This window comes from Denticeps clupeoides, chromosome 4 (assembly GCF_900700375.1).
Source record: "Denticeps clupeoides chromosome 4, fDenClu1.1, whole genome shotgun sequence".
Taxonomy (NCBI): domain Eukaryota; kingdom Metazoa; phylum Chordata; class Actinopteri; order Clupeiformes; family Denticipitidae; genus Denticeps; species Denticeps clupeoides.
Window position 1 is genome coordinate 22,348,277 of NC_041710.1, and position 288,358 is coordinate 22,636,634.

General features: G+C 42.0%; 8 protein-coding genes and 1 long non-coding RNA gene across 24 annotated transcripts; 6 read left to right on the forward strand and 3 right to left on the reverse strand.

The window, feature by feature from the left end:
* Positions 1–27,827: 27,827 nt before the first annotated feature.
* Positions 27,828–33,134, reverse strand: LOC114788893 (uncharacterized). 2 transcript variants are annotated; one of them, XR_003749589.1, is made up of 7 exons: positions 32,307–33,134; positions 31,945–32,069; positions 30,885–31,056; positions 29,839–30,306; positions 29,676–29,746; positions 29,341–29,509; positions 27,828–28,235 (listed from the first exon to the last, which is right to left on the reverse strand). It is a non-coding gene; the product is annotated as an uncharacterized LOC114788893 (long non-coding RNA). The 2 variants fall into 2 exon arrangements; XR_003749588.1 differs by having other exon boundaries at positions 31,945–33,133.
* Positions 33,135–55,792: 22,658 nt separating this feature from the next.
* c4h4orf33 (chromosome 4 C4orf33 homolog) lies at positions 55,793–58,292 on the reverse strand. Of its 2 annotated transcripts, none has more exons than XM_028977938.1 (6): positions 58,197–58,292; positions 57,106–57,377; positions 56,957–57,017; positions 56,821–56,872; positions 56,541–56,740; positions 55,793–56,061 (listed from the first exon to the last, which is right to left on the reverse strand). In XM_028977938.1, exons 2-6 carry the CDS (start codon positions 57,284–57,286, stop codon positions 55,965–55,967), a joined length of 591 nt encoding a protein of 196 aa, XP_028833771.1. In that variant the 5' UTR covers positions 57,287–57,377; positions 58,197–58,292; the 3' UTR covers positions 55,793–55,964. The 2 variants fall into 2 exon arrangements, with proteins under 2 accessions (XP_028833771.1, XP_028833772.1); XM_028977939.1 differs by lacking the exon at positions 58,197–58,292 and adding an exon at positions 57,450–57,516.
* sclt1 (sodium channel and clathrin linker 1) lies at positions 57,140–66,209 on the forward strand. Of its 3 annotated transcripts, none has more exons than XM_028977936.1 (22): positions 57,140–57,263; positions 58,309–58,344; positions 58,500–58,561; positions 58,685–58,731; positions 58,832–58,904; positions 58,995–59,050; positions 59,385–59,520; positions 59,786–59,908; positions 60,264–60,329; positions 61,314–61,384; positions 61,563–61,653; positions 62,033–62,124; positions 62,430–62,607; positions 62,816–62,914; positions 63,012–63,083; positions 63,209–63,283; positions 64,145–64,290; positions 64,529–64,721; positions 64,978–65,174; positions 65,307–65,385; positions 65,699–65,794; positions 66,043–66,209. In XM_028977936.1, the coding sequence occupies exons 2-22, from the start codon at positions 58,317–58,319 to the stop codon at positions 66,100–66,102; spliced, it is 2,040 nt and encodes a 679-aa protein (XP_028833769.1). In that variant the 5' UTR covers positions 57,140–57,263; positions 58,309–58,316; the 3' UTR covers positions 66,103–66,209. The 3 variants fall into 3 exon arrangements, with proteins under 3 accessions (XP_028833769.1, XP_028833770.1, XP_028833768.1); XM_028977937.1 differs by having other exon boundaries at positions 57,253–57,344; XM_028977935.1 differs by lacking the exon at positions 57,140–57,263 and adding an exon at positions 57,442–57,688.
* A 2,081-nt stretch (positions 66,210–68,290) lies between these two features.
* On the forward strand, positions 68,291–112,514 carry grk4 (G protein-coupled receptor kinase 4). Of its 5 annotated transcripts, none has more exons than XM_028976504.1 (16): positions 68,291–68,602; positions 88,139–88,234; positions 93,932–94,044; positions 95,233–95,310; positions 96,114–96,214; positions 100,324–100,416; positions 100,639–100,702; positions 100,894–101,034; positions 105,229–105,419; positions 105,534–105,571; positions 105,770–105,859; positions 106,071–106,279; positions 108,993–109,130; positions 110,114–110,251; positions 110,750–110,930; positions 111,827–112,514. In XM_028976504.1, the coding sequence occupies exons 1-15, from the start codon at positions 68,551–68,553 to the stop codon at positions 110,927–110,929; spliced, it is 1,722 nt and encodes a 573-aa protein (XP_028832337.1). In that variant the 5' UTR covers positions 68,291–68,550; the 3' UTR covers position 110,930; positions 111,827–112,514. The 5 variants fall into 5 exon arrangements, with proteins under 5 accessions (XP_028832337.1, XP_028832335.1, XP_028832338.1 ...); XM_028976502.1 differs by having other exon boundaries at positions 110,750–110,881; XM_028976505.1 differs by lacking the exon at positions 68,291–68,602 and adding an exon at positions 84,562–84,577 and having other exon boundaries at positions 110,750–110,881.
* A 2,747-nt stretch (positions 112,515–115,261) lies between these two features.
* On the forward strand, positions 115,262–147,607 carry htt (huntingtin). Of its 7 annotated transcripts, none has more exons than XM_028976921.1 (67): positions 115,262–115,586; positions 116,957–117,040; positions 117,530–117,650; positions 117,913–117,972; positions 118,104–118,183; positions 118,348–118,486; positions 119,832–119,973; positions 120,342–120,520; positions 121,472–121,676; positions 122,199–122,246; positions 122,492–122,572; positions 123,663–124,246; positions 124,896–125,019; positions 125,186–125,304; positions 125,555–125,666; positions 125,955–126,092; positions 126,186–126,344; positions 126,430–126,527; positions 126,705–126,844; positions 127,602–127,665; positions 127,811–127,911; positions 128,021–128,167; positions 128,256–128,376; positions 129,331–129,476; positions 129,967–130,118; positions 130,321–130,523; positions 132,302–132,428; positions 132,932–133,056; positions 133,189–133,299; positions 133,471–133,548; positions 133,798–134,021; positions 134,265–134,343; positions 134,579–134,740; positions 135,014–135,069; positions 135,341–135,489; positions 135,658–135,794; positions 135,885–136,001; positions 136,128–136,250; positions 136,334–136,584; positions 136,901–137,043; positions 137,453–137,660; positions 138,046–138,187; positions 138,401–138,580; positions 138,663–138,839; positions 138,965–139,041; positions 139,410–139,548; positions 139,667–139,789; positions 139,911–140,130; positions 140,359–140,504; positions 140,598–140,775; positions 140,904–140,993; positions 141,108–141,292; positions 141,397–141,523; positions 141,621–141,724; positions 141,926–142,080; positions 142,183–142,322; positions 142,414–142,496; positions 142,627–142,757; positions 143,002–143,134; positions 143,257–143,412; positions 143,508–143,698; positions 144,628–144,742; positions 144,876–145,089; positions 145,408–145,513; positions 145,651–145,813; positions 145,897–146,057; positions 146,423–147,607. In XM_028976921.1, exons 1-67 carry the CDS (start codon positions 115,489–115,491, stop codon positions 146,634–146,636), a joined length of 9,585 nt encoding a protein of 3,194 aa, XP_028832754.1. In that variant the 5' UTR covers positions 115,262–115,488; the 3' UTR covers positions 146,637–147,607. The 7 variants fall into 7 exon arrangements, with proteins under 7 accessions (XP_028832754.1, XP_028832755.1, XP_028832759.1 ...); XM_028976920.1 differs by having other exon boundaries at positions 115,489–115,586; positions 144,876–145,107; XM_028976923.1 differs by having other exon boundaries at positions 115,489–115,586; positions 123,663–124,054; positions 144,876–145,107; positions 146,423–146,636.
* A 5,206-nt stretch (positions 147,608–152,813) lies between these two features.
* rgs12b (regulator of G protein signaling 12b) lies at positions 152,814–193,367 on the forward strand. 2 transcript variants are annotated; one of them, XM_028976288.1, is made up of 18 exons: positions 152,814–152,917; positions 154,924–157,092; positions 161,611–161,730; positions 174,489–174,510; positions 178,634–178,803; positions 178,930–179,022; positions 179,281–179,424; positions 180,110–180,289; positions 180,495–180,639; positions 180,723–180,817; positions 181,174–181,368; positions 181,797–181,870; positions 182,555–182,681; positions 183,153–183,249; positions 184,344–184,414; positions 185,189–185,282; positions 185,613–186,242; positions 192,146–193,367. In XM_028976288.1, the coding sequence occupies exons 2-18, from the start codon at positions 155,089–155,091 to the stop codon at positions 192,544–192,546; spliced, it is 4,662 nt and encodes a 1,553-aa protein (XP_028832121.1). In that variant the 5' UTR covers positions 152,814–152,917; positions 154,924–155,088; the 3' UTR covers positions 192,547–193,367. The 2 variants fall into 2 exon arrangements, with proteins under 2 accessions (XP_028832121.1, XP_028832122.1); XM_028976289.1 differs by having other exon boundaries at positions 184,347–184,414.
* Positions 193,368–194,964: 1,597 nt separating this feature from the next.
* On the forward strand, positions 194,965–211,395 carry dok7b (docking protein 7b). The gene is made up of 11 exons (XM_028976844.1): positions 194,965–195,152; positions 195,253–195,298; positions 196,649–196,879; positions 199,228–199,428; positions 202,633–202,752; positions 204,981–205,088; positions 206,832–207,670; positions 208,632–208,680; positions 208,875–208,952; positions 209,728–209,895; positions 209,991–211,395. Exons 1-11 carry the CDS (start codon positions 195,099–195,101, stop codon positions 210,125–210,127), a joined length of 2,031 nt encoding a protein of 676 aa, XP_028832677.1. The 5' UTR covers positions 194,965–195,098; the 3' UTR covers positions 210,128–211,395.
* Positions 211,396–211,541: 146 nt separating this feature from the next.
* On the reverse strand, positions 211,542–217,490 carry lrpap1 (low density lipoprotein receptor-related protein associated protein 1). Its single transcript, XM_028976845.1, has 8 exons — positions 217,221–217,490; positions 217,002–217,146; positions 216,022–216,152; positions 215,779–215,899; positions 214,312–214,467; positions 214,146–214,228; positions 213,132–213,308; positions 211,542–212,833 (listed from the first exon to the last, which is right to left on the reverse strand). Exons 1-8 carry the CDS (start codon positions 217,374–217,376, stop codon positions 212,765–212,767), a joined length of 1,038 nt encoding a protein of 345 aa, XP_028832678.1. The 5' UTR covers positions 217,377–217,490; the 3' UTR covers positions 211,542–212,764.
* Positions 217,491–277,424: 59,934 nt separating this feature from the next.
* adra2c (adrenoceptor alpha 2C) lies at positions 277,425–280,122 on the forward strand. The gene has a single exon (XM_028977357.1). The coding sequence runs from the start codon at positions 277,627–277,629 to the stop codon at positions 278,959–278,961; it is 1,335 nt and encodes a 444-aa protein (XP_028833190.1). The 5' UTR covers positions 277,425–277,626; the 3' UTR covers positions 278,962–280,122.
* Positions 280,123–288,358: the final 8,236 nt, after the last annotated feature.

The window sequence follows — 288,358 nt, forward strand, 5'->3', positions numbered from 1 at the left end:
AAATGCTTTTGGCACTGCAGACGAGGGAAAGAAACAGCAAATTTTGGAAGATCAGTCAAAAATCACCAGCTTGGTAGTGGCCCCATCCATGTGATGAAGTCCATTGCAATATTGGACCAGGTTGCTGCTGCAGGTTGGTGAGTGTCCTTTGTTGTGTCACACATGGCAATTGCAGTTTTTCCAGTTTCCCATGCCAGGTTGAGCCATCGGTAATTTCACTAAATCAGTTTATGGGTCTTTATCTCCCCAGGATGCCCAGAGGATGGTCCAGTGTGTGCCCATGTGATCAGGCAGCGGCGCAGTGTGGCAGGGATGATGGTTTTCCCTTCGAGACATGTCAGAAGAGCTGTCTCCTGATGGTTTGCCTGATGAATGTCCTTGTCTAGGTTCCAGCTGGCAGCAGGACCGGTGGCAGCCTGAAGGGCTTCTGTGATGACCTCTTCAGAGAACTGGATCTTTCTTTCCACCTACATGATAGGAAATGATCTTCTAATCTTCAACCTTCCCAAATTCTCCCACACCGCCCCTCTGCTACGTTCCCTCCACTGGCTCCCAGTAGCTGCGCGCATCAGGTTCAAAATACTGATGCTGGCCTACAAAGCCAAACATGGAGTAGCACCATCCTACCTCACAGCCCTTATTACACCTCGCACTGCACCTCGTTTACTCCGAGCCTCCAGTCCTGCTCGCCTGGTCCCTCCATATCTGAAGGTAAAAGGAAAACATTCATCTAGACTCTTCTCCATATTGGCCCCTCGGTGGTGGAATGAACTTCCCCTCGAGGTCAGAACAGCTCAGTCACTGAGCACCTTCAAACGACAGCTCAAGACCTTCCTCTTTAAAGAATATTTAGATTAAATTGTAATTTTCTTGTTGTCGAACTTGTGTACAGAATCTACAACAGAGTGAATAAAAAGATTGTATTCATAGTTGGGAGTCCTAGTGAACCAGAATTGATCACTTCATCAATGGTAACTTGAAAGCACGTTGTAAGTCGCTCTGGATAAGGGCATCTGCCAAGTGCCTTAAATGTAAATATAACGTAAATGAAATGGTAAAGTCAAATCCAGCAAAACAGGGCCAACCTGGCTTGCCTAGGGTTCACGTTCTTCATGGTTTGGAACCATGAAGAACGTGGTTGGTGTGAATGAGTGATCTGTGCCCTCTAGCCAGTGCCTCTACTTCTATCACTATGTTATAGTCTTGCTCTGCTGGGGTCAGCTTCATTAAAAATGTACACGAGTACTGTGCCCTCCATAGTGAAGGGCTTTGGTGTGTCAGGCATCTTCAGCATGGGGTGGAATCGTTTCTTCAGCTCCTCTAATCCCCCGCAGTCCAGTGGAGCCACTTTGGCTTTGTAATCAGTGTCCTGTGGGTGTTTTAAAAGGCATCTTCCACTCATTTCCCTCCCTAATTCTAGCACAATATGGAGGTATAGTTTTGGAATTTAGTCCTCCTGGAGTGTTTCTAATGCTGATGGGACCAGAGGGAGCAGGTGAGGTATTTACAATGATGTAAAAATAATGATGCAGTGTTTTAACAAAACAATAGGCTAGAAGATGCAGGTGATGTTGAGTAGCATATGTGGTCTTGGGCAAGCATTTTGGAGATGTCTCAGCTCACATGAGTGTAAAATAATGTAGGTGGAGGAGACGCCCTGGGGAGCAGACTGATGCTACAGTCCCAAGGTGGTAAGGAGGGAGGCTAGTGGCATGTTCTGTACTGAAGTCAGTGTCAAGGTTGTGGTACTGAAGGGGGACCGCGTCTGTGGAGGGCTCAGAGTGGCTCTCTACCGACGTTGACAAGGCATTCAGGGGGATACAGCTATGCCTATACCTCACAGGTCAGGATTTTCAGGTGTTTGTTATGAGGTCAGGAGGTTATTGGTGCACAACCATGGGATTTTCATAGGGTTATGTCATAATGGTTGGCGTTCAAAAGAGAAAAGGTGATGTGTTCTCTTGAGCTAAACAGTGAGGGTGAAAGGTGACTTGCATTAAGTGAAAAGACCATCTCTAATCAGATTGTCTTGTTGAGTTGAGCCTTATCCTTCAGGTGAGAACATTCCAGGTGGCCCTAGAGTCGATTAAGGCTGAAACACAGATAGACCAAACACTGGTATCCAACTCCACCTTACACACACAGGTTGGATAAGTGTAGTGTGGTGTCTGTGGGCCTTTCTCTGGTGCTGTGTTACACCGTTTTCCACTCTGCCTTTTCCTCATCCGGGTTTTGAGCTGCCTAGTTCCATGGGTTCAGTTGTAGAAAGGCGGAGCTGCTGGTGAGCTTGTGCTTGTTTCAGCGGATGTTGTCCAGTGTAGTGGCCAGCTGCAACAAAATGTCCAGGATGTCTCCCATGTCACGGCACGTCAGCTCAACCTGAAGGCCAGGTTGGAGACTAGACGTGCTGCGCACCATATGATGTCATTTCACCTTTTCACCACCATCAGAGTGTGAGCTGCCATCAAATATTCGGCCATCATGTTGCTCTGCACATGGCTGACAGTTTTCTGTGACCAGGCCCTTCAATTGGAGAGAAGCGAGATCTACCGCTGCTTGTCTTAAGGCTTCGAATGCTCACACCGAGGGTGGGTTTTTTTATGGTCTGGTCTTCTGTGATGCCACAGTTAAATGATAGTGTCAGGTGCAGAACAAACCATGGTTCTATTCCCAAAGACAGGAATTAAATGAAAAGCAGGGCCATTCTTACACAAAACAAGTGTCAACAGAGTCATATATTTTACAAACAAGACCAGACAATGACCTGTGGAAGAGTGGGGTTTAAATGACTGATCAAGTTGTGAACAGGGGCTATGTGAAATGGGGCTGTGGTTTGTGAAAATCTCCTGACTAGAATTCAGGGACTGAGCCAAATGTTACAGTTAATGACAACTTTCTTTAAAGATTAACACTATAATTATACACGAGCATCAAAACGTTTACATGTGTGCATCAATCAGGAGAAATTGAGGAAAAACCAATATATTTGCTTAACTGAACATCGTGAATCCATTTTCAACATTGCTATTGTTTTCATATTTAAAAAAATACTACGTCCAAAACATGTAATTTAGTGCTTAAACAATAACTTTGTCTTAATGTTCATAAATCTGAGGATTTTTCCTGCACTACCTCCATTTTTTGTGCATTTTATAATATTTTAGCTAATTAATTCATTTGTCTAGATACCACACTGTCCAACTAAACTCCATTAATCACTACCTCACATTGATCTCCTTCACATCCATTTTCATGATCCAGAGAATTACATGAAATGACCATGTGAAAGGAATATGTAATTGAAATAAAATAAGACAAGCATTAATATGCTTCATACTCTGGCCACTTGTGTGAAATTCCAATTCTTAGTGCCACAATGGTAAATTGCATAAAGAAGGGCATCCAGCATAAAACTCTGGCCATGTAGATCCCTAACAGGAGCAGCTGAAGGAACAAGAAAATTTTTTGCACGTCATGCACATGCCTGTATCCGTAACAAATGTTGAACACCTGCACAGTTTTAAAAATGTTACATTTTGCTTAATATTACCCTAGCACAATGTGACTTCACTGCCTTAAAGTAGCATCATGCTGACAATGCACAGTCGCACAAAAACAACAGTTACAGTTACAGAAGCAACATAAGAATCACGTGCAAGATCATTTTGAGAATGTGTGCAGATGGAGTGAGACTGAGGACTGCATTGGCATGAAAGTAGTAAATCCCTTCATCTTCCCTATCCCTCACTAGGTGTGAACTGCACATTTCTACTAATGCAAATGCATTCTGCAAAGTCTCGTCTTATAATTGTCTTCTTTGTAGTGATTTACTGCCCCCAATGTGATCAAAATTGTTATACAGTATATATGGAAAACAATTACGGGCAGGAACCCACTGTAGGACTCACTAACACTTTGACCTAAGGACAATTTAGAAATCCATTATACCATGTCATGACATTTCCTGCAGAGCATCATGCTCCTTAACCCGTGGGTGAATTCTCACCTCATGATAGTGATGTCATTGGCTGACCAAAAAAAAACAAATAAGCAACAATTAATTCTGTTAACCTCACTGAATGACTTAGGAAGTACCATGGACAGCTCCTGTTTATTAGTCAGTAATTTCATGTTATAACTGCATGGAATAACATGGAACCTGGGAGTCTGGGGTTAATACACATAGAACAGCCAATCATCTTATAGCCAGGTCTGGCCATTTCTTAATTTACATTTTCCCACGGGGTTGATCACTGTGAACATCAATGCAGTCAAGTCTCTTGTGGAGCCGCCTCTACCTCCAATCCTTTGCAAACTGCCTAGCAGTTAAATTTTATGATCCGACTGCATGCTGGAAGTCTCATCGCTATGTTTTTTTACCACCCTCATATTCAACCACCATCACATTATTTCAAGATGTATTAGTTTACCTGAGCTTATCCATTCTAGAAAATTGCTTTGATTTTCACCTTCACTCAATCCATCTTCCTTGTGGGTGGAAGCTTGAAATGTTTTCCTCACAAGCAAAAGAAAATGGGCATTCTCAGCTGGAACCTCAACCTGTGACTGCAAGAGAACAACTTTCCTTTGTTCCATAAACCAGCATGCTTTCTGACTGAGCCTGACACCTCAGCAGATTAATGCTACAAAGGACCCCTCCTGAGCTCTGGGCCATTTAGGTCCCTTCTCAACAGAACACCATGGGGTGATGGCAAATAGCACAAGGGCCATTCCTGTGGTGACTGGCAGCAGGGTAGCAGCAGAGGCCAGGGGAGCATCACTCTGGCTTACAGTGCAACGTGTCTTGGAATGACTAAGAGCAACAGATTATGTTTTCTGTCTTGTTCATTAGTGGTGTGGAGGCCCTTTTTTTCTTCAAGCCACCATAATATACAGTGGGTATGGAAAGTATTCAGACACCCTTACATTTTTCACTTGTGGTTATATTGCAGTCCTTTGATAAAATAATTTAAGTTATTTTTTTCCTCATTAAATGTACACAATGCACCCCATATTGACAGAAAAACAGAATTGTTCACATTTTGGCAGATTTATCAAGAAACAAAAACTGAAATATCACATTGTCCTAAGTATTCAGACCCTTTGCTCAGTATTTAGTAGAAGTTCCTTTTGAGCTTATACAGTCATGAGTCTTTTGTGAACGATGCAACAATTTCACACCTCTGCCATTCCTCCTTGCAGACCCTCTCCGGTTGGATGATAAATGTTGGTGGACATCTCCATTGGGTTTAAGTCAGGGCCATTCAAGAACAGTCACAGAGTTGTTGTGAAGCCACTCCTTCATTATTTTAGCTCTGGGCTTAGGGTCATTGTCTTTTCGGAAGGTAAACCTTCAGCCCAGTCTGAAGTCCAGGATATCCCTGTACTTGGCTGCATTAATCTTTCCCTTGATTGCAACCAGTCGTGCTGTCCCTGCAGTTGCAAAACACCCCCATCGCATGATGCTGCCACCACCATGCTTCACTGTTGGGACTGTATTGGGCAGGTGATGAGCAGTGCCTGGTTTTTAATTAAGGTCAGAAAGTTCTATCTTGGTCAGAAAATCTTCTCACCATCTTGGAGTCCTTCTGGTGTATTTTAGCATTCTCCATGTGGGCTTTCATGTGTCTTGGACTGAGGAGAGGTTTTTGTTGGGCCACTCTGCCATAAAATCCCCGACTGGTGGAGGGCTGCAGGGATTGTTTATGTTCTACTTAGGACATTTACATTTACATTTATGGCATTTATCAGACGCCCTTATCCAGAGCGACTTACAATCAGTAGTTACAGGGACAGTTCCCCCTTTAGGAACCTTAAATACATTCTGTCTCTGAGCTCTTCTGGCAGTTCCTTTGACCTCATGATTCTCATTTGCTCTGACGTGCATTGTGAGCTGTAAGGTATAGACAGATGTGTGGCTTTCATAATCAAGTCCAATTAGTACAATCAAACACAGCTGGACTCAAATGAAGGTGTAGAACCATCTCAAGGATCTAAAGAAATGGACAATACCTGAGTTAAATATATGAGTATCACAGCAAAGGGTCTGAATACTGAATATCATGTGATATTTCAGTTTTTCTTTGTTAATAAATCTGCAAAAAATGTCAACAAAATGTCAGTATGGGTGCTGTGTGTAATGAGGAAAAAATGATTTTAGAAAATGGCTACAACATAACAAAAAAATTTTAAATTTTTGAATAATTTAAGGGGGTCTGAATACTTTCTATATCCACTGTACCTCATAATATCACATCAATCAGAATCAGATTCTTGATTAGAGTATGTTTAAAAAATAATTTTGTTCCAGCCATTGCCAACACAGTAGAATACACTGCAATATACTGCAATATACCACATGTATGTGCAGGTATGGAGTGTGGACCAAGTAGCACTGGATATGGAGCATGGATTTATAGTTTAGCTGTTTATAAGGGTGCTGGTGTGAGGGAAGAAGCTGTTCCTGTGTGTCATAAGGACTTACAGAAGTAAATAACAGAAAGGACGTGGCATTCAAAAAAATGTAAATTACTGTGTAAAAACATGTAAGCCATTAATGGCCCACTTTCTTTATAATCTACTTGTTATGGATGTAGCCTTTTACAAAGAAATCAGTGATTACTTGCATGTTAAAAGGCCTCACTGACACTTACTGGCTGCAGCGTGCAATTTTTTTTTAATGTATGCTCAAGTATCTTGTGAAATGGCCTGGGTACTATACTCAAGCCTCAAAGTGTAGGCTCTAGGCTAAGCAGTAGAAGTCTGTCCCTGATTGTGTGCAATGTTCAACTCATGTGTGAAGATGCACAGCACAGCAGATTCAACATTATTGCACCAAGCTGCATCATACTCTAGTTGATGGCTATATTAATATTTTAAATTAAATATTTATGTGGCTATTTTGTATGTCTCAAACTAAAATGTTTGGTTGGAATTTGCCTAAAGAATTGTGTTACACAAAGTGAGTTGTTTTTGTCGTTGCAGCACAGCACACGGTGCATGTAACAAAATGTGTTCTCTGCATTTAACCCATCATCCTTTTGTAAGCAGTGGAAGGCCAATTAAGGCACTCAGCTTATTTGAAATCTTTGTGTGTTCAAGTGAGCTTTATAGTTATTTCAGCTTCAAACACGTTAAACAGTACATATTGAAATGAAATCAGTTACATACTGATATAAAGTGTACAGGGTGGGACATTTATATGGATACACCTTAATAAAATGGGAATGGTTGGTAGAACATTAGTATATGTGGATCCAACTTTTGTTTTTCAATAGGAAGAGGGTCATGTGACACATCAAATTTATTTGTAGTTTCACAAGAAAAACAATGGTGTGCTTTAACGTAACTTTATTCTTTCATGAGTTATTTACAAGTTTCTGACCACTTATAAAATGTGTTCAATGTCGCCAACCATTCCCATTTTATTAAGGTGTATCCATATAAATGGCCCACCCCGTACACGTGTGATCCACCTTTGGTGTAATGTCCATCTCAAGGATCTAAAGAAATGGACAATACCTGAGTTAAATATATGAGTATCACAGCAAAGGGTCTGAATACTGAATATCATGTGATATTTCAGTTTTTCTTTGTTAATAAATCTGCAAAAAATGTCAACAAAATGTCAGTATGGGTGCTGTGTGTAATGAGGAAAAAATGATTTTAGAAAATGGCTACAACATAACAAAAAAATTTTAAATTTTTGAATAATTTAAGGGGGTCTGAATACTTTCTATATCCACTGTACCTCATAATATCACATCAATCAGAATCAGATTCTTGATTAGAGTATGTTTAAAAAATAATTTTGTTCCAGCCATTGCCAACACAGTAGAATACACTGCAATATACTGCAATATACCACATGTATGTGCAGGTATGGAGTGTGGACCAAGTAGCACTGGATATGGAGCATGGATTTATAGTTTAGCTGTTTATAAGGGTGCTGGTGTGAGGGAAGAAGCTGTTCCTGTGTGTCATAAGGACTTACAGAAGTAAATAACAGAAAGGACGTGGCATTCAAAAAAATGTAAATTACTGTGTAAAAACATGTAAGCCATTAATGGCCCACTTTCTTTATAATCTACTTGTTATGGATGTAGCCTTTTACAAAGAAATCAGTGATTACTTGCATGTTAAAAGGCCTCACTGACACTTACTGGCTGCAGCGTGCAATTTTTTTTTAATGTATGCTCAAGTATCTTGTGAAATGGCCTGGGTACTATACTCAAGCCTCAAAGTGTAGGCTCTAGGCTAAGCAGTAGAAGTCTGTCCCTGATTGTGTGCAATGTTCAACTCATGTGTGAAGATGCACAGCACAGCAGATTCAACATTATTGCACCAAGCTGCATCATACTCTAGTTGATGGCTATATTAATATTTTAAATTAAATATTTATGTGGCTATTTTGTATGTCTCAAACTAAAATGTTTGGTTGGAATTTGCCTAAAGAATTGTGTTACACAAAGTGAGTTGTTTTTGTCGTTGCAGCACAGCACACGGTGCATGTAACAAAATGTGTTCTCTGCATTTAACCCATCATCCTTTTGTAAGCAGTGGAAGGCCAATTAAGGCACTCAGCTTATTTGAAATCTTTGTGTGTTCAAGTGAGCTTTATAGTTATTTCAGCTTCAAACACGTTAAACAGTACATATTGAAATGAAATCAGTTACATACTGATATAAAGTGTACAGGGTGGGACATTTATATGGATACACCTTAATAAAATGGGAATGGTTGGTAGAACATTAGTATATGTGGATCCAACTTTTGTTTTTCAATAGGAAGAGGGTCATGTGACACATCAAATTTATTTGTAGTTTCACAAGAAAAACAATGGTGTGCTTTAACGTAACTTTATTCTTTCATGAGTTATTTACAAGTTTCTGACCACTTATAAAATGTGTTCAATGTCGCCAACCATTCCCATTTTATTAAGGTGTATCCATATAAATGGCCCACCCCGTACACGTGTGATCCACCTTTGGTGTAATGTCCTTAAAGCAAGTTAAAATAAGGTTCAGTAGTGTCTATGTGGCCTCCACGTGCCTGTATTTCCTCCCTACAATGCCTGGGCAGGTGCCTGATGAGGTGGCAGATCTCATCTGAGGGATTTCCTCCCAGACCTGGACTAAAGCATTCACCAACTCCTGGACAGTCTGTTTGCAATGTAGTGTTGGTTGATGGAGTGAGGCATGATGTCCCAGATATGCTCAATTGGATTCAGGTCTGGGGAATGGGCGGGCCAGTCCATAGAATCAATGCCTCCGTCATGCAAGAACTGCTGACACACTCCAGCCACATCAGGTCTAGCATTGTCTTGCATTAGGAGGAACCCAGGGCCAACCGCACCAGCATATGGTCTCACAAGGGGTCTGAGGATCTCATCTCAGTACTTAATGAAGTGCTTAAGGAAGTGGCCCCATAATCAGCCCTGTAATCAGAAGGTTGACGGTTGGAATCACGATCCGCCAAGGTGCCACTGAGGTGCCACTGAGCAAAGCAGTGCCACTGAGCAATGGCAAGCAGAGATTCCTCTTTTACTACTCCCTGGCGCAAAGCACCCAGGGACGTAACAATCCCCACACCCTGCTCCACGAGCGGTGTAAGATCTCTGCTTAATGTATGTATTTTGGAGGCTAAACGATGTGTGGCTTGTGTGTGTGTGTGTGTGTGTGTGTGTGTGTACCACAGCACAATGGCCGAGGGAATGATTTCTAATTTTGCTCATGAAAAGATGAATTATTCAATGAAAAAAGCTTTGGATTTTGAAAAAATTAAGAGAATTTTCTTTAAAATAACAATCTTGAAATAGATAGATGGAAAGCCAAACTTTTTTTATTCTTATTCATTAATTTATTTTCCCTTTTGTTTTATATTTCTTTGCATGTGCCTTAAAGGGTTAATATGTTGTTATGTTGATGACATTAATATTGATATGTTCATTTGCTAATGTAAACGCTAAGTTTATAGTTTTAAAAAAAAATTGTGCTGTGTGATCACTGAGTGCCTGCTTGACCTAATGGCTTTAAGCTGGGAAACAAGTGATGTTACAAGTGATACCTCTACATCAGAGAATAGTGCTCAATACAAACCAGTTTACGCAGATTCAGCCAGCTTCAGATAGTGTAATGCACTGTAATCAGGGAAGTGATTAGTCATGTAAATCTTATAAGGACATACGATGGGGTCTGATCCTTTCCATACCCCCGTAGCCTGTACATCCCTATTAAACTCCTTGCTATCAAGCTATTTTATTAAGCCTATACCCGTCACTCACACCCAAGAGTTTTATTGCTCATCATTAGAAAAAGCTTCAAAAGTAATCTGATAATCCATAGAGCCTGCTGAGCTTTAGGTTTAAGTTTTGCTAAGGCTGGATTCTTGTGCACTGATCATATTAGTGTATGGCTCCATTGTCTGATATGTCACTTCCTTGTTTCTGTGAAGTTGGTTAAATTAGGTTAATTCCAGTCTATTGCTCTGTAGTCCTTGTCATACATGTTTAAGGTGTTTAACGTATATTTTGGAAAATGTCAGGAATGAGAAATAAAGAAGTCATTTAGCAACAATTTGTTTGGAGCAGGGACCATGTAAGGGCTCGGCGTGTAGGGCTGTGGCCTCACACCTCCAAGGCTGTTGCTTTGAATACAGATTGCGACCTGACCATATGGAGTTTGCATGCAGTCCCCATGTTAACGTGGGTTTTATCTGGGTTCTCCTGTTGATTCAAATAATCCAAAGGCATGCACTCTAGGTGGATTGGTAATTCTAAATTGTCTGTAATGTGAGTGTGGAATAAACTGTTATTCACAGCAGCAGGTCTCGCTTTGTAATACCTCTGTATACCTCATTTACATTTACAGCATTTATCAGACGCCCTTATCCAGAGCGACTTACAATTAGTAGTTACAGGGACAGTCCTCCTGGAGCAACTTAGGGTTAAATGTCTTGCTCAGGGACACAATGGTAGTAAGTGGGATTTGAACCTGGGTCTTCTGGTTCATAGACGAGTGTGTTACCCCTAGGCTACTACCATACCTCTAGAGGTGCCAGTAAGTGTCACACCTGTGTTAAACTGCACTTTGCCAATATAATATTCCATCTGCTGCCTTTCCACCAGGAAAGTCAGTTAATGAAACAGTAAATATAATGCACAGAATGGACTATTGTCACGTCCCTGTCTAGGGGTCAGGAAACATGACAACAAACGAGGGGAGTGTGTGCAGTGGGAAGACACAGATACCAGGCCCAAGTGAAATATTGTGCTTTTATTTACAGTGAGTAGTGAACAACCAACCAAACCTAAAGTGCTATATACACAACAACTACACAACAATTCACAAGAGGACAACACACCATGAAAGGAGAGACAATACAAATACACAACAAAGCCACAACTAACCACACTAATCACTCTAAGACACAACAAAGGCTTATCTGCAACTCTCCAAAACGCCAACCCCCAACTCCAACCCCAACTCTCTCCTCTCACTTCCTCCTCCTCAACAATGAGCCCTGAATGGTGGTTGGAATGGTCCTTATGTTGTTCTCTGTCCTGTGTGTTGATTGGCTGCCAGTTGATGAGGGAATTGGTGGGTGGAATTGTAATCCAAATCTCTTCCCGCAGCAGACAGCCTAAAAGAGAACACACACAACACAGAGCACCCCAAGCCATTCTACGGCCTAAAGGACGTAACACTATGTTTATTAGGAGTCCCCAGACTGTGGGAATCTGTGCATTTATGTGTGTTTAATGGCAGGGATGGGCAGGTTGTGATATATGGATGGAGTTAAAAATTATCCAGCTGGCCAAAATTTGGGAAATTGAACTCTCCATGAGAGAACCTGAGTTCCAGAGGTTGTTTTTTAAAAAGGGGGAAATTAATACTTGCATTCATTACATAAAGACATTTATCAATCAGTCAAGGCTGGACTGGATGGTAGCAACTGTGGCCAAAAAGGTGGGTGAAATTGCTGGTGTGCTGGGGTTTGAGGGGCAAAGTCTTTTATGGCTTCACAACAGGCTACGCAGCTCCTCGTCCAGGCAATGGTCATCTCTAAACTCGACTATTGTAACTCTCTCCTGGCTGGAGCTTCTGCAGTTACCATAAAACCCCTCCAGATGGTTCAAAATGTGTATCCAAAAGGTGTATCCATTAGCTACACTCCCGCAGCCCTCACAGATCTGCAAACAGAATGAGACTAAAATTTCCCTCTTCATGGGGTCTTCGATCACAATCGAATCTATTTCAAACGAGTTTAACACTAACACACAGACACACACATTTACAAAAAAAAAAATCGTCTTAACAATTCCCTGGCAGGTTATTTTCCTGACAAGTTAGGCCTTAACAGGGCTCTTAGTTTTTTGACTCGCAATCTATGGAAACTGAATGAGAATTGCTGGTGTCTTCTCCTTGTAAGTCGCATTGGAGAAAAGCGTCTGCCAAGTAAAGTAGAGTAAAATAAAGATAAGGACAGTCCAAGAGGCCAGGTTGAGAAATCAGGAGGTCTGAGTGGTGCAGGGTCAATCTGCAAGGTAAGAGACAAGTTTACAACAAGCGAGCGATGTTCCAGATGTATGTGGGCCTTTTATCTGCCAACGGACTCCAGTGGTTTCTGCTTCCGGGTTGTCATCGCCCTAGATGGTCTTTCGCCACCGGTGGGCCTGGTGGTGGCACGGCAGCCGGGACAAGTTCTGACTATTGTTGAGCAATGTTAAATTGTTAAATGTTATTCTCTTCTTGTTTAATAGTTTTTATTGAATTTTTTATTGAAGTTTATTTGAAGCAAAAACAGTGGCACAGATGCCAGAACCTATCCAACTTTATATTTGCAAGTAATCACTTCATGGAAGTCTGCATGCATTTGAACTTCAATTTACTTTAGCTTTAAAATATGTGTGTTACACAGACCAAATTGCATCTGGCCCTTTTTAAAATAATACCACACTGGCATTAGACATGAACATATGATAGCCGTAATAACCTGTTAATTTTCAGCAAGTGAGGTTTGTACATAGCAATTTACTCCCGTAGAAGATGGACACACTCTGTCAAGACAGGTGTTTTGTTCAGGTCAAGTCTTTCAAGTATTCTCACATGGTTTTAAAACTGCAGTGACTGCCTGGTATATGTGTGTGTGAGTAAGTGTGTGTGTACTTATAAACATTTGTAGCATTATCACAAAAGACAAGGGAAAAAAAAGAGAGAAGAAGCAGTCAGCCATGTAAACATCAATCATTTAGCATCAGTTGCGTTTATTTAAAATCGCATACACAAATTGGTGCATCAAGCCATTAGTTTACTGGCGCATATGCTACACTCAGAGCCGGTGATGCTCAGAAGTGCAAAATTTTTCACTTCAAATGACGTGCACCCTCTGTGCAGGCCCTCATCACATTGGGTTATTTCATGATTGTCCCTGAGGGAGAAGCGTTGATCAAAGCTTCTCTCTGGCCACTCATTTGTTTGAGTTTTAATTGCTTTGACTAGTTTTTGAGTGGTTAAAGGCATTTAACATTTTTAGGAGCTTCACTTTCACAGTGCTGACCTTGTGGGGGATAAGTTTTTTTTTTATTATTAATGATAATTTAGCACTAATTGTGCGATATGTAAAACCACAAATTGTGGTGAGACAGCCAATTTAAAACAACAAAGTTGTGCAGAACAAGCGAGGTCAATTGAACAGTTGAAGTCAATGACCACTGCAGAGACAGAGAGATTTCAAAGAATAAAAATAATAACTTTGCTCTGTTTCTGCTTCATATTAAATACTTAATTAACTGGGAATTTTATGCTGTTTAAGAAAAAAGAGTGACTGTGATTTATCTGCCATCGTGTTAGGGTAGGTGGTACTTCTTATGTGTAACTACTGCCCTGTTCTTAATATACGATAATGTGCCTTTTTACAATCATATTGGTGGCATCTACTAGTATTTTGTTTTCTGTCTGATGTCTACCATTTCAGACCTATTTTGAGGAAAAAAGGTAATCTAATGGTCAAAAAATGACTTCTTTTGTGGCAGTAAAATATGGATCAATGCCATCAGTACCTTCCAAGATTCTACCTTTATTCTCAGCCCTTTCCGCAATCTTTTTCTTCTTGTAATGCTCTTTGTTCTTGAAGTGAAGTGCAGAGTGCGCTGTTAAATAACCCATGTGTGAAGACGTCTACCGTACGAGTTCCTGAAGATCGCCAGTAGGAGAGACAAGGCTTGCCTGAAACTGTACCGATTCTCTTCCTTTTTTTTCTTGGTTTGTTTTAAATATTAAGAGAGACACATTATTTGAATAGGCAAAATAATTGCCTTTAAAACAGAGAAGTGTTTGTTTTTAATATTCTTCTCAGGTGTGATCTGAGGAGCTTCTCCTGCTCAGTCGTCATTCTGCCAGTAAGAATTCACCTCCTGAAAAGGGGGGCTAGGTGGGTGAAAATAATGGAAGAAAGGCAAGAAGGATTTTTTTATAAAACTCCCTGACTCTTCTTTGTCGGTTAACGTTTCACAGATAGACATGATCGGTGGGGTGCGGCTAACAGATGCCAATTAAGAGCCCACAGCAGCGCTGTGTCCAGAGAAGGGGGTTCGGTCGGAGGACAGGGGGAAACTAATCAGAAAGGGTTGTCTTCACTGACTGTCACATCATGAGAAAATATGGCTCTAAATGCCATAATCACTTGTGCAGAAGATCATTTGCAGGTTGCAGAAAATTGTCATTTGAATAGAGCAGGTATCTGATGACAGAATATGAAAAATATGGTTTCTCTAGCTCACCTTTTGTTGGACCAGAAATGTAGAAAGGTAAAACATTTTATAGGCTTTATGTGTCCATAGGGGCTCTGCTTCTGTCCCACAGTATAAAAGACCTCTCTAAAGATATCTGTGTGTGTGTGTGTTCTTGCACTACTCATCATGATGTGTAGGCCAAGCATTATACTGAACTGATAAGTGATATACCGAATGAATTTATGCAGAGTAGAGATTATTATTTATTATTTCCCATGTCCTGTCGTTCCATAAAGCTGCCCTGTCAAGCCTTAGTCCATAATCCAATATTTTGTTCTACTGCTCTACTGCTTATGATGCAAATGGAAGAGGCATCTCATTGTGTGTGTGTGTGTGTGTGTGTGTGTGTGTGTGTGTGTGTGTGTTGACTTTACTTAAGTGTTTGTACAGTACCTATGTAACTTAGACAACAAAGTGTCATACACGTGCTCACATCAGGATAAAACCCAGTTGGCACGGAAGCACCGTGGCGCAGAGCTGCACAGGGAGAGTTGGAGAAGAATCGGAATTTCAAAGCGAGCCGAACGTCAGGCAGCATTAAAGTCTCCCCGCCATGATGACTCAGGTCTCTTTAATGATGAGGCTCAGCCTCGGTCTGAGAAGCAGCTCTTTGCAACGAAGGTGATGTTAATTGCACTGAATGCACACAAGGAAACCCGGCATCAAAGTTGTCAAACTCCTGAATCAGGTGAAACATTTAAACATTTTCATTACATTTGAATCAATTTAGACAAAAATCGCTTAACAAGAGGTCTGTTTTTTTGTAATATATTTTTTGCCGAGCGCCAAATGCCTGATTTGTAAGTGTTGAGGCGACCAAGGCTGGAGAGGGGGAGAGCACAAATAAGCCCAGGCCTGCTCGCATTTAAGATTTCAGGTCATATCTTCCATTTGCAGTAAGATGTGAACGAGATAAAAGAAGGTTACACTTGTAATGCACAGAGAACAGTGTCCGCAGATAGGTTCCCTGCTCCCCTCCATTCAAATTTCATCTTACCCCCACCTCTTCTCTTTTTCTGTGTGTGCGTGCTCTCCTACGAAGATGCAGTAGTGAGCGGCAGGCTTGCGGTTTATCTGAATTTCTTTCTGCTTCATCAACGCAAGCCCTCTACTATAACCCACCGCTGGCTGGAGATAAGATAATTGTACTAATTGCTATTCATGTAGTGTGCTCTCAGGGAGCTCACACCGGCAGCTGACAGGCCAAGGAGTTTTTTAGCGTAATTTTCATTAAATGAGGCAGCGGAGTGAAAATGTACCAGAAACCCGCACTGTCTCATAAATGTTCTAATGGAGACTATTGAAATGCGAGTTTTATTGTTGTGAGCTTATGATCCTCTGAAAAGTGTTCTAGATAAATTGTTATTTGAATTGATATTCTTAAAACTACAAAGGATCACAAAGAAATTGATCCAAAGCACCTACACCTTACTTACCCTATTGATGAACTTCACTTACTCAGTGTTTTACATCCGGGTAGCATCACTCCATGCAATACTATCACAGTGATCATACCACATTTCACCCATTAATATATATCCATGGATGTTGCAACAGCCTTACATTAAAGAGAAATATTTGAATTATCTTCCATGATGAAATTGCTCCATCGCTGATCAGGCTGTTGCTAAGCAACGCACAGCAGGCAGTAGCTGACATTGTGACATAATCATTTCAATAACGTGGAAAAATCTTAAGGAGATGTGTGTTAGTGACATTATTGTGAGGTGATACGACTTGCAGGAGAGCTCTCAAATAATGAAAATGTCCAGTCAGAACTCTATTTGGAAAAATTAATACATGTGGTAATACTTTTAAGTTTTAATGTAACAAATTGCTATTGAGTTTATAAAGCTTCAGCATATTGTTCCATGCAACAATAAAACAGGTAAAATAACTGAATATTTAATTAAAGAGATGCTGTGACATAAGCATTAGCAAGCTATTTAAATTAAGGATTCTCAGGGCTGTCAACTTTTCCAAATACCTTGGGGTGTGTGGCCGATGTTGGTAGCGGTGTGTGTATGTGTGTGTGTGTGTGTGTGTGTGTATGTGTGTATGTTGATATTTTTTTAATATCAACATAATCGAAATAATGACAATAATTAGAGTAATGTGTGAAAATCACAAGATTCAAAGGTTATTAATCTTTCAAATTCAGTTGAGCTCAAAAAGGTAAAAGTAGGGAGTGCATATGTGTTGATGCTGAGCAAATTAACAAGTGACAGCAAGATATTCCACTTCTACTGAGTCAACATGTTAATTGGGTGATGGCACTGACAGTATCTCAATAAACAGTAATAAATAAAAGGATCCTGCTTAAAAGATTCTGCAAAATGAAGGCACAAAACTCATCTTATAAAAATCTTATAAAAGAAGGATGTAGGAGTCAATGAGATAATAGCAATTCATTTGACATTAAAGTAAGGTAAATGAGGGGAAAAAATTGGTGAACATTTTGTGTGGAAAGAAATCAATGCACCGGTTACCTTCTTGTGTTGCATTTGAAGTGCCACAGCCGGTCTGTTCAAAAGCATTTTTGTTAACCATAAATATCAGACTATATTGTGCACCTATATATAGGCAGCGCCTACTGATTTTTAAAAGAAAAAACGAAATTGTAATCAGTAACCATAAACATGAGATACATGTTTACATTTAAACTTTTAAATGCTGGTAATATCAACAACCACATAGATACCGCAAATGCTTTTTTCAGAACAGTATTAAAGTTGTCTTCTTCAGTATCAGAATTGAACAGAATTGCAATTACTTCATCACACAAATGTATAAGAAAAGGCAAGGAAGATGTAATTCCAACATTTAACTGGGTTTAATTACAAGAAAGGTAATTCAACAGGGACCACTTACCGAGTGACAGGACAAATCAGGTACAAGAACTAGACACATTCAGGATCTATTTGTACTAAGAACACTGCTGAAGGATCATCAGGTACATAATAAGGACTGGTTTGTGACAGACCTCTATATTGTTTCATGAACATATAGAGTCAGCCTGGCATAGTAATGTTGAAATACTGGAAGTTAATAATTGGCGAGTAAGACAGAAATTCCATCATCTGTGTGAGAGCGTTTTTCTTCACGGTTTGCCTCATCCATTCCACACTTTATTCACTTCACGCTACTTCAACCTGACACACAAACCCAAACTGTTACAGGTGTACTTTTTTGAGTCTCTCCACCACTAGTGTTCACCACCATTCCATTTAGTTTCCACATCACTTCCTGTTCAGCTCCAGTTACAGCGGTGTGAGATGGGGCGAGTGGGTGGAGGCACAACAGTGATTGGGCATTAACTCGTGGGGTGGGCTTATGTCGCTTACAACTTAACAGGCTCTGGTGCTACGTTGACATCCGCTGTTCTGGGACCTCAGAAGAAGGCATGATCTCCACAGCGAGCAGCAGAGCCTGTTAAACTGTAATTGCCAATGGCGCTGTCTCTGAGTAGCCTGACAGCACAGAGGGAATGAAGGAATGAAGGATAAAGAGACTATTTTGCCGTAGGGCTTTACATTTCTAAAAACTACACTGTAGTTTTTGGGGTTGACAGAAAAAAAAATGGATTAAAAAACATAACAAAATAACACAAATGTGTAATTTGTGAACATATAGTTGCAGGCTGAAAATATTACTGTAGAAGCAAAACATGAACTGATCGTGAAAAAAAATAAATTAAAGACAGCCCATTTATTTTCAGAATAAATTATTTTCAGATTATAATTTGTTTTGTATTTATTGCTATTATTAAATATTTTGTACAAAAATTCCAAATCTGAATTTTCAGGTAAACTTTACCTTTGTTCCAGTCCATGAATAAAAATATCAGCAGATATCAGCACCCAAACATCAAGCCATCTGTAATAATGTAAAAATACAACAAGATAATGATCAAAGAAAAAGCACAAGAATATTTAACAATTAGACACTTTTGAAGGAAATATGGATGAAAATTTGCAAATAAGAAATTATATACTCATCACATTAATAAGGGATGATACTTGCCTAAGACTGACCATGACGGAAGCCCAATCTTTGGATTCTGCCCATTTTTTCTTTTTAGGTTATTTTGTACTAAACAAATAAAAATGTTATCTTACTTTAACTGCGGATGCACAGTCTTTTTGCTCCACCTTGTTCCTCCCAGAGATACATATTTTTGCATATGCAAAATATGATTAATTCCCTTCAGACTAAACAGATGCTTTGCTGGAACCTCAAAAGGACATTATGTATGCTGTATGAGGCAAAAACACAAATAAAAAGAAATTGTAATGTTGTTATACAAGCAATAACAATTTCTCAGGAGAAATTAAAGGGATTTGTTTTGAGAATGTAAAGCTGAAAGCATATCATTTTGGGCGGGTCCAAGTCCATCTTGCTGTTTTGCAGAAAAATTAGGTTTTGCATAAAGCACAAAAAGTTGCAATTTTATATGTGTGTTTACCTGGCAAACAGACCAGTGAATTATTATATGAAAAGTGAATTATTATATGAAAAGAGAAACCTGTTGAGTGCAGATTTGAAAGCAGAAGTGAACAATGGACTAACCATACTGACTGTACAAATACAAAATAGATTTTTTTTGTTTTTTAGTTTTGCTTGAATTAATAAAAAAGTGATTTACCACTGTAATTTGCTTGTCTTAACTTTTCTCCCTGTTGTTCCAGTCATGATAAGTAGGCAAAACCATGTTAAATAGGTTTGCTTGTGTCTGCCACAACTGTATGAGCCGAGATTCCATGTGCTTGAACTTGAACTTTGGTTCTGTGTTTGCACATGCGTAGTGAGGACAAACCTCACAACAGGTGACAAATTCAAACGTGTTTGATATTCTTAAGGCCAGCTCATTGTTTATCATGGCCTGGTCGGGAGGATGAATCGGTGATCGTACATCACGTACACAGTACAATGCATGATGCACGATCAAGCTGTGATTTTTCCAGACTCGAGAAATTATCGCACAAGTGCGAAATCAGCTCTGAAATTGCACAGTGTATGCCCAGCTTGAGGGAAAGGAAATGTGTGGCTAAATGAGCGGGTTTAGAACATAATTGCCATAGGCTAGCCTTCATTTTATGTCCTCAGCGTCCTTCTCTCCATTTTCGCATCTGTCTTGCAATAATTAAAACCCATCACCTAAACATGGTGACCGAGAATTGCGAATCAAATTAAGATTTCATTAAAAATGAGCTGAACTTAAATGATAGAAATTGAGCCTGAACCCGACCCGACCCAATATTTATAGCCCTACTGCCTACTGAGAAACTTGACACCAGCTCATTTGCATTCTATCAGTGATTGGATGTTTACCTAGGAGGAGGGGGAAACTTCTCATTTGTGCCTTTTTTTGTGGATTTTCAGATACTGTTGTAAATCTTGTCCATATTCAGTTTGTGGGTAACCAACTTAGAACCGGACCTGCTTCTGAAACCCAGGGGCATAACCACAAGATTTGTCTTGACATTTGAATAAATAAGGATGTATTCACTGAAATATGTAGCAAGCATAAACATATTCAGTAATTGACCAATCAATGACTCTGGCCTATTTATTCATTTAAACCCACGTTACAGTACATCAGCATCTTGCAGAAATATTTAGTTCAGACAACCTGGCAATCTGACTGTATCTACACCAACCGCAACCTATTAGTGCAGAATCAAATATCTAACCATGCTTAAAGGGATGCGGATATCTCCCTGAATCATTTATATAAAGAGTTACAAAACATGACTGGGCAACCACAAAGTGCTATAAGTACATTGGATACTGGACATTTTGCAATTTGAGGCTGATTGATGTTTCATCACTGCACGTCATGACAGGCTTATGATATCAGTGCAAGCCATGTTCATATTTCTTGGCTTTAATCAAATTGTATTTCTTTATTTTTTGCTTTAACTCTAATCCTTTACACATTATTTTAGATTTCCATTTACACTTATATGATATTTCATGATATTCCTCTGACTTAATTTTTGCCTCAGTACATTTGTTCATGACAGGAAAAAAGGACACATTCACTTACAAAACAGTGGATTAACTGTACAACATAAAGGTCCACTCACAACAGTACACCATTGATACACAATGACCTGGTGGGGACAGGGAACAAACAGGATATGTACAAACAGGTAAACACAATCAGTCACTTAGGGAGATTCACACTGAAGATGAAACTCCAGTCCGGAACGCTGAACCGGAGCACCCCAAAAAGTGATGGTAACCCCCCCCCCTCCTGTAGACAAGACCATTGAAGCGGTGCATTGAAGGTAGACCACCATTCTATCTGTCGTTGCTCTCCTCTGAAGCTGAAGGTCTGACATTGTCCCACACTCACCTACTGATTCCCATCATGATCCCAAAAACCCAGCAGGGTAAACCTCGGTTCCTCCTCGCCTCGGGCATTGCTAGAAATAAACTGACACCAGGCAGGTCAGCTCTATCCCTTTAGTGAGCCATCCAGGTCCTGCCACACAGATTGGGTGTTTGCACGTCCACTGTGTTCATGCAGCATGCAAGACCCCACCATGGAGCAGGGGCTCTGGCATCTGCGTCCCAACAAGACTTTGTTGTGGGCATTGGAACCCTGTGGCAAAGTTAAAAAGAAAAGTTAAAAAGTACTTGGCCAGTGATGTCTTTTGGTGTGTAGAAAAGTCTGGGTGAAAATTCGACATTTGGGTAATGTCGGTGGCATCCGAAAAATGGTCTGGTCATTCTGACATGAATGGGTGCATGGCAAGGAAAAAGGGACGCATTCACTCAACTTACAAAACAGGGTATATACTGGACAACAAAAAGGCCCATAGACACTCACAACAGTACACAATGGATACAGAATGACTGATCAGACACAGGACACAAAAAGGATACATTTATACTAGACACAATAGGTGAACAAATCAGGCACTTACAGAGAAGCACACTGAACATGAAACTCCGGCCCAGAATGCAGAACCAGAGCATCCCAAAAAATCGGGACATTGACATTTGTCCTGTTTCTTTGTTTTGCAAACAACTTAACTGTAATCGTTCTTTCAAATGATGGTGCCATGGTGCTGCCAGAGGTCATCATCATAATGCGCGTTTCTGTGGAAAATTGGGGCACTACACTAGAAACATAAATTCAATTGCAATTGGATTAAATTTTAATTTGCAAATTTTTGTTAATTTTAATTTTGAATAGGTGGCTAATTAATTTTAAACAGATCTTCACATGAAATTTCTAGTTTTGAGGAACATCAGGAGGGGAGGTCTCATCCCTGAATTTCATGACAGATATGAAAACCACTGATGCTATTTGCAGTGGCCAATGTAACAGGTCATAAGTATTTTAACACATGGGTCTAATTACTTAACAACACCTAAAGTTATGTGGTGTCGGTGTCCCCTGATGGAAAGCTGCAGCCTTCCACCATTTCCTTGTTCTGTAGGAACTTTAAAGATGCAGCAATGATCTGACTACTGGATGCTGAACCCGCCTTCACCAGCTGCATACAGGCTTTATTTGTTCTCAGAATAATCCACCTTTCTAACTCTAGCGGCCACGCTACAACACAGAGCGTGTTTAACATAATGAGGTGTAATTACCACTTCAAAACGTCAACAGCAAGATCACAGTCTCACTGCAACCGAATTCGGTGCACCCTGCCCTTCCCTCATCGGCTGGGGGGACACAAGGGTGTTCTTCAGACAGGTGGGGACAGCTGGAGAACATCAAAGCCTGTCTTCATGAAGGGGAACGTGTCATTGTCACAGGACTACCATGAAAGAAAACAAACACAAATATTTTTTCTCCCTTTAAATAAAATAAATATATTACTTCAGTCTGGTTTAAAGAAAAAGCCTAATAACAACCTTAAAAGTGACACCAAGTCAACATACACACACATGGACACACACAGTCATGCACGCAGAGACACTAACACAGACATACATACAGCTGGCATCTTTTTTTTCCTGCCTTTCATGTTCAAAGTGTAGCGAATGACTCTGTGGTGCCTGTTAAGGATCAAGGCAGGGAGGGGGGATAAAATAAAAGTGATGAAGAGAGAAAAAGACTGTCAGAGACCGAGAAATCATGAGCCAAGATTATTAAGAATCATTGTCTTCAGAGTCCATATGAAATGATTATAGGTCTGTAACAATCTCATTCAGCAAAGCTTGGTGATATTACACTCACACATGGACTATCACGGATTTCAGACTGCCTTGAAACTATTCTGTGGCCATTGAGACCCTGAAAAGTTCCCAGTGGTTTTCGGGGCACCTTGGGATCCCCTGGAAGTAGCTGTAGGCCAAAGTCTGGTCTGAACGGCTCAGCTACGTTCCTCCACAATCCTCATTTGGACAAGTGGGTGGAAACTGATGGACACAAGGCCAGGGGCAGCAGGAGATCACTGTATCCAGGGGGGAAAGAAATTTCATTGTAAACTGTAGTACAGAACTATAAACTGTAGTACAGAAAATGTCTCTAAATCTTAAACATTATGACTGTAAAGGTAAAGTAATGAAAAATTTTATAATTCGGTAAGATGACTGGTAAGTTTCATAACTCTGAAGTACCTGTTCCAGCCAAAAAGAGCCAAGGTCAGTAATCTTTTTCCACTTTTTAATAGAAATAGGTATATATTACTGTTCCCCAAATCATAATTGTGATCCTCATTATAACATTGTCAAGAACTGCTACCTGATGTGGGTTTTAACTATGTACTGTTCATACCTGACCAAGTTCATTTCCACTTGTTGCCATGGTCACCAAGCAAATAGCAATTGCAAAAGCTAAAGAGAATGATAGTCCTTAATAATCAAACAATATTTTTAGACTCTGTGAAGTCTATGGACGACATGACATTTGAGAGCACATCCAAAGTACTTATTACAAAACACCTTCACAAAACCAAAAATAGTGGTACAGTTGGCAAAAATGCTAACTGAAAGTTAGAAAAGGGTCCTTCAGTTTAAAATGAAAGTTTCAGGTAGTGGCGAGTATTTTTAATTATTGGTTTTAAGTTTTATGTTTAAACAAACCATTTTCAAAATGGCAGTATTTTTAGGTGAAACCCCATTCTGATTTTAGAAAATTGACTAAGAAAATTGAGAAGATCTGCTTGCAAGATCCTGTCAAAATAGTGTGCTAAGTCCAGGATATCTAAAATACCCCCAAGCATGCATTGGCCTCATGGCCATATGATATTAACATTTGATCTCGTAAGAGTGGGTTGATATACATTGTCAGTTCATTCAAAGATGCTTCACTAAACTGAAACTTAAAATTTTGGGAAAAAGTAAAACTATATTTCTCAACAATAAAAATATTCACTCTTTGTTTCTGTTTTAGGTGGAATTAGCGTCCCTTCTTTTCATGTTGCAACCTATTTTAGTTAACTTTTTACTCTGAACATTTAAATGCTTCAGCATTTAAAACAAAAAAGCTCTGCTAATCCACTCTTGCATTTAAAGATGGTGTGAAGTAGACTTCAGTGTTCACGCCAAAGCTTTTTATTCACTGAGGCCATTTAAAGACCATTCAAGAGATCTTTATCGCTCACGCACACACACACATATATCGATAAAATTGACACACACATAAAAGATATAGTCTGACACAAAATAGTAAGATAATGTCATTAATACCATTGATAATACCATGTGAAAATACCATTACCAGAATGTCATTCCACTCATGCCAGATTTGAGATTCTCAATATCTTTAAGGAGCAAATAGGGGTCACATGCATAAACTCTAGTTAGTACACAGGCAGTGAGTTAATAGTCATAGACAGGCTCTTTTTTGAACAGCATGCACAAAAAAAAACAAGTATGCTGAGACGCTGAAGGCCTAGCTGCACAAAGGCATTGGGGTTGGGATGCCTGGTAACTGAAGAGAGCATGCGGAGGGTCCGATGTGGCTTAGTAGTGGCTGTCATTTTCAGCTCCATCTGTCGTGGCAGTGAGAAAGCCCATTAGCATCCGCCATCTAGCTTCATACTGATCCGCCACCACATTAAACCACTGACAAGCAAGGGGGTTTCTCATTGCAGGTTTGCACAGTACTGTTGTCTTATACTGTATGTTTAGTTAATATGCACACATTGATTGTAATACCGTATACATTTAAACATCATGTTATTCTGAGAAATGCCCTAAGGTAAAGAAGTAGTTTCTCATAGGTGCACACTCCCAGCTCCTAAATGCCCTTCCCCTAGCAACTGGTTGAATTTCAAATGAGTTTAACACTGTTGCATTATGATACTCCTACTAAAGTGCTTCATGAGAGCTTCTACACAAATCATTCTTTAGTTACAACGAATAGCATGCAGAAATCACAATCCTCTCCAATACAGAAGCTTAGATCAGAATAAAAAAAACATGAGGTTTTATTGCATTTGAGGTTTTATGAGGTTTTATTACATTGGAGCAACTCATGGTTAAGTGTCTTTCTCAGAGACACAATGGTAGTAATGGTATTAAGACACTCGCAATCTGGTTTGATTGCGAGTGTCTTAACCACCAGGATACTTATTAACAGTTATCCATAAAAGTTATATAAACTGTTATTAACAGTTTGAAAATCCAAATTGTCTGGGCAACTGGGTAAAACACTAAAGTACTTGGCAGCTTGTGGTGCCTCAAATCAGTTGAACTGTGTCTAATTTCAGCAAGGGAAGCTTTTATGTTCATTTTGACAAGTCGTTTGTTTGTGTTCAGTAGTATCAGAAAGAGGTATCATTGTGCCCTGTAGTTTGTCATCCTATTTTTACTCAATGTGTCTTTTACTAACATTGCTATCTTCTCCTAATTATTTAAATAGTAAGAAAACTTGATGCGCTTGCTGAACTTCAATTAAAAATGAACAAATCAACAGAAGGTGAACATGAAAAAACACAATGTAAATGAACAGATCAAGGCCTGTGTAAGTGCAGAGAATGTGTCAGATCCCTTAATCAGTTAAAACTAACAAACAAGTGGCCTCAAAACCAGCGGCACCACAAAGTTGATGTAAAATGAGGCAAAATTACAAATGTGTGATGCAATGTTGCAGTCCCCGCTGGCTGGACAAACATTGGGCAATAATTATGAGAAGAAAAAATAATTGTGCATTATTGTGTGTAGTGATGTGCAGATGAAATGCAAAATTGTAGCAGTAATTATATCACATGGGACAGACTCAGGCCCTCGATTTCCCTTGATGATACTGATTGCAGCAGTGATACATCAAATGACTTTAAAGGTCCCTCTCCACTTGATTGGCACATCTCCTGAAGTGCTTAATTCTTTGAAAATCCATGCAGAGACATGTGAGACGGGTTAAGGTTCAGTATGGCAGAGTGCAGTTCATTATAAATCTTCAGCAATTTTAGAGTTATTAAATGCTGCTAATCCACTGTGTAAAAAAAAAGAAATTATCTAAAACACACAAACGTTGATTAATCTGGAGGGTTTTAAATGCAATGCATTTCATATTGGCTTCACAACAGGTTCTGAATCTTTCCATACACGGTGCCGTGCACACACTGTCACCCTGTCGAATAAACGTTCAGTGTAAATATATTCCAGTACTATGGTTTGCACGTCTGTGCTCTTAAATTAAATCCCAGCAGCTCTCTCGTACCCAATGCTGTGAATACTCCTCTGCCTTTCGGCTGCTGGCTTGTGCCTTGCTGCTTGGCACGGGTCTCCCCTGCCTTCTGGTCTTGGCTCTGCATCATTTCTCACCTCTGTGTTAAGCGTTTCATTCAAATGTGTTTGTGTGGCACTTTTTACAGATGACATTGCCACTAAGCCCAGGCCAAGCCAAGCTGTAGGTCTTAATCATTCCTCCACCGCAGCAAATGGAAATTCTCACTTCCTCTTGGCCGCAGCTCAAGTCTGTCGTGGACTGCTTTGCATCTTTTGCATTTTATTCATCCGCTCCATTTAGGGTCATTAATATCCATCAGCTCAATGTAATATGAATGTTTACAGAAATATAAATCTGCCCGCTTTTCTACCACTGAGGACATTGCAGGATTGTGCTTCAATACGTTTCAAATCTGTACATTACTGTCCCTTAAGATCACAGCATGTTGCTTTCTTCAGAGAGCTGAATAAGTGAATAAGTTAAGCTTAACATTGAGGTCTAATTTATATTTGTGGATTTATCCAGGGCAGTTAACACAAAGCTTCTAAGTAGACTGACACATGTAAAAGTGTTCTTTTTTATTGGTGCAGTCATGGAATGTTGTATCCATTTCGTTCAGTTAAGCAAAAAAGCTGATCATTTTTGTTCAGAGACAATATGAAATGCTGATCTCACTCACTATCCATCACCGCTTATTCCTAAGCAGGGTAGCCACTGCAAGAGCCCTTCCTGTGACATCAGGCACATAAGGAGGGTAGTAGCCTACACTGTAAAAAATAAACCGTAAATTTTACGGTAAAAAACCGGCAGCTGTGGTTGCCAGAACTTTACCGTGAAAAATACGGTAGCAACGTTATTGGTTTTACAGGATTGCACTAACTGTACTGTATATTTTACGGATTTTAATTGTTTTTTTTACGGTTTATAACCGTCTAATTAACATTTATTTTGCTATAAAAAAAAATTAAACCCGTCAAATTCCAGGGTTTACATTGTAATATTTACGGTTCATGGCCATGTTTTTTACAGTTCAGAACTGTCTAATTTAAAGGTTTTTGTTGTAATAATTACGGCTTGTTACCATATTTTTTACAGCTCAGAACTGTCTAAATTATAGGTTTATGTTGTAATAAATACGTTAAAACCTATAATTATTTCACAAAGCAGACAGAAAACTATTTAAACTAAGGAAAAAACATTAAATATGTAAATGCTGTTGAATTATTTTTAATATAAATAAACTGAACATAAGTGAATTCATTCAGCAATTCTATGAAAGCACCATTTTATCACATTAGCTGGGAGCAAGAAGAGATAAAGGTAAAATAGCAATGTAACTTGTAAGTCAAATCATCAAAACCCATCAAAATCTAATAAAAACTTACACATCAGTGTGGTCCCAAGTATTTTTAATAAAGACTGGCAGGCATTTAAACATTAGTGTTTTTTTTCTGTTCTTGTGTTTTATCATAAGTATACAATGGCTTAAGATCAGTCTTAAAATCAGACAAGAAATCGGTCAAGACTATGCATTTAAAATTTAGATTCCGCTATCTAACTGACACTTTAGTTAGATAGGTAAAGTTTAAGTTGAACATTTACATTAATAACTACTAAAGCAGAACAAGGAACAACACAAGTTGCTGGGCACCTTTGCAGGCCATTTACAATGTCTCTCGCCACTTGTAATCCGAAAGGTCAGAGATTAAGGTGAAGACTCTTGGGTTCACTGGGAGTTGTTTTTTGTTCTTCTTTTCCACCACCTTTGTGCCCTTTTCAGGATTGATGATGAAAAAACACCTTGAAAAGAAAAAACAACATTGAAAACCTCTGTAAATGGAGCCACATACACAGTCTCACAAAAGTGAGTACACCCCTCACATTTCAGCAATTATTTTAGTATATTTTCTTAAGGGACAATACTATAGAAATGAAATATGGATATATTTTTAGAGCGGTCAATGTGCTGTTTGTATAGCAATATAGATTTCCTGCCCTCTGAAAATAACTTAACATACAGCCATTATTGTCAAAATAGCTGGCAACAAAAGTGAGTACACCTTATGTTTTACCAGATGTATGTTGTTTAACCATGCAAAGCCACATGTCCTATTCATCATGTTAATGTTTTTGCCTGCTTGACAGGACCATACAAATTTGTGTATCTTGTATTAGAGCAGTTAAAATTTGGTTATTTGAGTCCAATTATCTCATACCAACCACTGGATGTTAAACATGGCACCTTAGAGCAAAGAACTCTTTGATGATTTGAGAATTACAATTGTTGCTCTCCACAAAGATGAGCAAGGCTATAGGCTATAATATTGGTAACAATCTGACACCGATTTACAGTACAGTTGTCAGGGTCATACAGAGGCTTTGCAAGGTGGGTTACACTCGGAAGCCTGAAAATAATCTCACAGCCTAGGCCATCTTTGTGGAGAACAACAATTTTAATTCTCAAATCCTCAGAGAGTTCTCTGCTATAAGGTGCCATGTTGAACATTCAATGGTATGAGAAAATCGTACTAAAAGCACCAAATTTTAACTGCTCCAAAACAAGATACACAAACTTGTATGGTCCTGTCAAGCAGACAAAAACATGAACATGATAAAGAGGACATGTGGCTTTGCATGGTTAAACAACATAAATCTGGTAAAACATAAGGTGTACTCACTTTTGTTGCCAGCTATTTTGATATTAATGTATGTATGTAAAGTTATTTTCAGTGGACCGAACATATATACTGCAATACAAACACCACACTGACTACTCTAAAATATACCCATATTTTATTTCTACAGTATTGTCCCTTAAGAAGATAAAATAATGAAATGTAAGGAATGTACTCACTTTTGTGAGGTACTATAAAGTGAACCTACCCTCCTAGGTGTCTCTACATACCTTTGCAAAAATTCAAGCACTGATGCCAATTCAGTAGGGTAGTGAATGTTGAAACAGTAATAACTGCCGAACATTAGGCTAACAGCAGCGATGAATGTAGTGATGTCATCATTCACAATCTTGCGGTCCACACTGAGCATGAATCGATCAGCAGCATATCAGGAGGGTCCTGTGGATACATTTCAATGCAATGAAGTTATGTACATGTAGCAAGGTAATAGAGTATTTGCAAATATGACTGTTAGACAAATTGCAGTTTATTTTGTACTGCACTGAAAAACTATTTCACATAGGGTTCATGATAAAATTGACACTTGTGTTTGCTAGATACTCACTTAATATTATTGTGAAATCAGAGTTGAGGGTTAAGCAGGTGTCTTTCCAGAAGAGGAGGCACAGACCACCACTGGTAAAATATATAAACTCAACTTTATAGATAAACATTTAATCATTAAAGCTTTGAGGGTGTTACTGTATATGAATAAAACTTAAACTTACCACAGACAATGATGCAAGGGGTCACAGGCAAGTTTCCCAACTCTTCATCCTTTTCAAGGCTTGTCTCTTCTACATAATGAAGAAGGAGCGCCTCTTTCTCATCAAAATAGGAGAGAAGTAGAAGAATCAAGTCAAGAATTTTGAGAAGTAGAAGAATCAACCATTTGTCTGTCCTCTCAAAACTTGAAGTTTTGTGACAGCCCGTAAGACACGCTTGTTCCTGGTTGCACAAACATTCCTCATGAAGTTCAACAGCCTGTTTCCCTTTGTGTCAATGCTGTTTAGGAAGATCTCTTTAAGTGATATCCCTGTGAGGTCTTTAAAGTGCACTTCCATTCCACTTTCCTGAAACAAAAATGGCCACTCTTTAGTAAGGGTTTTCATGTCTGTTCCTTTGTTGATATCTTTTCGTTGACTGTAGTATGTAGATTTCATGAGAACCTTCACTTCCTCTTTCAGAAATTTGTGCTGTAAAAAAAAAAAAAGACATAGGTACGTACTTAGTTGGACCAGGAATAGTTTGTTGCCCTATTGTTATTCAAAACCAGGTGTTCATTTAGAATGACAAGATAGTAAGTAAATTACAGACAAACTTTTTACAGTTGTACAGTTACTTTAACGGACATACTAATATTTTGCCTCACTGTTAAAATAAAATGTATTAAACAGAACAAATAACCAAAAATAACAACAAAAAAACAAAACTGCTACTTTTAGGTAACAAAAGTAATAATTATGTCTGACCATTACAGGGATAGTTCACCCAAAAATGAAAATTCTGTCATCCTTTCTCACTCCCAGATTGTTCCAAACATGTATGCATTTATTTGTTCTGCTAAACACAAAGGAAGATATTTGTAAGAAAGCCAGTAACCAAACAGGCAGTAAATGGGAATGAGATCTGCTTGGTTACTGACATTCTTCCAAATATCTTCCTTTGTGTTTAGCAGAACAAAGAAATGTATACACATTTTGGAACAATCAGAATTTTCATTTTAATATTAAACCATCCCTTTTTTGTAATGGAAACAAATACTTGGACTTACTGGTCTCCTTTAGAACAGAAATAAATTTCCTGGCTTGAATCTTCTGGGGACTCCACTCCAAGTGACTTTAAGGTGTCCTCAAGAGATTTTTTAGTTGCGATTGAGAGTTCAGGTAATACAGCATCAATGGCATTGCTGATGTTTAAAGTGTTTAGCTCTGAATCACCCATTTCTGAAAGACAACCAAAATAATAATTCACATAAATTATAAATTAACCAAAAAATGTTTTGTATAACATACCCCAGTACATTACTTCTGCTGGGACGTTGGTATTCTCTGTAAATCCAAACTGCCTTACTGCATCTTTAACAGAATCACCATACAGCTCTGGGTAAAATGCAGTGCTGTTTTTTTCCCTCAAACTTAGATCACACGTTGACCCTTCTGACAGATAGGCCTGGTACATTTGATGCCTTTCAGAGAGAGTGGAGCACAGGTTTTTGAAATTCTTTAAGTTCCTAGCACATCTTTTAAAGTAACTGTGCTTACTTTCAAAGCGCATTGTCCACAACCTGATCAAAGGACCAAACTTTAAAATCAGTGCAGGGTAATGTCGCAAGTAGTGATGCTTAGGCTTTAACCTATGTCCTGGAAAGAAAGAAAATCTACAAGCAAGATATTCTTGGATAAGAACGTCAAGGTACGCAACCTCTGGCAATGAAATTTTCTGTGCACAAATGAGCTCCACAATGTCTTTTAGCTGAAGGGTCAACTGCCAAACATCATCTGTGGGCTCTTTCACCTTGTCACACATGATCACAGGAAGAAGTCTTAGAAAATTCCAGTTCTGAATAGCCTGACCAGAAAGCTTTACTCCATTGGAGTTTACTGCACATAGCTTACTCAACGCATCAGAGCCACTGTACTTAAATTTCTTAATGAGTCTATTCAGAATTGAATAAGTGAACCACTTTTTCTACTTTATGAAGTACTTCAGGTAAAGGCCTAAATCATAGGAAAGGATACCCTCAAAAATGTCATGGCCTAAACAAGGTGGCAGGCCAGGCACACAAACATTGAAGTAATTTAATGAATTAAAAATTGAGTCAGATATTATACCTTCAACGTTTTGTTGTTCTTCAGACTGTAAAATGTCTACTGCAGATTTGTAGTTTTCAGGAGTGCGCTGAGGTCCACATGCATTTGGATCTGTTTGAAAATCTGTTCGTGTTATCCGGCAATACCTGCAGAAATATTCAGAAAAACTGAAATTTTCTGTGAATCCACCGATATTATGAGACCCCAAATTGTCCCCTGCAATGCACAAAAGAGTCCCTTTAACTTAACAACCTAAATGCTGTTTCACATCGTGCTTGCAAATTTTACATGCGCTGCGAAGATATATTCATGCGCCACAAACAGGGTACATGCTACTCGTGTTTAAAACCACACACTTCTTCAAACGATTTAATTCAACTTACCAATTTGCCCAGACACATTTATATTACTTCACATTCCCACCAGTTTGTAGTTCTGCTCAGTCAATGCAATAATCGTTCGCCACTTGTCCACTGCCGACGTGCTGAAACGCAAACGCTCCGCGCCAATGAGAGCTCAGCCAATCAAATTCTTTGGCCAAGGCGCAATTTTATCATGATTGGACGATGCTTAACGGTTATCTTTCAAATACTTTCAACTAATTCCTGAGAGCAGAGACAAAACAGAGCGTAGAATTTCAGATTTCGTTTCACACACCCTTAAAAAGTAAAACCACTGCTAATTACAGCAAAACAATACACTGGACACAGACAGGACATACCTATCAAAACACACAATTTACAGTACCACACAAAACACAACGGAACAGTACGCGTGATGTCACGTTTTTGCGACGTTCCAAAACCAACATGGCGGGGAAAGGGAAAGGTGCAATGTTTGTTGGAAATTTGGGCAGATTAGAGCATACAACAACAGGTGGACAAAACGCATAAAAACTCCGATATGTTTTGCAAAATACGGGATTATCTTCTTCATCGGGGATACCAAAGAACCACCGAGCAGTGCCGAGACAAGGTTAAAAAACTGCAGGCACAGTATTTAAAGGTGTGGGATGCACCTTAAATCTGGCAGCTCTGCAGATGAAAAAGATAAATTCCAATGGTATTACGCTGTCGACGGCATCAAACCATCTAGCCAACCGAATGCGATCAGCGAGAGCGCCGCTCTTCCTGTTTCTCCTGAAACCCCGCCCACCATAATGACGTAAGCGTGCTGAAAGCATATGTGAGTGCAGGCCAGACTCGTACTCGGCAACCGTGCCTAGTGTGAGTACACCCTAAGAACGTTTCCAGTTCAGAGGAGTGGTTCTTTAAAACACTACAATACAATATTTTATGATAACAACTACTATAGAAATCTATTGAAATCGAACGAGAATTGCTGGTGTCTTCCTCTTGTAAGTCGCTTTGGATAAAAGCGTATGCTAAATAAAGTAAAGTAACTACTTATACATTTCCAATGTGTACAGATTACAAAAAACTCAAGGCATGAATATGACATTTTTTAGAGAGCATTGACTGAAATCAACACAAGCAGGTTTAATAACATCATGTTATCTCATGGGTTTTCACATGTGATGCCATGGGTTTCACACAAGAATGTTCCAAAAACACATTTTTGCACATGTAAAAAACATGAAATTCATGTCTTTTCTGTAATGGATAATACAGTATATTGTTAATTTTCCTGCAATAAACCGTATTTTCGTATGTTTTTAACTGTTAAATGTAAGGTCTTACTCTGTAAAACTGATTACGGTTTTGCACTGTAAATTCTACGGTTATCCCATGTTTTCAGGAATACGGTTGTATCCTGTAGCATTTATACGGTATTTTACTGTTAAATTTACGGACATTTTTTACAGTGTAGTGGGTAACCATCAATATGTCCCTGAGCAAGTCACTTAACCCTGAGTGTCTCCAGAGGGACTGTCCCTGTAACTACTGATTGCACTGATAAAATGTACTGTTAAATGTAACTACTGATAAATGCTGTTATGTTAATGTGAATATAAATGCGTTTGGATTCACCCAGAGTGGAGCACACAAATGCTAAAAAAATACATGTTAAATTGAAATTGCATAGAAATATTTTGATATATAATTTGATACAATAAATACTACCACATAAAACAAGGACATTCTGTACATCTGTAGTCATTTGATTCCCTCGCTGAGGTGCCACTGAGCACCGTCCCCTCACACAGCTCCTTTCACACAGCGCCTTTCGTGGCTGCCTACTGCTCACCAAGGGGGATGGTTAAATGCAGAGGACACATGGATGTGTGTGATTGTTGTGTGCACCGTGTGCTGTGCTTCAAAATGACAATCACTTCACTTTCACACTTTCACTTCAACATCCTTTCCAATTTCGCTTGCACCACACCTTGTGACACCTTGTGCGTACATGGAAAAGCACATGGTTTGAGAGCCATTTTCTTTCCTCTAACCTGAGATAACCACCAATCACATCGTGTTCTAAGAAACGAGAGCATTCCGCTAATCTGATTAGCCATAAACTCACAATAGGCAACCATTAGTATAATTGTTCAGGGACACGGTTCATATAAGTGGGTGTGAAATGGGAAGAAAAGTTCTTTGCGCTGCTGGTTTGTGTGTGTGTTTACACAGCTTCTGCAGTGTGTGTTTATCAGTGTGTGCCAGTGTGTCCTGGTGCATGTCTGCAGCGCCCACTGTCGTGCAGCTTGACTGCAACCATGTGGTATAATCTTTTAAGGAGTCTCAGTTAGGCCTTGTCTTTTTTACTTGACTGGGTCATGGCAGTTTCTTACTGATCCTAACAGTGCGTTCAGGCCTGAGTGTCAGTAAGTGGGTGCGTGTGTTTGTGTGTGTGTGTGTGTGTGTGTGTGTGAGGAGATGCCGTCATGCTTGTGTGAAAAGGGCCGTCACACTCTCATGATTCCCCACCAAGCTTTACCGTATCTTCCTCTCTCTCCTTCTCCCTCTCTCTTCTGCTTCTTCTTCTTTACTTCTTCTGTCTTCTCCAACCCCCCCCCTCTCTCTCAACTATGTCTCATCTCACCTGCTGTCTTCCACTTCTCTTCCTCTCTCTTCCATCCCGAACCCCCGTCTCCCTTATAAAAGCCCTCTTCTCCCCCCCACTCCACTGGCAGAGCAGTCGCTGTCCTGTCTTTTTCCCTTTAATGATTCCCCCGCTCCATCTCCCTGTTTGCACGCCACGCGCTTAATTGCCGCTGTGGCTTTGCAATCCAAATTGAATTCCACCCAGAGCCCCCGCCCCACCTCCCCCCCACTCACCTGTCATGCTTAGCAGCTGAAACCCGATCTTTGCTTTAAAAAAAAAAAAAAGAAAATGGCGCCGGCTCCCTCTCTCCCAGTACACAAATCACCCCACCCCGCCACGTAATTAATTACTGACGAGCTCAGAGCGTCCGGAGCGCTCCCCGCCCTGAGAGCGCTCCCCGCCCTGAGAGCGCCGCATCTGCGCTGCTCACTTTCCACCCAAATGACGACTGCATTTGTTTGCTAATTTGGCCCGCGCTCCTGCTGGGGTGCAGTCGACGTTAAGCGCTGCTATTTTACCCGTACTCCCAACGCCCGTGTGCCTGAAGCACCGTGTGCCACTCGGACCGCGGGAGACCTCACCTCGCGCATCACGACAATTCTACTTGCGCTTAGTGAACATGCTGCAGCACTGCTATTTGGTGACCTGATGCGTGATAACATGGCTGAGAGACCACAGCGCATCTCATTAGTATGTTAACAATGAGTCTGCGGCCTCTCCTTGAAGTGAGAACCCAGCATGATGTTTTCTTTAAAGTTTTGCGGTTTTGTTTTAGTCCGTTTTGTTGGGGGTGGGGGTTATATCTTCAGCAGCATGTCAAGTTAAAGTTGCGAGGTAGCGGTTAATCAGAAGGTTGCCGGGTCGAATCCCGATCCGCCAAGGTGGGTTGCACTAAAGGGTTAGAAGGTTGAGTCCTGGTTTTGCTGGCAGGACTCTATACTGACCCCTACTGGCCAGGGTTGAGTCTCTGGCCCTCTTAAGTACAATTTAGCTGATCTTCAGTTTAGAAGAAGAGTACTCTCAGGGACTTAGAGCGAAATGGTGTGATTAAGAAGCCCTAATATGATCGTTTTAATCTAAGAATACAAATAAACTAAGGAAAAATAAAGATCCATCAACACAGCTTTACAGACAAAATAATTTGTAATAATTTACAAATATTGATTTCCTCATGCTGTTATAATAGTGACTTGGTGCTTGCTTTATTTGCATGTATTTGTGTGTGTATGTGCATGTGTAAGAGAGTTACATAGATGGATAGATATTGTATATTTAACATCTGACCCCACAAAGAAATAAGTGTGTGTGTGGTAATTGGTAAGACTGTGTGTGCAGAAACACACACACACACATTTACCAATTACTAAGGTTTAGGATGTACCACATTACACTATACTGCTTTTGCTTTGTTGTAATTAAACCAAATTCTGCCTCTCTCTCTCTCTCTCTTCGTCTCTGTCTCATGGACACAGGAATGACGAAGAGCCACAGTGCCATCTATTGATCACTTGATAGTGAAGATGAACCACTTTCCTGTCACTCTCTTTCCTGTTGCCAGGGAAAAGGATCAGAAGAGGAGAGTTGCTGCACAAACGCGACATTTTGATTTAATTTCCCAAGCTCCAAAGCATTTCTAAGGCGAAATGGCCTATCAAAATTGTTTAAAGGTAAAGGGTTCGTCTGACCCAGATAAATTTAGCACCATGAATGCAAAGTCACAATGGCTGAGCTGCAGCAATTATAACATGAAGAACTTTGAGTGTGAGACATTTGTTACAACTGTGAAAGAGAAAGCAGAGACTGTGTGCTTGTGTTGGGTGGTGGGGGAAATTAACCTCCAGTACCCATCAGCAGTTCAGACATCCATTCCAGATCTTGCATTTATATATACACACACACACACACACACACACATAATTAAGTTGTAAAGTTGTTAAGTTGCATCAGTTTTGAACATTCAGCTTCCAACTATTGTTTTCTGTAAGAAATCAGAATAACGTGTGTTACACATTCTTAGTTCCTTGTAAACATGCAGCTTCTCCCTAATTTATTATGTTGAAATTTAAACTGAGGATATTTGGTTACGTTAAAAGACAGGCCCAAACCCCACAGCTCAGCTCTGCCCGAGACTTTCTACCTTTGTACAGATCACTCGCTATTTTGGGGCAATTGGCACGTTAAGAAGAGCAGCCCACAATTTCAAAGCTCATTACCCACCAGACATGGGTGTCAAGACAGGATTTTTTCCTCCGAGAACGAACACATTCGGGTGTTTGTAAAAAAAAAAAAGGAAGGGGGGGGGGGCAATGAGGACATGGCATGAGCAAGCATCTGCATTTACGATATGAAACGTGATTTTATGGGAAAAGAAAGGAGTTACAGTTTTACCTGGTGAATGGAAAACAGAGCGGATGGTGAACCAGACAAGATGTCTTTGTGCAGTCGGAGGAGGGAGATGAGTGCCCTTAGTGCGATCAGTCATGACACACATCACATGTTCTCCATTGGACTGCGCTGAGGAAGCTGTCCAGAGTCACTGTCTCTCTCTTTTCCCATCTAAGCAGCCAGACAGGGGATTATCTCTCTGCTCTGAATTTCTGAATAACACAGAAACCCACTGGAGAGAGCTAAGCTGACGGAGAGCAGGGCCAAGTCACAGAATGAGGGGGGCAGGGAATGTCCGTTTCAGGATGACCCCCGCTGAAAAATTCTCATCAAGAATGCCACTTTTCAGCTTTCACTTGATCTCACAGTTTTGGCATAACTTATACTTGAATCTCATATAATATGTTTTTCATATGGTGGCCAATTGTCCATGCCAATTATTCCATAAATCCCACATCAGTATTGCTGGGAAATTCTGGTGCACAAGCCGCTTGATTCACCACTGCTTTGTAAGTTCTAGTCCTGATAAAACCAAGTAATACCAAGCACTTGACTCCACTCAGCCCAAGCCTCATTTACAGCAGGGTGGCTTATTGTCTCAGAGCAAAAAAATAACAATGGATTTAATTGGGAGAAAGCAAAAGAATCTGCATTTTAATATGTTATCTAAGACTGCAATAACCTATGACCTTCTGTGCCATTTACACAAGTCCATTGCATGCAGCATAATCAGAGGTCCGGAAAGGTCAAGGGCCTGCAGGCAGCAACAGTCTAATCACAACTGTGGCAATACGTGTCCACGACGTGTTGCTGCATTTCTTGGAGTAGTGTCTATTCCACTGGCATTTTTGCAGCTGCAGTGTGGTCATCGAAGCTTTGACATAGATCCATGGTTTCCCTGGTGCATATTTGGGGATATTTGTTGTGATAGTTTGTGGAATGTGATAGTTCTCTGTTTTGGATGAAAAAGCCTGATGGAAATTCTCATTGCAAAGATTAAATTCTATTTTTAATCCATTGCTGTTCCAGGTATCACAACGCCATCCAATTCTTTTTTTTAGAAGATAGAGAGTGCTTCATAATAGAAATGCATGAGCCCGCTAGCTGGTCGTAGGACCAGAAAGAGGCTATGGTCCGCATTTTTGGCAGAATGTTTCAGAACTCTTACTGCCCCACTGTTCAGTACATGCGAGTTGTGATAAGTAGACTGAAGAGCGCAGCGATAAAGGATTTTTCAGTCCAGCCTCCTGCAAACTGCAGCAGCGCTGCACTTGGCAGGCAGGTTTAGAGTGCTAAAGAGTGCAGCATGAGGTGTTTAATTGCACGGTGGTGATAAAGAGTTGCTGTAGGAGTGGAGTAGGCAGTTAGAATGTGAAGTTCGGAAGCTCCACAGCTTGTGTGTGTGTGTGTGTTTGTGGGGGGGTATTCTTGATTGGGGTCATATTCGCTCGCTAAGAGGGTCTGAAGGGGCCAGCGGGCAAGTTTGGGCTGATGCTCTGGGTTGGGGGCTGAATGATGAAGCAAGTATTCATGTAAATGTCCTAGTTAGAGGGTAGTGAGTTGGACTGGACTGTATTCATCACTATCTGCAGGGTGCTCTGACCTGGGGCGCAGTGGCTGTCTTACCAGACAATGATGCAGCAGCTCTGCATGCCCTGAATGGCACTCAGTTATTTATATACAAACTGGTTTTCTTTGCACTTATTCAATCCGTCATGTCTGGCTAGCTGGCTATTTGAACAGATGAATGGATGGCGGGAGGGAGGACGGATACATGAATGGATGTCAATTGATGGGGTCAGTTTGATTGCTTTTTGCTGATTGCATTCTAAAGTGTTCCACTTATTCCACATATTATGTTCCATGTTGTATCGTAGGTCCCACCCAGATGAAAAAAACACAAAAAATAACCATGTGTTGCCAAAACGTATCAATGCAGATTATGTGTTGAGTATTTGTGTGGTTACGAAGCAGAGCACAGAAGAACAAATGTATTGCATACAAGACATAATCATTATCCTGGGTTTAAACCGATGTATGGATGAACATCATCTGCAGATTTGTGTTTGTTGAGGGTGGTGAGGCTGAAAACTTTGCCTTGCTGTAAGACCTTGCAGGTGGAAATGTTAAGTTGATAGAAGCATAAACTTATTCATCAAACATTTTACTGCCAGCCTAAAAAAAATGTTTGATGTTGAAGGAACTGTTCAGCAGGAATGTCTTCTTCCCAGCTGAAATAGCAACTTCTGCAGCACTGACCTTAATAAAAGAGCTACTCTGAAGGTGTGAGACAGCACTTGCCTTTGTAGATACCCCGACTAAAAGCTGGAATTGGCAGAGTTCCTGGGTAAGTAGTGCTGACTGGGAAACCAAAGTTACTCCACACTGTAAAAGTGAGACTTAATCAGTTGCAAGGAAGATCTTTGAGTTCAAGAACTTTTATCCTGTGGTGAAAAGAAGTGATCAGCTGATGTGACACTTCCCACTCCCAAGCCATTGCCTTTGTTGAGTTCACTTAAGCATGATGTAAACCAGTGGTTCCATTATAGATTTATACATTGCACTACATAGTGAACTAATTAAACAGAGCAGTGTACATTGTATGTGATATTGACCAGGGTTGGCCAAAATTCCGATGAATAAATACTGAGTACATTTACATTTACATTTAAGGCATTTATCAGACACCCTTATCCAGAGCGACTCACAATCAGTAGTTACAGCCTAAACATTTACAGCGGTCAGGGTTGACTGCAGCTGTGCTCATCACATGTACCCAATCCTGACAGCGCATAAAAAAAACCACAGATGTCCGCCCCTTCGGGAGGGATGACATTTTAGTGGACCTAGTGCACGTATGTGAATGTGTGTTTTTGAGTTCTGGCAATCGGCACACGCCTGTGGTTTAGTTTTAGTTCTCCCCTTTGTTTAAATCCTTTTCGGCTACCGCGGGTTAATGACATATTCTCACATTATAATCATGTATTTTCTTCCACAAGTCTGATCAATTAATAACAATAACGACAACACTAATGAAAAAATAGAAACCAAAATTCCAGAGGAAGTTTGGATGGGCCTGTCCGAGCATTGTTTGCAGGAGCAGGTGTGGCATCTAGAGGTGGTGTCAGCTGTAAGAACAGGCGGTATTCTTAAAGTACATTTACATTTACATTTATGGCATCTTATCCAGAGCGACTTACAATCAGTAGTTACAGGGGACAGTCCCCCTGGAGCAATTTAGGGTTAAGTGTCTTGCTCAGGGACACAATGGGAGTAAGCGGGATTTGAACCTGGGTCTTCTGGTTCACAGGCGAGTGTGTTACCCAATAGGCTACTACCACCCAGTAATTGATGGAGCATGCAATCATGTGAAACTTGGTGACTTTTGGAGCATGTCGAAACATTTGCATGTTAGGTAAAGTGTAATAAAACCAGGTGTTACTAATAAAGTGGCCGAAGGACCGGGCGGTCTTAATAATGTGGCTGATTGAGCAGGCATCCTAATGAAGTGGCTAGTTTAAGATTACATTGAATTACATTGTTGGCATTGCTGCTGTATCAGTACCCCTTGTAGGACCCCCTTTGTTGGCAATGACACTGTAGAAGTACCACTTAAAAGGGGCCCCATTTTGAAAATGCTACCAATGCTAAAATTAGCATGAATGCATTCCAATGGGGAAATTACCCTGTTTGAGCATTGAGCTTAGCCACGCCCACTACGATCGCTTATAAAAGTAATAGCACACCTCACACAATAAAGTAAAAATTTTTGATATATAGCTAACCGGTGTGCGTGCTTCGGTATGACCCGCATTAAGTGCTGAAAAAGTGACTGAAGTAATAATAAATTGACATTTTTGTTTTTCCAAAATTGTGCATGAGCCGTAAATCAGACAGAGACAAGCCATATGTCAAAAAGTTGGTCTTGGCGAGATCTATGAGAAGACAGGAAGAAGAAAATGTCTTTGTATGGCTAACAATTTTGTATTGCAAACAATGTTGAATTTTGGACGAATAATAAACGCGTTACGAAAACGTTTTTTGCGGAATTGAGCGTGGACCGTGAATCCCACCAAGCTGCACAACCTGACATGAAATTCGTGTGTGTGCACACAACCGTATCAGCACAAATTCTAAAAAAGTGTCCCGTAGTCCCTAACAAAGCAACCAGTATGTCATATTGTGCAGAGAGGTTAGCCGTTTTTTGTGCAATTTAAGGTCTTAGCGTGGCAGCTCTGAATGTAACACATGTTCTTTTTTCCTTTTTTCCAGGGTTTCCCGACCCCGTTGGTGGCACCGACTCATGACAGGCCCAATATATGAATGAAACACCCCCATTACTGCGACCCATTTAACCCACCTGCGCCCCCTTTAACCCCCTGTCAAATGATAAGGCTTGATGGGGTGGGGGCAGGGCTGTGGTGGTGGGGAGGTTTAGTGGAATGTCACTCTTACCTGTCTTCAAATCTTGAGAGTTCTGCAGACAACTCTTTATATTCAAACACAAATGAGGCAATAACATCATCATGCAATGCAAAACGTACCTGCCCACCGTCGGACAGAGCTGTCAGCTTTTAAAACTTCCAACTGAAATCTGCAAAAGCAAGTTGTGGTATGTAGAGTAGCCTGTATATGCTGTATATATGTAAAAGAAATAAACTCTGAAAAGCACTGTATCAAAACACTCCAATCTGATGGTACCTGGCATGAAAGCGGCGTGGCACAATAGAGGTTAAAAGAACGAAGAGTTTCTAATTTATTAACACCAGTAAATTACTATTGCAGTTATATGTAAATATTGTATGTAAAAAAGGTACCAATGTTACAGAAAGAGATAGAGATAGAGGAAGAGAGAGTAAAGCCAGGTACCAAGGCAAAGAGAGGTCGTCTGGTCCAGGAGAAACAGGGGAAGACAGCAAGACTCAGGACCTGGGGGGACTAGTCCTTTTTTACATCAAGCAATTGACGGTAACTAAGTAACCTTTACTCAAAGTAAAATTTAATTTAAGTAGAATTTTAGCAACATAAAGATTACATTTAATTTGCCACCTCTGACTACTGGCAAGGCCCACACGTTGCCTAAGGACACCAGGGATACATTTTTAGACCTGCGATAGGCAAGCAGCCATGTAAGAAGGCAACAACTGTTGGCGAAATGGACGAACTTCAAGATGACTGTCAATCTTTGTCGGACTGGGGCTCCATGCAAGATCTCGCCTCATGGAGTGTCACTGATCATAAGAACAAGGGGGAATCAGCACAATGTGAGGACCTGATCAATAACCTGAAGAGAGATGGGACCACAGTAAAAAAGGTTATCAGTCACACACTACACTTGTGGATTAAAATTCTGCAGGTCCCCCTGCTCAATCCAGTACATGCCCAGGCCACTGAAATTTGCCAAAAACCATCTGGATGAACCAGAGGAGGCAGGGGGGGCCACGTGGTCAGATGAGACTAAACTAGAACTTTTGGGTTTGAACTCCACTTGCTATGTTTGGAGTACCAAGGATGAGTACAATCCCAAGAACACCATCCCAACTGTGAAGCATGGGGCAGGAAATATCATACTTTGGGGGATACAGGGTGACTGCACCATATTAAGAAGGGGATGGATGGGGCCATATATCACAAGATTTTGCCAAATAACCCCCTTAAGAGCATTTAAGATGGGTCTAGCAAGACAATGACCCAAAACACACAGCAAGGGAAACTAAGGGGTGGCTCCGTAAAAGGTATTTCAAGGTCCTGGAGTGCCCTTGCCAGTCTCCAAATATGAAACCAATAAAAAAAAAATCTATGGTGGGAGCTGAAAATCTGTGTTGCCCAGCGACAGCTTTGAAGCCTTAAAGATCTAGAGAAGGTCTGTATGGAGATGTGAAACAAAATCCCTGCTGCAATGTGTGCAAACCTGGTCAAAAACTACAGGCATTTACCTCGGTAATTGTTTCTGTACCAAGTTCTGTTTTTAGATTGTTTTCTAATATCCATATACTTTTATATTTTAAAATTCATGCAATGTGATTGAGGTGCAACTGGGCGAAGCACCTTTCATGGCTGGCCCACCAAGGCTGATGGGCTAAAAGCAGAGAACATATTTTGTTGTGTGCACCATGTGATGTGCTGCAGTGTTTCACCACTACAATCATCTCTCATGTGGAAAACCAACCTGTATATTAATGGATTTAAACAGCTGTGCTGTTTTATGAACAGTTTATTTATTTTGTAATTTTGTGTGGATAGAATTACAATTTCAGTTACAATACCTAATAATACAGAGAACTACAGATTCATAAAATTCAACAAGCTGCTGATTGATAGCTTAGAAAAAAATAATGACTAGCGGCTTTGTATAGTCCAAAGAAAACATAAATTATAGAAATAATTGCTGCTCTTGAAAATGGGAAGACACAAAATGCTGAACACAAAAAGAAATCCAGACTCTCCAAACATATGAACAAACAAAGCAAGAAAGAAATATAAGATTATTTATTTATTATTTTATTTAATCTTGTTTTTTTATTTTAAAAAGAACTAAAAACCAACAAGCTGCTGAATGGTTGTCTAATTGTTCCGTTGCACTTCTCCTTTGTACTCTTTGTGAACCCAGATGAACAACGTCTCTGTGGCCATGGGTCTAACTGGTGGCTTTTGTCTGGAGAGCTCTGTTTTCTCCAGTTTAGAGGAAACCTGGCTCCATGAACTGAGTGTGGCCTGCCCAGAATCCAGGCAGATGCAGGTCCTTGGGGCTATGGAGCAGCTTTGATGTTAGTCACAGGAGACAATGTGATTGGGCCTCAGCACTCAAGAAGCCTGGTAGTGACAACAAAGAAGCTATGCGAAAGCTACGGGTTGAATATAGAACTTTGAGGATTCAATCAAAATTCCTGGGAGAATTCCAAAAGACATTGGATTTAAACAAGCATTTTGGTAATAGATCTGTACCATTTGGTTGATCTGTAGGTCTGTGATCTTTGGATCATTAAAGCATAATTTAAGACATTTAGTATCAGGAAATGAAGTTAGCAGAAAAGCAGATTTCTGTTACTTAGCAACATGTCAGCAAAAGGGCCACGTAATCAACCCCTTTAACTCTAAGGGAGGCCCCTTTTATTATTATAATTTTAATTATAAAATATTATATAATGTAACAATGTATACATAATTGTGATACGTACATAAGCAAACATTCTATGTATGCATCACTTTGTGCATCAGTGTCAAGCAAATTTAGTTTGCCATGTCATTTTGTTCCTACTAAAAAAATTCATCTGTACTCACCGGGTAGCAAACTCTTGTGCTTGTTAGACTGCATAAATGAGCAAGCATATGGCTTTTAGGGCTTTGAGTCACAATACTGGAGACAAAAAAATGCCAGAGACATGGCATACAAGCAAATGGGACAGTTCTCCGCATCGCCACCATATGCCTGTGCACTTGTTCAGAAGCTGGCACCACTTAGTACCTTGTTGGCACACGCCAAAAAAAGGCAGCTGATGTTTCGACGTGGCAGCATTTTAAATAAATCATTATGCAGCAGCGTCAGTAGACTGCGTTTGGAAGAGTAGCTCCCCCAGGGCTAGTGGGAGGAGGTGGAAAAGAGGGATCAGAAGGGATAAGGGAAGCATATAAGAGGAAAGGGAGTGGGGGGTAGGCTGAATCCTCTCTTGATTTGGATAAAGACGAAAATGAGATTTTCCACAGGATACTATTGGAACCGATTCATTAAAGCAATATTTCTTCTCTCCCAGCTCGGCATCTGCATGCATGCGTGTGTGAATTTGTCATCGGAACTATCTACATCGCAAGTTTTTGACAGAGGACTGAAGGAAGGAGAATAAAAAAAAAATAATGCTCTGAATATAGAGAGGCTCCACACGGTCTTGTGACACTCCATTTATATTCAGTATCAGTTAACCTTTCATTGGGACTGAATGCAGGTCCTAGATGACATTTTATTAACCCCAGAAGGTGATGTATTGCCAGCATTTCCACACTGTGGATTGTGCTAAGCTCTTATCAGCTCTGCCGCTCCCTCCCTCCTTCTCTCTCTGCATACGCTGATTACTTTGAGAGCAAGGAAGCCGTGAAGGGAGAGAGGACCCGTAGGCTGTTCTGGCCTGCACTCCTTTTCTGACAAAGAGGCAATCCGTCAGCCAGCAGCTCGCTGGCAAAGAGTCCGTCATCTCCCAGCAACATGTGGTTGGTTGTAAGTAGCGTGGTAAAAGAAAGGCTTTGAGCTCTTTTGGTTTCTCATCGCTTTTCTAGGGTTTAATTTTTAGTTTTAGGTTGTCGTGAGCAACAGAGCTTCGTAAAATCAAACAGAAAGAAAGGAAATGTGTACTTAAATTCAGTGATTTGTTGCATGAAAGAAAGGATTATTCCATGTACAGACTCTTGTTACTCTGACCTGTAGTAGTAATAGATGTGGAGATAAACCCATTAACAGTTTTTCGATGATTTTGTGTTGAGAATATATTGGGTGTCATGGCACTACCATGAACTTGCCCCTAACATGAACCTTTCAGGCTCTCCCCCTCCATGGTGAGTTGTTACACCTTCTACTGCAATCTATGTTCTAGAGTGGATTAGTTAGACACAAATAAAATGTGCTAGAAAGTGAGAAAATGCAATTTGTCTACATTTTCACCAAACTAGCTGGAGTTGTCTAGGCAAGGCTAGTTAGTAATACTGGTGCATACTACCTACCACCCATCTGTTTATGTACCAGGAAGGGAAATAAGGAAACTAGCAGCTATCACAGCAATCTTCAGTAATAAAGTTTAGATAGGTTATCAGTCCATACCTGGGTGAACACACATGCCAGCTCCTGTTGAGTGTTTCCAGTACGTCCCATTGCCCAGTTATAAAATATTTATAAAAAATTTACATCTTTGATAGGTTAGGAAAAAATAATGACTAGCTGCTTTGTATAGTCCAAAGAAAACATAAATGGGGTGGTAGTAGTGTAGCCTAGTGGGTAACACACTCGCCTATGAACCAGAAAACCCAGGTTCCAGTCTCGCTTACTACCATTGTGTCCCTGAGCAAGACACTTAACCCTAAGCTGCTCCAGGGGGGGGACTGTCCCTGTAACTACTGATTGTAAGTCACTCTGGATAAGGGCGTCTGATAAATAATGTAAATGTAAATGTAAATGTATAAATTATAGAAATAATTGCTGCTCTTGAAAATGGGAAGACACAAAAGGCTGAAGCCAAAAAGAAATCCAGACTCTCCAAACATATGAATAAGCAAACAGAGCAAAAAAGAAATATAAGATTATTTATTTATTTATTATTGTTTTATTTTATTTTTTATTTTAAAAAGAATGTCCAAAATCAATCTCATCCAGCCAATTAGGAACATTTCAGAAAACTACTTTTAAGTGCATTCATTAGGTGATTAGAGCAAACACTGTGGAATTATCATAAATGTGAGTTATTCTTGAAATCAGTCTTTACATGAATGATGGAAAATATTTCATGTGTGAGGACTTTTCCTTGGTATGCTTTTGATTATGTTCAGTTGCCTGCTTTTAATGACTGATCATCTGGGCTGCTTTTTCCACCCTTGTCTCTCAAGTAGGCCACAATGAGACAGTTATTCAGCAGCGACTGTGCTTTACCCGGCACTCCATCCGCAGCTGCTGAAAAACCTGCAACTTGTGTGAAAGCAGTTAATTGTGCCACCATTGTCTCCTGGAATAAAGAGGCTGTCACATTGAGAGAAGAGGAGAGTTCAAGTAATTGGTATTCATGATTTTAGGGGCGAAATGTGCACGCTTCCACTATAATGTTTTAATTGAGCCACTGAGAAATATTCCCCTCCGCATTATTACATATTTGCCAGATATTTGTTGCTGTAGTTAGCGAGCTTGTTCCACTCCTTTAATGTGCACTGATGTTCAAAATGACTATTCTGATGTGTCTATTGCAGTGTAGCCATAAACAGGGAATGGCACAACATTTTTGTAATTATCCAGGAAGGTTTATAGTGCATGACCTTAAGAGAACCGGGAAACGAAGCACTGAATATTATGCTTGTGTCAGCAAACTCTGCTGCAGGAAGACATCTTTAATGGCTACTTAGCACAGCTCTCCAAAAGAGCAAAGAAAGAAAAATGGCTTTAAAAAATTGCACACCCTGACTGGAATAACAAAGAGAACACACAAAATGTCCTGTCACAAATAACCAGAAATCAGTAAGGGTGATAAAATATAGAGATATTTGCTTATTCCTTCACAAATAGATTGCTGAGCCAGTAAAATTTAGACATTTGCTAACATTTTCTGTAGACGTGTAATATGGCCTATCCTAATTAATTTAGAAAAATTAATCTAGAAAATCCATTTTTCATGTTAAACTTAAAACATTTTTTGAACCATCAAAAAAAAGTATTAATCCTTTTAATCCAGTGCCTAGTAACCAATACACAGCAATTGCCGTGAAGCACATTCTTACTAGACTGGCTTCTGCCATTAATTGCAGGCACTTAACTTTATGTGTCTCCAGGGACACTAAAACTTTAACAAGTGAATTCTATAAATGATTCATGAATAAACATCTATGAAATTATTTTGTTTTAAACCGCTAGATGAACACACGACCCAGCTGAAAAAGGAATGCACTTTAATGGACATGACTGTAGCGGCGCTTCCTTTGCAGACCACCCAATAATCTTCCTCTCCCTCCTGCTGCATGTTTAGGGGCAATTCGATCAGGCATTTGGCGGCAGGACTGTATCTCCTCATCTCATCAGGCTTTTGCACCGACCAAGAGCATTTGGCTGGTAGCCAGTGAACAGCAGCACAGAGGAAATTATGAGGAAGACACCCTGCCTCCCTCCCTCACTCCATACTCTGTCCTTTCCATGCCTTTCAGGTTTATTTAGAGACAGTCTTTTAATGTCAGCTCTCATTTGGTGTCTTCTGAAAAGGCAGAAAACGAGCTGTGAATCCATGGACGCTAGTGCACAATGATTAGTATAACTGAAGAATGACATGCATAACATTGAATGAAGTGACACTGAAGCGTGTAAAATGGCCACATCACAGTGTCTTAATTACAGTCTAAGAAAGACAACTGCTGCCTGACTGTGACATTCACTTGAAATGGACTGAGGGGACCATTGGCTAATGTCTTGTGGGAGTGTCTGTAAAGGCCAGGATTCTTGGCGCTCATCTTCGAATGAAGAATGTCTTCTTTCAAGGCAAAGTTTAATTAAGATCACGTGATCATTAACAACCTAATAATGAGGATGGCAGCCTTGAAGCACACAGATTGAAAACACTCAAGATGGGGCCTTCAGAAACAGAGCTGGGATTTGCTTTGGGGTACATTTTGAACCCCTTATATCGTGCATCAGTCCAGTAAGTTTTATTTGAAAGTTCACATTCTGTTATGAGGTCTGTGATTTTAGCCCCCATGGTCAATGTCAACACTGTCTGTTTTGAACAATTCTGATCTAATATATAAGACTATTTTGTAAGAAAAGAAAATTATTCATTGCTTTGAAGCAATTTTCCCTCTTGTGAATTTTAAAGTGTTAATTAAGCCCAACTGGAAACACAATTGTAGACCGCCCCATGGTTAAATTATTAAACTGGATTAACGAATGGATAATTGGAAGCGCTAACGCTGATTGATTTTACTAAATAGTTATTTAATGAGTGATAATTAGAATGAAAAATATATATTGAGGTCTACTTACCAATCTATGAAATTGCTTTTAATGATTTGTTCTGAAACACCCCATCTAATTTGGTGTAACAGCTGAAACTCCAATAATCACTCCAACAATAAGACAATGTCCCCTGTTGCCAGGACACATAATAGTATATTTTATCTTTAACATTGGCTTTCTTGTGCCCATTCTAGCTTTGGGATCTTATACAGCTGTATAAAGCCATCCTCATTACTGTGCATTACTAGTTATTTACTGAATTCAATCTCTGAACAATTACAAACAGAACTGGCCATGGTATCTTATAGAAAGTACAGTTTAGAACTTCAATCAATACAGAATGTAGAAGGCCATAATTTAAATTGGGATATGTGAAACATTGAGTTGACAGACAGGATCCTTACCAAGAACAATCTCCACCAAAGAATTTAAGAATAATCCAATATAGGCCTGGGCAATTTCATAAACTACTGTTCTGTTTGGCTTGAAAGACGGCTTTGGATCCCATGAATGCAAATCAATTACTCACTGGGGAAAATAAATAAATAAGATAAAGTGAAGTGATTGTCACATGTGATACACAGCAGCACAGCACACGGTGCACACAGTGAAATTTGTCCTCTGCATTTAACCCATCACCCTAAGTGAGCAGTGGGCAGCCATGACAGGCGCCCGGGGAGCAGTGTGGGGGGACGGTACTTTGCTCAGTGGCACCTCAGTGGCACCTTGGCGGATCGGGATTCGAACCGACTACCTTCTGATTACGGGGCCGATTCCTTAACTGCTAGGCCACCACTACCCCCAATGTACATTGTATCCAGATAACTTCAAGTTACAGTCAGCAATGTGCCCTTTTATAGAGAAATTACAGAATGTGAATATAATCTAGTAATGACAATCAACCTTATTTATCGTTTGGTGATTATTATCCTGAAAGGGATGTCTGGTAGAGCCGTAATACTCAATCAGTAAAATAAGGCCATACCTGATTTGGAATGGCTGATTTGCCTTTACATTTACATCATTTAGCAGATACCCTTATCCAGATCAGTAGTGACAGGGACACGCTGGTATGTGTATAGATGCTTTGATCATGGCAACCTACTGAGCAGCAAGACAGTGTTTTTTTTTATTTGATTTAATGTGGAATGTTACAAATCAATCTAAGCAATGCCGGTTCTTTACTCTTATAACAGCTTCCATATAAAAGTTCTATAAAAAAAAAACTGTGTAAATGGAATAACTGTTTGTGTAAATGTGTGTGGGTATCCTATTTTGACATAATACTCATTGTAGCACAATTATTCTTGTCAGTCCTGAAGTTAAAAAACCTATACACCTGTTCAACTGTACTTGAACATCTCTGCAGAAACAGCTGGAAAGAATCATGTTCATGTTTTTGTCCTAAAACTGTCTATGATTATTACAATGACAAATGAAGGGAATGATTTAGACATTACTGCAGCAATGGCACATTAGAGACATAATAGAATCAATTATCAAACATTCATGATTCATACTTTGAGCAGTTGGCTTTTAATGCATAATTATTCCCTATTGCTTGTTCGTTAACCTTGTGTTGCATGATAATTAAATGATGAAATAAAAGAAATACATGAAGATATTTTTTTTATTTTTCTCTCATGCTTGATTGGCATTTTAGGGAATAATATTGCCATTTTAGGGAAATCAATGTGTAAGCAATTATATAAATCTGTATTATTAGTTTAAAAATTGCAAAATTAGATGTTCCTGAGGCTCAGCCAGCAAATAGCCGCCTTTTTCCCTGCAATATATAAGCACTGAATGTAAAGCTGCTCCTTTACCCACAATGCATTCAGGACATGGCTGCCAGAGTGGCACAACATAACAGTCTTCACCATTAATTACCCCCCCATATCAATACACCCTGCCACTCAGCTTTCGTGTCAAGGGGTCAGTAACAATGGAGCCATTGAACAGTCATTAGATCTGATTAAAATTCATTCCGACTAGGGTCATTATAAGTCAATGTGCCTTATTATCAGCTTATGAGCACAAAGGAGAAGTTATAGAATGAAAAAAAATCTTCAAATCATTATCTCTATAAACATTTATTGACAAGTCAGTTCTGTATCTCTTTCATGTCCCCTCAGTTTAGCAGTTTTTCTTAGATTACAAAATAGAAAAGGCATAAACATTACATTCACTCACAGTAAATGTTGCATGCTTGGTAAAAAATGCACCACTTTTCATGCACCACTTTTCAAAAGCAGAATAACACAGACATTTCACTAAGACCCTGCTTTACTGAGGACAAACAGCCTCTGGCAAGGCTGAAATCATTCAGAATTTCAGCAGTTACAATGCCGGTTCATATCAAGTATGTCACTGATTGGAAGTCATCATTCTCAGAATAGCTGTGGAGATGCGCAGAATCACAAACTTCCCTCTTCAAGTCAGCAAAGGCATGCAAGCGATAATGAGGGGCTTACAGGAAGAGTTCTCAAGGTCTAATCACTGTCGGATTTCAAAGCATGAAGACCAATTAAAAAGGATAGGGCTCAATAACGGATTAGAGGCCACACAAAAAATCGATGGCCCATGGCTGTGGTGAGCAAAGTTTCTGGGGCAGCGCTGCAGTAAGACCACAGAAAATGCTAGTGCCTCTGCAGGGGTCTGGAGAAGGGATTAAAATACAGAGGGTTTAATTTAGATGGGTCCATTCACAGCGAAATGGGCTCCAACAATGAGATGAGAGCTTAATAGGAAGGAAAAGGTCAGAGAAATTTCATTGCATGTCAAAGGTGAAAGCTTTCTAATATTAGAAAATAAACTAAAATTGTCCTGGGCCAAGTGGATGTGAATTGTTTAACTGGGAATTTCATGTTAACATATCCCTGTCATTATAATAAACTCATTTTTGCCAAACATTAGAAATATATTACATAACCAGTAGAGCTCAAATTATACTTTTCTTTAAGATGACACAAAGACACATTCTTCACTTCTCGATCCTGTAAAACCAATGAAGACCATGTGGTGTCTGAGATCAGAATAGAGTGTGTAGAAAAAACTCTTTCTCCCTCCACACAAAGCACTGTATTCAACCACTCCAATTTGATGTTACCTGGCAGAAAGAGGCATGGCACAATAGAGGTTAAAAATGTACAGTTTCTAATTTATTAACACTGGTAAATAATTATTGTTGTTACATGTGAATATTGAATGTAAAAAGGTACCAAGGTTGCAGAGAAAATAAACATGGGAAGAAAGAGTAAAGAGGGAGAAGAGAAAGAGAGGGGGAGATAAAGGCTCAGAAGCCTTCCGGCTTCCGATGGAAAACCCCCTGAGCAAGATAGCTCAGAGGACCTTTTTTCCACATGTGAGCAGACTTTTATACCCCTGGCCTACAGGAAGTTGTCACTGGCCTACAGGAAGTTGTCACCGGCCTACAGGAAGTTGTCACTGACCAATCAGAACCTGTTGTTTCTGATGTCACGCCCCTGGTGCCTCCCATTTGGGGAAGACAAAGAGGGTGGGCGGTCCTGACGGCTGATACTTCACACGTAACCGTCAGACAAAAGACATGTAAAATGGAGGTGTCGAATCTTCACGCACAATCATCAACACAGGAATGTCACACTTCCCCCTGCAGACATCTGTTATGCAAGGCAAAAGCAGGCTCCCGTGATGTCCATTCTTACAATCCCATTTATCACTCCATTTGCCAAGCTTAGTAGGAGATCCATTGTAACATAACAACATTCCCACATCATAGCAGGACCACCATGCACCATCAGATGTATAGACATTCAGCATTAGCACTGGTTTCCTCATAATATATATAACACTTTTTGTACATATCAACAACATGACTGACAAACCATTTAAGGAGCAGCAATTTAAAAATACATAATAAAAAAAATCACACCTATCGCACCTTTAAATTTCAGTTTATCTTTGTCACTTTCCCAGCCCAAAGCTGTGGTGGTTTAAACATGGTGTCAGTGTGTAGAAGCTTTTTGTTCTCCGGGGGGTTACTGCTGTCAGCATGGCCCAGAATCAGCACCCTGGACAGCACTGCAGCTCACACCACTTTCCTTTATCAAAGTGACAGGAGAGCAGTACCTCAGACAATTGCACACTGTCATAAGAGCCCAGCTGTGAGTCAAGAAAAAAAAAAAGTGAGCCCGGGCATATGTTGGCACTCAAACAGTTGTACAGTTGTTGCTTGTCCTGATCAAGCGTCGCTTAAAGGAAGAAGCCACCCGAAAGGGGACGAGTGATAATCGGAAAAGACCACGCGTATATTATCTTGCCTGAACAAAAAGAACGAAACGATGACGGATGGTCTGTCCTCTTTCCTGAAGAGGTGACTAAAACCCTGGAACCGAATTCATGCCCAGACAGACAAGCGACTGGCTCTGCACACCACTACACCGAGCAACAGAGCCAAGTATGTTACCTTCTGTTTTTGCTGCTATGCACGCACCCACTGTGTAAATATATGGCAAATGTCAACTACTGGACTTCATTTAACGGTTACCATAGTGTAACACCGCACAGCGTTGGGTAGATTCTCCACAACTCATATATTTCCTGTTGAGTTTCTTATCTACAATTCTGACAGCTTTTCAGACCAGTTCCAATGGCGCTGGAATGGAGATGAGGGTACAGATATATTTGATCCTGTGGCTCCTTCTGAAGCTAATAGAAAATGTAATTTCTTTGGCGGGGGGCTCTGAATAATAGAAATGGTTCTGTGGAGTGATAATGGAGCTGTAGTCTCTATGTTTTCTTGTTGTGAAATTTGCCACAGACTCCATTTAAAGCTCAAGATTTTGAAAGTGATTACTTGTTACATGTGACACGCCACAGCACCAGTGCACACATTGAAATGTGGTCTCTGCATTTAACCCATGACAGGCACCCAGGGATCAGTGTCACCCGCTAGGCCACCACTGCCCAAGGAATGATAGAGATCCTGCTGTTTGGCACATTTTTATGTTTAACTATTTGTGGCCAGTGCTTGTTATGTGATTAAATACAATAGCAGTCAAAATGTGGACGCACCTTCTCTGTGATTTTGTGGACACTGACATAAGTAAGTGGTGAAGAGAAACCAACAGTGTGAAATACTGGCATCAAAGCAAAAGTCTAAAATGTGCAACTTTTCCTTGTTTGCTATATTTTTTGCTTATTACATAACCTCACGTGTGTTAGTCCCGTGTCTTCAGTCTTGTTCTGTAATGTAAAAAATGCAGGAACCATAACAGAGTACAGGCACCTACACTTTTAACTGGTAATGAATATATTTATATTTATATGAATTTAGGTACCAAGGTGTCTCTGTAGAACAATGGCCAGAACAACACTGCCATGCAGGCCAGTTTAAAAAGCAAACCTTAAATATACCATAGCAACATATTTACTTTACTTTAAAGAAATTAGCTGTGTTATACATGTATTGTAATTGTAAAGAAAGGAAATCATTGCCACTGGCACAATGATCTTTTCTTTAATGTTGGCATAACTTGACATTATGAGTGTCTGGGAAGGGACTGTTATCTATTTTTATTCTGGACACTTTTTTTTCTTTCCAATCTATGCCATTTGTTATTTACTTTATATTTATTGGGCTGAAAAATGTATCACAGGTCAACAATGTGACACTCCTGAGACAGACTGACTATATTGCTAGGCTATGCCATAAATCTGATGTGTAACTGCAATATTTGTTTATAGCGATGATCTAAAAACACATTTGACAGAACTCACGCAGCAACAACATGATGAATGGAAGCTTAAGATGGGTTTCCCACTTCCTGCCGTGACACCCCCCAAAAGAAAAAAAGGGTAGTGCTTTGCTGTGTTGCTGAAAAAGTGTTAGGTGAGCCAAGTCGATAAAATGTTATTTTGATAGTTTCATCAAGGCTTTTTGGGGCAGTGGTGGCCAAGCAGACTCCAAATAAGGGTTCAAACCACCAAGGTTCCACTGAGTCCCCGGGTGACTTTCATGGCTGCCAACTGCTCACTAAGTGTGAAGGGTTAAATATCTTTCACTTTTTTTAGAAGTCTCTTTTCTCCACCTGTTCTCATTATGCACACAGTACTTCCTAGCAACTCTGCAGATCCCTACTGTATCGTCTGCAGCGCTCTGCTGAGACTGATGAGACATTGAGGCTGTCTGCAAAATACATCTGCCCTCCAACGTTTTCACTTGTTGCGTTCAGTACGGACCTATGACCTATTTCAATAATTTTTTTTATTTTTGTGTTGTCAGAAACCATCTCAGAACACATTTCATACAGGTATAAAAAGAAGTCAAAAAAGCAAACCTACTTCTTTGTTTACACTGCATTTAATCTACAGAATGCTTTTGTTGTAAATCTACATTTAAGGTAAATTATTCATTAAAACGATTGCGATAAAATCACACTTCTGTGAAGTGAGCTGTTGAGCTATTCATTCCTGCTTCTTGTTTGTCAAGTGAAATTTTTGAATGAAAAAGATGTTAGTATTGTTACTGAGATGATTTCAAAAACTGTTCTATTTTACCAGTCTTCATCCTACTTGTCATTTTAGTCTTATTCATTGAGTCTTATTCCCTACCCATTTTTCTGTCATAATGGTTAGTGTATATTTTGTGCACATTGCATCATATTCACTACCATGCATCACTTACAAGGGTGGTAGCAGAAATTTGCTGTATTGCTAAATATAAGTGACAACACATCCTGAAAATACAGAATAGATTATATGCAATCAGGGAAGGAGCCATGAAGTGTTTTTTTTTTTTTTAATGCATGCACACACATTTTTAATGTGTGTAGGCACAAGGGTGAGCACTAATGTAATGAACATTTACAGTATGCTAATTAGAATAATAAGACTATTACACTCATTATGTAGATAATAATAATCAGCAACATGATAATTAATGCACTTTGAGCCGGTGATTTCTCTTCAGTGCAGCAATCAATCAGGCTTTTGTTTGCCAGAGGTCAGATTCAGGTTGCACCCATCCCTCACCCATGATACTCTGCAGGGTGAAAGGCTGGAAGTACTCAAGTCGGTGGCTGTCGAATTAAAAAAAGATTATCAATACATCACATTCATTTTGAGCATATTGCTTGCATTTATATAATTAGTCTAAGGCTTATGAGTTCATAAATCAATCAATAATAGGGCAGATTAGACTCACTAACTGAATGCTGGGCATCAGTGCATGCATATTTATTCCCCTAACATGTACAAAATATATTAAAATTAAATGTTTTTTATGGCAGTGGTATTGAATTGAATTTTTTAACAATTTGAGAATTTTGACTCTGAGGAATAATTATATAAAGTAAAGTAAAGCTATTTACTCGCTCTTTGTTACCCTTTGGTATCTTAAAGAAGTTCTCATTCTCGTAAATGAAATTATCGGATGATATACAGATTACAATTTTTTTAAAGATAGATAATCTCTTAATACAGATGTATTAATATTGTTCAGATGTTTAATATATATATATAAACATGGTGTCAGTGTAACTACTATATAACTACTCACAAATCTGGCCCTTGACCCTCCACCAGATCTTCTCTTGGTATGGGGTACAGAGCCTCATAGATCCTTTGAGCACCAGAGCCATGAATGGCATACGAGTTCATCTTATTAACATCTGGAGGGAAATATCTCCAGGGCAAGAGTGCTTGCCCTTCCCATCGGCCTCCAGTTATATTGGCAGTGAATGACAAAGGAAGGGCTTGCTAAATAAAAAAAAAAAAAGATTCCTTATTTGCGTTCTAAAAATACAATTTATATCTAATCGTGTTCCCCTTTTCCATACCTGAAAGGCATTATGCCTGCCGGACAGCAGAAGTATCAGATGTTGTCCATGTCTGCCAGGTTCAAACAATTACATTCCTTCATATGAGGTCCTGATCGATTCTCTTAACTTTTGGAAAAATTTGGACTGAACTTACGGACAAAGTTCCACCTCCAGATACTTTTCATTTGTGCTGTTCAGAAAGAATGACTCCACCACTGCAGGAATATACAAAGGAGCATTTCATGTCTTATTATTAAGCAAATAGTTGTGCATACGGAAGGGAAAATTCCTCTCCAACCCTACCTTCATAGTCCCAGAGGCCAGGGAAGGGCTGTCCGGGGGGACCGGAGGGAGCGGCAGGGTCGCTGAAGAACGGGGCAGACACCGCCATGATCAGGCCGCCGTCGCCGGGAGAGAAGGCGATCGTGACGGGGTCGTGGCCGACAGGTAGACTGTCCCAGGTGTGTTCAATGTGGTACTCCATCTTTACCGAGAGTGTGCGCGGCAAGTTCAGCAGCAGGTCTGATCTGAGCTCTTCAGAGGTAAATATGTAGCATTTCAAGGGTTCGAACTTCCTGGAAAGATAAAGTATTCGGGTCACGCGACTGTCACTCGTGGCTGCGTCCTTTAACTCGTGTTCGTCGCACCGCCAGAATGTCCCACACCCCCCCAATCTGGGACAACAAGTGGGAATGTTTTCTGGGTAGAATGAGAGAGAAGTCGCCCCCGGAAACGCTGCGGGATCCCAGATCAGTAGGGTTAGGGGCAGAGCGGGGCAGCAATGGTGGGGAAGCTGACTCTGGGTCAGCGCTGAAACGCTCCGGTCCTTCTGACGCGATTGGCTCAGCCGAAGTCGCTTCAAACTGCATGGCGGAAAGGTTTAAAGGTAACTGAAGTTGACAGCAGGTTGTACTGTTGAAACGCCTCGCTGTAAAACGAGTTAATAAAATGAAGCAATGTGAAATCTGACAGATTGGGGAAATCGGCACGGTTGTCGAGTTGCAATGCTAATCGAATGTGTCGGTGTGGTTAGCGCAGTTCCGCTAATTAGCTAATTCCGTCGCCGCTCTAAACACCGTTTACGGTGCGCTCGGAATGTCGCGTACGATGGCAAATGTGTCCCCTGCGCCGCTTGTCCGTCGGCAACAATTGTATTTGCACGTGTCTGTATCAGCTGCGCCATTTATACAGCCAAACTGTATTTAGCTAGTCGGCTAGCTAGCTAGCCGGCTAGTGCTTTGCAGTGATACGTTATGACCCGGGTGCCCGGTTTCCGCGGGTGGGTTTTAAAGAGGTTGCCGCTCGGTTGTCGGCAGTGAAACTTGTTCGTAATCGTCAGTGTTCTGGTTCGCCACGAATCTGCGAATCCTTTAACCCCCCCTGCATTACGTTACCTAATGAATTCGACTCGTTGTTGGCCGGCACATGCTGTAAACGTCAGGATAATAATGAGGCGTCTGTGATTGTAAATTAGGCTAATACAAAGTTTTTTTTTTTCCCATCCAGTTTCCAAAATGTCAGTAGAGGACGGATTCATGCAAGGTGAGGTGAACATAATATTGTTAATGTGTGTGTATGTGTGTGTGTGTGTGTGTGTGTGTGTGTGTGTGTGTGTAATGTACCCTTTGTAACTATGAATGCTGTCTCTAAGAATAGCTGTAGGTGCTTGTTTGAACTTTTGATCTATTTTATTTAAGATCAGAGGCTACCTTCTGAAAGATATCCAGATACCCACCCATCTACATCCACATTTTCAAAGGTTTTTATTATATTTGTATTCGTTGTGGCTTTGACCTATAACAATAATTTGTATAAACATATATGTTGTTTACTATAGTAATTTGTCTTTTTTTTTTTTTTTTCTCTCTCTTTTTTTTTTAAGCACATGGAGTCTATGGAGTCCCCCGATCCATGGTTGACAGATAAAAGGTAGTATTTAAAGTATTTTCTTAATTGTTTTTGCCCTTGATATGATCAGTAATGCATAAATCGTGACTGATTTCTATGTATTTTTCTTTTCTTCTGACAGTATTATGGCTCCTCTGATTGCTGAGTATGACCGGCATATTGATGAAATGACCAGACAGTTGCACCTCTCTCAGGTTTTGTTTTTATACTCCTTTCAGTTAACAACCCCCCACCCCACCCCACCCCCTGTATACTTATGCATTATTTATATATTTTATCTGCAGTTGCAAATGGATGACATCAAAGTGAAGCTTGAAACTGTTATTCGGGAAAACGAACGGTACCATCATAAGCACTTGGTCAACCCTTTTTTTTTTTTTTTTAAATGTGCTCTCAGCCATCTTACTTTGAAGATCTGAAATCTCTCACAAATGTAGATGAGGACACATTTTTCCAACTCACTGTTAAAATGTCAGCAGCTATATACCCTTGTACCACTGATTAAATTTTTTTTATACATATCTGCATTATTTAGCATGGAGAATAGACTACTGCTTCCATTTTGTTACTTGTTTGTGAAGAAGCAATATTTGTATTACAAATATGTGAGATGTATGTTTTCAGTCAAGTTATTATGACATTTTTGTATAAATCTGCTATTTTCTTTGTTGAAGTCTGCACCTAGAACAGAGGGAATCTTTGGAGAGGCAGGTCCAGTCCTTGTCCACTGTGCCGGGGTTTGAGGAGGGCCATGTGGGAGATGGTGTCATCCAGCAGAACCTTAAGGAACAGTTAGATCATGCAGTCATGGTAAAGATTCTTGTGTTTAACACAGCACATAATTACACTTACCGAAATTATTATATAATGATGTTTCAGGAGCTGTCTTTATCAGCACCCTGATTAAAAAAAAAAACTGAAATAATCATACCTGTCCTCATGTTCGATCGGTGTGATTGTTATCAGTGTTGAATGTGACTTGGCTGATTACAAGACCAGTGAGATCATGCCATCAGTCAGGGTGCATATGTTTTTATCTGTGTGCACGTAACTGACTGTGGGTGTGTTTCCAAAGGAGAAGCAGTGGGCTTTGGACATGTGGCAAGCAGCAGTTCAGGAGCTGGAGCAGCTACATCAGCTTCACCAGAGCATGGTGAACAATGGGCAGGCACAGGCCTCCCAGCGGCAGCAAGATATGGTGTGCTACCAAACTAACCAGAATATTCTGTGTATTTGTAATTGCGTACTATGCCATAATTTTATTAATGTTTCCACTTCTATTAGAATTCCTTTTAAAATATGTATGCTCTAATTTTTTCCTACCTTTTTAGTCCAAATGGTTGTATTTTGCATGACCACCAGATGACGCCAGAGTCTGCTAAAAATGGTTATCTGGGAGTGGGTCACATTATGTACATCTCTTGATGCAAATAAGTGTCTGTATGTATATCTGTGTGTGTGTGTGTGTGTGTGTGTGTGTATATATATATATATATGGGTGTGTATTTATGTATGTATGTATGTATGTATAATTTTTTTTTTTTTTGCTCTAGAACCAACTTCTTCAAGTCCACCATCATGCTCAGAAAGTCCAGGCAGCAAACCAGAAACTTGAAATGGTGAGACGTTGTTTTGCTGATGCAGACTGTCATGGGGGATGACATTGTGAAAAAGATTAACAGATATACTATTACATCTTAAACAGATTATCATAAATAACTGATTAGATTCAGTTGTAGCATTTCAGAATACTGTGAATATTATAATCTGAAATGCATAATGATTGATATCATGATTACTACATTTACATTTACATTTACAGCATTTATCAGACGCCCTTATCCAGAGCGACTTACAATCAGTAGTTACAGGGACAGTCCCCCTGGAGCAACTTAGGGTTAAGTGTCTTGCTCAGGGACACAATGGTAGTAAGTGGGATTCGAACCCGGGTCTTCTGGTTCATAGGCGAGTGTGTTACCCACTAGGCTACTACCACCCAACTAAATTACTAAATTACTAAATTAATCTAGAGTCTAGATCATTTTGTAAATTCACCTATGTAATGATCTGCATCCTGGTTTAATACATTGCATTGATTCATATTGTATCATGATTATGAAACATAGCTGCAGCATCTACTTGTTTAGTGAAAAAACCTGTTCCTGAAACTTTCTTTCACAGAATGCCAAGTAGGAGTTAACCTGTTAAATGCCGTGCCCTCTATAGCTTTTTTAGTCCGTGAGGTTACGCAACATTCTGAGTCTGAATAATCTCTGCACTGTCAGAGCCTGCCACATTTAAGAGATTTCTTCACTTCTCCTTCAAACCTATAACACAGCTCCTCCTCAAGTCTTCCTTTGTAGCCAGATAAAATTCTCCTGAGTGAGGGGAAACTCTATAGCTCTGATGAATATTTGATGAGAGACGATGGGCGTGGCTCGTTCTCACGCTTTTCCTTCTGTCGTTGTTTTCCGCCCTCCCTGCTCTTTCTGTTCAATTCTTGCCTCCTTGCTGCTTATCCCCTCATATGTACTGAAGCTGTTTTGTTGGTAAAGCAGAAGGTCATGCCTCACAGGAGGTCCTGTATTTCTTGTCAAACTCAGGCCAACCAACAGTTCCTGAAGACGGTCGCTGAACAAACGTCAGAGCTGGAGGAGCTGCGTGGCCAACTCAGGTAAGCCTACAGACAGCCTATTAATAGGAACCTGATGAACTCACAGATACTCGTTGTAAGTTCAGTTAAACTCTGCACGTAGATAAAATGGCATTTTATTCTGATGTTGCACACTCACTCACAGATTTGTTCTTAACTTAAATATCTTAATTGCTTCTGGCGTTTGTTTTCTTCTCAGACAAGCTAAATTAGATTTAAGAACAGCCACAGCCAAAGTGGAGGAGATGACCAGGCTCATGCAGGGTTTTCAAGAGCAGCTGCAAACGAAGGTGGGGAATGTAGTAATATGTTGCATGAAAAATCACAGTGATGCAGTGGTCCCCTGAGTCTTTCAGAGGACCAGTCACTCACAATTTTTTATTCATTTGTTCCCCTGAAGATAATTTGGCATTTATGTCCAAGGTCGAAGCATTTGCAGTACATGTATCTGACAGTTGCAAACATGCTCATATTTGGGGCAGCAATTAAATAGTTTTCAGGCTAAGTGAAGTGAAACCATTGACTCTCTTCGCATTCTATTGAGCTTGGTTGCTGTGTACATACAAAGTTGCTCTGAGCAACTATTAAAAACATTTCTCGAGGTTCGACTGTGAAGCAGAACAAGTGCTTTATTTTTTTATCTTGTGAATGTGTTTGTTTTTGTGATAGGAGGAGGATGCAGCAGGGGCTCGTGGGAGAGAACAAGCATCAGACAGGCGGCTTCAGCAGCTACAGGCAGCGTTGGGACAGCTGGAAAGCAGGTTTGTGACAAACGCAGTGGAGAGTTAATATTTTGGTATTTTAATGCCAAATCTATTACTCAGCAAGTATTTATTTTTTATTAAATTCAGCACTCATTAGGTTGTGATAAATGATCACATCAGTTACATCAGTTAAATTTTTAATTTATAAATGTATAATGCAAAATCCTAAATAAATCTGTTTACACCCCAGATATGTTTGCGTCATTTGTGCAGCAGTTGTTACCTTCCAACCTGAAGTGGAAAATAAAGCTTTAAATGCTTCTGACCCCACCTCTTCTGCCTGGGCTATTACCCACTGGCAGGCTGAAAGCGGCGACACAGGAGGCAGAGCAGGTGCGCAGGGAGCAAGTGACGTGGGAGAGGCAGGTGGGGGAGCTGCAGGGTCGCTGCGCCTCCCTGGAGGACGACAAGTATGAGGCCATCGCTAAGATGCGGGACTCCATCCAATTGGCCGAGGAGGCCACTCTGCAAAAAGAGCAGGTGGGACGTCATCCGCTGGCATTGTGCCTTCGTCCGTCATTTCTGCGGACTGTTGACGTCATGTGAATTATTCCATGTGTTGAGATGTTCAAAGGGAGTCTGCTCACAAACCCTTTCCCACAAGCAGTAAATATACAAAAACATTATGCGCAGTAATGCACTGGAAAGACTGGCCTCATAGTGGAGTTTGTGTATGCTGTCACTATAGACACTATTTCGGGAGAAGCAGAAGACTGAAGAGCTGGAGAAGGTGAAGGAGGCCATGAAGCAGTTCATCCAGGATGCAGCAGTACGCACCCGGAAAGAGGTGTGTGTGTGTGTGTGTGTGTGTGTGTGTGTGTGTGTGTGTGTGTGTGTGTTTATAATGACCGAAGCATATTTACATATTTTTCTTCTACCTGCAGGTTGAAAATGTGAGAAAACAGTACAATGTTCAGATCCATCGAATGGCAGAGGAGCTTTCAGCCCTACAGCTGGTATGTGTTCCGTGCAGCCATAAGTGGCTGCAGACAGATCTGAAGTGGGAATTTGAGCTAACTTGAGCATGATGTTCCTTAGCAGTTGATTCAGTGTCTTGAAAGAGTATTTCATGCTGTTTTAGGAATGTGCTGACAAAGAGTCTCAGATAGAGCGGTCCCACCGGGAGAGGAAGGCCGTAGAAGAAGAACTGGGGAAGGTACGGCAGTGTTCATCACACGGGTAGAACGGTGTGGTGACATGTCCTAAAAATTAGTTTTGGATCAATATTTCACAATATTGTAACATGCACACATATATATATATATATATATATATACACACACACACACACACACACACACACACACACACACAGAAAACAGTGACCAAATTGTGAGCAGTTTAAGCTAAATAATGATATCGAAAAATTATTGAAAGTCCTTCATCCATTCATGGATTAAGCCTAGTCCTAAACTTAGTGCATTTCTGAATTAATAACTTCACTGACACTCTCTTTTAGTCCAGGACTAGCTTAATGCATGAATGGGGAAACTGACCCATTATGGAATGGAATCCATGTTTCTGTTATACTGCGATTCTTACTGCAATGTTACTATTTTGTGTTATGGTTTTTTGTTGTAAATTTTGAGTTTTGATTATAGGTCAATAACTATGATGCATAATTTGGCAGCAGCAGGGGCCAGGCTGGTCACATCTGTTGCCACACGCAGACACAAATCAAACTGATTTAAATTATTAAACACACAAATGTAATGTAGAAGAACAAATCAGGATGAGTAATATGCCACCTGTCACCCCGGTGGCATATTATTCAGAGTTCTAATGCTGGAAATGTGCTTTATTAATTACACGGTCGAACCAATAACCTAGGAAAACAATAGCCTTAATAGCTTCAAGTATTTTTGCCATACCCTTAAAACAAAGCCTAAGCTGTCATCAGCTGAAAGTTATGGCTAACAAAAGGTTGGGAAAGGGGAGCTGCATAGCAAAAATTGTACTGATGGTACAGGTAGGTGCGAGTTAAGATAAGGGTGGGCGTGTGTTTCTTTCATAACAGATGTACAGAGAAGGACTAGGTGGAGAGCCAGATTATAGGAAGATGGAGGTGCTCCACCAGAGGTGTCTAAATGCCGAGAGACTGAAAGATGATCTGCAGATAACTCTGCAAAGCACTCAGACCAAAATGAAGAACATGGAGATGGGGTGAGGTATTTTTTATTTATTTTTTTTATTTTATATATATATAGAGTTCTCTAATTGAGGTAGGTATTGACAGTCCTCAAAAGTAGGTGACATGCATTTTATTACACTTTATCCATATTCTATAAATACATTAGTTCAGATAACATGATGCGTAGGACTTACAACACGCATGTGTTAACAGCGTTATTACTGTAATGATTTGGGGATTTATTTATATATTTATTTATTTATTTTGTAGTTACTCTGAGGAATTGTCACGCTGTCAGGAAGTGGTGCGGAGTTTGCAAGGGGTGCTGGCGAGCACCAGGGACAACTGTGGCAGCGTCAGCGAGGAGAGGCTGCAGCTTCAGCAGGAGAACCAACAGCTCCTGAAAGAGATGGAGGAGCTGCGCAAAGCTAGTCTTCTTGCCCAGAGGAAGGCAAAAGAACAGGTCTCTGTCTCACATGTAATGGGGGCTTGCAATTTATTAAAATATCATAAAAGTAAAATGTTCTGCCTTTGTCTTACAATGTGTAAAAGAAAAAAAATCATTATTTGCTTCAGAGAAATGCCAACCCTATGACTGGGCTGACAAGAATTCTTGAATCTGGAATTGGATTCTACTAAACTGTGCGTCTTTTGAATTGAGGAGAAAATGAAAGTCACTTGCAAGAAGCTGTAGGTAATCCAGGATACTCTTTCCACAGGTGTCTCACATGGAGCAGGAGTTTTCTGTGAAGGAGCATGGCCTGGATGCCCGGCTCAGAGAGCTGGAGGAGAGCAGGAAGAGCTCCAGTGCAGATCTCACCCGTCTGCTGCTCGCCCAGCAGAAAACCACCAAGCGATGGAAGGAGGAGGCCAGGAAACTGGCTGACATCTTCGAGCACAAACTTGGCAGCCTCAAGTAAGGGTTCAATACTATAGCCAGGCTGGGGTGCATCCATGTTGGCAGCAGCAATTTCAGATTCTGTACAGTTTCTCAGATATGTATTCAAGCACTCTGTGTAATATTTTGACACCATTGTGTGTGTTACAGGGGTGAGCTGCAGAGGCAGAAACAGCGTTCTCAGGAGCTGGAGATTCAGTTGGAGACAGACCATGAGAAGATTGTTGAGGCAAGTCTTCATAATCACTCAGACTCAAGAATTATATGCATCATTGTCCAACAATATTTTACCAAATATTTGCATGTGTGCAAGTAAGTGAAGTAATTAGAAGAAAATGGTTATTATTGGAAACTTGCTGTTTTAGTGATAGTTGCCTGTTCTGCTAAACGCTACAACTCAGCCAAACTGAATGCAGTTGTTTATGTGCTAATATGGTATCGTGAGTACCCAGTCGTCACTAGCGGATATTGTGAATACATGAATGATTAAGATAACAGTATTAAGCCCTAATTGGATTGCTATTGTTGCTGTAATGGGACAGTACGAGCGACAGATGGCTGAATACCAGGAGAAGAACAACCGTCTTCAGAGGCGCCTGTCTCAAGCAGAGCAAAGAGCGGCCACTGCCACACAACAGGTAAATGTGATATTTGTACTGTTAAACAAGTCCATTATAACTAGCAGTTTCTTGAGGGTAAACTCTTACAGGCCAGACACATGCAATTTTGTGCATATACATATCTTTTAGCAGATTACCTTGTAAAGGAATATCTCTAAATGCTTCTCATAGAAGAGCGCTACATCATCTATAAGTCAAGGAATGGACACAAACTTCATGTACTTCACCATGCATATGTGCTGATTGTCATCTTTCTTTCTCAACAGCTCACCTTTATATCGCAGAGAAAGAAAACCACATCCATGGTTGATCTGGAGACTTTATAACAGTTGTGTAAATATGCAGCACTACCTTTTGTTACTCTAATGCATTTGGACCGATGAACTGTTGAAACTGGTTTTCTCATTATTAAAAAAATAACTCACTGATTTTATCCTGTGTTCTCAGACTAATGGTGCTTTACAGATCACATGATTTCACTCTAGATCTTGATCCAACAGGAAACTTCAACATCCACAGCCAAAAGAAACATGCCTACAGTCTCATATATTCTGATGATCACATTCTTCCAGCATGTCGTAGAGTAAGACATGTATATTTATTTATACATTTCATAGGCAATCACACTAATCTTTTGTATTAGCAATGTGAACTATTTGAACAAATTAATTTGATACTTAATTTTAAACAAAAAGTGACTTAATTATTCTTTCAATAGAATTTAGGGTGAAGTCTTGGTTTTCTGTGTTATGACAATTTATTATAGAATTTTACCACTGCAGCAAGTCAGAATGCTTTCTGCTTTCTTACTGCACTGCTGAGCAATTCAGATGTTCAGCCTTCTCAACAGCAGATGTCAGTGTTCCTGGACTAATAATCAGCCAGGGATCCTGGTTTATACAAGGCTCTTTGTTTTAAATAAAATACATTTTAAAGCGGTATGTTTTAAGGGGAACTCCTTAGTGATTTGCCTGTGCCATTTCCGCAGTCATGTAAACACATTAGCTTCATGTGAGCATCAATAATGCTTACGGAACATGTTCTCTGGACTAATCGCCATTGACTCATTTGCTGTTTTTAGCCCCAGTCTTGGTGATCTTAACATAATATAACTTAATTGCTTAATAGGTCTTGGTTAACTTGGTTTTATGTGCACAATTCACAGTTCATAGCTCATGTAAGCAGTACATGAGCCATTTTTTATACCATCAAATACATCTTAATAATGCCAACCCTAAATAACTTTTTTGCTTGAACAAGCTTGTTTGAAACCATTTTATTTAAAGGGGTGTCAAACAAAACTACAAATACTGCATCACCATTTATTTGGCTAAGTGTGAGCATTGTGTTCGGAATGCAGTTAACACCTCCAACGTGTATGCGACTGCTCTTCTTGACGCACATTTCACTCGGCAAAGTCGCACCCTTTTGGAAACCTGAACGTACTAGCATAAATCCAGGTTAGCATCTGGTTCTGCTTAGTGCCTGATATTAACAACTGTTCGCTGCCCAGCCTCTGGTTGTGTTTTTTTCTTCATTGTTTGCTTATCTGCTCAGTATCATATTGCCAGACTCAAATGGCCTTAACTTGTCCAAAAATGAAAGGGCCCTCATTTTGTTCTCATAAGAGAAATAATCCAGACATTAGACTGCATTAGAAAACACAAAGAAATCCATTTGCTTTGCATCGTAGACCCAATGGGGCGTCCAAAAGGTACATCAGGTTAGACGTGTCCGTACGGACAGTCGACTGGGCAACGCTGCCTTCAGAGACGCAGTTTAACAAGGCCACTGATGTGTGCATGCATGACGTGAGTCAGCAAATGCCCCAGATCCTTGGCTCTTCTCCTTAAATCGCATCGCATGATAATAATGAGGGCATCTATGAGCCTGCATACTCCTGTGCATGAAGTGCACGCTGCATCTGACTCATTACACCATTTTCTGTGGAATGTACCAATAAGCCTTCTATATAACGGCGGAACAGCGAGAGGATAAATAAAAAGCGGATGCCATCGAGTTCGCAGACGGCCAGGCCGAAAGCCACGGCACGTTGCACGAATGGTATTAAACATGATTGTCCGAGTTATCTCGGCAGCAAGGTTTGCTGGGAGGAGGAGGGTGGGGACGTTTTCTGACACGTCTGTCCAGAACACGTTGCACGTGCGTGAGGGCGTGCGAGACGTACATCCAATTCAAACCTCATGCAGGGGAACCCAGATGTCATTCAACTATCTAGAAGGGGAGGGGGAGAGGGAGGGAATGGATTCCTTGAATCAATAAAGGCAGGAACGTGACATTTCTAAACAAAACGATTATGATAAAGGATGTTTACAGTCGTGTGTATTTGTCTTTGTTGAGTAAACGCGGCGGATGATGAGTGTGCGTTGTGGACGTGTGTGTGTGTGTGTGTGTGTGTGTGTGTGTTGGGGACTGTAAGGTTGCACTCTGGTGGTTGTAAGCTGATCCCTCCTACTCTGGGCTGAGAGAGAGGGAGAGAGAGAGAGAGAGAGAGAGAGAGAGAGAGAGAGAGAGAGAGAGCAGGAAGGAAGGAAGGCTTGGCATTGAATGCTAACGAGGGGAGTTCATGATGGAGCCGTGCTAGGAGGTGGGGGGGTTTTCAACCTCAAGCTATGGAGAGACACAATTAACCTGGTATGTGCCAGCGCGAAGTCCACGCTGATCGTCATCGCCGCCGCCGCCGTCCATCGAGCGTCTTCGTCGTTCCTGTCGAGTGAAATGTCTCGCGGCTGCGCGGGATCCCACTTCTGACCATGGAGATTGAAAACATCGTGGCCAACACTGTGCTGCTGAAGGCGAGGGAAGGTAAGCGGCCGTCGGGGAGGGGGCGGGCGGGCGGCGAGAAAAGACGACGACGACGACCAGCGAACCACAACAAAGAACCGACTCTGCCGTTCTGCGCAGCAACCCCCCCAGCCCCCCGGTCCGCCGTTCATTTGCATTCGAGCTCGGCCTGGCCCCCCCGCCCCGTCCCCGTGTAGCCGTCAGTGGGCAGGGCCGCGGGGGTCGGCTAGTCCGGCTCGGCGTGCGGCGGAGCGTTCCAGGCGGACGGTAGCTTAGCGCCGAGGTGTCGGCTGTTAATTTAATTATTTGGTGCAAGGATGGGGGGGGGCGTGCTGGTTTGCACGCTGCAAAAAAAAACGTGTAAATAAATAGGTTTTCCCAGTGCGGGGGAACGTGCAAATCGTGTAATTGTGTGTGTGTGTGTGTGTGTGTGTGTGTGTGTGTGTGTGTGTGTGTGTGTGTGTGTGTGAATTTGCGCGGGTTTGGTTTCGGGTGGAACGGCCAGGCCGCAGACACACAGCGCGGAGAGAGAGGGCGGTGGGGGAAGCGTCCCCAGCCTCCGTCATCCACGCTTCACACGGCGTGCTCCCCCCGGCCCGCCGGCCCCGTCTCCGCCCTCCGCCGGGTCTGCAGCTAGGCCCCGAGCTCCCCGTTAGATGAGGGCGGGGAGGCGATTCCAGCTACTTTAGCTCGCGTCGTCGTGTCGTAAGACGTGGGCGACGCGTCGTGCCGTCGCTGTGCGTGTGTGTGTTTCTGCCCGTCGCCGGGATGTAAAAGGGCCCACGTTCACCGTGGAACAGGTGTTCGAGTCGCGCTAAGCCTTTCAGAGCGTCGGAGGTGCTGTGCTGCAGCTAATGCTAATTACATGAATTAATATGCCACGAACACAATAGCCACCCTCCTCCCGAACGCCCAGTGGGGTTTTTTTTAAAGCAGCTCCCTGAAGCCACATAAGAGAAACGCGGATAATTAAGGCCGGGCCTCACGCAGCACGGCAATGTCCCGATTCGTCGCCCGCGATCACGGTTCTGTCGACGCAATGGCGATTATTCGGTGTGTTGCAGTGCAGGTGGTTACAGCAAGAGCTCCTTGTCTGTAATGGCAGGAGACAAAAAAGACATTCTGGCACGTTGAATAAACACGCACAGTATTCATCGGGTTCAAAGTATGCAGTGACAACTGCATATGTTTTTATATATTTTGCTTTTCTTTTGGTTTTGGTGCATCATAAATAGCAGCGTGTTCATAACAGATCACCAATCAGAGTATATTACTGTCAATTGTCCATCTCTGACTAATAAGTCCCTATAATGATTGATTAACATTATGACGTTAAAAACCAAAATGCTTTTTAATATTTGCACTTTTTACTTGTTATATTTAAGATGGGTACTCGGGTAAATTTGGAACATCATTTAATGTCAGTGTATTTAAAAAAAAAAAAGGTTTTGCAGACTTGTTGCGATGTAAAGTTTTTATTAATTTCATTGAAATTCAAAGCATATTATCATAACCCAGACATTTAAAATTCCGTTTATATATGCTATATTGACTAGTGCATCAGGCTTAATTAAAATATTCATACAATGAATATGTTTGTATTGCATGAAGGGGTGTGCTTTGGCAGGGATCTCATGAAATGATAGGTATCGTGATCCATGGTCACGATACGATTATATCACGATATACTGTACATAATGCGATATGCTACAGTTCACTGAAAATGTAAAAACAGAGCTGATGTACAAGATGCTGTGTACGATCTGTCTGTGTGGATCACATTACATTAATAATTCAGCCAAAAACAACATAACTCAGAACGGATTTTGGATTAAAATTTGTATACAAAAAAATTGATACTTGATGTTCCTGTAACGCTACAACAGCACCACGTAAAATATGATGATATATTGCTTTATTGATTAATACTAACACTCCAAATTGCATGTAATACATTAGCAATTGACAGAAAAACGTTCACTAAAAAGAGAATAATTACAATTTTGAAATGGCCATAATGTTTACTACAAGCCCAAATTCCACTCATGACAGTTACAACACCATAAATTATAAATAAATTGATAATTATATAAAAATTAATGAATAAATAAACAGTTGAATAAATGAACAAATATAAATGCGTTTGTGCAATAACATAATTGTAAAATGCGGAGAAAAGTGAATATCGCATTATCGCATTATGTACAGTATATCGTGATATAATCGTATCGTGACCATGGATCACGATACCTATCATTTCATGAGATCCCTGCCAAAGCACACCCCTTCATGCAATACAAACATATTCATTGTATGAATATTTTAATTAAGCCTGATGCACCTATTCTTATAGTTAATTAATTCAAATATTCATATTATGTTTCCTCCCCTCTCGAAACTCCATGTATAATTGGGAGTGGTGGTGTTTTAAATGCTTTGCTAAATTTGTCCTGCTTGCTTTGATAGGGACAACTTTGAAGCATTCTTGCAAACAGGCATGTCCAAATGTTTTGGTTTTCCCTGTTCATCTGGACGATATCCGAAATACTTCCAGACAGCAATTTTTTACATTTTCTTGCAAGCTTGGTGCTGCAGAATTAACGCCGGAGCTGCTTTCGCACACCGCCATGTCTCGCCTCCAGGTAGCCAGGAGACAGGCTGCCCGATGCAGTGCCTGTTGAAAATTGTTGTAGTCTGTAGAGATTTCCGTGATCAGGCAGATAAAAAAAAATGGAATTTAAGTATCGATACCAGTGCTAATTAATAGCAAAAAAAATTTGTTTTTTTACGAAATTAGTAGTAGGTTGAAACTGTCCACACTGTTGTTCGTTCATTTGCCTGCTGACATTATAAAAGCAGTCTTATGGCTTTGAAATTGTTGCTTTGGGGAACTGTTCTATTCACTATATACATTTTTAGAGGAAATGATACTACACATGTTTTGTGTTTTCTGTTTGAATAGTAGCTCTGGAGCACTGCTAGTATAATGAGAGAATTATTCTGAACCTTGCAGCAGCCAAATGAAGATCCAGATGTTGATGTGCGTGTATCATTTATCTCATAGAATTGAGTATCACTGGCTTTTTACATTAAATTAAACCCAGTAAAATGTGGAGATGCCAAGACCTCTGAAGCTTCAGTGTAAGCCTGTCCGAGAATGTTGGATACTGGACTGTGAAGCTAGATGAAGTTCATATTAAACAGATTGTGGGCATGTGTGGCTGGGCTTTAGCTACAATAAAAAAAAAAAAAAAAATTACAGCTCTTGCCACCGATGTTGAAATGCTCGCGCTGTCGTCACTGTGTAGTTAGCATGGTCCCTGTGTCTTACATCTCAACATCGTTTTAATTCTCTCCCCCTCCTTTTATGAGGCGTTCACACATCTTTCTGCGTTTTCCTTTGATGCTCAGTGGTTTGACTTTATTAGTTTAGCAGTGGTATCCAGGGGACCAATGTGGCTGTCGTACTCGGGTGTTCCCGCATTTGTTGCTCGTAAAACCATGTTGCTTTGTGAGGATGTCCCTGATGTGGTCACCATTAACTGTCCTTATTGCCCAACAAATGGATTGCATATCCAGAATGAGCAACATGTGTTGCATAAGGACGAGTTTAGAGTGTACGCTGAGTGATCGGAGGACTGAGAAGGCATATGTACATTATGAGCAAGATTATTCATATCTCAGTGTTAGACCCATGTCATACATTCTGAATGTTTTTAGATAGAGTATATGAACATTGTTAATATATTGCACAGCATTTGATTTTTAAGAGACATTTATTGCTGCAAATTTTCTCTATAGTCATTTCCATACATCTAAAATTATATTTCCCTGTCAATTATGAGATTTTTTAATATATTCAGAACACTTTACTTTTTGACATTAACAGTGTGTCCCTCTCTTATTTAAGTGGTGGTAGTAGCCTAGTGAGCCAGATGATCACAAAGAGTATTCTGCCATTGTGTCCCTGAGCGAAACACGTTACCTTGAGTGTCTCCAGGGGGACGGTCCCTGTATCTGCCGATTGTAAGGCGCTCTGGATAGGAGTGTCTGCAAAATGCTGCTAGTGTAAATGCAAATAGGCATTTTGTAGTCGTTGTGTCGTTTTTGCTGACAACTGACGTTTGTGTGAATTGCTTTGGGACTGGATCATTTGACATCAAGCAGTGTAACGTAGAAACTCTCAGCACAGATACATTTGTTGTATATTACTACTACTTCTAATTATTATTATTACACATTACATTATAAACAGTGTTATAGTTATTATTGGGATAATTGTGTTGGTGTAATAATATTTTGGTGCAACATCACTGAGCGCAGCATCTGAGCATGCATGTGTTGTAATGTAATGCGTCGCATGTCCCCCCCCTCTCAGTGGGCTTTGAGAAAGAGGGTTGTGATGAAGTATTTATGATGAATGAAGCAGCCTGGTTCATTTTGCATGTTCACTTCTCTGCTCCTGCTCCAGGAGGAAAATATTTAGCTGCAAGCTCAGGATCTCGCAGCCACATTGTTGAAATTGAATGGCTAGGATGTTCTGCGCGCTTGCCAGCATTTGAACTGGTAGCCATTTTAATATTTGGCTTCTTTGTCTTTTTTTTTTTTTGGCAGAGGATGGTATTGTGGGCAGTAATGACGTCGGCCGGAGGACGTGGCTTCAAAGGAAATAAACGCTATGTGCTCCATTCATGTGTGCCTTAAGCTTCTGAGAAGAAAGACAGAGGAATCAAGGCGAGCTCCGTGCGGCGGTCGTGCGTGGCTAAAGCCTATTCATTACCTGCAACATCTTCATGGTTGTTAGTTGCCAGAAAGTGTTCATTTTCAGATTAAGTTTGACTTTGTGGGTATCTTTTGAAAATGTCAATGAATACATACTTCGACACGTCCCCAGCAGAAAATATGAGTACAATACCAGTATTTCCTGTTACGCCCTATTGCCCCCAGTCAGGGTCATAATCAAAGGATTTCCCAAACGCTGACAGCACTTCATTTTGTCACGGGGTTCGTAAAGGTTCGTCTTCCAGAAACGTCTTAACAACCCTGCTTCCCTGGTCAGTCCTTGGAAATCAGTCACGCTAATTGGTGGAACTAGTGAACGATGAGAAAAGTGTAAGATTGACGCTCCTCTCCCTCGGTGTCTCTAGGTCATTGATCAGAAACAGCTAGAACAGATTTGAAAAGGGACTAGTCAGTGGTATTGATTTCCGACTCGCCCGTTCTCTGATGTAATACCCCTCTGTCTGTCTAATTGGTGTGCGTGATTGTCTGTGCAGTGTCATGAGGCAAATTCTAACACACGTAGACAAATGCTCCAGGGGGAGTAACCTTTACTCCAATTTCCCAGCTTCGAAGGCAGTGCCTGTCAGACATCAACAGTTCCACATGCTGAGGAAAATTAGCCAGTAGCACTCGGGGCGTAGCTGTCCTCCTTAGTGAAGAGTAAAATAATGGGCCATGACTTGGGTTCATCAGTATAAAATGAATATGTACGAATATGTAAGTCTCTTTTTTTGTAAGTCTCTGGTCATATTAAACAAACCAAGAGAAAGGAGCCTTGGAGCTCCATTTAAAACAAGATAAGATGATCCTTTATTAGTCCCACAAGTGGGAAATTAATATTGTAGATATAAGATTAGAGCAGCAAATAATATGCTGACCTTTTAATATAAAAGGTTCAATCTAAAAATGTGGTTGAGGTTTAAAATATCAGTAAATACATAAAATATTTTTGAATGTCTGTATACAGAGAATATAAGTAAGTGTACATATGTACAGAGAGGATATACACTACTCACAATAAGTTAGGGATATTGTTATTTACATGAGTGTTTTTCCTATTTGCTCTGAATTTTAATTAAATAAGTAAAAGTTCCCTTTGATATTACTAATAATGTATGAGAAGAAACACCTTTTTCATTAGTTTAATATTTATTACCCCCAAAATTGACAATAACAGGGATAGCCCCAAATAACAAAAATTGACAATGTTGGTAGTGGCTGTTTCCACCATTTGTCGCAATATCAGCTTGACAGCCATGTCTCAAGCTCCTCACTGGCCTCATGATGATGTTCTGAGACAATGCTTTCCACTCTTCCACAAGTGCTACTCGCAGTTCTGGGGGTGGGGTACGATCATTCAGTCTCTGCTTCAACTGGTCCCAGATGTGCTCTATGGGGCTCAGGTCAGGGGACATTGATGGCCATACCATATTGAGGCACTCCAACTTCCTGAAGTCGAGCTAGGACTATTCTGCCACAATGAGGTGGAGCATTATCATCCATGAACAGAAAGTTTGGGATGTGCTGGTAGAATTGGGGGATGATGATGGGTTCTATGATGTGTCTGAGGTAAGAACATGCAGTGACTGAGCCACGTACAATAACCAAATCTGTTTTGTGCTGACCGGTGATGCCTGACCAGACTATTGCACCTCCTCCACTAAAGCAAATCCTGGACACCATGTTGACCTCAGCGTATCGCTCACCTTGCCTTCTCCAGTAACGCTGATGCGACACTCATCAATGAACAGGACAGTAGACCACTGCTGCATTGTCCAGGTCACATGGTCTTGTGCCCACTGCAAATGTTCACGGCGCTGTCTTGGTTTCGGTGGAGCGGTGGAATCGGTTGTGAATGGTTTATCTGGAAACCCTCGCAAGTCCAGTAACCGATATTGGTCCTTAGGTTCTGGTTATCATTGCGGTCTGTCACTAGTGGGGCTCCACTCCTGGGTCTGTTGCGAACTCTGCCAGTAGTTTTGTGTCTTGAAACAAGTCTGCTGATGACACACCAAGATCATGAGCAACATCTGACTGCCTGCTACCGACCCAAAGGCGCGCCATGGCCAGGTGACGCTGCTCGTCCGTTATGTGACGTTGTGTGTTCATGGCTGTTTGAATGATGAACTTGGAATGACTTGCTGACAATACCAGCGTTTTATACCCACAGAATGTCGAAATTGATGCCAGATTGAGAAAGGTGAGGTGTGTCTATCACCCCAATACAATTGCCTCATTATCCCAAAATGTCTGAAGTGAAACAAACACCGTATGTATGACATGCATTAAGTCTCTCACAATATCCCCAACGTATTGTGTGTAGTTTATATACACATATTGCATATAAGAAAAACGGAAATTGTGTATTGGATGTGTGTGTTTGTCTATGTGTGGTCAGCTGTTGTAGAGTCTGAATCTCTTTGTCACACATTGTGGTGCTGCAGCCTGTCAGGGTCTCCTGCATGGGATAGGAGTTATCCAACAGGGATGACCACTTGCTCACCACCTCCACTGGGTCCAGAGGGCATCCTAGAACTGGCCCTCCAGATCAGCCTGTTTCTGTCCCAATCAGAGAAGTGCCTCCCCAGCAGATCACACCATAAAAGATGGCTGAGGCCACCACAGAGTCATAAAAGGTCTTCCAAGAGCAGGCCTGTCACTCTGCAGCAGGCACAGCCTACTTTGTAGGTCATAAGTAAGTAGTTGGCCCCCCGTGTTCTTGTATGTTATGGATGGTCTTATCTAGTGGTGTGTAGCCATGACTGCCGACGGGTTTGTCAGTTTTATGCAGGCCCGTCATGGACACTTAAACAGATAAGAGCAGGCACGTATCCATGCCGTGTTGACAGTGATGATGCATCAAAGCAAAATTCATATGTGCACACGAGTGATGGGCAGGGCGAGATGAGGTGTGTGGGCTCTCTTTTCCACGTTTGCGTACGTGTGCATAGGTAGACTAGCATATGCTTGGCGTAAAGTTGCTGAGTGAGTGTGTGTTGTGCTGAAACCAGTGCATGTACATTTAAGCCTATTTAGATGATCTGAATCTAGATTATAGACATGACAATTTCTTGACCATAAGCATAAGCTCTTAATTAAAATGGTACAAAGCACATAATATACACTGTACATACTAGGGCATTAACAGAAAGCTGGTTTATCGACGCCCCCTAGGAGAGTACAGTGTTGTTGTGTTTTTTTTGCCCTCCCTTCTTCCCTCTCTCTGTGGGCTTTCTTTTACAAATGACCTACTCCACAATGGAAGGAGGTCAGACATCTTACTAAACACCTTCTCCATCTGCCGTAGGTACCTGGTGGCTTATTTCACCCCACCATACCAAAGCAGACTAAATGAAATAAAATGACTACCAGTGATGCTGTGTTTTTTTTTATTTATTTATTTATTTTTTTATAGTATTTTAATGTGTTTCAGGAGGCACGACTGTCTTGTGGGTTGGTCTCATGGGGTGAAGGAGGTGAACCGGAAATGTTTGGGAGTCTTGGACTTTCCAGGCTTTGAGGTTTTAGTTCTGTGTGTGTGTGTGTGTGTGTGTGTGTGTGTGTGTGTGTGTGTGTGTGTGTGTGTGTGTGTGAGAACTCGTTAATAATACTGACAGTACCAGTGTTTGCCACAGTATTATTGTTTTTATGGGATTCCATATGTGCAGTGCAGATGACGTCAACTTTGACAAAGTCGATCTGAAAAAAATTCAAAGCCCTAGTTGCCCTAGTACATATATCGAAAATTTCTGTGTTCTTGTGTACAGCATAACAGTTAACTGCAAAATTGTAATTAATTCTTAATTTCAGAATTCATTACAATTGATCATAGCTTGTCATCACATGATAATGAACATTCTGGTTGGCAGAGAGGAACAGGAAGCATATTTACCTCCTATAATAACCTTCCCGCAGCAGGCAGCACTCGCTGGGCCCCATTGTCATGCCCCTAGCTGTTTATGTAAACTGTCACTCGATATTAGATTAGCCCCTCGCACCCTGCGCCTGCCCACCGTGACATATCGCCTATAGGTGACTGCTTCTTCCTGTCGGGAATGATCTGCATTCTCATTGGCCATCGCCTGTGCCACTCCGGTTCGTGGCCTTGTTTACTGATTGATCCCTTTAATCTCCAGACTGTGTTATCAGTTAGCCCCGTGTTCTCAGGACGCCCTGACGCCTTGACCGAAAAAAGAAGCGAGCAAGATAGATAGATGAATGACCGAAGAGAGTGGGGAGCAGAGAACGAGTGGCTCGCTTTCAGGGCATTGTCCTTGAGCAGGGATCGTCCCGTGTCTAGGTAATGGCATTGAGCAGGGTTAGTGCCCTTTGCTAATGAAGTTTGGGATGATTTCATTATTTAGGCTAATCTTGCCTTGTTTGTAGAAGTTTTCATGATGGCAATCTTTTGGTTTTGGCTTGATTATGTTGGCTGGGTATATGTTTAAAATTCCACAGATTGCAGTGGTCAACTGATGTCATTGTGCCCCCATCCCCCCTCTTCGGCCTCATCAGCTTTCTGGCACAATCTCGGGTTTTATTGCCCGCTTCTGTCATCTTTCTTGTAAAACACATTTTATGTCTGCAGGGTTGCACCCTTTTTTTTTTTTCTTAGGTGGACCAGACACAAAAGTTAGGTGCCCCAAGTTTTCTACTTTTTTCTTCTTTTAAATTGCTGTCTATATAGTCAATATTTGACTTGTGAATGATTAAATAACAATCTGTCTAATATAAAGTTCTTTTTTGATGCACAATTCATGTGTTTCATGTGAAGCACATGTTGCTGCTTAAAGTGCTTTACTGAGCGTACTGAAATTAAAACATTTTAAAAGTGCAATTGTTTTAAGGACTTGAATTTGATTATGTAGGGCCCTGTGAAATCGGTTTTATTTTTTCCTAAATTCTTTTTTTACATTTTAATTCTTCTGAATTCCATGTGTTCTGTTATAAACATATTGATTCACGTAAAAACTATGTGGCTATGGTGTGGGTGGGAAAAAATTACCTGCAATATGGGCATTTGGGGCATTTACCGTTTGCTTTTGTAAACCATTTACATGCATTTTATGCGAAGAACTATTTCACAATGTTACACATTCTTCCTTTTGTAAAAATAAAAGTTTGTTCTCAACATAAAGTACGTATCAAGTAAATAAACTTTGGGGAGACCTGGAATACTGGTTTGAATCAGCTGATTTATTTGCATGACTGGCTCGCGCTAGTTTGCTTCTATTCTCTGGTTCTGATGTGAGTTATCAACTGTAAGTGGTCATCACATTTGTTCTTACAAAAGAGTTCCGCTCTAAACTTAGCACCATAAGTCGAAATCCGTAAATTTCCTGAGTACGTCAGCGTTCCAGCCAGCCAAGCCTAAACACGCATGTGCGGAACCGATTGGGCAAGTGGTCTCAGCCTCCTCGCCATCGCTGTTTACATTGCGTTGGTATGTGTGAAAGTCCCGCCTCAACCTTAAACACCTGGGGTGTAGTGGGCTTCAGCCCGTTATACACAATTCTACGTTTAATGGCGGATTCCGTTTTTATCTATTGGATTCCCCGTTTTCTGCATTGCGGAAATGACACGGTCATATTTATCATCTCGGCCTGATGATCTGTTGCTGATAGGCAGTGGGAAGAGGGGAGACTGGGCCAGTACATTTATCACTGCATGTAATGTATTTTATAGATGTACTGTGTTTTTTTTTTTTTTTTTTGTCATTTTATTAAAGGCTTGTGCGGTAAATGTGCGGTCACGTGACACTAAAATGGAAACTGAAGTTACTGGCGATTACGAAAGCAAAGTCTGAGGTCTAGGAAAAAATCCACTCTGCCTATGACGGCTCCAGGATGCTCACCTTTATGTCTGACTGCCGCACGCCCTCCACCAAACGTACAGGAATATCTGGACCCTGGCTGATCAGAACCTTACCCTTTACGATGTCTGATTGGTTTAGAATATGACAGGCATTTGTTGCATGAACCACATGGAGTTTACAGAGAGATATTTTTTAAAGTCACGACGTTTTAAAGACACGACTGGTCTGCACGCTACATATCAGAGAAGCGAAAAGAAAAATGCTGCTCCTGTTCATTTTCTCCTCCCTTCATTGTTTAGTCATGATGAACTTCAGAGCGTGGACCACCTCCCACTTGAAGCCCCGCCTCTGTCTGCCTGCGTGTCTTCTGTTTGTTTTGTGTTGATCATCCTGTTCCTCCTTTTTTAACTCACCTGTTAGACTCTCAAAAGCATTTCCTGCCAGAAACTCTTAATATATTACATATATATTTTTTATATATATATATACACACACACACACACACACACATATTTTTTATATATATATACATATATATTTTTGGTGGATATTTGATCTTCTGATTCATGCGGTTGTCGGTGCTTTAAACAAAGGGGTATGCTGCCATTTCTCAGTGTGTGTGTGTGTGTGTGTGTGTGTGTGTGTGTGTGTGTGTTTGCTCTTGCACTTAGCGGCATAAATAGTGGGACTGTGTGCGATCTGGGGTGTTGCAGTTTGCTGTGCGAATGTGTGTATGCAAAGCCTGCGGCAGTTTATATGGTCACGTGCATTAACAGGATACACTTGATGGTGCCACATCCATCACCAGACCAGGCAGTGGCAAACAGCACTGTCACTACTGCCCTTTACCGCAAGTTTTATATCTGAACCAGTGAGGTTCCAGCAATAAATGTTGTTCCTGGACCTTATTCTGGTCATCAAAATGATATCTGAAATCACAATGTATGGAATAATGTATGAAATATTTTTCAAATATTTGGTTATAAATCACCAGTTTTATACACACACACACACAAAATGTTTCAGGGCACCCTGGAGTGGTGGGAGCGCTAGTGTTATGTTTGTCAATCAGGTAGCCAGCATAGATGGTGTATTTACCGTGTTTACTCTTCCATTCACTGATTCCCGGCTAATAACCAGAGGCGGTACCCTCTACATGACTGACAGGAGATTAGAAAGCAACCTCGGCGTAGCTAGTTAACGTTAAATCCGTGTCTTTTGATCCTTTATTTTGCATTACAGTGATACTTGTAGCTGGACTTTTAAACATATAGGTGTTCTTTTTACCAAAACACACTCACACGTACACATCCCATTCAAACTACACACACGGCCTTGACCTTGGAGGCGTGAGGCCGCAGCACGACGCACTATGTGCAATTACATTTTAAAAAGCATATTTTACTGCGGATACCGGGGAAGAAAACGTTTGGTTTGCAGTAAAGAGAATAATTGTGATGAATGTAGTACGTTTTAGCTTAGTGACTGAGCAAACTACTCACCTCAGGTTGGACAGTGTGGCTTGGATCTATGAAACACCAAATCACCGTGGGTTGAACCTTGCTTTCAGTGCCAACCTGACATCCATCTTGTAGCCTGATTTGGTTTCAGCGTTTGCAATTCCTTTTTTCTCTGTTATTGTATTTGTACATTTGTCGGATGAAGTTCTTCAAATTTGGCCACTATGAGATCTTTGTCAGCACATTTAAGTTGTCTGAGATTAAGAATCTACATTCATGAGTTAAATTCTGTGTATATAGACAGCTCAAACTGGGACAGTGGTGGCCTAGCGGGTAAGGAAGTACACTTGTAACCGAAGGTTGCCTGAACTGCCAGATCCTGAACCGCCAAGGTGCCACTGAGATCCCCTATAAGCAAGGTACAGTCCCCACACGCTGCTCACAAAATGGTGGTAGGTTAAATGTAGAGGACTCATTTAGTTGTATGCTGTGCTGTGTATCACAATGACAAAAACTTTCTTTTCTTCTCTTTTCTCACTATGTATTCAGATTGATCCTCTAAGCCATCTTGTCCATCAGTCTATTTCATTTCAACCTTTCATTCCTTCCCTCTCATCCTCAGGCCCTTTTAAGGTCTAGCGTTTCCTTCCTGAGAGGATCTTATTGCTGCTGCTGTTTCAATGGGCTCAAATGGAACGTAATATCTTGATTAGATTGACCCCGTCAGGAAATGTTCTTGGTAATGACTGCTTCTGGTTCCTCCAACGATATCCTAACCACCCCTTACTTGCCACTCATTACCAGTCCCTGGCTTTCTTTCCTCGGCCCTTGTCCCACCAATTTTCTGGGCTTGTTTCTCTCTCGATGTTGCATGTCATATTACCAGTCAGACCTGTAGTGTTGAAGGTGAAATTTGAGCTGATGGTATAGGAGCCTTTGTACACACATTGTACTTTCTTACGCCATCAGATTAAAACATGCACACGTGCTTCATATTGTCACTTGACTTTTTTTTTTTTCCCGCCATACAACCTTTGTGCACATTTTTTTTAAATTAATGATGTACGATGTAGTCATCATATTTCCACATTGACGACATTGCAAGTCGTTCAGTGCCAAACGCTTTCTTCATCGGTCAATCTAGTGAAATTAAAATGACAGACAACCCCCCCACCCACTCTTTTGATTTTTAATGACACAAGACTTATTCAAGAGAGCAGCAATGCAGCTTAATGTGGGATGTGTTTTTTTTAACTGCTGTGCCTTTGCCCTTTTAACTTTCCCCAGTGCGCACTATCACCAGTGTCAGAGAGGAAGAGCTGGATTGTGGTTTGGCATGCCCCGATCATATCTGCCCCGTCCCTGGGGAAGCCACTGCCTTTCACGAGCGGCTGGCCTGGGATCACTTTTCCCTCGCCGCCAGTCCTGACTTCAGACGTTGCACAGCCACGGCCCGATCCAAGACCCATGTTTGGTGGAATTGCCTTAATGGTTGGACCCCAGGGCCAGTTTCTCCAAATCTCTTAAATCTGTTAGAAGCTGAAATACTTCACATGCCTGAGCAAACCTCAGAAGGATTGGCGCACTTCATAAAACTCTTCAAAGCCGCTCTCTGCCATTGCCTTCAGTAAAAAGAATGAATCAGAATGAATGCAGTAGCATGACAACATCATGCCAATTTATGCAGTCCAGATGTGCTTCTCTGCATGACTAGCAGGTACGGCAGCGCGGGAAGGGCCGATTCCGCTTTTCTTCCCCCCACATGTTTCTCGCCCTTACCATTTATACCAGGAAAATATTCCGAGTGGAAACGAAGAGGCGCTGTTGTTTGGATGGGGTAAGCCCATCCGGATGAGCCAGCGGCTGACGCGCATGAGTGCGCTGCTCGGTCTGGAGGCCGCGCAGCCATGCGGACGCTGACCTTGAGCCAGCCGAGGCACACGGGTGAGGAAGTGAAACCCGACCCCCTCCGCCGCCGACACCCGGTCTTATTCTTGGTGGCAAAGATAAGCGAGGGATCAGTCACGTCACTCAACATGTATGCGTGCAGGCAGGTCCGACCCTCGCCCGTGGAAAGTGGGCCGAGTGTTGTTCGCCTCGCCGCATGTCAGCCGCGCGACGCAGCTGGTTTTTCGGCGCCCCCACCCCCCCCACCTACATTTGTCTGTCCGGGCCAGCGAAACAAAATGAAAATAAATACATGTGTTCTGCCGTGCCATGTCGAGAGGCGGCCCGGGCCCGCATTTGCGTCAGAGTGGAATTAAACAAGGGCGGCGCTCCCTCCCTCACTTTCACCGCCGGGAGATAGTTTGGTTTATCTCAGGTTATTTTGGGGTTAGGGTTAGAAGCCAGAAAAGCGATCTGGACTCACTGGAGAGGCTATCCGTTGTCGTTTCTCTGGCTGCTGGGGTGGAAGTGGCATGGCACGTGCATTTGTAACATTCTCAGAGGAAGAGACGGAATGTTGGTGGTCACTGTTCCTCTGTGACGTGTGTCGAGTTTGAATGTACTGTGGATGAAACGTCCCCTGCAGCCATCTGAAAAGTGCTAGTGAAGGTGTGTGTGTGTGTGTGTTTGTGCATTCACCGTAAACCACCCCCCCCCCCCCCCCCCCACACACACACACACACACACACACACACACACACACACACACACACACACACAGGTGTATTCTCTGCAGGTGTTTGGGAAAGCTACGCCTGAGGATTTCCCGCCTCTGTCCTCTGAACAGCATGACTCACAGCAGAGGAAGAATCCAGGCAGCCATCAGACCCGGTGCGCTCGCATCCATTTGAGGTCCCACTGTGACCCACTTGTAGCACTGAAAACCACAGTGGCGTTTGATGCATTGCGCCCAAGTCAATCCCAGACTCTGCAGTTCTGGTTTATGGTCATTACTCCAACTCTCCCTCCACTTGGTCGTAATGTCTTGGAAGCAGCCAATCACGTGGCTTCGGCGTTAGTCTATGCATGCCTGTGTGCGGGCAGACTGTACAGGAAGGTTTTATCAGCAAGGTCACAAGTATGAGGAGATACAGCAGCAGGAGGTCAGTGTGGAATGCAGGGGTCATACAGCTGATTCATAGATGTCATAGTGCCATGCACAGATTATGAATTCTATGAATGTGTCTACATGCAAATCTCACAGAGCACCTTAACACACCTACAAACACACACATAAAGCTTGAAGGGAAGGGGGAATTCTTAGTATTCTGCATACTAAGCCTATGGGGAACTATTCCGTGAGAACAATATAGACCATTTTTATTAGGCACACTTTTTAATGATTGCTTTAGGTGTTACAATAAGTCTCTGAAGATTCACTAAATGCAAAGTCATTTTCAATGATCAGTTTCAGAATTTTCATCTGGTCTCATAACGTATTGAGGTGAAAGGTGACCTTTGGTGGGATAATGGTCATTTAAATAACCGATAAGGCATCTTCTCGTATTTTCATGTCACCAGTGGGGCAAACTCTGGCAACGCCGCTCATGCTGTGCTTAACACTGTCCTATGTGTGAACTGCAATGGCACCTTTTTAAGCACCCAGTTGTGACTAGAATGAAACACTGGAATTTTATTACAATTTTTCTGGCTACAACTAATTAGCCTGTTTTTAAGATATTTTTTTTTAGAATGCTATTTCTCTCTTTTATAATGTCTTTGTGTATGTTTCATCAGTGCATCCAGATTCCCTCAGTGTTCAAATTCTCGACCAATGACCTGACTGGCCATTCCAGATGTTTGTCTAGAGCTTGGAGTCCTGGGATTCAAATGACATTTCAATTACCCTGAACTGCTTGCGTGTGTTGCGTCCTCATTGTGTCCGTAACATGGCCCAGCTGGAGCTGTTCATGTACCGCAGAGAAATAAACATTGGGCAGCACAGCCCAACACGGCCACCGCTTTCCTGATTCTAAGAAGAGAAGGCTGAAGGTCAGTATAGAACGATGGAGTCGCAAGTGAAATGAATGCACGGGTGGAAAAAAAAAAAAAGGGGAGAAGTGGGGGATTTACCTTAAATGGCCAGTGGCGGTTGGGAAAGTTTGACCTCATCCTCATTTCTTCCTGCAGCGTCTTTTGAAAACAGACTGAAATTCCTACAGAACAGTAAAACCACTGGCTTGTGCCTCTGGCAGACATTTTTGTCAAAATACAGTCAAACCGAAAATGAATTGGAAAATGATATGCATTTTTTTATTCTTTTGTGATTGAAAACCTTGTCCTGTTTATCTAACTTGACGAGAATTTAAACCCACTCCTTATAACTAAAGTAAATGAGCTGAGCTTAATCTCTGTAATTTAGTTCCAAGTAAACTATTTGCTGGAACTTGTTGTGGCTTCCAGATGGGATGCATGAGAAGCTCTCGCACCTTCACACCTGTCCCCCACATATTTATGCACAGATATAGCTCTTTATGGTTTTTTTGGGGGGGGGTTTTTTGGTGCTAAAGCAGCAGTGGGAAACAGTAAAAATCCAACAAACTGTACCCCCCCCCCATCCAAGGCAGTTCATCTGATATGTTTGTGTTTCTCAAAGAGCATGCAGACACAGTGACAGGAAGTGCATGTGTAATCTATATTTTTCATGGATTACAGTGGCGTCAGTGCTGACGCAAAATGTCAGAGACAGGCCTGTGGAGAAGATGGTGGAAGGCATTACCTCAGATAGAGGGATGGATTGAAGCAGGCGGAGGGAGGGAGGATGTGGCTTTGAAAGAGATGACCTCATTCGTTTAGGCTGCACGGACCCCTCCCTTTATCTAAACTAAGACTGACAGAAGACTTTCTCAGGGGAGGAATGCCTTAGATTCCTGATTATGATTTGGCCTGGAGTACCATTGGATTGCTAGACATGTGGCCTCTGACCCCCTCCCCTTTAGGTTGTGTTAAAGTTATCTCCATGGCAACAGCTCATACCTTTCAGGAATGGAGAGTGGGGTGGGTTCCACATACATAGTAGAAGATTTTGATGAGTCTGGGCAGTGAAGTGAAGTGATTGTCACATGTGATACACAGCAGCACAGCACATGGTGCACACAGTGAAATCTGTCCTCTGAATTTAACCCATCACCCTCGGTGAGCAGTGGGCAGCCTTGACAGGCGCCCGGGGAGCAGTGTGGGGGGACGGTGCTTTGCTCAGTGGCACCTCAGTGGCACCATGGCGGATCGTTTTTCGAACCAGCGACCTTCTGATTACGGGGAGGCTTCCTTAACCGCTAGGCCACCACTGCCCCATGGCAGGATCAATACATTTCTGTACGGGTATATAGAGAGAAGAGACTAAAATAAAAAGAAGTAAAAAAATAAATCTTTTGTAGAAGTATCTACAAACTCTTCTGTGAAACTTCTCCTCTGCGCTGCTTTTATTATATCCTTAGTTTTGTTCTCTTCATTTGAGTGCGGTAGATTCTTCAGAACTGCACATTTTGGTTTGTTTTGAAAATACTTGTTACTAGTGATGAAGCGTTTTTTTTGCGATATTGCGCTAATTGTCACTTGATGAATTTCTAAACAGATTGAGGCTGGTTTCAAATCAAATGCGGCATGCAATTTTCTTGTACTTCTGCTTTCAGAGCAGTAAACACATTGTTCTAGCCATGGGGATCAGCTCCAGAAGTAGGTGTGGTTAACGCTGTCACTGTACACCACCCTCACAATCTCATAATGCGTTTTTTTTAACTACACCTCCCGCATACCTTCTTATTTCCTTCCTTCATACGGCTGAATTAAATTGCTAGAATCAACCTCTCCTCCATCTTTGTTTGAGAGCCTGCCCTAATGCTTTCTTCCTATTGGTCATGTGTCAATGAGTCACAACACACAAGAGGTCAAAGTTCATCAAAATTCAGCTTTGAGGCTTGCCTCTTCAGGTGCATCCACCACGCTTTCTGCGTTTGGTCTGTAACCAGCTTGAGACATTTTCCTTCCTTTCTACCTGTGCAGTACTATTGCCTTCCAATAGAGTTCTCCAATACACCTCACTCGGGTGAGAATAGCTGTAGCATTCAGGGACAGGTAGAAGAATGGCGGACACAAATCAGTCATCATCGCGTGTTAAATCCTTTTAAGTCTGGGACCCTAGGTGAGCCAAAAAAAATTTGAAATGCAGAGCCAGCAAATTTCAAAAAGGAGCCTCTCAAGGGCAGTGGTGACGTAGCGGTTAAGAAAGCTGCCCCATAATCGGAAGGTTGCCGGTACCAATACCACTGAGGTGCCACTGAGCAAAGCACCGTCCCCACACTGCTCCCTGGGCGCCTGTCATGGCTGCCCACTGCTCACCAAGGGTGGTGGTTAAAAGCAGAGGACACATTTCATTGTGTGCACCCTGTGCTGTGCTGTGTATAGCAATAACAATCGCTTCACTTTCACTTCCAGAAGGTTGGAAGGAAACTGAAGGGCGTGGTCCAACACTGTTGAACCTGGCAAGATTCTGTCCATTCCTGCAACAGCGAATCTTCTCTGAAGCAGGAATATAAACCCGAGCAGAGACCACGTTGATGTGCTGACATTGCTTGGTATCAATGAACTGTGTTTGAAATAGCCTTATATTTTTTGCCCAGTTTTCTGCTGCTAATGTGCCTGTCCGTAACAAAATGTTGTTTATGTTTGGCTGTCAAGTCAAATTTTGCGTGGGCCTGCATGTTTGGTTCAGGCCCAACTGTTCTTGAAACCTGCGGCCCACTGTGGTCCGACTGCTGGCCCAGAAGAAACTGGTTTGTTGTCTTTTTGGATCATGTTTCTGTATGCATGCATGAAGGGCTGCTGTCGGTGTGTGTTTGCGTGCACATGCATATTGCACATACCCGTTTTACACTGCAGGACAGCAACGCTGAACTGGCTGTGGATGGGTGGAAGGTTGTGTATGGGTGGTGATGATTAATATGACTCGTGGGTTGTCATATTTGTCACTGTGCTATGTATGACTGCTTCAAACTAAATAGACATATTACATCAACTTCTTTCCACCCCACCCTCCTTTGCTAATTCACTTTTGACCCAGTTTGCCCCAAGCTTTCACCTGCTGTGTGTCTCGAACCGTTTTCTGATCCTACACATTCCAGGTCATTTTCTGTTGCCCTTGTGCTGCACTTTGACCCCAGGAAGTGCTCAGTGAGAACAGGCAGCTGTTGCTCTCGTCTCAACGCCAAGGCGAAGCCATCGCCAAGGAATTACTGGAGGAAGTGGGGCGGGGCGTCCCACAATTCTTGTGTGAGAGGGTGTTGGGGGGGTGGTAGGTTTATTTTTCACAAGGGGCTTGTTTAAAGGGAGCTGAAGTATAATAGATGGTGTAAAGGGGATTTACCCGTGGGAGGATTTTAAATGGCACGTCACAGATTTAAGTGACATAAGCACTGTTGATGTTGGCTGAGAAAGAGTTCGGACTGGTGACTTTCCCGTTTGGGTGTATCTATTCTCAGCAAGGTAATGAAGGATGTTAAAAGGCCCGTGTACAATCTCTCTCTCTCTCTCTGTCTCTCTGACCCTTTAATACAGGTGGTGGAGGGAAGAGGAATGGGCGGAGTAAGAAATGGAAGGAGATGCTGAAGCTTCCACATATCAGCCTTTGTGAAGAGCTGAGGAACACCATTGGTAAGAGTTTTTCTAATGTTTGTGTAAATGAATGGGTGTGTATGTGATTGTACGACTGAGAGAGAGAGAGAATGCAACATTTGCTATTTCGGTGACCTGACACAAAAAATCAAATGTCCATTTTTTAAAATTATAGGTGTGTAAATTGAGGCAGAATGAATTATTAACACACAGAAGCACGGGAATGACATTAAACAAGTAGGTTGGATTGGCGCACAGCCTCTGTGTCTCCCCATGTTCATCTTGGGTTCGCCGGCCTGAAGGAAGCGGTGGGGGACTTGTGGTGAGCGCGATCCTCCACACCAGGGCGGAGTAACTGCCCTCTTTAAAAGGGCCAGGCTTCAGTCTCAGCCAATGCGTTGACGCCACCGGTTAGGCCACCAAACTTGAGCTTCACCATTGGTGTTGGAGGAGACAAACGCCAATGAAACCACATACGGATATAATGTCAAATGCATCAGATGCCTTGTGGTGCTCACGTCCAACACAAGACATTTCTAAAATAATCTGCTCAAATCACAGTTAATAATGCACAACATGCCGAAAGTGTGCCTACCAGCAATAAAAGCTTATTTTGTTATTTTGAGGATGAGGACGCATGGTGAGAGATGGAACAATGTGCCACCAAAACGTTATAAATAGAGAAAAATGAACCATGGAGGGCCCGAAGGGTGTGTGTGATGGTAATATTTGGTGTGCAGCAAGTGTGCTTTTGAATGTTTGTGTCTTTACACCTTTTGTCTTTTAATGTTGTGTTTACGCACACCTATTGCTGTAAGGGTTTGTGTGTGCATGCGCAGAAGTTCTTCTGTTTGCGGACAATATCAACTGGGCTGGGGTGTCTATGCCTGTGCATCTATGTACTTATTAACTTGTGTTTGTGCACGTTAACTGTAAGTGTGTGTGTGTGTGTGTGTGTGTGTGTGTGTCTTCTGGATGCGTTCTGAGTCAGTGAGGAAGTGCAGGCAGGAGTTCCTTCCTGTGAGAGCCTCTCCCCATCCACAGAGCACCACACCCCTGCAGAGGAAGCCAGCAGCATGTCTGTATTAGTGTGTGTGTGTGTGTGTGTGTGTGTGTGTGTGTGTGAGATCAGGAGTTTTTTTTTGGTTTGCTTGTTTTTTTGGTTTGTGTGTGTGTCCCTGGTATCATGTTATCTTTTATTTATCTCAATGTCAGCATCATCTTCTAAACATATCGGTATGTTTATTGTGTGTGTGTGTTTGTTGAGGTTTATCTGCCATATCGTGTGGAGTAGAAGTGTGCATCCAGATTTCTGTGCATAGGTGTCTTCCCCCACATCAGCAAAAGGTTTTGGAATTTGTCTGAAAAGAGCCGGGGCGTCTCCATGTAATGGCCCGCCGTGGAGTTAGGGTGCCACCAGCCCAGGGAAATCCCTCAGTTCGCCGCGAATGCGAGGAACCTCCATCTGTAGCCAGGGCGGCTGGATGAGGCCTCTGATACCTTGCTGGAGGAAGCAGCTGATTGCATTTGCTTCCCCGGCAGACGCGCAGTCTCCTGGCCGCTGCAAATGGCCCGGCCTTATTGATATCCTTGTCAGACGGAGCGGATGTACGTCTCCCGACCGCACCACTTTAGCTGCGAGCCGTAGACTCTGATGATGGACTGCGGGAGAGACCCATCATTGACCATGTGGTGATTGTGTGGGGTCTTTTCATCCTCCTTTTTAGCATTGGAGGTGGCTAGAACAGGGACATCAAGTGCAGGAAAGCCCTGGTTTACTGGAACCAGTGACCCTTTTGCATGAGCCATGAGTGATTTAGGGAAAAACCCTGCAACATTTTTCCCATTGTGAGAAGAAACTAACATTCATTGAATTTCGTTCATTACATTTCAATTGTCCCACGTCTCATTCCTGAACAGGCATAAAAGATGTGCACTAAAGCATCATAAATGCAGACCTTAAATTGTGGTCTGATATGTTATTAGGGAGCACATCTGCAGCTTGTCATACCAAAAATGCTGGCATAAATGTATGCTGTACGACTTTTACATTCGTTAACACCACAAAGACTCAAGCAACCGACGGTTCTGAGTGCAAGAGCAGCGTATCACACTCAAAAACATTTTTTGAGGAATCCCAGGAGTCATCCTTCGGGATGGGGGACTTGTAAACTATTAATCATGTGACTGGGATGGAGCAGGAAGGGAACGCAAATCATATTTTTATAACTATGAATACCATTTTTATATTCTAAATATTCAGTTCTAGTTCATTTCAGTATAAGCATGCATTCACAACTATTGCTCTGTAATGCAGCTGCTGCTGCTGGCTGTAGAAGGGGGAGTCTGACATTACTGACATTAATGTCTGGACGGAATGAACATAGTTTGCATTTATTTAATGCTAAATGCTACTTATTGATAAAAAATAGTTTTATATATATATATTGTAATACATATTGGGCATTTAGGGAGCCTCTCAAGCTGATTAGAAGGCTGGTAGTCATAGTAGAGTAATTATCGTTTGAGAAGAAAATATATGGACAGGACGTAATGGTTTCCTGCGCAGGCCTACAGCCGACGTCCCATTTAAAAAAAAAAAAAAAAAAAAATCCCCTTTGAAGTGTGTACTCATGTGTTGATATGCCACATATAACTATTGACCACTGAAGTGTGGCTTGAAGTGTGGCAGGGCATCATTTCCACAGCACATGTTTTCACAGCGTGAAACAATCAACAACGAGAAGAGGAGGGGGTCACCACTATAAGATAACAGGTGATAGGCGGTTGGTTAGTGATGTGGCCGTGGCACCAGAGAAAAGTGATCCATGGACATAGAGGCAGGTTGTCCCCAGAGCTTTTTCTGAACTGAAATAATAGTTCTTCATAGATAACCCCTCTATGGAACATGGAAAATTTAATGTTCACAATATCCTGCCTGGAGATGAGGAACATGTCCATTTTTTTATTAGCCATCTTTTTTCCATTTTATTGTGTTCTCCAGGACTTTTTTACAAGGTACCCATGGATTCTTAAGGCCATAATTTAAAAAAAATTAAGGCCTTAAATATCAAATGACTAGTAATCCTTAAATCCATAGTTTAAAGGTCTTAAAATACTGCAGATCCAATACAATTTTTTTTTGCTTGGAAAATTTCTAATGTATTTTGCATTTTTATGTATGAGATTAGAATTAGCTGAACCACCTATGGAGCTAGATGGTTAAATTCTGCACTCACCAGCGGACATGTTCTGAGAGTGGGAGTTTCTCTGATTTCGGTGATATTACTGAATCAGGAAGAGCCTACTAAGGAGGGAAAAATATTTTCTACATTTAAGTGCAAGGAAATGATTCTCAAACAAGAAAGTACTGCTTGCTGCAGTACAGGTAATATGGAAGTGAAGTGAAAGTGAAGAGAATGTCATTGTGAAACACTGCAGCATAGCAGACGGTGGTCACAATGAAATGTGTGAGCACCATCAAATTTAATCCATCAAATTAGGTGCACCCGGGGCACCCGAAGCGATACTTTGTCGGTTCAGAATTTGAAGTGGCTACCTTCTGTTTACAGGTCTGTTTCCTTACCTGCTAGGCCACCACTGCCCCTGAGTCTGTTAATACTGAAATTTGAAAGGACCAATGCTATAATAATATAGATAAAATACAATTACTATTGTATTTTAGAAGAGCATCTGGCCCTCACAGTGTCTGCCGGAATAAGTCTTAAATTTGGCTTCCTTAAACCTGCAGATACCCTGTTTTACTTGCTTTCATAGAGCTCATTGAGAGATGTCCTTCTTTTGCCTTTTCATCATATTCTGATATTCTGACTTGTTAAATTTTCACTCTTATCTAGGTACTGTACCTTTTTTTTAGTGCTTTGGTTCAGGCCCTTTAGCACTCTTTAGCCTGTGCCCTTTAAGCTTGTTTTTCTAAGAGAGGGGTAGGAGTCGGCCTTAAGCTCTTGTGCACAGGGGAAATGTTTCATTGAAGGAATGAAAGACTCCCGAATTATATTCCGACCAAAGCCGATTTAAACCCCCTGACCTTGCATGCCCTCTAGAAATGCTTTCCTCCTAAGCTTAGTTAATTTCTTTATGATTGCGATTGGCTTCACAGTCATGAGCTCTCAGCACTTGACTCTTAAATCTAAGGCACCCATTTTTCATTGCTGCTTTTTTTCTGGGTTCTTTTTTCATTGCTGCTTTTAAGTTACTGAAATGTTTGTGGGGGGTTGATGCTGTCCTAGCTGATGGTAGATTTTAAATAATTGATGTTACACATTAGGGTCAGGCTCTTCCTGAACAAATCACATCATCATTTGTTTAAATAGATAGTTAAAATAAGTAATAATATTGTGCAAGAGCTACAAACAATTAATATATTCCATAAAATTTCTTAAGCTCATTAGCAATACAGTGGGATGCAAAGTTTGGGCTTACGTTTGGGCATTTTTGCTTAGAAATGTCTGTTCCTGTGAAGATTTAGTGATGTAAATAAAAAGAAATAAATGACAGGGCCTGGATCACAATCTGTCCTCGCTTCTCATGGTTGAGGTGTAAACAAATGTTTATGTTTAACATGTTTAATATAATGCCTTTTGGTGATCAGTCAATCGTCTGGTCATTTAAAATACATTTTAAATGGTGTATGCTGTGATACAGTAGATGCCAGTTACGCAGGCTTTTAAGCAGGTGTCTTGGTCTCCATTTAAGGTGAAACCCCACTTGCCATGTTCCAGAGCCTCACGCTGCCAAAAGATTAGCAAACCAGTGGAGTTTCTCTGCTGTAAGTGCCCATGATCTGGTTTCACCACCCTTTGATTGCTTCCACTCATCTGAAAGAAGTAGCCATTGCCAGTGAATGACTGAACTTCTGTCTTCTGGACTGAACTATTTTATTATCATTTCCTCCATAAGAGACACTGGATTCAGCCAATCAGCAACTGATAGTAGTACACACACATTAGAAATCAATTGACCCTTTATAATGTGAATTTGTGTTTCCCAAATACACAGTAAACCATTTCACACTATACAAAAAACATGATCAGGTTGGGATCAATATGCTCACACATTTTTTTCTTGCTCTCTCCTGATGCATATGAGTATGTAATAAGCTCAGCTAACCCTGCAATAAGTGTGAACCAAAATCTAACAGACCCTGCCTAGATATAGATATTCTACTTTCCTCTCAGTCCTGCCTCCTGACTGACTGGTGGCAGTTAGCAGAGATGTTGAGTAAGGTGTGTTAATTGCATTTACAGTACATTTACATTTACGGCAGTAATCATTAACGGTGTGGTAGTAGCCTAGTGGGTGACTCACTCGCCTGTGAACCAGAAGACCTAAGGTAAAACCCCACTTACTACCATTGTGTCCCTGAGCAAGACACTTAACCCTAAGTGTCTCCAGGGGGGGACTGTCCCTGTAACTACTGATTGTAAGTCACTCTGGATAAGAGAATCTGATACATATACATTTACAGCATTTTTCAGATGCCCTTATCCAGCGCGACTTACAATCAGTAGTTACAGGGACAGTCCCCCCCTGGAGCAACTTGGGTTAAGTGTCTTGCTCAGGAACACAATGGTAGTAAGTGGGGTTTGAACCTGGGTCTTCTGGTTCACAGGCGAGTCCGTCACCCACTAGGCTACTACCACCCAATTGGTTGGTAACCCCTGCTCTAGGTAGTGACCGGAGGTTGCATTGGAGGTAATGTCTTGTCTCTTTCAGAGCGGGATTACGCCAGCCTGTGTGAGAAACAGCCTATAGGAAGACTGCTGTTCCGCCAGTACTGCGACACCAAGCCTGAACTGAGGCGATGCATCGAGTTTATGGATGCTGTGGTAAAAGTTTGGTTTCTCAACACCTCTTACTTTTTTTTGGACACCCACCCCCACCCCTCTCTCTCTCTCTCTCTCTCTCTCGCTTTCTCTCTCTGTCTCTTTTTTTTTTTTTTTCTCTCGCTTTCTCTGCTGGCCCTCGTTGGGTCAGTTTCCTCTTCTGGTTCCCCTTGGAAAACTGGATTTGCGTCTGGGCCCTGACCCAGAAGGCTGTCAGAGAGCTACTCCTTCCCCTTACTCCCTCTATACACACACACACACACACACAATCTCACACTATCACACCTCTACCCAGGGGGACTGCCCCCTCCCAGCCCAAATGCTCTCCATTATGTCACACCCACGTCAGAGTTGCGGGCCCCTGGAGGTGTCCATGCTAGGAAAAAAAAAAAACTCAATATTAGACTCTGCACACACTCATGCACACACATTTAAACTATGGCAGAAATACCCTCGGCTTTTGGGGAGGTGAAGCGAAGCAAGAAAAATGTCAGAAAACCATTTCCAGAGATAAGTCTTTGTTTAGACTGGATGGGCGGCCATGCCAGCACCTCGTGAACTCATGCCGGGCAGCCAGAGCTGCAGGGAAAAAAAATACCACAGCCTGATTGTAGAACGTACGCAGCTTCCAGTGAAGGACAAAACGACCAAATTTCTGGAAATGCTAGGCCACATCTGCAGCCACAACTATATGGTCTAAGCCTCGCTCATAAATGTTTCCCTTAATAAACTGGATTATTGATGATAGGGCTGGGTGATGTACTCCAACAATTCAAATATTTTAAGTATTCATAACCGATAGTATTAATATGTTATTTATAATGAAGAGTAGTTGCTGGGTGGTGTTGCTAATGAGATATACAAAAAAAAACCTTGTAAAATACTATGTGGTGCTACGCGGGCAGATTGTGTATTTCTCAAGCCTGGAGACTAGTAACCAGCAGCCGTCCTCAGTTATTTAATTAAGCCCTGAGAAGGAGGGGAGACTTGAGAGCGACAAATGATGAAGATAAAAGCCGACAGACGAGAGGAGCGCTGGGACAAGAGAAAAAGATATGCGAGAAGGGAGAGATGGATTAGTGAATTAGATTGGAGGGGAGGAGAGGGCTGGGTGGAGGTCAAATGAATGGTGGAGACTGTGTGTGTTTGTGTGTGAGCGCTGTGGTAACAGGTATGTCTACCCCTTCACAGGCGGTGTATCAGCTGGCGCCGGATGAGAAGAGGAGAGACTGCGGCTTGAATGTTTTAGACACATACTTTAATAATGGGGTAAATACCAGCCAAAATATGACACGCACACAACCACACCCCACTTTTTCTCAGTGCTAAGTGCCAAAAAAATCCCTTTTTTCTAATGAGCCTCCCTTTCAGAGGAGCAAATGTCCCAAATGTCTCAACTCGATGTTCCCTACGGTTTCCCTTCTAATGGAAAATGGTGCCATTATTAAGTACCTTAAATTGTACCCCTGATTTTGAGTCTTTAGGGTTGTAGAATGCAGGGAGATGTGCAGGGTACTCCTATAGCCCCATCAGACCCCTTTAATTTCATATGTAATCCCCCAGTGTACCAGTACCCACAAAGCTGATCCGGAGTTTACAGTCACGGCTCTTTGGAGCTGCCTCAACGTGTCAGAACAAGAGTGAGGAGTGGAGGAGTGTGGTGCAACACCTTACCTCTTAATAAATAACATTTTTTTTTAAAGCAAGTCTCATGTTTCCTAGTTCCTAGTTATTTTACAGTCATTTCATGCTCAGGACAGCACAGGTGGCATCAGCATGTCTCGTCCATGACAGAGAGGACAAGATCTCAGGACAGAATTGTCTTCAGTAAATATGAGAAATATAATCTGATGTAATTTTTGGTAAACACAGCTCCCCTGGATCATGTAGGTTTCATGGTAGACAAAAGAATAACAATTGCTAACACTATGCTAACATTAACAGCATGGGTTTCAAAGCTAATGTTAAGCCTTTAAGCAACATCCGCTGTGTGACACAGAGATTATTGAATATTACATATCTACTGTTTTGGTAAAACAATAGGGCCCGCATTCTCTCCCTTCTTTCTGCAGTCGGCAGCCCATTTTCCAGAAATACCTCAGGATGTGGTGGCGTCATGCAGAGAGAGGCTAGAGCAGAGCCCCTGCAAAGAGCTCTTCCAGGAGTGCACTAGGTAAGACACGTAAAAACGAATACGGCATTGTGGAAATGATTGTTGCCTGTTAATAAATGAGCATTTTGTAATAGGCAGTAATTGTAATAGTAATACTGTATTGTAACACACAAACACACCTTGGCTGGTATTATTAGTGTACAGTTTTCCTGATTTGGCATTTGTGGAAAATGGACCCCCATTGACCCCCAGCTTCATTTGATTGTCGATGTGCTGTTGTCATATTCGGGTATGGCCCGTTCACCGGGGGGCTGTGGTGGGTTTAGTGATAACCGTCGATGCTGGTGCAGCCAGCAGTGTGGTCATGAGTTGAGCTGCCAACGGGGGCTGGAAGTCCAGTGTGGGGCATTCAGGGCAGGAACTGGGCCTTGGAGCTGGGCAGCTGGGCATCCGGATTCCTGGCATGTGAGCGCAGGGGCTGGGGGATTTTGGAACAGGGATTCTCTGTGTCCCTTTCTGTCTTTCATTCACACACAGACACATCGACAGCAACACTCACAAGCCTGCAGGTGTCCTGGTGTGGGTACGTGGCCAGAACAGGTTTGGGCTATTTCTTTCGAACGCCTTGGGGAAAGAACCTCTTGTCTGTTTTCCAGCCCTGAATCTTGCCACAGATGACTAAGGACAGGATCAGCCATTCATTCTTTGCCATACCTTTCCAGTAAAATCACAGTAATGATACAAAAATGGCGGATGTTTCTTTGGAATATGTCATTTTTGGTCAGCGATGTTAATGTTGCTTCTGTAGCTGGCAGGTGTTGAATCCACGGACGTGTTTGCACATTGGAAGATGACGTTCCTGCCACCCCCCCTTTTGCAAAGCCAGAAATTAATGAGTATTTGTGTAACTTTTAGATGAGTAACTTCCGATGAAAGCTTCTCTCTTGGTTAGAAATCCAAACAATGTATATAGATCCAGATGAATGGCACTTGAGTCATGCCGCCGACAGATTGCCGGCTACCTTCAGAAATCGAGGTGACGATTAATGAATATTATTCCATATATTTAGATTTGCACTCAAAACTAATTCAGGCAGGGTTGTACGTCAGTTTGCTCCTTCCTTCTTGCTCTGGCAATCGGCAGCTTGCCACAGCTGTTTCTTTTCTCGCCACGGAGAAGCAAATGTGTTGCCGTAAGAAAGGCGCAAGAACGCAATTCAGTTTTAGGGCAGGACCCGCGAGGCCAGCTGTGGAACGTGTGAGCCATTTGTGTGCCTGATGTGCACGTCTTGACGCATGCTTACTGTAAATAAGCAGTGCGCTTGAAGCATAATCACTGGTTTGCCTTATAAATAAGATCTGTAGGCATCAGAAACCCAGAAGTGTGGTGATAGCAGGTGACCGCCTTGTGTCATTAGCACAGCAGCGGTGGCCTAGCGGGTAAAGAAGCGGACCCCATAATCAGAAGGTTGCCAGAAGTTCTAATCCCAAACTGCCAAGCACCTTCCCAACACACTTCTCCCTGGGCGCCTTTCGTGGTTGCCCGCTGCTCACTAAGGGTGATGGGATAAAAGCAGAAGACATTTGTGCACCGTGTGCTGTGCTTGCTGTGTATCACAATGACAATCACTCAAAGCAGAATGACTAATGCAACTAATTCTGATTTTGCACTTGATCAACACATTTGCGAGTCAAACCCGTTCCACACTAAAATAGTTTTCTTGTACATATGTTATCCCCCACCTGCTTGAGAGTTATTTAAGGGTTATTTAACGTTTACCATGTTATTTAAGTTATGTTCTGTAAATGAAGTACATGCATTTTAATTTCATTTGTTTTAATTACACCTAAATTTAAAATAAGCGTACAAATATTAAATAGCATCAATAGGCTGTGGCAGTCTGGGGGCTGTAATTCTAATGTGATTTCTTGACTGTCTTTGCATGAAATTGACATGCATCAGGATAAGAGGCTTGTTATCACCCTGTTTTGACATTTTTGTTGATATGAGGACAGAATAAAACACACAAAAAGAAATGGAAGTCATACACATGATATGGAGCAGAGTCAGGTGCTTTGTTAATTTTTTTTTTTTTTTATGTTTATGTCAGTATCACAAAGTATGAAACTTCTACAGTTTTCTTTAGTTTTTTTTGCGTGAGACATGGCTCCATCCTATGTTTAGAGATTCATGTATTTCATTTTGATGGGCGCATGCACAGTTGCTTTGGGACACTTCTGATCGGTCACTCTGCTATACCAGCCTTATAAGCCATGATTGTCCAGTAAAGGTTCAAGCAAGGATTATTCCCATTGAAGAATCATGATGTCATAGGTATCTTAAGGCCCAGTCTACACAAAAATGCTTTTTTTTCTGTAAAACCTGCGTTTAGAAATACAATAATGTTCTTGTATGGACTAAGAAAACGGCATAATTGTATTTTTACAGTTATAATGCAAGAAATTGTTGCATACACTTTCAGGAAAACATTCATCTAATAATGAATTGGTGTGAACTGAGGTGGCACAGTCCACCATTTGAAAGAATGCAACACGTTAGTCCCAGATGTGTACATGTTGGTCTGTAACAACATATGGACCTTTCCACATTTCACCATGCAGAATGGTAGAGCAAAAATGTTTTACTTTTGCTACAGAACAAATTGTATAACGATTAGCTGAAACTTAAAAAAAAAAAAAAAAAAAAAAAATCACACCAGCAATTACTATGGCACAGCTCTTTGATTTGAGGATATTTTGGATTAGTTTAGATGTCATAGTGTGTCAATGCTAAGACAGAGTTGCTTGAGGTCTGTGCTGTTCTCTGACCTTTTTCTCCTCTCCTCATTTGTTGAATAGATGTATATTTGGGCAGAGTTTATTTATGTTCCGGGCCTGAACTGTTACTCTCAATTACATCTCTCTCTCTCTCTCTCTCTCTCTCTCTGTGTGCTCATACTCCACTGTTGGTGGCCCTTAACTCTTATTTGGTCCCATTTGACACACAGAGACTCTCACAGTCTGACCTCCTTAGGCTTTCCATACGGTCATAAAACAACGTTGGTGGCTCCGCTTGCCACTGCCCTCCTACCGGACGCTGTGAGGGCAGCTCCGGAACGTTCTGAGCAGGAGTGGAGGGAAGTGAGTGGGTTGCCTGCAGATGTGGTCCAGGCAGCAGATGACTTGGTGAGGTCAGAAGAACGTGGTCACTTGAATCTCAGACCATCCTCATGGCAGCGGGTTCGATCTTGAGTTCCAGTGTGTTGCTTTTATTAACACACACACACACACACACATATATACACACACACACACACACACTGGTGTGAGGCAGGGATGATTAGAAAAATGTGTTCATTCCAGGGGAAGCAGTACCTTCCAGGCTTTTGGAGCTGGAAGGGTTCAGAGCAGTCGAAGAGGGGAAAGGGGTGGAGCGGTGTAACTTTTTCCTGTGAGCGCTCCCGGGCCAGGAGAGTGTGTGAGAGAAGGAATGAGAATGGGAGGAGTGTTCACAGCTTTGCGCTCTCTGATCTGAGTAGCGTCACCTTCGTGTAGGACTGCGGTACAACGGAGCTCCGGAAGTGGCGGGAACCGTGGCTGTTCTACTCCCACCCCCTTAGGGATAAACACTTGTACTGGTTCCCGGTCTTGGGTAGGACCTGGGGAGAATGTGGGATCCACATTGACTGAATGGACAGTTCTTTGTGCTGAAGAATTAAAAAAAAAAAAAAAGTGAGAGAGAGGGAGCTTTTCATGGGAATTTAATGGAGGGGTGGAAAGGTTTTGATGAATCTGTTTCTAAGTATTTAGTTATATTTGGACAATTTCAAGAGAAGGCTGTTTTGCTCTGGGGGTGTAAAGTATGCTCAGTCCACCTGTGCCTAAAGGCAGTCTGGTCTTGTTAAAGTGTATGTGAGTGTGCGTGCATGTGTGATTGAGTGAATTGGGAAGGGTTTGGGTCTGAAGTTTTCTTTTTTGCTCAAACATCTGGTATGGGTAAGAGCAAAGTGATGGGCCAGTTTGGTTTCTTTTGATTCTCTTACTCACTCACTCACTCACTCACTCACTCACTCACTCACTCACTCACACATACACACGCTACATTTACATTTTACAGCATTAACCGGATGCTGATTTTACCTTATTATTCTTACCTTTGTTGATTCTAGAATTGTCCGTGAATATCTCAGTGGAGTGCCGTTCTCTGCCTATCAGGAGACCATGTATTTCTCCCGCTTCCTGCAATGGAAGTGGCTGGAGAGGTGAGTGCTGATGTCAGACCCACTTCCTTTAAAAACTCAGTGCTAGAACAGACCTGAAGTCAGTTTAGAAGCACCAGTAGGATATTGAGATTCTTCTGTGATTTCACTTTATTAACATGCTTTTTTAATCTCTTGTTTCCTAAAATTATTTTCCCGTTGATATTATTAGATATTTTTTTCTTCATTAAAATGTGTTTGCTAATAATATCTATATTTTTTTAGGCAACCAGTAACCAAAAATACCTTCAGACATTACAGAGTACTAGGAAAGGGTGGATTTGGCGAGGTAGGTGTACTGTTTATTTTTATTGTTTATAAAAAATAAATGAGCAAAATTTTGCAATTTGAAGTATAAATACAAATTCACAAATAAAAAGGTGTGATTCACAGCACTGGTGTAAATTGAATTGGAAAGTTTCTCACTGGTTAACATGACCCCTCTCTGTAACTCTTCATGCTTTGTGTCCTTCTCTCCAGGTTTGTGCTTGCCAAGTCCGAGCCACTGGTAAGATGTACGCCTGTAAAAAGTTGGAAAAGAAACGAGTAAAGAAGAGAAAAGGTGAAGCCATGGCATTAAACGAAAAGCGCATTTTAGAAAAAGTTAACAGTAATTTTGTAGTAAGTACTACTTTTTTCCCCTTTCATTCCACTCATTAGTCTCCTTGTGCTGTTGTGAAGGGCGAAAAAGTTTGTGAATTCCACGAATATCTCCTAGACGGTCACCAGGTCTGTTTGAAAGAAAACCAGCCACCCTGCTAAAAACCCATATTCCAGTTGAATATGGTATGCTTATTGGTGTAGGGCCTCAAGCTGTCAAGGGCTCAGTCAATGTACAGAGTGGCTTGATTTGGAAGAAATGACATTTTAGCTGAGTTTTGGACTGCTGACCTCTAGTATGATTTTAGAAATGAAATTCTTTTAGCAAAAACAACTTTTAATTGCTGTGTAGACAGCAACAGGAATTGCCTGAATTTGAATGAGCCTGCGTTGGGATAAACAAAAGTGATGATTTTACTCACCCAAAAGTTCCCAAACTTTTCCCTCACAACCATAGGTGTGGCTTGTGTCTAGCGTTATTTGTTGCCCTTGTGTGTCATGGCCGAATTATGCCTTTTTGTTAATATGTTTATTCCTTGTCCGCCATTATTTGTCAGAAGACGTGATGTACTTGATGGACGATCTTGACTTTCTTCTTTCCCTTCAGCCTTGGCTGCTGCAGTGTTTCCGTTTTACCTTGCTTGCTGCAGAAAAACTTGGTTTTGACTGGAACCAAATCTTTTCTAATCGTGCAAAAAGTCTGAGAAAACGAGGGCTGGAGGTGTTTGCTTGTCGCTCTTGGAGTGTTTGAGAAAGTGGATGTTTGCGTTCATGTGGTAATTGCCACGCGTGAAAGCTTGCTTTTCTTCGCCCGTGTTTGTTTTCCCTGTGTCCTGACGTACAGTGACTGGCAAAAAAATCTGGCCTGGACACCTGGACCCTGTCAATCAAATGCCTGGACATGAACTGGGTTCCATTCGTGTGGCAGCTCGAGAGGACAAACTTTTCCTAATGTAAAACTGAACCCACCGCAAAATGGCTGTTTCAAGTTGGTCCAACAAGTTCAAAAAACAAACAAATGGGTGAAAAATTCAATGGAAAACAAGTGGAATAAACAAGTGGAGAAACTGGTTTCGGTTGCTAAAAAAAAAAAACTATGGAAATGATGTAAACATATACAATATAAATGTCAACAGAACTCAGCTCATCTATGATTCCATTTCCAGCCGCATGATCATAATCTTTTTGATGAACTGTCCATCCCTATTCAAGCTGCAATTCCTTTTCCAATTGTGGTAGCTTTACTTAGACACTTTACTTTGGGCCATGTTTTCCCTCTGCTATATAAAGTGTAGCACATGGGGCATGTCCACTAAGGTCACTGTCCTTGAATTCAAGTTCTGATCATCTGCATGCCTGGTTTGGTATCATCTGTAGTCCCAAGATGCTAGTAATGGAGATCATGCCCACTTATTTACAACATGGACAAAGGGACCAATGAGCATTCAGAATGCTTTTTTTTGCACCTGGCTTTGTGACAAATTGAGTACAAATCAACTACAAATCAGAAGTAGGGTGCAATAGAGCTCCCAATCATCCCTGGAGGATCAGTGGGGGCAGTGGTGGCCTAGTGGTTAAAGAAGTGGCCCCGTAATCAGAAGGTTGCCAGTTCGAATCCCGATCCGTCAAGGTGCCGCTGAGGTGTCACTGTCGCCTGTCATGGCTGCCCACTGCTCACTCAGGGTGATGGGTTAAATGCAGAGGACAAATTTCACTGTGTGCAATGTGTGCTGTGCTGCTGTGTATCACATGTGACAATCACTTCACTTCAGAAGAAATTACACTCCAACAAAGGTTGTGTGGGTAATTTGTTGCTCCAAAATATGGATCCGTTTTTTTTTTTTTTTTTTTTCTCCATTGGTCCAGAACAAACCAGGATCCATCAACAAAATATAAAACTGTTGTTGCTGAGCTCACTTGCTGCATAACTGTGCCCTTATCAGGGGTCTAGTTGTTCACAGTGCATTCGCAATGATGTTGCAACACAAGGGTTCATCTGATTAACCACTACATTAATACTTTTCACCTCTCAAGAATGACACACACACACAGACACACACTCTCACATCGCTAGTTTCAGACTGTAGTGTGTTTGTGTGATGTGCAGAACGCATTGGTATGTGAGTGAGTGAATATGCCAAAGCCAGCAGCAATTGCTCTTCATAAGCTACTCCACCTATGAGAAGGGCTCTGTTGCCTGGCAACGCGGACCAAACAGCAGAAGCAGAAAGTGGAGTCAAGTGCTGCATGGCTGTCTTTCTCTCTCTCTCCCTCCCTCTCCCCCTCTTTCTCTCTCTCTGACACACACACTTTCCCTCGCTGCCCTTGTTTACATACAGGAGGCCTTCACCAGAGTCATAACCATTTTTCATTCATTTGACCCGTCCGGCTGCCTCCCTCTCTAGTGCAATGTCCGTGTTCATCCAAAACAGACCGTAAAAACCTCAGCTTCTGTTGCAACGCTGCTTTCGGCCCCGCCCCTCTCCATTCATTCCCAGAGAGCCCCATGAGGCATCGATATGGTGTGTTTACGGAAAGCTGTATAAACACTTTTGGGGATCGTGGCTGTAACAGTCATTTTGGACTGTTTACAGGGCTGCACACAGGTGAGGCTCTTGTACAATCCACGTGGTCCGTTTTAGTCCAGGAGCTGCTCTGAGTGGTCTCTTCACTGGAAATCTGACTCACGGTACTCGTGAGAGCCAAAAGAGAACGGAGAGGATGGGAATGTGTGAGGCAGTGCTCAGTTGGAACATTGGAGCATCTAATAAATATAAGTATATTAATGCATGTTAGTATTGAAATGCCAATTGAATTATATTTTACTTAGACATTTCAGTGTAAAAGTGTCTGAGTGTGTGTGTGTGTGTGCGCATATGGACAATTAGAAAGGTATTTTTGGTATGTGTGATTTTTATCTCAGACCACACAAGCTTACTTGACATCTACTGGTAAGAGGTCATGAAATGATGAAATACACCTTCCTGTTCTTGGCATTGTGATTTCGTAGCACTTTGCACTTGAGCAGTTATACACTGTTGGCCTGTAAAACAGTGTCGATATGGCCACTCCCATGGTTCCCCTCAACCAGTAACGGGGTAAAGACAGAATTCGCTGTAGTATAATTGCACACATTGTTTAAGACTTTGCATGGCAACATGTCTGAGTAATATCTGTACATTTAGGTATTAACAGGCCGGCAGAGCAGTGGATTTCAACATGGAGTGGAAATGCTGACGCTTATATTAAAATAAAACCTTTGATCTCTTCAGAGCTTGAAAGTGTTCCTCAGTTGGTTGGCCAGGGTATGAATGAAGCCATTTCAAAGCAGCCCTTTATCTTCCCTTCATGTTCTCCAAAGGCATGTGACTTTTTCTCCCCTTTTCCCTGCTCTTTATCTGTTGTAAGCATGATGCGTTCTCTCCCCGTGACATTGTCTGCCGAAGCATCCAGGCACATTAGCATCTTAAGTCGACTCTGTGAGCTTGCACTGTTCCAGCGGAGGCTTTTTTCCGACTCACAAGAGTGGGAAAGGGGCCCTGTGTTCACCGTTAATGACCTAGCACGTTTTTTCCAGACATGACACCCCCTTCACACACAAACTCACTCCCACTGCCCTGATGAATATTGCCTCCTTTTCTCATGAACCCTTTTTCCCTGATTGCGCTCCTCCTCAAGGCCACAGTTCTTCTCGAATGCGTCCCAACCATGTGCAGATGGGAGTCTTCCCAGTGGCCTGACATGATCTGAAATTAAGCAGATTGGAATGTCCTTCGTGTTCCTGGACTCTTGAGTGTGTGAGTGCCTGTCTGTGTGTGTTGGGAGAGAGTTTAAGTAGAGGCCTGTCACTGCTATTGATTGTTATTAGGGTGTAACAGGGCCACGGCTACACTTGTAAATCTGCTGACCAAAACGGTAGCTTTCGCTTAGTATTGCATAAAGCTGTTGCTTAATCTGCCGGCTCGGCTCAGGTCTTTTGAGTTTTGATTCATGGTGTGTGTGTGTGTGTGTGTGTGTGTGTGTTATGACTTCTGCCATACCTATACTGTTTTTGGAGCTTGGATCACATTACTCATAGTTTTGACTTTTCCTGATTTTAATTTTGATTTACCTTATTTGTTCATATTTTCATCATATTTAAAAATGTGCTGTCATTAATTATATTAAAATAGTAACACAATAATTTTTCTTTTTTTGCTCTGTTTCTTTTACCAGGTTAGTTTAGCATATGCCTATGAAACCAAGGATGCTCTTTGCCTAGTTTTAACAATCATGAATGGTGGTGACCTGAAGTTCCACATCTACAACATGGGCAACTCTGGCTTTGATGAGCAGCGTGCCATTTTCTATGCTGCTGAGATCTGCTGCGGCCTGGAAGACCTCCACCGGGAGAGGATAGTCTACAGGTCTGCAGACAAATGTGTCTTTGTGAAGTGGTACATTAGTGAAATGAACAATATGGTGTGACTTATACATAGCTTTAAGATGCAATTAAACATGCCTCTTTTATTTACCTGCAGAGATTTGAAGCCTGAAAATATTCTCCTAGATGACCGCGGTAAGCCAAAGCGCTTCATGAATAAATACAGCTTTTTGCAATAGATTGTTCTTTTGCTCCGTAGGCTGTAAGTACAATTATTATGTGCAGTTTTGCAAATGAGTGAGAAGCATCAGCATTCAGTTCCAGAGCATCCATAGACTGATGTGTTCAGTGTCCTTCAGATGTTTCATTTTTCATATTATTTTTGCACTTTAGGACACATCCGGATTTCTGATCTAGGCCTTGCAGTCCAGATCCCAGAAGGAGAGACGATACGAGGGAGGGTGGGCACAGTGGGCTACATGGGTAAGATGTTTTAGTTTGTGGAGTGTCCTGGTTCATACTATTTTTGATATTGTTGTATCATATAAATGTATCGTATTATTGTCTAAATGCAATTAATGCAGCAGAAGGGAATAAATAACTTTATTAGTAACTTTTGATAGCACCTGTATGTTGCCTTATATGTTATGACTCTTCAGCTTTGACCTGTGATCCTATCTTTTCATTGCTCCAGCCCCAGAAGTGATCCAGAATGAGAGCTACACCTTCAGCCCAGACTGGTGGGGGTTGGGTTGTCTGATTTTTGAGATGATCCAAGGCCAGTCACCCTTCCGCCGCCGCAAAGAACGCGTAAAGCGAGAAGAAGTGGACCGCCGCGTGCGTGAAGACCAGGAGGAGTACTCTGAGAAATTCTCTGAGGAGGCCAAGGACATCTGCCGCCTGGTAAGGAATGAGAGAGAAGGGAGGATTATACCTTTTAGAAATTGTTGTTTTTGGTATTCTTTTTTTACTTTTTGAGACAAACATCATTTTATGAGCTCAGGCAGCCTCAGATGGTAAGACAGGAAGAATTTTCTTAAGTCCTTTTGATTTGAGTGGTTTAGAAGTAAAGTGAACTTCTGCCAAATGCAGATTAATACACAATGTTTGGTCAAAATAGTTTTGTACCCTTTAGGTCTTCTGTTTCTTTAACCATCAAAGTACACCAAACAGTTTCAATTAAATGGCTTTATTGCAGTGAACATTTTGTTTCACCTTTCCACATAGTGAATGAAATTTAGCCAGTCTACAAGGCTTTGTGCAATAAAATACAGTGTATATCCCTCATATCCCAAACCTTTTATTAAAAGTTTTCCTCTTGGTGTTATTATATCAGGACATCTGTCTGTGCTGTGTTTATTCACAGTAGTAATTGCATTGGACAACTAGTCTACATTTTTGCTCATGTCTGTGTACCTATCTCTGCAAACGTATAGTGAGTCCAGTGTTAAAATAACAGGATGTGTGTGTTTCAGAGGAACTTTTTTTCTGACAGTCTGTCAGAACGTTTATGGCAGGCCAATGAAAACAGTTTGGAATTTGGAGGGTTTTCTTTATTTATTTCTTTATTTATTGAAGACTTCCAAAAGAGTAGATGTAAGTGTTGACTGCATAGAAGTACATCTGTGACCCTGAATTGTGATAAATAATAAAGCTTTCATTCACCTCATCAGTTAACATGCTATTTTCAAACGTATGCAGATATAAATTGATCATTTCAAAAAGCAGCTGCATCCTATCAGGCACACAGGAATAAAATAAGGAATAAAACATTTAATCATGCCATCCTTTTCAAATTTGCTTTAGATACTACAGTAACATGTGTGAGTGAGCGTGAGTGTGCATCTGTGTGTGTAGGTTGGGGTTAATAGCTCAGCTTTGTGACAACATGGAAGATTCTGACCTTGGGTTCATTGAAGCCAAAGCCTTCCTTGGGGACTGACTCTAAGCTGGTAGTTGATCTTCAGAAATTATTTTAAGATGTGTATCTTCCCTATTTTATAGTGGAATTCTGGTTAAAATAAAATAAAGTGAACATTATAGTCCCCTTACAATGTGTGAGAATCAATTTAAAATTCGTAATTTGCGGACCATCGCGTGGCCATTTCTGTAGGGTGTGTAATGCATCCCACCCCCATCAAGGCCAGCCAATCTCTGTAGCATTGCACTCATTTAGCCTAACATGACGATCAATTTTTTTGGAATGAAGGCGAGTGTACAGCAATTATTTGAAACAAGCTGTGTATTCTTTTGATAATTTATTGGCAAAAATATGAAGATTTCTGCTGGAAAACATGGCTAATTTGAAAGTGAAGGTGAAGTGATTGTCATTGGGATACACTGCAGCACAGCACACGGTGACTCAACGAAATGTGTCCTCTGCTTTTAACCATCACCCTTAGTGAGCAGTGGGCAGGCATGAAAGGCACCCAGGGAAGCAGTGTGGCACCTCACTGGCATCTTGGCAGCTTGAGATTTGAACCGGCACCCTTCTGATTACGGGGCCGCTTCCTTAACCACTAGGCCACCACTGCCCCAAACCACTGTTATAATTATGTAAATAATTAACTGAAATAGTGAAAGATAGAATATTTACATAGAATGGAATAACTTCTATATCCAGACATCTTTATAAAAATTCTACTAGAACAACAGCAATAGGAAGTTGGTGTCAACATTGAATACAAATTAAGTTTCATTCATTAAATCTAATATTAATGTTACTTTGTACTGGCAATAAGTGAAAGTGATTGTTTTGCCTTTGTGAAATACTGCAGCACAGCACACGATAACACAAAAAAATGTGTCCCCTGCATTTAACATTCACCTTGATGAGCAGTGGGCAGCCATGACAGGCGCCCGGGGAGCAGTGTGTGGGGACCTCAGTGGCACCATGGCGGGAGGGGATTTAAACACACAACCTTTGAGTTACGAGTCCACTTCCTTAGGCCATCACTGCCCCGCATCTAGATTAGCGTGCCAGACCTAGCTTTGATCCAACAACATGTGGAGTAGACACATACTACAGGGTGCATTTGATTGGATGCTGAGACATGCTGTTCCTATGAGGTCATGTCATACTGTCATTTCAATATGAGATGCAGAAATTAGCTTGAAAAGAAATGGTAGCAATGAAAGCAAAACTTGATGAGAATTTGTTGAGAATACAATGTAACATATTTTGACATGCACAGAGCTGCACATTGATAAGCCAGTTTATGGTTCTGGTTCTGGTGGATAAATCTCACATGAGATTTATATCTGCTCTTAATTGGAACCAGCAAGGGGGGTCATCTGTGCAGGCACTGAAGAGCTTTAGAGCTCACATAAAACTGTCACGGCAGATCAGGGAGTTGGATCTCGAGGTGACTAATAGCGTTTTACCTTGAGAGATGGTTCTTAGGGCCGGATGGCTGGTGTAGATGGACTCAGCATCTCCACCTTTTATCTCTTTTGTCGTTCCCACTCTCCACTTTTGTGTGACAGAGCCTGAGAGGCTGCTTTCTTCAAGAACATTTACTTTTGTAGTCTAGGAGTAATCTGTTTTTAATTCTGTATTGAAACAAAGCATAGATGAAAAAGCTGAATCATGCCACTTCCTGCTTCCTTTCTCTAGCTGTTGGCAAAGGACCCCAAGGAGCGTCTTGGTTACCAGGGTCGCGGCGCCGTACAGGTCAAGCAGCATGCCATCTTCAAGAACATCAACTTCAAACGGCTTGAGGCCAACATGCTGGATCCGCCGTTCATACCTGATGTGAGCAGTTTACTCAACCTGACTGTCTTTCACTGTTCCTCGTCCCATTCTGTCTGGTTTCCCTTTCGTTCCAAATTTCTAATCATTAGAAATAATATCCAATATCAATTGCCGACTTCATTGGGAACTCAGGACTGCCTGCTAATATTCCTGGCAGGATCCTTAATCTATTTGGCCTTATTTAAATCATGACCGGCTTGACTGAAGAGAATTACAGTAGACCTTGTCAGTTAATTAAATCATAAGTCATTCTGTTTCACATAGGGCTCTATTATGAATTTGATCCTTTTAACTTGAGAACTGTGCAGGGCTCAGTCCCGATCTTCATTCTCATTATTTCATTAGTAGGAGTTGCGTAAGTTTCTTCTGTGGTTTCAGGTCACAGTGCTCTTAAGATCAAAAATCTTTGCATGCCTCTCTGCCATTAACAATGACTGAGGCTTAATTCATCTATTTAGCATTGTCGTTTTAAATAGGCATGTCCATTAAAGTTGCTTTTGTAAAATAATTCAAATCAAATCTGTGCCACCCCAAAAATAGAGTTTGCCATTGTGTAACCATACAAAACACTTAAACGATGCTATGAATCTGAGAATCCTATCTTCTGTCGAACTACTTGATTGTTCGTTAATTTGCATGCCCTGTGTCTCTGTCGCAATGCCCTGTGAAGCTCACAATTTACATGGTGTCTTGCGGCACTGGCAAAAAGCTTTTTACTTAGTCATTCTAAGAAGCCTCTGAGGCAGTGGTTCTGGGAAGTAATTTCATTTTTAATTTATCTGTGTCATTAAGAACATGCCAATCATGAATTAGTAATGTTTTCTGTACAGTAAACGCTTCATCATACAATGAATGAATGGCTAACAAACCGCAGATTAGATTAGTCATGTTGGAAAGCTATATTCAGTGTGTAAACAGAAGGGGAAAACATTGCAAGAACTGAGTGACAATTGTCTTGTTTGCAATTTTTCTACCCCTCACAGCCTCGAGCTGTCTACTGCAAGGATGTTCTGGACATCGAGCAGTTCTCTACCGTCAAAGGAGTCAACCTTGACCCCACAGATGATGACTTTTACTCCAAGTTTGTGACAGGAAGTGTCTCCATCCCCTGGCAGAATGAGGTACTGCAGCCATGTCTGTTTTCAGCAGTCACCGAGCTGGTTTTGAGGATGTGCACAGATTAGCCCTGTTTCGGCTTTGTCAATGTCATTAAAGTCTCTGTAACCATTTTATGTTTTTGTGTTTGAATGAAATTTTCCCACTCGTGGTATGTCCGGATCACTCTTTAATATCATTTAAACAAATTTGTCAATGTCTCTATCCCATGCAATCCTTCTACCCTTAAAAAGTTTAGGTTTTGCTAGCAGAATTTGGATCTGATAAAATGATTATTTGGGTTGGATTGCTTGAAATATAGGCTATTTTATAGCATGCAAATGGCATGAAAAGGCTACAATAATCTTTCCACCTCCATAAACAAAATTACTAAAAGTTTGCTGAAACTTGCTGAGATGCCAGACTGACAATCATTTCCTTACCTATATAAAACTGTTGAGAATGTCAAATTAGGTCTCACTGTCAAAGGAACTAGCATTGAAGCAGTGTTGCTTGCCTGGCAGATGATTGAGATGGAGTGCTTCAAAGAGATCAACATCTACGAGACAGACGGTGCGCTGTGCCCTGACCTGGACATGAACAGACCCAACCCGCCGCCAAAGAGAGGCTTCTTCTACCGCCTGTTCAGAAGAGAGGCAAGTGCTAGTGCGCCGCCTGCCACCGTGCGTGGGGGAGGGGGTTAAGGTACTACTTTTCTGGCTCTTTTTTTCCCCCTCATGGTGTTACATTCATATCACACTCACTCACTTGCTCATCCAATCTTAGCCTGTTTTTCACACCATGCCACTCTTTAACTTCACCACCATCATCTGAAAGACTTCTAATAAATACCACAAACCAACAGATCTCTGTAATTTCAGCACTGGCAAACGAAGCAGGGTGGAAAATCTTTCTCCATTTCTGTTTCTTCTGCTAACGCTTACATTAGTCAGTCACTTGTTCACTTGCATGCATTTTAATTTTGGTTCAGCTCCATTACTGTATGTATTTGTGAATGTGCCACATTGTGAATGTCTTCACATAAGCTTTGGTGGTATGTCTGCAACTGAGCAAAAGTGATAAAGATGTTCCCAGCTACTAATCCATGTCTACTTCAGCTCATAATGGTTATTAGTTAGTTACACCAGAACACTTCCATACTGGCCTGTTGTAGTGGACCTCTCCTCATTGTGTTTGTTTAATAAGCCCATGTCCAAGAAAGCACCAAAATAACATTGTCAGGTCCATAAATAATGGGACATAGACACAGTTCTAATATTTTAGCTCTATACCCCACCCTCAATGGAAATTAAACGAACTGAAGAGTTTCAGCTTTAATTTGAGGGTATTTACATCCAAAGCAGGAGAACGGTGTAGGAATCCTTACAGTTTTTATATATGCAATATTGCCTGGACACAGTAAGTCACCAGTATCTCTCAGCCACATATGGGTTCCAACAGGATCAACATTGTGACTCCAGGCAATTTTTTTTCTCTGATCGGTGAGAACCATTATGAGAAGTACTTCTGTAGCTGTGGAACAGTGGTGTATTTTTGTAGTTTGAATGTTTTGCCCAGGCTCACTATCTCCGTCTCCATAGGTCTGTTTTAAGAGTGGCTACAGCGAAGAGGAGGAGGAGCCTTCTCGTCTTTAAACCACTCCCTTGCCCTGCCCTTGGCCAGCCACCAGTCAGAACGCAGATCTTATGAACTCCATGAATGTTAAACTAACTGTATTTATAAATTGTATCAAAAGTGTATTATAATTAAAGAAAAAGTATGAGTTTAAAGATTTTGTACATTTGTACTTGAACTATGTCTAGATGTATATTTTCACTAAAGATTGTAATGTACAAAAAGCCATATAAGTACCACTTGAATGCATACATAGCATATGTTTTCTTTACGTTTCATTTTTGTTCCTTTTGTTTTCATTTGAATGAGTATGAACGTCTATTTAAGAATAATTTTTTAAGAAGCACAGTATGGTATTCATCCTCATTTTTATTTCTCTTCATAGCATATGGCCTTTCTTGTTTGACTTGTTGTAGCTTTCGTAGTAACATTTGCCTGCTTGAATCTGCTACTGGATTTATCCAATTATGCCCCAAATGGGTCAGATCCACATAGTCTGAAATGGGTGGCTCTGGCAGTCCATCTTTAGCAGGGAGCAATGATACTTTGGCCTGGTCTTTATCTACTCCAGGGTCAGGAGACCATAGTTCGTTTTGGCCATAGTTAGTTCACCTTCATGAAATGTTTGTCAGCTTACAACCTTTTGTGCACCTATTTTTTATTATTTTTTATATATATATATATATATATATATATATATATATATATATATATATATATATATATATTTTTTTTTTTTTTTTTTTTTTTTAACATCCCACTAGTCACTGTTAAGCTGTAAGATTCAGACAACAAAATGCCCCCCAACTTCAAAGGACCACACAAAGTTCATAAGATGTAACAAATAAAGTAAAAGAACAATAAATTAATACAAATTCTATGGACCCTTCATGCGGGAAATAACTGATCTGAAGTCGCATTTGGATTTTAGCTGACTTAAATCAGTTTCTGTATTTTTTTCTGATATTGATGTTAACATTCCGAAGTTTCATAGAAATGGCTGGTAGAAAAATGTGTGCTTGTGTGCGTGTATGTTTCCTGTGTGTATGTGTACACTAATTGCAGAAGACAACTTTGGTATGCTCATGCCTTAAGCTTAAGATCTGGAGATCATTCACCCTTGGACTTTCCCTAATTAGTTATACCTTTAGTCTTTAAAGGAGGGACAATACAGATTTGTAGTTGGAAGGCTGAATATTTAACATGATGCCAATGTCAGCATTGTGTATAAACACATCAATTTGTTGCGCTTAATGATTGATTACGTCCACCCTACATTCCCTGCCATCAACAATGTTTCCCTGATTATTATTAATATCATTTTATATTTACATCCTTTCTCAAACAGGGAAGAGCTGTTTGCATGCGATCTGTCTTTTACACATACTCACAATGCCTCGTGCATGTCATACCATACCTTTTGGCTTTTGTACAGTTCTTTCCTATCTTCCTTGGGGCTTTGATTCTAGGACCAGTAGTAAATGGTGGGCAACAACACAACCCCCCCCCCAATTGAGGCTGAAGCATTTGTAGTACTTCCTAATGTAGTTCATTAAACGTGTGGAATTATGAAACTGCCTTCTATTTGACATGTACAGGAAATGTGTTTTGGGTGCACTGTGCCATTCTCAAGGAAATATGAATCCCTCTGCCTGAGAGCCTGAGTTTGTTATGGACAAAGTAGGTAAAATGTATGTTTGAAAGTGAACATCATATCTTTCTTTCTCTCTTGTTTTTTCTTCTTTCATAAAGCTGTCTATTTCAATAGTTTCAAAGGAATTGAAGCTGACTTTGTGATCACCAGTGCTCACACAAATCTTAACCAACTTTGATTTTTTTTTTATAAATATTTTAATGCTGTGAAAATCTGTTTGTTTTTTTTTCCTCTAGTTTAATCATGTGTGCATGTTGTACTGTATTTATGTCAACCAACATGGGACAGACCACCCTTTGCTGTGGGGGATGTGACACTGTTCCACTTGTAAATAAAAAAAAGGAATGCTAGAGACAATTGGCTCGACATAAGCTGTTGAAGAGTGCTTGAAGCTTCTGTTGATGAAGACATTAAGGAGAATCTCACCTTGCACAACTGTTCCTTGTATTTTTGAGGCTATAACCCTCATTACCATTGTTATCCAGATACTGACATGATTTAAGAAAATAATAATGGTGTGATACCCAATGTGATAAAAAAAAAAAAATTACATATACTAGTACATTGACTACACAATGAAAGGGTCAACCAATGCACTATATAGCATTCCAAGAGAAAGAATATTTACACCTGTTTAGTCATTTGATGCTGCATTATGTCTGTCAATTTGTTTTTATCCTTCTAGCAGCTGCTGTGTTTTCCATTATTACCTGTTGCCTTTTTCTTCTTCCTTTATTTCATTTTATTTATTGTTTTTGTTTTGGGTTTTTTTTGCCAATAATGCCAAATGTGTCGTCAAAAGGGAATCAGCTCATCACTGTTTGTAAATGAACACGTAACTGAAAACTGACTTCAGCCTTTTTAACCTATGTGCCAATTACCAACCTTTATAAATTATTTTATCCTTTTGATTCTTTATAGAACAGAAATGGCTTACTCTTGGTGTTCCCTACACTTTGTTTGCGAGGAAGTTCAGCTTAAAACAGTTTGAATGTTTGCACAAAGTGCATTTTAATGTCTGTTAAAATAAATAAAGTTTAATTAATCAAGCATGTATTGGTTGTAAAATTGAGGTTCCTTATTTGCAATCCGTTATCTGGTACCAACGAAACCAAGTTGTTGGAAGCCGCCTGTGTTAACAGAATGGATGTGGTTGGACCCCCTTCCCCCCTTTTTTCTTTTCACAATTTTTTTTTTGTAATTATAGTTGTACAGTTATGTCTCTCAACCACTGCAGTCAATGTTATTCTTGTTCTTTCACTGGGTGTTGTATCATATCTGACATTTGTAATTACAAAATAATACACTGCCGTTTGTATAAAAGGAAAAAAAGACCTTGTCTTGATTTTTATTTTTGCCCATATGTTTGCTCACCGTTCAAATATATTCAAAGCCACTGATCAGCGTGCAGCAATATACACATATGTGCAAAACATACCACAGTGCATTTTAACAGCAGCTACGTAACCACCTCACGTGATTCCGTCGTGCATTTTAGGGAAGAAAAAAATCGGAATACCCCAGATTACCAGTCTTTAAGGCCACCCGTATACTACACAAATCTGTCCTAATGCGCAGCCTTCTGGCACGTGATGCTGGAAAACAAAGCTGGGAGAGCCGCGGGGGCGGTCCTCCACCCCATTGCACGCCTCAGCTGTCGATCACAGGACAGCGAGTCCTGATTGGCCACTGCGCTGCCGCCAGCTGTCACAACACAGCGTCCACTTCCTAGTGAGGCTTAGGCGTCGCGAAAGATGGCTCTCACGACCGCACGCCACATCCATTCCGCTCAGTAGGATAATTGCGAACGAGAATCTGAATAACAACTGGCCGAGGTTGCGGTGGGAAGGCGGGGAGCGGACTGTAGCTCTTGCTACAGTCGCTCGTTTCCTCGGGCTTGGCTGCAGCCCCTCGCCAGCTCGCTAGGTCTCTTTTGTAAATATTAGCTAGCCTAGCGTTAGCCGCGCCGCTAAAATGGCCACCATGGAGAAACTGATGAAGGCCTTCGAGTCTCTCAAGTCATTCCAGCAACAACAGGGCCCACCGTCGGCCGAAGAGCTTGTCCAGAAACAGTAAGCGGCGTTTCTCGTTCCTGCAGCCGTGTCGGCGGGGATGCCCGTTAGCTTGGTGCTAACCTGAATGTCACCGACAGTTGTGCCTTGGTGGAGTGATTTGGTTGCGCTAATTATATTAACTATAAAATGGCTGGTCAGCATTTGTGCTTTAATTGGATGGGTCACACGCGGAGGTTGAGTTAATTGCCAGCAGGACCTGCAGTGTGGAAACCCCCGTCTCTTCTGTAGCCTGTTAAATTTCTAAATGCGTAAAACGAGTATATTCACTGTGATCCTTGCGTTAGCTGGGCAGCTTTTCCATTGCCCTGGGCAGTGCCAAGGCGAGGTAGGGGTTGTGTGATTGGTTACTTGTGACAGGTCAGTAATTATATCACCACTAGTGAATTTGTCACTTATCTGTGGGTATCTTGTCACGTTTGGGTTGTCGGGATCACAGGTGCACTACAGTATCCTGCTGAATGATGTGCATTTAAATATACAGGCACATTGACGTTGCTGTTTTGAAGTGAAGTGATCGTCATTGTGAAACGCTGCAGCACAGCACACGGTGACAGAAAGAAATGTGTCCTCTGCTTTTAACCATCACCCTTAGTGAGCAGTGGGCAGCCATGACAGATGCCCGGGGAGCAGTGTGTGGGGACGTTGCTTTGCTCAGTGGCATCCTGAACCACCAATGACTAAACCTCAGCAATAAAGCTGCATTAGGTTTTCTTGCTTAATTGTTATAGCTGGGACAGCATCCCTCCTACCTGGCTCGGATAAGTGGGTAGATCTGATGGATGAGTAGGGAATCAGTCATGGTGGAACTGTGAGAAATTAACTGGTTGGATGACTGTTGGCAGAATACTTTTAAAGAAAGAGAGTACAATATGTACTAACAGTAATGTGGAATTGATCGATCCTGATGGCTATGTTTGAGCAGATCTCGATACAGAGGTCACAATAACATGCTGACACTACGTACAGCCTATATTTAGCACAGCCCTAATTTCAGTGCATCATGAAAGGTCTGGTTTACTTTGACCGGGCAGACTTGCTTCACCCTCTAACCATTTTTTTTTCTAACCGTGTCATGACCAGCACACAATTGGACTATTGTAGAGCCTGGCCTGGACGCTAGGCTGCAAGCAGATTAAATACTTGATTTGACTTGAGCTATGTGTTTCACTGATGAAACACAGATGCAGATGTCGGAAATTTTTACATTCTGATCATTTACCGGCAATGCAGAGTAACCCCCGGGCTTGTAATAAGCATGTGTGTTTGATTATGAAGCACGGTGTGATGCAGACATACTATTAGAACCTTTTAACCAAAGCCCTGCCACTCCCAACCCCCTGGATCTGATGCACTGTTGTGTTTTCTAGGAAAAAAGATCTTGCTACCACCAAAAAGGATCGGGTAACTCACTGTCTGACCATATGTGAAAACATAGTGGCACAGTCCCTAAGGTATGTCATCTGTATTTTATTGTTTTATTGTTAATGGAAATCTTTACATCCTGGCAGTGTTTTTTTTTTTTCCTGATCAGCTTCATCATTAAATCCATTTACAGTTGAAATGAATTATCACTTTATCTCGTTACAATGGTACCTGGTACCCAGCATATTAAAAACAACGAATCTTGAGGGAGATTGCCATAAAACAGTGGTATTACAGGTCAGTGGCAACAACGAGACCGTTGGTGCCATGAGTCTCACGTCATGTCTGATCAGTGTATTTTCATTAAAGGTGCTTAAAAATGATCTCTTGTGTCTGATGTCCAAACTGTGTTGTCCTGTACTGTTTACGATCATTCTGTGGCAAACAGTGTTCTACATCTCTCACTTTTAAAATATTCTTTAGTTATAATATTAGAGACCTATGTCTTTTGGATGATGATTCCATGTCTGATTTGCCTTCTTTTCTTCATTTCCTCCCCTCGTTGTGACTGGGATCAGGACTTCGCCAGAGTTCCAGAAGCTTTTAGGCATCGCCATGGAGATGTTCCTGCTGTGCAGTGACGATAAAGAATCTGATGTCAGGATGGTGGCGGACGAGTGCCTCAACAAAATAATTAAAGTGAGAGCTGTGCAGACTCGGCAGCGCTGTCACCACTGCGGTTTTGCCCCCCGCGCAGGCATAGCTCCAACTGACACACATGACACGCATACTGCTATTGTAATGCTCAAATTAGTTCAACAACATTTAAGACTACATCGTGAGTGTCAGTGCACACTTCTCTTTAAGCGTTTTATGCTGCACACAACCTTCATTTCAGCAGATTGGTCGTGCATGTGTGGAAAGCTTTTGTGTTCACATGTGACATGTCTCTATCTCTCAGGCACTAATGGACTCTAACCTGCCTCGGCTACAGCTGGAGCTTTACAAAGAGATTAAGAAGGCAAGTGGGGTCCTCCAGAACACAGTCACACTCTCAGTGCTGGACGCTGATTGACTGAAATTTACGCCGGACTGCTCCCGGCCATTCCTGTGCCATTCAGTAACCGTGTCGCCATTCCTTTTGTGCCACAGAATGGAGCATCTCGAAGTCTTCGCGCTGCGCTGTGGAGGTTTGCTGAGCTCGCCCACCTGGTCCGACCACAGAAGTGCAGGTGTAATTTTGATATTGTTCTTGCATATTTACCTTTGAGTGTGCTTAGTGCCCCAGTTAGTCCACTAAATATCCGGTGCCAGAAGTGCTTTGAGCTTTGCTCTTAAACATTGGGTTGCACATACTTACTGTTTCTCTCATTCTTCTACTCTTTCACATTTTAAGGCCCTACTTTGTGAACCTTCTGCCTTGTTTGACCCGCATCACTAAGCGCCAAGAAGAGAGCGTGCAAGAGACTCTGGCAACAGCCATCCCTAAAATCATGGCTGCTCTGGGCAACTTTGCTAATGATGGCGAGATCAAGGTATGGCACTTTTTATTGTCAGTGCAAGGCCAGTCATTTGGTGCATCTTCTTCTTGCTGCTGGAATCCTGGAAGTACCCATATTGACTTCATTAAAATGAGCTTAGCCCTTAGGACTGCCTCCACCACAGCTATTCTATCCACCTGGTATGACATGGAAAGTGTGGGTTCAGTGGTTAAGCATTGAATTACATACCCACTGGGCAGCCTACTCTGCCAAAGACTGAGTTCTAACCTAACTTAACTACTATTTTCTGTTCTGATCTTATCTGATCATTTGTTTCAACTGGGACCATTTAAATGTAGCTGCAGTAAAGACCACCATATGTCTCTGCATAATCGTTAATCTCCTGAGAAACTTAAGTTTGTTTAAGAGCTAACAGATTGTAGCATTTCTGATTTGTTGTCTAGATTTGAGTGGTCAGAGGGCTTTGCTACCGTTGTGGAGCGAAGGTTCTCAAGGTGCTCTGTGTTTTCTTGTGGTTCTGATTGACACTCTTCTCCACCGATCCAGTGTGCAGGCGAGCACATGCCACTTCACTCTGATCAGTTGGCAGCTTTATTTCTTCTTTGGAATTGAAGCCATGTTCTCCTTTTTTGGACCAGATATATTTGGTTGTCAAACATAGCTCTAGCAGTGCTTCCTTTCCATATTTAGTACATTTATTGCCATTTACATCATAAAATCAAGTTGGTATCTTGGTATAGAGTAATCATATGTAATTAACAAATAAGGGCTATGTATTGACAAGGATAAACGGGTTCAGGGACACAATGGTAGTAAGTGGGGTTTGAACCTGGGTCTTCTGGTTCATAGGCAAGTGTGTTACCCACTAGGCTACCATCACCCTGGTAGCCTAGTGGTTATGATACGATTATAACACAATATATTGTGAGACTGTACTTACTGTGATAGTTCACTGAATATGTAAAAACAAGAGCTGAAATCCAGCTGTACAGCGCCATCTACAGGAGTGGAGGTTGTAGTCGTACGCTGATTCACATCTCTACAGACCTCACTAAAGAAAACGCTCTACAGCAACACCCAGTGGACTAAATTTGTATACAAAAATATAGATATCAGCATGTAAAATATCATGACATATTGCTGTATCGATATTTTCTAACACCCACATATAACATATACTAAAAACTACTTTAAAGCTACTTGTTTTTCAGTTGACTGTTTTGCTTTTCTAATGAGTTAAGAGTCCCAGCTTTGGTCCTTTCTGGATGCTTTCATGCTCTATGACCTCATCTGGTCTGGCAAAAACAGGCAGTTCTGTGTAAGTGTAAGTAGTACACTTGAAAAGGCCAATTAAAAATGAATGTTTTTGATTTCTCAGGTGCTCCTGAAAGCCTTCGTAGCCAATCTGAAGTCCAGTTCCCCCACTATCCGTCGCACTGCAGCCAGTTCTGCGGTTAGCGTATGCCAGAATTCACGCCGGACTCACTACTTCTATGCCTGGCTCCTCAATGTGCTGCTTGGTATGATATAGTGAATGATGAAAAAAACGCACGGCCAGTTAAAAGTTTGGACACGCCCACTCATTTATGGGTCTTGCATTTTTTTAATCTTAGAACAACGCTGAAGACAGAGGACTATGAATTAACCAATGTCAGGTCATGTAATAAACAAAAATAATAAACAAGGCATAAAGTTGAGTCTCTAATGCAGGGTGCTTTTGCGGTTATGGTTATGACACATTCTGCTTCTCCCATAATCTTCATAACTGTGACAGAGTAGGTGTGTCCAAACATTTGACTAGTAGTGTATGTTTACTTTTTTTTTCTTATTCTTAGAAATTAGCTCACAATTCACAATTGAATTCTCACTCTCTGTCTCTCCCTGTCAGGTCTTGTGGTCCCTGTGGATGCGGAGTATCCAAGTCATTTGATTTTAGGGGTGCTGCTCACGCTGCGGTACCTTATGCCTCTGCTGCAGCAGCAGGTGCCCAGCACCAGCCTGAAGGGCAGTTTTGGTGTCATGCGCAAGGAGGCGGACATCGGCCCAGCACCTGAGCAGCTAGTCCAGGTACAGCCTGTGTATCAAGTGTATCTTTAAGCATATATTACACAGTTATAGTAAAAACTTAAATTTCAATGCAGGTTAGTTATAATTAATCAGAAATGACATTGCACACAATTAGGGCTTTGCGGTATAAACGGTATGCAATATAAATTTGGCCAATTTATAAATTTGGGAGATATTTTTATTACACCGGCCTAGCACAGAAATATCTACTCCTCATCACCTGCGCGAACCCACGCCTACTTGCAGCAGGAGGCATTAGTTTTGGCTGAGAGCACTGAGCGCATGGCAGGGTTTCCAGGGATCCTTAAAAGTCTTAAATTCGAGTTTCCAAAACAAAATAAGGCCTTAATATAATAAAAAATTACTAGTAATCCTTAAATCTAGAGATTAAAGGTCTTAAAAATATTAATAAAATAAATCCACCGGTCGCTGCGCACTTCCAGGTTTACGTGTCAGTGCCCAATTTGTACCACTTGCTCAATCGGTTCTGTGAATCTTGGAGGGACAGCATAATAAAATATTAACAAGCATAGTGTTATTTAAGAATTTTCTGACTTTTTTTTTTATGTAAACTCTACAGCTGAATACAGAAAACCCTAAAATTTTATATAATTACTCGCATCATACAAATACCTGGTATTTCACTGGTCTTATGGGTGTGACAGAAGGTCCACTTTCAGATATTGTTTTATCAGATATACGGTTATGCTTTATGTTGATGTATCTGTAAAAGGTTTATTGTACAACTTCTTGCTGCATTGCCTTTGCTATGGACACATGTTACCCTAACAGTTACATATAAATTTAAAGATCAAATTATATACCGCAATATATACAGTCTACCGCCTATGGTTAAATTTAAATTAAATATTAATTTTATGGCATATCGCACATCCCAACATACAATTCATTTTAGAATCCTAAAACTGAAGTGAAATGCTTTCTCTTCAGGTATATGAGCTGACCCTTCACTACACACAGCACTGTGACCACAATGTGGTGACTGCGTCTCTGGAGCTGCTTCAGCAGACTTTCCGCACGCCTCCACCAGAGCTGCTCAACGTGCTCATCACACGCGGCGGCATTCTGAACGCCAGCGTCTTTCGGGAGGACGCTGAGAGCCGTGCTCGTAGTGGCAGCATCCTCGAGCTCATCGGTAACGTGTGTCCCCCTTGTCACCCTCACATTCTGTTAATCAGGTTTCTTGTCAGTCACAACTCTTAATGACAATGATACGTCGGCTCAATTCGATAAGGCATGGTCTTTTGATGGGTCATATCAGCCACTGCATGCTACAGCTTTAGTTTATAGTTTTATTTAGTTTTTTGGTAGCCTTGCATTAGATATGTCACTGCAAGGTATTTTGTCAAAATACAGTTCATTTTCGTATCTGCTTAGCCTGTTGTGTCCCATGTCCTAATATTTGGCCATTGCTCTTTTACTGGCAACTCACTCTGCCTCTTCTTTGCTGCTCTTAAAATAACCCTTGCATTGGTCAGCCGTTTGACTGCATTCTTTAACCTTCCCTTCACTTTTAATTGCTGTTTTTCTCTTTGAACTTGCTCACTCTTGCTTTTTTAACATCTCATCTTTAGCCCTTGATCAGAGGGGCACATTTCCCATGAATCACTGGGGCTTTTTCTGCTCTCTTTATTTCCTGTTTCCCGTCTGCCTGCAGCTGGCGGAGGCTCATCGTGGAGCCCGCTCCTCATCAGGAAGCAGAAAGGTGACTTCCTGTCCTCTTCCCCCTCGCCTAGGCTTGCCTTTTTTACATCCATAGTGTGGTGGTTGCTGGATGTGAAAAATGCTTGATGTAATTTTTTTTGGGGAAAAAAAGCTTTTTCGCTGATAGTCACACATTCCCACAGGAAGTGATTGGTATTTGGCTGCCTGGTTCCAGTGACTTCAGTAGTGAAACAAGTTGATGTTCCCAATGTCACACTCGTTCTTGACCTTTTTGTTTTTCCACAGGCAAAATGTTGTCAGGGGAGGAGGAGGGGTTAGAGGATGACCCTGAGACTAGATCAGAGGTCACTACTGGCTCCTTTGCAGGTGAGCGGCAGAACTCACAATGTTTATTTTTGTCTTTTGTACTTTTTGTCAGTGTAGATCAAACTAACTTAACTTATGCATCCTGCCAATCATAATGTTGTGTTGTTTAAATAGAATAATTGGAAGAGGACAATGTGGGTGGTAGTAGCCTAGTGGGTAACACACTCGCCTGTGAACCAGAAGACCCGGGTTCAAATCCCACTTACTACCATTGTGTCCCTGAGCAAGACACTTAACCCTAAGTTGCTCCAGGAGGACTTTCCCTGTAACTACTGATTGTAAGTCGCTCTGGATAAGGGCGTCTGATAAATGCTGTAAATGTAAATTTAGATTTGCAGTATTTATCAGACGCCGTCATCCAGAGCGCCTTACAATTAGTAGTGACCGGGACAGTCCCTCTGGAGACACTCAGGGTTAAGTATCTTGCTCAGGGACACAATGGTAGTAACCTGTGACTTTGTGGACCTCTGGTTTATTGGTGAATCTCTAACCCACTAGGCTACTACCACACTGTGTATATGATATACTGGGCAGTGGTGGCCTAGTGGTTAAGGAAGCGGCCCCGTAATCAGAAGGTTGCTGGTTTGAATCCCGATCTGCCAAGGTGCCACTGAGGTGCCACCGAGCAAAGTACCGTCCCCACACACTGCTCCCCGGGCGCCTGTCATGGCTGCCCACTGCTTACTCAGGGTGATGGGTTAAATGCAGAGGACAAATTTCACTGTGTGCTGTGCTGCTGTGTATCACGTGTGACAATCACTTCACTTCATAGTCACATTTATCTTTTTGAATATCATTAGGATGATGTTGCTTTGCTGTTTAATGCCTGTTGCTACATTGTGTTGGTAGTCATTTATGAAGAATCCAAGGCCAGTTTGGAAGTTTGAAGACAAATATCATATCATGCATCTCCAGCCGCAGACACATGCATTACATTGTCAAACCACTTGGAATTGTATATATGTTTTAGGAAATGTTTCTTTTCCTGAATATTGTTTGCAGTGTGAGAATTGCATTGCAGAACATTGAATCTGTCAAAAATCTATAATAGATGTTATATTTATGCGTTTTCCTTCCTTGTTTACCTCAGCATCAGTAGGGGGCGACTCATCCAGCGACCCTACAGCCTCCTCTTCGGGTGTGTCCTCTCTCACTCAGGCTGACATCATCACTGAGCAGCCACGGTCTTCCCAGCATGCCTTGCAGCCAGGTGACTCAGTGGATCTGAGTGCATCCTCAGAGGGCGTGGCAGTTGCTGGGGGCAGCGACACTCCTGATGATGAAGAGGAGATGCTCAGTCGCAGCTCCAGTCAAATCAGCGGTGGGGGAGGGAGTGGTGTTGCTATGGTGAGCGAGGAGGCGGCAGCCGACGGCAACCTCCAGATAGACCAGCAGCAGGCCTCAGCACCTCCCAGTGACAGTTCTCAGACCACGACAGAGGGTCCAGACTCAGCAGTCACACCGTCGGAGTGTCCAGAGCTCGTAAGTGTACTGCGGCGGACTCCGCCTTCGCCACCCTCCCTGACCTCCACTGAGGGGCCCGACACCTCATCACACTCCTCCGAAAGCTCCACCTCCACCTCCGAGTCTTCGGCCTACCGGCCTTCTTCTTCCTCCTCTTCTACTACTTCTTCCTCCTGTTCTGTGGCCTCATTGGCTAGCAGTAGTGACAAGGTCAGCAGCGGCTTTTTTCGCTCTTGTAAAGGGGGGACTTTTTGGTGTGAATCCCCCCCTCAACCCCTTCAAGAAATTGTTGTTCCTGCCCCAAATCCTTTTTAGTGCAATTACCCATCCCTGCATGGCCATGCCTGCCAGTGTTGGGAATTTCTTTAAAATTCAAATCGACAATGTTTTGCCCTTGTCTAAATTATGTGTGTCTAGTAAATCCCTACCTTTCTTCAGCTGAGATTTTTGAGGCTCCAAAAACTCTTCCCCTCTCCTTTTCATGCTCTCTTTTTCTTATTTTGAGTTTTGTTTTTGGTGAAAGTTTATCTGAATCATGAGAGCATGCGCATTTGGAGCCCTGTAAATAACCCTGCGGACGTTCGCACTGCTGAGGACCTCATTCATCTGCAGTTCATCCCAGCAGCCTGAATCCTTTGATTTTCTTTTAATAGTTTGTTTCCCAGGTGTGGAATTTGATGAATGAAGCTCATAATGTCCTGGACTCAAGGCAAATCAGAATGAAGTTGGTCTTGCATGCACATTTCTGTGTTTGAATGGGAAAAAAAACAAAAACTTTTCTGTATTATGCATGATTCTGTGTATCTTTTTCTATTTTTGTTTGTTTATCCATTTATTTGCGTGTTTTTAATGTGTACAGGTCCTAGATGGCAATGAAAGTCAGTATTCAGGGATGCAGATCGGAACCCTGCAGGATGAGGAAGAGGAGGCAACGGCCCCTGCACCAGAAGAGCCACTGGACCCATTCTCTCAATCAGTACTGGGTACGTAGGTCCCATTATTGCCCAATGTGGTTTCTATTTTTGCCCACTCCCTAAACATTCAGTATTTCATAGTCCAACCACAGGGAATAAAATGAACAGGTTGAGGACAAGCTGGATTTTAATTAGTGCTTAGAGTGTCATTACTCCTGTTGTCCTCCTGTGTCAGCTTTGAGAAAACCCCATCTGCTGGAGAGTAAAGGTCACAACAGACAGGCATCAGACAGTAGCGTGGACCGTTTCATAACAAAGGATGAGGTGCTGGAACCTGCTGACCTGGACAGCAGGGTGAGCCTGACTTGCTCACACACACACACACACACACACACACTGCCTGAAGTGTCCTCATCACATGATAAATATGTGTACATATATGTGGCATATACATATGCCACACATTACATGTTGCCCAGTATTACTTTACATCTGATCCAAAGTGACTCAAGCTCAAAATTCGACGTACACATGCAAAAAACCTGTATTAAACTTTAAGCATATCCATTATCATTGATCATTAAACAGTTTTTCTCTGCCTCAGCCGTCCAGGATAAAAGGAGAGATCGGACACTACACTGACCTGAAGGAGGAGCCTCTAGTGCACTGTGTCAGGCTCCTGGCTGCTTATTTCCTGCTGACGGGGCAAAAAAACGGTGCGGAAGATTCACTCAACAGTCGAGTCGAGTTTAGGGCAGTGTAGAGGGAAATGCCTTTCAACTGAATGTAAACATGGAGAGCACTGAGCAGCTGTTTTAGCTCCACTGTAAAAAAAAAAATAGTAATAAATTTTGTGCCTAGGATGAAAACATTACATTAAAGTTACACTTTGCTTTAAATGACTAAATTTAAAGCTGAAATTGCAGTTATGCAGCCCTACATATTTGTTTCAGCAGATTGACCGCTTTAATGAAAAGTTTGATGTAAGTGTCTATACATGTCAGGCCTGGTTCCTGACAGAGAGGTGCGGGTGAGTGTGAAGGCCCTGGCGGTGAGCTGTGTGGGAGCAGCAGCTGCACTCCATCCTGAGGCCTTCTTCAACACCCTCTACCTGGAGCCCTTGGATGGGTTGGCGCAGGATGGTGAGAGACCACAAGAATATGATCATTAAAATCACTATACAAAAGATTCCTTGGAGAGTTCATGTATTATTAACTTAGCGTTTTCCTTTGCAGAGCAACAGTACATCACTGACATTCTGAAATACATTGACCATGGGGACCCACAGATTCGAGGGGCTACAGCTATTCTCTGTGGTGCTGTCATTCAGTCCATTCTCCTCAAAACTCGCTTCAATGTTGAGGTCTGGCTGTCTACTGTCCAGAGCTGCACAGGTGAGATACTGTGGAAGTAGGAAGGAAAATGAAAACCACAATGATTTACTTTTATCATACTCATATTCATCCTTGTCCTTTCCAGGTAACCCAGTTAGTTTGGTTGACTTTGTGCCTCTGCTGCAGAAGAGTCTAAGGGACGAATCATCAGTCACCTGTAAGATGGCTTGTTTTTCAGTCAGGGTGAGTTTTCAAAAGGTCTGATTTTTATTAGATGTAGCCCACCATTCTTTTTTTTACTGATCAGTGGTTGGAAATACAGGCAAACGTGAACTTTGAGTCTTGCTATAGAATCTACCTTTGGGATCTTCATAAACAACATAAACACAGAGGTTTTCTTTTTTGTGTGTGTGTCTGCAGCACTGCATTATGACCCTCTGCAACAGCAGCCACAGTGAGCTTGGCTTGCAGCTGATCATAGATCTCATGACCCTGCGGGACTGCTCCTATTGGTTGGTCCGTACTGAGCTTTTGGAGACGCTGGCAGAGATAGATTTTCGGTAACTCTAAAATTCTGTGTGCTTTAGTGTGTGTGTGTCAGAGAGAGAGATCTACCCTTATTCCAAAATGTCATATTTGGCACCCTCTACTGGTACTGTATTTTTATCTACAGGGTGGGCCATTTATATGGATACACCTTAATAAAATGGGAATGGTTGGTGACATTGAACACATTTTATAAGAAACTTCAGAAACTTGTAAATAACTCATGAAAGAATAAAGTTACGTTAAAACCATTGTTTTTCTTGTGAAATTACCAATAAATTTGATGTCACATGACCCTCTTCCTATTGAAAAAACAAAAGTTGCATCCAATGGCCGACTTCAAAATGGCCGCTATGGTCACCACCCATCTTGAAAAGTTTGCCCCCTCACATATGCTAATGTGCCACAAACAGGACTTTAATATCACCAACCATTCCCATTTTATTAAGGTGTATCCATATAAATGGCCCACCCTGTAGAATGTAAGAGTTACATTTACGTTTACAACATTTAGCAGACGCCCTTATCCAGAGCGACTTACAATCAGTAGTTACAGGGACAGTCCCCCCAGAGACTCTCAACGCTCATAGGCAAGTGTGTTACCCACTAGGCTACAACCACCCACTCATTTTCAATGTGTGTTTTGATGGATGGGAATTTGATTTTGCGTCAGTCCGGTACTGTGTAGACCATATCAAGCAGTACCTTGTATGAACGAATGAAAGGTGATTGTATGCACCTTAAAACACCAGGGTGTTTTGCATTTTACAGATTAGTCAGCTTCCTTGAGCATAAAACTGAGAGTTTACACAAAGGGGAACACCACTACCTGGGGGTAAGTATGTTTCTAAACATGCCAGATGGCCTGTCCAGAAATCTAAATGTTCTTTTAGATATCTGGAGAACTCATAGTATTCAGTGCCCTGCCTTTGAGAAATTGAGGGTCTTATTTTTAATTTGAGAAATTGCCTCTTTTACAGTTGCTTCGGCTTCAGGACCGAGTGCTTAATGATGTCATTTTGCACCTTTTGGGAGATGATGATCCTAGGGTCCGACATGTGGCTGCAACCACTATCAGCAGGTGTAAACACTTACAGAAGAACAGATCTTAGAGTTATAGTAATTAAAAAATTGTAAATCACTTTTATTTTAGCTTATATAAGTGTTAACAGATGTCATGTGTACTCCAGGATGGTCTCGCGGTTATTTTATGACTGTGACCAGGCTCAGGCTGACCCAGTGGTGGCCATAGCTCGTGACCAGAGCAGTGTGTACCTGCAGCTGCTGATGCATGAGACTCAGCCACCCTCCCACTTTACTGTCAGTGCCATTACCAGGTACAGCTCCACACCCTTAGTAATAATGGGTTTGCTCTACAATAAATGGAAGCATACAGCTTGAATCAAATTGTGTGTCTGTCTTCAGGACCTACAGAGGGTACTCTTTATCTCAGGGGACCTCTGATGTAACGATAGACAACAACCTGTCCCGTGTCATCACAGTAGTGGCTCATGCACTCACCTCCTCAACGTCCAGAGCTCTGACTGTAAGCCCTCAACCTCAAACCCCAGTCACACCTCTTCTCTAAACCCTTGCTTTTGACCCTTATCTATTTTCTCTCATATATGTGTATACAGTGCAAATAAATGGATTCACCCCACTTGGCATTTTTCATGTTCTGTTGCCTTACAATATAAAACCAAAATGGATAGTTTTAGAGTTTGCACCATTTCATTTAAAGAACAAAGGAGATTTACAGAATATATTCTGAGCAAAAAAACCTGTTCGACCCCCCTCCTAAAGTTAGCTCGGCACTATGAGCTTACCACTGGGATTTTTGCCCATTCCTTAATGCAAAACTGTTCCAGCGCCTTCATTTTGGATTGGTTGCTCAGTACATCTGACCACAGATTCTCAATTGGAGTGAGGCTTGGATATTGACTAGGTAATTCCAGCACTTCTTAAACCACTTTAGCAGTATGCTTCCGGTCATTATCTTGCTGGAAGGTGAACCTCCATACTAGTTTCAAATCACAGAATGATACCGGTTTTGCTTAAAATGTCCCTGCATTTAGCACCATCCATCCTTCCCTTGACTCCTTGGTCTCCATGGTTGGCTGCTTCTTGCATAATGATATTGGAGCCTCTGAGGTCTTTCAGAAAAGGTGTGCTTATACTGACAGGTCGCATAACACTCCGATTGCTTACAGGCAAACGTCATTGCACTGATTATGTAAGTGAAAGTAATTCTCTTTGTGATGCACAGCACACGGTGCACACAATAAAGGTTACCTCAGTATCAGTATAAGGGTACCTGTTTCTAGTTTTATAGTTTTTTTTTTGTTTTGTTTTTTTTTTGTTTTTTTTTTTTTCTTCCTTGCATGCTAGACAACATCAGAACACTATTTGTTTTTTTGGTTTGTTTTACAAAAAGTAGCATGATGAGATATATTTGTATATGTTTGTTAATAATTTTTGTGAAATGTGTTTTTGAAAATAGTTTGGGTGTTGTGAAGCCCTGTGCCTCCTAAGCATCACCTTCCCAGTTTGCACCTGGAGCACTGGGTGGCATTGTGGTTACATCAGTTCATCTGTCAGTCATGTGAATCGCTCCAGCCTCTACCGTAGCCGTGGACGCTCCCACAGGTATGTGTGAACACACATGTTCATATTTTATTCATTCACGCCTTGGATTTTAGTGTACAATATATGTACTGAACTTTATAGTTCTTTGGCATTTATGGTGTTATTACTTTGGTTTAGCTCTCTGTTTAATAATCTGTATGTAATGCATCATATCTGTGATTTGTGCAGCCTGCCGATATGTTGTTTCTAATGGTGTGTAGCTCTGTGCAGTTGTTACCTGTATGTTCTGTGTTCCATTATCCCCATATGTAGCGATGTTCTGTGTTCTGTATTAGTAATCTGTTTTTCCCCAAAATATTTTCCACTTTAGGTTATAGTAAATTCTTGTTACATTAACCGTGAATATCTATCAATGTCTATGGGGAAATTCCACAGATTTTTAAAAAATGTTGTTACCATTCAGTGTTTTTTTTTTTAAACACCAATTGCTACTATTATTTCTTAACATTGATCATCATTAGCATATAAATGGCAAATTTTTCCTCCATAGCCTGTCCCAGTCTGGCTCAGGGGAGGAGGGTCGGCGATCTCTCACAGTGGGCATGGCCAACATGGTCCTGTCACTGCTGTCCTCTGCCTGGTTTCCTCTGGACCTCTCTGCACATCAGGACGCCCTATTGCTCACCGCTAACCTTCTAGCAGGTACAGATAAAAATATAATATATAAATATAATACAACAAGGTTTTATTATCTGCAAAATTGTCTACTTTTTGGGACATGCCTTTATTACATATACCAAGCAGAAAAAAGAAAACCTCTCCTATTTGAACCACACTATTGGATGGATATTGTTTGCTATACCCTGGAGGTTTATTTCATACAATGACCAACATCTTCCTATAGCTGCTGCTCCAAAGTCTTTGAAGAGTCCCTGGGGCAGCGAGGAGGAAACTAATACACCCCCCAACAAACAGGAAGAGCCATGGCCAGCTCTTGGGGACCGCTCTCTTGTTGTAATGGTGGAGCAGCTCTTCTCTCATCTCCTCAAAATCCTTAACATCTGTGCCCATGTATTAGATGATACACCACCAGGTCCAGCGGTCAAGGTATTGTATAATGACAGACTCAGTCCAAAACAGCATTCAACCCAAAGCCTATGTACTTGTCAGACCATGTCTGAAGAAGGTGCCATATACAGGGAGTGCAGAATTATTAGGCAAATGAGTATTTTGTCCACATCATCCTCTTCATGCATGTTGTCTTACTCCAAGCTGTATAGGCTCGAAAGCCTACTACCAATTAAGTATATTAGGTGATGTGCATCTCTGTAATGAGAAGGGGTGTGGTCTAATGACATCAACACCCTATATCAGGTGTGCATAATTATTAGGCAACTTCCTTTCCTTTGGCAAAATGGGTCAAAAGAAGGACTTGACAGGCTCAGAAAAGTCAAAAATAGTGAGATATCTTGCAGAGGGATGCAGCACTCTAAAAAATGCAAAGCTTCTGAAGCGTGATCATCGAACAATCAAGCGTTTCATTCAAAATAGTCAACAGGGTCGCAAGAAGCGTGTGGAAAAACCAAGGCACAAAATAACTGCCCATGAACTGAGAAAAGTCAAGCGTGCAGCTGCCAAGATGCCACTTGCCACCAGTTTGGCCATATTTCAGAGCTGCAACATCACTGGAGTGCCCAAAAGCACAAGGTGTGCAATACTCAGAGACATGGCCAAGGTAAGAAAGGCTGAAAGAGGACCACCACTGAACAAGACACACAAGCTGAAATGTCAAGACTGGGCCAAGAAATATCTCAAGACTGATTTTTCTAAGGTTTTTGGACTGATGATGAGAGTGAGTCTTGATGGGCCAGATGGATGGGCCCGTGGCTGAATTGGTAAAGGGCAGAGAGCTCCAGTCTGACTCAGACGCCAGCAAGGTGGAGGTGGAGTACTGGTGAGCTTGTGGGGCCTTTTCGGGTTGAGGATGGAGTCAAGCTCAACTCCCAGTCCTACTGCCAGTTTCTGGTACAGGAAGAAGTCTGCATCCTTCAAGAAAAACATGATTTTCATGCAGGACAATGCTCCATCACACGCGTCCAAGTACTCCACAGCGTGGCTGGCAAGAAAGGGTATAAAAGAAGAAAAACTAATGACATGGCCTCCTTATTCACCTGATCTGAACCCAATTGAGAACCTGTGGTCCATCATCAAATGTGAGATTTACAAGGAGGGAAAACAGTACACCTCTCTGAACAGTGTCTGGGAGGCTGTGGTTGCTGCTGCACGCAATGTTGATGGTGAACAGATCAAAACACTGACAGAATCCATGGATGGCAGGCTTTTGAGTGTCCTTGCAAAGAAAGGTGGCTATATTGGTCGCTGATTTGTTTTGTTTTTGAATGTCAGAAATGTATATTTGTGAATGTGGAGATGTTATATTGGTTTCACTGGTAAAAATAAATAATTGAAATGGGTATATATTAGTTTTTTGTTAAGTTGCCTAATAATTATGCACAGTAATTGTCACCTGCACACACAGATATCCCCCTAAAATAGCTAAAAATAAAAACAAACTAAAAACTACTTCCAAAAACATTCAGCTTTGATATGAATGAGTTTTTTGGGTTCATTGAGAACATGGTTGTTCAATAATAAAATTATTCCTCAAAAATACAACTTGCCTAATAATTCTGCACTCCCTGTACATTTAAGAAGATGTATTTAATTCTGCTTATGAAAACAAGATGATTTTCTGTTTAAACTATGGAATCGACTGTTTTTTGTGCCCACAGTGTACATACTGCCATTCTACCTACGGTACTCTGTTGAGATGTATAACTTTGTTCTGTTCTGATTTATTTATTTTGTACTTCTTTTCTTCTAAGGCCTCCCTCCCTTCTTTGTCCAACACACCATCTCTCAGCCCCATACGGAGGAAGGGCAAAGAGAAGGAGCCGTCTGAGCCCAGTGCTACCCCCATGAGCCCAAAGAAGGGGGGAGAGACCAACACAGGTAGAGCTTTTTACCCAGACCAAAAATGTACCTGAACTGCCAACGTGCCACTGAGCAAAGAACCGTCGCCATACATTGCTCCCTGGGCGCCTTTCAGGGCTGCTCACCATGGGTGATGGGTTAAATGCAGAGGACACATTTCGTTGGCACAATGACAGTCACTTCACTTTCATGTATTTTCTGTAATTTAATTAATGCTGAAATTAATTACAGATAATTTCTCTAGTTTTCAGCTTGCACTCAGTCAAGTTCCATATTGAAGTAAATAAAAGTTTTTCCTTAAACTATGCATTGTTGTTTTCTTAAGCTTGGGATCTGAACAAAAACAGAACACTAATGGATGACCCTAAACTATTATTGTTTTAGTTTTGAAAAATGGTGGTCATCTTGTCATCCTGTATGGTAATATGTTTCTGAAATTGAATGCTTTATTGTTTTTTATATATAAAGTTTTTTTTATTCTGTATACTGTAATCTGTTATTGCCTACTTTCTTTTATACAGGCAGGCCTGCAGATAGCACAGGGACCACTCCAGTTAACAAGGCTACATCTTTGGGCAGCTTCTACCATCTTCCTCCATACTTAAAGCTTTATGATGTTCTGAAGGCCACTCACACCAATTATAGGGTGAGGTTCTTAAACACTTCAATTTTACATTTCTGGTTTACAATTACAGTATCTTCTGTTCTCTCTGTAAATAATAAACATGAATAATTGTCACACTGGCAATTACATGTTTTTTTTTTGTCTGTTGCCCAGGTAACGCTTGATCTTCATAATGCTAATGAAAAGTTTGGCAGCTTTCTGCGTTCTGCACTGGACGTTTTGTCACAGCTGCTGGAGCTGGCAACATTGCATGACATTGGAAAAGTAAGTCTGTATAACAGATACGGATTGGAAAATTACTGGTCATAACCATGTCATAATCTCTACCATACATTTACATTACATTTAAGGCATTTGGCAGACGCCCTTATCAAGAGCGACTTACGTGGCATAAAATCTCACTGCCTGTCTTTTTCATTTTCTTCACTTTCTTAGTGTGTGGAGGAGATTCTAGGCTACCTGAAGTCATGCTTCTCCAGAGAGTCAATGATGGCCACTGTATGCGTGCAGCAGGTGAGGCATGAACCTACTCATAAATTGCTTCAGTTCTTTACTGATTAGAAATCTATGTTATAAGATATTATAAGCAAGTCATAGGTTTGAATCGCTTCCGATGAAATGCTTTTTCCTGCTTCTACTACCATTTAGCATTGAATAATTGTACTGTAGATTATGAATACACGTTAATATGTTTAATGTACATTTTTGTTCCTCTAATGAAGATTTTATGTCTTTCTGAAACTTCTTTTATTTTATCTGCAGCTCCTGAAGACTCTGTTTGGTACAAACCTGGCTTCCCAGTATGAAGTCACAGCCACCCATCCATGCCGATCCCAGGGCAAGGCTCTGCGTCTGGGCTCCTCCAGCTTGCGGCCTGGCCTCTACCACTACTGTTTCATGGCCCCCTATACTCATTTCACACAGGCGCTGGCAGATGCCAGCCTCAGGAACATGGTGCAGGCTGAGCAGGAGCAGGATGCTTCAGGGTGAGGGCTACTGCGTGGACAGATATGTGATTTTTTTTTTTTTTTTTTTTTTTTAAATATTATAAATCTTTTTGTGTTTATTTATTCACATAGTTTCCGTAATCAGTGCCTTTTTAATAATATTTGTCGGTATTTATATCGCTTGCATCGCTATAACAATATGATCTCTATCAGAGACATTATAATGTTCACACAAACGTTTGACCTTTGTTTACTCATGCACTTTTGTCTGTTAACCACTAGATGGTTTGATGTCATGCAGAAGGTGTCCAGTCAGCTTAGGTCAAGCATTACCAATGTCACACGTCACAGAGGTGACAAGGTACTGTTGTTCTTCAGTCATATGTCCCTACTGCTCTGCCAGTATTTGACAGTTGAGTGCTGTTTTGTTTATAAATTGCATGAAACGTGATCTTTAAAGAAAGTTATAGTTATGAAATGTAGATCAATGCAGATTAAATGTAAACCATTTAGTTTCATATACAATTAACTGAATGGTTTCTATTGAATGGTAATGGTTGGATATTAATCTTAATATTTTTTATACATTGCTGTAGAATGCCATTCACAACCACATCCGCCTGTTTGAGCCGCTGGTGATCAAAGCATTGAAGCAGTACACCACCAGCACCTCTGTGGCCCTGCAGAGGCAGGTTCTAGATCTGTTGGCCCAGTTGGTGCAGCTCAGAGTCAACTACTGCCTTCTGGACTCTGACCAGGTGCGTCACCTGCTGCCACAACACATTCACACACGTTCACACATTCCTGCATCATCACTTGTTACATTCAGTGCCTTGGATGCAGTTGTGTACAGTAAACACTGTAAATATGGATCACACAGTAATCAAACATGGTAATTAAAACAAAGCTAAGGAACAGAAACATTTTGGGAGCTTTGTAAATGGGGGGTCTTTCCAGCTTACATGGGATACAGATCATTTCTTCTGATTCCTCTAATTTGATGAGACTCCTTGTTCTTTCTTGTGTTGCAGGTTTTTATCGGCTTTGTGCTGAAACAGTTTGAGTATATTGAGTTGGGCCAGTTCAGGTGAGGCGCTGTATGTGAGGTAGCCACACATCCACATGCACTCTTATCTGATCAGTCTATGAAGATTCTCAGTCATCCAGAAATTGGCAACTGGACTTCTTTCTTTAAAGTAGATTCGTTTCATTCTACATCCACAGAACTTTGTCAATCTGAACATTGTGAACATGATTGACAATGTTCTGTGGATGCAGAATGAAACGTATCAAGTCCAGTTGCCATGACTCAACTTTCAGATAATCTGATCAGAGGTTAAACATTGTTTCCTTTGCAGAGAATCTGAGGAGATTGTGCCGAACATCTTCTTTTTCCTGGTGCTGCTGTCGTACGAGCGTTACCACTCCAAACAGATAATCAGCATACCCCAAATTATCCAGCTGTGTGATGGCATTATGGCCAGTGGCAGGAAAGCTGTAACTCATGGTACGCTGGAACTTTTTCACATTTTCACATTCACATTCTACATGTCATACACATATAAGTTTAAATTTGAAGGATGGCTCACAATTTGTGTTTAATTTGGTGCTCGACTATCCAGAAATCCCTACTAAAAGTGCTTTATTTGTCTCTTGTCTTCCTGTCTCTTTCCAGCAATCCCGGCTCTTCAGCCCATTGTCCATGACCTGTTTGTCCTGAGGGGTACCAACAAAGCAGATGCAGGCAAAGAGTTGGAGACCCAGAAGGAGGTTGTGGTGTCCATGCTGCTTCGCCTCATACAGTACCATCAGGTAACAAATGGTGTGTGCGCATTTGTGTTTTGTTTTGTTTTGTTTTTTCTGTAGTGATCCAATCCGCCCTTTTTGTGGATATCTATGCAGGTGCTGGAGATGTTTATCCTGGTGCTGCAGCAGTGTCACAAAGAAAATGAGGATAAATGGAAGAGGCTCTCTAGACAGATTGCTGACATCATCTTACCCATGATTGGAAAACAACAGGTATGTTTTTATAGTGACCAATACAAGAATATCCAACCAAATATATGCTTTTTTTTTTTTTTGTACATTTTGGACTTTCACTCACAATATTCTTCTAATTTTGAATGTGTGATGCTTATGTGGCAGATGCATTTAGACTCCCATGAAGCTTTGGGTGTGTTAAACACACTTTTCGAGTCGGTGGCCCCCTCTTCGCTTCGTCCTGTGGATATGCTGCTTAAAAGTATGTTCGTCACTCCAGCCACCATGGTGAGTTTTCCTTCATCCCTCCCACAAGTTTTATATGTACAATTTCGGTTAAACGCTCGGTTAAATGTTCTGTTTTGGTCCAGGCGTCTGTGGGTACTGTGCAGCTGTGGGTGTCTGGGATTCTGGCTATTCTACGCGTCCTCATCTCCCAGTCCACAGAAGATATTGTCCTGTCTCGGGTGCAGGAGCTCTCCCTCTCCCCCTATCTACTGTCCTGTCCAGCCATCCACCGTCTCCACAGCGACGTGGCCTCCCAAGCTGCACCCCCACCAATTGTGTCTGATGAAAATGAAGGAGAACCTCTGCGTTTCCCTCCAGAAGAGACCTTTGCTAGGTGAGTCGACACATCACACGTTTATATTTATTAGTTTTTTTTCTGAATCTGAATTAGTGGTATATAATTTGTTAAGTAAATTTAAATGTAACTGTTTTTGAAAGGATAACGTGTCCATAGCAAAGGAACTGTAGCAGTAACTTTTTACAGCTAAATCAACATTTTTTAATTTTTTTTAAATCATAATTTTCAATGGATGCTGTCAGTACCCAGTGGGTACTGCTTGCCTGATCGTTTCTGCGTCTGCGATGGTGTGGCTGTTCGCAGACTCTAGGAAACTAATCTGACTGTCTCTTTGTCATGTTTTTCACCTCAGGTTTCTACTTCAACTGGTAGGTGTTCTTTTAGAGGACATCTCCACCAAGCAGGTGAAGGTAGACATGACTGAACAGCAACACACATTCTACTGCCAGCAGCTGGGCACACTGCTCATGTGCCTCATCCACATTTTTAAGTCTGGTGAGTTGAGGTCCCTTTCTCCTATTATGATCCCCTATTATTACATTTTTCTTAGTGGTTCCCCTAATACTATATCTGAAGTCCCTTTACGATTTTCAGCCTTGGTGCATATTTACATTCACTTTTAGCCAGTCCCACTATGAGATTTCCCCAGGATGTGCCATTTCGGTATGTGTAGCTTTAAACGCAAATGAGGAGGAGAGTGGCCTATAGAAGTGAGTGGGGATTTGCAGGAATGAAATTTCTGCCACCGCAGGACCACATATGAGCTAGGGGAACTCGTATTAATATTCAATAATCTCACAAAGTGAAAATTTCAACATAGGGGACCTTTAAACCGTCTATACATTTTCAATAAGGAGTTTCCTTCATTCCCTTCTGTTCCCTTTCGTTCCCTTCTGCCCCAAAGGAATGTTTCGGAGGATTACAGCAGCAGCCTCAAAACTGCTGAAGTCAGAAGGAGGGGAGGGCAGTTTCTATGCCTTGGAGGGGCTTAACACCATGGTGCAGAGGCTCATCACTACACACCCTTCGTTGGTGTTGCTCTGGTGCCAAGTGCTGCTCATTATCAACTACACCAACTATTCATGGTGGTCTGAGGTGCACCAAACACCCAGGTAACTGCACAGGGGACAAAATGATTCCGATTCTTTTTGGGAGTCACTAATCCTTAAATGATTTAGAACTAATCTTATTTCAATCACTAGTTGCCCTTTAATGTTTGAGTTATGATTAGTCAAGTTTTGCTATCACAAGTTTGTCTTACAAAGGAGATCAGTTTCAGTTTTTGATTCTGGGAGATTCAAGCCTGAAACTCCTAATTGGAGTATTTATTGGTATAATGCATTGGACATCAGTGGTATTTGCTGTTTTTTTCATCATTTTGGACAGATGATGTCATTCTTAACTAAACCAATGCGGTTTTTCTGAGAACACTGCGGTTGACCTGCTGTACCATGCACAAGTACACAAATTCACTTGTCATTTTTAACACCTGTACAGCAGGCACAGCCTGTCCTGCACCAAGCTTTTGAGTCCTCACCCTTCTGGGGAAGGAGATGATGACCAGCAAGAGAGCCGACAGGCAATGTGCAATAGGGAGATAGTTCGCCGGGGGGCGCTCATCCTCTTCTGTGACTATGTGGTAAGACATGGAACTTTACTCTCCATGTTATTCTGTTTCTATCTATCATATATATGTATCTGGGGGGATTATTGTTTTTTTTCCCCGTGTGTTCTTTATTGCTTGTGAAGAAGGATTGGTGGGGTATTTTTTTTGGGGGGGGGTATTTTTAGGCCCTGTAGGGTGTCATTTATTATGATGTATTGTTCGTAAAACTGTTCTTCTCCGTCTCAGTGTCAGAACTTGCATGACTCAGAGCACCTGACGTGGTTGACCGTGAATCACGTGCGCGATCTGATCAGCCTTTCCCATGAGCCTCCAGTGCAGGACTTCATCAGTGCCGTCCACCGCAACTCAGCCGCCAGTGGCCTTTTCATACAAGCCATTCAATCCCGCTGTGACAATCTTACTACTGTCAGTCGGATAATTCATTACTTACCCTATTCCACAGCTATGATCAGTGTAAAGATTACTGAAGTATTTGTCCCTGCTACAGCCCACCATGCTAAAGAAGACCCTGCAGTGTTTGGAGGGTATGCACCTGAGCCAGTCTGGAGCTCTGCTCATGCTCTATGTTGATAAGCTTCTCAACACACCATTCCGCGTGCTGGCACGCATGGTGGACACGCTGGCCTGCCGCCGGGTGGAGATGCTGCTGGCAGAAACATTGCAGGTCCAAATTCTTTTTCTGTTCAATTCTCAGGTTTTCTTATGGTGAACAACAGCCCCTCAATTTCTGAACTTTTAGCGAAGTGTTAGCGTTATTTTACTGTCCCATCCCTTCTCCTTCTGATACAGAACAGCATAGCGCAGCTGCCACTGGAGGAGCTGGACCGGATTCAGCAGTATCTCCAGAGCAGCGGGCTGGCCCAAAGGTGAACTCATTTGATCTTCTGCATGTGTGGGATGATGAGTGTACCTACGCTTTCTCCTCCATGAGCTACATATCATTTTTTTTTTGAGAACTGGATGGGTGGCAACTGTGATATGTGATTATGACTAATGAAAGTAGGAAAGTGAATTCATATCTTTTAGTCTCTTGATGCTCCAAAAAACTGCATAATGTGATTTTTATTTAATTTGATTTTGTACACTGCTGCAGAGTCCCCATTGTACTCTGTTTCAGGTTGCTTTATGTATAGCGTTATTATTTAATTTTTTCATTTCATTTCATGTTCATGGATTACTACAGAACTGTTACATTTAAGATTGAACCAGATCTTTTGTTTTTCTTCACTGACAGACATCAGAGGTTCTACTCCCTGCTGGACAGGTTCCGAGCCACTGTTGCTGAAGAGACTAGCAGCCCCGTCCCTCCTGCAACTTCACACCCCCTGGATGGAGACCCACCTCCTGCCCCTGAGAATGTAGAGGCCAACAAGGTCAGGCTAGGATGTTTTTTCCTCACTTAACAAAGGATTGTAATGAAAACAGCATTACTAAAATAAATCTATTTAAATTATTTTTGAAAATAAAAATTTGTCTTGTTTACATGTGTAGGATTGGTATATATCCTTGGTGAAGTCTCAGTGTTGTCTGAATGGTGAGGGAGCTCTATATGAAACCACTGATTTGCTGACTAAACTGCCCCAGTCAGACCTCAGTGCCATTATGAACAGCAAGGTAAAAAATATCATGTAGAGTTAGACATTGTTATTAATTTTTTTGACCCTTTTATTATACCCATTGACTCGTTTTCTGCAAAAGTTAGATGTTCCTGTCTTTCTCTGTCTACTCTTGGCAGGACTTTAACCTAGCGCTTCTTGCTCCCTGCCTGAGTGTTGGGGCACAGAGGCTGTCTCAGGGTCAAGGTGGGATCCTGTTTAACACTGCTCTCCAGGTTACCATGGAACGCTTGTCCATCATTACCCAGCTTCTGCCGACCCCCCACCACCCTTTCCTGCCGCCCTCTGACCCAGGGCAAGGCACAGAAGCCTACTGGGACAAATTGAATGAGGTCTACGGTGAGTATTCTGCATAAAATACTGACAAGTCTTTTGGTCATCAGTTAATCTTATACACCATTTTTTGTAAGAGAAATTTTGTATACTGTATGTATGAAATTATTATTGTTAATTTGTATCCCTTCTCAAAGTAATAAACCTTCGTTAACCATAAGGACTGACTGGAAAATGCTTTATTCTGGGCTGTTTTTATTCTGTAGAGTAAATTTTGTGTGTTATGTGTTACAGGTGACGTGACTTTATACCAGACAGTGCTGAGTGTGTGTGGTGCGCTGAGTCAGTACCTGCTGTCCCTGCCCAAACTTCCTTCCTCACTGCATGTTCCCTCAGAGAGGGAAAGCCTCATTGCCCGCTTCAGCACTATGGCTATGGAGGTCAGGACCACATTAGCTCATGTTGTGTAGACAAGAACCAAACAAGGAGTAAGCATCCATGACCGAGAGCTGTGGATGGTATGTCCTCCTCAGGTGCTTGTGTGGCGGGTGCTGCAGGATCTGGCTCCTCTGAGCGTATGTCTGCAGTCGGTCCTTTCCTGCGTTTGTCTGGCCCTGCATCAGAGTCACGTCTGGAGTCTGCTGGCTTCCCCTGCCTACCTCACTCAAGCCGTCTCCATCATCCACTGTGTACGGCTACTCATTCATGCAGGTGAGTGATTGATATAGCAATAGGTGTCATTTTCAACAATGTTTTTCACTTTGCCCATCAGTAACAAATCATTGATTATCAGTATCTGTTAGTGTGTCCATTGGGTTCAAATGAATTCATTTATGCAGTGGCTGTGGGACCTGGAGACCAGCTGCTCACACCTGAGAGGAAGAAGACGCACACGGACACTAAAGACCAAGTGGACTCAGCTAAAGATAGTGAGTTTCAAAACTATTTACTGGCTTTACTAGCAGCTACCTTCAACATTTAGCAAAATGTTGTCCCCTGTGGATCACTCGCTATCGCCACACAAATGCCGAATATTGTTTCAGATACATGTGAGCAGAGGGCATGTGAGGTGATGGTGGAGATGGTTGAGGCTCTGCAGTCAGTATTGTCTCTGGGTCACCCCAGAAACAGTCTTATCCCAGCATTCCTCACTCCCACCCTACGCAATGTCATCATCAGCCTTGCCAGGTTGCCGCTTGTCAACAGCTACACCCGTGTGCCACCATTGGTGAGTGTGGTTGCATGTTTCTGAAAGACCTTCATGAATTTAAACGATTGGTTTATGTGTACATTACATTTTTGCTATATATTTGTTTGTATAAATGTGTGCAGGTCTGGAAATTGGGCTGGTCCCCCAGACGTGGTGGTGAGTTTGGAACCGTACTACCTGAGATCCCTGTGGAGTTCCTGCAAGAGAAGGACGTCTTCAGGGAGTTTCTGTACCGCATCAACACATTAGGTGCCCTGCTGGCTATAACTGAGCTTAGATTGAACTCATTATTGATTAAACTAACCCTGTGCTAATAGGCCCAGCTTTGGGTTTTTGTATATATCAGGGTGGAGCAGTCGGACACAGTTTGAAGAAACATGGGCAACATTACTAGGGGTGCTGGTCACCCAACCAATCTCCATGGACCAGGAAGAGGAAAGCCAGCAGGAGGTACTGCCATAGGTCACTTGTAGTCAGACCCATGATCAGCATTTTAATTACAAATAAATTGTATAACCACGGGATGTTTTAGCTTGAGTTATTTAGCTGTAGTATTATAGACAGTTCCTCACCAGGGTCTATGCTATTCTGTATCTCTTTGTTTTCCAATGTATGGCAGATTTTGCAGATATGTGCATGGGTCTGTTTTAGGAGGATCTGGAGCGGACTCAGATTAACGTCCTGGCAGTGCAGGCCATAACCTCTCTGGTGCTCAGTGCTATGACACTCCCTGTAGCTGGAAACCCTGCGGTCAGCTGCCTGGAGCAGCAGCCACGCAACAAGAGCCTCAAAGCGTTGGACACAAGGTATTGTGTACGTTTTATTTTATTAATTTTTTTTAAGGTAGACAAAAGATGAAAATGTTATGATCTTTTAGATTTTCACAAGCATGTTGTGTTTTGTTGCAGGTTTGGCAAAAAGCTAAGTGTGATCCGGGGGACGGTGGAGCGAGAAATCCAGGCCATGGTGTCCAAAAGAGACAACATAGCTACACATTTCCCATACCAGGCCTGGGACCCTGTTCCTTCCCTTACTTCTTCATCCACTGGTAATGCTAATGCTGAACTCTATCCTTTGAGATTACAGTGATGGCTATTCAGGGATTTTAAGTAGAATATCTTTGGTTGTTTTCTTGTAAGGTACTCTAATCAGCCACGAGAAACTGCTTCTTCAGATCAATACTGAGAGAGAAATGGGCAACATGGATTATAAACTGGGCCAGGTACAGTAGTAAAGTCAATGTTTGTCTGCATCATTAGTAAAGTCCTGTTGGTTTTTGTAATAACTGGTTAGTATTCATACGTGCATTTTCATTACTATGTACACTGCATTCTCAATCTCCTCTTTGAAAGGTATCTATTCATTCTGTGTGGCTCGGAAACAACATCACTCCACTAAGAGAGGAAGAGTGGGGTGAAGATGAGGAGGATGAGATAGATGCTCCACCCCCAGCTTCACCTCCAATTTCTCCTATAAACTCAAGGTTGACTACACTGAGTGTTCTCTTCTCTTCCATAAACAAATACCTGTTACATAATTTCCATACTCATACAACCATAGCAGCAGGGTTTGAATATAATGGAACACATGATACTCAGTGGTAGGCTAGTGGGTAAGGAAGAATAAGAATCATTTCACATGTAGCTGCAACATATGAATTCAGTTATTGTAATGATGAACAGACATAATTACATTTGCAAAGTTAGACCTCTTATCCCCCCCAATAGGAAACATCGTGCTGGGGTGGACATCCACTCTTGCTCCCAGTTCCTCTTGGAGCTCTACAGCCAGTGGATCCTCCCTGGCAGCCCCAGCAGCCGAAAGACTCCAGTTATCCTCATTAGTGAAGTGGTGCGATCGGTGAGTGTTGGACGTGGGTTGAATTTGCGTCATTGCACTATATCTCCATGAAGTGTGTCTGGAGTGAAGCTCTGAAGTAGTCTCACTATTGAAATCTCATTCTCTCTTTCTCTCATCTGCAGCTGCTGGCGGTGTCGGACCTTTTCACAGAAAGAAATCAGTTTGACATGATGTTCTCCACCCTGATGGAGCTACAGAGGGTACACCCTCCCGAGGATGAGATTCTGAACCAGTATCTGGTGCCAGCCATCTGTAAAGCAGCTGCTGTTCTGGGCATGGTGTGTGTATAGTAACCAGACAACACACTGTATTCACAGTATAGGTAATTAAGCCAGTGTGTAACTCTTGTTTTCTTGCATGTGTGTGACTCAAGGATAAGGCTACAGCAGAGCCTGTTTGCCGTCTGTTGGAGACAACCCTGCGCAGCACGCACCTGCCCAGCCGTATAGGGGCTCTGCATGGAGTCCTGTACGTACTGGAGTGTGACCTGCTGGATGACACTGCCAGACAACTCATTCCCATAGTCAGCGAATACCTGCTGTCTAATCTCCGAGCGGTTGCATAGTGAGTAGCATGCATGTTGATCTTGTGACTGAGAACATATGTAGTGGTAGTAGCCTAGTGGGTAACACACTCGCCTATGAACCAGAAGACCCGGTTCAAATCCCACTTACTACAGTTGTGTCCCTGAGCAAGACCCTTAACCCTGTAACTACTGATTGTAAGTCGCTCTGGATAAGGGCGTCTGATAAATGCTGTAAATGTAAATATATGAACTAAAGCACAAATTTACATTGCCTTTTTTCTGTTGAGACACATAGTCATGTTCTGAGATTATTTATGTCATGTTAGCACATTCTCTCTCGCTCTCACTCACTTATTATAACAGACAGCTCATTAGCACTAAACTAACACCTCTCAGCCTCAACCCTTTCATATAAGGGAATAGGAAATGAGAGGAGAGGTCAGCTGTCAGCTGGTGATGAAAGCCTACCTGCTGGCCATGGCTGCTGTAAGAGCCTGAGCTAATGCCAGCGCTCTCTCACTCATGCAGAGACCATCTAAATAAGACTATCCAAACCCCTTCGTTCAGAGACACACCCATGCTCATCTAAGGGGTTGTCCTTGAAGGTTACCCTCTGACTGAGATCTGAGGAGGCCAGTATTAAATGGCAAATTAGGCTGTCGCTTTCTTTTTTGATTGTTTTATGTTACTTTTCTCACCTACTACAACCTTTCTTTCTTACCTGACATTTACTGTATTAAGAGTTTGCAGTATAGTGTTACATGCCAGTTGTTTAATTTCAGATCAGTGGAATTTGTTAAAGGCTGAATGACATGACATTTGGAAATCAAACCTGTGACTGAATGGTCAAGTAGTTCACAAGCGAGTGTTTTATCGACTTTACCCGGCACCTGTAGATGCACAACTTCCTTCTTAAACAAAGTTAGGTCTTGTAAGTCAAGAACTTGACTTACTAATTGTGTGGCAGCTGCGTGAACCTACATAACCAGCAACATGTGTTGGTGATGTGTGCTGTGGCCTTCTACATGATGGAGAACTATCCTCTGGATGTGGGCTCGGAGTTCAACAATGTCATCATCCAGGTGAGTAGTTCTTTTTATTGTGTAAGAGTTAATTGTGAATAAAATTCAACTTTCTTCTCTTTTCTTGTATAATTATAATACAACAATATGAAATAAACAAATTGGAAATATATTAAATTGTTTCCCTATGCAGCTGTGTGGGGTCATGCTGTCAGCCAGTGAGGAGGCAACTCCCTCAGTGATCTACCACTGCGTGCTGCGTGGTCTGGAGCGGCTGCTGTTGTCGGAACAGCTGTCCCGCCTGGACGCGGAGACGCTGGTGAAGCTGAGTGTGGAGCGAGTGAACATGCCCAGCCCACACCGCGCCATGGCCGCCCTGGGCCTCATGCTCACCTGCATGTACACAGGTGACCCGGCAGATGCAGGCAGGCTACGTTTCAGCAAGAATTTTTATTACTAACAGCGACCCATGGCCAGCCACCTCCATAGCTAACTCCATAATGGCAGCACTACTCCAATGCTGGAGCGTGCTGGTATAACTAACGCTAAGGCTAACCGTGTTCTGTGTACTGAATGTACACAGACATGCTAATTATTATCTGCAGTAGATGAATATAAATTTTGAATCTGTTGCTAGATGAAAACAGTGTAATGAGAAAGCAGGGCTATATGTCCATTCCACTGAGAGTTAACAAAATAATTTAATATTTGATTATTTATTTCAGGAAAGGAGAACGCAGTTCCTGGGCGTCCAGCTGAGGGCGACCCCAACGCACCAGACAGTGAGACAGTCATTGTTGCCATGGAGCGTGTTTCTGTGCTTTTTGACAGGTACACAGAGGAAACCCTCAACAGAATTTGTAGCTATGCAATATAACTGTGGTAGAGTAACAAAATGTCTGACACAACTTTAAATGGAAAATAGCTGAACAACTCTACAACTTATTCAACTGCTCTTTCTTTTTAAGGATCCGTAAGGGTTTCCCATGTGAAGCTCGAGTGGTGGCAAGGATATTGCCGCAGTTTCTAGATGACTTCTTCCCACCACAGGATGTTATGAACAAAGTCATAGGGGAGTTCCTGTCCAATCAGCAACCTTACCCACAGTTTATGGCAACTGTGGTATACAAGGTATTTCACGGAATTCTTTTACAGGAAACATTTATTTCCCAAATTCAAGAGTATAATTAAAAGCCATGTCCTCATCAAAATAGGTGTTCCAGACATTGCATGCAACAGGCCAGTCTTCCATGGTGCGTGACTGGGTGCTGCTGTCCCTCTCCAACTTCACTCAGCGCACTCCTGTTGCTATGGCAATGTGGAGCCTGTCCTGCTTCTTTGTCAGTGCCTCCACCAGCCAGTGGATTTCTGCCCTGTATCCTTTTCATCTGTACATTTGCATACTCTCACACATAAACTCACAGTGATCAATGTGTAAAACCATGTAAAAAAAGTTCTATAATAATAATTAGAAAGTGTTTGTCTATACCTTTGGAAGCATATTTTTATGAGACATATAGAGTTTTTTCTTTTGAAGTATCGCATGTTTACACAGATCAGTCACATCAGAGCCACATGGCAATGAATCAGTAACACTGCAACTCATTTTCTTGGCAAAGAGATGGAAACGTTATCGGAAGAAGGCAAGCTGACTGAAGCAGTGTGACCTGAAGTCCAGTGTTTTGCTGTTACATTACATTACCCTCTCTCATAGTTTGCTCTCCTTGACCTCTCTCTCAGCCTACCCCATGTTATCAGCCGTATGGGAAAGTCTGACGTGGTAGACGTTAGCCTTTTCTGCTTGGTTGCAATGGATTTCTACCGTCACCAGATTGATGAAGAGTTGGACCGCCGCGCTTTCCAGTCTGTCTTTGAGATGGTGGCCTCACCTGGTAGTCCATACTACCAGCTCCTGTGTTGTCTGAAAAGCATCCACCAGGACACCTCACTGTAAACAGTGCACCTGATAGTCCGTATGCACTAATGCACAAAGAGAGGCAAAGCTATGAGGCTGCAATTGGACTCCAGTGATTACATTCAAAATGGTCTGTGATAATCTGAGGTGCCCACCCTCAAAGCTCCCTAGAATGTTGTGGGATAGCTGTTTTACATCATTACAGTAGTGTGATGTTACTGCAATAAACAGGTAGTTATGCTGACCAGTAGTCCAAAACTCTCTAATCTCAATCAGCAAATCCCAAATCAGATGAAATATGGAAATATTCAGACAAATATGGACATCCTTAAGCAGTAGGACATCAACAGTCCTCTGATTACCTGCAGAATTTTCTAGGTAGGTTTGTTGGTTGATGGTTTCACACAAACACTAACATGTGGACTCATTCTGACACACAAAGACTTTTCTCCAAGCCTGACCTGTTCTCTGTCTCTACTTTCCACCCACTATTAAAACTGGCACTCCTCTTTACAAAGGAGGAAAGAGTTTGAATTGTGTGCTTTTAACTGCTTACTCATTCCTTGAGAATAGTTCCTTTTGCACGAATGCTGCATTGCTCTGTTTGTCCTCCAGCGCTTGAACACTGAACCAGAAACTGAATTTGTGTGTACGCTCTGCCCTTAATGGAGGAAATGCTTGAAACATTATGTTATTAACAACAGAAAGAACCACCCAGAGGCTGTATATTTAAATGACATGTTCAATATTTGTATTTTTCTGTGCTGTTTTGTTACTGAAAGTGTAGAGATATAATATAAGTGCAAGGGTCTTCCTTTTTTGGTTTGTTTTAATGAGAGGTGGGGTGGGGTCGTAGTACATTATCAAATTAAACCTCTCGCGATGACAGGAAAGGCCATACAAATGATCATGAAAGAACCTTTTTACAATTTGGAAGGTTCAGTAATAGCCATAAATAAATATATATGTTTTAACGATTGTATCGCCAAACATGGGCGTCTTTAATTTACTTGATCACTTCCTTTCTGTTTTTTTTTTTTTTTTTTTTTTTTTTTTTTTTTTTTTTTTTTTATTGACTGGATTGAAGAGTACATTGTAAATCCCATGAAATGACTGGAACATTTGCTTTTTAATGTTATGTAAATTGTAAAGATAAATGCATATAAAACATCAAAGATGTGCATGAAACCTGTGTTCAGAAGAAGCAGGGAGGGAGCGAATGTATAGAAAAGTAGTTTCTGAATGTGATCCTGTCCTCTCCTTGCACAAGCGTTCGTCGTGAATGCTGAAGGCTCACTAGTTTTCCTTAAGACCTGTGTTGCGCCTATTCTTTGCTGTGTCTTTAATCAACAGGACCCTGATTGGGGATTGTCTGTGAACTACTGAATCTATTAAGGCATCAATAAATTCCCTTTCAGCACCCCTTTCATTAATGTGATCACTGTAAATACACAAGACCATAGTCAGTGATCGTTGTTTTGTGTGTAGCCCATAGCATGCTCACATCTGTCTCTTGAAATTTGGAAATTGGAAATTTCTAAGCTCTTTTGGCGCAATCTAGGAGCATCCAGTTGGGGTACAATTGCAAAACATTCACGGTAACTACTAACATAAAATTGACTTCTGTTGCTGGAAAGGCTAGAATTAATGTACTTTTCAGACTTTCAAAACATTTTATATATCCACCACAAAGTTTCAGTCTGTAAACCATATGCTTATTAATAGAAAATGTTTATTTGTGTCCCATTGAAAGTTATGTGATCAAATTGTGAGCAGTGCAGCAACTACTCAGTTGCTATGGAAAATAGTTATTGGGAAATCAAATTGATCGGAAAACATAAAGCGTATGGCCCATAGCTGCCATTAAACAACTTCTTAATTATTCTACAATTCTATTTCTTTAAAATTAGCTGATGTTGACCCTGGTCTGTTGGTGTAATGAGCTTTACTTATAAATCCGCAATCGGGAGGGGTTGTGCAGGTTTGGGAGAGAATCTGTTCTTTGGTGGATCATGCATTTATCACAACTCAGGTCGAAGACTTTTTTTTTTTTTTTTTTGCTTTTCTTTTTCTCCACCACAAGGGTTCAGTTTGTTTACCGTTAACCTTTTGTTGTGCATTTTCTTTGGTATTCGTAATGGGGTAAGGATGTAGGTCTTGACCCATGACCCCGGCTTTCACACTGCTTTGGTGTTAAGTCAGAGATCTGTAACTGCCACAGAAGTGTGAGATAAAAAAAAATGCATAAGGGGGCTATGATGGTGTAAACACAGATTAGGCCAAGACTATCCGGGCTCTGTTCACTTGTAATGGAAAGATAAAATCTGCTCCTAGATCAGCGATTAAGGACGCAAGCTGCCAGCACTGGAGCTGCCTTTAGAAAGATCTTGCATTTCCATGTTCATATTTACCTCAACAAGCACTGCATAGACAAAATAAAAAGTGTAATTAATGGCTTATTTTAACAATGTGAAATTACTGGAAAGGATATATAATGTAGAAATAATTAATAAAATATTTCAAATGTATGTTTTTGTTTTATTATTTGTTTTGTTTTTTTATTTCATCCTTTAATTACTTGTCCCATTTTAATTCTGATTTGCAATGGGTGTGGTTTTTGTTTGGGTGGGGAGGGGGGTTGTTTGGGCTGTGTGCTTAATCCTCTCACATGCTCAGACTCTTAAATGTCTTGGCAGATAACAGGGGAATTTAGGGACTCCTTTAAAAGCTATTTGGCTGTCGAGAAGAGGGGTTGTTTGCCACAGGATTTTTCTTTTTTGCCAAATCTTAGCTTAAAAGTATAGTAGACTATTATAGGTATATATTTAAGCCCTTTTCATAAAACCAACAGCCTATATTTTGTACTGTCTGTATAGGTGGATGTATTTTATTGGCAGACACATGGATATTGATTTGCTGTGTCTCTGTAAGACCTTGATGACCTTGCTCTTTAGTTGAGTCCTGTGGTCAGTAAATCTTGCCTGTCTGGATGAAGACATGTCTGGTTTGCAGATTTAGAGTCATGTTGAACAAAAGTATTTTATGGGAATGCCATACAATTGCTGTATACAATCATTACAGTAACGGCTACAGTAAATGGTTTTGGAAAATTCTCTTAGGGTAACTGATTAAAAAAAAACATAATCAATTACTGAGCAACCACACCAACCAGCCTGAATATAATAAAATGTTTGGTAGACATGAACACACAAGTCACAATGATATAGAGCATCTGGAAAGTATTCACAGTGCATCGCTTTTTCCACATTTTGTTCTTTTCAGTCATTCCAATTGATTCAATTCTAAATCCATGTTCAAAACCACCAGAACTCTTCCTAGAGCTGGCCGGCCATCTAAATTGAGCCATTAGGGGAGAAGGTCCTTAGTCATCGAGATGACTAAGAACCGGATGGTCACTCTATCAGTGCTCCAGAAGTCCTCTGTTGACAGAGGAGAACATTCTACATCCATATCTGCAGAAATCCACCAATCAGGCCTGTATGGTAGAGGCCACCACATTTGTGTAGAAGTGTTCAGTGTCATGTCTCAATGACTTCCGTACATTTGCACTTACACCCATCATGATGAAGTGCTTCAAAAGGCTGGTCATGAAACATATGAAGATCCTGCCACCCTGGACCCACTGCAAATTTCCTATCATGTGAACAGCTGCACGGAGGATGCCATCGCCACCACACCTCCCTCTACAACTGGATCTTGGACTTCTTCAGATCCAGCTCCAACCACATCATCAAGTTTGCCGATGACACGACCGTGGTGGGTCTCATCAGCAAGAATGTTTCAGGTGCAGAGAGGAGGTGCAACAACTGACAGACTGATCAACAAAGGTCAACAATCTGTTTCTGAGCATGGATGAAACAAAACATATTAGTGGTGACTTCAGAAAAAGCTTTTCTATTTCCTGTGGAGGCTGAGGAAAGCCTATATCCCACCACCCATCCTCACTACCTTCTATAGATTGACTATTGAGAGCATTCTGACTAGCTGCATCACTGTCTGGTTTGAGTACTGCACCGCATTGGACCATAAGACCCTACAACAGATAGTGAGGACAGCTGAGAAGATCATCAGAGTCTCTCTTCCCTCCAGGACTCTAGACACCCCTCACATGCACTCTTCACCCTCCTACCATCCAGAAAAAGGCAACAGCTTCAACCCACACCTGAACACTCAGGTGCTTTCCACTGCAAACTGACAAACACACAGTCTACATCATATGTTCAGAAGATCTCTCTATTACATTTCTATTACAGCAGCAATTGCACATTGTTATGACTTACCTTTATGACTTGTCTCACTGGTTTTTAGCGCTGTCTCTATAGCGCTGTTATTCTGTTATTCTTGCACTGCTTCAAATTCTAATTTTATTCGTCACATACATAGTCATACACGGTATGATATGCAGTGAAATGCTTTGGTGACTGCTACAGACCACAGTATTGCAAATATTGCAAGTATACATGCTTGTCTTGCACTGCCTGTGTCCCATGTTTGCACTTTATGTTGCCGGTTTGTAGATGTCGCACACTTGCACTGTATGTCGGTATGTAACTTTGTTTAAATGTTAGATGTAGCACTAGGTTTCGAGGAAACGTTGTTTCATTTCACTATGCACAGTCTAACATGTATGTAGCTGAAATGACAATAAAGCTCAACTTGACCTTGAACTAGAGTGGCCAGAAGGAAGCCACTACTTGGTAAAAGGCACATGGCAGCCCACCTGGAGTTTGCAAAAGGGACCTGAAGGACTCTCAGACCATGAGAAACAAAATTCTCTGGTCTGATGAGACAAATATTGAACACTTTTGGTGTGAATGCCAGGTGTCACATTTGGTGGAAACCAAGCACCGCTCATCACCAGGCGAATACCATCCCTACAGTGAAGCTGTGGGGATGTTTTTCAGCTGCAGGAACAGGGAGACTATTAATTTTATTTGTCACATACATAGTCATACACGGTATGATATGCTTTTTGAAATGCTTTTTGTGACTTCTACAGACCACAGTATTGCAAATGTATACAATGTATACAATGAAAACCAATATGCAAACATAACCAAATATTACACTTTTACGTCTTTAATATAAAATATGTGTAACTGGTAGGGTGAAGGTGTGCAAATTAGTGAAAGACAATGTTTAAAAAAACAACAAAAAAAGAGCAGTAAAGTAAGAAGTGCAAAGATTTTGTGCAAAGAGTCCAGAGTGATTGAAGGTGAAAGTGCTGGGGTTCTATGTACTGTTGTTGTTGAGAGCTCGGACAGCCTGTGGGAAGAAGCTCCTCCTCATTCTCTCTGTGTTGGACTTCAGGTAGCAAAAGTGATTCCCTGATCGAGAGAGAGAAGAGTCCATTGTTGGGGTGGCTGAGGTCCTTCACTATCTTGTAAACTCACAATTTATGTCGTATCCACAACATAAAGTTTTGGGTTTAATGATACACAAATGAAAGAGGGACAGTTCCCCCCCGGAGCAACTCAGGGTTAAGTGTCTTGCTCAGGGACACAATGGTAGTAAGTGGGATTTGAACCTGGATCTTTTGGTTCATAGGCGAGTGTGTTACCCACTAGGCTACTACCATCCCAAACAATAACCAAAGTCCTGAGATTGGGTCCGAGCTCTCAAATAAAGATATATATAATTACAATAAAGATCTGAGAAAAACAAATCGACAAACTACAAGCAAATATAAACTTAAAAGGGGACATAAGTGACTTTTCCAACAAGGCTTTGAACTGGTCTCCATCTTCTTTCAAAGATATGAGTCTTCAACTTCATCACCTCATCTGAGGACTCTTCATTTAACCCCCAGCCTTGATCCTCAACTCCATGCTCATTACATTAGGCCCACCCTGCCTTCTGCTTAAAGGTGTACAGTTACAGACTGTATCCCATCTGCCACCCAGCACCGCACTCATAGGAGCTTTTTAATGTCTGCTGGGCTGAGGCCAGCAAACTACAGCAAACCCGCCTGTCATCTCCATTTGCTGAATTGTCCAGCTGCATAGTTTGAGCAACCTGTGTGTTTTTCAACTGTTTTACTGTATGCTAGACAAAAGGGGGGAAAAACGATCTAATTAAAAAAAACTACTCCGGGTTCTGGGATGCACACGTCTGAGGTGGTTAAATAAAAGAAATCCACCCATGTGCTCGCCCGCTCGCACGCACGCACGCACGCGCGCGCGCGCGCGCGCGCACCTCCTGTCCCCGCGCGGGCCGCGCGCGCCGCTTTTCTTTTGTTCGGCGCCGGACGCGACCTGGAGAAGACGGGATGGGGGCCGGCGGCGCGCCGACGCCAACCCGTAAGGCGACAACTCGGGCGGAACGCGACAGAAACAACGTCTCGCGTGTTTACGGACGCGCGTACGCGACACTGGAAGCTAGCTTTGCTAACAAGATGCGAGTTTCTTTTGTGCGCGAACGTCGAGTGGCGGCGCAGAACTTTTAGTGTTTCGTGTCTGGACGTGACGTAAGTAAAGTAAAGTAAATACGTTGCATTGGCTTCGACGTCAACCTGAACGCTTCTTTTCCCCCCCCCCCCCCCCCCCCCCCCCCCCCCCCCCCCCACACACACATTTATTCAGTCTGTCAAAACTTTATTACGAGCCTTGTGCCTAGTGTTATCCCGCCCGCAGCTATGACAACTCCTGCCGTCCCGTTACTCGCTGGCCAGCTGCTCCCCCGCCGCTCCCGCTCCGCGCTGCTTCCGTGCGCGACGCACTCGCGCCGCTGCGACGACGCCGTGCGCACACCGCGACGCCACGTTTGCCCTGTGTGGTGCGACGTTGACATGGGGTTTAAACACCTGTGGAATATCGCGCTGGTTTTACTGTACTTCGGCGGCCTCAATCTAACTTGTTGCCGTGCCGAGCGCTGGACACGAGATGATTGACAGCCTCTGTAGCCAATGAGACGCGCTGTTAACGGTGGGGTGCCATGGTTACTGAGGCTGGCTCTTTCGCATTCCTGCAATGGGGGGGGAGGCGGGAGAGGATTTGTTAGGCACCTTGGTTAAGATTGAATATATGAAACGTTTTAATTCACGTTTAAGTCCTTAAAATAAGCGAAAGTCGTATGCAGACTTAAATTTTGGGTGGTGTTTAAAAGTGAAGTGATTGTCATTGTGATACACAGCAGCACAGCACACGGTGCACACAGTGAAATGTGTCCTCTGCATTTAACCATCACCCTTAGTGAGCAGTTGGCAGCCTTGACAGGCGTCCAGGGAGCAGTGTGTGGGGACGGTACTTTGCTCAGTGGTACCTTGGCAGCTCGGGATTCGAACCGGCAACCTTCTGATTATGAGGCCGCTTCCTTCCTAGGTCACCACTGCCCCTCTGAGAAGGAGGTCTGTTTCTGCTCGGTCCTTTCGCGTGTAAGGCGAACCTGATAAGCACTACACCACAGAAACTTAAGACTGGATATTTTTTGTTATGTATTAATATGATAAATTATTTGCTGAATTAATTTAATTCAACGGTGATGGAGTTCCTTCTTAAAACAGCATTTAAGTTCAAGTTGAGATTTATTGTCATTTCAGCTACATATGTGTTAGACGGTACGTATGTGAAACGAACCTCGTGCTACATGTAACATTTAAACAAAGTTACACACTGCGACACAAGCAGTACAAGAACAACATGAACATCACTACAGGCAGCTCCAAAAACCAGTGAAACGAGTTATGAAGGTGCAGAGTAACAATGTGAAAATACTGCAGTAATAGAAATGTAATAGAAATATCTTCTGAACGTGTCTTTATCAGTTCAGAGTGAAAGTCCCTGTGTGTCCAGGTGTCTTGATGGCCTGTGGGATGAAGTGGCAGTGAGGGCCCGAATGCTTTGGTATCTTTTTCCGGGTGGTAGGAGGGTGAAGAGTGCATGTGAGGGGTGTGTCGAGTCCTTCACAATGCTGGTGGCTTTTTTTAAAAGCATGTTTAAACAACAGTTTTGCCGGTTTAATGCAAGCTTGGGTCTGGCACCAAAACTCGGTTATTGTAGTCCTTAAATGTAAACATATAAATATGTGCATTTGTTTTGATTGTGTACATGCTATAACTTATGAAGTTACACACAATTTATGTCGTATTCACAACACAAAGTTTTTGGGTTTAATGATACACAAACGAAAGAGGGACAGTCCCCCCTGGAGCAACTCAGGGTTAAGTGTCTTGCTCAGGGACACAATGGTAGTAAGTGGGATTTGAACCTGGATCTTCTGGTTCACAGGCATATAAATATGTGCATTTGTTTGGATTGTGTACATGCTATAACTTATAACTTATGAAGTTTCGTCCTGTCTTTTTAAGGTTCTTTCTGAGGTTGCAGCAAGCTGACACTAGGACGATTAGACCATAGTGGAAGCTCTGGCTCAGAAATGATGGTATCGTCCGGGTGTCACATCTAGTCCCTGTGCTCTGCATTTGTGAAGCTCCCGACAGCAGAAAGGGAAAACACGGAGCAAAGACGGTGAGATGTTCCGACAGCCAGAGACCGCCAAGCGACGTGGGGTGAACCCACCGCCTATGACCCGGGTCAGGGCAGTGGAAGTGGCGCGGGGCCGGGCAGGCTACGGCTTCACGCTGTCGGGCCAAGCCCCATGCGTTCTCAGCTGCATCTTAAAGGGCAGTCCGGCGGACTACGTGGGCCTGCACTCGGGTGACCAGATCCTCAGTGTCAATGACATCAACGTGTCCAAGGCCTCGCACGAGGACGTGGTGAAGCTCATCGGTCGTTGCTCTGGCGTGCTGCACTTGGTCATTGCCGAGTCTCACCAGCCTTATGGGCACCACCACGTCCACACTGACTCGTGCTCCAGTGACGAGGAACTCGGTTATTATGACGCCCGAGCCTACTGGCCGCTACAACCCAGGATGGACTCCAAGGCCCTGGGCATTAACCGCGCCGAGCGCGTGGTGGCAGAGATGCAGTCGGGGGGCATCTTTAACATGATCTTCGAGGGTGCTTGCTCCAGCCACTCGTCCAGCAGCTCAGAGAAAGCAGGCGTTGTTGCGTCCAAGCCAAAACCCAAACCCAGGCCTCGCCCGGTGTCTGAGCCCGAATTTCCATGCGGGGGCTCTCGGAAGCTTCATCAGAGTGACCCCAACACTCTGTCAGAGGAGGAAATGGCCAGAGTGCTGCAGGATGATTCTGTCTTCGCGGAGGCGGACTCTTGCGAGGGAGGCGGCATCCTCAACGTGGGCATGATGGTGGGGTACCTGGGCTCCATCGAGCTGGCGTCGGCCGGGGGCAACCTGGAGAGCGACAGCCTGCAGGCCATTCGCGGTTGCATGCGCCGGCTGCGCGCAGAGCAGAAGGTGCATTCGCTGGTGATGCTGAAGGTCATGCACGACTGCGTGCGGCTGTGCAACGAGCGCGGGTCTGTGCTGGCCACGTATCCAGCCGAGAAACTGGCCTTCAGCGCGGTGTGCCCTGATGACCGCCGCTTCTTTGGCCTGGTCACCATGCAGGCCGCAGACGACCACCGCCACCATCACCACTGCCACAGCCGGGAACACGAGGAAGCCGCGCTCCGCACCTCGTGCCACGTCTTCCTGGTGGACCCGGAGCTGTGCCACCACACGGTGCACCAGGGCGTGGCCCGGCGCTTCGGCTTCGACTGCACCCCGGACCCTGACACGGGGGGGTGCCTGGAGTTCCCGCCAACCTCGCAGCCGCTGCTGCACTTTGTGTCCGTCCTGTACCGCGATATGGGCGAGTCAATAGAGGGGGTTCGAGCGCAGGCCTTTCTGGGCGGCGAGGGAGGTGCCGCTGGAGGCGGAGCTGCGGCCGCCGGGGACTTAGACGTCCAGCAGAACAACAGCACCAGCAGCAACAGCGACAGCGGCATCGGCAACTTCCAGCCCGAGGAGAAGAGCAGCCGAGTGCTGCTGGTGGACCTCGGCGGTAACCCGGGCCGGCACTTGCCCAGCGGACCCTGGGAATTCCCACAGGGAGTCCGCAGCATGGCCGGCCCACAAGGCAGTGCGGTTGGGCCGGCTCCACCGCCACCCCCTTCACACAGGAACGGCTATCGGCACGAGCAGCTCTGCGACCTCCCTGACGCTCCTCCCCTCCCCGCCAGACACCTCAGCTCGGCCACCAGAATGGACCTGCAGGCCCATCCTTCCCGTGCCCACTACTCCGGGCAGGGAAAGAAAAGCGCGGGGGCCCCAGGGGGTCAGCGATGGCTGCCAGTTCATGTCCTCAGAGACTGGCGCAAGCAGCAGCACGGGCACAGCAGTGACCAGGAGTCCTACACCGAGTCCACGGACGGCTGGTCCAGTGCCAACTGCAGCACCCTTCCCCCGCCAATGAGCAAGATCCCGGCCGACCGATACAGAGCGGCGGGGGACCTTTCTGTCACCCTGCAACCCCACCGACTGGCCACCAAGAAAGATGAGTGGGCAAAGAAACTGTTTGGAACCGACAAAGCGCTGTGTGAGCAGCAGAATGGACAAAGAAGCAATGACAAAAGGGTAAGATGAATTCTTTAATGAATTTCTTGTGATTTAAACACTTTAAATACAGTAAAATCACATTTTATTACACTTGTCCTTTGGATAAAGTGAGATTGTACTGTTTCATTGGCCTGTTCAGCTGAGAAAGTACAGCATTGTTTGAACAGTTTTTGTACAGTCAGATCAGGACTCTTCAAGGGAACGTGCTAAAAGTGACTCGCAGTCGAGAAGATTCAGACACAAGGCAGCTCCAATATAGTGCAGCCAGTGGAAATTTTTGAAGACAAAATGGCTGCGAGTTTGCCTCTGATCTCTCAGCATGTTTGCATCATTTGAGACTTTATTTGTGATAAACTTTGTTATCTTGGCCCGAGACGGCACATATATATTTTGGTATTATGCATGTGTGAAAATGGAAACGTGCAGTCAATCACAAATCTCACCTATCATTGCTGCATTTTGCTGCATTTTCTACAACCCCGGCTCTGTGACATTCATGCTCTTATCACCTATCATTTTGTGACTCCAGTCCTGAAATGGAACTGCCTGGGGGGTAGGATAGGGGCTTTCAGGCACAATTTGAGGAAGCAAGTGGTTACAGGAAGGTGCAAGCACCACCGGAGGCAGAACAATGTCATTTGACTGAACAGAGGCATTCTTGAAGAAGACATTAATGTCGTTATTGTTCATTATTGTATGCTTTGCTGTGCAGTCAGTTTGGCTGTTGCATGGCTGGTATGTGTCGTGCGGCTATGTCACTGGTCAAAACTAGCATCAATTATGTAATATATCCGGCTGTCTCATAAAATATACACAAATGTAGCACTTTATTATGTTTCATTTATGTTGGTGGGCTTTGACACCTCTATGGTGTTTGTTTTTACATGGGGACCCCCCATGGGGTGACCTCATCACAATTTGACACTCATCTGCCTCATATATGACCATTTTTAAAGGTGTCATTGTAACCAGATAATCAATGTTATTCACTTAATCTGTGAGTGGTTTAAAAATTGTGGCTGATAGGCAGCCTATACGGAACCCAAAAATGGCATGGTAGTTAGTGTTGTATTCTAAAACTTCTAGAATGAAATTTATTGAATTTACGGTTTAAATGGTCTTAAAACGTCAAGACTTTATGTTTTAAAATGCTTATGTTTAGGTGTTACATGGCAGCGCGCATCTGGGGCTACTTTCTGTCACATTTGTTGGCAAATGTTTTGGGGCAAAAGAATCCTCTGGTGGCACAGTATACATTGATTCTGCGTTCAGATGTAGAACGCATTAATAAAACCTTAAACAAGGCCATGGTAGAACTGATATATGAAATATGTTTTTACTTTGAACTGAGTTGGATGGTTTTGGGAAATGGCATGTCTTTTATTAGATTTTACATTAGTTTATGGGTAAGTGCAAATTTAGTGAGTCCAGGCTCATGAACAAAGCATTTAGTGGTTGACTGAAGCCAGATAAAAACCAGGGAATCGAAGCCCAGTGCAGATTGTGCAAGAAGATAAACAAGGCAAAAGAACTCTAATACCTTCTTAATGAATGTACAGCCATGCCAAGCATTTTTCATGACCTTGGCCATCACACTTGAAATTGAATTGCTGATTAATTCTGGCTTGATATGCATTTAGCTGCTGAACCCAAAAGACCCCAATGCAGGATTTTATGCTTCTATGCTATAATCAGAAGGTGGACACTGATGTGAGTCCAGACGGGGGTGGCCCTGTCATATTTCTGTCTGGCCAAGGTAAAGTCTGGGTCACAGTGATAGCCGTTGCCATGGACACCCATCCCTCTCTTTTCCCACAAGCAAAGTCATTCAGAACAAGCCAACAAACAAATACAAAATGTATAAATACATTATAATTTTTCTTAGTCTAGCACCCAACACTCTCCGAGCATGTTCTTCAATGACAAGTCTAAGCCTTATCAGGGCTCTTAGTTTGTATACTTGATATTCTATAGAAATCGAACGAGAATTGCTGGTGTCTTCCCATTGTAAGTCGCTTTGGATAAAAGCGTCTGCCAAATAAAGTAAATAAAGTAAAGAACAGATGCTCTTTCAGTGCAGCATGGGAGCTTTTTCTTTTTTTAAAGATTCAAGTAAAACCGATCCATTTTTTTTCTAGACTATATAATTTCTGCAGTGTAAATGTAAAGGACAACCTGGATTCTATTGGGTGTGTCCACTGGTTAAATATTAAATTGTGATGTATTTAGAGGTTTGAAATTGTAGGCTAGGACTGGCTTACAGATGTAGAATCTCTGTGACTCAGACACATTAAACTTATCAATATTCTTCCGTGGTGCAGAGCAGTTGTTCAACTGAGCAGCAGGTGTCACTGTTTCTTCAACATAATGGCTCTGACGTCAGAAAGCACCAAAAGCTGAATAGAAAAAAGCAAGACCATTGTTCGGAGTAATGTCTTTAGTATCAGTACTGTTGAGTAGTTACCAACCTTGAATGCAAGATTTCCTGATTGGGTTGTCTGGACTGTAGTCATCTCCGTTTTGCCTTAAAGCTTTAGATTTCTCTTTATTCCACCCTTTCTAAGGCACATAAAGAGATTCTAATGGAAAAGAATGTAGCATTCATGACATCTCAGCTACGGAGGCATTTCTGTTACTGCTGTATATCTAATAATGGTCTGAAGAGTGTATGGAGAGTGAGTTTCAGCGAGGTGATCTCCTCAGGGAGCTCAGGCTTCGGCTTGCATTTTGCCTTAGGGTCTGGCAGTGGTACACAATCCTCCTTGAGAATACACACACATAGACCTTAATATTTCAGATGAGAATGCACGTTGTTTCACACTAATTAGCTCCACTTTGCCAGGCTAATTGGGGAATTTTGCAATTACATGCTAATGTTATCAGCCTTGACCCTATGGCAGGAGTGATCATTAACATATGCTCTGATGAATATGTCTGGGCAGTCTCACTAGCAACAAAACATTATTATTTTCCTTCCTGGTTTGGTGGAAATGCCTTCTTTGCTATATGGACCACTGCCACTCTACAGTTTTGGCGTTGTGCACTTTGGTCAGGAGGTTGCTTGTCTGCTGGTGTAAACAGGAAAGATGGCTTGCGGTGGTCAGATAAGGCAGTGCACATGAAACCCAACTCCACCCAATCAGATTGGCTAATTTCAGAAACCCTGAGAGAAAGTAAGGGTCAAAGCATTTTCTAAACCTCACCCCACGGTCTCATCCATGGTGTTTCAGGTTATTGAGAATTATGAATTATTTGTACTAAATCACTGTCTTGAAAGGCCCTGCTTTCTTTTCTTAGTATGATTTCTTAAATGTTTATAGTAATAATTACCCATATGTTATGAAATCACGTTGTCATAATTATAAAATGAATGGATTTTACATCCATTTTGCATTATTCAATAACTGTAAATACCATACAGTTTAATTACCATAATGTTTTTACATTAGAATTATTCCATTGTCCATAGTGTCTCTGTTCTGTGCCACGGTTATTACTTCATGAGGGTTTTCTGTTCTCTTTTATTATTTTGTGGAATACCTTGTGCTTAACTTGGAACACAGGGTAGTGCAAGGATGTGGTTTACATGCTGAATGCATGAATATTTGTAAAAGCTGACTCTTTCTCAGCTTGCTCATTCACATTATGAATCAGACCTGAGACCCTTTACAGTCTCCCTGTTTGTCTAGGAACGTTTTTTCAAGCACAGATGAATTATTTATGAGAGAACAAATTGTTACTAGATCGATGCTCATTGTTAAGAGAGCGTATACTGGCTAGATTCCTGCGCCAGTAGTCCCAAATCTTAACTTCAGCCTGATCTCTTCCACCTGATCTCTTACCCATCATTTCCAAGTAATGATGAGATGTGTATGTGTGTGTGTGTGTGTGTGTGTGTGTATGACCACTGAAGAAGCACAGGCATCAGAGTTCTCTCAGTCTCCAGGCAACGGCTTACATACAGAGGCAGAGGCAGCCTAGACCCCCTCTGTCCTCTCACTTCATCATTCCATTAGCTTCACCTGAAACGCATCTGTCTGTCTGAGTCAGGTGGTCCCCTGCTCACGAATATGCATGTTAACAAACTGTTTATTTACTTTCTGCTTTCTACGCTACAGGTCCACAGGATTTGCATAATGAAAACAATATATATGATTCATTTTACATAAGATAGGATAAGTTGATCCTTTATTAGTGCCACAAGTGGGAAATGTACATTTGCACACATCAAATGCATTTTTGCATCTAACCGTAAGTGTAAATAGCAAAATAAAATGTGGCTTAGTGAATGTTTGGGTAGCATAGTGGCTCAAAATAGGTGTGGCCTTGATAAAAGCATGGCCACAGCTTTAACTATGTTGTGTTGAAAAGAGTAATAACTATATTTTACTTCAGCATACTTTGTGTTTATTAAAAACAAAAAATGAACCAACAACTATGTTTCAACATTTTATAATGATGTAATTAATAAAATCTACAGTATATATTAAATTGTTGAGTGTGTTGAACACCTGTTATTCTCTCTCTCACTGACAGGGTGGAAAGTTCCGGGGCTTGTCAGTGGGTTTCCCTCCTCTACCTCACCGTTCGTCAGGCCGCCGCTCTTTTGGTCGCTCCAAACGCCTCAGCCTGGCCCATTCACTTGATGACCTTGAGGTAATTGCACAACCGCCATACACACAATAATCTTCTTTGTTTGATCATAAGAGAAATTCAGATTTCCTGAACTAAACATGAAATATAAATATGCAGACTGTTATGCAGACATATAAGATGAAGGTATAGTCCATTTACAGTAGAATGCCCATGGCATTGCAGGTAGAAACAAAAAGTGAAAGCGAAGTGATTGTCATTGTGATACACTGCAGCACAGCACACGGTGACACAACGAAATGTGTCCTCTGCTTTTAACCATCACCCTAGGTGCCCAGTGAGCAGTGTGTGGGGACGGTGCTTTGCTCAGTGGCACCTCAATGCCACCTTGGCGGATCGGGATTCGAACCTTCTGATTACGGAGCCACTTTCTTAACCACTAGGCCACCATAAACAAGCATAAACAAGGAGTCAAGGAGTGTTGATGTGGACGTTTACATGTAGATTTCTAGAGTTCTTTATAGTGAATCATGTGCAGCACACGGGCTACCTTCGCATGGGACCTGGGAAAAGACATTGCTATCAGACATTGCAAATCCATCATGTCTAAGCAACTGGATAAAACATTGTACATTGCATTTTTAAATGAGCTTTTGCTGGCTACTCACAACATGGACTAAACACATTGCAGTCGTGTGTAAATGAGAGCCATTGTTGGGGCCAATGGTCATTTTTTCAAGCTTCACTAATTGTTCAGCACGATAACCATCACCATCAATGCTTCCGTTGTTTAGTACCACTAGACATCTGGCATGGTGAAGGGATGGGCACGCTGACTCTTCAGTTATTTAAAGTTTACTCCACTGAGAATTGAAGCCTGAGATTACGGATATTGCTGGAAACCGAGATCCACCCCGCGACGGTGCCGTCATCCGCCGATGTTATATAATGGCTGGTTATTGCAGCTGCCCTGTGATTAGCTCTTGCCAGTGCTTTCCTCTGTCCTGTGCTATAAAAGGCGCCAACATGGAAACCGATATGTGCATTCGCAGGCGTACAGCACATGGGTGAGAAAAAGACTGGCACAATAGTTGGTCTATTTAAAAACCCGTAGCCTGCTTTGGTTGGCATTGAATTTGGCTGTGGCTGAACCAGTGAGATTCTTCTTACCGTAGCACATGCGCTGATCAGCCACGTCCTCCGGGGCATTGGTGCATAATTCAGTTTACCAAATAGAGAATGAATACATTAACTCTGTTTACGGTTCTTTTGATATTATGTAAAATAGTATATATAGGCTCTTCGTCTGAAACAGCGCTTCTTTCTTTTTTAATGTTAAAATCTTTTTTGTTTTCTTAATGTTTACATCAGCTCTCCATTGATTAACCAAGTTATTTATATTAAGGAGGTCCATATGGGCGGGTAAGGACAGCATCTCCCCCTGCTTAGAACTCCTTCTACCTTCCAGCCCTTCTTCACATCTTCTTTCTGCCTTCTATCTTCCATCAGCACATGACCTACCTTTTTTTTTTTTATTACCCCCTTTTCTTTTTTCTCTCTATTTTTCATTACCTTCCACTTGCCTGAACCTATTCTGTGTACTGACACATGTGGCACTGGTGGCAGCGTTGTCGGAACAGTGGCTGTTTTGTGTGGTGGACAGTAATTAGTGTGTGAGGTTGTGTGTGTTTGTACTTTGCCTAGACGAAGGGCAGTAATTAGTGAGAATGTATGTGCTGCTAATGAGATTTGAGAAGAAATAAATGTTTCTCTCGTTAGTGCCTCATCTAGAACACACACACACACACACACACTCTCTCACATTTTCTCTCTATCTCTCTCACACACACACACAACACACACACACCCACTCGCCTGTGAACCAGAAGACCCAGGTTCAAATCCCGCTAACTACCATTGTGTCCCTGAGCAAGACACTTATCCCTAAATTGCTCCAGGGGGGGACTGTCCCTGTAACTACAGATTGTAAGTCGCTCTGGATAAGGGCGTCTAATAAATGCTTTAAATGTAAATGTAAATGTAAACACACACATGAATTATTCTCGCTGAAAAATACCAAATCAGTTACACAGATGTAAAAGTTTCATGCAGCTTCATTCCTGCTCCAGTTCACTTTGCGTCCCCTTGCTGGATAATAGGACTGCTAGTGTCCCAGTGGCATTTAGCAGCTGAAGTGTCTAATTGAACCCACTTCATATCTACACCCTTGTTCACTGTTCAGTCATATTTGACCTAATACCCAGTTTTATTGTTATAGTGGATGCCTCCTAAAATATGGGTCTTGCCATATTGGACCATTGCCTGAGGAACAATATTGCCTCTTATTTGCCTCAATTTGCTAGGTGATGCTAGATATGCTGCTCATTGACAGTTGATGTCACAGTGAGATTAAAGGTGCACTTCTCAAGGGATTGTCCAGAAATGTCTGGAAGGTGTCTTCTCTCTCGAGTACAAAGCTGCTAATTTTTTGTGAATGATTTTGAAATATTTGACATAGAACTGATAACCTATGGATTTGTTGTGTGGGGATATGCTCCACCTGTCAAAGGGCACTAAGAGCTTTTAAAATGGAGCAATTGAAGTTAATAGATGGCAAATATAAAGCAGAAAAAGGACCAGAGTGTGATTTGTAACGATGCTTCCCCACATTTAGTGATTAGTCCTCAATTATCTTCAGATCCCAAGAACTAAACCCAACCGAGTATCCATGGAGTCTACAAAAATACAGCAGGTCCCATCTCACAACTTTCTGGATTGCTTCTAACATCTTGGTGTCAGATACCACATGACACATTCAGAGGTCTTGTGGAGTCCAGGCCTCAATAGGTCAGTGGTGTTTTTCGCGTGAGCGCTGTATGGTGCTATAATAAATGTTGCGCTTGAGGCAGGTTTGCTAATGTCACATCAAGTAAGGCCATAGATGGAAACAAGAAAGGACTTTGTGCTAATCATCTCTATCTTTGATTGGAGGACCCAACCACCCATCCAGCCCTTTTTTGTTTGAGTGCCATTTTTAATATGCAGATAATATGCACAATCGCAAAGTAATGAAAGCAGATTTATGATTATTTCAGCTGACAATCATCCAAAAATAAGCCAACACATACTCATATACTGCGTTCATTATTCCAAAATTCAAATTGGAATTGGCAAATCATGCAAATACAAATGTCCCCAATATACTAAATATGCTCCAGTGTCTTTCACCATTTGCGGTGTGCCTGGCCTCTGCAGTCCATCCCAGTTCCTGTTGGTTAGTCGTCCTATGTATGTGTCTGCGTGGGTGGGGGGTCTCTGTGCATGTTAATGATCCCATGAAGAAATAGTGTTATTCACATGTAGTGTGTGTGTGTGTGTGTGTGTGTTTACCCTGGAAGACAGGCTACCCACTCGATCTTGTGATTATTAACGAAACACGTGGCCTTTTTTTTTCCCCATAATCTTCTTTTGAACTTCTCTGCCACCCCCTGCAATCTGGCGAGAGCATTTTAAAGGCTCACAAAGTCACTTTTATTGTCACTTCATGTCCCTGCCTAAATATTGTTTAGAGGTTGTGTAAAATGGTCTCACGCTTTCCTCTGGGCATATTAACTAGGTGAGACCCTGTGTACATAACATGCAGATAATATGCAGATAATTCCATCTCTTGTGCTGCATAAATGTGTGTGTGTGTGTGTGTGTGTGTGTGTGTGTGTGTGTGTGTGTGCGTGCGTGTGTGCTTGTGTGTTGTTCCTCATGCCTGTGTCATATGAGATGGAGACATGCGCACACGGTGAGGGATGCCTCTTCGAGCTTCGAGCGTGTCTGTGCATCTCCTCCTCTGCCCTCCACTCTGTGGGCGGAATAGGAATTACTGAGAGAGGGTGGGTGGAAAAGAGGGAGGGAGAGCGAGAGAGAGAGAGAGAGACGAAAGTTAGCCACGCTAGTGACAGTGACAATCGGGACCACATTTGCGGCGGTTGCGTGCTCCTTTCCCGCTCAGACACACTCGTACGCACGCACACTCAGCTGCCGGTGGATGGATGCGTTTACCCAGACGGGGGCTGTGGTCTGACGCGTAGCTGTGGAGAGTCGTGCGGCTGGCCATACATGGAGCAAACTTTGAATGTCAGCGCTGATGGAGTAAGTATTCGCGTACGTACACACCCACCCATGCACCATGTCTTTATATACATCATAAATAAGTTGTAATGTGCCTAACCTCTGGTGAAACGCCAGCATGCCCTGGTACCCGTCATGTGTGTATAGGTTAGCGGATGTTGTTGTTATGCGTGAACAGAGCTGTCGTGCGTTAGTATGCGAGTGCAGGTCTGGGTTTTGGAAGAGAGGCTGTGTGTGTGTGTGTGTGTGTGTGTGTGTGTGTGTGTGTGTATGTCCGATCGCATAGCACTCTCATGTGCTTGTGTGGTCATGCCAAGGAATGTCGGGATGAGGAGCCGTGAAAGCTTGACTCCAGGCTGCTGTCAGGGTTTTAAACTGCACTTCCCTGCGATGTGCAGAATACAATCTTCAGTTCCCATGAATATAACATATAACAATTCAAAAACACAGACTAGTCTCTGTCTCTCCCTCTCTCGCTCGCTCACTGATTATCAAGTTTCCAGCATTCAGCATGCAGATATATCTGTGTTTTTATCACACATAAATGTTCAATCGTTTGTCAGTAACAAATGAAATATTGTCTCTTTTCGGGTGAACCCTAAACTGCCTTCTTTTAGCTTGGGGATTCTATAAATAAATGGCTTGTCTGGAATCGTGACCATGTGACCCGATTCTGCCAGGCAGGGGTTAATATTTGTGGTGGGGTTCTTGGAAGGCACCGTTGGCGCATTTTATATTGAAACAGAAAATGTAATTAATCTCTTTTTATGTTTCTTTGGGGAAAGGCTATTAAAGACACTGGAAGTTGCTCCAGCCCTCAGAAGTGGTGTGTGGTGGTGTTAGGAGGTTGACGTCATGATTGCTTTTCATCTTTTGTGGGGAAGTTCTTCTTGAAGCGACTCGCTATCATAGCAATCGGAATACAAATTTTTCATTTAGCAAATCAAAGAAGTCTTTAAAGTACAGACAGCAGCCCTAAACCTGAAGGAGAGCTTACGTGCAGCCCAAACTGCGATCAGAATCTGAATCCCACATCAGATCCGTCCTGCAGTGAGCTTCCCTTTTCTGTTTTGTTGTTGAATTTGGGGCCGATCCCGCATCTTTCGCTCCTACAGGCTTTTCTCCCCGGATGTGCTCTTTCCCCAGGCTGTCCGCGCTAAAGCCAACTGCTTAATTAGGGACTTTTTTTCTAGCCGTCATGTTGACCGAGGGGCAGGGGGCTGCTGGGATGTTTAATGCCATGTCTCCTGTAGGTGTTTGGACAGCAGAGATTCTGAAGCGTTACAGTGGCATGCAGCAGAGGGCAGTATTGAGGCAGATTTGTTTTAGGCGTCGTCCATCCACCTATGGAAGGAGGGCCTGTGTGACTGAAATGTTGCTTCAGCAAAAGAAACTGCAAAATAAAAATGTCTCACTAGCCCTTTTTCTGACTAATGCACGTTGCCGGGTAGATGTGCACACTGTGGAAAATGTTCACTGTTTACTTGTGCCTTTGATGACACTTTTGTGCTCATGACAACACTTTTTGTTTAGCTGCTTTTTCTCTTTTGGGTTACTTTGATAGACTGAGGTGAGGGCGACAAAATAAAATGCAGGGTAGCATATTTCTTTTTGCCTATTGTGAAAAGTTTGAGCTTAAATCTCAGCCTTGTCTTAAATACTTTATGAGTTTTAACCATTTGCCTCTCCCTTTGCTTTTCTGTCAATGCTGCAATATTGATTCATCTATATATCTGTTTTTGTACAGTGTAGGCTATAGCTCTCTTCTTCAAAGGCACCCAGAGGGGCACAAACCTCACATGCCTGAAGATCCAAATACAGAGACGGCAACATGCAGCGATGGCTGAAGAATTAGAAAGTAAATGGCAATTAAGGTGCAGTTTTACAGTGGAGGCTTTTGAGTCTGTCTGGGCATTTATGTTGTTCTGGAGAGGGCAGGTAGTCGAGACGTGATGCAGGAGTAGGGCTTTTCACGGGTTTTGTCAGATGAAAAGACGTTCTGTAGTGAACTTAGGCTCCTGCTTCAAAGGCAGGCGAGTGAGTCCGACATGATTAGAGCGTCAACAGCATCATCAAAGCGAGATCTCTGTTTGTACTTCAAATCAAATTGCTTCTGTGTATATTGAGGACGAAAGCCGACGTGTTAACAAGTTATATGACAGTCCCATTGTGGTATAACATATTTACACCAACGGTAAGCCATTAGAGACTCATTTATTCAGTTTTATTATTATAACTTTTCTGTCAATATAAAAATTATTATTATGAAGTGTTTTTAGACGAGGTGAAGCTCTAACCACATTTTTGGTGGCATAGAAAAATCACAATTTGTGTTGAAGGTCAGATCGAGTTAATCCATGTCCATTCGAATTTCCTACTGTGAAAAATTGCAGCTAAATGATTTCCAGATTTGTTTTGCTCTCTGCAGCTGAGGTCAGCCCGCTTACACAGGCCTCTAAAAGACAACAAGCCTAGATATTGCATCTTTAACATGATACCAGCCAAATTAAGTGAAACACTGACTAGTGAAGCTTTGACTAGACAAAGAGACCAACCATTATTAGCCTATTTGCTCTCTGTTTATCATAGTCTTAAATACCATTTATTAACAAATGGTTACATTACAGGCATTTAGATACAGTTTTTGTCAAAGTGGTTAAAGTCAATGAGAAGTCGTAAAGCATCTTAATGCAGAGTCATTTTTAGCTTTTATTATATTCTGCTGTAGTTACCTTTAAGCCCATGATAAAACTTAGTATTACACAATATTTAGTTGTAAACAAAATGAATATTCATGTCCCAGTTTTTATCTCTTATGTTGCATTCTTCATTAAATGTGTGATACTCTTTGAAATTCCTTTGGGCTTTGCTAGAAGAAAGATGTTAAGCGAATATTTAATTGGACTGAATAAATGTGAAACATTCTGAAAATGGCCACCTAAAGTGGGCAGAGTTCATGCACTTTTTTCCTCCTTCTCATCTGAATAAGCCCTTTGATAAATCACGTTGCAGCCACCGATGGTGACACTGAGAGGAGGGATTAGAGGAGGGATAAGGCATGTTTTAAGAATAGTGTTTTTAGGAGACTTTTCCCCTCCAAATCATAGGAAATTGGCTAGAATCAAATGCTATCTTTGTGATGGGATCATTTTTTCCCTTCTTTTAGAGGGGAAGTGACCTTCTGCAGGTCTGATTTTCATTAGCCATGTCCCCGTCTACTTCCCCTTGCGTCACCCCCAAACCCCCACCCTAATCTCACGTCTCTCACTGCCCCACTCACCAGCCCTTTCTCAAATAACCGTCCTTTCAACAGAAAAATCTCTCTCCCAGGCATAAATGTTGCTTCCCAAACTCCTATCCCGGCAGTGTGCGGCTCCGTGGCGACGCAGCAGTGGAGAGCGCCTTCTATATGCCGGACAAGCTGAGCTATTACAGTGGGCCAGTGCTGGAAACCATCCTGATTTATTTAGCTTGAAGGCAGGCCAGGTGGATGGTAAAATGGTTGAGTAACCATTCCGAATTCCTCGGCGGGAGAAGAGGCCCGAGCTCGGTTTGCCTTTAGCTTGCGGGCGCTCGGGAGGCAGCCAGACGCTCCGCTGTCCACTGGAGACCCACTCCTCTTGTTTCGTGGACATTAAAACAAAAGGGGGGAAGAGTGGAGCGAGAGAGGGAGAGAGCAAAAAAAAAAGGAGTCTGGGAGTGAGAGCAAAGAAGGGAAAACTGGGCCACGGTTGCTATAGGAACAGAGTCGGAATGGAAGGGAACGTTGTCATCAGTGAATCAGTGAGTGAGTGAGTCTTTGTGGCCTGCCCGAGTGTGTAGGGGATGTGTCAGGTCTTGCAGTCGTAGGGGAGAGGCATGGCCTTGGCCGCGGCAGCCCCAGCGCCCAGACCTCGCTCAGTCTCCTCATTTCTCAGCGTCCGGGCATGTAAGGCCGGGGCTGTCCTCCACTCTGTCCCGCCTCGGCCATGAGTCTGAAGAAGAGGCTTTCCTTCAAGAAGGTCTGGTACTTCAACACGGTGAGTCTGGCTTTCCTGAAGGCTTTCCTTTCACTGCTGTCTACTCCCCCCCCCCCCCCCCCCCCCCCCCACCGCTTCCCTGGGGACAGCCGTTAGGTCTGCTCAGACAGAGGTCTTCTGTGTCTCATTTCTCTGTTTCCAGACAGCACGTTTTTAGGGATTAGTCTGAACGTTTAGTATCAGGGAGAGGCACATCTGGACAGGTTCTACCACCATTTCCACCTCTTCCAGCGCTCACGTGCGTGAGGGTTACGTGTTGCCTCCTCACCAGGAGTGTGATTAGAGTGGCAACCACATCAATATCCTCCCTTTCTTCACGTCTGTTACAGTGCAGCATAGGCCAGAGTCAACAGGAAATATTGCATGTGGCTGCGAAGGTGCTGCTTTCGTTCACAGAAGAGCGAGTGTGAGTCTTAATGCCCGGCGCTGTTTCCTTTAGATTCAAAAATAAACACGGCTGCGATTCTGCACACACTTCCTGCCGCTGCCCTGCATGCAACGTGGGACTAGGTGGGAAAAACCTCATTAACAAGAGACCCTTTTTTCAGCTCCGTACGTAGATATTCGACGATGACTTTTCTCTAGACATTTTCACAGTTCTTTTTTTCTTTACACCCACAACTATGTTTTGTAGCACTTTTTATTGCTGTACCATTTTTTTTTCTAACTGACTGCCAATGACAGTCACTTTAATATAAACAGTTATTTCCGTATGTGGCACACACAGTTTAATATTAATACCACTATGACAATAATTTTGTGACCGGTGGAGAAAAGACTTTTAGATTAAGCGTATGTCACATAACCAGTTAAGCAGTTATGCTGTAAAGCAGCTACGCATTACGTGTTTATGACCCTCGTTGTGCGTTCATTCAGTCTCTACAGGAGTGTGCATGTTGGTTTGTGTGTGTTTGCGTAGTACTTGCTTGCGTATACATGTTCATTTAAAATGATTGATTTAGTCATTTGACGTAAAAAGGTGCTATATTTGCAATGCGTATATGTTTTATTGGATGAGGACAGAATAACGATTACATATAAAGCAAGCTTGCAAAAGGTGAACTAGAAAAAAAACGACTAAATTAAACCATTCAAGCAATTTCTGTCCATTTTTTTTTTTTCCACTGGATTTAACATCTTGCTAGTTCACCCCACTGGATTAACCACAGTGGCTCTACGTACGCAGTACGCATCCCGGCAATGTAATTTACATTACTCTGCATCTGTACCCAGTGCTGAACACTACATTTAACAGAATATAGGTCAAATCTACCATCTACCATATTGTGATTTACTCTTGATTGATTCTAAGCAATTCTTTGTATACTTAAAATGTCCAGAGGATATTCCTGGACATTATTTAAGACATCCCTCTTACCACCACCACTACTACTACTACTAGTGAAGTGAAAGTGATGATTGTCATTGTGATACACAGCACAGCACACGGTGGCACAATGAAATGTGTCCTCTGCTTTTAACCATCACCCTTGGTCAGCAGCGGGCAGCCCTGACAGGCGCCCGGGGAGCAGTGTGTGGGGACTGTGCTTTGCTCAGTGGCACCTCAGTGGCACCTCAGTGGCACCTTGGTGGCTCGGGAATCGTACCGGCAACCTTAACTGCTAGGCCACAACTGCCCCTACTTCTAACAACAACAACAATAATAATAATTCTGCTAGATGTGACATTGACCATATTTTAGTCACCACACATGTTGCTTTGTTATTGACTGGAGCTGATACCTTTCCTGCGAAAGCTGTACTTGGCCTGAAAGCCCCAAACAAGTTATCGATCATGTTTACAGTGGGCAACAAACACAAACTCAACACTCACACACAACTTTAGAACATTCAACCCCAAAAAATCCTCGAAAGAAAAGTCCATTGCGCCATTGGCATCCTTTAACAATCTGTGTGATCTATATTTTCCCCTTATTGACTGTTGGTTCCTCTCAAGGTTGTTTCTTCTTACTGCTGATGGAGGTTTTTCTTTGGCAGTGTTGCCTGTGGCAGGTATCTCATAAATGTTTTTGTCATTGTACATTTTCTGTAAATACAAGTAATCACACTTTATTTTACACTCAGAAGATGTGGAGTGTTCTTATGCCACTGCAGGTTGAAATTGTGAGAAGTGTTATGTGTGTTCTGAAGGCTCCAGGAACAGCTGTTCCACTGTGGTTTCTCCACGTGTTGATCATTTGACACGCTGCATGTGCTGCCTTGTGTGTTTTCAGTCAGTGTGCTGATACCACAACTTTACAGAAGAGGTCTGAGCATTAGTGTTTTCTGTTTCCTGTGCAGCAAGTAATCCACAGATGAAAACGAATGAAGGCTAGACTCCCATCCCATTTGTGGGCAGTTGAAATGTTGTCACTGCCTTCCCATTGAACAGTGCTCATTGAGCAGCTAACACAGTTCAGGTCCATGACCAGCAAGACAGAAAAGGGCGAATGATGTCTCTGCTACCATGGATCGCTGCTGGACGTAGATTCTTCTATTCAAGAATCTATGGAAGAGTCCATGTGTGCTGGTGTCTGTTGCCAATAACCATAGCCTTGATTTACTTAACATTCTGCTGAGATGCATTTCTGCTTTCCAAAGAGATTTGCTGGTCAAGTAGGGGTTTCTAATTTCTACCGTATTGTACTACTGGCTCAGGAGCCCACCACTGGCCTCATGTCTTCAAGGGCCAAACTAGTGGTCTGAAACCCATTCTTTTGAAAAGGAGGGGGAAACTGGTATAGAGGGGAAGAGGGAAATGCAGGGAAGACTGTGGGAGGGACTGGAAAATCCCACAGACATTTTATTACATGTGGTAATACAATTTCTGCCAGGAACATGGCGGGATCCACAAGAATTAGAGAGGGGGAGAGATTTGATGGGGTAGGGGGGCAGGAAACATATGCAGCAGCAACAGGAGGCCCAGGCCACGCCTCGTCATCTGGAATTCATCAGCCATAACTGTTCTCTGAAGCAGGGGGGGACATTCTGGAGGGTCTTATAACCTCATTTAATAGTACAATAAGCCTGACTCTTGCCCTAACACAAACTTGTATTATTGGCAATGTTAGCCAATTTGCATGGAGATATGTGAAGATGGGAGACTGCTCCAAGACTTTAAATGATGCATTTAGACATCAAACTGGAATCCAGGAGTAATTATGGACTTTTACCACCTAGAGAGGGAAGCCATTATGTTCCTTCAGGTGTCCCATCAAAACATGGCAAAAAAAAGCACCAGGTGACACCAGGAACATCTGCTTAACTTGCTACTTCCAGCCTCATTATGTATTTTATTAATTTTTATTTTTGCAGAAAGAAAAATAATCTTTTCAAATGTAGTGGGGCAGTGGTGGCCTAGCGGCTAAGGATGCGGCTCCATAATCAGAATCCCGATCTGCCAAGGTGCCACTGAGCAAAGTACTGTCCCCACACACTGCTCCCCGGGCGCCTGGCATGGCTGCCCACTGCTCACTAAGGGTGATGGATTAAATGCAGAGGACACATTTCACTGTGTGCACAGTGTGCTGTGCTTCTGTGTATCACAAAGACAATCACTTAACTTTTAATTAATTTTTATTTAAATAAACAACTCCACACCCGGCAGCTCTGATCAGCTCCTTGTGGGACGTCAATGAAAAGAGGAAATACAGATGCAGTTATTCACACCTTTTTTAAACGTTTTCCTTTGGTATGAAGAAACAAATGCCATTCCATCCCGGTTTTCCCTTTTTCATTTTAATTTGGAAACAGAACCCACCCCATTCCTTCATTTTTTTCTACCACAAAATAAAACAAAAAAATCTCCAAAAAAAATAGCCAACGATTGTATCTTGTGTATTTAATCCAATGGTGTGGCTCGGAAACATGCGTCTATTGCATGATGGACAGGAATGTCTGTGCCACCATAACCAATTACACCCACTCATGTGATGGCACACACTGCATATTCCTAGTCTGCCTGGTTTCTCATGGTGCGTGTTAGATTCACTTGTTCAAACTAAAAAGGATGTGTTGCGTCAGAGACACCTCACCGATGTTGTCTGGAGCTCATCTCTGTACATCCCTGTAGCATGTCTAGGCAAACGCCGCCCTGACGAAGGAACTTGCCCAAACATGCTGTTTTTTTTCTTCAATCTACCTATGACTGCTTTTAGAGATGTTTTTATTTAGCCATTAGCATTAGCACGGCTAGGTTTATTTACACAATCTTACAAAACATCAATATTCTGGAAAATGACGTTTATTGCTTACGTTAAATTGACCAGATTACCAGCAACCATCTCAGGTCCCCTTGATAATGTTGTTTTTTTCTACTGTTCTGTCTCGTGCTCCTGCTGAAGGCTTCTGAGATATCACCGTCTGGCAGTTGGACGAGTGTTAATAAGGAGGCTTCGCTGGCTTCGAGTTGAAAATGCCCTCACTCACCTGAGAATAACATGTGCCCATGGAAACCCGTAAAACAAAGGAGTGGGTGGGGCTTAAATAAAGTGGGCGGGTCTTATGACTACACTTAGGTGTAGCCTTACTAGTGGAACAGGAAGAGTGTGTCACATGGTTTCTGTGTGGCGCTGTGTGTGCGCGTGTCATGCCTCCAGAGAACACAACTGTGCTGCAGCATTTGCCGGCTCGTTGTCATGAGGAGACCTTCTCACACATGTCTCTCTGTGTTCTCTTGCAGTCTGCAGCGGTCTCAGATGGAGGTGAGTATCTAAAAGATTTGCTGTTCACCTCCCGCTTTTTTTTTTTTTTTTTTTGTCAAGGCTTCTCTTCACGTTACATTGTTTGTACTGTTGCTATTTTTAACATCGTGGATGAACTCACCGATCCCAACCCTGTACTTTATCGTATTCAGCGCTGGCTCTCGCCTTTCTTTTTATCTCTACCTTTCTGCGCACCTCTCATGGCAAGATTTCCCTATGGGCCATTCTTCCCTGTGCTCCATGTGCTGTTCTAGTGTGTGTCTGTCTAGTGATGTTTGTCTTCTTTTATCTTCCTCTTATCACCTCTTCTTTAAATTCACACCGGAGTGTCTGGACGTTACAGCCCTGTTGAAAGCTCATTCTGTTTTGCTTTCTTTTATCTCTTATCAGAATACTTCTCTGCTCGAGCTGACTTTATTTACTGTCAACTTCCAAAGCAAATCCAGTCATAGTTGCTCAGAGATGAGGTGAGCTGATACAGTGGTGGCCATAGAAGGACACAAAGCGGAAGGCAACACCAGTTTGTCTTTCCTTCTCTGCTGGCGTGTCTGATAACATTTGATTAGATTGTCTGTCTGTCTTTCTTTGGCTCTTTTGTTGCCAAAACTGTTACCTGACTGGAAGTGGGTGTGTTTGTCTGTGAGCCACACTTATGTCATCTGTATGGCTACTGGGAAATCTTCTTTACATAGGTATTTTAAAAAGTGAATAATAGTTTATTGTTTTAGACAATTAATTTGATTTTGGAGTAGCCAGCATGTGGCCAGCATAGTCAATTAAGTTGTGAATTAAGCAATGGAAAGAGGGTGAAAAACCAAATGGACGGGAGAAAACACCCCCCTCACCCACCCCACTTTTCTCCAAACACTTTAATTAACATGTGCGAATGTTTGTGTAACGCTTGCTGAGTGCTGGAATCCTCTGGTAGCTTTGCATAACAAAAGGCCTGGTTGTGAGGAGCAGCCATGTTGTGTGGACAGGCCATCTGTGAGAAGAACGGAGCCTTATGTGCAGGACAGAGGTGAAGGTTAGAAAGCTAAAAATGATCATCTATATTTATGGCATTATCCAGACTTACAATCAGTAGTTACAGGGACAGTAAATTCTGTTGTTCAGTTGAATGTTATCAGGGGGTTTTAGTCAGACTAACATGTTTAAGTGATTTACAAGCAATCGTAAGCTGTAGAATCCTTAAAGGTTCCCCATTATTAAAAAAAATACTTTGTGAGATTATTTAACATTAATACGAGTTCCCCTATGGTCCTGCAGGGGCTATAAATTGTGATTTGTATAAAGTGTGCTTTGACCATTCTGCTTCCCCGTTAAGAGAGCAGCAGCTCAGACGGTCTGATCTGGAATTTGTCCCCTTATGTTGTCACAAGGGGAAAGGTTACCTCCCCTTTTGCATGCTTTGTCTGCCCAGAGAATCTCTCACCCCTCCCCTAAAAAAGGAAATCCTCCGACCGTCATGGCTTGAGAATGTGCGAAGCAACCAGTGAATTACTTTAATTTTTTCTGGAAAAATGCTGACACGGCTTCTTGGCGAATGGTGTTGATTACGTCATTTCCATGAATGCCCACTCACTTCTATAGGCCGCTCTCTTCCTCTCACTGCCTCTCTTCTCCTCATTACCATTGAAGTGACACACGTCCTGGGGAAATCTCTTTGTGGACTCGCTGAAAGTGTTTAATTTCGGAAAGAGACTTCCGATACCGCATTAGGGGACCACTACGACCTGTATAAAAGCAAAAAAAATACCATAATTGGGGTCATTATGGTCATCTAAATGTCATCTGGTCATCTCTGTTATGGATTTTTTTCATGTGAATGTGTTGCTCCGTGTCACATTTTATCTTGTAGGTTACGATCCCTTATTAATTTTGTATTGTGTGTGGTTTGTAGAAGAAATTATTTTGTAACTTTTAACCATAGTTTCAGTTGATGCTGCACAACCGAAATCACAGAAGTACAATCTCAGTGTGGCTGACATAAGGTCGTGGATTGTTTCTTCTGACTGGCTGGTGTCATGTTCTACCTACATTCACTCATAGCATGTGAACGCACACAGGCACGTCAGACAGAATGATGTAAGATAGCGATTTTGCGAGGTACGCATTGAATTGAGATTCACAGGGAGAGACACTTCCAAAAAGAACATGTAAATCATTTTGAGAGAGAGATGATGCAAAGATGCTCTGCAATGGATTCGGCTAAATGGTTCTTTGACCTGTTGACCTATTCATAACATTATACTCATATATCAACTCTCTTCTAGTCCTCCTGCTTTTTCATTTATTTTCTATGAAATCAATTGTCTGTGGTCAATAATTGGTATGGGTAGCCCCATTCAGCAAGACCAGTGATGAGGCCATTAGGCCATTATCGCGTTTTAGCGGAGCTGTTGGCAATTACACTGAAGTAGATACAGTGAAGCTGATAATGAGCAGTAGATTCTTTCAAATTGTGGTCTGTGGTGGCTCCGTTACTGAAAGGTCCCGTTGACAGCACTCTATCGGAGCTGAGTATTGAACCGTCTCATTGTCGGGGGGGCCTGCGGACAATGGCGTATCTGGCAGTTTTGAATGTGCGACGGCTGTTTATTTGTGCGCTGTTTGTACGGTTAAACCGCTGCAGCGGCGACTGTCATTAATAATTACAGTGCTGCTGTTGCTAAGGCAGGCTATGGTTCCCTCCTTCTCTTCGCCTTTAATTATTCATCCCGCTGGGCTCTGTGGCGCTTTTGTGCTGGCACTGGTGGATCTGTTTCCTCCACCACAGGCTGGTCTGTGTCTGCGTCCTTGTCCGCGGTGTCTGGCGACCGGAGCCCATCTCTCGTGCAATGCGGGACCCTCGGCCGACGTGGCTGCGTTCTACGGGGAGCGCTTGCCACTCCTTTGAGCCTGGATTAAGCCAGTGAGCTGCATGTCGGTAGGGCATGGATGTCAGGCCCTGGTTGCCCTACAGCATGAAGTACCTGGTGAGGTGGCACCACACCGGCTCATACCAGCTGTACCCGGGTAAGCTGGAGCTTCCCAGATTGGCTGGCTAGATCAGTGGATTTACATTTTTTTTTCCTGCTCTTGTTCTCTGTATTTACACACAGAGTCATTGAGTTATGGATCTTAAATGTGTCCAGGAAGGATTTAGTTATAGATTTAATCCCCATGGTTTCTTTTTAAAAATATTTATCCAGTGCACTGTCTGAAACGGAGATCTGGGTTTTTTTACCAGGAAATTACACAGGTCTGTAAGTTCTCCCTCGCTGTCCTGACTTCATGAATGGAAGTGAAGTTTTGAGGTCACTGGAGACTTGTTTTGGTAGAATTAGTCCGTAGTTCACTAGCTGTTACCCAATATCTGTGCCTCTTACCTTCAGCCGAGTGCTAATAGACCGTAATTGTTCATCAGGAAAGTTTCTGAACTGATTCACTGTTCTGCATGCCAAATAAAGCAGGATGAGAGGGCCCTTATTGCTCATTTGCTTTTGTTTCCTGTTTTGTGAAATGTGAGGTGTGCTTTGTATCTAGAACATTTGGATCAGGGCATGAGATCCATTTCACCTTGGAGGCATGTTATTGCCCGCATTATACAACTACAGAAGCATCTTTTCATCACTACTGTTTGTTTGTTTATGTATTCATTTTTACTGGAAATGTCCATGCAATAGGGGTCATAATTTCTAACTTTGGAAAAAGTGGCATGTTAGTGACATCAGTCCTCGGATTCTTTGTTCTTGAACTGGTTGAGATACGTAGGGCATATTCTGCACTATTCCATTAATTACAGGTCTGATTTCTATTTCAGAAAAATCTACTACATTTGAATGAGAGAACTGTGTATGTTCTGGAGGAACAGCTTTTTATGAAAATGCTTAGAACGTGGCAATATTGGCAATCATTTATAGCAGATAAGCCAGTGAATTGGTTGTAAAATTACCCTCTAGTGAAAAGTGACCATTAACATCCAAAATCCAACCTGAGAGTTTGTGTGCCTTGTGAGTTTGTGTAAATAGAGATGAACATGGTGCTTGGTGACTTGTACATGTGTGAAAGTGTGTGGGTTGTGTGTTGGGTCAAAATGGTTGACTTACTATGTGTCAACATTGTGCGTGTGTTTCTCTAGAGCTGAACAGCGTGGATCTGAAGGGCTGTGGCAGTGACAACAGTCTGAACAGCAATGCCAGCCTACCCAGCGTGCAGTGCCACCGTCGCAACACGGAACGGCGTGTTGCATCATGGGCTGTCTGCTTTGAACGCCTGCTTCAGGACCCCGTTGGTGTCCGTTACTTCTCGGTACTTAACATTTGTGCTTTACATTAACATTGCAATTTTGTTCTTAATTCAATGTGTTTAATACGAAGGTCTGTGGCAACTAAAAGAAATAGTGCGGAAAACATATTTTGTCTTTCTAACCTTTAGGAATTTTTGAAGAAAGAGTTCAGTGAAGAAAATATCTTGTTCTGGCAAGCATGTGAGTTTTTCAGTCATGTTCCTGAAACAGACAAGAAACAGGTAAGAACATGGAGAAGCTGTTCTTGTCATGTTTGTTTGCAAGATGAGTAAATATAACTTTCTGTAAATGTCCTGCTGTCTTGAAGCCCTTGCATAACGCAAAGATAGACACATAACAGCAATTAACGTGCCACAGTGTCCTTGGAGGTTAAGCGTAAACTTTCATTATGTGTGTAACATAATCTTTGCGAAGGCTTTATCTGTTCCTTTCCATCTGCTCTGAAATTCCTTTTAAATCCACTACTTTCTGCAATTCAGCTTTCCCAGAGGGCCCGGGAGATCTACAACAGCTTCCTGTCCAGCAAAGCCACCACTCCGGTCAACATTGACAGCCAGGCCCAACTGGCGGACGACATCCTCAATGCACCGCGACCCGACATGTTTAAGGAGCAGCAGCTGCAGGTGAGTGTCTTCCATTATGGGTTTTAGTTCAGTAATTTATACTGAGTGGATCATGTTGGATTTTTCATGTTGGTCATTAGATATAACTGAGTGAATTTATTGAATGTCTGTGGATCATTAAATTGTTGGTAGGATCAGTCCTAGAAAAATGGTGTTTCCTACCCAAGCAGTCTCCAAAAGGAAGGTAATTTGCTCATTTATGTACAGTTGCGAGTTTCGAGGACAGAGGAGAAAACTTTGCTGTTTAGTACAATGACCCTGCTACATGCTACGAGGCAGCCTCTTCAAAAGCCGGCTTTGTACTGAAGATGTATGCTTGATATGGTCAACAGAAGGGGTGTTCAGTCTCAACAGGATTCTTGGGTCATGTGGCAGTAAAAAAAAAAAAAACTGCCTGCAACAAGAGGTTTTTACCACCTAAACATGGCGACCGCATGATAACACTCAGAACCCTCCAGGCAGCCACAGAGCATGTGGGTGCAGAAGATGAGCTCTGGGTTTAGTGATGCACATCCCTCCATGAATGCGTGATTTGTCTGGGTAGCAAAAGGAACCATAAGCACAATCGACAGTTTTGTCTTTCATTCGTACCTTTTCATCTGTCTTTTGCCGCTAGACTTGATTTGAACTTCTGTCTTCACATGCAAAGCAATAAAAAAACATTTTCTCCCCCCCATCCTTCTAGATCTTCAACCTGATGAAATTTGACAGCTACACACGCTTTCTAAAATCCTTACTGTATCAGGAGTGCATGTTGGCAGAGGTGGAGGGCCGGCCCCTGCCTGACCCCTACCAGATTCCCAGTAGCCCCACCTCCAAAAACAGCACCAGCTCTGATCGCTCCAACCTCTCCACCCCCAAGAAGGTACGCATGTACAATTTCGCTTCTTCAAGATGGCCTCGCTCGCACACTGTGTTTATTTCTGAACACTTGTCCGCGTGTGATGCAGCGTTCAAACAGCCTACTGCCGTCAGCAAACAGTGTCGAGACGGGCAAACAGATTCCTCACATTTCTCACAAGCCCTTGGATGTAAGTAACAAGCCCTTCATTTATGATCTGATGTCACAGGATGAAAAGAAGAACAAATCTGGCAGGTCACTCAATGACGACAGCAAGGATGAGCAGGGGGACAAAAAGAAAGGGATTTTCTTCTCCTGGTCCAGAAACAGGAGTTTTGGGAAAGGTCCCAAGAAAAAAGAACTGTGTGACTACAGTGAGTGCAAGATACATTAAAACAAAAGATTACATCTGACGACAATTTTATGCCTGCTGGAGGTAATGATTCGTTTTCCACAGGTTTCACAGGCAGCAATGGGCGGCGAGAATCACAGGGCTCTCTGTCTTCAGGAGCAAGTCTAGAGCTGGGCACCTCTTGTTCAGGAAAGAATGAGGTCTGTGATGGATGGCAAAGAGGTCATAGGTCACTTTTAAAATGTAGTGGTGCGGGTGAAGGCTACCATGCTTTTAACCAGAAAAATAACACAGACTTGAGACCCCGCTTTATATGTCTTTATGGGATTAGGATTCATTTTGATCTCATTTGCATTCATTTATAGAACAGTTATTTATGTATATAGTCTTCTCTTCTCTTAGCACAGCAAATGAACAAAACCAGGAAAGAGTAATAATTTCTATATAAAAGCACGTTTTGCACGTACATGTATAGCAAGATTACTTTTGTCACAAAATATACTTAAAGAAGAACTGTCTCACACTCATATTTTCATCATTATTTTCCCTCACACAGGGCGACACATCCCGAAACTCCATGTCCCTGTCCGATCGCTCCGTGAGGCACTGCAACATCAACCTTCCCGACGGCTCCTGCTGTTCCGTACCCATCAAGCCAGGGGTGTCAATACGAGAGCTGCTGCTGGGACTGTGCGAGAAAATGTCCATCAACCTCGCCGCTGTAGACCTCTTCCTGGTTGGAGGAGAGAAGGTACAGCAGACCAGGGCAGAAGTGTCAGTCAGGCTTATTTTAGCACACGGTAAACACCGTGCTGACAGTGTTGAGGCTAATTCCATTTAATTGAATGTAAATGCAGACGTTATTGTATTGATCCTTAGCTATTTACAGATGCTCCAGCTGACTTTAATCATGAAAATATACTACAGTGATAAACTTTATGTACAATATGAATGTACTACCTGGATATTGCATAGTGTATAATTAAAATTTTAGAATTTTAGGTTTGCTAATTTACCTTAAATGATTCTTCTTCTTTGTGAGAGATATTCAGCACTCTACAGCAATTATTTTTTTTCTCTACAATTGTATTGCGCCCTGTGTGGGTTTGAGTGCCTGCTCGGATATTTAATACTCTTCTGCTGAGTAACATCATAACCGCATCACTCTTCTTTCAAAAGCCTCTCGTGCTTGACCAGGACAGCATGACACTGTGCTCACGTGACCTGCGATTAGAAAAACGCACTTTGTTCAGGTAAGCGGTCTTGTATTCACTTGTTATGGATCACAAAAGATTTATTTTGGATGAAATACTCTCTTCAAGTAGTACCACAATCATATCTGTCTTTGTTTTAAACCCCTTGTAGTTAATAATGAAATTATTTATCTGAGAATTTTTTATTTTTTTTTACTTTCATGAAAAGGTCAAGGTCTCTTTGTGGTACCAAAGCGTTTGTACGTAATTTTAAAATTTTGAATGCAACACCATATAAAGTTATTTTAAAAAAATGTATTGGCCTATAATGTCTAAACATGAAATTGTATTACAATTCAAGCAGTTATATGTTATTTAAATATCAGGGTTAGTTTTCATTTTATTTGTCATCAAATTTGCATCGGTTCAGGTTTTCTTATTGTTTTGCTTATAATGCAAAATCATTGATAAATGTAATGCTGTGTGGAATCAGGCCTGATTTTCATTTAAATCATTTTTGTTTAGTTTTTTTTTTTTTTACCAGTGTGTACTGGTATCACTAAAGAGGATGTTTCATTCATGAACGTCTTAGACTATTAAGACCTTAAAGCTGCAGAAACTGTGGTACCACATCGACACTTAACAGAGGAACATTTACTTTTTTTACTGATAAATGAATGTGAAAATGAAATCCTATGGTCCATTTTGTTGGCATGATGAGCAAGGTTAACTGTCTTTCTTCAGATTGGACCTGGTTCCAATCAATCGATCAGTGGGCTTGAAAGCCAAACCAACCAAACCTGTCACTGAGGTACTGAGGCCCGTTGTGGCTAAATACGGTCTTCATCTAGGGGACCTAGTAGCCCGAATAGTAAGTAAACATTTCATTAATTTGCTTGGTTATGTAGTTTGGAACCAATCCACCACACCTATGAGAAACACCGTTCTCAGTATGACACAAGTTGTGACAGTATGCTGGGCTGTGCTGAGTTACTTAGCCAACACTCCCATGCCGGAATGTCACACAGCGCGTGAGTCAGTGTGAGTGAAGCGTGCTGCTGTTTCTGGGTGACAATTCTGAGCTCGCACGTCAGGTTCAGAGTGTCCTCAGGATATGATGTCACTCCTCAATCACACTGCAGGAATGCGATGAAATGCGGGAAAGCTGTGAAGAAATGTGTTGTTTTTTCTGTGTGACCTTTCTAAAACATTGTTTATACGATGAACTCTCTTGATTACTACTATTCATACATTGAATTCTAGTACAATTTAAAAGCTAGTATGATGAGATGAGCGCATTACACTTTTTTTTTTTTTTTTGTATTTGTTTTATCAATAATAGAATGGAGAAACTGAACCCCTTGACCTGGGCCTGCCCATTTCGAACTTGGACGGGTTAAGAGTGGTATTAGACGTAGCTGATCATGCCTTGGCTAAAGGTGGGGCCTATATTCATTTATTTTTTATTTTGATTTAATGCAATTAGTTAAAAAATAATTTTATTACAACCCCAAATCGGAAAAAAGCTGGGACAGGATGGAAAATGTGAATAAAGAAAAAAAAGTGTTTGTCCCATTCTTCCTGCAAACAACGTTTTAGGTGCACAACATTCTTTGTTTTCATTTCAAAATGCGCCGAACATCCTCTATAGGAGACGAATCAGGGCTGCAGGCAGGCCAGTCTTACGCATCCATGCCTTTGTTATGCGCGCAGTATGGGATTTGGCATTGTCTTGCTGAAATAAGCATGGGTGTCCCTGGAGAAGATGTTGTCAAGAAGGCAGCATTTGTTCCTCCAAAACTGAGATATATTCTCAGCAGTGATGGTGCCATCGCAGACTTCCTGAAGTAGTCCTGAGCCCATGCCGTTATATCAGTCATTAATGAATGACTGGTTTTAATTCTGTCTGAGGGCTTGGATATCACGGCCATTCAGTTTAGGCTCGCGCCCTTGGCCTTTGCGCACTTTGATTCCTTGATTCTTTTCACTATGTTATGCACTGTAGAGGGAGGAATGCCCAAATCTCCTCCTATTGTTCTTTTAGAAACATTTTTCTACATCATTTCAAAGATTTTTGCCCACACTTGGGGGCAAACTGGCGATCCTCTGCCCATCTTTGCTCCTAAAGGAGTAGGCCTTTCCTCGATGCTGCTTTTGTACAGAATCATGATTGCAATCGGCTGTTAACATCACATCATTGTTTAGTTATTATACCTCATTACAAATCCCTGAATTGCCCTATACCAAACTTTTTTGGAATGTGTTGCAAGCCTGAATGGCAAGAATGGATGTTTATTTACAAATTAAATGATGTTAACAAAAAAAACATGAAGTATCTTGTGTTCATACTGTCTGCAATGAAATAAGTCAGGGAAATTTGTGAATTACTGCTTTTTTTTTTTCTATTCACATTTTCCACCCTGTCCCAACTTTTTCTGATTTGGGGTTGTATTTTTAAAGTTTAATTTTAAGTGGTTTCCTTTTAATTAGTGCTTTTAAAGTTGCAATGCATGTTTTCTTTCTTTTGGTCCAGTAGACAAGCAGAAGCTGGTTGCCGCGAAGAGCCACTGCCCTCCGCTGACCACCAGGAGCCAGTCAGCCACAGTAAGACACACCCCTCTGTTGGCAATCCAGCGCTCTTATCCCTCCCTCTCTCTGTCTCTGCTCGCACTGGCCTTTGCGTTGGGAGTCTGTGCATGGCTGGGCCCCTCCCTTTTCTTCAACCTCTACTTTTTATTCTCTTTTTACGATGTCTGCCTCTGCCACCATTCTGGTTCTGATTTGCCTGTGGCCAATTTAACCCTCCTCCACCTTCTCGCCACCTTCTCCATGAAATCCACTTTTCTTTTCAATGAGAAAATGAAGCTGAGGAGTTGGGAGCTCAGATCAGCTTTGTCTGGGTCAGCTTGGCGGGATGAGGAAGTTCAGTGCCTGGGCCCTTTCTGGATGAGACTTGATCACAAATGGGATAGAGGGATGAAGCATTTGTGTGGAGGAGCACTTGTAGCAGATGGCTTGTTGGACTGGTGGAGTATTTTGAGGAGGAGCGAGAGGAGATGATGCCAGTATTGACACTCATAGTCACGTGTGGCCATCTGGTGTGTATTAGTGGTGATGGGGTGGTGTTGAGTGATGTTTGGTGATTGGGTCATTCCTGTTGGCCTGTGCTGTTTATCCGCCTTTATCCACTCACCTTCATCCTGCCGGTCATGTCACTGAATTTGTCCCCAACTAGAGGCCCAGCCATGTACCGAAAGCGTCCGATTGTACGTTCCTCCTGCCCCATTATGCTATAGAGGAACAGAAACCTACCAGGGCCCCTCAGACCTAGCCCCTTGCCCCGCCCTAACGTGCCCCATTCTCATTGTTGCTACCCAGGGGGACGAGAAAGCAGGGAAGTCCTCGTCCGCCAAAAGCCGGGCACAAGTGGAAAAGCGAAGGCAGAAAAAGATTAATATAGACGAAGCTGAAGGTAAAGCTCTTCCCCCGTTCTCTCTCTCCCTGTGAAATCACCCTGTCACGTTTGCTGTAGTGTTTTGGCTCATGCTAACTAGTCTCCATGGAAATGCCAGCTGTGCGATGGCTAAAGCTAACATCTACACCTCTTTGGATGGAGCAGTCACACTTCGAGTTATAATCCCTGTTGCTTTTCCTTCTTTTTTTTTTTTTTTTTTTGCATGCATCTTCAACAGAGCGGGTGGTTGTGTTTTGAGTAATGAACCATGAATCATTCGATTTTTCTGCTTCCTTTTCCTGTTCCCTCTTTTTTTTTTTTTTTTTTGGCTTCTCTCTATCTCGTCAGAATTCTTCGAGCTCATATCCAAAGCTCAGGGCAAGCGAGCGGACGACCAGCGAGGTCTGCTGAACAAGAGCGACCTGGTGCTGCCAGACTTCCTACGCCTGGCTGATGACGATGGCAACGGTCACCATGGCAATGGCCAGTGCCACCTTGGCAACACCACTGTCAGCGGCCCTCTCTGCTCCACCCCAAACAACCACTCCAATCCCCGTGGCCGTGGGAACGGCTCCACCCTTAACGCTAGCCACCATTCTCAGAGCTTGGACCTGGGTGTGATTGATGGCAGTGGGGGAACCAGGGGACCTCGCCGAGCTCTCATGCCCCCTACTGGTCAACGCCACCAGCACCACCCATTTGCCTCGGCCTTCTCCCCCATCGCCCACTCCACAGACCCTGGCCTCACCCAGCGAGGCGGCCCCTCTCTGGGCACAGACTGGCAGGTTGGAGGTGGGTCAGGGATCCGTTCCCTGGAGGATGAGGATGACATGGGGGACCTCACCCTAGTGGGAGAGGGTCCAATTAACAGCCCTAATAGCAGTCTGCTGCCCTCCCTCTCCTCCACCTCAGACCCCCAGAACCAGAGCTCCAGTGCTTCAGCTACTTCTGCAGCTGGCCATGGATGGGCAGGATCAGGTATCTCCCCTGTGTGATCCTGTAGATGTGCACACACACATACACACATATTATTGAGTGTATGTATGTATGCATGTGTGTGTTGCTCTCTCCTTGACTGCTGTGGATTTGCTGTTACCTCTGCCGTCCTCAAGACTGGTGCCAAATGTCCCCATAAATACACACTCACACACACACACACACACACACACACACATTGTGTAAATACACTTGTCAATGCACTTTATTTTGAAAAGAGAGACTTTTTCTGTCATTTACCTTTACCTAAAACTCTGCCAGTTACTCTGCATTGGGTAGACTCCACCTGAGGTCACATGACCCCACCAAGCACACCTACCACAAATCTTCCCTTTCAGCCAGGCTCCCACACATAAGCTGCTCCATGGATGATTGTAGCTGTTCCCAGGTCAGTTCTCATCACCAGCCATTCATTATTCCTAGGGGCTGCTCTCGTGATTGTGCAGGACAGCACTGAAAAGACGCCGTGTCTAGGAAGCATAAAAATCATGTGATCTTGTTTTCCCTCAACACTGTACTTAGACTGCTCATGCCTCAGATGGATCACAGGGCTGTTTTCTCATCACCCTTTTTCTGCAAAAATGTTGCATGTAGGTGTTATTTCACACATTCTTATGGCCTGCAGCTTTAATGGGAGTCTTTATTACCCACCCAGGAAACAGGCCATTCTTGCCATACTTTGACCAGCTTGTGGGGTCCAATCACCTAAGAACACATTGAAAAATGTCTTTGTAAAAAAATATATATATATTTTTATGTAATAAGAGGAAAGTAGATATTTAAGATGATTCATTCAGTCACTTTTAACTGCAATAAAAAAAAAAAAAGAATGAAAAGTTGAATAATTTTCATATGTGGTCTCAGATATTTGGTCCCCACTTCGGCTCAAGCTCAAAAGACTACAACATACACACACTCCACCACGTCGACTAATCAGTAGTTTCTCCTGAGCCGAGCCGGTGAGAAGTCCTCCTCCTTCAGAGGCAAAGCGCTCCGCTCCATCCTTCACCTCCATCAGACTGTGCTTCTGCCTGTCGATTACAGGGCCTTTTGTTTTGGTTTTCTTAATTTCCCCTCTTGCCGTCTCCATCATTACTCTGTGATAGATCTGCAATTCAACAATGCTTTACCACTGCTGAGTGATAATTACTCCTGCTACAGCCAAAATGGCTTTCAGTATCTCGGTTGTTGGATTTTAGTTTTTTTTTTTTTTTTTGTAATATGTAATATAACACAGAAAAAAAGATGATAATTTATCTGGTTTTATTGTGTTGTATTATCCGGTGAGTGATTTACTATTTATGTACATAATAGTTTAACGTTTGATTTTTCCTGTTTATTTCCTTCACAAGGGCCATTGTTGAATTGCACACCATTCCTCTCCAGTTCTCTGTTCCGCAGTAGTTTTTGATCTTAGAAACTGACTGATCTGCTACCTTGTTATTCCTGCAGTGTCTGTACATAGACCTCAAATAAATGTTTACGAAAAAAACATCTTTCTTACTGAGTGTGTATCATGATTTGATCTGATGTTCTTTCCATGACTACCTCACCACACACACTACTTTCACTTGTAAACACATTCACATAGTCTGGCTCCACATTATAACACATTCTTCTGCTTTCTTTTGTTACAATCACTTTAGTTTTCTCCATATCCTGTCCTGTCAATTCTCCAGTTCTTCCCGAATCATCCCCTCTCCCTCTCCCCCCCCCTTGTGTTTGTATTGAAAGGGATCCTCGCCAGCACATTAGTGATGCATCAGGGCTCCATTAGGTTTAGAGTCTGGTCTTAGGATAAATGCTTGGTTAGACAGGCTTTGTGTGCCCGGGAGGCCAGAGTTTCACCTCAACAAAATAAGCTCTGTTTTCCCCTGGCACACATGTACCCTCAACCATAACCTGTGTGTGTCTTTACTTAGGATCATCTCCTGTCATTTGCATTTAGCTTCACTCTTCTTAACTGCTTATTTCTCTCAGTTCAGGTTGATTCTGGTTCTTGTGCTATAAAAGCAATTTGTCTCATAAAGGGCAAATTAAATAAGACAGCAGAAAAATTGTCTCTCTCTCTCTGTGTGTGTGTGTGTGTGTGCGTGCATGAGCGCATGAATGCCTGCCTGAGCCAGTGTGAAGTGTTCAGCATTAAAAAGTGTAGTTTATTGAAATTGCCCTTATTAATGACCAGTGGTTGGCCTGGGGCAGTGATGGTCTAGCGAGTAAGGGAGCGGACCCGTAATAAGAAGGTTGCCGGTTCGAATCCTGAGCAGCTGAGGTGCCACTGAGCAAGGTTACGTCCCCACACACTGCTCTCTGGGCGCCTTTTGTGCCCAGAGGGGATGGGTTAAAAGCAGAGACCACATTTCACAATCCAAATGTTCTTGAAATGTCAAATAAACAAAAAAATCATTGAGTGAAAAATTGTTTTATGAAATTCCCTAGAGTTAGGTATTGCAATGTATGAGGAATTGCCCACAAGCATTTAACTTAAGCATCTGCTGATAATAAAAAAAAATCTAATTCTATTCATCAAGGCTGGTCATAAATCGCATGGTACAAGTATTTTGAAGTTTATCTGCAACTTTGATCGCTTGAGGTGGTAGATGCGATTCATTGCAAGGGCAAACGGCTGAAGTTGGTCAGTGGTCCACAGATGCTTTCTGCCTTTTTTATCTGCACCCAGCCTTGTTGGAGTGCTTTACTGCCCTTACACACACACACACACACCATGTACGCTGCCAACATTTCTTCTCCATCTTTGTTTTCACATAAACCCTTTGTCACACACACACTGACTGGTGTGAGATTAGGCGAGTGATTAATCGTGGAGAGCTCGGTAAGTGTACACTGCTGACTCCTGCATGCTCCATTTGTTGATGGTCTGCAGAAACGGTCCGTCCTGGCTGCACAACATGCAAAGGATGCTTTCTCATGCATTCTTTCCCTGGTGAACACTGTACATTGCTGAGCCCAGCTCTCATTAATGCAGGTGGATCCCTGAGATGCGTTCCCTGATCTTTGCTCCACCTAGTGGCAAGTGTTCCAATTGATTATGTTTCCAGGTTGGAGCAGTAGGAGCACACACATTCAGAATATGATTTAAAAAATGTTTTCTCAGTTGCCTGAAACAACATAGCACAGAATCATCATCTTTAAAAACATGCTGAAGAGTGATTGTCACTTGGAGATCACATATAAATGAATAAATAAATGCATCAGTAAAGAAACACACACACACATATATAACACGATTATATATTTAATAGAAAGGAAAGGGTGACCACACAGTGTCACCGAGACTAGCGTCACACCTCATGGTTTTATGGGTGGATCGGTGGCACTAAATTGTCCCAGGATGGGCTCTGTCAGCCTGCTGTTGTGTTAGTGAGTGAGTGACAAAGAAAAAAAATGGAGATGAGGGATGGGAACAAGAGCACATGACGTTTGTACAAAGTGTTAGATTACTGAAGAGTTCAGGATTAATTGGTTCAAATTTAAGTATATTCAGTGTTTTCCGTTGCTTGTCTTGGTGATTTTCAACCCAGTTGACTATGGAATTCTGAACTAATTTTCCTTTGTCTTACACAAAAGGCACAGGCTCGAAATGAGCGCATGATAAATTTGACTCACAATCAGATCTAGAGCTCAATTAATCTTAATCAGTTTAGAGGTTTTACAGTGAAAGATTGCTCAAGCTTCCATTTAGCTAATCTGGTTTGGCTGTCTGATGGCTGTTGAATCAAACCAAATGTAATTATTTTGGGACTAGGCAATTAATAACATTTTAAAAAGCTGGATTAAAAAAGGAATACTTTAGTTTTTTCCCCTCCAACGACCGTCTACACTCTGTCCACACCCCAAAATTGTTCCTTCTCTTGCTGTCTCTCATACTTCCCTCTTCTCTCTCCTCCTCTTTCTCCAGTAGATGGCAGTGCATGTTAATGACTATCAGGGTTCAGCCCCTCGACAGGCACGGATCCAGCAGAGACTGGTTCCCATGATGTCACCCTACATGTCCACTCTGTGCCATATTCACTGACCCACCAGCTGCCTTCCCTTGTCTCTGTGTGTGTGTCTGTGTGTGTGTGCGTGCACTTTTCACACAAGGAGGACCTGGATTCTGAAACAAGGGTTTCACACCTCTGCCTTTTACTGTAAGGACACCGTCACTTAAGCTACATGATCTCCACAACTGTCCTCAGAACCTCCTCATCCACGTAACCGCAGCATGATTTGCGAATGACCAGTGAGTGATGGAGAGACCAAGAGATGCGGGAGATGTCATGAAATCCTCAATCACTGTGATTTCAGACGTTGAGGTGCCACTGTATGATGCAGAAAGTGCATTGGCCCAGCTTCATACAACACTCTTAACTACCCACCCTGCAATGTAAGCAGCTTATAATTGTTAATTATAGATCAGACACTCCCACACACAAACGCTATCGCAGGGATAATTGTCAGGCGTCCTAGTCTCCACGTCTTTAGACTGCGGGTGGCAGCTGCTCAATCTGGAGGAAGCCCGGGCATTTACAGGACGAAAATCTGAACCTCAAGGGCTTTACATGCTGCGCCCTGCTAAATGCCTCTAAATGCCGCATAAGCCTCTTTAAATGGAGCTAAAACAGTTTGATCCCACGTAATACCTTTGTGCACGGTCATTTATTCAGCAAAGTATTTTGTTTTGATATCGAAAGAGCATCTTCAGCACAACGTCAAGATCTGCTATTCCAGTGCCATTCCAGTGCCGTCACATCATACACAGAGAGTGACTTGCTCTTTGAAATTAGACTCTTTTTGACAAGTGACCCTTGAAGTGACCCAGGCGCCTGTCATGGCTGCACACTGCTGTGACACAGTGTGCTGTGCTGCAGTGTTTACTGTGACAATCACTTCCCTTTACTTTAAAACTTACAAAAAAAAAAAGGCTGGGCGGGTAGTTAGTTGACACCAAGACACCAATAACCAACCAAGTAACCTTTGTTGCATCTGTACATTTTGGAGACACATATTTAAAAATAAGACTCTTGTGTTTGCATTCTGGGGCAGTGGTGGCCTAGCAGTTAAGGAAGCGGCCCTGTAAACAGAAGGTTGCCGGTTCGAATCCCGATCCACCAAGGTGCCACACACTGCTCCCCGGGCACCTGTCATGGCTGCCCACTGCTCACTCAGGGTGATGGGATAAATGCAGAGGACAAATTTCACTGTGTGCACTGTGTGCTGTGCTGCTGTGTATCACATGTGACAATCACTTCACTTTTCTTTACGTTTTCACAGAGACCCATACAGACAACGTGGTGCCACTCCTGGCTTTGTGTGTGTGTGTGTGTGTGTGTGTGTGTGTTTGCATGCTCTCCCTAAACTCCTGGTTTCCTCCTGCCAACCGAACGCCATGCACACTAGGTGCACTGGTCATAAGTAATGAACGGTGTATGAACAGTGTATGCAACGCATTGGGCTGGCGCCCCGCCCAGGGTGAGTCCCCGGCCTGTGGGCTCCAGCAGCCAAGACTGTGTTCAGGATTCAGCGGTAATGGATTGTGAGGGAACGAGTGTTTACGAAAGCAGACTGCTCGCACCTTACACTGAAAACCCTACCCTGAACATGCATCATGAATAACGCCTCCTTGCCTAGAAGAATAAAGGAACTTTGCATGGAGTTTAATCCTAGAATGGTTCATCACTGTCACTGTCATCATCACCATCACTACTGCCTTAGTAGCAAATTAAAAGTTCTGAACCTAAACCCAATTTGAGGAATGATCGAGGGAGGCCTGTTTAATGGGGAAATGACGTGTGCGGTGATTAATGTCGAAATAGTGGGATTTCAAGGGTTTTGCATTTCTTAGTGCCGCATTCATCACTCATCCACTGTCTGTTTACACTCAGGTTTGTCAGGTAAGGACCGGAGGAAACTGTCGGAGCGATCCAGGGCCTACCAACCTAGCCACCACAGGAGGTCACCGTCCGTACCCCCTCCTGCACCACCGTCAGCACCACCTCCACCTCCTCCTCCTCCGCCCAGGGCTCGCTCCCGTGAGCGGACCAGGAGGATTCGCTCCAGACCAGGACAGTTCCTGGACGTGGACCAGGTCCACTTGGAAGACAGCGGGAAGAAAAGCGCAGGGCTTGGCCCAGGTTTGGAAGAGGTGGCGGGCGACCTGCGCAGTCGCCGTGGTCGTATGAGGACTGGGGTTTATCAGAACTCGGACCAGCGCTCGCTGCTGCCAGTTAAAGCCCAGAGAAGCGGTCTGGCTGACCGGAAACAAGGCAAGGGGACATTTGTTTGAAATGTTAAGCTTCTTTTTTTTTGACTGCATGTGGTCAATTCCGGAAATAAAAGAACAAAACAGAAAGGTAAGGGGAACCGCAGCACACCAGAACATCTTGGATGATCCTCCCTGTCACTCCACTGGAAGAATGGATTTAGTGTTGTGAAGATGCTGGTGGAGACACCTGAAGATCCTATGATGAATCTCCACAACAACTTGAGTGGGAACACAGTCGTCTCGGACAGAATTGTTTTGCACTGACTCGCAGTGCCCCCTGTCTCTTACGTGGACAAGTGGGCCGGTCATGCCTGCGAACATTTTTGTCTTCAGGTTGTTCCTTTGACGTGTCTCCGTCGTACTACTCCCTGATAGTGTTGTCATTTCATTTTGAGAATTGCTTATTAGCATCTATAAACACATGTGGTGTCACTTCATGCATTTATGCAGAGCTTCAGTCTCACATGTCATGGAGGCATTCTGTGACACCGATTCTGATTATCTGGTGTCACCTTTTTATTGGTGTCCATCACTTCTAAAAGACACCAACCCTCCTGCGCTAATCTCTCTTCTGCTCTCACACTTGCGTTGAGTCTTAATGGCCGCTGTTTAACATCAGATATGTTTCATTAACCCTCTGGATAAGAGTCCAGCCCCTGCTGCCAAGTTGCCCGTTGTGACTAATGGACTGATCGGGCCCATATGGACAGTGTATGGTGAGTATCGGAGAACTCTGGGAATGCTAGACAAGGGTTCCAAACTGTGACTGAATAAATCAATAAAGTAATAAAGAAGTAAGAAAAAAAAGCATTCTCCCTAATTTCATTTAAAAACTGGACAGATGAGAACACTTTCTCCAACACTCCAATAATTTTAAAGTCTCTTTGGGGCCTTTTCCAAGGCAGAATTCAATTGTTGTGTATTGAATTTATAGACCAATGCTTGCAGTCTCTATGCTTTTATATTTTAAAATAACGCTATTTTAATAGTTTGAATCACTGTTCTGTTCTTTCCACCCTTTTTATAGAGAGCCTAATGCAAAAGTGCCAAAAGATAAAAGTGACTACATTTTTAAAAGAGTTTTGCATCAGTATTTGCAGCCATTGATGTCAACTGGACTCTAGGTTTAGTTTAATGTGAATAACCAGCACTCTGAAGCTGGTAAGCTGGAATGACAGCACTGTTAGTTCAATAACTTGGTAGGAATGTCCATAAATGACAAAGGTTGGTGGCCTTCAGCCTCACTCATGTGACAGTGGGACAGAGATAAATTGTCGTTTCTATCTGGATCAAACAAACAAAAAAAGAAAACCTGCAAAAATTAAGGTACATTTGACACGATTCTGTTGCTATATGTTGTAAAGGGAATCTAGAATGACACAATAAAAGGGACAATGCTATTATTGCCCCTTACATGCTAAAAACATTTTGATGATCATACTTACAGAAGTGACAGGGATATATGGCCTTTGGAATACTGAAAATAAAATTGGGGCACGTGTTTAATGGATAGATGTTTGTAATTGTGCCAAAGGTCTTCTAATTTACGAGGGGTCGTTTAGGGAATATTTCCCTGAAACACATAAACATTCACATATGAAAACACACACACACACACACACATATATGAAACACTCACACAGATCTACGTGAAATGGACATGGACACACAAGTTTGGACACACCTTCTCATTCAATTATGTTTTCTCATGACCATTTACGTTGGTAGATTCTCACTGAAGGCATCAAAACTATGAATGAACACATGTGGAGTTATGTACTTAACAAAAAGTGGAGACCGGACCTGAACCCAATCAAGATGGTTTGGGGTGAGCTGGACCGCAGCTCTTGTGTGGCGACCCGATTCAAACCGGCGGTAATGGTATCTTGCGCATGCGCAGTCCAAACCGGGTAGCGACTCCGCCCTCCCTTCTCTTTCTTTCTGTCTCATCTCAATACATCACAGTGTATCCGTGAAGAACTGGATTATGTCTTCATTGGCCCAAAGTAAAAAGCAAGTGAAGAAAAATTTATATTCATAGTAGGCGCGCTGTGGCTGGTAGACAGAGGCAGAGCGGTGTCGCTACACGAGAATCCACAGAATATGTGTGTGTGTGTCCATGTTCATTTGACATGTATCTGTGTGAGTGTTTCATATATGTGTGTGTGTGAGTCAGTTTCATATGTGAATGTGTTTCACATGTGTTTGTGTGCCAAAAGTCTGAAATATTTCCTAAACGGCCCCTCATTGTAACTCGGTGTCTCCCAGTAATCTTCTAAACTGGAGCCTTTAAACCAACACGGTGACAGGAGACAGCAACTGTTCAAACTGGGAACCAGGCGTCTACTGGGTGAGAGAGAGGGAGAGAGAGAGAGAGAGAGAGCATTAAAGTGAGTAGCCAGAATGTGTGTGTGGGAGAGAGAGGGAGAGAGCAATAAAGTTAGTAGCCAGCGTGTGTGTGTGTGTGTGTGTGTGTGTGTGTGCGTGTGCGTGTCCAGTGAAGACAACCATTAAAGTTATTTTGAAAGTGACCCCCTCCGACCGCCCACAGCTGCTGGGAACCATGACAGAAGATGACGGATACTGTTGTCGTGGAGGGACAAGTCAAAATTCGAGATGGTAAAAAGGTTCGTAAAGCAGCAACTTTCGTCGGACTCGCCTCGTGTCTCCTGCATTAAAGCAGCGTGTGTTTTTTGCTCTTGATTTATTCGAACCCTTGCTGTGCAGTGGAAGAGCAGATGGGTGCTGCTGCGGAAACCGTCTCCTGTTGCAGGTACGACCGCGCTGCCGCCGGGAATTAGTAAAAACGTGGACCACAAGGCGCAGACTGAACTTTTCATGGTAGCAAAACAACAAGTAACAAACAGCATGAAATGCGTCTTAAATGTCACTCGCGCCGCACGTGCTGCGCATGCGCAGTCGAACAAACGGACAAACACCAATTATATATATATATAGAGAGAGAGTAATTTCCCTCATCATTTAAACCTGATTAGAGTGAACCTCTATGAACTGCTGCTTGCTGATCTTAGAATAAGTAAAACAAAGACAGCAGGCCAAGCAGCAGGTCTGTGTTTTTGAAGGTAAAACATTTTCTTTGATTGATGACTAATAAATGCCACTTGTACTTGTATTGTATTCCAGTTTGGCAGTTTGAATTAACATTTGCCAGTGTTTATATACACCCAGCGCAATTTAATCAATTCTGAGTTCAGTGTGTCAGTGCAGAGTTCATGAAATTCTAGCATATAATGTCTATTCAAATAAGTTAATACGCAGAATATATTGCATTGATGCTATTGATTACCATATATTACATTGCTGCTATTTTGCTAGACATATATGAAGCTTGATTAAAGTGTACGTTCCGCGTGTGATGATATTTAGCGACACAGTTGTGTTAACTTGTTTCGGGAACTGTCAAATCTATAGGCTGTGATTGCATAATCTCTGAAAGTCTACACCCCTCTCTCTCTCTCGCTCTTTCTCTGTGTGTGTGTGTGTCTCTCACCCCGTTATTGTTTAATGAGTTAAACCACAGCAGCTGTTGGAGGGGATCACTGCGCACTGCCTGACCATGACAGCTGCGTACGCATCCCGGCCAAGTCAGATGACATAGTACAGTCTAGTGTACTGTTACACTATTAATGTCTGCACAATGTAAAAAACAAAAACGTCACTCGTGTTCCACAAAAGATCTTTCTAACTGCCTTGAATGATTGTAATGTTTTATATTATGAACATGGACATTTTTTTATATTCTGAACATTTTCATTGTAAAGTATGTGAAAATCTGTAAGCATTTTGATGGTTAAAACAAGCAGTTTGTAATTATATAAATGTCATTTGATTAGAAAAAAATCCAGTCTATTCCAAGTACAATTGTGGTCAAAAAAATCTGGTCTTGGATGAGGTAGGTGTAATAATCCTTGTCTGAAATGGCTGGTAGTTATGGGGAAGATGTTGAAACGGCTGACGCACTGCGATAATTCAGACGGAAGTTAAACTCTTATAACAGTCCTGCTTCTGAAGGAAGCCGTGAAGAAAGTAATTGAAATAAAACGAAGTTCACTGACGCGAACTGAACCGAACTGAACTGATGGCCCTGCTCTCTCCTCCACAGACTGCCTGTCGCTGCTGGTGTATAAAGACAAGTCGGATAAGTCCAAGGGCCACCGCGAACGCAGCAGCCTCACCCTGGGGGACATCTGTGGCCTGGAGCCGGGTCTGAGCTACGAGGGCATAGGCTACACGCTGGCCATAGTCTGCCTGGCCCAGACGGTGCTGCTGGGCTTCGAGAGCAGGGAGAGTCTGCTGGCCTGGGAGCTGCATGTCCGCTACAGCCTGGGGGAAGGTAGGAGCCGGCCAGACGTCTGGCGCGGGGGCCTGGTTAAGAGATGATGGGTTGAGCAGGAATATCTGAGCTGACATCCAGCAGCAGGTGTTGTCATAATATGGATGCAAGCAGGGATTGTGACTTTATGTGGGAGGTGCAGAATGTATTTAGTGTGCTGGATTATTAGATTTCTAGTACAGATGGATTTTACCCTAAGGTTATTTCATATCTGATATTTCATATTTCAGTCTGATGCTTTCCCCCACACTTAAAGAAAGAACCGTGCCAGTTCCTGGAAGTAAAATGCACAGGAGAGGCCTATGAAAGTCCAGTTTCTCCCACGTGTGACACGTCTGATCCCTCGCATTGCCTCTGCCCTGTTATGCTATGTTTGTGTGTGGCCCCTTCTCAAGTCACATACCCAGATTCCATGCTCAGTGCTGCGTGATGCAAGCATGCTCGAGCGCTAGCAGCAGAGTTAAATATGGCATCGACAGGCGTCAGGAATCTTGACACTGTCATTCCGTTCTTCATGCTTCCATTAGAGCACGCTCACTTGAAATCATCAATCACAAATGGCGGCTTTTTTTCTGCACTGTCATGCACATGAAGTTCTTCAGGCTCATAAGGTCCAGCATGTGCCGCAGGACTTGAGCATTAGCTCAGTCATGATCTTAATGGCCGGTGTTTGATGTTTCTTTCTTTATAAATGTGCTATTTCTATTCATAATGCATCAGATGCAGTGACAGTTTTCATCTGGCAGTCATTATTATTCAGTGTACCGGGTGGGAGGGTGTCATTTCAATTACATCATTCATTATAAAGCCTCACAGTGCACATAAATTCACTGTTGGACTCTAGTCTAGACCCGAGTGCACTAATTTTCTCTATTCAGCATGAACACTGTGACACAACAAATAATTACTGTATTTTGCTGTAAGAATGAATTGTTAAATTTGACGCTTTATGTTTAGTTCTATGAACAGTAATGCAGTGCAAGTAATACACTTTGTAATGCTCTTCACATGCTCCACAAAATATTCAATTCACAATCAAAAAGCTTCTGTATAGACTTTTTTGGCCTGAATCTCCCAAGATGACAGCGACAAGATAAAAAAAGCTCCCTGGAAACAGTCGTTCTTATATAAAGCAACAGCATCAGCATTCTACGCTTTCTGCTGACTCTTTGCACATCTACAGGAGTCATTGTGGAACGTATTGTTATTGTGAAGCTGCCAACGGTATTATGATGTTTAAAAAAGACAATGTATTAAATACAGACAAGTCAGGTCTACTACAGTAAGAAGCTCTGCTTTTATCAGTATACACTGTTGTGTCCTGAGAGTATTGTATTGATCGTATCTGTTTGAACTTGTGGCCTCATTTTGTTCCCCTGCTTTGTTATTGAGTCTGTTTCTATGCTACTGCTTTGGCAAGGCTGGCAAAAATGGACAAATGAAAATCTGGTACTGGTGCAGCGAACTGGGATCTAATTATTTAACTTCTATCCATCTATTCGTCTTCCTTGAAACCCGTCCAGTCAGGAAGCCATGTTTCCAGCCAACACTGACTGATGGAGGCTTCAAAACCTGTGCTGCTGTGAGCTGTGTGTATTGAGCCGGGATGAAATCTCTTTGGTTTTTCATATGCACAGCAACACAGCAATGTTGCAATAGATGTGCAACAGCAAGGTCCGTAAAGGTGTTATAAAATATCAATAAATTGATTATTGCTGTGCACATAATTCTTTCAATCATTGTAGGCATTGAGATTACATTTATTGAAATAAACAAAATTTTAATTTAAATGACATACTTAGCCTAGTATGAAATTTTCACTTTGTAAGATTACTTAACATTAATACAAGTTCCCCTAACCTGTCTATGGTCCTGCACTGGCTAGAAATTGCGATATGCATAAATAGTGCCGCTCTGCTTTGCTCTGTCCCGCATATATGTTGCCATGATGCCTCGGACCCCCCCTCATACCTCCTGTTTCTCATGCTTTGTCCGCCCAGAGAATTTCCATCCCCTCCCCAAAAAAGTAACTCCACTGACCGTCATGGCTTCCAAAAGTGCAAAAGATTCCAATTGCTTGGTGATTGGATGTAAAAACGAGCACAAATGTGTTTTTTTTTTCTGTCACACGAACTACACACACCTGTAATGCAAATAACTAGCAGGCAAGTACTGTTTGTTTTTACCGTCTGTAAACCCTTTGACCTCACACTGATATGCAAACCCCACACACTACATCTATTATATGCTTTGAAGTTCGATCTTTGTATTCCTATCTAATTTATTTCACAATTTCCTAAAAATGTACAATGTTTATCGGTCATTATAGTGAACCCCGTGTCTCTCAGTCCACAGATTTAATGTCCATGTCCAGCCAGGCACCAAACTCGACCCCGGACCGGCCACCCTCCATTTATGCAACAACCTGCTGGTCATCACCAGGGACCACCCCCCTGTCATAGCTGGTCAGTGGAAACTCTCGGACCTTCGCCGCTATGGAGCCGTGCCGAATGGCTTTGTGTTTGAAGGCGGCACGCGCTGCGGCTACTGTGAGTTTTTCACGCTGTTTTTATTTACCTCCGTACAGACTGTACTTTACATTTCTGCGGGTGTTAGTACACAGCCACGGGGTGCTGCCAGACATGATTTAGGAGCGTCAGATGTCTTTAGGGATTAGTTGCCCAGTTTTAACTGGCCAGTTTGTGTCTCAGAACACAGACTATTTTAATTCTCTCACCCCCACTTTCATCTGTTCCGAGAATGCCGTGAATCTCCATCTTGACTTTCTCCCACTTGAGAAAGTAAACTTCACCATCTGCCATTCCCAGACTACCTGGCTCAGTCCAACAACAGTTGTCTGGGCAGCAGACATTTGCTACCATGTCTAATGTTGCCAGACATTTTTTTTTAGATCAACGCTGACGCAGAAGTGTAGTCAATATATAATGGCTTAATTCATTTGTCACTCGGACTGTCATCTGAAGGCCTGCGTTGGGTATGTCAGGCACTCTGCACCAGTTTTATGTGTTTTGTGTTTGGATTTTGTGTGGGACTCCTTGCCATGGATGACTATGAATATGTCCTGTTAGATGCCAAGGGACAGACTGAATGGCCGAGTCTGGCATCTCGTTTGGACTTTTTCACAACACGTCAACAGACTGAAACAGATATATTTTGAGCATTTGTGTACTTTGTCTAAAAGCAACAATGTCAAAAAAAATTATATTTAAATTTATAGCATTTATCAGTCATTTATCCAGAGTCATTTACAATCAGTAGTTACGGGGACAGTCCACCCTGGAGCAAGTGTCTTGCTCAGGGACACAACGGCAGTAAGTGAGGTTTGAACCTGTCTAACCCACTTGGCTACTAGCACCATTGAGGAATATATACATTTATCTTACGAAAGCACCTTACATTCTTTATAAATGTTGATCGAATGAAGGCAGAGCTATAAAAAGATTTAAGGCTTGCTTCATTTCTCTCATTAATGTTCCAGTTCTAGCAGTTCTACAATGATAATATTCAACAGATAGCCAGAGGTGTCTCATTAATACCCTTTATTATTTACCCGAGTTAATTAAGATGATGCCTTAATGCTATTTGAAGAGAGAGGGACCTCATCCTCCTCAATTCAATTACCTGACTGTCATGAGGGTCAGTACTCTTGAAAAGTTCATTTGCTGGTGCTTAAATAGACTGGCCAATACAGACACAACACACATTTTACATTTACAGCATTTATCATACGCTCTTATCCAGAGCGACTTACAATCAGTAGTGGGGTTTGAACCTGGGTCTTCTGGTTCATAGGCGAGCGTGTTACCCACTAGGCTACTACCACCCTTCTACAGAGTCACAGGTTCAAATCCCACTTACTACCATTGTGTCCCTGAGCAAGACGCTTAACCATAAATTGCTCCAGGGGGGGGCTGTCCCTGTAACTACTGATTGTAAGTCGCTCTGGATAAGGGCGTATGATAAATGCCATAAATGTAAAAATGTAAATGAGTCTGTGACTCATAGGCAAGTGTGTTACCCACTAGGCTACAACATCCTGCGTGACTGTCATGGACCGTTATGGACCATTAGAGACTGAATACAGATACCTATATTTTGTGTATTCTGAATATGTATTGCTGTTATATCTCAAGCCTTTCCTATAAATCGGGCTGGTGGAGAATAGCTAATTCACATCCGTTTAGGGCAAACGTTGCTCTCATTTCATAACAAATGCACATCATTGAACAGAACACCTTTGAACTCTTAACTGCACATGGCTCTTTGAAGTCAAGCTCCATTCACAGCATCACATAGCTGGACACTGAGTGTGTGGGGGCGGGTGTAAGAGGAGCGGTGGGGCGCTGGCTGGTGGCAGGGCTGAGGCTCTATTTGATGTGTGTCCAGTAAAACTACCAGGGGCAGCTCAACGCCAGCCACTCTCGTCCGAGAGAAGGCGAGATTCCAGCACCAGGCAACCAGCCAGTCCATCCATCTCCCATCACATTATACATCACATTATGTTTGAGAGAGAGAAAGGCAGAATGGGGTATGGAAGGATAAGGAGGACAAGATATAATAAGACTTAACCCCAAAACTGAAATCTTATGTAAATGAGCTGCAAAATATCTTGCTTTTTCAAAAAATCTGAAAGCCTGCTGCCAATATAGCCAATGCAGTGACATTGAAAATGTCAGGACTGAAAGCAAAGGACCTGAAAAACAAGTGAAGAGAACGCTGAACCGCAGAGCCTGGCCTGCAAAGGGTTATTTCCAGCCTGTGACTCTTCCTATACCACATGGTACCTAGAGGCTTATGTGGGCCTAAATATATGGGATATATAAAGATATCCTCATCCTATTTTGCCTGTTCAGATTACATGACTTTCGAAGCTTCGTTGTTGGAATGCCGTACAGTTCACGCTACCCAGCTTTATGACTTGTGATTGGGTCGTTACTACACGATAGATCGGTGCGAGTGGGTTACAGAGGTTCACACACTTCACGATTTTTCATCTCTGACTGGTTTTTGGAAAATGCAGAGACTATTTCAGCAAAATGCAAAAAAGCCAGGAGAATGGATAGAAATGTATTTGTCAGACATGTTTCTGCAGTGATAGTTGGAGATCACCACCCCTTTCCATGATCCCATATCCTGCACTCTCATTGGTCGTAGCTCATTGATGTCTCAACCAGAAACTTAGAAGTCAGCCACAAGTCTACGGACATACTTGACCACCTTTATACACACACATGGCAATCGCAATAAATGAGTCATTATTTGCCATTAAAGTATTATTACCTTGATTTCTCTGTGTTTATATTATTGTGAAGTGTGGTGCAAATGAAATAAAAAGCATTCAGTGTGAAGAAGCCTGTTCTTGCATGAAGCTCTGGTAAATTTTTACTCCGTTATTGACGTATCTGACTCCTTCAGGCATTTTTCATTGACCTGCATAGTCCTGCTGACCCTCTTTATGATTATGTTAATAAAGTGGCCAGTAGAACAGCAGACGCTCTTGTGAGGTGCTACAGCTTTTGCCGAGCAAGCACATTGTCCAGTATTTTCCACGCCACTTTGTTCAGTCGACTCTTTGATGGGAATGCTGAGCCCGTAACTCTGCGCTAAAGGTCTGAGGTCAATTAATTTTGGGCTAAATGAAAATTCAGACAAGAAGCAGTAGAGCGGGGCTGGGGAGGGAAGGCGGTTTGAGTGGAGCATGGTGAATGTGACGTGTTTATCTCTCTCTACAGGGACGGGGGTTTTCTTCCTCGCCTGTGCCGAAGGAGAGCAGATTAGCTTTCTCTTCGACTGCGTGGTCCGGGGCATCTCTCCCACCCGAAGTCCTTTTGGACTGCGGCCCGTCCTGCCAGGTTAATATTACCCCCGATTGAGTGTGTGTGTGTGTGTGTGTGTGTGTGTGTGTGTGTGAGATTGCCTGCGTGTGCACACACTGAGCGGTGTTTGGTGTCAGCACAGTAATCTCAAAGCTGCCATGTCCTACTAAGCTTGTTTAGCCACATTAGAGTTAACTGGTGAGAGAAGTCAAGAAGAAGCGCTGTGTGTGTTTTTGTGTGTGTGCTGCGTTTACTGCAGGGCAAAGTAATTGTGTCTCTGCCACAGTCTCTCCCTACTCTCTTTTTATCCCGTCATAACCAAGTTGGCAGGTAGTTTTCATTTATCCAGCCTGGCCAGGGCCACTTTCACAGCAGCATACCCCACATACACTCAGATCACCCACGGACTGTTCTGGAACCAGCCCCCAGTGACCCAGAAATACTGCAGATCTGGGCCCTGGTCCACTGCCAGATGTGTCAGAGTTGATGAATGGCAAAATCAGAAATCATCTTTTAATCCTGGCAAACAGCTTCAAACTGGCTGCTGATGAAATGCAGATGGAAAGAATATGTATTCATGTATTCAGCGTTTTTTCATGCTGAACTTCTGTGGAGACTTTTTGCATGTAAAATGTACACAATATTAGTTTCTCTGAAAAAGCTCTAACGAGGTATATTGGGATTTTAGACACAAGTATGATTACAAACAGGCACTATATTCATCCTCAGTGCTAGCTGCCTTCATATTTTGTTGACATTCTTTGCGAAAAATCAGAATGGTTGCGTAGGAGTTATAGTTCACAAGAAAAGTTTACAAGCAGACCATCCTCTGCCAATAAACGTGAGCACTGCTGTCTTATATAATCAGGCAAAATAATAAAGCACAACTCAGAGGTTTAAGGTTTGTATAAAATTGTTCAAATACCAGCAGAAATGCAGCCATATTAATGAGAATAAGCATTTCTCAGCTCATTAACAGACTCTGGTTGCCTAGCAACGAATTGTTAAATTATGTGATAGTGGGCCACACGTGTGAGTGCCTCAGATTTCAAGACTGGGACTAAAGTTTATTGAAACTTTTTTATTGAAATTTTATGAGTGAGACTGTAAATCGAAAGCAACCACTAACAGTGTATTTCATAAGAGACTGAACAATCGTCAAAACATTCCAGATAATAATAAAAAGAAAAAGTTGAAAGGAATAAAAAATCCTGCCCGTTTCCAGCAATAGGCAAGCTTTTATCTGACATTTTCTCTTATTTTCATATCACAAAATGCTCGAAATGAGTTCCATTATCTATATTCATAGTGATTGCAGGCCCTGTCACGTAGGTTGTGGGTCCACGGTGCATTGTATTTAAGCGCTGCTTGAGCAGAGTTTCAAATGCCTTTGTAAGCGAACACAGCGGTGCTTTGACGCTGTACTCTGTTAAGATTGTTCAATTCTATTGGTATGATAGAACATTTTTGTCTGTCTTTTGTCTGCCTTTGTGTTGTTTGTTTTGATGGAAACACTCACAAATCAAACTTGATGCTTGACGCTGCTTCATGTTGTATAGCCTTTAAAACACACACACACGCACACACACACACACACACACACACACACACACACACACACACACACACACACACACACACACACACAATCAAATCAAGTACAGATACGTTTGCTACCAGGACCATCAGGACCATGGTAATGTGCTGATTCTCTCAGGTGACAAAATGGCTAATTCATTTCTTTTTTCTGTGTAGTGTCTTTGTTAATAGCCTTTAGCGGCTAAATAATATGCTGATTACTAGAGTGTTAAGAGGTTTTAATATGGTATTTACAACCTCCCTCTCCCTGCTTTTTCTGTGTTGAGTGGATACCTTTCATGTTGCCCTGATGCTGCTTAAGTGGCTTTTAGGAAAGCACATTATTTTATGTGGTCATGGTGCCAGATGTCATCTTCCTGACGCATTAGTCTGCCCTCCATTTCCCCGATTCGGTGCTTCTGTGGAGACATGTAAACAGTTCTGAGTCTCTGGAGCAAATTCTCCTACCTTGTTCTGTGCTGTGTTTGCTGTTATAGACCCGGTGGTCGTGAGGGTGCTGACACGGGCTTTGCAGGAACTATATACTGTTGCTGTTCTAATACATTAGAATTGAAGATCTTTCTATTGCCCTGTGTCATATGAAGATATTTTGTGTCCGTGTGTCAGTAGTGGATGCCATTGGCTTTCATCTGAGATCATACTGCTCTTGATGCTCTCCTCTCCAGACCCCAACTGGAGCCCATCGTTGTCGGAGGAGAAGATAAGACAGGACGCGAGTGAGCTGGAGAAACGCCTCAGCCTGCTGTCTGCCAGCAGCCGACACAGCAGCACAGGTCAGCTGCCTGCAGGGGTCTGGATAAGCGGGTTTAGGGGGATGCTGCAGCTGCATCCCAATGTTCTCATTCTGAAGTAAACACCATGGCTGTGGTGGTCAATGATGGGTACATATTGCAAGTCTAAAATGAAATATGTGTATGTTTACGCAGAAAAACGACAGAAGATTGGCCAAATGTATGTGCAAATGAACACAAAAAGGATTAGGGTTATATGCATCTGCTGTTATTAATGGTATATGCTGACGGAGGTGTAAAGTGGAGACAGGCCACATGCTTTTTTTTTTCTTCTGGACACCATTCTGTGGATTGGGACTTTAACAAGTGCTAAGCCCAGTGCAAATGAGGCTTGGCACCAGTTGCAAAGCCCTTTCTTCTTATTTTATCTCTGAGATGTACTTGACACTATTCAAAGCTTTTTTCTGTGCATTACAATCTGGGCATCATATTATATAATTTCATACATTGTATTTTATTATTATCTATATAATATTAAAATAACATTATATGCATATCTACACCACCAATCAAAAGTTTGGACACACCTACTCTGGTGGATATGAGGCTAAGATGGAGCCATTTTGAAGAATATAATGCAAGAAACATATTTAGAATTTTTGTAAAAGAAGAAAGCGAATCCAGCACTGGGGATGTAAGTGACGGTGTAAAAATTAGGCATTCGCCATGGCGACCCCTAACAGGAGCAGCCAAAGGAAGGAGGAGGTAGCAGGAGAAAGAGAAGTATGTTTTATTAATCTGTTTTTTCAGAGTTGCCTCTTTTTACCTTCATGGCTGCTTTGTTCACTATTGTCATCTTTAAAAGCCGCCTCATGAGATTCTCATCATCATGAATGAATGATAAGAAAGTGTTCAGCATAAACCTTCAGGACCGTTGGAAATCATCCATGTTGTCTAACTTAAGGTGGTCAAGAGAAGCCGAGAGTGTGAAATGCTGCTATTACAGCAAGAGCTCCCTGCTTCGGAGAGACTCAGATGTTCAACGTTTTTATTTGGTTGATTACCTAACCTTATGCGCATTATTTCATAGTCCTTTGTCTTCAGTTTTGTTCTATAATGTAAGACTCATAAATGAGTAGCTGTGCCCAAACTTTTGACTGGTGGTGTATATCATATTATATTATATCTACAGTATAGTGACTTGCAGATGAGAAATATCACTGAAGCTCCAAGAAGTTGCACGGGAAACATAAAAGTTCTAGATCCTGACAGATTTTTACTTAGAGTGTGCATAGAAGGTGTGAGAAGGAGGAGGTCAAAAGAGGTCAGATGAAAAGGGCAGAGGGTGGTGGCTCATTCAACCTTCGGGGAACCACAAACAAGAACAGTCTGGGCAGGGACTGGCAGGGATAGTGTAGGGATAGTAATGGTGTGCCGGGTTCCTCGGAGGAACGTACCGTGGGTGGTAGCCTAGTGGGTAACACACTCGCCTATGAACCAGAAGACCCAGGTTCAAATCCCACTTACTACCATTGTGTCCCTGAGCAAGACACTTAACCCTAAGTTGCTCCAGCGAGACTGTCCCTGTAATTACTGATTGTAAGTCACTCTGGATAAGGGCGTCTGATAAATGCTGTAAATGTAAATGTAAATGTGTTGTGTAGACCCATATGGGAGGCAGATGGTTGCAGATCCAGGTTCAAATTATTAACATGTTATTAGGTGTAAAATCATGCAGCGGACATTGATGATGTGCATCATAAGTAATTTTCTTGTCTTTGGCAGCCTCCACCTCCAGCTACACCTTTTCCATTGCAGGGGACAACCACAGCATCTCAAGCTCCTCCTCTGAAAACAGCCACTCAGATGCTAGCTTGGGCAGTCGCCTAGCACTCTGGGCGGAGTCAACAAGGTGCCCTCCCCCTACTAATCCTCCACCCCCCTCCTCAACTTTAGGGACATCGTCAGCAGCAACAGCCAAACAAGCTCCACCATCAAGTGCTGAAGAACAGTTATATGCTGCTATAATAAGTGGGTGCTCAACTAGACCCCGCCTACCTGCCCAGTTGCCACGCCCACGGGGGCTGCAGGAGGCAGGGCGCCAAAGCTCAACGGACAGTGGCATTGCCACCACAGGAAGCCATTCCTCATATTCTGGAAGTTTCTCATCGTACACCGGCAGTCTGGACATGGGGGCTGAGACGGAGGACTTTGGATCCTTATTAAGTTTACCCTCCATTCCCAGCCTGGCACCCAGCATACCCAACAGCAGTGCTCTAGAGCTGAACTCCTGCTGTTGTGAGACCCCTGCTGAGTCCTTAAGCAAGAGACTTACCAATAGCTCAGAGTACTTGGTGCCTCTCCAGATACCAGAAAGACCACAGACACCACGTTATGACACCCCAAGAAAGCTACTCCTGGGCACGATGCTGAGGGATCTGTTGCTCACATCAGGCTCCCTGGATATAAAGCAAAATGTGCTACATCAAAGCCACAGCGATACTTTCAATGAGCCGAAGGTGCCGTCTTCTCTAATGGCCATGTCCGGGGTCTCCCGCTCCGAATCTTCAGTTGCCCATCAGAAGACCCCGGGTGCAAGCTGTCCAGGGTGTGGGGGGATCAAGGTACAAACACAACACAACCCCACCATGTAGCACAAGCTGCAGTTATTTACAGTGTTTTATATAAATGATGTGTCTTTGATGAATCAAGGCAGGGTCAGAACAGCGCTCCTGGGTGTGAGTGAATACAAGTCTTTTCCTCCTCTAACTTGCAGCGCACCCTGATACGCAGACAAGCAACACACAAGACATCAAAAACATGTTCATTAAAAGCAGCAAATGAGCAATGAGCAATTATGCACACTGAGCTACTTCAAATAAAATCCAGCATCAGTAGTTTTATGAGGCTGTAGAACATTGAGCTAGAGATGAATGGGAAAATGAACAAATAAACGAGCTCTTTGAAATAGACTCCAGTAATGTTTTTAATGTTTAAACTTCATGTTGAGTTTAAAATTATCAGTCCAACCAGTCCAAATGTTCAGCACCATAGATATACCATCTGAATTATTCAGTAACTACATTTTTATTAAACCTGTAACTACATGGAATAAATACATTAAATAGGGGTCCTCAGATCTTCTTTCTTTAAGCATGTACTGACGAGTGCAGTCATATGATGCCTTTGTATGCTCTTAGAAATATCATAATTACTATAATTAAGTTTTCAGGACAAAACTCAAGTTACGCCAAGTTATGAGGTAGAAGGATGGTGAGCTATCAGTAGATGACAAGATCTAACCAAGCCATCTACATGAACAGAAAGTCAGCTATGGGAACAGGATTGATGAACCTCCTTCTGTTCACATGTAAAATAACCCTAGTGTGCTGGGCTGGTCCCCTCCAGGATCAGGGTTGTAGACACCTGTTCTACACTACAGTCATGCAAGTCATACAACTGAAGGCCTACTACATTCAGGCCATGGTGCCCTTTCTGTGCTTCCCAATTTCACCCCAGGCTGCAATAAAATAATATTCTAAAAAGTTCTTTTGGAGTTGATTGTGGTTGTCTTCTGAATCCCAGGGAGCTGCTTCTTCTCATGGGGGTGAACTGTCAGCACCATCTATACCTGGTGAGTTTTATTTACACTCAGTTTACTTAGATATTCAGCTTATATGGAAATGAATCTTGAGAAAACCAGGAATCTAAATTTGTAGTTTTAATCTGTTGTGTGATGTAGTGTGTGTTTAATTCATGTTATTTATTTAAAATTGTAATTGTAAGTATTGGTTTACTGAATGATGTAAAATGTATCATCTTTTACAGCAAATCTAGTGGAAAACTATGAAAGGATGTTTGTCTTTGACACCACTAAAAGAAGAGACATCATACCAAGAGAAAATGGTATATATATTTTTGTGCAATATCACTCATTTACAGTTGTAGTTCATTGTTACAATGAAGAGCCACATAAAGACCAATATGTGTGGTCTTACCCTAGTGGGCAACACACCCACCTATGAACCACAAGACCTCAAAGTCACAGGTTCAGTCCCCACTTACTACCATTGTGTCACTTAACCCTTAGTTGCTCCAGTGGGACTGTCCCTGTAACTACTGATTGTAAGTCACTGTGGATAATGCCGTGCATGTTAATGGCTCATCGTGGCCTATTTCACAACTTATTATTTTGAATAGGGGAACTACAGTGGAAACTTCAAATGACAATGATGGTACAATGATGGTACAATGATGGTACAATGTGCACAATAATATATGCCCAGGAGGGCATTCAGATAAACAACTGAAATGATCAAGAGAATTACAAATACCCAGTAAATACTGTTGTGTCACTGTATAGACCACCACTTTAAATGAGCCTATTCGGAGCATTTTTTAAAGAAATGTGTCCAAATAAATTCATAGAAGCACAGTAAACCGGTTATGTGGTTCGAACTTTCATGACTGCTCACCAAGGGTGATGGGTTCAAAGCAGAGGACACATTTCGTTGTGCTGCAGTTCACTTTCACTTTTTCTTTTAAATTGATCTAATTTGTATGATTTGCAAATAATGCTTTAATGTCTGATCGGATGACTGTAATGTCTGAAAGGACTGTATTGAGATTTCAGAAACATTGAGAAATCTGAAGTGTAGTAATCAGACAACATGCATTTCAGGCGGGCCTTTGCTTTTCCCAATGGATTCTAAAGGGGCATCAGATTACAGACACCCTGGTGACAGTGTTAACTACGTCAACATCCCCATCAGCCCCATGTCCAAGAGGCAACTTCACTACATGGAGCTGGATATTCAGGACCGGCCGGAGACAACTGCTGCTGTCCGAGGCAAGAAAACCTATTTTCATCTGTCCTCACTGATCCAATAGCATTACATGACATACTCAGAGGCTGGAGACATACCTTTTTCTTCCACCCAACAGGAGCAGCTTCTACTAAATACGCACATATTGACATTGCTGCTACTGAGATGGCGCAGAGAGTGGGTGCCCAGCATGCATTAGGACGAGAGGAACGCCTGCAGGAGCTGGAACAGAAGAGGAGGGGGACACTGAACTAACACACACACACACACACACACACACACACGTACACTAAAATAATATGAAAATAAAATAGCTTTAAAATGAAAACATACCCAAGTATATCCATAAAAACAACATTTTGGTTATTTGTCTACCTATTTTTGTTGTATTAATTTCATAGTACAACAGTGCTGAAATTAAGAGCAATATCTGAAAGATGAAAAGATGTCTAAAACTATGAACTACAATCAATCAATCAATCAGCATTACAGCTTAAGAGAGAGTCACTGCTGAGTGGACTGATAGACAAATGAAAGGACATTTGAGGTATTCAGCTCTGGGCTATTATATTCAACAGGGATTCAACACTGTCCAGCACAATGACAAAATAAATAACCTCTACAATAAAGTTATGTGTTGCCATAGTTCGAACATTTTACAAAATGTATTTGACAGCCCCATGGAGTTTAATATTGGGAGAGGATCTTTGCTGTCTTCCAAATAATTGAACTGTTGACAGAGTTTTCTTCTAAAACTTTTAACACACCGAGATGAATCATTCGCTTCGCACCCTAAATTGTATAAGCGCCCCGGTCCCCAAAGGCAAAGCAGAATTTAAATAATATTGTACTGTGGGGGCTACCTTTCACATTAGGGATAATGTTGGGAGATTGATGCATGATGCATGGGCAAAACACAGCATTTAGTGCCGATGCATGAAAACTATATTAGTCCCTGGGGTCATGAATTTGGTCACGTTGTAAATGGCCTGATCTGAAACGTGTTCTGCATCTAACAAGTTGAGAAATTCTGCCTATAAGTAGCACAGAAATAAACAAATTATAATCATAGTTTATAAAAAAGATAATCTTTTATTAGTCTGTCATTGTTCTTCCATAAATATACTATTTTTTTCTTTTTGGCCCCCATGTTGGAAGTGCTACTTTATCACACATGAATCACATGTGCAAGTTACTTGCAGCAAGATTGCATCATGTAGGATCCATCATTTGTTTCTGGTTGGAACACATGAACGAACGTGTACTTAGTGTGCAGATATACAATATCTATATAATCACTCCCAAGACTGGTCGATATGGCCTTAATAAATGTATATAAAAGGATTACTATTTAATTATTAATACTTCCTGTGCCATCAGTTGCAGCACAGAAAGTACATGTACAGTGTAGGGAAAAAGTACAATATTAACATTATTCAGTGTGAATAAACATGTAAATATATTCTGCTTTTTAGGCGACCAATGTTACTTTGGATTTGCATTAAACAATGTACAGAGACGAGTATAGCGGCTGTATATTTTACATACATTTATTTTTATTATATTAAAAACTGTTGATGTACAGCTTCAGTGTTGTGTTGCAAATTTACATGCAGCGTTACGTGTCGGTATGGTATTACTCAATGAAATGTTGCACACATCAATGTTGTCCAACTATAACACCATCGCTTTATTTGATACAAAATGGCATTTAATGGTACTTACACTTGAACAAGCAAATTCTTTCTCTGGTCATCTAAGAGCCAGAATATGGTTTAGTGGTTTAGATTAGTGGTTCTCAGCCCAGTCTTCACCGTCCTTCATCCAGTCCAGATCTACTGTGGTTTGGACAGTGGGCCCTGCGTTGGGAGCCACTGACAAAGACTACAAAGAGGACATGCTGTAATGGACCCTATACAAACACTGCCAGCATGAGACAGAAAATAAGCAAGGCAGGAGGGCATGCAGCTAGTGACCAATCAGTGGCCACCGATCTGACAGTGGTGATAATGGTGACTAATCTGACTAGTGTAGTCCTCCCACGCTGAGGGACAGCACATCGCAGTAAGACGTCACGCGAACAAGGCGCTTGCAGCTGGACCCAGGCTTCTTCCGAGAACAGAAGGGTTTAGTCTAAATATTCATGAAGGCTGCAGCAGAGGAGTGAATAATATTTTCTTGTATGTCACTGTGACAACATTCTGATCATTACATCCAAATGATTAATGGCTTCATTAGACTGCCTGCAGTGAGTCACTTTATTCTGAAGTTCTGGAGAGAAACACATTATACCAAGTTGCATAGAAATCCTTATTTGGAGGCGTGTGCAAGGTCTCACATTTAATCCGGTTCAAGGACCAATAACAAATGCCAAATAACACACAAACACTATTCAAATTGCAACAAATTTCACACTAATAATCTAATTAGGGGCAGAAAAGCATTTTAATCAATATTAGCCATAATAACACTGGTGCTACAATATGAACTGGTTTGGGCATTCTGAACTGGTACTGGTGGAAAGTCCTCCAGCATGTGGAATGGCACCGCTTTTCCAAAGAGTACCTTAAATATGAATAAACTATCCAAAAGAAAAATGATGGTCTTGTGTATGAAACAGTTACACAGTAAAATGAATTCAAAACTTGTTATCATGATCTGACACACAAATCAAATTCAACACGAGTTCAGACCATGAACACAAAACATGGATCTTGTAGAAAAGTGAAAAATAACTTCACATTTGAGAATGGGGAGATATATATTTACACACACACACACACACACACACACACACACACACACACACACACACACACAACGGCAGAAGTACCAAAAGAAGTACTCTGAGGGTGTCTTCTGTTGTCATGGCGATGGAAATGGGCAAGCAACTCAAAGCTCATTGTGCTGGAGACCATTGCGGGAGATCTTATTGTTCAAATCCTGTAAGTGCTTCTTCATCTTAAGAAAAAGAAGGGAAAAAAAAAAAAACCTAAGCACTCATGCACATTGCAAATTATTTTTTTTATTGATTAATTCCATAACCTATGACCTATAGAAAAAAACACAACTTGCTTAGCAAAATTAAACCCGTAGGGGTGGTGTTAAAAACGGATATTATATCTAAAGAGAAAACCACTTAAAAAGTGGCTAGAATGAATTCTTTGTGGGGCCTTCTTTTAACATCTACCTTTAAGAGGGCTACAAGGTCTGATGTTAGAAAGCGTCCAGTGAAGCAGTTACACGTCTCACCACTCACCTTGTAGCCCATCTCCCTGGTCTTCTCTGCAAGCGAGATGTACTTCTCCTTGTTGCGCATGATGTGATCCTTGTCCCCCAGGGCTTCCACGTGTTGGAGTTTCTGGTGAGAAAGCTCCAGCTGCTCCTGGTAATGCTGGTGCTTCTCCACTTTTGTCTCAAAATGCCTCAGCTCCTCCTACAAAGAGCAGGAAATGAAACATACCACACAGGGCGGGTGCGATGGATGGAGAAATGTTCTCCAGCAGTAAAAATAATATGAGGTGCGGTCAACATTCAACTGGGTGACAGAAGTCCGATGAGAAAAACAACATTGAAGTAACACATGATGGGAACTACGAAATCAGAAGGTTGCCGGTTCAAATCCCGAAGTGATTTAGAAGCAGAGGACACATTTCGATGTGTCACCGTGAGCTGTGCTGTGTATCACAATGACAATCACTTCACTATTTATTTTATATTTTTTCAGATTTCCATGAAATATAGTTTGCAAGACGAATGTCAAGGTATTAGAAGGACTGCAACCAGACAGTAGAACTGGTAGGACACCAACAATGTCACACACGTGGCATTCTTGGTTCTGATGACAAAAACATCAACTGTAAAAAATAAATCAATAAATCAATAGTCAACACAGACACACACACACAAACAAGGGTCGGGATTAGAGTGAAAACACCAGGACAGGAAGGGACAGTGGGGACCGATTTATACAATTATCCAGAATGTTCCCACAATGACAAAACAAAGCAAAGACTAATGTTTGCTGTGGAAGCGCCACACCCAGTGCGCTGCCAGCGGCTTGAGGATGTGAGAAGGATTAAATAAAAATTAAAAAAAAAAACAACGTAATGCAAATATAGTTTTATGGGGAAATGCCGCTACGCTAGTAAACAAGAAAGAAACTATGAAAACCTTTATTCTTCTTGTTCTTTATTGCTGAGCAGCTGAAGTAGTAATAAAGGCTAACGGCAGCCTCAGTGTCGCTTTATTAAGTTTTATCTTGTCGGCTCACCTTCAGAGATTCCAGTTCATCTTCAGTAAGGTTGGCCTTTTTTGCCATCTCCCACAACTCAACCACTCTGGGCTCCCGAAACTCTACAGACAAGAAAACTCGTCAATTGACTTCATTTTCATTTCAGGAATAATAAGAGTGATTTGTAGCGGCGAGAGCTTCACACCGCTCTCCTGGCTGTAGCCCTCGTTGCTGATCCTGCGGAGCCGTTCAAAGCCATGGTTCAAGTCCCTCATCCTCTGCTTCAGGTCTGCATGCTTCTGGTGGAGAACGTGGTCCTTGCCATCACCCTCCAGAGGGGAGATCACGTTCTTCTGGATCTCTGGGGTACAAACATTAGAAAGGGAGTCTCATCAGCTGCCAAACACCTCCTTTACAAGCTCTCGCGGCTGATTTACGCATTCACTCGCTTGTGTGCGGAGGAACGCAGTGTTAAGTGCAGCAGCCACTTGGAAGGACCTGCTCTGAATAGCGTTTGATTGATGAGCGTCATCTCTGCAGATTCTCGGCTAAGCATTTATTAAATGTGAAATTACTGAAATGTCACTGGTCTTACGAACAGTTCCCTCAAGCGGGATGTTTAAGATAAGCAGCAGCATTACAGACACCAGCAAGCAGGAACCGTGAGTTGTGAATGAGGGCAAATGAGAATGAGAACAACCGTATCGCTGACACAAGCTCAATCACAAAAAGCGACTTTGTTTACATCCTGTTTGTTAATCAAGACCATAATTACTCCAGACTCACTGTCCAAATTAGTCTACATTATAAAAAGACAAAGCTTACAAGAAGCCATGCATTTCAAACCCCTTTACACATTAAAAAAAAAAAAAGAATTACTTGACAAACCACCAAATTTATTTGAAGCAACTATTAGCATGCTTCACAGTATTCGTTGCATGTTCCCCATTAATGGTGGTTTATAATGCATTATTACACCACTACTCTAGCTGCGGTTACATATTTCACCTGGAAGCTCTCCAGCACCACTGCAGGACACAAGGTCATCGTCCCTGTCTGCAGACTCCTAATATCTCACTGCTGGCAAACAGTTTCCCATCCACTGAAAAAATCATTTTTATCAAGGACCAGGACTATAAAGTTTTTTTCCCCCCTCAGAATCATTTAAAAAAAGAAATTAAAGTTTTATGTCCTTTTGGTACATTTTGGGGCAGTGGTGGCCCAAATAATGACATTTAAAAAACGGCATGTTAAAGTGCAAACTGTAAATTACATTCAAGAAGAGAAATTAATTATTTTATAGTGTTGCAACAACACAAGTATACATTTCAGTTCCATCGCTGGCTGTGAACCTGCTGAATGTAATGCCAACAAACTGAGTGATGGCAAGTCCTGAACACAAACCGCCCCCTGTGCTCTCAGAATCTAATGCTATTGACCCCTAAGTGACAGCTGACATTTTCACTGAGGAAATTCAATAATTCTGAACTCCAGTGGCCGCGTGGAAGGAGACAGACAACAAAATATGTTGGCGGCAAAACCCCCTTTTCTACCAGAACCATCAAAGTATTAAAGTACGTATGCAATAGTACAAAATGCAAATGTGAACTCTGGTCTCCATGCTACCAACCTGACCCACCAAAGACAGTCAGACATACGAGCATAAACACACCTTCTGTTCGGGTGATGGTGTCCATGACAATGTTGTACTCGTGGATCTTGTCTTTGTGGTGCAGGAACTCTCTGCGCAAACTCTGAAGCTCTTCCTCAGAAAACTTCCCTGATGTTATGACCTGGTGGTAGAAGAACCATCTCCTGTAAAATGTTCATTTATCGATAGTCACGTTTTCCCCGTTATCATTCCCCTTCATTCAAAAGAAAAAAAGATCACTTATTTGTTGCTTGTCCAACATACTTTATTCCATAGCTTGTCCAGCCTGGGGTCATCAAACAGGCTGCTCTCCACAGCATCATGATCTTTGAGATTGTTGCTTTCCAAAGCTCTGTTGTCCTTCTTCCCATCCATGCCATATTTTGCTAGAATTACTTCAGAACACGGAGGACGAAGAAGACTTTAAAGGGCAGGAAATGAAAATGACGAAATCACAGTATATAGAATTCATAAATCTGTCTGCTGAGGGCTGATATACAGTACAGGCCAAAAGTTTGGACACCTTCTCATTCAATGTGTTTTCTGTATTTTCATGACCATTTACGTTGGTAGATTCTCACTGAAGGCATCAAAACTATGAATGAACACATGTGGAGTTATGTACTTAACAAAAAAGGTGAAATAACTGAAAACGTGTTTTGTATTCTAGTTTCTTCTAAATAGCCACCCTTTACTCTGATTACTGCTTTGTACACTCTTGGCATTCTCTCGATGAGCTTCAAGAGGTCGTCACCTGAGATGGTTCTCCAACAGTCTTGAAGGAGTTCCCAGAGGTGTTTAGCACTTGTTGGCCCCTTTGTCTTCACTCTGCGGTCCAGCTCACCACAAACCATCTCGACTGGGTTCAGGTCCGGTGACTGTGGAGGCCAGGTCTCCACTTTTTGTTAAGTACATAACTCCACATGTGTTCATTCATAGTTTTGATGCCTTCAGTGAGAATCTACCAATGTAAATGGTCATGAAAATAAAGAAACACATTGAATGAGAAGGTGCGTCCAAACTTTTGGCCTCTACTCTCCCTCAGTCTTTCTTGTGTAGATAGATGGCAAATGTGTAATATTAATAAGTGAACCAGTCGCTTACTGCATATGACACTTGTTAAATAATGATTGATTTGCTAGTTCAGGAAGGTAACAATTAAGCCAGATCGTAAATATGCAAACTCACACAAGCCAGAAACGATTAACACTGACAGGTGACTATTTTTTCACCCCCTGACTTACTGTTAAAGTTGCGCCTGAGCTTCGCTTCTCTTTCTCCGTTCTCGTCCAGTCCTTCAGCCTTCATCTTCTTCCACTGAAGCTCGTCCTTCTCCTGGATCTTCAGGTCACTGTGCAGCTCGGCCTGCCGGACCGGAGACATCTGCACCTGGAGGGACAGGGCAGGCCTCAGAACAGGGTGGTGATGAAACTAATACGAACTGATCTTGAACAGCCCCTCACCCGCAGCGCCTTCTCCCACACTTGGTTCAGTTTAGCGATCCTGAATTCCACTGGATCTTTACCATCCAACGGGGGCTTTTGTTCGTTCACCTCTCGCGAGTACTTCCCCGCCATCGCCCCGACACTTAAGCACAACATGAGCCCAAAGCCGTGCATCTTCTGCGAGATAAAGTGCGCCGAGTACGACTGTTGATTCCCTGCGATTTCCAGCTATTCTATCGCCGCCTGCAGCGAACAGCATCCAGGAAGCGCTCAAAATCACGTGTTGTAGTTCCTTGGTAGAAAGGGATTATGGGAGATGTAGTTTTACGCTGGGAAGTCCTAGGGTCTCTGATCGCTGCTTTGCGCCTTTCTTGAACTTCATATCCCATAGTTCCACGCATCCCGTTTTCGGTGAAGGATTATGTGGCGCTCCGCAATTAAACAGTTTGCTGAAATGTATGCAAGTTCAACATGAAATGAACGCAGGATATAACTTCATAAAACATGCAGCCACCTTTTACGTCCTTTACTTCTCTCACACGCACACCAGCCAGTCACACACTTAATTTGGAGTTTCCAGTTCCCAAAATGTGCATGCCTTTGGATATCGGGAGGAAACCCGGTTGAACATACAATTAAACCAAACTGTACGTGTATGTGGGCAGAACAGAACTTTTTAGAGGATCGTATGCAGGACTGTATGCTTATATATCATTTTTTGCACATCAAAAAATGAAAAAAAAAAAACACACCACCACCAAATCCCCCTGTAAACCCTGTGAATAAGGGAAACAAATGAATATTGCCATAAATCTATATTATAAGTAGCATTTAAACCAAATATTTACCAAAAGCTTTACTTATTGAACAATGAACTGTTTATTTCTCTTTGGGGTCTCTAGGGATTGCTTTCTACATCCAAATAGTTTTGATTGATTAATGTTCTTATAACACTTCAAGCTATTATTGATCAATAAGTAATTTCAGAAACCGAAGACTGCCCAGAAGACTCAAAATGATTTAATAATCACCATTAGCATATGTGAATATTACCTTTAATAAAAATGTAGTGCATAACTATTTCACAGAATATTTCACAGAATCTTTTATTTTTATTACCTTAAAATTAACTCCCATTTCCTTGCATTTGATCTGCTGAAAATAATGGTTGTAATAACTTCTTCCAAGAAATTATATTATTTAATGGACCGGGAGGACATTTGCAGTAATCATATTTGCACAGGAATAGCTTGTAGTCCATGAGTTTGGTATCCTAGCAACCATTTTCCTTATGAGTCTTCATGAGCTCTAAAGTTCACCTCCATTTTTCACTCTGTGACAAAGTCTGACCATAAATTAGCAGTGTAACATTATCAAAATAAATTCATCAGAGTACAAGTATGACAAATCTTCATAGCCTGTTCAATATAGTGTCGAACCTGTATGTAATCCTATAATATTTTATAATATAGCATGTAGCCAGTGTAATAACATCCGGGCTCTACTTGTCTGATCAAACAGTTTCATGGGTAATGTTTGATTCCCCAAGGACAAAATAAATGAAAAAAGGCCACTAAAGTCATCAAAAGCAATTCCATGAAACAAATTATGTTTGATGGTGCTCTTTGCTTGTCCTGACCTTTTCACGTCCTTCAGCGCTCTTTAAATGTTTAGCCACAGCCTTCGGCAGGTGTCCATGTTTCTGGTGTTTTCCGTGGACCAAGCTTGGGCTTAATGAATATATTCAATCAGCACAGGATGAACAAATACAATCATTAACGACACAAACAACACAATGAACAGCTTTTCTTTGACCCAATCATTCTTGTTTGGTCAATACAAGAAAAGAAAAATGTTTGAGGCAGTATACTGTGACTTGACAAAATCTGGTGTGCTGGTTCTAAAGCATTTAATTCAATGTAAATATTTGAATTGCATTGAAATGCTCAGACATCTGCAACAAAATGAAACAAGAATTATTGAACAAGAACATGTATCTATTCATATGCTTTTATAGGTTTCAATATATTCTTTTTCTTGTTCCTTAGGCTTCTCCCATTAGAGGTTGCCAGCACCGATATATATATATACATATATACATATATACATATATATATATGTGTGTGTGTGTGTGTGTGTGTGTGTGTGTGTATATATATATATAGACACACAAACACACGCACACACAAAACCTTTCCTGGTGTGCGTAAGAAGTGCCTCATGGACATGCTCTCAGACCACTCCAGGTTCCTCAGTAATGCCAGAAGAATCCAGTGGAATACTCACTGCTTCAGTATTTCTATTATACCAGTAAATGTTATGCACAATAAAGGCAGCTAATTCCTGTTTTCGTATTTTAAATATGCAAAAAATATGAATTTACATTCTGTTCAGATCGTATCCTGGTCCACCACTAGAGTCTGCCAAAGATTCCCAATGGAATAGTGTTCCAGACAGATTGGAAAGTTTTCGAACAGTCAATGACTTGCAACAGCTATATACATTTTGTCCATCAATCTTCACTTCAGTGGCCACTCATTATTATTATTGTTGTTGGCATGAGTTTAAGTATGAGAAGAAAGCTGTGTAGAACCCGTAAAGATGACCATGTTGACATTTATTAAAAGTTCACTCAATGGACCTCAGCCACCTTTATATACAGCCTTTTCACGCCCACCTCCCTGTCCCCTACACCCCCACAATGTTTGATTCAATAACAGCAGCTCATTTTCAAAGGCAACTCGCACTCCGCTGCAAATCCCCCAAGGGTGTTGCTTACAAAGGGAATGGCCGCAATCTTGTTTTGATGTTATTACAGCTCTCCATCCAGTCATTGCAAACACTTGTGAAAATTGCGTTACCTTTACCTTTGCCTCTTAGCTTCTCGCGCCCCACACCAACCTCAGCGACCAGTAATAACTTGATTACTTCTCTGCCGTTATTGAAGCTTAGCATTTGAAGTGGTGATTTATTTTCACCGTGTGAGCATGTGCTTGCAGTCTTTTGCTTAAGAGTCCAAATGCAATTAATGTTTCAGTGCTCAGAAAATTCTTTTTTTTTTTTTTTTTTTACTTTTACCTTTGCTCATGAAACCAAATGCAAATATTAAACAAATGGCCTGTTTACAAATGTGTGAATGATCTACTGAAGGACTCTCTATTAAAGCGATCACATTACTGTGGTATCGATAATATTGATGACTATGTGCGGTGGCAAGCTCCATCAGTGAATGGAGAAGCTGAGGGGTCTCTTGGAACAGGAAGTCACTGAGCTGAGACCAAAGATAGAACTGTGCCAAATAGTAATCCATCTTGGCAAAAGCCCAAATCCACAGCTTTAATTCAGTCTTCAATAACCTTCTTTTGCCTGAGCAGGAGAGGGTCTGCTCGATGCCACACTCGGTGTTGTCTGAACACAGATATTTCTCTAGATATGCTAAAAGACCCGGTGTGTCCAGTCGATGCAAACATGTTGGTGGAGGTAAGACTGGAATAATTTAATGAAATTATTACAGTATAGTATTACTACACAATACTTTATTCTCTCTCTCTCTCTCTCTCTCTCTCTCTCTCTCTCTATATATATATATATATATATATATATATATATATTACAAATTATTCTTTGTTGTCATGCAAACTTATTAAGTAAAGCACATTTTAAGACGCATTTTATGTGCTGTGTACCAATCAGCGTGACAGCAGGGTTCTAATCATGGACGGATGCTGCTGATTAGGCGTCCATGATTAGGGTTAACATGTTAAAAAGGAACAGAATGCAGCAGGACTTTAGGTTTGTTCCTGGCCTTATTTCCACACGCTTTCGGGTCTGTTCTTCTAAATTCTTGTTTTGTTTTCCCTGGTTTTGGCCCTAAATAATAATAAAAGAAATCGCTTCTGTGCATTCTTCACCCCTCAGCCCTTGGGCGTGACAACTGTGCAATCACGGCATGAAAAGATCTACTGTGTAAATCAAATGAGAGCAGGTAAAAACAACAAGGTATACAAGATGAGATATAAATTAAGCACGGTGTGAAATAAGACAAGTAAAATACCCCAAACACCAAACTTCCAGAAACTATGAGAACTGTAGATGAAAAGCCAGGAAGTGAATGAGGAGCGTTGTTAGGACTCGGAGCTGGCTGGACTTGTAGAGTTGAGATGTTCCATAGTTCCCTGGAGCAGCTACTGTGACAGCACAATCGCCCCTTCGCTTCTGCCTTGATCGGAGTCTGACCGGTCAGGTGACCTTAGAGAAATGGTGTAGGGTGCCAGACCACTGAGAGAGCCATACAAAATGGCTCATGCAGCAGTTCTTTCGAATCTGTATTTGTGTGCAGCATTGATAGCTGATCATGGTTTTTGGACTTCTGTCACGCTCCCCATTTGCACGGCAATGCTTTGCTAATATATCTACGGCTGTAAATTCTTTCTCAATCAAACTTTTCCTAGTTCTCAGCCTGATTAGTCAAGAGAAAAGAGAGCGCAGGGATCATGAATTTAATCAGCGTGCAGGGAAGATGAATGTTTTTTAACAACAGAGCGGTTAAGACCTTGAAACCTTTTAGCCATTTCAAATGATTTCTAGAGATTACGCTCCTTTCTTCTGAATACCCTCACCCGATATGCATACAAATATGATGCCACCCACAGAGCAGGGCATTTAAAATGGACGTAATCATATGCCCTGTTTAATAGATATTTTCAGCAGGAGCAAAGTCCATTTGCACACAAATCACCGCCGTTTCTTGCCTGTGTTGCGTTTGTTATCTGTTGGAATGAAAGCCTGGGTGGTGGTGGGCGGCGGACTCACATTTCTGCAGTGCTGCTGGCTAAAATTAATTCACACTCGAGGATAGAAGAAGGTTGATATCGGAGCCCTGGGCTTCTGGTGTGAATTTTTGCCACGCACATGTTAGTAAGATACTGAGAGAGCTGAGTGGGACGGCCTTGATGGTTTAAGAGACGTCAGAACCTTTTCAACGCATCCTCATTCAAAGTCTCCGTAATACCGAGTTATAACAATCTGAACAGCGGGGAGAATGGCAGCAGCCGAGGATGATCTATTGAAAGCCCACCTCATAAAAATTCACAACGAACGCAGAAAGTATGCAGCTTTTTCCATCACCACGACTAAATTACTCAAATGTTTGGTCTCTTATTGCAAAAAAAAAAAAAAAAAAATCAGGAAACATCTGCTGTTTTTAATAAACCAAGAGAAACGATACAAAAACCATAAAACAGAACACATAGAAAACAACAGTCTGCTCCTTTTTGAAATTGTATATGTAATAAATGAGCAGTAGCACAGGATGCTTTTTGCAGAAGTGCGGTAGTTTGACTTTGATAAAAAAAAAAGCTTTGGCGGTATAGAGTATACAGTAGCAGAGCCATTGTACAGTGAGTGGGGCCCTGGAGGGGCTGGTGGCTTTAATTGAGTTCCCTGATGACTCAGTGGGTCATGGAGCTCAGAAGAGGCCAATTCATCTTTTATTCATGCAGAGCCTGGTGCCACCTGAAACGCTGCAGTGTCTTGGAGCTGAGTGTTAACTAGTCAAAAAAAAAAAAAAAGCCAATTTTCCACACTGAGGGGGATTCTGTGGGAACAGTTTAAGCATTAGGGGTCATGGAGGCAGCCTTAAAAAAGAACAACAAGGAAAATGCTAACATGACGCTGATGGTTTTCAGATTCTGCAGATAGTAATTAAATGCATTCAATTGAAATCCAATTTCTTTCTTTTCCAATATATTTTTTTATTTCAGGACATCAACACATTCTATCACATGTTCATTAAACTGGGTCACGGATTTAATATATTTTTAATGTCAGGGTTTTTAAAATAATCAATATTTATTCAATATATAACAGAATACTCCATTATATATAAAGTGGATTTCAATGTTTTTTAGACCCACACAGTTTGGAACCACAGGGATGCTTATTTCATCTTTCGATGTCCACTGGGCAGAAATTTGATGGCCAAACCCTCAGTTTGATTTTCTCATTGGAGGCTGCTAATTAAAGCAGCCGAGTGATATATTTCTTCAGGACCTACTCTGAGGAAACAAGGAATCACGGGTCAAAATAACAATATTTCAAAAGGCGTCAAACGCTGTGCTGCCCCCCAGGGTTCCATTAATGCCATCATTTAAAAAATAATCATCGTTAGCATGTCAGGTATTGGATAGATCTCAGTCAGAGACTGGAAGGCATGCAGATTCTGTGATATTAAGGTGGAAGGTGCAATGCATCATTCCAGAATCACCCCACCCCGGCTGAGGGGCATGCTGGTGACAGGCTCCTGCACAGCAAGCGAGGGAAAAAAGTTACCTCTGAGCACATTCATGTTCCATTTGGAAAATGACCAGAGACAGATCAAAGGACCCAAATGCTTGGAGCTGGTGAGGACACCATCCTTGAGTAACCCCGAAACACAGTTTCAGACCATCTTTAGGACTACGCTCATTTTCCTCCAGCAATCAGTGACCACGTCCACATCATCACCAGTAGCACAACCAAAATAAAGAGTCCAGCACTCCACGCAGCTCACAGCTGGATCTCCTTAAGACCGAAAGCTGTCTGCTGCCATAGGCTGGCCTGCTGGGTCATAGCATGATCTGTTCTTTGTCTTTTCTTGGTATCCTAGCAGCTGCCATAGGCGTAGGCTACATGCACCCATTCAACAAAAAGGTGCGAGTTGATGTCCATCAGCAGCTGCAAGTCAAGGGCACAGGAACTGCAGCCCAAGCCACTGGGTAATAGAGAGCTGAATTTTATAACACCACAACAGTGTGAATCCAATTATGCACAAGAGTGAAAACAGCATACACCTCTGCTGAGACCAAAGAAGAAATTGTTCAAGGTGCAAATATCATTTCTCTGTTGTCATACTGCTCTGTTCACCTTAGCATGGATGGCATACAAAGCTGAGTACACATGAGGTGACTAGTCAATCACACGAAAACAGTGTAACACACACACACACACACACAAAAGAAAAAAGAACAGAAGTTTGCACGAGGAAACACATGAATTCATAAAATTACTTAAGACAATTTTTGCTGAATTTCATATATGAAGGGCCCAACCACCCAGTACTAAAGTAGTTTTAATCAATGTTGTATTTATATATATCTACATGTTTTTCTAATATTACTCAGTGTGGTTGTAATTTATGTCGTATGTGTAATGCCACACCGGATTGAGATGAAGAAGACGTTTAATGAAGTGTGCTTTTAATAAACAGAAAATAACAAACGGTGTGGAGGCCAGAAAAACAGAATATAATCTAATATAATCTATGAATATAATTGAAATAAATAAAGTAATGAACAAACAGATTATTTATTCAAACAGATGTATTCAATTAAAACTTTTAAAAGTGAGGATAAAATTTGATCAAATCAAATCAATTATGCTGGAAATGTTAATGGTTAATAGTAAACCGTAATCATTGCTGTTTGGGATCAGACAATATATGCTTTTGTTAGCCACTTATTTGCTTAGTTAGAGATACTTCTCTTTCACTTAATAAATTGGCACCAACCTTTACATTGGCCCCAAAACCATAAACCTATCTATTCCTTATCAATTCTGATCAATTCTCTTATTATGGACAGTAATTGCTGCTGATTAGAATTCTTCATGTTTGAAGGCCACACTGCTTAGCAATTCTCACTTTCTAATGATCGTGCCACACCACAGTCAGAGGACTCACTGTGACCTGAGGACTCTGATGTTTGACAAGCGCAAAATTGTAGAGAAACGCACTTCGTGCAACACTGGCATGGGATCTGATAATGAGGCTAGTGTCATTCTCAGCATGCCTGGTGTCATCTGTTCTCTCTGAAACACACTTTGCATGATGCAGGGCCATGTAGGGTCATGGCATTAAAGTTGTGTTTTTGCCTTGACACCATGATCGACCAAAAAAAAAAATGAATAGCACCTAAACACAACCTGCAAAGAATCACTTGCAAACTTGTTTCTGAAATACTTTTAGTGCCGAAGGTTCCTATTGCCAGCACATTCTTTTAAACTATGTATAGTCACTACATATAGTCAATGTAGTATGCATATATTGACTATATATAGGTATTTTTCCTCCAAGGCTATGGTCTTAGCATTTTATATATATTTAAATGTATTACATGACCCACTGAATCTTGACATATTGATGCATCCTGCAACATTATTTGGCCACACACACACACACACACACACACACATATACACATTATATGGTATGGTTATAACCATATATACAGTATATAACCATACCATATAATGTGTATATATAAATATATATAAATACTTTTTGTGGAAAATACCCTTTGAAGAAAAGGTAAAACTTCAATGAACAATGGAAAAATAATCAATACATTGCACAAGAGTCTCTTAGGACTGAGAAAGAGGAGAAAGTATAGTGCAAAGGAACAGAACAATCTTTTCCTGGCACAGATAAAAAAAAAAGTGACACATCACATTCCCAGCCAATCATCGTTTTAGCCAACTGTTCACAGTAAACTGATAAATATCCACTTCACACTCCTCTGCTTATCTGTTTAAGGCAGACAGAAACACTAATAGCTTCAAAGTATGCCTGCCAGATCTGTGGCCAAATAATGTTGCAGGATGCATCAGTATGTCAAATAAAGATTCAGTGGGTCATGTAATACAGCTCATCTAGGAGCTAAAGGAAATTTATTAAACGTGATTTATGCTGTCATGCAGCCTGGTGTTTTGTTATTGTGGCTGACAGACACTCATGAATAAGCAGTGATTGGCTCACCACAGACTCTTTGCTCAGTGGCACAGTGAAATGATCATATTTGCATACATATGCATGAACACCAGTGTACATTGTTCAGATTTGTATAAATGTGAGTGTGCTTTGGCTTGGGAGATACAGTATATTAATAAATATGAGAAAGAAAGAAAGGTCATATGCTATAATCTCAGTCTTAAAGAATGTATAATGATATTAATACCTGAAAACCTGAGTAGAATCATTAACATTTTAGTCAGCCTATTGAATATATTAAATCTGAAATATTTATGTGACCTTCCGGTTCAACTGTACCAATTACATGCAATTTTCATGGGTTTTGATTTAGATAATGTGATTTCATTATTTTAAAAGGTCAGTAAGTAGTATCCATATGCTTAAGAATTTAGCAGTGTAAAGTACAAAATATTTTAAAGATCTATTGTATTTCAACATTTAAAAGGTAAGGACACAGAATCAAATATGTTCCATTTTGTGTACCAGCAGAACATAAAAGTGTGCCAGGTTTTATGTAACATAAATACGACTTCTGTGAAGCTTTTACAATCACTCTCTATGTGTTGTAACTAATGAAACATCTTAAATCTCACCGGTGCCAACACAATAGTACTTCCCTCTGATGCTGACCTTTTCTTTATTTATTTGGTAAGAACTCCATGGTGTGCTGCACGCAACATGCAATATTCATCTGCACAGCCATTTGCTTTTTCATTTTAGACACATTAAATCAAAGAAGACAATGATATTTTTTCAAGCAGTTTTTGTCTTAAGTTGACACCCATTGTCTGGGGTTAGAGCATGAGACTTTCTAGTCTAATGTGCCTATGCTGAGTTTACTACCACCATAAGCAAAACTACACTATAGATGCATTTGTGCTTTGATGCCAATAAAAGGTAAGGTGTCCTTCAGTTTGGTGTCCTTTGTAATGATTCCATAATCAAATAAGTTTAGATTGCCTCTAATCTACTCCAATGAAAGGAATTTTTGCACCCTTGCACATTTCTGTGTTTTTGCTTAGTTTGTACTGTATTAAATTGTTTGAGCTCTATCTTTCCTTGCCAAATTCCTCTAAATAGGTTTCTGGATTGGTACAGCACAGGGTTGGTTATGAGATGAAGCACCTTCATGTGATGTATCAGCATGTCAGATACTGCAGAGTGAGGGCCGGAGGAGTGATGAATGATAGTAGAGCACGGAGACCATCAAGACTCGTCTCAGTTGGGTGGCTATGTGCAAGCCTCATTCTTCTTGGAGAGAAGTTTTACGTATAAGAGAGAAGGAGGTCTGTGGATTGTTGCTGCTATCAAACGAAGGAAAGAGGTGGTTTGGATTTTGTCTGGATGGTGGGAGGGATGAGGAAAGTGTACAGATCTCTGTAGGCAGGAATATGTATGCAATCAGTCATTTTATATGAAGAGCAAAACTCGATGAGTGCTAGGGAGTTATACAAAGATGCCAGCTGTACATAATCCCTAGTTTTTTTTTACCTCATTATGACAAATACAAGAGCACAGTTATCAATCATTCAGATTTCTTCAGGTCAGAAATCTGAAACAGAATGTGCTTTTTACTGCAAAATGATTTGTGGTGGTTCTGCAAGATACCAGTTGGCGCCGACATTCACAATTGATATGAATATTGACAAGGATACAGCCCCTTTGCTTAGTATTTAGAAGCACCCTTTTGATCGAATACAGAGTCTTTTTGGGGATTTGGGGATCCATTTCTCCTTGCAGATAATCTCCAGTTCTGCAGGTTGGATGGTAAATGTTGGTGGACAGACATTTTTAGGTCTGTCTTGTCAGGGCTCCGGCTGGACCATTCAAGAACAGTCATGGAGTTGTCATCCAGTCATCTTGTCCCTGCAGCTGCAAAACACCCCCACAGCATGATGCTGCCACCACCATGCTTCACTGTTGGGACTGTATTGGACATGTCATGAGCAGTGCCTGGTTTAATCCACACATACTTAGATTAAAGGCAAAAAAGTTCTATCTTGGTCTCATCAGACAAGAGAATCTTGTTTCCTGTCCTTCACACAGGCTTTCACACTATATATATATATAACACACACACACACACAAACTCTATATATATAAATCATATATATATATATATATATATTGTGTGTGTGTGTGTGTGTGTGTGTGTGTGTGTGTGTGTGTGTGTGTGTGTGTGTGTGTGTGTGTGTGTATATATATATATATATATATATATATATATATATATATATATATATATTGGCCAAACTGAGCTGCCAGGGCGATTTTATATATATATAAAAATCATCAATATTCTTTGGTTTCGTCTTCCATGCTTCCTCTTTCATCCTACCCCACACATGCTCAGTGATGTTCATGTCTGGTGACTGGGCTGGCCAATCCTGGAGCATCTTGATCATCTTTGTCAACTTCGATGTGTAGATGGAAGTATGTGATGGAGCACCATCCTGCAGTAGAATTTGGCCTCTTTTATAGTTGGGAATATAAAAGGTTGCTAAGATGTCTTGGTATTCCAGACTATGGATGTTGCCTTCCACCCTGCAGATCTCTCGCACACCCCATACTGGATGTAACCCCAGAACATGATTTTTCCGCCGCCAAACTTCACTGTATTCTGGGTGAATCTCGGAACCATACGGCTCCAGTACGTATCCTGCAATATTTGCGGCGACTGTGGTGTAATTCAACAGAAGATTCATCTGAAAAATCCGACTTCTGCCACTTTTCCAGCATGCATCCTTTTAGCAGGCTGTGGGCCACACGGTTTTTCAATAGTCTTTTTTTTATTGCTGGCTTTGTGGAGCTCAGGTCTCATGGAGCTCTGCTGCAGTGGAAAATGGGCTGGCCTTGGATTTTCGAGCCAACAAACGGTCCTCTCGAGCAGTTGCCACCCACTGCTGAGGTTGATGGGTTAAAAGCACAGGACAGTTTTTGTGTGCTGTGCTATGCTGTGCATGACAATGACAAAACAATATTTTTTTTATGACAAAATGGGGATCTGCTGAAAAACTGGTGGGTGGTGCCTATATCATGGCTGGTTGACGTATTTGGTTCCGTAGTGTGTCAATCCAATGAACCTATTCAATGTGCCACTGAAGTTGCCTTAAATGTCCTTTTTAGAAAAATATATTTGTTATGTGTCACAGGTCCAAGCAGTCCTCCTCCCCCAGAGGGCACGCGGACGACCCAGCGGACAACAGCCCAAAAACAGACGCAAATTCTCACAGCTCACCCCCACGATCCTCACGCCATCTCCCACCAGCTCTTCCCCCAAATGCCTCTGGCATCTCAGCCAGACGTTCACCCACTCGAGCCCTGCCTGCCGCCATGACCGCTCCTGCTCCCACCACCTCAGGTCCTGACATTGTGATTTAACTAAGCTGAATGGCTACAGCCCAAGGTTAAATGAACAGCTCTCACCTGATTTCGACGTTATTTTCAAAGCTTTATTGTGATTCATAGTGCAGTTTTGAAATATTTAGTTAACATTTATGCAGCGCCTTGGGCATCCAGATTGGATATTCATAATGCCTGCATAAAAGCAGTGTTCTGGCCATAATATATATTTTTTCTTATTACAAGGTGTCTTCCATTTCAGATTTCCAGCACATTTTAAAAATGGTTGGAGCATGCACACACCTTTGCATCCGTGCAAAGAGCCAAACACACACAAAACTCATAAAAGTTACAACAGCGAAGGTGAATTCCTCAAGAGAGAAATGCAGGCTCAGAATTATGTTAAATTTAGCTTTTAGACCAAGAGGTTTGTTTACCTTGTCAACATTATAGGAACGGCATCAGAAGAAGTACGCTGGCTTCACCTGTGGTGACAAATGTACCTTTGCTGCCACGTAACTTGCCACCATGAGCTATGCTTCAAAAGCGAGCAGCATTAGAGCATGTCACCATCTGCCTCCATTAAAAGTATGATCACACCTAAAATCCTTAATCCTAAAATAATTCACAAACACACAGTCAACATCACCACCTTTGGATGCTGTCTGAGTGGGCGGGGTGAATCTAGCTAAATAAACACAACAACATTTAAATGGACCACTCCTCTTATGCAGACCAGCTACTGTCTTAAGACATTTCGGTGCACTTCATATTCACTCTAACACTTCTTTTGGGTGTTGAAGTTGCCAACATGAAGCCAGTGACATGAACAGAATACACAGATGGTGTGTGAGTGTGTGTGTGTGTGTGTGTGTGTGTGTGTGTGTGTGTTACTATACTTTTGAGTACATGAGGTTATGTTAGATAACACCCTTCAGGAATTTTTGTCAGGTTCGCACAAAGCCGTTTTAAATGCAATCAATATATTTTTCATTAAATATGTTGCACATGTATGATGAACCCACCAGCTTAGAACTGTAATGCGTGTGTCAGCGCATGCTAATGATTAACCTTGAGCTCAATGATGGACACACACACACACACACACACAGACACATACACACACGACTTTTCTGTTGGAGGTTGCATCTGCCTCCTCCCACTGTTGGATACATCACTTCCCTGTGGAAACCAAAGACAATGCGCCATAACTTTTAGCAAACTCAGCATTTTCCTGGCTGACACTGACTTACTTTGTGCCCAGAAAAATAATCTGTTAGAACCCCCCGTCTATGGACGTTAAAAGTGTCCCCTCTGAAGTAGTAAGGACCATGAGCCAATCACAATTTTTTCTCCCTGTCCCTCTTTCTCTGGACGGAAACTTCAAAAGAGCTGAAGGCAGTCGTAATGGAATGTGTGAATTTAAACTCTCCCCTGCAGTGACGAAATGACCTGCAGTCAGCCCACAGGAGCTTAATTTGAATATTCACACTGGTCGACTAATTTCTGCCCTGGACGTTCAGCGCAACATCAGTGGATACGGAATGTTCACTGGAATGTTAAAGCCAGCAGGAGGCCGTGGGAGATAAAGTAGGGATCTAATGACGTTGACAAAACTGATGGTCCAGAGCTGAAGCATATGTTACTGTCAATTCAAATCTGTGGACAGTAGCCCACTAACAAGATATTTTTCAGTAAAAAATATTACATGATACATGTAATGTTCATTTATTTGGTTCTGTACGTACATTGTATTTTCAGAATTGTGCTATGCATGGGGCTTGTTGACTACTGTAATGTGAAAGGTGTATCAAGGCTTTACGCTAATAAATCTATGCTGTTTGTGATGTAATGTGATGTATTGATGACACATTTTTAAATAGTCCAGAGTATGTGAGTGATATCAACTGGGTTCCTCCAATAACCTCAATAAAACGTGTTTGCTAGGTGACAGAAAAAATCACAAGATCACTACCAAACACTTCTTTCTTGTTTTGTCTGTTTTTATGTGACACTAGTGCTTGTTAAAAGTTCAGTCAGCTGGTGAAGGGAAGTGTCCAAGGGCTTTAACCCTTAACCCATATTTCTTCACTGACCTTTTGTTAAACCTTTGACGACCAACCATTCTCAGTTACTATACACTAGTCCAGACTCTCACACTCTTCCCCAGGCAAGCTCATAACCTCACAAATTCCACTTTGTACACACATATACAGTCTGTGCAAATGCTTTAGGCAGGTGTGGAAAAACTGCTATAATCTAAGGATGAACCTCCACAATGCTTCACTGTGGCCTGCGGACACTCATTATTGTACCATTCTCGAGGCCTTTGAGAAACAATTTGGCTTCTGCTGCAACCAAATATGACAAATTTTGTTGCAAGTTTTTCTTTGGCCGACCACTGGATCTACAACCCTCAACACTGCCTGTTTCTTTGTGCTTCTGCGAACAGTACATCTTCGAAATCGTTGTCTGGGAAAGATCTGGCTGATGCAGTAGAACTACCTCAGGGTGTGATTCACATGCAGTTCAGATTCACATGGGCTGAGCTGGCACACTCTATCTTGACAGGTAAGGAAGACAAGACGCCCAGTTCACCAGTTAACATGTCGAGAATCGTCAGGGGAGTAATATATACTGTACACACGTGGTGGTGCGGGGTATTACAGGACACTGATCAGGGCTGACGTGCGCAAGTGAGGATTAGACAAGAGTTGTTTTAAGCCTTCTACACAACTCTTTCTGTTTCAACTCATATCTGAATGACCGAAAAACACTTATACCTGAATTTAACTTACCAAATCCCTGCTTTTGTACAAGTGTACTTATGAGTGTTGTGACACCAAATAATGGCTTGTTTGCTCACTTTGCATTTGTAAATTGTTAAAAATTAACAATTAGTATTTAGACTTAGAATTAGTATTCTCATTTTTCCACACCTGCTTAAAACTTTTGCACAATAGTGTGAAATTTTATATTAAGCAAATGTTTATTTAAAAACATGAATTTAAAATGCTCCTTTAAAACACCTCCACATAAATCAAAGAAAATGAATTCACCCGGCCCCATGGGAACGGCTTTCCCTCCAGCCAGTAACTAGGGGCGACGTGAAAATATTCACACCTCTCAGCACTCAATTGCCTCCTCCGGTGCACCATTAATGCATGAAATAAACGTCCCAGAGATAGTGTCACTTCAAAACACGAGGACTCAGAGACCGGATGTCGACACCAGCAATGATTTAATATTAAACCATATGAAGGAAATCTGAATTTCCTCTTTAGGGAATGGCTGTGTAGAAGAGTGGAAAAGGAAGAAATAAGCTAGACTTCATTATTTCATTGCATTTCAGTCTGAGTAGAAAAATGTGCCAAACTCATCTTACTGCCTTAAGAAAATATTATATGTATGAAGTGAAAATGGTGCATTCTTTCTCAAATTAATCATACAGTTACAATAAAGGCATAATATATATTTTTTTGTAGATATAACAGCCATAAATTATAATTTGTTGTTTTAGTGAGACCCTCTAGTATATTATCTGAAGTGTATGAGATTTGGAACATCAATTGACATTATTAAGGTACCTAGCTGAAGCATGATTGTGACAAAATTAACCAAATTACATGATAGACTGCCGTCATAGTGGTTGGTGTATTTGCCAGCATCAGTTATTATAGCAGAGGGCAGTGTGAATTACTGAAAATAAGTCAGTCTGCAGTTTTTATGAACGCTTATTTATTTATTTAAAAAAGATATCTGATTCTTCAAATAGATTTATAATTTTTAATAAGCATGTGCTGAAGGGCTGCAGAGGTATGTCATCACTGTGAGAGATTCTGGGTTTGACCTTGATCAGGAGTGACAACAGTAAAAGACACAAGTCTTATCAAATATGTTTTCACATGGTTATCTGGTACCTTATCACACTTTCTCACCGAAATAAAATTCAGACCTCAAGCGTTATATGCCCTGCCAGCGTTGTTCCCGAAGTCTCAGATATGCAGATTCTCTTTTGTTGTTCATGTTTTACTCTTGTTTGTCAAAGTCTGATCGGCTGAAAGCTCTCCACTTTGTTTGCCTTGTTGAGGATTTAGTACAGCGCACAGAAAATAAGCCCTGAGACAATAGACCAAGATTTGATTCACTGAATAATTTCATACAAATTGCTTTATTGTGCATCATGTAAGTAAAGCCCTGTTTATCTAATTAATGTATTTTGGGCCTGAGATATTGCGGGAAAGAGATTGAGAATGAGGTGAAAAAACTCCTTTTCTGGGCTGAAGTCCAGAGCAATCATTCTGGCCGATTCGCAGTTCTCTCGTTGTTAACGCTTTTTTCAGAGACCATGCTGAGGCTGGTTAAACTTACCCTTATTTCCAAGTCAAAACTTTTCTTAGGGCTACATTTAGCGACGCAGCGGGGACTGATGGATCATTGTAAGGAAATTTCTCGCCCCCCCTCTCCAGCACACCTCCTGCATTTACAGCGCGTCGGTATTTTGTGGAACCATGTCGGGCAAGAGAGCAGAAATAATGTATGAGATTATACACACTGAATTTGTAAAGATTACATTAAAGATGACTTATTTCATAATGAATGTTGTTAGGGTTGTGAACTTTACGTTATTTCTATGCCTGATGCCTGCATAAGCAGCTTCACCAGTATACATAAAAATGCTAATTCTAATGCAACATTGATAAATAAAGTGATTCTTATTCCAATTTCTAATAATAAGCAATTAATTCTGGAAAAAATATTGTTGATTGTTAGCATTTCAGGTGAAACTGAATTTGTTAAGCATTTCATTTGCATATCAATTGGAATTAGACAGGAATTATTTTAACTATTGATCAGGATTCATGATGAACGAGAACCCCTAAAATTCCCCCACTAGAGTAGATTTGTTGAATATAAATTTGTGAATTTACATTGGGTAAACAAGTGATGTGTTGCTAATTAATAACTTAATACTTAATTAAAGCACAGGTTTAGTAGACCCAATTATGAAATTGGAGATTTAAGACAGTGCATGTTTACAAATAGTAAATTGAAGCAGTGACGCTTTATTCAGGAGCCTCAATGGACCCTCAATGGCTGAGATTCATTATTGTTATGAAAGACCAGACTCTGGGAGTGAGTCAGCACTTTCGTCCCATGTTCTTTTTTATAAGGCTGTTAATCTCTTTTCTGTTCCAAATCCACTTCCTGTTTTTATAGGATTATTTGGTATGGCGAGAGATGCAGCCCTTGATCTATGCACCACATTACTCCCTGTTTTACCGGTTGTGGGGGATATACAGTCTCCTCCACGCCTTTTTCTGCTGAACCAGCAGTCAGCTGAGGTTCTCCAAGGTGTTCCCCCCCTGCAAGGTGCCATCCATTCGAAACTGAAGAGGCTGTGGCTTGACAGGTGATGCTTTAATAAGGGAAGCGGATTGTTTACTCACTCAAGTGATTCAATGGCTCTCCCCTTACTCACCCAGGGCCGAAAAAAATAGAAAAAGGGTGAGAAGAAGAACAGAAGTGATTGTCATACACTGCATCACAGCACATGGTGCACACAACTAAATGCGTCCTCTGCTTTTAACCCATCAACTTTGCGAGCAGTGGGCAGCCATGACAGGTGTCCGGGGAGCAGTGTGTTGGGACGGTGCTTTGCTCACTGGCACCTTGGCGGATCGGTTTTCAAACCAGCAACCTTCTGATTATGGGGCCACTTCCTTAACCGCTAGGCCACCACTGGTCTGGGATATTTTGGAGGCAAAAGGATGAGGGGGTCTAGTCAATTTCAAGAAGACAGGGCTTAAAAGAGAAAGTGAAAAAGAACAAATGCTAGAAAGAATTCAACCAGCTGCCCATTTAATGCGATTAAGGTGGAGTGACTTGGCACCCATTTTAAAATGACATAACTAACATTTGTGCTCAAACAGAAAGAGAGGGATATTTTTCATGGTGCGATATGTTCATTACATACATTCTTGAAAAGACACTCTGATAATCTAGGTTGGGTTTGGTAGTAGTCACAGTTGACATGATGCATCATGAGACGTATCCATGGGAATGGATTAAAACGGTCCAAAAGAAGAATGCATGAGAGCTGCCTATCGGTTCCCCCATTTCAAACTTAGTTTATAAAGTCAATCTTCTTGCTGTCAGAAATAAAAAAGGATTAGTGGGTACTAGTTAGTGCCTCCTATTGAAGATAGAGAAAACGAGTAAGCAATCCTTTCTCATTTTTTATCTGTTTTTGTAAAAATAAATCATCACTCCTGCTATAGCATTTTGCCATGCCCATTTTGACATGTCTCAGTGCGAGTTTGCAGAATTCGATTTGGCCTCCAAATCAAGTGTCAGTGGGATGTCCATAAATGCACCACCTCACAACTCACAGGACTGAAAGCATCTGCTTAGACAGCTTGGTGCCAGACACCATAACATACCATCAGAGATCTAGTGGAGTCCACACCTCAGGGGTCAGGGATACTTTGGAGGCAAAAGTATGAGGTGGGTCTACTCAATTTCAAGTCTGATCAGTGTGTGTGTTTAAAAACAGTAAAACTCTTTTTAAAAATGTCTTTCCTTGTCTCTTTGCTGACCACCCAGTCCCTCCTGCAATAATCAGCAGATTTTAGGTAAGACACTTAAAAATATATAATTTTTTAAAAGCATAATTAATTCAATAATGGGATGCTCATGACCATCCTCTGTGACAAACCTTCAAGCCTCAGTCAGAAAGTAAATGTTGTCCAGACATCTGTCATGATGGCGAGCTGACGGGGCAGGGAAGCGTTGAGACGGGACATACTGGGAAAGGGATTTTATTTCAAACAATAAAAGAACACAAATAAACACCAGCGCGATGGCTGAAAACAGGGGAATAAAGGGTAGAACTTAAACTAGCCCGCAGGTGTGTGGCAGTTGCCAAAACTCAATAGGCTGCCAGGTAAAAAACTCATGTGAGTCCACTAAAATGCCGTCGCTGCAGAGGGGCGGAGCCACAGGCTTTTAAAAGCTGTCCAGATTGGGCACAGGTAATGTGTCCAGGTGCTGTCAATCCTGACAGAGCCCCCCCCCCCCAAGGGCTATGTCCTCGGAGCCCCAGCAGTACCATCATTGGAGGTGGCGGGGCGGAGGTGGCAACCACAGGGCTCCTGCCCTGCTGTGTCCTCCCCTTGGAAGACCCGGTCTCTCGGGCTGGCTTCCCGACGTGGTCCGGCATGGCGGCCCTGATCCCTCGGGCTGGCTCCCTGGCGTGGTCCGGCATGGCGGCCCCGATCCCTCGGCCTGGCTCCCCGGCGTGGTCCTGCATGGTGGCCCCGGAGACCGGAGCAGACACCCGCTGACATTTAGGGATGGAGTTATATACAAATGTGAGTACTTGCTAGTTTGACCAGTGACCATATTCTTTTTCTGCCTGGGTTATGGTGTGAATGTGTGGGAAAAAGTTGTAAATATGGTTCAGTACCATTACAATATTAAATACAGTATATCTGTCTTAATGATCCTTATTTCATGTTGGATGAGACACTAGCAGCAGGCTAATTGTGCATTCACACCATAATTGTATGGCACATAGAAATAGAAACATCACTGTGATTTGAGAATGCTGCTGTGTGTTCTCAATGGGGTTTCTGCATCACAGGTCATTCCGAATTTACTGATTTTTAAGAACAAGCATTTTGATTCCAAGCTTGTTCTTATGTGTATTTCAGTCACGGCTCAAAGTGAACTGCTCTGAGTATCCATTTATTCCATAAACCATATCAGTGGTCACATCAGCAAAGCATGCGAGAAGAGATGCTTCTGTTTATCTCTCATAATTACAACAGAGGCCTTATTAAGCTTTTAACAATTGTTCAATGAATCACTGGAGAGATCGCCCATGATTTTCACATAAGACTGTTGACCGAGTGTTGGAGAAATGTACTCTCTCTGACACTCTCTCTCTTGTTCCTGCATATTTACTCTCTCTGATTCAATTCACATTCAATTACATGGGCAGTTTATGGAGATCTGCTATCAGAAACTATTTAAAACTATTTTTAACTTACTTAATGGTGCACTCTTTATACTGTATGTACATATGGAACAATGCTTATATTTTGTAACTTTCTTAAAGTTACTGCTCCAATTATAATTTTTTTATTGAAAATTATTTCATTATTTCAAATGCATGATTGATGGGTTACTGATTTATAAGTATTTATTCCCTCCAAAGATTGGAATATAAATACATTTTGAAATAGGAATAATCTAAACTAAATTGACATTCTTCTCATTTGTCAGGCATCATAGACAGTACTGGGATGTCATGACCAAGGTGGGATTTGACGATGGACACCCAGGGCTTGGGAAAAGGATAAACAGAGCTTATTTGAACAGAAAATACTATGGGAAATACTGTTTTGCACAACACACAGACACACACTCACGGCACCATCGAGTTTAGGGAACACATCTCGAGCTACGTGTTGGATAACAGCTCTGCTCTCTACTGGTCCAGCCTGCCTAACACCAGAGGCCACTGGGTGTCACATGGGAATTAAATTTGGATGTCATCAAGCTTTGACATCAAGTTTAAGTTAATTTGTCTAGTGGTTCCAGGATTGGAATTCTGCTATACAAAGTATGTGTGTGTGCATATGATTTTACTTTTCATAAATTTTATCAAAACACACACAGCAGCCAAATAAAACGACAAATAAATATTTGGAGAGCTGGCAATGTTTTGGATTGTCGCGCACTTAATATTAATGCAAACAAAGGCTTATTACAAGAGGCCTATCTCTGCAGTCAGGGCCAGGGGGATTAATATAGAGATATCAGAAGGACATGGAGAAGGATGCATAATTAGCTGCAGTGATTGCATAGCCACACACACACCCAACTGCCATATCTCAGAGTGAGAGAGGTCAGCTCCCAGAACAAGTGAAACACAACAAAATGAAACCCAGATAACGCCGGAATGATTTGCTGGGAAGACCATGCCACTCTTATAACATAGAGACGTGATCACACTGGCTGTGTTATGAGAAAATAAAGCCATACATCAATCCCAGCTTCCATTCTTTTCTTTCTAAACCTGGTTGCGGGACCCAGCAGGGAGATGGAAACAATAAAAAGTCAAGAGAGAACACATGGAAAAAGTGCATCAAGATGTGACAGCTCGAGACTCGCTTGTTAAGGTGTTTCTTGTCCAGTTTGCCTGTGTGATTCATGGATGCAATTGGCTGCAAGATTGTGCCATATCCTAGAATAATCGATTTCATGTTTCTCAGAAATGGTGGGAAAACCCACACAGCCAGGCCAGTGCGATTCTGCAAATTGATGTGAGGTTTCGAGTCCTGAGTGATGGGAAGGGGCTCCTCGGCTGATCTTGTCAAAGCTTCTGTGTGACCCGTTAATTTATTAATGCTGGAGTCCTCCTTCACCTCACCCCCATTTACATAAAACTAACTGTTTCAGAGGAGAGGGGAAGAGAAGAAGGTCGGATATGAATTTGTTACGCATTTGTGCTTGTTTAAGCGTGCGTCTGTGGTGAAAGAACACAAACTAATAAATAAAAATAATTTTCTTTTTAATTAAAACTCATCACAACAGTTGGACAAGAGAGGACAGATGTTCAGTCATACACTTCTAAAGGAAGTCAGCAAACCTGATTTATGAGTCCCTGCTCCAGGAAAAAGACACGCTGATTGAACAGTGAGTTAATCACAGCCCCTTTAGGGCGAAACCGATAAATGCCTGTAATACAAACAGTCCAGAAGCCATTTCTCATTGTCATTTCCACTCTCTTTTATGACGCCCCGTTGTTTTATTTCCCTGACGTACGTGGAGGAGATACAGATCGGCTCATCTGTGGATTTGGTTTCCAGCATGATTGGTTTCCAATAGAGCTGAGTAGTTAAGAGACCGAGAGAGGCACCAATCCTCTCTCATTAAAACTGAGATAAAAATGTTTGGGTGGCTTTGGACATTCCTAAAAGCAGGCCCACTATTTCATTAGTGGTGACTGCCTCTCATAATTTACTCTTTGTCACTGGGAATGCTGTCAGCAGACTGGATGAGGATGGTGGTGACAGACGCTGCTGATGCTGGAAGGGCCAGAAGGGGGTTAATTTATTCTTTTTTTCTTTTAACACACACACAAATACATCACAAAAAACACAGCAGAACATACACTGATCATCTAATACCACTATTACTAGTACAAATAATGCACATTTTTATTATCATTGAAAATTTTCAGCATCCACTGTACGCAAATTGGTAGAAAGTACACTGTAAATTTGAACATGTATTAAAGGAGACAGTACATCACCAATAATTCTCTCTTCTCTCTGTATATTTTACTATTATTATAATGAAATGGCTTTAAATAAAATGTAATAACGCATACATCTCTTGACTCCTCCTTATTGTGAAATCACATACATTTTTGATGGGTTAAGGTGCCTAGTTCCCACTGCTAATGATGAATGATTTGTTTAAAAGATATATTTTCACATTTTGCAGAGAACGTTTTAATGATTAATGCTCAGATTTTTACTCCTTATTTGCATCATTTGAGACAACTGTATTTACTTGCGTTACTTCGCTGTCAAATGAGCCCGACCAAGCCTTAACTTTACCACCAGTAGATGTGACCCATCACTTCCAAACTCTTCTTATCCTCAAATCTTAATGTGGTCTAACCAAAACTCACACAAGCACGTGCTGACTTAGACTTTGAAAAAAAAGTCATCAGTACCTTCAACTTGTACCTGCATTTCTACATATTTCATCTGGACTACATATTATATGTTGGTTTCCAACAACAGACCTTCTTTGCCAAATTCCCCAGGTTTTCTTTACTCCAGGCTGAACAATTCTTGTGTGAAGACAGCAGGTCATACGGAGTGCACAACGTCAGACATCGGACCTGAATTATTCAATCTTCTAAATGATTCATTTGAGGACGACTAGATTATTTATTTTTTGGTGGAACAGACTCATGAAACATCAAGAGGAAGCACCCAGAACAGATTTTATATAAATTTTTGTCCATTTGTGACTAACAATAATGTAAACAGACAGTAAACATGGGAATAGACAGTAGAAGTGGTCACAACAAGACTACAAACTACTGCATAAATGGGTACAGGGTGACATTTACGGGAAGAAGATTTAATCTGGTACAGAGCAGTGGTTCTTAAATTCCAGTGAATCATGGGTAGACGACCTGCAACATTTCGCGGTAATCTGTAGTTATTTAAAATACATTACCATGGTAACAGTGGAAATGTGGATATACGGTTGAGTAACCAAAAATATTGTATGTTCTAGTGAGCTAAAATTTCCCCTCCTCCTGTCTCTGTCCTGTAAATCGATAGTGCAAAAGCTAGGCAGTGTAATTACTCTGCTTGAAAAAAAAGTCTAGATTAAATGGCTGAAATTAGGCTGGGGACCCCACATGTATATTACAGTAAATCAGCCTAAAGTGAGGTTGGTTTAGGCCTGAAACATCTGTTGAGGTGTGAGGACCTTGTCTTTTATCACCCTCTGCACTCTCATTAATCAGCCTGCACCCACATTACAACATCTATGGAGCATCAGCCACCATGTGCAAAGTCTGTATTACTTCATGCCCTAAGGTCAAAGAAATGGAATTGTAAATGTGTTCACTGTTTTCGCGTTCGCGGCAGTGTGTCAAGGCAGAGGCCAGGATGAGTCCATTAATTTTAATTCTTGAGGTCCTGGAGCACAGAGGTCTTTGCTCGAGCAGATCAGGTTGCAGAATCAAGTCACAGAATGTATAAAAATTCGTAAAATAGATAGGCAAAAGCTAAGCAATGTCTACCAGTTATCTCGCATAGTCAGATGAGGGAGGTCTCTAAATTTCATTAGAGGTGCACTTCAACTGTGAACAATAGAATGTAAAAAAATCCAGGAAATCACATTGTATGGATTTTGAAGAATTTATTTGATCTTAATGATGCAGAAATAAGCATTTGGTCAATAGTAAAAGTTCACCTCAATACTTTGTAATGTAACCTTTGTTGGCAATGACAGAGGTCAAATGTTTTCTGTAGTTATTCACCAGGTTTGCATACCACTGTAGCTGGTATTTTGGCCCATTCTTTCATGCAGACCTTCTCAAGAACTGTGATGTTTGGGGCTGTTGGCACAGATTCTCTGGAGACTGGCTAGGCCAGTCCAGAACCTTGTAATGCTTTTTATGTAGCCAGTCCTTTATTGCCCAGGTGGTGTGTTTGGGATCATTGTCATGCTGGAAAATCCATACACGTTTCATCTTCAATGCTCACTGATGGAGTTTTTTGCCCAACATCTCATGATACATGGCCCCATTAATTCTTTCCTTAACACAGGTCAGTCGTCCTGTCCCCTTTGCAGAAAAGCAACCCCAAAGCATGTTTCCATCCACATGCTTCACAGTGGGTGTGGTGTTCTTGGGATGCAACTCAGCATTCTTCCCCTTAAAAAGTTATATTTGGTCTCATCTGACCACATCACATTGTCCTGATCATTTAGTCTCTGGCAAACTTGACAGACCTGGACGTGCACTGTCTTAAACAGGGGAACTTTTTTAATCCATGACAACGCAGTGTTTTACTATTTGTAACCTTAGTTACTGTGGTTCCAGCTCTCTTCAGGTCATGGACCAGTTCTCCCCATGTAGTTCTGGGCTTCGTCTCCGTTCTCAAGATCATTTCTACCCCTCCATCTCCTCGCTTTCTCCTCCATTTCCCTCCTTTCTCTACACTCCTAATACTTTTATACTGTTTATATAGGCATTTTTTGTTGTGTTTGGTGCAGTTAACCTGCTCCACACGTGTCTGGCAGCTGGTGGAGAATCTGATATAAGATAAGAGATATAAATGTAAATGTTATTAAACCAACATCTATAAACTATTTGTCTTAATATTATTAGACTACAGACCACTCGTCAGATACACAAAACCGGTACTGAAGCCAGTGAGAACATGGCCAGCAGGAGGACAAATCCATTACCACAAGATCCAACAAGAAGCTGTGGATGACTGCAGAAATACGACAGCTCAAAGCTCAAGACTCCATGTTCGGAAAGGGTGACAAGGTGGCCCTAATAAGAGTGAGGGGAAAACTGTCTCGAGCCATTAGAGCAGCAAAACCACAGCCACTTCCAGGAGAGCGAAGACACACAGCAGGGCATCCAGGCCATCACAAACTACAGGACTAAAACCTGCCTGTGACAGTGACCAGAACGGCTTTTATGGATGATTTGACACACATAACTATGTGACTGTGAGGAAATCCAGTCCTTACTCACTCCTCCCTCCTTGATCAGGTGTCTAACCATGGTGGACATGAGGTAAACCCAATGCATTGTTAACTAAAAAATGCTGCAGCAGACAACTCTCCACTAAACATCAATGTATCTTGTATGGAGGTCGTCAAGAACACAAAGTTCCTTAGTGTTCATCTAGAGAAGAACCTCTCCTGGACTCTCAACAACAATTTAACAGCCAAGAAAGCGCCAATCACTTATCCTCACCACCTTCTATAGAGGGACTATTGAGAGCATTCTGACCATAGCAGGGTGGTAGTAGCCTAGTGGGTAACACACTCGCCAGAAGACCCTGGTTCGAATCCCGCTTACTAACATATAATAATACAGACTTGCTGTCTGTATTATTATTCTGTTATTCTTGCACTGCTTGTCTTGCACTGCCTGTGTCCCATGTTTGCACTTTATGTAGCCTGGTTTGTCTGTTGCACACTTGGACTTTATGAGAGCACCAGGTTTTCGGAGAAATTTTGTTTTGTTTTACTACGTACTGCCTATAAATGACAATAAAGCTCAACTTGACCTTGAACTTGAACTCATCACCCACCCAAAAATTTGAAATGAGAAAAAATTAGATTAGCACAAAACTGCATGTTTAAATGATGGACATCACTTTGACTCATTTTTTTCATGCATTCAACACAAACTATTCATGAGTATCCATACAATAGATTTTTTAATTGGAGATCAAATCCCCTATAGATCTATTAGGAATAGAGTTCTATTCCTAATGTAGAAGGTTCTAGAACATGTTCCAGCACACTGTGACATAGATTATGCCTTGGGGAGGTCAGGAATATGAACACACACACAAACACGCAGGCACACACATAGGCCAGCACAGATTCATCACTCACTTAACCTGCACAGACAGTGAGAGCATCCAGAAGATACCCACATGAACCCAGAAATTCAGGAGCCACTACCATGCCACCTTTTAAACCAATCTTAAACTTAACAATGACAAACTTAGACTGTTCAGATGAACAATGTTTAAAGTGGGATGGGTCTTTTTGTGAATCAAGAGAAGTGGATGTTGTGTTTTCTCTACCACCTTGTCATTTGAAAGCCTGCCTATGGCGCTGAGAATCCTGAATAATTCAGATCCGCAGCACTCTGTGTTCTTCATCCTTTCCATGTTGGTAGTTTGCTCTTTTTTACAGTAAAGGAAAGGCAGGAGTGAGGGGAGGAAGAGTTTTGGGAAGGAGCTCTAATGAGAGATCTTAATAAACCACATCTATCTTCAAGATGGAGCTAAGTGTCCTGATAATGGCAACACACACACAAACACACACACAAACAATGAACAGATGATCAAATTTGCTGCTGATTTCCCAAGTGTGAGGATCGCTCAGCTACCGTCATTAAACTCTGTGGAAGCTTGACTGAACTGCTCTATGCTATACTGGCCCCTCTGTTCTTTCCTTGTTTCTTCTTTTAGATAGAAAAAAAACGCCCCATTCATGCATCCATTCATCCATTTCTCAATTCAACCATGCATTCATCCTCCACTATATCCACTTAACCAGGTCAGGAACAGGAAGCTGGACCTGTGTATGAAATCCTTTGGTGCAGGAACACCCTAGAATGAACCCAGGCTGGTGGAATGGTGCTTACTGGTTCTGAGGTGGCAATATGTTCCATTATGTAATACCATGAGTGAAGCAGGGATCCCAAGTACAGTCACAGTTATTTTTATTTTTTTTTACAAACGCAACAAAAAAACTACTTGCACAAAGCCTGTGAACACACTACCCGGTGCTTTGTAGGAAGGATCACCAAGTCTCAGTGAGGTTAAACACTCAGAAGCAGTCTTTTACCCGTGAGTTTGTAGAGGGACGATCGGGCACTGACTGACGGGCTTTTCCGTGGGCGTGAGTGGGTCGTGCACAGGTGCTCTATGTGAAGTGGGTGTGGTAAGTGGTGTTTGAATGAAGGGAAGGTGATTGGGTGAGTGTGTGCGGGGTGTTTTTTTTATAATGAAATGTGCAGATATGATAGACACAGACATTTATTGTAAGTTTGCATACAAGGTGTGAAAAGTGTGAGGCAGCATGAATACTTTCCAAACCCACTGAAATCCTGAAGTATCCTGCCTTTTACATCGATTTCCAATATGCAACCCAATATTCATTTCAGCACCACGGTGTCTTGTAGGTATAAATACAGAAATTGTGTGGATGAAGCTGAAATATGAAAATATTGAACTGAAATATGAAATTATAAATGCATACTGGAGCCATCTACCAATGACCTCTCCAAACTCCAAAGAAAGATTCACTTCCTAGGTTATTAAAGCATGTGTGAACCATATATTAAAGGATTCTCAGAAATTGACATGCGGCAAAAGGTCAGAACTTCTTCCACCTACAATCAGTTTTCACAGTCAGTGATCTGATTACCATCTACTGAGTGTCTGTGTATGCTGAAATATGGATTGTAATATGTTCACCTGTCTTATAAAACACCATTATAATCACACATAATAAATCATGATTGTTGCAAAACAGTCTGAAATGGCTTCTGGTTTTTCATCAGCAGTATTGAACTAAAGTGTTCCTCATAAACGTTCTGAGCTCATCACTTGTTTTCTTTTGAAAGAAAACCTCAATAAATGTCAGCTCCAAAATGTCACCACCTAAAGCAGAAACGTGACCTATGCAGAGCATCAAGGAACAATGAAAACATTGTGTGCTAGAACATTGTGCAATAAACATTAAACGTTTCTTTTACACAGGGTGCTATTTGGATTGGTGGCTCAAAATTGGCCGCACGTGTGACTGAGCAGAGGACAGTTATGGATCAACCCAGAGTACCACCCATTGAAAGCAGTGAATATAGCCATGACTAGTGAAACCGATGGCAGCCGGGCATCAGTGTGCGGTGATGAAGTCTTACTCAAGGGTACATCAGTGGCAATCTGACTGTCACAAGTCGGCACCCTTAGCCACTAGGCCACCGCTGCCACTTTTGGGTGAGTCCTTGCTCTTTTATTAGCAATGAAAATGGATAGAGACTGCAAATAAAGGACAGTAAGTAAATAGATAGGATATTTTTAATGTGGGTTTATATAAAGATCATTAAACTCCTAAGTTTTATGAATAATTACACACAACAAGGGACAAGGTGGAGGGTGGGGTGGGGGGTCCTTTCATGTTTGTTTTTATGAATTACTAAAATGAGGACAGATTAACAGATGAGGTCTGGCAGGAGTCACCATGGACCTTGATGTTCACAGAGGACATTGTGATCTGTAGTGACAGTAGGGAGCATGTCGAGATGAGCCCGGAGAGTTGGAGGAACGCTGTGGAGGGAAGAGCACAAGAGAGAAGATGAGAGGGAATGTGAAGTGTGTGACAGCGGGGAGTAGAGGTGTTTAAGTTAGATGAATTTAAACGAACTACTGAGGAGTTTGGTATGGGGGGGAAGAAGAGAACACAGGCAGGGTGGAGCCAGTGTTGAAGAGTAGCAGGAGTGATTTGTGATAGGAGGGTATCTGAATGAGTGAAAGGGAAGATTTATAAGATGGTGGTGACATTGGCGTTGTTGTATGAACATATACATTCTGGAAAAGGTTGACGATCAATTCATTATCTTGGTGTGTTAGCCTCATTTTAATATAATATAAAATAATGTAAAATGTTAAGAAATATGCTGCTGTTGCACCAATGATATGAGGTGACAAAACTTACACTTCTTGTGGATACTTCATGCAAGTAGGCTGGCTCTACTTAAATAAACTGGAAAAGTAAAGCGGAAAGGACCAATTAAGAGTTGAGACTGGAGACTGTAATACAATAAGAAAGCCTTAGATAACACATCAAATGGCCCCAGTATAATGAACCCATACCTCAGCACAGCAATTATTTTAGAGCAGAGATATTCAATGTGACACCCCACACTGATATAAGCTTTATTTTTAAGAAATAATGATTTTAAAGATTTTGCACAAGCATGTTTGTCACACTTGCCATGTTGCAAAAAGTCAGATTTTCAATTGTAACCACAGCATCAATCTCAAATGGTGAAAGGACAACACTAATCTTCAGGTTCTTCACACAGCTCTGAGAGCACAGTGAGGATGAAACTGTAAAGCATTGAGCTGCTGCTCAGTAGGAAGCTGTGTTTTATGGTGGATCAACCAGGTCTGAACTCCTCTGGTCACATATGATGAGATCTTACTGGGCAGACGCTGCAGGACTGGCATTCAAAGACTCGAGGACAGTCAGCGTGAAATGTCAGCTCTCAGCTGACAGTTCCAGGAGAAAACAAAACCAGGGCATTAGCCACAAATGCATCCCATGAGTGATATAACTCACACAGTCACACACGCACACACACACACACACACACACACACACACACATAGATTGTAGCTGAAGCAAAAAAATGTTCCTCAGCACCTCTCGACCAGAAAATGAATCAAGGCCAACGCCACTATGACTTGATCCTGGACTAGTGTAGAATTCCTACAAGACCAGGTGTGAAGTCAAGGTCAGGTAACACAAACTGGAGTGAGATCCCAGCTCAGAACCAGGTTCAAGGAGGAGCAGCAGAACTGCGGAAAGGTGCTGTTTTAAGGGGTTGAAATAAGGAGGCAGCACGTGGAAAGCAAGTGCAGAGGTAGAGATTTATTTAGACAAAGCAACAAATCCAAAACACACAAGATTCAAATTCACTGCCAGATAGTCCAACATGCTCAATCAGAGACAGTACGATATAACAAGAGCTCAACACACGCTGTGGAGTATGGAATGCGTACACACCTGCGAGCTACAGCAACAAAGGAAGAAAAGTGTGAAGACCAGAAAGAGCCCGAGTGGTATCAGCACTCCCCCCGTTCCCCGTAACGCATTAGTACATGTCAGCTCCACTGACCTCAGTTCTTCTTTATTGCTCAGTCACTATATTGGTAGTGCCGTTATTTTTTTATGGTTGTGCTCACAGTTTCATGACGCCCTATATTGTGTTCTGCACAGGAATTTCCCAGTCAAATTCATACAGGTACATATAAGTGAAAAGCTGCATGTTTAATGCCAGGGTTACCGCAAAAAACATTCTACGGTTCCCGATGTGCAAATAAACATTTTAGTAACAATTACAAACAATTTATTAATTTGTGATGAACCTTAAAATGGACAGAAAACGAAATATGACACACAGCACAAACGTGGTAAAGTCTTAAAGCTCCATCTAATCATCTTTCAGGGGAGCCCTGCTCCAATAACCCCCCCCCCCCCCCACTGTAATTTGAACTATGGTTGTGCTTCGGACCTTATTGACTTCAAGACTAGACTGTCTACTTTGAGTGAGACAAGGCGCTCTGGATAATTGCTCCAATGACAGAGGGCAAACCGAGAGAGAAGTTTAAAGAACACACTTTCCTCTGGCAATGTTAGATGAAAAGAAGTCGCCCCTCTCCAGTACCACTAAATATCCCTGAGCCTAAGTGTTCAGGCGTGAATGGGGCAAAAAAGTGGGGGAAACTAATGTTTAATTATTTACTCTGTTTAATTATTTAACACAAGAAGACCAAATTAGCAGCGCTGAGATTGCCAGAAAGGGATCGTCAAACACTGGCTGTTACTGTCTGATTTCCCATGTGACAATAAGTCATTATGGGGTCTGAGATTATGATACAAACTCTGTGATTTTTGTAGACTTCCTCCAAGCCTGTTATTAAATACAGAAAGAGAGAGAGATAAATTCTTTTAAACAATAGTGCAAGTTTTTGGGTTTAATGAGTGGGAAAAGTGGATGTTCTCTTTTTCCTTTAAATAAATGAAGAAAATCATAAACTTTACTGAGCATTGAAGCCGTGTGTCCTCAGTTTAAGTAGGCGTGATTGGGAAAATTTATGAGGACAAGCAGCATGTTTCCATTCCAGCTGATTCTGTGCAATAAATACAGCAGAACTGACCATAATGTACAAAGTCCATAAGCCTGGCTCTTCTAGCCCTATCAATAATAGACACACACTGTGACTTAAGCGGCCCTACAGTTCATAAGTAAATGACCTGGTTTTTATGTCTGAAGGAGAAATTTGGTGAAAAAAATGAAACTCCACATTGACAAAGAAGATTGTAGATGCCACATCAACACTGTGAATTCTAGTTTTTCAAACCATTGCTGAACATTTTTTTTTTTCCAACTTTTGGATGGTACCGACCGCTACATTCCAGGAAGAGCGCAGGGAACTTTTGGTGTTGTCAGCAGGCATTCAGATCCTTTCACTCACTTGCCCAATTCTGAACATCGCCCTAAAGCCATGACTGCTCATTTCCTGCCTTTATAAGCAGAAAATCAATGCTGTTCATTCCACTTGTCAGTGGTTTCAATGTTGTGGATCATCAGTGTAAATACAGGAAGAGGCGCACACACCTAAAACACTTACACACTCCACTATGGAGAGGTGTGTGATCGATTTCAAGCCTAGTCCAGTTTCCATTAACTCCTGTTCAACTGCACCTCTATCCAAACCCAGAGGCCAAGATTAACAAAAAGAAAAATCTCCACTTTTAAATCACCCTTGCACAATCAAACCATACTTCTAATTCCCTCAACCGCATTTTAAGCATACATTTCATACCAAAAAGAGGGCTCCATATTCACAAAACTGCTCTGGGATATTGAGTTAGCTTTTCGCCAGCCATCAGTTTCTAGACGAGGATAAATATGGTTATTACAAAGACAGGGAATGTCTCTACATAGATCACGCTTCCCGCGCAGAGGACCATGAACGCGATTGCTGATCTCTATTTCTCTTTTTTATTTATTTTTTATTGCTTTCTTTATTTCGCTATTTTATTCCTCATTTTGCCAGCCGCCTCTCTGTCATGCCCCGACTCCGAGTGCAACGGTGATCCATGGTTCCTCTATTCCATCCAAGAGATTTAAAGCAGCAGCCCCTCTCCTTTCATCCACATCTGATCTTTCCATCACCCCAATTCCTTTTCTGTCCTCCTCCACAGAAGAAGCGGAGGGGTTTTCATAAGACCCAAGTAGGAAGAGAAAAGTAAAATTTGCCTTTCCCTTTACTTAAAGCATTATGCAGTTCACATTTCATGTAAAAGAAGAATGACTTTTTTTTATATTACAGCACTTTTGAATACACTGATCGACAGGCACAGAAAGAAAAACACTTCAGAAACAAAAAATACAATAGAGTGAGGAAATTCAAGTTGGGGAAAAAGGTAAAAGTACTATATTAAAGAAAGGACAAAGGACAAGCAAGAAACAGAAGCAACAAAAATTAATTGGATCGAGACCAAATGAGAAAGAGGATATATCTGAGAACACCATTATGTGTTAAGATGAATTAATTCTGAATGAGGGTCTGCGTAGAGACGCACTGTACTGTTATTAATTGTTAATGTAGTCTCAGGGAATCAAGGTAATTACTGCTGGGGTTTACAGGCCCAAACGGGGCTGAGGCAAGACAGGATAATGAGATATTGTTGTTAATATTGCTGTGTGGTTTTTCAGCATGTATTTATTTTGCTCAAGCAATTGTTTGTCTGTGATAATTACACTAATTATTTAATTAGCAAATGATGTGTAGTGTGTAGAATGCATTAACAATTGGCCAAATAAGGTTGTTCGGCCAAACCTGAGCAGAATGCACAGGAATATGGGGCAGTGGTGGCCTGGCAGTTAAGGTGGACTTCTGATCGGACTGTTTCAGGTTCAAGTACATCCACTGTCAAGGTGCCATATACTCATTCAATGTGTTTTCTTTATGTTCATGACAATTTACATTGGTAGATTCTCACTGAAGGCATCAAAACTATGAATGAACACGTGTGGAGTTATGAACTTAAAAAGGTGAAATAACTGAAAACATGTTTTATATTCTAGTTTCTTCTAAATAGCCGCCCTTTGCTCTGGTTACTGCTTTGCACACTCTTGGCATTCTCTCGATGAGCTTCAAGAGGTCGTCACCTTAAATGGTTTTCCAACAGTCTTGAAGGACTTCCCAGAGGTGTTTAGCACTTCACTCTGCGGTCCAGCTCACCCCAAACCATCTCGACTGGGTTCAGGTCCGGTGACTGTGGAGGTCAGGTCTCCACTTTTTGTTAAGTACATAACTCCACATGTGTTCATTCATAGTTTTGATGCCTTCAGTGAGAATCTACCAATGTAAATGGTCATGAAAATTAGATTGAATGAGAAGGTGTGTCCAAACTTTTGGTTTGTATTGTATGATATCCACTAAGTCTCTCACAATATCCCTAACTTATTGTGAATATTGTGAAGTGTGTGTGTGTGTGTGTGTGTGTGTGTGTGCATATATACTGTATAAATGCGTATTAATGCTTCTGTTTAAATCTGCTTAATTTCAGCCAACGTGAAAGCAGTTCTGCTTTCTATGCCAAAATAATTTCTCAACATGTCTCCACAACTCCAAGCTCTTAACAGTCTTCAACCAGTCATCAGTATCCATCCAGAAAATACTTAAGTCTTCCCTTTGTCATAGAAATAAATTCAGACCAGCTTCATTTCTCCTACTTTCATTTATTAGCAGCTGGTGGAACAGCTATTACATCAGTTTAGATCTCAGACAGTCAGTCTCATAATACACTTGAACCCTCACACACTATTTAACATACAAATATGATATAACCCATGTGTGGTAACAAAATCTTCTGAGTAGCCTCACAGTTGGTGCACCCTCAACCTCATAAAACTAATTCCTGTTGCTCAGTATGGGAGGTTAATATCCCCCTTCCTTGCTCACTCACTTTTAGTGAAAGAAAGCGGGGCTTCCCAAAAAGGCCCTTTCACAGCTACTGTGAAAATAGACTCAAGGTTGGTTGTACTCGAGTGTTTTTGTGAGGCAGGTTCACCGCTCAGTATGCCCTCAATTTCACAACAGCACTGGACAATAAAGGCAGAAATTAGGTGGGCAAGTGCTGAAGATCACTTCCAAAAGAACAGCCTCGGTGTGGCTCCAAAATCTTTTAAATTGTAGGTTAGCTTTCTGACACTCCAGTTGCTTATTTTTTTTTTTTGACCAGTAATAGAAATTCTGTATTTTGGGACCATCTGAACATACTTCAGAATTCAGTGGTTTGAGATATTTGGGTTTTATCACTGCAATTCATATAACACATTATAACACATTAAAAAATATAATTAAACAAAAAAGACTTCATCAAAGATGCACAGCAATTCAGGTTGAAATAAGTGTGTGTGACAGAGAGAGACAGAAAGAAAGAGAGATACACACACTCAGGTTTCATTTGAAGGTCAACACAAAGCAGCTCAGTACAGAAACTTTATACACTAGTCAGGTGAAAGAAAGGGACAAGTGGGACCTTTTATCAGGAGCACTAGTGTTTCCTAACATCAGCTTCAGCTAATATGAAGGCACTGGGAACGGAATATCAGACTTCATTCATTCAGCAAATTCAGCCTCACCTTGTTCTTCAAATTGTGCATCAGCAATAAGTTGGTGCGGGATGCTTCACATTTAAAGTGGTACATTTTCGTTCATATTTAATAATAAAATTACTTAAGTCAAATTCATGGGCTCCATGGGGAGGGTTTGCGTCAACAAGGACATCCAGCGTAAAAACTTCTGGCCGGCCAATTGTGCGGACTGCCAGACTAGTTGATCTGCTGTGGCGACCACTAATAGGAGCAGCCAAAAGAGGAAGAAGACATAATGCACCTTGTCCAGAGTTGGGCAAAATACAGGCAGATATGCATATATCATGTGAAATCAACATGATTGGTCCAAAATGTATTCTACAGCATGACAATGTCCCCAAACATACAGCTAATTTCATCAATCAGCTGTTCTTTCTTCAGTGTATAGGGAACATGGAAGTTATGGATTGGTCCCCGTCCTGATCTTAATGTAATAGAGTCTGTCTGGGACTACTTTGTGAGACAGAAAGAGTTGAGAGAGCCTACAAGCAAGATCTGTGGTTTAGTTGTTTGGTACAACCTTCCAACAGAGTTCCTTCAAAAGGTGTGTGCAGTTTCATCTATAGCTATAAACATTATATAATACGGTACAAAAAGAAAACAACACAAAAAGGCAGTAGAACTACAAACCTGTAAAATCATTTAACAAACTGCAAAATTACATACCAGCACTCCTTTTCTTTTGCTGTTGGCTTGATCTCGCTTTACCATTAAAATTCATTAAAACAAAAGAAACATGACCACTGACTTTGATGTTGTATTAACAAAAGAAGGCATTATATAGGCAGACTAACGGAAAGAAGCAACGAGAGTGAGTGGGGGTAAGTCTGTTACTCCTAACAATGGTGTGAGTCACTGTGTGATGACAAAAGAGCAAGATTTGTTCTACTCCAGCCTACACGAAGAGGTCAGCACAGGACAGCACCATTAGCATAAATAATGGGTCTGTGTGCACTGCTGACTGCTCTGTGTAAAGCTCACTGGCAGATTGAGTTGGAGTTTGTGACTGAACAAGATTAAAGACAATAAGAAGCACCGTGTTCCACCTTCTACACAGACAAGTGTACATATTTTTAATGGATGAAAGTGAGTGGCAATTTAAGAAATGCCTCTCAAAGAACCACACTATTTCCTTCAACATGGCTTGAGGCTGTTGCTCACTGATATAATTTCTGTACATAATTTTCATGTGAATAAAGCTCAGGGCCGAATTCAGTCAGGGCACTGCAGCCGTGTGCCATTAGACACACCAATCTGATAGGGAACATTAAGGACTTCCCCCCAACTCTTGACCAAAAATCATTAGAACACAGTGTGCTGATGTGTATACATTCCAAAATACAAAAAGGCAGCACTCAGTCTTCTTCAAATATTAAACTAAATGAAGCTTGATGCAAAAACCTGACCAAAACTAAAATTAAGACAGGCCACCAAAAACGAGCATGGTGGCTATGGCAGGACCACACAAAGGAAGTTGCTGTTAAGTGAAACGACTGAACAATTTGGGAAGAACCTGCAGTGCTACATCTGGTGTACAAGAGCACTATACATCATCATAAAAAGATCATGCCAAATGTGGTGGAGGAAACACCGTGATTTGGTACATAGTAGCCTATGTACCAAAGGTATGTACCAAGGTGGTAGTAACACACTCGCCTGTGAACCAGAAGACCCGGGTTCAAATCCCACTTACTACCATTGTGTCCCTGAGCAAGACACTTAACCTTAAGTTGCTCCAGGGAGACTGTCCCTGTAAATACTGATTGTAAGTCGCTCTGGATAAGGGCGTCTGATAAATGCTGTAAATGTAAATGTAAATTGCTGCATCAGGGCCGACCTAGCTTGCAATAATTGAGGGGAAGAGGAACTCTTAAATGTAAGTAAAAATACTGCAGGAGAATGTGGGTGTGTCTGTGCGTCAGCTGAAACTTCGTAGAAGTTGGCAACAGGACCATGACCAAAACATCAAAGCCACAACAGAATGGCTCCAGAAAAACAAAATCCACCTCTTGGAGAAGCCAAGTCAGAACCTAGACTTCAGAGATGCCATGAGATGCTCAAAGAATATGACAGAGCTAAAGCACTTCTGCCAGGAAGAACGAGCAAAGATTGCTCAGTAAAATCATTAAAGATGATTTTTTAAAATCACTATATTTGTCAGTACCCTTGACTTCCGATCACATTTTATGAAAATGCATAAAACCGTTTTCGTGCCGTTGTACATAGGTCACATTATATAATGATTTTCTTAAATATAAACTAGTGCATGATTTCTTTTAATATACAGCTCAGATTAGCTGTGCTTGTAGGTGTCAATTTAATAATATGATGCATACTGAATATTGTGCCCATGTTTGGTCACCTAACTGAAAAAGGACTCAAATGATTAGGGCTTAGAGGAAAGACTTATGAATATGTTTAGCCTCAACCAATGGATGTTGACATGATCCTGGTATAAAGGAGCCTATGTGTTGTTCATCCAATATTTATTTAAACCTCAAGAACACATGGCCACAGGTTGTAACCTTTGGGGAACACCATATAGATATGAGAAAGGAGTTTTTTTTTCACATCCACAAGGGGGTTCCACAACTCTAAGCATGACTATATATTTCCAACTTTCAATCAATAGTTCAACTAGTTTCTGAATAGTTTCTTCTCAGTATCATGTTCTTATGTTCTTATATCAAGACACAGAGGTCAATAGCACAATAACAACACAATCCCACACCAGACTAGGACAAACCTAGGCTATGCCCTGAAATACTATTGTATTTTCTTTTCAGCAACTGAACAAGTGTGTTTTAAGAATGAATGACATTCTTCTACTGCATTTTCTGTATTGTTATTAGGGAGAGCTTTCCCTTTTCCAGTCATTCTCTTTCAAAGGTCTGCCAACAGTTCAGTGGGGGTAACACTTCCCCCATATATATAGGAAAGCCTTCTGGCAATGTCCAGTCTGACAATCTACTGAGATTGTCAGAGTACGTAGCCTAGTGGGTAACACACTGGCCTATGAACCAGCAGACCACAAAGGTTCAAATAACATCACAGGTTAAAACCTTACTTACAACCATTCCCCTGTCCCTGAGCAAGATATATAACCTGGACTTGACCTAGACGTACTCCAGGGGACTGTCCCTTTGACTGCTGATTGTAGCAATGGATAAGGGTGTCTCTGAATCTCTGTATGTGTGAATGGTTATGCATGGAAATGAGTTTGTAAACTAGAATTTATAAGTGTGGTTACTGCCTATTTGGTTTGCTGATCTGCAAAAAATATGTTCCATCCAGTGTTATCCCAATAAAGAGCATCTGTAGCACCAAACACCTGAAAGTACACACTATAGATATCTTAACTGTAGCATTAACCCTCCAACTGCACCTGCACCATCTTCCCTAACCGCTAAAGATTTCGCAGACTTTTTCACAGGAAAAAACATTCTGCCACCACTACAACCCTTATACCCCAATCTTTACATCCTAGACAAACCCACTACTGATCCTGACATCTAAGCATCTAAGACATCTAAAACTACCAACCAGTGTTTCGTCTTGCTATCTACCTGAACAACTCTCAGATCTCTCTTTCTACAACAGCACGCAACCTTGGAGTAACTATGGACAATCAACTTAGATTCCTTCTCTACAATAGCCTTCTCTACATATCTCTACATTGTATCTGCAATAAAACATCTCTATTAGGCATCTATAATGCCTTGACATTAAAGTAAATAAACAGACCTTGTCCGTGAGGGACAGTACCTCACAAGTGATGAACAAGATGTTTTGGGTCCTTGGGGCAGCACTATTTCTTTTACAGTTGTCTCCATGCCAGGTTAGGCAATGACAGTGCCATTAATTCCTGCCTTATCTAGGCGTTCTAGGAGTCTAGCAACACCTCAAGTGTGACCCTGACCTGCCAAGACTTTTTTTGGGAGAAGAAATGGTCAATCAGGGTCATGAAGCAGTGTGCCAAAGGCGTTTTCAGACTAGCTGGGCTTCAACTGCACTGAAAAAAATGAACAGCGACTAAAAAGTAGTGAATCTGTCACACCTAATATTTTAGCATTGATATAAGGTGAATAAACCAAACAAACCTAGCGTCAGCAGCATAATAGCAAAGTAAAAAAAAAACTCATAAGTATAAATTAGACAGATTAGTTTAAAAGAGCGAATTATTTTTTATCTACTCTGTTGAGAAAAAACACATTAAACATACGACAGCTACGGATTACTTTTTTCAGTGCATCCTTACACTGCAAATAGTGAACTCTGGCTAAACTTAGTAAACTAAACTAAAACTTAAAACTAAACTAAACTTACTAAAAAGTAAGTAATCTGTCACACCTAATATTTTAGCATTGCTGATATATACATTTCAATGTAATGTAAAAAGTATATTTAATATTTTAGCCTTGATGTAATATAAATAAATCAATCAAACCTGATGTAACCTGGTTTAGTTACATCACAGCAATGCTAAAATATGACATATTTTTACATTTGGCCAGTGTTCATTTTTTACAGTGTACAATTCCAAGACTAATTGTTGCTGATATTCCATTCATTAACATTGTATCTCTGCTATTGTAGTCATTTACATGTCTGGACAGTACTTTTGATCAATTAATTTATTTTATTATACAACACATGGACATTTATTAAAGAATGTAGATCCCTTATAGTTTTAAGCTGCTAGGCAAGAGTCAATGAGGCCAAGCACTAAGAGTAGAGTAGGAATGATCATGCAGTGGTGGTGAGACTCAAGCTCCCATAAGGGCATCTGTCAAGCAAATAGCCCCATTCCTCCTCCCCATCCTTCCATCCCTATCTGTTCTCTCCTTTCTGTCTCCCTCCACAAAAGCAAAAAGCAAAATTGCCGCAGCAAATTCAAATCAGTTATTGATTTTCTTTTGACACCTGACTCTGCTGGTTCCAGTGCCACTCAGAAGGCGGTCTCTTCCTCTGCAGGTCAGATGGTAATGTGCTGAAAAAGAGGGATGGAGTTTAGTGCTGCCAAGTGCTCTGAGTGTCAGCCCAAGTGTTCATCTTGCAGAGCTGCAGACGTTGGTGGAGCAAAACTGAACAGTGGTCCACAGTGAGTGATAAAGCACCACCCACCCGGAGCCAGGCTGAGCTGTGAAAATTATGGTCCACACCATTTCAGACAAACCGTGTTCTGCAGAATTCCTAAGGAAGAAAAACGCCTTTACGGTGATGAGAGTCTTTAAAGGCACATTTGCTCAGCTGGCCATCTCTGTAATTTAGCACAATTAATGTTTTTGTGTGATTGACATCCCCCTACACCTGTGCAGCCCACGCTGTGTGATGTTTCATGTACTTCTGACACACACACACACACACACACACACACACACATTAACTCTCCCCTCTGGGAGTTGTAAGGGTTTGAATCAGGCTTAGAGACAGTGCAATGAAATTAGGCAACAGACATATCCCTGCAATGAGATGGGGGCGAAGGGAGATGGATGGAGGGGTTGTGTCTCTCTGTAATGACCGCAAGCTGTCTTAGAAGAAAGGGCGTAATGTCTCTTTAGAGGGAAGCGAGAGGAAATGCACAAGGTTTGTCTGAGAGAGAGAGGAAAAAAATTACATTTGAAAAACTCAAGCCATCCATCTCAGAACATCATTTAGTATCTAAACGTGTTGATGGAAGATGAAGAAAGGTGTTGGGGAAGGAAGGCTCTTGTTTAGATTCAGTTTTATTGCGTTTCCTGTTGAGTTTTCATCAAGGTAAAGAAGGGAAGACGGGTGTTTGAGGAGAAAAAATCAAAGCTAGAAACTAACAAAACATGCAGCTAAATTGGAAGCAGCGACCTGGCAAACATCCCTGTGCAATGTTTTAACCTGGCATATTGCAGTCGATTCAAAGTGGATTTCCTTGTCAACCCGACAGTCATGCAGGTAAAAAGAAAATCCTTACAGGACTGGAAGATGCTTTTGTGTCTAAGGGAACTCACTTTTCACTCTTTTAATTAACAGATCACAAATCTTCAAGGCTTCCTTTTCCCTCAAACGTCTATACAGAAACAGCTGATTGGTCACAACACGCCCATGTCAATGTATCTCCACGTGAAGCTGGTAGGAAATGAAGGGGGACAGCTGGCCTTCAGAATTGTCGTCTATTGAAAAGCGATAGCCACATAAGGGGACAACACAAAGATATTCTTTATTTTAGCCAATGAAGGGGTAGAACACACAAAAAAGTGGGCGTATTTATCAGTTCTTTGAAGAGACATTTCCTTTCCAAAATCAAAAATGTGAAAAGGGGCCATCTGTCACTCTGATTATTAAGGTTATTTGACAAACATGTATTCAGTTTAATGTTTTACTGGCAAATTCAAAGCTAAAAAAAAAAAGCTTAAACCAGACTATTATCATTCAGATTGTTCTTGGTTGTATCATGTGGATGGGTTTGCTGTGTAGTCCGTGTATATGCTGTAAGATCAAAACATATGACCAGTCAATAAAGATTTATTTTAATTTAATACACTTTTAATGCACAAAAGTAATAATTTAAGGTCATGCCACAATACTGGCAAGATGTCTTTAAACATGGATTTCATCAGTCAGTATGATGAACCCAAATCAAAACTATAGCACGTCAGAGGACCCCAGGAAGGTAAATTGTGTTGTGTATTTTGTGGTGCAGTTACCTGGAAAACTAAAAATGTCAGCTGCAACACATAATCACTTTTCTGGGACAAAACAGTCTTCAATCCATCTATTTTCTACACCATACTTATCCAGGTCAGGGTCTCATGGGATAGCTGGAGTCTATATCCCAGACATCATCAGGTGCTTAGCCTTGCCCTTCCTAAGCAGACACACACACACACACACACACACACACACACACACACACACACCACGGCCAAGAGAGCAGTGATAGTTCACATTACCTGCATGTCTTTGGACTATGGGAGGAAACTGGAGCAGAGCAGCATGATTATTGTTGAAAACAATTTATAAACTGCGTTAAAATGAATGTTCTCCAAAGGGTCTTCAGCGTTTCCATGTATTCATTTGGGGGATTTAAAAATAAAATGCGGTTTAGCCTGGCATCTTTAAATCAAGTGAAAGGAAATCAAAAAACAAGAAGGAGCAAGTCAGAGCCAACGACAGAAGAGACTATGGTTGTGAGAGTTTGGGGAAAGATAAAAACAAAAGAGATTGAGAGACAAAGAGAAAAACAGACAGCATGATTCACTTTGTGAGAAACAGGCAGGAGATGAAATCAGTAGAAAATGGCCGCCTGGGGCACCCCATCCGTAATGGCTTCTTATGCATGTAATCTGACTAGCTCCATGTTCCCGGAGAACTTAAACTGCTGGACCCATATTCCTCAGATCAGGAGTGGGATTGCTGAGGCTGGGAGTAGGTCTTATAGTGTTTGTGGCTGCTAATTGCTTTGACCTTCACAGCTAATGAACAACTAATGAAATTCCTCTTTTATTTGCCTTTCCCCTTGTGGCAGACTAAGCCCAGTTCATCCTGAAGAGGACGTATGTACCAAACAGTGAAGAAAAAAATCAATAGTCAAGTACACAGATGAATAAAACAACAATAACTGGGAATACTTTAATGTATGATCCCATAAAAGTTATGATGCTGCTGTGGGTCAAATGTAATGTCGTTTGTACATATTATATCACTCTAGCATCCATTTCTTTTGCTATTCTACAGGAACCTTCCCTTCATGTTTCCAGTCAGATTTAAAATTCTTCATAGCACTTCGTCCATCTGCCAAACAGCAAGATGCATCTCTCGACCAGTGGAATAGGTCTCTTTAATAACAGCAATTAAATTACAGCACTCCACAGCTTCTAGCTCAGCCCAGAAGAACGATGATTATTACATCTGTCTGGGGAAACGGGCGGAGACATTGAACCCTCAACTCTTATTTCCCCCCCTTTTGCCTCCAGCTAGAAAAAAGGATTATAGCAGCATGAATCAAAACATTGCTACATTATTTATAAAGTGTCATATCCATGTCTTCTATCTGTTAGATCTTTATAGTTGCCTGCTTCAAATGCGTGTGAAGTGGATGCATAAACCTTTGCATGATTTGGAAGGTCAGCTCAGAAACTTGTCAACCAGAAGTAGTTAATTTATGGAGTTACCCAGTTGCTATAGCTACTAAACAAATTAATGTGGGGCAAGCGTTCAAGTGCTGGATTGGGTTCTCTCATTTTGGGGTTGTATCAGGGCCGGTTCTGGACAGGAATAAAAGAGGGGGCAGACAGTAGCAGGAAATGGGTGGGGGTGCTCTGGATAATTGTTTTTGCCATGTAATTGGATTGCACTTGTAATTGGATTGTCCGGCCTCTATCCTAAAACCTGTCTAACTTGGGTGTCCCACCTGAAGGCTAAGTGTGATGTAGCTCTTTGGGTTTTGGAGCCAAGCAAACCCCCCCTTACCGTAATCAGGTGGAAATTCCTCAGTGTAAAATTAAACAAAATGTAAAAAAAAAAAATCATATATTATTCCTCATAAGATTAGAGCAACTAAAATTTGTCACAAAAGCATGACAGGACAGTAAGCACCTGTATGTGGAAAAACCCCAGTGTAAAGAAGCGCAAGGAGGCTGGAGAATTAATCTGTGAATGTAGGATCAGCTGAAGCTGCAACATCCATGGATATAGACACTCGTGAGGAAAGACAAACAAGGAATAGGGAGGCAGGACAGGAGAACAAGTAAGATAAGGAATGGTCTTACTGGTTGAGGAGAGCCATTTGTTCCAATAATGGCATTCAATGACTGAGCAACTGTAGGCGGCCATCTTGTGTCGGGGCTTTGTGTCAGGGTCTGACAAACACAGGTCTATGCATCAGACAGTCTCACAGTGGTGCTTGTGTGATCGAGAAAGAAACACTTTTCTTCGAGACTGAAACTGGGGGAAGGACTTTTTATTTTAAGTTGCTGTTAATTATCAACTTCATAAGGTTTGATTTAAGGGGGCAAGACATTTGTTTAAGGGCCCCGGCATAGAGAGGATCCTAGGTTGTATGTTGAAATGGTGGCTACTTTGCGCAGGTTAAATGATGTTAAAATGACCCTCTGCCTTAAAGAGTGCAGAAAGAGACTCCAGCTAATGAGTATGTGTAGAGATATAGCGTTACACAGGCAATAAAAATTCCTCCACACAAAGCACACATTATTGTCTATCAGGAATTCGTTCAATGACACAGACTGTAGACACCATTAATCCGCAACATTTAAAAGGCCAATAACATTGCTCATCTTGTAACACTGGTATGAAGGGGTGAGTATATTATGCAGTTAGTTTTTGAATTATGAGCAATAACAAGGCTCTGAATGACTGTAATAAGAATCTAAAATGACAGAAGTGGGCAAAGGATGGGCAACCAGTGAAATGCACTCTAAGAGCTTGTTGAGGCTTACTATTGCTTCACATGTTCACCCCTTTCTCAGATGCTGAGGTATGTACTATTCCAGGCTTGCTATACCCCCTCACTAGTTTATGGAGCATATCAGCTAATTTCAACACTTGCTCAAGAATCCCGCCTGCAACACCAGTCAAGTTGAGAATTATCATTGGTCTTGTTTTTATCTAAGGCCATTTTTCAAACCGGCCCCTGACTTCTCTCAGAGATAGACCCGCTTGACACTAATCACCTGAGATTTAAGATGGCCACTCGACTGAAAAAGCTCTGCAGTGAGAACACAGAAGCTATAACGGCTAGAACTGCAGGTCAGTTTTCAGTTTAAATGCGACCATACAGTCAAACACTGTATCCTTCAATGTGTGCACTCTGATATGGACATGTTTGGTCAACCTTGTTCACATTCTGAACTCTACCTCACTGGGTGTTCTTTCAAAGGGCAAAGATCCTATCACTTCTTCAATGGGTAACCCCAAGGCGCAGAGCCCTGTTTTGTGCAGTAAATCACCTACATGGGTCTTATGATCCAATTAGATGGCTTATGATACATATATACATGTCATTCTACTCAGACAAGCCCATACAAACACACTCTCACACACTAAACATCTGCCTCCAACTGTTTAAAGTTGCAAGAATTTACAGTGTCATGAGTGATTATCCTTCTCTGACCTTGTTTGTCTCTCAGTTATAGCAGTTTGCACTCAGTATTGACTTTGCCTGAGTTGGTAAGCAATTTGTTCATAAACCACCTTTGGCTCCCAGCTGCACTAGCTCCCAATTCACTAGTGCTTGCCTGCGCATTAATATATGAGTAATCACCCATCTACTTGAGCTCTTTGCCTGGCATTTCCATCCCTGCACAATGCAATCGCGGTCCAGGTTGTTGGTAACCTAGTAGGGACACAAGCAACCAGTAACAGTAATTACATGATAAAATGTCATAAAGTGACTGTAATTGTCCTTGTTAAGTCTACAAAATATTAAGTCTGCAGAGGTGAGGCAGCTGAACATGGTGCAGATCCCACAACCTCTTCTTCAATGTGGACAGAACCACTGATAGATTTCAGGGGGTCCTGTGTGCAGGATATTTCACCCTTAAACATCAATGGGACTGTTGAGGAAAGAGCCAAAAGTGTGAAATACCACGCTCAAAGAGCTAACACCCTAGCAGTAACCAATAAATCAAAGCAGCAACTCCACATCATCCGTAAACTGAGGAAAATGGGTCTTTTTACAGAAAGATTTTAAAGCAAAGCTTCACTTCCTAGTGGGAGCTGCAGTGCTACAGATATTAAGCAGCTGAGTACAATAGTTAAAATGGCCAGCAAATTCTTATCCCCCCCCAATGGAATTATACCAACAGCGCTGTATCCACAAAATCATTTCCATCCTCATGGACCCACATCACATCAAATCTCCTCCCTGGGAGAAGATACAGGTCTATCTTCTTCATCTGGGAGAAGATACAGGTATATCAGCTCTAAAACCAGCAGGAACCAGCATTTTTTTTTTCTCACAGGCTGTCAGACTCATCAACAAACTAAGCCCTTTCCACTTATTTGTCTCCCCTTATTCATTCGGGTTCGTATTCATGGTGTGATGCTTCTTTTATATTGCACTGTGCTGGGAGATGAGGAAAGGAATTTTGTCTTGAGAACAGGAGTACCCAGGGTTGTCTTCAAGAGTCTCTATCTCTTCCAAGACCACACCATCTTCCAAACTGTCTCAGTCTAATTTGCAGTAATTTACTTTTCACTTCATAACTAAGTTTCAATTCAAACTAATTAGGATCTCTTTTAGGTTACACTATGGAAACCCCACCCCAAAAACCTATAGGATTTAAAGGATCCAGTGCTCGCTGCCAGATACCAAAGGACACCTTCAGAGGTGAGCATGCATTTTTAATACCTGCAGAGGGACAATATTATGCAGGTGGTTTTGTTTGACAGGCTGTTTCTATTATTTACAGCCCCTGCCCCACACCCACTGACCGACAGAGTACAATAAAAGTGTAACAGTGATGCACTACTAGCTCCTCTTTCTTCCATTACTGCCACTTTATTATTGTGTAAATATTCCTTTTTTGCACCATCGATCCTGACATATTGATCTTTTGTTTTGCTTACATACACTGATCAACCATAACAGTATTATTGCCCCCAGTCTAATACTAAGTAGGTCCCACTTTTGCCATCAAAGCAGCCTTGACCCATTGAAGCATCAATTCTGCTAGACCCCTGAAGCCATGCTGGGGTATCTGACACCAGGCTGTCAGAGGCAGGAGACACCACAATGAATAAGTTGTGTTTGTGTTCCTCAGTCCATTCTTGTAGTGTGGCAGGGCACACTGCTATCAGGGAATACTGTTTCTTTAGAGCCGTGTACTTAGTGAGCTAAAACATGGACATGAATTAAAGGACGTAAGGTTTTCCAGCAGATCACTGCTCAAAGCATCATAGTGGCTTCAATAACTTGATTTCTTTCCATAGTTTCTTTCCAGCCACCAAGTCTTCCATTAGTGATGGGCACATACCTGGCCATCTGCATGCTGTTAAAGACAACATGATTCATCAGACGAGACCGCCCTCGCGTAGTCGCTTTTGGTGGTCAACGCAGGTCAGCATGGACACTGTAGGACAGTGGTGGCCTAGCGGTTAAGGAAGCGGACCCGGAATCAGAAGGTTGCCGGTTTGAATCCCGATCCGCTGAGGTGCCACTGAGCAATGCACCGTCCTCACACACTGCTCCCCGGGCGCCTGTCATGGCTGCCCACTGCTCACTCAGGGTGATGGGTAAAATGCAGAGGGCAAATTTTACTGTGTGCATCATGTGCTGTGCTGCTGTGTATCACATGTGACAATCACTTTATTTATTTATTTACACTGGGTGTTCTGACTTTGAGAACAAGCATGAACATTTTCAGCTGCTTAAGCTCTTCTTTTCTGGATTAGACAATATGGGCCAGCCTGCTCCCCTCATGTGCATCAGCGCACTGATTCACTTGGCTTCCTTACGTTGACCTCATTTAATACAAAAGCGGCAGCTTTTTACCACTTGTCAAAATTGCTCAAATCCGCACACTTGCCCATTCTTTCTGCTTACAGTGCATTAACGTAAAGGCCAAAGTCTTGACTTTCTGCCTAATATAGACAACACACAGCCAGGTGCTATGGTAACGAAATAAACAAGGTATTTACTTTACCTGTCATATCTATAAGTGTTATAACTAGTTGGGACTAACTGCAACTTTACCATTGTATTCTCTGCCCACATGATATGCTTTATCTTTATCCCTTAATAGAACATTGCCTGTGGTACAATAAATATATTTGTTCCTCAGCTCATGCTGCAACGGAACACCTTATCATCTGAATGTTATCTGAATATGAACCCCCAACATGAAGGAGCTGAAATTATTTCTTAAAAAGCTTTCATTTAATCAGATCTGTTAAATGTGGTCACTCTCAGTTTCCCTGGCCAACAGAAACAGGGAGTCAAGTCAGTTTCAATCCATCCTTCTCCTAATGCTGTAAAAGGCAGGTATTTAGCACTTGGAAAAATACTCTAACATATAGGTGAGCCACACCATCACAAACCAGACATGACTCTCTTTCTCTCAAGCACTCAGGTGTCCGATTTTAGGACATTCTAATGCAAAACACAATGAGTAATGCAGCAGTGAAGCCACATAATGGATCTAAAATGACCTGAATGGGATGCTTTTATTTAGCAGAAAAGAGACACTTATGCCTGCACAGGGTGCATGAATAATCAAGGGTTCGTTCCAGGAGAGGGCTCTGCAATGATCCATTCATACCAGTGCTTACCAAGGCTGCAGAAGCAAACAGTTGAAATAAAGACGAAAAGCTCCGGGTTTCACACGGGTAAATCTTTAAAGGTTTTATTCCAGGTTTTACACAGTTGCTTTTAAATGGGAGTCTCAGCGTTTTGAGTAACTGCTGAGTGTTGTGAGTTTAAAAGGCCTATAGGTCTCCTAAGGGGGTGGTGACATTTAGAACAACATCGGGTCGCAATTAGTTCAACTTCATAAATATGAAGCCCGCTGAACCCTGGAGCAAGCTATTATGCCGGAGGCGCTGGGTTGCGCTCGTGAAATTTGCTTGTTTTATGACACGACAGCCCAATCTCGTGCCATCCTGCCCTTTTCGTGCTTGTGGGCATCTCTTCCACCGGTCTGCTTTTCTTTTTCTTGTGCGCACAGTTTGAGGAAGGTGCAGAAGAGAATCCTGCCATTGAATTGGCAAAGAGTGCAGGCACCTCACTCACTGACCTTCACTAAAAATGCTGGGCATGCAGGGGTTGAATACCTTCCTGTCTGAGGCTCCAGCTTCAGCCTTCAGATTTGGTCAGACGTGCTGAACCACCAGTCCTGTCTGCAAAGTTAGAAACCTGGTCTGTGTCTATGTGTGGCTTGAATACTAAATTAGCATTAAATGCCAGTGGATGGCCATTAAGAATCTTTATTAAATAATCCAACGCAGGACATGGTAGCAACTTGCTTAATGCTCAATTATGTAGATTTCATTCTAAACGAATGGTGACTTCTTTCACAGCTTGCTGGGTGTCTGTCTTTCACAGCATGCAAATGCAATCGGCAAGGGATTCATTTGACACTGCTGCCAGAACCAATCAGCAAACATGAGCTGCATGCTTCTGATGTTTTTAAAAGCTAATATTTGGTCTTAAATATGCAAAAAATGCTAAAGAAGGACTTTTCTCCCTAAATTGAACCAGAAGCATTCTTTCAGATCACAAGCATTCTTTCAGATCACAAATATGGAATTTTAACGAGAAACAAAATGAAGCCAGCATTGGATGAATAGCCTTTTATCTCAGAGAAGTGAAAAACAGGCACTTTGTTTTGGCACATGACTGGCTGTAAAATGTTTATTTATGGGAATGGGCAATGTACTTGGATGCAACAGCACCACATTTAAATGAACTTGTATAGACGAGGCATCAACTCTGCTATGGCAATTGCAACCACAAGAATGCTTAACGTTCCTCAACAGCACAATGCCGTAAAACTGTAAAAGTCCAAAAAGGGGAAAACGCCTTAAAATGGAAAACAAAAAGACAAATGGTAAATCAGAAAATAAAATTAAATGAATGAAAACACACATTCATTCATTAAATGAAATGAAAGTTGACTTTTGACTGTGCTAATTTAATGTTTCAAACTCTGAATGCTTTACTGGTCACAGATGAACATGGAAGATGGGGAATTAAGAATTGTTAAAGAAGTTACGTTTGTGCTACCCAGCAATAAGCCTGCCCACCACACGACCATGTCAGTGTCACTACCGTGTTGAGAGGGATGTATCAAGGGAAGACAGAAAGCTAGAGCTATAGTTACAGTAGCCAAAGCGCGTAGGTAAAGGTAGGTCTTCCCAGCATTAAATTGATGTTGAGAGTGGATGTACATAATGCATGACAGATAGCTATTTATTTATTTATCAGGGGTTGCGCACCTTATATAAAACAGACTACATTTTTCTGTGTCATAGGTCTGATAAAAGTCTCAGAAAAGCTGTTGTAAGTTCTGTGACAATTTGCCTGTATATATATTCTGATGAGTTAGCTCGCTATAAAGTGCAATGAGGTTGCTTTCTGAGCTGACAATAATGCTGCCTCAGACACCAGCTCAGAGAATTCTGTATTCAGTCGACTGCCTTTAAAACCAATGCCACGGAATAAAATTCCAACGCTACTATGAACTTGGGGAGAAAAGTGCAGTTAGGTTAGGAAGGACGGCATCATCACAAACCCCTCTCTGAATCTTACTGAGCATCACAGTTTAGCAGTGAAAATTCAGTCTTAACTTAAAAAAACAAGGTGTTGGAAGACTTTGGAAGTAGCAGAAGGAAGAAATAATTTCTCATGGTCAGCCAAGGAACGTACTATAGACTTGATTTAAATTGGTTAGCAGCTACATTTTAGGAAAATATTGACTTCTGAAAGCTTCTCTGAGGGCCATTTATGACAAAATAGTTTACAGTGCAGAGTTGGTAAGTAGAGTGCATCTGGAAAGTATTTACAATGCATCACTTTTTCCGTTATATTACAACCTTATTCCAAAATGGATTAAATTCATCCTTGAGATATTTCTGCAGCTTAGTTGAAGTCCACCTGTGGGAGAAAACAGTTGACTGGACATGATTTGGAAAGGCACGCACCTTCTATATAAGGTCACACAGTGGACAGTTCATGTCAAAGCACAAACCAAGCGTGAAGTCAAAGGAATTGTCTGTAGGCCTCGGAGACCAGATTGCAGAAAAAAGAGAGAGTTCAAAACTACCAGGCCGGCCACCTAAACTGAGTGATCGTTGGGGAAGGGTCTTAGTCAGGGAGGTGTCAGAGCTCAAAAGGGTCCTCTGTGGACAGCAGAGAAACTTCTAGAAGGACAACATGGTCTGTATGGTAGAGTGGCCAGATGGAAGCCACTCCTTGTTAAAAGGCACATGGCAACCTGTCTGGAGTTTGCAAAGAGCCACCTGAAGGACTCTCAGACCATTAGAAACAAAATTCTCTGCTCTGATGAGACAAAGATTGAACTCAATCTTGAATGCAGCTCCATCCCAAATCTGTTTGCAGAATGTTGGTGGGAATCTACAACTTTTTAAACAAATCAAGGATTTATTTTCCAAAAAGAGCAAATTTTAAACATTGCTGTGTGCACATAGCTCGTCACTTGTTCAGTGCGTCTAACAGTGCAGACATTCAAAATAACAGTGCTGTTATTATGCCATATTAACAGCGTATTATTATTAAGGCTATTGTGTGTAATGGCATCTAATAATATGTACGCCAGTACACTCCTTAATGCATCCTTTGGTCATAAAAACTTGCGCAAATTCGTCGCTCTCCAACGGAGCTCCAGAGCAATTAGGGACCTCGCCCCGATGACACTCAGACCAGGGGTGATCCTGCCCATAAAAAGCCAAGGGACCCAAGGATCATAAACCATCTCTACTGACAATAAAGGGACGCAGATGACAGACAGGCTGGCATCAAGTCAGCATTCCTCTGTGCATCCCTTCACACCAGATCAATGCAAAAAAGACTTTGCAATGTTCTATTAAGGGAAAAACTTAATATGGCATATTTATCATAAAGTATGTAACTTTCTTCATTCCTCTTATTATCATGTCTTTATTGATGTGTTTCACCCTAAAATGTGTTTTAAGCTGTGTCCAAAACACTAGATAGGCCATGTTTGATCTCATTCAGTCTGATATTAAATGCTGGAGTATGTATGTGTGTGTGAGTATTTGAACCGATTTATTTGAAAAGACAGCTGAATTCCCCGTACGCATTTCTGTGAATGCTGGTTTATTATCACTACAAATATAATATGTCTAGTTGATATATTTTTGATGTTAGTAAATAATATTAAAATCTGATGATCATAAAATGGGCAGAACAAAAAAAAGAGTTTCAATATGACAATTATGCAGCAAGTGTTTGGTGTGAAAAAGTGTTTGGCCCCTCTCTGATTTCTTACATTAGTCTCATATAATGTTTCAGATCATCAAAGAATATTAAATATTTTTAAAAAATCTTGAAGGACAATGTCATGACCTCTAGCTGAATGAACTTGGGTTCTGCAGCAGGACAAAATGCTGAGTATGTCCACCTCTGGCTGAAGAAATACAGGATGAAGACTTGTGGAGTGGACAGATTCAGACTTGACCTGAATCCTATTGTGATGTTGTGGCATGACCTTAAAAAGGGTGTTCGTGCTCAAAGATACAATAATGTGGCTGAACTACAACAATTCTGCAAAGATGAGTGAGCCAAAATTCCTCCACAGCGCTGTAAATGACTAGTTATGACAAACACTTGGTTGCAGTTGTTGATAATAAGGGAGGTTCAACCAGTTATTGGGTTTAGGGGGCAATCACCCAAGGTCATGTTTTTCTACCTTAATATTACAATCCTTCACTGTGTTGTCTTTGATTAATAGTTAAATTTACTTGATGATTTACTCGAGACATTTCAATGTAAAAAAAACAAGAAATCAGAGAGGGAGCAAGTGCTTTTTCAGAACAATATATATAAAGTATATGTAGTTAATTTGCTTAAACTGCTTATTCAATAGACACTGTTTCACTTAATGGAAATTGTTTGCCTTCAATGTTTTGTGCTTATGATCATTTTGATGTCTGTCAGACAAATGAAGAGAAAAAAGGCTGTGACCTCTATTGTGAGATTCTCCAAATTTCAACCATTTATACACACATTAATGTTACATGACCATCCAGCTGACCCGGCGAACTTCACTGTTACTCATCCATACCACGGTAGAGTGCAGGAATATCCGTAGCATCCACAGGAAAATGCATTTCTTTCTTCTTGTCCTACCCCGTTGAGCACCAACTGCGCATCTGGGAAATCCCATTGGATTTGCAGGCTCTGGTTGCTCTGGTTGTTAAGCCCTAGGGTGCTGGGAGGTGTGACTATGAAACAGTAAAGTAGCAATGTGATGGGGCTGGTGTGTGGCCACCTCATTTTGCAACATCAGGACTGAAAAACAAGACGACTACAGTATTTAATCACCTTTTTAAAAGCAGTAATTTATAACTTGAATGTATGACTGTAGCATGAGCAAAATTAAAATGATCTTGCCCTGCGGTACAGATGGATATACAAGTGGGCAAATACAACAAAACCAGGAGCCTGGCTGCGTTCAGTCTCTTAAGCCTCCTAAGCTCTCTGCCTTTGGTGCTCTGCAGCGGGCAGACAGAAGCCCGTTCTCATGCCCCCGGCTCTGTCAGCCAACCCCCCACCAGACACGTAAAAGTCCAGCAGCCACCCTTGTGTCCCTTTAATGGGATTCTCTGGCGGATCCAACACAGACATCCTGTGCCGCAAAGCAGAGGCGGCATGATTGTTAAGGATCAAACCTCCTACCTGACACGAAAGCTACAGGGTCAGTATTTCCACTGGTGAAAGGGAGCTCAAATCTTCTCCCTCTGTACTTGTCTCTCTCTCTCTCTCTCTCTCTCTCTCGCAAACACACACACACACACACACACATAGACATTTTGTAGCCCATGCTCAATTTCCTTATTTGTGTGTATTCCAAGAAAATGTCTTGGACCTAATGGAACTGATCTGAGACCACTTCTTTGCTCTCACATGTCCAGAGAAAATAAACGTTTTTGGAAGAACCCGAGACATTGTGAATTGAAATGAATCTAAAGCTATAATTTAGCACTAACATGACAATTTATATTCTTGAAGGATATATAACATGTGCACCAATCTGCACATCCTGGCAGTTCTGGCAAGTACTGGCATTCTGGAGATAAATTTGACCATTATGGTCCCATATATGTCCCATTTGTTGCATTGTATATGGTGTAATTACGGGGTTAGATAACACACACACACATGCCCACAACTCCAGTCCACTACAGAACCACTGCTAAATACTACTACAGAACAAGTAGTAATAAAAGTGTCTGGGTGATGCACACTCGTATTACACACACACGCACAAACTCAATGCATCAAAGAGTAATCATGCCTCCAACAGTAGGCACAAATCATACAGCAGAAGAAGCAATAAACCCAAGCTCATTTTCTCACAACATAATAAGATACACACATCCACACAAAATAAAAATAAATATATATATATACATTTTTATTGTATGAGATTATACGAGAGAGACAAACATAAGTAGAGACAAACAAAAGTAAAGTGACCTTAATATGATTATGGTGCACCTACATCAGCCACACACCCAAACAGCATAATCATAACAGGAACAGCAGGACAAGGGGACCAACCACCAGATGAAATGTTCATGTGGCCAAGCCAAACCTGCAGGTGGCTGTGTGTGCTTGTGTGCACACAGCGGTGGCTGTTCTGTTGGAGTGCTTGATAAAATCGAAGAGCACCGTGGGAGGTCTCTGCAGATTGAGGGTAGCAGTTGGGCTAGGCCACGAGGACTCATGCAAATGGCATCTTTTTACAAAAGGATCTGGTCAAACAAATGAAGAACATTCAAATAAAAAAAAAATGGCTCCAGTATTCAGGGATGAGATGTAGGTAGAGCTCATATGGTTTTTCACTAATTCCGTGAGAGCCATTGCTTACTGCCACCATGCCCTGTGTTCATTTCAGGCATCCAGCTACACCATGAAAGAAGCAGACTCTTAAAACAGGTCTAAGGTGATACCACAGTGGCTCCTGAAAGAGACGAGTCAGACCTGAACAAAGAGCCCGAAGGCTTTATATAACACACCAGAAAGTACGTATCCTTGAGATAATTTCATTCAAGTGCCATTACTCTAAGTATGACTACGCTGTAGTGCACACTTATTTTCAAACATTTCGGGTCTCTCCAACCAAGAGCTCCTCTGTCTTCTCTGAATATTGTGCTCAAATTGAAGGCAAATTACTAAAACAAAGGACAAAACAGAGGATTGGTGGAGCAGAGTGATGCACCTTGACTGACACTTCTTCATTAAGGTTCTTACCTTTTATGAAGTTCTTGCCTGCATGTGGAGACTTCACAGCACGCTGAGACTATAATAATCCCGTCAATCACTGCTGTTCACACCGAGCCTGGTCCTCCAGGTACAACCATTTTAATAAAAAGGGACAATAAGCTGCCTCTGCAGACCCACCTACTCTCTCTCCGATGTTCTGGTCAGGACCCCAGTGTGTGGGGATGGTACCTTGCTCAAGGTTACCTCAGGAGCACCATGGCAGTACGGGATTCCAACATGCAACCGTTTGATTATAACCGGCCTTCCTACAGGATTTAATTGCTTACCCAAATATATTTATAATCAACAACAATGAATATAAGGATTTTTTTCTTATTTGATAAGATTCATAGATCTTATGTACATGTGGAGTTAAGTACATAACTCCACATGTATTCGTTTTGATGCCTTCAGTGAGAATCTAAAAATGTAAATGGTCATGAAAATAAAGAAAACACATTGAATGAGAAGGTGTGTCCAAACTTTTGGCCTGTACTGTACATACCTTTGGACGGCGAGAGGAAGCCAGAGAACCCAGAGGAAACCAACACAGGGAGAGCATGCAAACTTCATGTACACAAGGTAAAAGCTGGGGTTCAAACCTTGGGGATTAGGTATGAGCACATTTTCAACTTATGTTAATAATAAAATTTAAATGTTGATAGCTTAAATGCTTTCAAACCATTACCCCTGGAATTTGGTCCGAAATGGGGGTTACTCCGGACCGGAGTTTCATTGTTGTCCTGTGTAATGTTCCCTAATCGTTTTCACCTGTGTTAATTGTATAAAGCTGCCCTGTTCGTTTCTGTCCGCTGTCAGGTCTTTGAAGTTATGTTCCATGTTCACCAGTGTCTACGTCTCGGATGTCTCCCCTGTCCTGTGATTCACCAATTAAACCCCGGTTTCGTGATGTCAGGTGAAAGCGTCCTTCATTCCTCGTCTCCTTGTCACTCTTCGTCCTCCTCTCCGTGCACACGCCGCGTCATGCCCGCATGGACGTGACAGAATTGGACGTCGTCGTCGTCTTCCCCTGCTTCTCCGGGTCCGGGTCGCGGGGGGCAGCATCCCAAGTAGGAAATCCCAGACAGCCCTCTCCCCAGCCACCTCCACCAGCTCCTCCGGCAGGACCCCAAGGCCAGCAGGACAATGGAGTCCCCAGTCGGAGCACTATCTAGCACTCTGAGCTGTTATTTTGCGCGTAAGCGCAAACAACAGTCAAGACCCATTTCCCCAACCAAAGGCACAGGGAAGCCACCCTCTCGTCCCCTGGGGTAAACCCCAACAAACAAGATGAGAGTCTAGGGGCTAATAAAAAGCCAACCCCAGCCCTCCGGCTCTCACTCGGAGCAACTCCAGCAAAGGAGAGTGTCCAACTTCTCTCAAGGACTTGGGTTACAGAGCCAATGCTATGTGTTGAGGTGAGTCCGACTATATCTAGCCGGTACCGCTCAACCTCTTCCACAAGCTCCAGCTCCTTTCCCGCCAGAGAAGTGACGTTCCATGTGTCAATAGACCGTTTTCTTGTCCGGGGATCGGACCACCAAAGCTGCCGCCTCGGTCTGTGGGATTTCAATAACCCTCTGAGCTGGGTACTTGGACTCTTTGTTGTTCCTTCCATGAAAGATCTTCTGAACCGTTCTTTGTTTCACCCTTTACCTAAGACAGCTGGGGCAGTGGTGGCCTAGCGGTTAAGGAAGCGGCCCCGTAATCAGAAGGTTGCTGGTTCGAATGCCGATCCGCCAAGGTACCACTAAGGTGCCACTGAGCAAAGCACCGTCCCCACACGCTGCTCCCCGGGTGCCTGTCATGGCTGCCCACTACTCACTCAGGGTTAAATGCAGAGGACAAATTTCACTGTGTGCTGTGCTGCTGTGTATCACGTGTGACAGTCACTTTAAGACCAATTTGTCATGCGAGACTCTACAAGGGGCACCAAGTGCCCCAGACAACATAAATCCTTGGATCATTAGGGCTCTCAAACGATAAGGTGACGGTTCAAGGAGGAGGAATTTGGACGTATGGAGCAATATATTTGTTGTGAAAAAAACCCCATTATACTCCTATCATTACTTGCATTGCAATGACGTGGAAATTGAACAGCTTTAGATAAATCAAACTAATGTCATTTAAAAAAAAAAAAATTCGTACGGACTGAAGTCATAATGAGGGGAAAACGGGAGATAAGCAAAAAGAGAGAGTATGGAGAGCTAATTAGTAATTCATTTATATTCTTCCATCCTCCTTCCTTAACTCTCTCACCTGTTTTCTGTATGCTGCGATGGCTGGCCATCTGTGCATTGCTTTGACTGCTGAGCTGATGGGTTGGGCATGAAAGGCACCCAGCAGGAACTGAAACTACCCAGTCTACTAGGTCTCCTGTGGCATAAAAATACAAATGTCCTTCCTACATGACCTCTCGCCACATGCACACCAAAAAAACATGACTAAAAGCTACATGTACACCTGTTAATGATCCAGATCTGGCAAGGCGAGAAAATACATTTCAAATGAAGGAAACACAACCAATAAATACTAAATCTACTCTGAGTTGGTCCTTGGCCACCACTTGGGTGTGTGGAATGGCTATTGCTTGTGGCCAAGTCAGGGGTACTCCAATAAGGAAAGAAATAGGGACACTGTGGTTTGGGAAAAATGGCTGTGAGAGGTCCCAACTTCCTGAGGCAGAAGACGGAAGGTAAAATTGGGTTTTCCAGGTTAGTCCCACAGTAGCCCTGTCAGCTGGATCTCCAATAACCTGGAAAACAGCCCCCGACCCCAATCTCCACTTCCCAATGATTTGTATACTTTATTCTGGTAGAAAACCGCTGGTGTGACACGACCGAGGTGGATACGTTAATGGTCAATTAAAATACAACGTGAACATGATGATGAGCGCACATGCAAGGGCCGGATGGAGCGAATCGTTATCCAGATATTTTGAGATATGTTGAAGCAAGGAGTTAACTGGGCCTGCAGGACATGGCAGAGCACGGTTCACACATCCACAATGACCTGATAATCAACACCTGCTCAGGGGAGAAGGGGAGAGAAGAGAAATCGAGGCGCAGAGTTTATGAGGTACATGAGGAGCAAATGGTCTTTTGTGTTCAGCATCATTTGCGACCCTGTGCAGGACATTCATTTAAATCAAAAGGCCCGTCTTCAAAGCTCTATGTCGCAGCGGTAAGGTTCTACCAAATCCTGCCGTAGTCATGGAGACAAAAGAAGATACAGGTGGTGGAAAAAATAGTTTGCAAAAGTAAAAGCAGAAATCTCATAGGCTGGCACAGGTACAACTGCAACAAAAAAGGATTTATAAAGTTGTCCAGTATTGGGGTACATAACCCCTTAATCTATGCTGCTTACTGTATTGATGACATTTTGGATTTTTTTTTACCTTTGCTTGTGTCTGAACCAGTTCCTGTTGCCCGGAATTGTCATTCAGAGGGTGACAAAGATGTTTAACGAAATGACTTAGAGTTCTGATTGCTTTTTTAGGAACCCAACTGGCCAATTAAAATGCCAGCAAAACCCTGTCAATCAACTGGCCAGAATCTCAACAGAATGCAGCATTATGGTTCTTAGTTGGTTCTTATTTTACAGCAACATACACACATTGTAGAGTCGTCCAAATTACAGGTGTGGACCATGCCACCACCGTCACGAACCCCCCTCCCCCACAAGACTCAGGGAACAGGCTTAATTCCAGGGGAATTACTCTTTATCTCACCACTACAGCGCCCGTGCATGTCTGACAACATAAATGTTTCATTTTATAAATTTGTAATAGTGGACACTACGGTGAACCTGATTGCAGTGTTGTGCGGTGTAATGTAGAAACTATGCTCAAATAAGGAATGTGTTTCTGACAAAAGAAATGATGATGATGATGTACAGTCTCTGTAGGAAGAGGACCACGCCTGTCTTTCTGTGTCTGTTCTTTAGTTACGTTCCCAGTTGTAATGAAGGAGACACGCGCACGGGCAAATGTCGGGGATCACTCACGAGGGTCTCAATTAAACACTGATAACTGTGGCCGGTGGGTAAAGAGCAATGATCACAGGCCTGACCGGTTCGATACGTGTCAGCTCGGGGAAGACCTGCGGCCGGAGCTTCAGACAGACGCGTCTCACACACACACACACACACACACACACACACACGCGGCCTTATTTCCATCCACGCACACACTAAACAGGTCCGACTGCAGGGAAATAAAGAGGATACTTCTCTGCCTTTGATTAATGGAACTGCGCTCAGCGGGTGGCGGGGGCAGCAGCAGTGGAATACTGAAGATCAGGGCCATGACTGCGCGCACCTGGAAAGAAGGCTTCCAGAGATGAGCACTAATCGCACGTAATAGCCACGTATTTTGGCAAGGCTTGGCATTGCTGCTCCTGTGTCGTAAACCTCCACGCAGACACACTCACCGATGAAGAAAGGAGTAAATACGTTACGCACAAATTTACTAACACAAATGAACAGAGCCTAGTGTGGTTCTTGTAGTTACTGCCTAACGGGAACTGTCTATGGTGCTGGCCCATGGACTTCAAGCCAGTCTGGTCCTTCTGAGGTCATAGTTGGTCAGTTCGTTTTATTCCCTTTTCGAGGAAGACATTCGGACCTTGATCCCTTCCTCAGTTACTGCATTCACAGCTGGAGCCATGAGCTCAGATCTGCTGGCTGCTTTGCACTGAAGAAATAATTACGTGTGGCGTGCTAGTGTTTCAGATCCATTCTGATCTTGCTGCCCTAAATAACGACTAACATCGGATTTCCACGTAGGACCTGCTGGACGTGGTAAATGCACGCATCTGCTTATTGGTGCAGTGTAGGGAACGCGAGCGTTACAATAGTGACATCCAGCGAACGGATATACTTCCACGAGACACTGATACCCGATTCTGTAGCTGCAAATACACTCCGCGAAAATATACTCCCCACGTCCCCTGAAAAGTATGACAAAAACGCCCGATGAAGAACGAGATCATCTCCACTCATCACGCATGACATTTCCTTTGTATACTGTACAATGTGAAGAGATTATATTATTATGTATAATTATATTTGACCCCTTTCCGACATCCTTGCATGGATGGTGTACGAAATTCGGATGGTGGATTGGTGGAATTCGTCCTGGACAGGAGGGCGTCTCCGTGCGTAAAGACGCGTCCATTGACTTTTCATTTGAATCATCTACAATCTGCCAATTATAATGGTGACTGATCGTTGCTCTTTCGTTTTGCCCATCTCTCTCTCTCTCCCTCTCCTCCTGCTCCTCACACACACACACACACACACACACACACACCGGGGCGGGGCGCGCGCCGAGTTGGATGTGGGCACCACGTGACCAGTGCGCTCCGCGCAGGCAGGACACTTGGTGGAGCAGGAGAGAGGGTGAAGATGCGTTCGGCGTGTGGAGGAGATCTGCCTGAAGGATGGAGAAATGAATTCATCAGCAATTAGAGGACGTTGGGGTTTTTTTGCCAGGCGTCTGATTTTTTGGGGGGGTCAAGAAAGACTATGGGAGAGAAGACAAAAATCGAACCAATAAATCCGAGTAAACGTCGCAATGAGAACTGTTGTATTGTTTAAAAATTTAGTCGACATGGATTTCCTCAATTTGTCCACGGAAGCCGAGAACGCGTCGGTCCCGAGCCCGAATTCCACGGCGCGGGACGGGTACTCGCTGGGCACCATCTGCGGTCTCGCCGGACTCGTAAGTTTCCTCATCCTGTTCACCATCGTCGGGAACGTGCTGGTGGTGATCGCGGTGCTGACGAGCCGGGCGCTCAAGCCGCCCCAGAACCTCTTCCTGGTGTCCCTGGCCAGCGCCGACATCCTGGTCGCCACGCTCATCATGCCCTTCTCCCTGGCCAACGAGCTCATGGGCTACTGGTTCTTCGGAAAAGTTTGGTGCGACATTTATTTGGCGCTGGACGTGCTCTTCTGCACCTCCTCCATCGTGCACCTGTGCGCCATCAGCTTGGACCGCTACTGGTCCGTCACGCAGGCGGTGGAGTACAACCTGAAGCGCACGCCCCGCAGGGTGAAGGGCATGATAGTGGTGGTGTGGCTGATTTCGGCCGTCATCTCCTTCCCGCCGCTCATCTCCATGGCCCGTGGTGACAGCGGCGGGGACAAGCCCAAGTGCGAGCTCAACGACGTGACGTGGTACATCCTGTACTCCACCATCGGCTCCTTCTTTGCGCCCTGTGTCATCATGATCCTGGTGTACATTCGCATCTACCAGGTGGCCAAGACCCGCACCAGGAGCATGTCTGAGAAGAGGCACGAGGGACCTGAAGGACACAACGCTGCAGACGAGGAGGGTGGGGGCGAGCTGGAGAATGGAGTGGACCAGAGAGGCGCCAACCGTGAGAACGGTCACTGTGAAAAAAAGCCTGCCGAGGACGAGCTGGACATGGATCTGGAGGACAGTAGTTCATCGGATGAGAAGACCAAGAAGCAGCATCACAACAACCCTAATGACCCAGCTGCCAAGAAGGAGAGACGGATGAACCGCAAAAACAGCACCAGCTCCAAGCATTCCAGCCGGAAGTCCAGGGCCAGCAGCAAATCCCTGGAGCTGTTTTCCTCGCGCAGGAAGAGGAGGAACACCCTCTCCAGAAAGAAGATCTCTCAGGCCAGGGAGAAGAGGTTCACCTTCGTCCTGGCAGTGGTCATGGGTGTGTTTGTGGTCTGCTGGTTCCCTTTCTTCTTCTCCTACAGCCTCTACGGCATCTGTCGCGAATCATGCGCCGTCCCTGAGACATTGTTCAAGTTTTTCTTCTGGATCGGCTACTGCAACAGCTCCCTCAACCCAGTCATCTACACCATCTTCAACCAGGACTTCCGTCGAGCCTTCCACAAGATCCTGTGTAAGTCGTGGAAAAGGCCCTTTTGAAATGAACTCATGGAGGAGATTATTATTGCTAAGCCTCGTGTGATAAATGGCTCATGTTGTGCATCCAGGCCTTGACAATCGTCACATGACCAAATCCCCCTCCCTCAATCTGGGGGTTCCTCTGGAGACCCCCACTTAAAAACAAAACAAAACAAAAAAACGCACACACAACACATTTCACTGTACCACCATTACGGGTGACTGTGATGTTAATTATGTCCGCAGGCATGTGTCCAGCATTGAAAGACGATTTATTTTTATGATGACTTTGCACATATGGCTGCTTTCTCCTCACTTCTGTGAGGCTTGCGCAACATAAAACACAATTTTCTTTCACCTGAGATACATATGTAAAAACCGAGGGCCCTGCTTTTTTCATGCCTTCATGGGTGTAACAGCTACCTGGTGAGCAGGATCCTTCAGAATAACACAGGCGCTCTGTCAGACGTATTTTGTGGGGACAGAGAACGGCTAAACACTGTCAAGGGATCTTGTTGCAGTCAAAACGAGCGATGGGCCGGGAATTCAGGAACAGTTCTTTCCACGCGGCATCTCATCTGTCATTCCAAGCTTTCCCGATGGCAGCTTCCTCCCTCATTGCTTTTATAGCTGTGTGACGAAACTAAGACAAATATTTGTCATTGATGTGACAGTGTTACGGACGAAAACCCGGCTTTGATTCAGGTCTGATTGTTTTTTTTGTTTTTTTTTTTACAAAAACATGTTCTCTAATGTCATATGGACTATCTGCCTCATGTATATACATATTACACAGGATTAACTCTGTCATATGATAAATGCACACAAGCTGTACCTAAAGGTTGCAGATCATTTGGGTTTAAATGTCCCGAATTTGCCTTGGTGGATGATGCATTATTTATTTATTTATTTATTGAATCCCCTATTGTCTTTTTTTCAAGATGACAGTAATCTTTAAGCACACTGCAGAACAAAAATAAAGGTGATTAAAATGTACATGTTCACATTCACTGTTTTTACTGCACAGTGAATTTTATTTTTGGCCATTTAGGAAAAAAAATGACTATCAACACAACACATGAAACCAGAGCAAATGGTTCAGAGTTAATGACCCATTTTTGTGTTCTACCAACTCCCAACGTCATATGACGTGTATGATCATGGATCTTAGGACTCCTTCAATCAATCAATCAATCCATCAATTAATCTTTATCAATATGGCGCTTTGTACATTGTACATTGTCACAAAGCGTCTAACAAATAGAATAGTGCTACAACATGTGAAGCACAAGCCAAAATATGTAGCTTTCTTGCTGTGGAGAAATTATGCTCGTGCCTAATAAAACATTCTCATAAGCTGAAGGTTTCTCTCATCTCCAACCCATTTATAACGCTGGGAAAAACTAATTTACCATAACAATTTAAATAAGATTTTCTGCCATTTACAACAGGTCAGAGGTTGAACACAAAAGGTAGAGAGTAGGTTTATCATCATGCAAAAAGAGGTTTGAGCATAAACTCATCTTAAATTAAACTACTTGGTAGTCAGGTGTAACTAGCCACAGTAATGGCCAAAAGATTTGAGAATTACATTAATACTAGTTTGCTGCTTTTCTTTTTATTACGGCAATTTGTATATACTCCAGAATGTTATGAAGAGTGATCAGATTTATTGCAAAGTCCCTCTTTGCATTGGAAACGAACTTAATCCCCCCCAAAACATTTTTTTGCCACCAAAGGACCTGCTGAGATCATTTCAGTGATCCTATCCTTAACACAAGTGAGTATGTTGAAGAGCACAAGGCTGGAGATCTTTCTGTCATGCTGACTGGCAGACGGGATAGTTTAAAAGGAGGGTGATGCTTTAAATCATTGTTTTTCCTCTGTTACCCATGGTTACCAGCAACCGTCTCCTAAAGATGATTCAGCTGTGGGATCGGGGTGCCACCAGTGCAGATCTTGCTCAGGAATGGCAGCAGGCAGGTTTGAGTGCTTCTGCACGCACAGTGAGGCAAAGACTTTTGGAGGATGGCCTGGTGTCAAGAAGGGCAGCAAAAAAGTCACTTCTCTCCAAGAAAAACCTCAAGGACAGACTGATATTCTGCAAAAATGACAGGAATTGGACTGTTGAGGACTGCGGTGTGTGTGTCCACTCCCTTGGATGAGAAGCAGCCCCACACATGAATGGTCTCAGGATGCTTGGTGATCACCTTTCCTTCAATCATTTCTCTAGATGCCTCTTCCCGATTGTTTGGGAAATGATCCAAGGGAGTGGGCTCACTCACAATTTTGCCTGAGAACACAGCCATGAATAAAGAATAATACCAAAACATCCTCCACCAGAAACTTCTCCCAACCATACAAGAACAGTTTGGTGAAGAAAAATGCCTTTTCCAGCATGATGGAGCACCGTCCCATAAGGCCAAAATAACTAAGTGGGTCCATGGCCAGGAAACTCCCCAGACCTTATTCCAATTGAGAACTTGTGAGCAAGCCTTAAGAGGAGGGTGAGCAAACAAAAACCCACAAATTCTGACAAACTGCAAGCACTGATTATGAAGGAATGGGTCGCCATCAGTCAGGATTTGGCCCAGAAGTTGATTGACAGAATGCCAGGGCAAATTGCATAAACTTATAAAATTATAAAAATGCTTTTAATTATACATCAATACACCACAGAAACAATGGACCAAAAAATTAAAACACTGAAGCAGCAAACTTTGCGAAAAACAGTATTTATGTAATTCTCAAAACATTTGGCCACGACTGTATATTAAATAACGTGGGTATTAATTTAATTAATTAATGAATAATTTATAAATGAGAAAATGTATGAACGTCACTTGTAGAAGAAGGCTGTGAATGGACACATATGAACTTTTTTTGTATTTTGCCTATTAGAATACTATGATTTGGTGATGGCACTTGTGTGCAAGGGGTATTAGTTTGGAGAACAGAATGAAAATGGAAGTAGGTAAGAAAGACTTGCATTTGTGACATATTGATGGGAGGAAGTTTAAATGGTCCAGAATAAGGAATTAGGATTTGTGAGGGCTTAACACTACAACATCATTATTGTTCATCTGCTGGGTGTCAGAAATAACAAATGAAAAGGGTTGGTTGGGCATTTAGTTTCTCCTGTCCAAGGTAAGACAGAAACGATTACCATTCCCCCCTGTGCTGTGTATAATATAACATTTCTAAAATGTCCCTCTGTATAACAGGTGAAAGAAAATAGACAATAGTAATTCTCATCTTCATAGCTCACTATGCACCTTTAATAAAAGATCTCTGGATTTCACTTAACTGGAAGCCATTCAAAATGCTTTACAGAATTCAAATGAGCTCCATAACCCCCATTAGCCTTCATTCAAAGCACTCCAAGGAAAATGAGGGGAAACACGAGAAACCTTTAAAAACATGAAAATCTAAAACCTCATATTGTACCGTGACAGGGAGAGGCCAGCAGGGGGCATCAAGGAGCATCATTGAGGTGGCGCACACAGTACTATTTGTGTTCACCCCGTCATTAGTGCGGGTTTCCTCTGGGTTCTCCGGTTTACTCCTGTGGTCTAAAAGAATGTACACTCGGTGAATAGGTAACCATAGAGCATGGACTTCGTCTCTATTGTGAGTTTATACCCTCTGAATGGCTTAGTGATAAAAATGAATGTGGACAGTAAAAATGAAGGTAAAATAAAGCCATATTTCTCCACTGGGTTGAATGCCCAGCAGAACGCTGCAGTGTAATTTAAAGAAAGACTACACACTGAACACAGCGGTGGTTGCTTCTACTGAGCTTGTGTTGGGCACATTCATGCACATTATAATCTAATTTAGAGCAGGTCATCTGAATTAATCTAGTTTAATTTATAAAACAGACAGAAGAAAATGTTAGATTTAAAGTAAAAAAAAATGTGTTTGTGTGTGTGTGTGTGTGTGTGTGTGTGTGTGTGTGTATATATATATATATATATAGAGAGAGAGAGAGAGAGAGAGACACGGTTGTAACCCCAGAATCAGTGAGCCAGCCTTTCCTCGGTTTGCTGGTCCTATTGTTCATTTAATGTTTCTGACTTACTCTCTATTTCTAGTTTCAACAAAGCGAGTAATTGATTCAAACCGAGCCCCTGAAAATGCATGTGTTAATCACATCTTTGTTGTGTCAGCAGAATTGCATTTGCAGTAATGTTTATCTCCACTCTCAGTTAGCAGTATAAGACCAGGCGGCACTAGCAGTGGTGGAACAAAACAGAAGAATAATGGTCCACACTCATTTTCCAGACCATAGCAATTGGCTGTCTAACTCGCAGACTGCTGCTGAAAAGTGACCCTGGGGTGGCATATATAGTTCTGCAGCTATTTACAATTCTGCAGAAATGCATCAAGACCAATAAAATGACATTACCTCAAGTCATTTTAGTGAAAAATAATTGCAATATGAATTATAGATAATGGACTAATAAAACATATTATGAATTATACATTAAAAAAATTATGATCAGTTGTCTGCTGTGTGGAGGAAATAGCAGAGTGTGTGTGGACCTCTGATCAAACTCCCTGCCTCGTCCCACCCAGTTATCTCCGCACTGAAATGATATTCCGCATTTTCACTGGCCATTTGTCAATTGCCTGAAAAAAAAATCACGATCAACCATGGACTCATTATCTGCCTCTAATTTGAATGTTCTTCTTTGTCCCTTTGTTTGACAAGCAGGTGCTTTGTTTTTATATGCAGACAGTTAAGTGCAAGTTAAGTGCATGTCTCAAATTGTGGGCCAGAAATGTTCTGGTGGTAGTAGCCTAGTGTGAGACACACTCGCCTATTAACCAGAAGACCTCAAAGTCCCAGGTTCATTCCCACTACCATTGTGTCCCTGAACTTAACCCAGAGTGTCTCCAGGGTGGACTGTCCCTGTAACTACTGATTGTAAGTCACTCTGGATAAGGGCGTCTGGTAAATGCTGTAAATGTTAATGTAAGAGACAAGAGACAAGGTTGTCTCAATTAGGAGGGTGCTTCAAATGCGGCATCCTTGCTTTATTGGGTTGAAAAGGACTCCTCCAGTGAATCATTCTCAGTCCTGAGACCTATCTTTAGTTCTCCTCAGCATAGCTGTTGTTACTTCAGACAAAAGTTTAAGGAGAAGCTGTTATGCTGTGCAGGCTACCGTCTCAGCAGCTGCAGACGGATTCAAGACATATCCAAAGTTGAATCTCGCAGGTTATATCAGGACCACAAGTAAAGTGAAGTGATTGTCACATGTGATACACAGCAGCACAGCACACAGTGCACACAGTGAAATTTGTCCTCTGCATTTAACCCATCACATTTACATTTACATTTACGGCATTTGGCAGACGCCCTTATCCAGAGCGACTTACAACGTGCTTTCAAGTTACCATCGATGAAGAGATCAATTCCGGTTCACTAGGACCCCAACTATGAATACATCTATTTAATTCACTCTGTTGTAGATTCTGTACACAAAGTTTGACAAGAAAATTACAATTTAATCTAAATCACCCTGAGTGAACAGTGGGCAGCCATGACAGGTGCCCGGGGAGCAGTGTGTCAGTGCTTTGCTCAGTGGCACCTCAGTGGATCGGGATTTGAACCAGCAACCTTCTGATTACGGGGCTGCTTCCTTTACCACTAGACCACCACTGCCCCAGCGTACAGCGTACCAGAAGAGTTTAAATATTTGTGCACCCAAATAAAAAGGGAAACCTTTTTTTTATTATTTAGCATCTTGAGGGTGACCCACAGGCTGGTTTTGCTGTGGAGCCCTCAGTAGCCTATTAAAAAGAAAACAAAAACCCCACTCACCATTGTGAGCAGGACACTTCTCCCTGATTGTCCCTCTAACTACTGATTGTACGTCGCTCTGGATTAAGTGCGTCAGCTAAATGCTGTAAATGTAAATGTAAAAAAGCCTGGACCCCCAGACTACACCCCTGGTTGTGAGACTTGCAGAATTTTTCCAATTAAACCTGTCACATTTCTAAGAAACGCCACAAGGATGTGGAGAGGAGGAGGTTCCCTGTTACACACAAAACCGAACAAAGCATACACACAGTGCTTTTATTTACAGGGTGCTAACAGTTACAATAAAGCAGCGGACTCAGCACAGATAACCAACATCAGTACAGCCTAAAGGAAGGGGTGGTCCAGCGGGGACATCCCAAACACGCACAAACGTTAAGAAAAAGGGCACGGAGTGCTAACAGGTTAACAACAAAGGGTCTACCACACAAAGCAACAATACACATGGTGTAACTGCAGATCTCTGTGGACCCTGGGGACCTCCCAAAAGAGTAAGGGCCTAGCAGACCCTGGGGACCTCCCGAACATCTGAAGTCTCTTTATATAGGTGGTGGTGACCAATAGGCAGATGGTAGGTGGAGCTGGTAGGCTTCAACTCCTCCCACGAAGTCCATCTAAAAGAGACAGGACACAAAAACGCAGCCACACACAGAGAACACGTGGGAGCGTACGTCCAGGGACATAACAAATCTGATCTAATTTCCGTCTTTGTCACATTGTTGTGGCCACACGTTTCAACTTTTGTGGTCATGAATCAGCAGTTACTTTTGCACATCAGCACGTCATACAGTTTAGCAGAAATGATCCAGGACAAATTAGAACGCAGTCTGCTAATGACCAAATCAGATCAGTCAATATTCAGGTCCATTTGATGTGACATGGGAGAACGTGCCCTGAGTGCTTATTTGTGTTTGTTTGGTTGGGCTTCTTAAGCATAATTAAATGAAACTAGTAGCTCCAGAGAGACATTTTGTTAACAGAGAACGAGAGTGAAAATAACGTGATGGCGCTCTTCTTCTCCTCTGAGGTTCTAGATTGAGCGGCTGCCTCACTTCTGCTACCTTGATCACAACCCCTGTAATTTCTTATGGCTCTGTTGATGGCTGAGTGGCTTCAAGTGGCCATGAAAATGTGTCTAGAGCTTATTGTATTTGAGAGCATGCACCTGTCTCCCACATGCACAACTGTCATTCAGGTCACAGTGCTGAATTTTGACAGGCGATCGCTGTCCTGGGCCCTGAGGTGAGATAATCATCATCTGTCATTTGCCGCTCTGTTCAAGGACCTGACCCAAAGAATTGCCTTAAACCTCAGTGTTTCTGCCGTAGTGTTTCTGTATTTTTATTAATATTTATAGCATCATGAGGGAGAGCCACAGGCTGTGCCTGCCCTGGAGACCTCAGGTTAATATTCCAGCAGCTGGGGGGGCGCTACAGCCTACAGCCATTACAGATGAAAACGAAACGACAAATAGTCGACAAATAGTCAGGGTGGTAGTAGCCTAGTGGTTAACACACTCGCCTATGAACCAGAAGACCCAGGCTACTACCATTGTGTCCCTGAGCAAGACACTTAACCCTAAGTGTCTCCAGGGGGGGGCTGTCCCTGTAACTACTGATTGTAAGTCGCTCTGGATAAGGGCGACTGATAAATGCTGTAAATGTAAATATAGTTGTTTTGGTTATGATGGCACAGTGCACCTGGCCCACCAGGGGGCACAAATAAACAATATTAGGGGTTCCGTCACCTGTGGGGGATGGAACCGGATGTTCATTTGTGCCCCCTGGTTGGCCAGGCACAGCTGACATGAACTCACCATGAAGGGAAATAGGTGACGGCAGTTTCCCTCCCAAATTCCCGGTGAGGTGGACATGGAATGTCTGTGTGCAATGACCCACCCCAAACTCCATCTCCAGGTCCAGTTGCAGGGCCAGTGGCGCAATGGATAACTGTCAGGATCCGTTCCGAAATGGGGGTTACTCCGGTCCGGGTCAGGATCAGGATCCGGACCGGAGTTTCATTGTCCTGTGTAATGTTCCCTAATCGTTTTCACCTGTGTTAATTGTATAAAGCTGCCCTGTTCGTTTCTGTCCGCTGTCAGGTCTTTGAAGTTATGTTCCGTGTTCACCAGTGTCTACGTCTCGGATGTCTCCCCTGTCCTGTGATTCACCATTAAACCCCTGTTCCGTGATGTCAGGTGAAAGCGTCCTCCATTCCTCGTCACTCTTCGTCCTCCTCTCCGTTCACCCGCCGCGTCATGCCCGCATGGACGTGACAATAACGCGTCTGACTACGGATCAGAAGATTCTAGGTTCGACTCCTGGCTGGCTCGTGCATTTTGGGGGCAGTGGTGGCCTAGCGGTTAAGGAAGCGGCCCCGTAATCAGAAGGTTGCTGGTTCGAATCTCGATCCGCCAAGGTGCCACTGAGGTGCCACTGAGCAAAGCACCGTCCCCACACACTGCTCCCCGGGCGCCTGTCATGGCTGCCCACTGCTCACTCAGGGTGATGGGTTAAATGCAGAGGACAAATTTCACTGTGTGCACTGTGTGACAATCACTTCACTTAAAAAAAAAAACTTTAGGTCCAGGTCCAGGCATCCAGATCTTCTTCGCCACCTATTTAAATTGTGCTTACCCACTCCTGTGGGTTTTTGGCAGTGGTGGCCTAGCGTTTAAGGAAGCAGCCCCGTCATCAGAAGATTGTCGGTTCGAATCCAGAACCGCTAATGCGCCTCTGAGGTGCCACTGAGCAAACTGCTTCCCGGGCGCCTGTCATGGCTGCTCACTAATGGTGATGGTTAAAAGCAGAGGGCACATTTTGCTGTGTGCACCGTGTTATGTGCTGTGTTTCACAATGACATCTGCCTCACTTTCACTTTCTTTAGTGTGACGCTGCTGTGCTTTTGTGAACAGTATTTTTTGTTACCACACTTTCACCATGTTTCACCATGTTCTTCATTGTGTGCCTCCTCCTGGTATTACAATGATGAAACACTGTATTTCCTATCAAATATCGAAGCCATTCTCTTTACAAAAAGATGGATGGTCCCTTCATCCACTTTCTGCAATTCAGAAGTGATTTCCAATAACAAGGAAGTCTGTCAGATGGGAAGTCATCCCAAATCTGACATCAGCGAGTCTTCTTGCAGAACAAATACAACATGCAACACTTAATTGCCGCCTGCCATCTGCACGCTCATCTGTGACCACAACACATTGTCAGCGTGTGTTACTGTCTTCCATGTTTGCCATAATGGGAGATGCACACCATTTGGGGCTTGTCCATTCTATCTGGTCCAAGTTTTGTATGGGTCAAATACTTTGACTTACTACTCTCCGCTTTCAATCTGGTTTCATCTTAGCCTGTGGTTTCATCGGCATTTGTGCATGTTTAGATTTACTCTTTATTTAAAAAGTATTGCAGGAAATAAATGCAAAGTCACATTTTAGTATGAATTCTGCATCACTCACTCTCAATGTGTCAGTCTTGTCTGTCATTACTGTACTGAGAGGTCCTTCCTTTGATGTTCTGAAGAATGTGATGTAGACACTGGTTCTTTTTTATATATATACCCTCACCCCATTTGTGAG

Bases quoted from the DNA above. Each gene is read 5' to 3' on its own strand.
- rgs12b (XM_028976288.1), top strand. From the start codon at position 155,089: ATGTTCCGACAGCCAGAGACCGCCAAGCGACGTGGGGTGAACCCACCG. The intron at 183,250-184,343 runs GTGGGGCCTATA...CTTTTGGTCCAG, and splicing joins TGATCATGCCTTGGCTAAAG to TAGACAAGCAGAAGCTGGTT. The intron at 186,243-192,145 runs GTATCTCCCCTG...GTTTACACTCAG, and splicing joins CCATGGATGGGCAGGATCAG to GTTTGTCAGGTAAGGACCGG.
- c4h4orf33 (XM_028977938.1), bottom strand. From the start codon at position 57,286: ATGGAGTACCACATTGAACACACCTGGGACAGTCTACCTGTCGGCCAC. The intron at 56,873-56,956 runs GTAAGTTCAGTC...TGAACCTGGCAG, and splicing joins CTGGAGGTGGAACTTTGTCC to ACATGGACAACATCTGATAC. The intron at 56,741-56,820 runs GTATGGAAAAGG...TTTTTTATTTAG, and splicing joins GCAGGCATAATGCCTTTCAG to CAAGCCCTTCCTTTGTCATT.
- lrpap1 (XM_028976845.1), bottom strand. From the start codon at position 217,376: ATGCACGGCTTTGGGCTCATGTTGTGCTTAAGTGTCGGGGCGATGGCG. The intron at 216,153-217,001 runs GTAAGTCAGGGG...CGTGTTCTGAAG, and splicing joins GCTCAGGCGCAACTTTAACA to TAATTCTAGCAAAATATGGC. The intron at 214,229-214,311 runs GTGTGAAGCTCT...TCTTGTCTGTAG, and splicing joins GGGCTACAGCCAGGAGAGCG to AGTTTCGGGAGCCCAGAGTG.
- sclt1 (XM_028977935.1), top strand. From the start codon at position 57,457: ATGTCCCACACCCCCCCAATCTGGGACAACAAGTGGGAATGTTTTCTG. The intron at 58,345-58,499 runs GTGAGGTGAACA...ATTTTATTTAAG, and splicing joins AGAGGACGGATTCATGCAAG to ATCAGAGGCTACCTTCTGAA. The intron at 64,291-64,528 runs GTGAGGTATTTT...TTTATTTTGTAG, and splicing joins ATGAAGAACATGGAGATGGG to TTACTCTGAGGAATTGTCAC.
- grk4 (XM_028976502.1), top strand. From the start codon at position 68,551: ATGGAGATTGAAAACATCGTGGCCAACACTGTGCTGCTGAAGGCGAGG. The intron at 105,420-105,533 runs GTCTGCAGACAA...ATTTACCTGCAG, and splicing joins CGGGAGAGGATAGTCTACAG to AGATTTGAAGCCTGAAAATA. The intron at 106,280-108,992 runs GTAAGGAATGAG...TCCTTTCTCTAG, and splicing joins CCAAGGACATCTGCCGCCTG to CTGTTGGCAAAGGACCCCAA.
- adra2c (XM_028977357.1), top strand. From the start codon at position 277,627: ATGAGAACTGTTGTATTGTTTAAAAATTTAGTCGACATGGATTTCCTC.
- dok7b (XM_028976844.1), top strand. From the start codon at position 195,099: ATGACGGATACTGTTGTCGTGGAGGGACAAGTCAAAATTCGAGATGGT. The intron at 195,299-196,648 runs GTACGACCGCGC...TCTCCTCCACAG, and splicing joins GAAACCGTCTCCTGTTGCAG to ACTGCCTGTCGCTGCTGGTG. The intron at 207,671-208,631 runs GTACAAACACAA...TCTGAATCCCAG, and splicing joins CAGGGTGTGGGGGGATCAAG to GGAGCTGCTTCTTCTCATGG.
- htt (XM_028976920.1), top strand. From the start codon at position 115,489: ATGGCCACCATGGAGAAACTGATGAAGGCCTTCGAGTCTCTCAAGTCA. The intron at 138,840-138,964 runs GTCCAAATTCTT...CTTCTGATACAG, and splicing joins TGCTGGCAGAAACATTGCAG to AACAGCATAGCGCAGCTGCC. The intron at 141,524-141,620 runs GTGCCCTGCTGG...TGTATATATCAG, and splicing joins GTACCGCATCAACACATTAG to GGTGGAGCAGTCGGACACAG.